Source organism: Sebastes fasciatus, chromosome 18 (assembly GCF_043250625.1).
Source record: "Sebastes fasciatus isolate fSebFas1 chromosome 18, fSebFas1.pri, whole genome shotgun sequence".
In the NCBI taxonomy this organism is placed as follows: Eukaryota; Metazoa; Chordata; class Actinopteri; order Perciformes; family Sebastidae; genus Sebastes; species Sebastes fasciatus.
In genome coordinates, this window is record NC_133812.1 from 15498050 (window position 1) to 15709807 (window position 211758).

General features: G+C 40.2%; 4 protein-coding genes across 14 annotated transcripts; 3 read left to right on the forward strand and 1 right to left on the reverse strand.

The window, feature by feature from the left end:
• Window positions 1-885: 885 nt before the first annotated feature.
• Window positions 886-6804, forward strand: batf (basic leucine zipper transcription factor, ATF-like). The gene is made up of 3 exons (XM_074615043.1): window positions 886-1102; window positions 2043-2147; window positions 5957-6804. Exons 1-3 carry the CDS (start codon window positions 1040-1042, stop codon window positions 6158-6160), a joined length of 372 nt encoding a protein of 123 aa, XP_074471144.1. The 5' UTR covers window positions 886-1039; the 3' UTR covers window positions 6161-6804.
• Window positions 6805-7935: 1131 nt separating this feature from the next.
• Window positions 7936-37036, forward strand: flvcr2b (FLVCR choline and putative heme transporter 2b). 4 transcript variants are annotated; one of them, XR_012591343.1, is made up of 11 exons: window positions 7936-8951; window positions 16995-17136; window positions 21312-21452; window positions 23402-23469; window positions 23843-23946; window positions 25406-25516; window positions 30069-30174; window positions 31494-31605; window positions 33571-33626; window positions 35737-35889; window positions 36338-37036. XR_012591343.1 is itself a non-coding variant. In XM_074615042.1 (10 exons), exons 1-10 carry the CDS (start codon window positions 8364-8366, stop codon window positions 36401-36403), a joined length of 1494 nt encoding a protein of 497 aa, XP_074471143.1. In that variant the 5' UTR covers window positions 7936-8363; the 3' UTR covers window positions 36404-37036. The 4 variants fall into 4 exon arrangements, 2 of the variants coding, with proteins under 2 accessions (XP_074471143.1, XP_074471142.1); XR_012591342.1 differs by lacking the exon at window positions 7936-8951 and adding an exon at window positions 15312-16082; XM_074615042.1 differs by lacking the exon at window positions 35737-35889.
• Window positions 37037-81795: 44759 nt separating this feature from the next.
• Window positions 81796-97332, reverse strand: LOC141755985 (transforming growth factor beta-3 proprotein-like). Its single transcript, XM_074615387.1, has 7 exons — window positions 96451-97332; window positions 89747-89910; window positions 86482-86611; window positions 86215-86322; window positions 85666-85831; window positions 85253-85406; window positions 81796-83696 (listed from the first exon to the last, which is right to left on the reverse strand). Exons 1-7 carry the CDS (start codon window positions 96794-96796, stop codon window positions 83538-83540), a joined length of 1227 nt encoding a protein of 408 aa, XP_074471488.1. The 5' UTR covers window positions 96797-97332; the 3' UTR covers window positions 81796-83537.
• On the forward strand, window positions 82040-192662 carry LOC141755984 (steroid hormone receptor ERR2-like). Of its 8 annotated transcripts, none has more exons than XM_074615382.1 (10): window positions 82040-82165; window positions 94094-94156; window positions 95050-95228; window positions 102957-103110; window positions 159344-159771; window positions 164895-165011; window positions 175463-175573; window positions 176249-176410; window positions 184184-184453; window positions 188170-192662. In XM_074615382.1, coding segments are annotated over exons 4-10 (1335 nt in total). In that variant the 5' UTR covers window positions 82040-82165; window positions 94094-94156; window positions 95050-95228; window positions 102957-103108; the 3' UTR covers window positions 188415-192662. The 8 variants fall into 8 exon arrangements, with proteins under 8 accessions (XP_074471483.1, XP_074471484.1, XP_074471487.1 ...); XM_074615383.1 differs by having other exon boundaries at window positions 102964-103110; XM_074615384.1 differs by lacking the exon at window positions 82040-82165 and adding an exon at window positions 87705-87854.
• Window positions 192663-211758: the final 19096 nt, after the last annotated feature.

A 211758-nucleotide genomic window follows, 5' to 3' on the forward strand; every position in this document is an offset into this window, starting at 1 on the left:
AAATTCATTTCTACATATTATTTTTTTTATAAACATGTATTCAGCTCAGTAAGTATTTTTATGCATTTATATATTTTATATATATGATTTATTTGTGGGATTTTCAATAGCAAAAACAATGATACAAAACATTAATTTTAAAATGAATTTCTACATCCAATTATTATAATTTTTTTTAAAACATGTATTCAGCTCAGTAAGTATATACTGTATATATACATATATGACTTATTTGGGGGATTTTCAAAAACAAAAACAATGATACAAAACATAACCCCCTGCATGTATGAGTGGTTAGATGTATGATGAATGAGGTAGACATTGGCAGAGGTAGTGATGATACTAAGACAAGAGGGTGGTATCAATGATACAATGCAAGAAAATTAAAAAAAATTAAAAATAAATAAATAGAGCAAAAACAACAACAATAACAACATAAATAAATAAATAAATAAATAAATAAATAAATAAATAAATAAATAAATAAAAATACATCCAACACACAAGACATTTTGGAGACAATTGAAACTTTTTCTGAATCTGATAATATCCACCCCACATTTATTGAAAGTGTAACTTAAACCCACCAATATGTTATTTTTCTGGAGTTTACAAGATTACCTTATGTGCTTTAACTTTCCACCAGACATGTGACTTCCAGTCTAATGCAACTTACCCAGATTCTTACCAGAAGCCACATCAGATACAGCTAATTAGGCAGACGGCTAGTCTCACAGTGTGTGTGTGTGTGTGTGTGTGTGTCAGAGAGAGAGAGAGAGAGAGAGAGAAAGAGAGAGAGAGAGAGCGGTAAAGGAAGAGAGCATGAGCAAGAGAGTGAAAGAGAAGGAGGAGTGACAGAAAGGGAAAGAAAAGAGGGAAGAAAGAGACTCATTAAGCCAAGTTCTTCTCAGCACTCGTTCTGCTACACAGACTCTCTCTTTCTTTCTTTCTCTCTATCACACACTCACCACACACACATACTACAGAACACAAAGCAGAAGTGGACGAAGACACACGGTTTCTGTCGCCGCGGTTGGCTATGGCTCAGGGCTCTGACAGCAATGACACAAGTTACAAGTCCCCATCACCTGGCAGCAGGCCGGTAAGTGTGCTCTTATGTACTTTATCATCAATGTGCTTGTTTACATTTTATTTACGCTGAAGATCTATAGACTGAATACACCATTCTGTGAATTGAACCCTACATATTTCTCCTAAACCTGTGATTGGATGATGCATACTTGGTGGGCAGCAAGGCAGCCTATCACTAGTTCTGCCTTTGTTGGCTCTTTTTCACAGTTTCTCAGAAGTGTTTCACATGCACACATGGGCTGCAGGCATGACTCGCTTCAAGTGTAGGCTTTTGCAAAAATGTATCACTCGTCCAAGTTGTGGGAATCCTTTGTTTTAGCAAGTCTCTCAAACTGTGAGTGATTGGAGAGCTGTCAGGAACAGGCAGTACGTACTGTACGTTCCTCTGCACGTGAGACTTGGTCCACATGTGCTAGTTTTCTTGCACATTGTTGCTCATTTGCTCGTGGAGATAAAACCTTCAAATGCTGTTTTTTTTTATACAAGCTGGAAGCCTCACATTGTGGATTAAACAATCTCCAGTAGCATCAGGTGTTTTGGGGTTTTTCACCAATGTGTTAACGGACAACTCAGAATGAATTTGTTATCTCTTTGATGTACAACTGACTCAGCATTTTGAAAAATGGATTAGTTATTACGATACCAAGAAAATAGAGTGTTCAGGACATGAAACAGGGTGTGCGTTATACCTAACCGATGACTCAGCCACTCCCCGACCCTGCCCTTCGCATTAAGTGTAAAGTTAAGCCCATCTTCTGTCAAACTGTCATTAAAAACTGTCACGACCGCTTCCATTTCACACATTGAACCCCACCAGCAAGAGCCAGTGACGTAAACTAAGACGGTTCATCACTTTATCAGGTTCAGGAACATCTCTGTGCCCACTTGATGTTTATATTATGCAGATGCACAAACGCCAGCATTAACTGTCGCTATTTGTATCTTATCAGAGCTCCTCAGATGATGCGAAGAAGGTGATGCGGCGAGAGAAGAACCGGATCGCTGCTCAGAAGAGCAGGATGAGGCAAACTCAGAAAGCTGACAGCCTGCACCTGGTGAGGAAAACTCCCTCCGAACACCATACTCATACTCAAAAGCAACAACATTTAACACTGACTTCTACTTTTTATGACATAGAAGATATTTCATATCAGTGTGAAATGACTGTTCCTTGATAAAACTGCAAAATTTTAGCAAAGATGGAAGGTCAAGCCCTAAAAGCCATCGTTTAGTTGCTTTATTGTACTGCAATGCTGGTTACAAATCACATTATACACACTGAAGGATGTATTAGGGTATCCTTCTAAATATCTATCGAGTCGTATTGTTTGTACAGCCTGAACGCCGCCAACCGATCAACTGATCAACAGCCTCTGGGAAAGGCTTCGTACTATATTTACCAAACGCTACCTGACCATGTGGCGATGTGTCATGGCTTCTGTTGGGCTGCTGCACACTTGGACGCTGCTCTGTGTGTTTGCAGAAGCTTCAGGAATAAATTAGCACGTGTGGGCAATCACTCCCTTTTTGCAGCAGAAATCCAGCACCAGAGATTGCAGCGCTGAATGTGATAACAGAAGGGTGTTCGGGCTGGCCGCTTTGTTTGTTGCCCCCATTGTTCTTTCATGCAGCTCATCTCGTGAGATGAGTTGGTAGTCAGTGTTGTTTCAGCTTGTACTTGTTTGACTTGGCTGTCTTTTATTCAACTAAAACTTCCAAAAGAGCGCAGGTATTTTCTTCAATCTGGGATTTCCAGCCCAGTTGCACAGCAGTTCGTGAAATAGTCAAGGAATGTAATCTATTGATTCGTGTATATAGACACACATTTTTTTCATGATGGTCAGCACGAAATCAATTTGTATGTAAGCCACCTAATTGTGAACCGGGAACTATAAAGAGAGGCGAATGCCACATAGGGAAGAGGTCAGGGTGGATGGGTAACTTCCGCACTTAGGTTACAACACTTCCAGAGTTATTTTAACCCAAATCACAATCTTTGTCTAAACCTAACTAAGTAGTTTGTTGCCTAAGCCTAACCAAGTCAATCTATTCCTAAACCTAAGTAGTTTTATTTTGAAAAGAGCGGAAATTCGTGTCTATATACATGAATCAAATAGATTCAATTTTGTGACTATTTCACGAACTGTCGTGAGACTGTGTTGGGATTTCAGTTACCTGTGTGTGCAGCAGGTCTATATGAACCCAGTGAGTTCTACACTCATGATGCAATGATCTTACGGATTCTTTACAACCTGCAGTAACTCTACACGCTGACCACACATCCACTATCTGTGTGACTTCCTCGTTCAAGTTCAAGCCGAGATGATTCGTGCTGTACTCATGTATGCCACGATGTTTTCAGAGCAGCTGTTTCTGTGTAACTTTATCAGAGAAGAGATTTTGACCTTCAGAAACCCCACGCCGTAAGCAGCAGTAGATCCAGAGATGTGAATCCTTCCTGTGAAGTACGTTGCATATTAGCAATCTCTTTAAAGCCTGCCAGTCACAGAGAGGGGATCACAGAGCATACTCTGTGGTTTCTCTGTCATCGTCTCACCAGATAAACAGGAAGGCGAATTTTCCCTCTCTATGACACCGTGGCTTATTTCCTGTTTCTTCAGTAGTATTTTTTTTCTTCTGTGTAAATTGCATGTCGTGGGCAGAAGGGGAGAAAAAGGCAGTCACTTCTTGTAAAGCGCCGATAGCAGTGGGCTGTATTTGGCTAAGTGACGCATGTGCAGGGGTTTACCCAAAGGTTGTGTGACAGTAAGGACCCACAGCTCAGTATTAGAGTCTTTCGGCCACGCTGTGATGACCTTTTCATTAACCAAGTGGAAGATTTTCTCGCCTGCTATTCCCACACCGAAAAAAATGTTTTTTGCTTTCAACCACTCGCGTATAGTTTGCTCTACTTATATGAACTCTGAAGTTGATGATCAGACAGATTGTTTTGGAAAAAGTGGGTCTACTTACGTCATACAAAATGTTAGAATGGCAACTTTTAAGATTGTGATGCTCAGTGAGCTGCAGGTAGTTTGTGTTTAAATTAATATTCATAGGTTGATGTTGAATTAAAAAGCATTTTTACAACTTTTTGAAATACTGTACCTTATGGTAAAGTACTAAGGCATGCTGTAGATTTTTTGTGTTTTTAATAACTCCCAAAAAATCTTTGGTCTTCATTCATTTCAGTATGGAAAGAAAAACAAGTTGAATGGACTTAAAAGTTACATGTTTCTCTACGACAGTGAAAATACTCTTATTACTTAAGTTATGGCATTGCTCTCTGGTAATGCAAAACAACAATCCATAGACCCTTTTCACAGCAGACATATTTGACATATCATTGCGGAGGACCATGATTAATTTGATCAATTACACCTGTGTTTACACCTGCTATGACATGTCAGAATGGCTGCTGTGAAAAGGGCCTATTTCACCTGCGTTACCAGCTGGTTTTAAGGTAACTGGACAAAAATAGTCATAGCATACCACTGTTTTAGCCTTTCAGCCAATTTAAAAGTATAATTTAGCCTACATACTTTTACTTTATTTATTCTTTTTATATAAATTTTTTTTACTAGCATGAGCAGTCTTCACATAGCATGTGTGCAATATGTAAAAAAATATACTTGCAGAGGCTTGTCTGAGATAGACAGTCAATCACAATGAACATCATGTCATCACATATACATGTGTGTATAACCAGTCCATTCAAGTGTCTACATGTTGATACTGACACCTACTGAACTGAATGGAAACTAATGTCTGCTATGTAATTGGAAACAAGACTGAGAGTCTACAGCCATGCTATCAGCTCTGTGAGGTTGTACAGTACAGTTTGAGTCATAGACTGAAGCCAGCCTGCTAACATGCTTACAATAGCAATGCTAAGATGTTAATGCATAGCAGGCATAGTGTTTATTAAGTTCACTAGTTAGCTCATTTGCTAATTTACACAAAGTGAAGCTGGGGCTAGTGGTCATGTCATTAGTTGGGCAGGTATTTAATCATAAACAAAAGTATAATTTTATTAGATTTATTATTAGATTAAAACTTCGACCAGATGATGGAACTAGAGGAAAAGTCAGAGGATCACCAAAGTTATGCAAAAGATGACATGCATGTACCATATGACCTGGCAAACCAGCCAGTAGTTGTGGAGAAATTTCACTTGATATCACAAATGTCAGCCTCATAAGGGTGCTAGATTAAAAATCAGGGTCTGTAGGATTCAACTTCTGGGGATTATGATTCTCTGTACAAAATTTTGTGGTAATCCATCCATCAATCTAATATTCATTACTATGTTTTCATTAGTATAAAATCAACTGAAACTAAGAATCGTTGTGTTTTCGTTAGCTTAGAATGAGCCCTTCGTATCTACACAGGGAGCGGGTCCTCTTCACGTAGTCCGCCACGTTGCTCCACCATATTTCTACACTGGCACTAGAGAGAGCCTTTCACGTAGTTCTCCGATACGCTTGTGAAACTGTGGCCACGGTTTTGCACTCGGTGGCTCACGATACCGCAGTCTTGGAAAGGGAGGAGTGAGCGGAGGGGTACTCAGTTGGTTGCAATTTGCAACCACACTACTAGATGCCGCCAAATCTGACACACTGTACCTTTAAGCTTGACAAATTGGTGGACAAACCGACAGACAGACAGACATTGCCATCCATACAGATAAATTAGATTGAATATATTATGCTTCGGAAAGTGGTCAGGGGTAAAATATATCACGATCTGTGGTTAAAAACACTAAAATATGCAAAAAATACCTGCATGGAAGCAGTTTATAACGCTGCAGAGCCACTTGTATCACTAATATACAAACTAACCTCCCATCCCTTTGTGTTTCCAGGAGAGCGAGAACCTGGAGAAGGAGAACGCCGCGCTGAGGAAGGAGGTGAAGCAGCTGACAGAGGAGGCCAAGTATCTGTCCTCTGTGCTGACCAGCCACGAGCCCCTGTGCACCGGCCTGGCTCCTCAGACCCCCGACCTCCTCTACCCTCCTCATCACGCCAGCTACCACCAGCACATCACCGTACCACACTACCAGCACTGACCTGACTACCGCGGACTTGCTGCGAACCGATGACCGACCTCAACGGAGAGAGAGAGACTGACTGGAGATGTGTCTATAAATGTTGTTAAAGAAAACACGAACATTAACATGACAGGCCGATACGTCGTCCACACAACCACAGTACGGACCCCAAAACTGTAACAAGCAGTGCTCAAAACTATTTATTTTGCTCGTGCTCATCTCTTTGCTTTCACCTGTGTGATCTATGTGTGAAACAGCTCGATGAGTAGAATTATCAACCAGTCTATGTTTACATTGGGAGATGGAAAAAAACAACAACCTGCATGTTCAGGTGACTCAGACTCAGACAGTATTTTTGTAAATCTTTAGTGTCATGGAGAGCACCTTTTGTCATCCTGTCATGTTTTGAGAATCTTGTGTTTATAAATGTGTTTTCAGTGTGTAAATATCAATAATGCTCAGGAGATTTTTGACAGATTTGATTGTGGACAAAGAGAATGTAAAGTCGAGATCCTAAAAAAAAAGGCTTACCAAAAAAAGAGACGTCTGTGAAGTGAAGAATGGGCATTTCAAAGGGTCTCGACTTGTGTACTGGTGATAATGCTGATGTGGAAGAAGATATTTATTAAATGTGATGCCATTTAGGTGATCATTTCTGACCTCCCCAGGCTTGTTATTGATGCTTTTATGCTCTAATGCTTTCTTTGTATTTAAGCTGCAGTGGGTAGAAATGGAACAAATTTGATTAAAATAAGTTATTTTTATAAAACAGTCACTATATCCTGACAGTAGTGCATGAGACAGGTAATCTGAAAAAAATCATTTGCCTCTGTGTCCTCCGGTGCTCCTGACGGCATCTGCAAGATTTCACAGACCGGAGCGAAACAACCAATCAGAGCCGAGCTGGAGCTTGCTGTCTCTGAGCAGCTGTCAATCACTCGCGAACTCCGATCAAACAGTCAAACTAGGCAGCGCTGATCAAATATGAATCAATATTCTATTACTGTAACGCCTATTTCTTGCGAAAAATGTTTTCAGAAACATCTTGTAGTGTACTGTTTAGCTGTAAAATGAGAAGAGTTTGTGACCCGGTAGCCATGTTGAGATCTGTTGAAGAAATACCAAGCACCGCCCACCAGCCAGAGCACAGCCAATAGGAACGCTCTCTCTCTCTCAAATTACCTGTGATTGGTCAAAGTCTCCTGTCACGGGATAGCTTTCTAAAAGCCTGAAAACAGAGCCATGAGGAGGTGCAGAAGTGTAGTTTTCTCTCAGAACACTTGAATTACAATATGCTGAATTATGGAATTTTTTCCCCAATGATGCCAAAAAACATACTGCCTACTGCAGCTTTAAGTCTGCACTGGTGCTTATAACAGGGGGCATTATATATTTCTGTAATGAGAGAGTCCCTACTGTAGATGGTGCTGCTCACCACTAGATGACAGTAGCTCATGTTATAAAGCACAACATTTAATCATTCATAGTTTGCCCTGAAGTGAATTAAGTTTTGTCCTTGAACACAACTGAGGCGTTCAAGTCATTCACTACTCCATTTTTGTTAAGCAAGTGGCCAAATAATAAATAACCTGTTATATATGTATATTTTTAATAAAGAGGTTATAATGGGCATGTTTTTACAAATTCCACAACACAGATTTTATCAGAGAAGCTATAGGCGACATTTAAAGACGTTACAAACTGTAACTAAAAAAGCATGAGATATATCTCAGTGTTCCAGGCTGCTTAGATACCAACAAAAAGTGCACTTTTTTAAACTCCGCCCTTGTGTGTGTCTGAGTCGCCCGACTTGTTTCAAGATCCCAAAGCGGCTTTTTAGGTCCGGGTGGAAGAGAAAGAGGTCACCGCAGGCGCTACTTTAGCCTCCTACTACACGTGGATCATATTCATTCATGAAATCAACTCTTATTTATTGAACTTGCGCAGACGTTTTACGCGTAAAGTCGTCTATACTGAAGTACAGTATAGCTTGAGGAAATGCCGCCTACACTGGAAGTTGTAGAGCCTGCTGCACTACTTGTTCATTGACTACTGTGGACATTTGAAAACAATGTTTTTGTTTCTCCTTTTTGTAGCTGAAAGCATGAAGTTGTAGGCCTATTTTGTCGCTAAGCGTTGGATGTTTTAGTGTTTACGCATGAAACTGAAGAACTTTCAGGTTAGTTTGCAAGTGTTTAATACTCCATGAGTATATTTAACTATGAGTGAGAAAGAAGCGTTGCCTTTAGGAGACACTGAGGCTCAATTCAAGGCAGATTTGGAGACCCATGTGAAGCTGGAGGATGCGGGTGACGCGGTGCAGAACGCCGGCGACAAGAGCCCGCTGGACGGCCACGACGCGCCGAAACCCACGCTCCTCTACAAGCGTCGCTGGATGATCGTGCTCCTCTTCAGCTCCTACTCTCTGTGCAACTCCTTCCAATGGATCCAGTACGGCATCATCAACAACATCTTCATGAAGTTCTACGACGTGGACGCCTTCACCATCGACTGGATGTCCATGATCTACATGCTGACCTACATCCCCTTCATCTTCCCGGTGACCTGGCTGCTGGACAAGAAGGGTTTGCGGGTGATCGCGCTGGTGGCCACGGCGCTCAACTGCGCGGGCACGTGGATCAAGGTGGCCAGCGTGAAGCCCAACCTGTTCGCCGTCACCTTCCTGGGACAGTTCTGCTGCTCGTGCGCGCAGGTGTTCATCCTCGGCATGCCGTCGAGGATCGCGTCGGTGTGGTTCGGCTCGGAGGAGGTGTCCACCGCCTGCTCCATCGGAGTCTTCGGGAATCAGGTAGGGGATGTGAAACACACACACACACACACACACACACACACACACACACACACACACACACACACACACACACACACTGTCCTCTATAGTCAGTAAATAGGTTAAGAGTTAGCTGTTCACCTACTTGATCACTGATTAAACTAATAGCTCCACTAACATTCCCACATCTCTTTTTGGCACGTTTTGCGTAATTACGCACATCCAGGGGCATCACAGTGCGTCCAAGTTCCACAACATCACTCGCTGATGAATGGGAGAGAATGAATGGAGGCAATGCACAGTGAACCAGCATACACAAGAAGAGGCACATTTAAACAGCCACCTAAATCATATAAATAACTTTTTATGAGGGTTTTGTAAATTGTAACAGTGAGAGATGAAGATAAAATAGTCTCTTTAATGTTTAAAGGGACTGTTTGTAAGAATCAGAAATGCTTGTTAACAGCGACACCTGTGGCTGTTAAGTCAACAGAATTCAGCGTCGGGTTCGCGCTTTGCTCGCTCGAAATAGACATGAACGAGCATCGCTCAGAACAGTGAGGCGACACACGTCAGCTTTAACCACAATATCACTCTATATTTCACCTGCTCACCGGTCTCCCCATGAATCAATGCTGATCCTAGTGTTGGCTTTTCGAAAAACGTTATCGCCTCCCGACTGCGCCCGCAGGAAGACACCGGCACCCGGTCGGAGGCGATGACGTTTCTCGCTGCGGAGCCCCGTCACTTCACAAGACACGGGAAACCTCTGTTGGTCTGGAGGAGCTGCAGCATTTATTTCTGCACAAACGTCCACTCACTAGATATTCTCAGAGCTACTAACTCTTCTGCAGTGTGGAGTGTGCGCGCATACACGTGAGAGTGGAGCGAGACAGCGAGAACGCGCGCGTTGTGTGAGTGAAGGCAAGCAAGCAGGCAGAGGAGGAGAAACTCCGGCCACACGCGAGCGCTAATATGCGAGCATGCATGGGATCCCGACCCGGTAGATTTATACGTGTAAAAAGTTACAAACAGTCCCTTTAAACAGCCCCACTATGGGGACTAACATCATCACACATGAATACAGTCGGGCTCATTGGATCCACCAGAGTCTCAGCTTTACAGTGATACCCAATTCATGTAATTCCAAGACTGTTTAGGGACCCCAGTATGCAGAAGTTTTCAAACACACCATTTTCGAATAGGCGTAATAACACATTTATACTGCATTCAAAAAACTGCATGTGATTATCATAAAGTGGGCATGTCTGTAAAGGGCAGACTCGTGGGTACCCAGAGAACCCATTTTCAGTCACATATCTTGAGGTCAGAGGTCAAGGGACCCCTTTGAATATAGCCATGACAGTTATTCCTCGCCAAGATGTAGCCCAACTTAGTAGTATAGTACTGTAGTATAACTTTTTATGAGGGTTTTGTAAATTTTAACAGTGAGAGATAAAGATAAAATGAGTCTCTCTAATGTTTAACAGATATCTACACACATGTTAAAACTAGGTTGTCAACACAAAGCCACTTGTTATTCATCAGCATGGAACACATGGATGAAAAGGCTCACATTTACAGTAAACAACCTCTTTAAGCCTGTCCTCAGGTGGTCAAGCCTTTATCTGCTTGTCCTCAGACATAGGAGCCGCAAAAAAGACAATAACATGTCTGAAAGAAACAAACTAATAAAGGATCCACATTTGTGTAAATCAGCAATATCATAGTGAGAGTTAAAGGGACAGTGTGTAACAATTAGGAGGACCTATTGGCAGAAATGGAATGTAATATTAATAAGTATGTTTTCATTAGTGTATAATTACCTGAAAATACGAGTCATTGTGTGTGCGTGGAGAGGGTCCTCTTCATGGAGCCGACCGCCATGTTTCTACAGCGGCCCAGAACGACATATTCTCATACAACGGTTTGTATGATATCTTTCGAAAAGTTATTCATCATTTTTCGTGCGTTTTCCTATAAAAGGGCCAGCGACAATTTCCACTCCAGTCTTTTCAAAATGAAAGGTTTGGATGCCCTCAGGTCCTCTGGCAAAGCTGCTTCACAGATGTTTTGTCCTGGTCCAGGTAACACTTAAACCAGATTTGGAAAATGACGGGAATTAGAATACAAACATGTTTGACATGTCTTCGAGCATTGTGTGGGCAGAATCTTGACGTGAGATGAGAGAAGAGGGTATTACAGTAGTTAGTCACACTGAAGTAGCCATATTAAATACATACAGAATGACTTTGTTTTAAATGTGGTGGACCAGTTATTACATGTTAAGCATAAACACGCAGTACGGTAGGACATTGCATGTTAATTGTCCTCTGGATCTCTGACTGTGTGACTTGTGATTGTCACTTCACATTAACAACACACACAAAGGCAGCAGGGCATTTTAAAATCCACTTGAGCAGCCAAATAAGCAGACAGGATCGCAAAGATCAGCGTCGTGCCGCCGTTAATGTCCCGCTGGCGAGCATCAGATTTGACACTTTGAACAAACAACACTTGAGTCAACTTACAGTACATCAACTCCCAAGTAAAATGTCACTGAAAAGTCATCGCTTAGTGCTGGATAATGAGCTGTGTGTAACCCGGAGCACAAACTGGATTTTTGGATGCAGTAAGAACAATTTGCTGGCTTTCTGATAGACGTCTAATGAGCATGTTGTCTCTTAACAAATCATCTGTTTTCAACCTGCAAATCTTTGTGTATTCAACGTCTTCAGACAGCTTTAACACCACAATCTAACCGGCCTTCACACTATTCCGGCTGACACCTCCACAGAGTTAATACACTTAAAGATACCAGAGTTTTCTTAACATCAAGCTGTATTAAAGAGTACGGTCTAGACCTGCTCCTTATGAAAAATGTCATGAGATAACTACTGTTGCGATTTGGGGCTATAAAAATAAAATTGACTTGATTTGTCACCTGTCATTTGTGCATGACAAACAATATTCACAGATTTAATAATAACTGACTGGACTAAATATCCTGCATTCGTACAATATAAGCCTCAATTTGGTTGTCATAGGTTATTACACTGCTGTTATAATAGCACATTTCATCATATCACACCCTTCAATGGTCAAAAAGAAGGAATATAAGGAGGGCTGACCCAAATGCTTCGAAGCTTCGACTGTTGCCATGGTAATCAACCTCCAAATCAGTAATCAAATGCTTTGTTTTTAATTTAAAAAAAAAATATATCTATATATATATATATAGATATATAATCATGTATCAATCCCAAAATAGCCCATGAAATAAGGAATAATCCTACAACATTATTCATTATTCATATTCAATATTCATTATTCCAGTGTGCCTAGAAGCACGAGGCAAAGCCTGGTGCAAAGCACACTGGTCTATTATTCGTCGGGCTTATAATTATTCAGACTTCTGCCTAAACTTTGCCGCGCTACTCCTCCGGCAGCGTTGCCAACACCTGTACAAAAAGTACATCAAAACGTGCGGAATGATCGGGAATCGTGTGCTATGACCTGGCTAAGAGATTCGCGCAGCGGTTTCCGAGCAAATCGCGCGAAAGCGCGATTTTTTTCTCCATTGGAATGCATTGGAACACTCCTCTTTGGGGCCATACAGAGTCGCCATACTTTAACGTAGAAACGTGATTAAAAGTTTAAACGGGTCACGAGACTTGGGACTTTATTTGGTCAAATGGAAATTTTTTGATAGCTGGCACGGTTTTCACGAAATCGCAGTTTACGTTTTGTGAAATTTTCAGACCGTTTCAGATTTTATAATGGGTGTGTATTGCGTGGGTCGTTAAGGGCTAGAGCGCGTGACATCATCGCTAGAGTGCGGGAAAGCTTTGAAATCTTTTGAAAATTTTCCGAACAAATTGCTCTGTAGCCCACAACGTCCACTCCTCATACACAATTAATACATCAAAACGTAGGTATTTTTGTGCCGGTCGCAAACATGTAGCTATGGAATCAGTCGGACTTACACATTTGGCGACACATGCCTGAACGTGAGAGCAACTGCAGGCTTCGCTCCCATAGGGCCCCATATTAAATTTCACAGAATGTTTTGGATCAGAGAAAAAAGTTCATACTTTTCGAAACTGCCGCCGAGGTCACATTTTTGAGACTACAGACCCAAATGTCGCACCATTTGTTCATCAGAGACTCCTAACTGGTCTCATGAACAATCTAAGCGATAGGAGTCACGGTTTCTGTCGTAGAAGCACTTTTATGACATGTACGTCTCTGGTTAACTCCTATTATAAACTGTCCCACTGCAGCAGTGGCCAATCACCACGGCAACTTCAGATTGCTGCTAGACAGCTGATTCACATTAGCCAATCAGAGCAGGCTGACTAACACTAACACACCCACCCACACACACACACACACACGCACACTATTTACTGTATCACGCCATTTAAGTGAGCCAGCATGCTCTAAACCAGGGCTTCAATGGATCAGGGCCATAATTAATGTGATCAATTACACCTGTGATTAAAAGCCCCCAACTCTCATTGTATGATAACAGGAACTAGGTATTCACCTACTTTTCAAAATAAAATCCCTCAACTCTTACTGTATGTTAACAGGAAACTAAACACTCCTCACGGCCCCCCAATCACCATGGCAACCACTGACAGACATGCACGCAGCGAATGGGCCTACAGTGATGACCTCACTATGGACCTCAGACAGTCTGAATCTGCCCCCCCTCCTCCACACACACACCACCCCTAGCCCCCACCCATCCCCCCAGCACCAGGCACACTGGTCAAAATTTCTTGCGAAATTTTCTAGTGAAGTCTTACTATTCCTCTTCTTACGGTTTTTGCCGCGCTACTCCTCCCTCAGCGTTGCCAACAATGCCTGGAAGGCACGTTCACATTCATCATTCCATATCACTTTCGAGGTTGATTTTTTTGTTAGTTCGGTGAGTGGTGCCGCCAATGTAGAGAAATGGGGAACAAACCTTCTGTACCACCCCACCAGTCCTAAAAAGGATCTCACTTGCTTCTTGGTCAGGGGTCTTGGAATCATCTGTATGGCCTTTATCTTGTCTATTTGTGGCCTTATCTGCCCACGGCCGACCAGGTACCCAAGGTATTTCACCTCCTCCTGAGCCCAGGAACACTTGTTTGCATTCAGGGTCAGCCCGGCTTCCTGTATCTTGCTTAGGACGATTTCAAGATGCTGCAAGTGTTCTTCCCAGGATTCACTGTAGATTACCACATCATCAAGATAGGCAGCTGAAAACCTGGAGCAATCATTAAGAACAATGTCCATTAATCTTTGAAAGGTCGCAGGTGCGCCATGAAGGCCAAAGAGTAACACAGTGTACTGGAACAAGCCCATCCCTGGAATCTGGAACGCTGTGTATTCTTTGCAAGATGGGTCAAGAGGCACTTGCCAGTAACCTTTACAAAGGTCTAATGCTGTGATGTAGTTGGCTTTCCCGATTCTCTCTAGCAGCTCATCAATACGGGGCATGGGATATGAATCAAAACAGGAAATACTGTTCAGTTTCCTCATGTCTGAACAGAACCGAGGTTGAGTACAATTTTTCTTGGGAACAAGCACTATGGGGTTTGACCACTCACTTCTGGATGATTCAATGACTCCCATGTCCAACATCATCTGCACCTCCTTCTTCAGTGGTCCCATCATTCCAGTGTGCATAGAAGCACAAGGTAAAGGTATTCACCTACTTTTCAAAATAAAATCCCTCAACTCTTACTGTATGTTAACAGGAAACTAAACACTCCTCACGGCCCCCCAATCACCATGGCAACCACTGACAGACACGCACGCAGCGAAAGGGCCTACAGTTATGACCTCACTATGGACCTCAGACAGTCTGAATCTGCCCCCCCCCCCACCCATCCCCAAGCACCAGGCACACTGGTCAAAATTTCTTGCGAAATTTTCTAGTTACTAGTTATATCTGTGGTAAAATCTACATTTTAAAAAGCTTGCATACAAAATGATAGGAAGAAAGGGATATTCTAGGTATTATCCGTAACAGTACAGGGATCTGTAACAGTAACAAAGACTTGGAAACATTAACTTGTTGTAGCAACCGCAAAAATCCTTCACATGAGTTAGCCTTCACACGAGACATAAAGTTCAACAGATATTCTTTTGTTTTCTGGGGTCACTGCCATTCAGACAGTTCACTAAAGAGGTAATACAAGGTTTTGAGTGTAATGGGAAGATTTCTAATATTAACATCACATGACAAGACTGAAGGTGATGAATATGTGGACATGTGGTATAGAGGCTCCAGGCCATCCCATGCAGTGAGTTGCGAATCAGGACACTAAAGAGCAATAGTAACTCCAGCTGTGCTCGCTCTCTGGCTTCTCTTGGGAACACCATCTCTCCTCTACAGGGCAGTTTGGACGCAGGACAGCGAGCTGCTAGGACACAAGCTCCGAAATCTTAAGACCTCTCACCTCTCACGCTTCAGGGGCCTACTTTAGGACAGTTAAAATGCTACAAAACAATACTTTGAAGGACAACCATGCAAATTCTGAACTCGGTGGTGAAGAATGGCCGAGGTCCAAGGCTGCAAAGAATCCTGCTCCGGGCCTCGCTTCGCTGCAGTGGAGGACTCCAGGACCTTTAGGCAGAGCCATCTCCACTGGGTCACGGTTAGACGTCCAGGCTTTACAGGGTGATCAGGCAGAGCTGGTCCCCAGGGCTGAAACCAAACTTTACCACCGTCGCTGGGCCATGCTGTTCCTCTTCAGCGCCGTCTCAGCCAGCAACGCCTCCATGTGGCTTCAGTACGGCATCATCAGCAACATATTCATGCGCTTTTACAACATTGACTCTCTGGCCATCGACTGGTTGTCCATGATCTACCTGCTCACTTACATCCCACTCATTCTGCCCGTCCTTTGGCTCCTGGAAAACAGGGGGATCCGGGACGTCGTCCTCGTTGGGTCAGCCTTTAACTGCATTGGCGCTTGGATAAAAATTGGTAGCGCCGGTCCCAATCTGTTCCCAGTCACCTTCTTTGGCCAGTTTGTGTGCTCAGTGGCCACCGTGTTCATCCTCGGTATTCCTTCTTACCTTGCCTCGGTGTGGTTCGGAGAGAAAGAGGTTTCCACCGCTTGTTCCATAGGAGTTCTGGGAAACCAGGTTGGTCTGAATCTAACACCACGGTCCACATAGTGAGGCAGCTGTCTGTAGAGTATGCAGCTGCACTGGATGCCAAAGTCACATAGGACTTCTAGTGTCTCGGTGCGAGAGTCCAGAGAAAATTGTGTTAACCGTTTGCTGAAACCTCCTCGTCATACTTTGTGTGTTTAAATGTAAAAAATGCTCTTTCCCAATTGTGAAGTTCTGTGTTGAATTAGTCGGTTGACATAGATGCTGTTCTATAGTGCTGCTATTTTCATTGTCGATTTATCTGACAATTACTTTCTTGATTAATAAATTAGTTATTTGGTCTATGAAATGTCAGAAAATGGTGAAAAATGTCTATCGGTGTTTCCCGAAGCCCAAGATGACGTCCTCAAATGTCTTGTTTTCTCAACAACTCAAAGATATTCAGTTTACTGTCATAGAGGAGTAAATAAACCAGAAAATATTCACATTTAAGAAGCTGGAATCAGAGAATTTAGACTTATTTTTTCTTTAAAAAATGACCTATAATTAATCAAGTATCAAAATAGTTGGCAATTAATTTAGTACTTGACAGCTAATCGATTTATCGTTGCAGCTATAATGTTAAAACATGTTCATATAGCAACCTGATTTGATAGTAATAAGAGAATAACTATTCCGAGATGGGGTTTTCTGCTTCATTGACCTGCACATGCGAGTTTCAGATGAGTGATTCTGTAACTTGTTTTGAGAGATGACACAGTTCCCATCTACTTTTAGAGATCAATTGGGTCATGAAGTCATTATATTTACATTTAAATCAATAAATAATTTAAGATTACTTTAAAATACTTGTCACAACAAACAATAATAACCTCTAGATACACGTAGTGGTACCATTCTTTAATTTGTGTTAATATACAGTATGTGCTCATTGTCTTCTAGCTGGGTATTGCCATCGGGTTCCTTGTGCCTCCCATCCTGGTGCCTAATGTGGACGACATGGACGAGCTGGCTCACCACATCAGCGTTATGTTCTACATCACAGCCGGAGTGGCTACCTTACTCTTCATCCTGGTTGTCTTCGGTAAGATTTGTCATGTAGCACATAAGGGGGTCAGTCCACATAACACTTAACTTACTACTAGTGTTATCTAGCCATGCAGACATCTTAAAACCGCTGCAGATAAAACTGAAACTCTCTGCATGGCTAGACACCCTGAAGCGTAACGTTTTTTTTTGCAGTTTCGGCAGTTTTTGAATTTACATAAAATGTAGATTAGCTGGATTTAAATGCTAATTTCAAACTGACGTTACTGTACCGTGCAACCGTCGATTTTTTTTGTGAATGGATCGAGAGTCGAGGTGGTCAATGAAGCAGTGAAGTGAATGAAATCAAACAAGGTGACATCACCCCAGTCCCTCAGAAACCTACTCAGACTTTTTCATGTCTATTGTCTGGAGCCTTTTACCACTCAGGCCAGTGGGGATTTTCTCATTCAGTGGATCCACCTGATGATGGTTTTAATTTACAGAACACTTCCACTCTAACAAGAAGCACCATTCAGTGCAGTGGACAAGAAAAGTGCTGACCTACATGTTCCCACCAACACAAAACCCTCCCTGAAGGAGAGTATCACAAAAACGATACTGTTGTGGTACAAGTCAGGTCAGGAGAAATGTCACGAGTGCATTAGCATACTGAACAGTATTATTTTGTAAAGTATGTTAGTTAATAGAAATAGAGGATCTATGATCACAAAAGGACAGTTTATGGTAGAAGGAAGTGACTTCCTTCCTTCCTTGACTGACGTGACAAACAGGATATGAGTTGTTAGGCAAAAGGCTTAGTCTGCTTTATATCTGCTGCTCATGCATTTTCTGTTTTATCTCCTGCCGCTCCCTTACATTTTATCTCAGAGTTTATCTTTTTAATTGCATGTTAGCAACTCACGTGTAGCAATCACGCTTGTTTATCTGTCTGTTTTATTATGGAGAAAACTAGAATCACTTGCAGTGCTTTTTAATGGGGAGGTAGATTACTAACAGAAGTGTTTAGTCAGAATACAATAACAAACAAGGGTGTAAGTATGTACTCCTCTATAGAGAAACACTCGGTTGGGCATTTGTAGGAGAGGAGGAACAAGTTTCATGAAAAAGCTGTTGTCCTGTCGGGCCAGGGGGAGGGCGAGGGCGCTCGTAAGCGTTCTGCATTCAGACACACAAAAGGATGCTTGTGAAGGCATTCCATAGTGGCACCATGTACAACATTCAGACTGACTGCCAGGGTTGTTAGTATAAAGTGAAAGAAAGATATAGAGTAGAAAGACAGAAGCTTTTGCTGTCTTAAAGGGATAGTTCTAGTATTTTGAAGTGGGGTTGTATGAGGTACCTATCCATAGTAAGTGTATTACCTACAGTAGATGACGGCACGCCCCCAGTTTGGAGAAGCAGACAGAAGTACCGACATGGAATTAAAGTAATGTAGTGCTGTGGACGGGGCCGGCAGCAAAATCTGTTTTAGCCACCTAAAAGAAAGGCTCACCTAAAAACATCAATATCAGTTTAAGTGTACGCTATATTTAGAATATTTTCACCGCTTTACCCTGCCGTCTCACAACCCTTTCTGACTGGGAATTGAAGCCGTTGTATCCATCTATGCTCTCTTCAAAGCCACCAGACTCCATTGAAAAAACCTGTAATTTTACCTTGCAGAACACGGGGGTTGCTGGTCTACCGCTACCTCGATCGGTTAGTTTGTTTGTGCTATTGTGTGATTTTGGTGAATACGAACTCACCAAAGTCACACAATAACACAAACAAACTAACCTATAGAAGCAGTGGTAGTCCAGCAACTCCTGTGTTCTGCGAGACAAAATTACTGTTTTTCTCAATGGAGTCTGGTGGCTTTGAAGAGAGCATAGATACTTCAGTTAGATACTACACCGACTATGGATAAGAACCTCATACAACCCCAATTCAAAACACCCGAACTATCCCTTTATTGATCAGCGATCACTGATTCTCTACAGGACGTACAGACTTTCCTCAACCTTCAGTCATGTGATGGTTTGAGCCAATGGATGTGCTGCACAGGGTTACTCCAGCGAGATAATTCACACCAGTTGGCCACAGTGGTTTCATGATATGACACATCTACTCACAGACATAGCACACCCTCACACATACATGCGAGATGCCATGTGTGAGGGTTGTCCTGCTGGCAGGGCCATCTGTAGCTCTGCAACAGGCCTGTGAGTCAGCAGGGCAGACAAAGTCCCAGGATTCAGGAGATTTGCATAAACTGTGTGCAAAAAGAGGTGAGAGAAGAAGTTTGGCGCTGCTGCCTTTCCTCTAAATGAATTGACAGCCAACGTTAACCTCAGAGAAAGTCTGCGTTAAGACATAATAGAGGAGTGGATCTGGTTGACTGGATAAAGGGGAATCACCGGCGATGGTAAAGGAAAATTAGCTTTCACAAACATTTTTAGAAAATTTAAGAAACGTAGCATTTCCTTTGAGTAACAATGATGTGTAGTAAAATGCAACTGAGGTCGTTATTGACTCAAAGAGCCAGTTAGTTTAATAGGATTAGTGAGAACTGGTTACTGGTTACAAAAACCCTCAGGTCTGATTCGCTGGCGGTTAGAAAAAGATTGGTTCAGCTCCAAGAACCACAAAGACAGACATCTGTGTTTCCCCATGAAGCCTGGGGACACGTGCTTTCACTCAGCAGACTGAAACAGGTCATGTCACAGTTGTCACCCCACAAGATGACCGTCCTCTGGGTCAGAGGCTGGCTGACTTGGCCTTCAGCCCGAGAAACACTCAGTTGGAGAATATAAGTGTGTTGAGCGCATAGTGAACATGTGTGGACTTGTCCAGCTGTGTTTGAATGTGTCCTGTTCCACGGCTCATTTGGACTCCATGCCCCTCTCATTTTTAGGGAGTTTGTAGCCCTCTTTCCTTGTTTAAAGAGGAGAAACATGATGTCCAGCAGTCACCTTAATGTACCCAATATTAACTTTAGAATTTGTCCTTTAGCGGCTTCAAAGTAAAAAGAAATTAAGTGAGTGAAATATTATTATACAGCACTGTACTGTATGTACATTTTCCTGTAATTCAGTAAAATTACAGCTCTGAAGGTTTGAACAGAGTTCATAGTACAACATGAGCTTGTAATGATGAAAATGCCAAAGAATAAATCACCAAAATACTGAAAAAATCTTAAAGAGGACCTATTATGCTTATTTTTTAAGTGCATACTTATATTTGGGGTTTCTACTAGAACATGTTTACATGCTTCAATGTTCAAAAAACACTTTATTTTTCTCATACCGGCTGTGCTGCAGCACCTCTTTTCACCCTCTGTTGGAAACGCTCTGTTTGAGCTCCTGCCTTCCCGCCTCCCGAACAGCCCAGTCTGTTATGATTGGTCAACGGAACCAAACTCTTCAGACTCCGCTCCAGCTCCGCTCTAACTACCTTTGTTTGAGGGCGTTGCCAGACTAGCCGCTAGGCAGGTATTATGCAAATGTGTTACTTGGGTTCAGGAGCAGTGTTTCTGTGGGGGAGAGTAACTCCCTTTGGCGTTGACTTTGAGCTTTGTAACTTTGCAGACATTTTACATGCACAACAATAATTATTTAACACACTAAAGGAAAGGGGAAAAGCACAAAAGCATAATTTAAATGTAAGATATTGTTGGAGAAATGATTCAATAAACAGTCTCTGGTCATTCAGTTAAGAAGCAATTACAATTTATTAAGCAAATGCATTTGGGTCCATACAACAGACAAGTCAGCGTTAAAAGACAAAGGACTCCCTCACTACATCATTCTTTATAATCTTGGTTTAGCCTTCCGCCCTGCTTCTGAGTGAAAGCATTGTCTATTCATAAAAAAGAGTTACTTGTGATTAGAATGTTTTGGCAGAGTGCAGGTGTGAAGATGATAAGAAATGTATCTAAACTAGGACAGCCTGTGCTTTCCCATAACATTCAGATACATCTGAGTACACAAATGCTACACAAAGGGACATGGTATTTTCTCTCACAATATGCAGCATGTTTGACAATAATACACCAGGACATATGATATATCATATATATGAATTACATCAGTCTGTGTTCATGAATGTGTTTGCTCATAACTGAATCTCCCAGTTCACCTGTAACCTGCATTTTAATTTATATGCGTGAGTGTTGCTGCTGCTGTTATTTGTGTTTTACTGTGTTTAACGTTTGGTTTCTCCATATGTCAGTCTTCCAGGAGCGTCCTAAACTCCCTCCGACTCAGGCCCAGGCCACAGCTCGTAGCATCCCGCCAGAGCACTACTCCTACACAGCCTCTATTCTCAGGCTGCTCCGCAACAGGCCCTTCATCCTCCTCATCATCACTTACGGTCAGTCATCATTCATTTTCAACAGTAATATTTTTGTGTTCATTTTATGGACTAACATGAAAAAGTAAGTTTTTTTTGTGGGGGGGGGGGGGGGGGGGTTGTACTGTAGGTTATTTTATGATCCGCGTGGTTTGAATTGTTGGAAAACATGGTAAAAAATATCTTGGTTGATTTTTGTCAGTATTATCTCTCATCGTAACCATTAAAGCTGCAATAACTGATCTCACGATTATCCCGTTGTGAACACGACATTGACATATAATCACCTTTTAAGTCAATATGGTAAACTTGTTAGCAATTAGGAAATAAAAGTCCCCTGAAATAAATAAGAGTAGTCCTTAAAAAACTATTTATTGAACTATATTCACTTATTTCTATATTTATATTTAAATTGATTTATATATTTACCGCCTCATTTATTTATTTCAGGATTATTTCATAGCCATATTTGTTTATTCCATAGGCATATTTATTTATGTATTTATTTATTTAATGTTGAATGAAATGGCATTCAATAGTAAACCACTAACTGATTTTCAAGACTCTCCTTTAAAGTGTAACAAGCTTTATCTTATCATTAAATGCCATAAAAGTCATTAGTTGTTCAAAAGCTCTTATAGAGACGAGAGCGAGTGTGTCCTGAAGAGGTTCAAAGTTCGTTTATAGTCTGACAATGTTTAACATGTGATCGATGTGACCTGAAGATCAAATGTTTTATGAAGTTAAAGGTCTCTGAGATTTGAAATTATTTGTTTCTTTGCCGTCTGTCAAATTAGTCGAGCTTGTCAAGTCGCAGCAACTACGTCCAACAGCTGAGAGCAGAAATACTTTTTCACGAGACACAATTCATGTGACTATTATTAGTGTGTGTGTGTGTCTCTGTCCTTCCGTCTGTCTCATATGATCATTAGGATAACTATGCAGAGTTCATGGTCTCAGATTTACCTGTGATTGTCACTCTCTGTCCTGCAGGCTGCAGCTCCACCTGTCCCTGTCTGTTTAACTGAGCTGTAGCTGCTGATCCTCGATGTCCACTTATATTCAGGCTCATTTACACAGTAATATCTGCTAATAGTATTGAAATATACATATATTCATTGTTGTTTTTTACATCCTCACTAGATTTATTCTCTCTTGTGAGTGTTTTTTTGTGAGTGTACAGTATACAGTATGTTCTTTCTGTGCAGTTTGTCTGAGTTACTGACATGAGCTTGATCAAGGAAAAAACACTCAGTGCCGTCCTGTCCTTTTATAGAAATCCTTGGCTCTCTGTTTCGGAAACCAGTCTTATTCGGGTCATTTGACACAAACTAAAACCCTTCCACTGCTCACATTATACAGTATTTAATAATTCTCTTAAGGAAGTTAGCTCAATCATTCCTTAAAGGGGAACACCACCCAAATTAATAATTCCAATATGTTATTTCCATGGCCTAGGAAAGTTCAATTAATATTTGTGAACATGAGCTACTCTCTCTCTCAAAGCCAGAAACCAGAGAAGTAAGTCTCAAACTTGTGATGTCATCGGGTATAAAGTCTGGAGCTGCTCCGTAGACAATGAATGGGAGAATGTTTATTTTCTTTTTTTATACCCAAATGAGCTTTATTTATTGTAGTGTTGTCAGTTGTGAAACAGAAAATGTTCCCATATACTCAGAACGTTCCCCTGGCTGCTCTCAGTGTCATCTATTCATTGTCTATGGAGCAGCTCCGCACTTTATACCCTATGACCTCACAAATTTGAGTTTTAGCATTCTAGTTTTTGGATTTGGGAGAGAGTTGTTCATGTTTACTAATATTTTTTGGACTGTCTTAGACCATAGGAATAACATGTATGAATTTTGAAAATGGCCGTAGTTCCCCTTTAACTATAAAGTTCCCTGAAAGATGTTTTTGTCCTGTGGTTTGTGGTGTGCAGACTTTGTTTGACAATATTTCCCAACTCCCAGGTTTGAACGTGGGTTGTTTCTATGCTGTTGGCACGCTGCTGAACCGCATGATCATCGAACATTACCCTGTAAGTCCTGTCTAACGTGTCTGTATGTGGATAAACATGCTTCCTCTAATAATATGTATGTACATTTCAGGACTTGAAAAGCTGGTTCAGCTGTTATATTTTTGCATTGCATAGACTTTTCTCTTTTGAAGTATCGGTACAGGCTGCTGCTAAGATATGTGTATATGGAATAATGTTGCCTGTTGAAGCTTTTCATTTAATTTTACTCTCCATCAGTAGGAGGTGTGGAGAAAGGATTGACACTAGATTAATGTAGACTCTCGCCTCAACTCCCTTGAAATGATGTCTGCTTTCTCTCAAAGTGCCTCGCCTTTCTTTGGTATGTAAGGCCCGCAGGTCACTAATCTACGTCCTATCTTCCTTGACGCTTTAGGGAGAAGAGGTGAATGCTGGGAGGATTGGCCTCACCATCGTCATTGCGGGGATGGTCGGCTCCCTGATCTGTGGCATTTGGTTGGACAAAACGAAAACCTACAAGTAAGGCGAATGTCCAAAGTACAAGAAGAGCACTTTGTACTCCTGAAGAAGTGTTTTGTTTCAAGTAGGGCCGTCAAAGTTAACACGATAATAACGCGTTAACACAAATTTGTTTTAATGCCACTAATTTCTTTAACGCATTAACGCAACTTGTTGCCAAGACTGGCATCATGTGAAACTAGAAAAACCTAAGGAATCCATTGGTACCAACCATGTCATACTAGCTTGTCAACAAGTAAGCCAAATAACACTCCAAACGTTGGCTAGATTTTGGCGAATAAAAACTGTCATGGCCATTTTCAAAGGGGTCTCTTGACCTCTGACATCAAGATATGTGAATGAAAATGGGTTCTATGGGTACCCACGAGTCTCCCCTTTACAGACATGCCCACTTTATGATAATCACATGCAGTTTGGGGCAAGTCATAGTCAAGTCAGCACACTGACACACTGACAGCTGTTGTGGGCTTCAGTTTGCCATGTTATGATTTGAGCATATTTTTTTATGCTAAATGCAGTACCTGTGAGGGTTTCTGGACAATATTTGTCATTGTTTTGTGATAAATATATACATACATTTGCATAAAGCAAGCATATTTGTCCCACCATGTTGATACAAGTATTTAATACTTGACAAATCTCCCTTTAAGGTACATTTTGAACAGATAAAAAATGTGTGATTAATTTGCGATTAATCATGATTAACTATGGACAATCATGCGATTAATTGCGATAAAGTATTATAATTGATTGACAGCCCTAGTTTCAAGTGTTGGGAATCAAAAAGATGCACAGAAAGAGAGTTAAAGTTGTAGTTCACTGTGTTTTATCTGACATCAGGCAGCTACACCGGCTTTTTTTCCTGTTCTGTTTGTTGTCATTTTGCTTCTCATCTCGCTGCAGATCTTGTTAGTGTTTATGTGTTGGCTGTAGGGGGCTCTATGTCTGTTGATCCAGGTGCAGCATGCTGATCTGACAGTGATCTTACTGCCCTCAGGGGCCTTTTGGCTCAACCCCCCCTCTGTGTTATTTACATGAGTCTTGTTTTGCAAATGGGGGAATGTGTCCCGCCAGGCTTTGTTGTCTAATCCAGATATTTTAATTACTCTCACACATATTTTAATCATTTTTCATTTTTGTGACAATCTCGTGTATTCTCTCCGCACATATCTCATATTTTAATCTGTGGCTATAATTATGTAGTGAGTTTTAAAGATGCCCCGTAGGTCTATAAAACAGCTCATAAAGGCGTTGCTCCATAGCGCCACTAGTGGTCAAAAACTCCACTATGTACCTTCACATTTTGAATGCAATGTGATATCAGACTTTTTAGATCACTTGAGAAGCTACAGTGGTCTGGTACAGCGCCTACTGTAACTTGAAGAGTTAAAATGCAGCAGTACGATAATGATGATTATTATAGTGTTCAATGTTGTACATCTTTCATGTGTTTTTCCAGGCAGACGACCCTCGCTGTCTACTTCATGTCTCTGGTGGGGATGATCGTCTATGCTGCTACGCTCAATCTTGGACACCTCTGGGTGGTCTTTATCACCGCGGGAAGTCTTGGGTATGCTTTCTTTCATTCTTACTTTATTTTTTGGGATATATATTTTTAATGTTTTTGCTATACACTTAATTTGTTCAGTCAAGGGACAGAAAACTGAAATGATCTATAGAAATATTTACATCCAAATCACTAAAAATATTGTGTTTCAAGATGGATTATATCCCAAGTAAGCAAGCTGGAGACTCAGTAACATCACATTTTAAGCTCCAACTATTTGCACATTCCTTAGGCTGTATCTCCCCCCATGCATTTTTTAAAACTGATATGAATCAGAAATGGAAACCTGCAGAAACTTTGTACATTCTCGTTGCATAATTTCTCCAATTATTGAATTTTTTTCTGTTGCCATTTGCAACAATAATTCACAGCCGTGTTTATTCAGAGGTCAACTCTGGCTTGATAAGCATTCGCACATACCCCTGATCCTACACATAGCAGGATCTAAGGTGAAGGTGAAGGTGAAGCCTCTGTACACACTGACGCAGTAAAATCAGGATATATAGAGCAGAGGTGACACAGCCTCCTGCTCATGGGGAAAGAAAACCATATTGATACATACACGCCACAGTTGTGTGGAATCCTCTTAAACAGTTTAATTGACTTTATTGCATCTGGATAATTCACTCTGTATCATCATTGCTTTCCAATGAGTCCTAGGTACATGTTGTTTATTCAAAACAAACAAAAATGGGACAAATAAAACATATCAAACGGTAGTAAGAGTCGAGTTGTATTCAAGATGCCTCTCAAGTATCATAATAATGGGGGTACGATTCATTAAAGGGCCAATGTGAAGGATTTGGCGGCGTCTAGTGGTGAGGTGGCAGATTGCAACAAACTGAAACTTCTCCCAACTTCTGATTATGTAAAGTGAAGCCAATGCTGAAGTGCCTTAAACTTGCACTCTTTAGCCAGCAGGGGGCGACTCCTCTGGTTGCAAAAGGAAATCAGATTGTATAGAAGTCTCTGGCTGCATCCCAAAGCTCTTATTTGTCATTTCCTCGCTCCTCGCTCCTCGCTCCTCGCTTGAACCGGAAGATGTTACGGTGCGCCATCTAGAAGACCGTCCCAAAGCTCTTATTTCTGCACGGAGGAGCGAGGATCAAGGAGGGATCTCTGAGGAGCGATGAGCGAGGATACACGAGAGTATCCTTCACGGAATTCTTTTACCGACCGACACCCCCCCTTATTGAATATCAGTTACTGATTGGACGCTGCTGCCGACTGGACTGATCTGATAACTTTACCTCTCAACATCGCTGGATTTTTATACCGGAGTGAAGACAGATCACAGATTAAACCTTTTATATTTTAGTTGTCTTCTGATTCACCATCTAGTTGAAATCGGTGTTAATTGTAGGTGTGAACAGCAGCAGAAGGACCTGCAGTAGCTCTCCTTCACACACCGCGAGTGAAGCAGCCTGTCACTGAGAGGGCTTTATAAAACCTGACGAACGGACTTAAAATAACTTTCTTCTTTTATTAGAATGTTTTTTTCCTTTCATGATCTGTTATTTCCCCGTTAACTTTTATTAATGATACTATTAAAGTGAGAGAGGGAAGGAGAGTGTCTGTCAGCAACAAAAACGTTTTACATCATTTATCCTCATTTCCATTCAGTCAAGTGAGGCTGATAATTCCTGAACATTGGGTTTGATATGAGTTATATCATTTACATTTTCCCTGAAACATTCAGCCCAATACATAATGTCCAGTGTTCAAAAGACACCATAGTCATATTCTGGGTTATACAGACGCTAATAATGAATAAATCGTATGAAGACATTGTGCCAGTAGAGATGGTTCCTGAGCCTCTAAACAGGACTCAGTCCACAGTAGAAATACAGACTGCAGCTGTTATTCATGTGCAGGTGTTTGTTAAACAGGTAACAGGCTACAGAGAGAAAACACTTCTGCTCTGCCACTGAAAAAAACTGAGTGTCTTTATTAGTATTAGATCAGTTCAGACATAAAACTCCATTAAAAGTCTCTACAGCTGTTAAAGCTGACTGACAGCTGATCCAGCTGCGATCAGCTGCTGCTGTCATCAGTAACGGACGTCGCTTCACGTGACGCTTCAGAGGAAACAATGTCTCATTTCTCTTAAAACGTATTTCCTTGTTTCCTCTGTCCTTGTATGGTTTCCTGGTGGGAGGGACTAAGACGCAAGGAAAAGACGCAAGTGAGGGAAACGTGGATGCAATTAAGAGCTTTGAGATGCACCCTATGAGAAAATGAGCCTACTTCTCACTTGATTTATTACCTCAGTAAACATTGTAAACACGAGTTTATGGTCTCAATTGCTAGTTTCAAGTCTTCTTCAATACAGCATGAGGTTCATTTAGTAATTTATGGTGCCATTTAGATTCAAATAGACCATAAAGCAGGGTAAGCTTTAGGACGTGGCTACCTTGCGATTGACAGGTCGCTACGACGGCGTTGTCCGCTCTGGGAGTTGTCTGTGTTTTCGTCCATAGATCACAAACCAATGGGTGACATCACGGTGATTACGTCCACTTCTTATATACAGTCTATGTAGGAGAACTAAGGGGGCTGACACAAAAACATGAATGGCCCTATCTAGACCCAGTGTTTAGTTTGTCCGTTCTGGGCTACTGTCAAATCATGGCGGACTCCGTGAAGAGGACCCGCTCCCTATGTAGATATAAACGTCTCATTCTAAGCTTACAAAAACACAACGATTCTTATTATCAGGGGATTATACACTAGAGAAAACATACTTATTAATATTATATTCCATTTCCGCCTATAGATCCCCCTAAATGTTACACACTGGTCCTTTTAAAATGAAGGTTGTAGAACCACTAATTATATCTTTATAGGTGAACATGATCTACAAGGTCTTCTTTTGTAGTTTATACCAGATCTTGCAGCCAGCAGTGCTTTTACGTCCAGTCTTAACCTTTATACATCCGTTGTGAAATCATTACACTTCCCCAGTGGCACAGATTGTCCTTCCAGATTGTGATAGCCCTTTCTGTGAGGACAGGCAGACCTGCATGATACACGTACCATACATGCACACGTGCACGCCAGTCAGTCATGTGACTGAGGCTGAGTTGTCAAATAACTCACAGAAAGCTTCATTTGTTAATGGAGACTAAATGAGCTCCAGTTAGCTTCACATTCCTGCTGGAATTCCTGCTATTCAATTGATAAAGTTAACATTTCTTTTTTTTTCCAGTGTGTACAACCATTGTCCTGAGTATTTATTTATTTTTTTCCCCCCGTAATAGTATCTACAAATCTCTATTTTTAATTAGAATTTCTATCGTTATCCTATCCCTTAGCAAACGCTTGATAGACATTCACCTTCACATATTATTGCTCTGTGTTCTTGATATCAAAGCATATTAGGCAGAGGAAGCACACGTAAATGTCAAAGAATAATGTCTGTACTGACGCAGGCTGATGTGTTTTGCGACTATTTCCATTTAAGAACATTGTCATTTAGTTTCACTTGTCGTCACTTCAATGGAAGGACATCATAGTGCTATTGAGTGACAAAATGATTTTGTGCCAGTGGATGACTTTCGAAACCTGTTGTTCCTGTACAGCGTCATCATTGGCATTAAGCCATAGACAAGGGAGTTAGTCTTAAATTCCTTGACGTTGACGTTTAGTAGGTACAAAGTTTTCATCCACTTGCAAGTCATTATGAAGAGGGAGAGGCAAACACATCACTAGACAGAGTCTGTGCAGGAGGCGTGTTTTTGCATTAACCCCCTAAATGCACAGAGTTCCCACGCTTGAACAGTTTTCCAGTTATTGAAAACGCATGGAAAATGAGAGAACAAGTAAAATGTCCGGAAAAATCTTGCATTGTCCTGGAAAATTATTTCAACGTTGTTATATTTACCTTTAGCTGAGAATGAACATATCTTTATTTCATATGATTCAGGATCATTTTACTTATTATATTATATTCAAATGGTAGTTAATGGAGGAGAGTATTTTCAATATGCTAATCTCGGTTATATTATGGAAACGCTGTGAACTCGCCCCCAAGTTATGTCACACGGTAGCACATACAAGTTGGATGACTTTACATCACGTTGTTTTCTTCCCAACCTGTTTTAAACAAATGAATAATGTTGAATTGGTTCGCCTGTCTGGTTCAGTTGCTAAAGTTGCTTGCTTTGCCTACATCTGCAAGTGTGTTTGCATTATTCTATGATCAATTTGCCATACTTTCTAAGCATGTAAGAGATGATTTCATAGATGAGTTATAGCCATAGACTGCATGTCTTTTAAATCAGACTTTTACAGAGCGTAACATATCAGTGTATGGTGCGATCCCTGTCTCTCATAACAGCTACATCGTCACTGAAAATGTCCTGGGATATGATCCCTAGAAATGAGAGGGAACCCTGATGCAAAATCCAGGCTGTATTATTGAAATTTAGATCAAATTAGTACCAGAAATGTTGTGGTTTAGCAGAGAAAAAGAGGTGCAATTAAATCAACTTATGATTTTATATGATTAACAACGATGTTTACTGTGTGTCTCTGTGTGTGTGTGTGTGTCCAGGTTCTTCATGACGGGCTACCTGCCGCTGGGCTTTGAGTTTGCGGTCGAGCTGACGTACCCAGAGTCAGAAGGAACCTCATCCGGACTCCTCAACTGTTCAGCACAGGTAAACCTGCAGGGTCACTAAAGACACGATACTGCAGAAAAGCCCAAAGAGATAGCGTTGAGAACAACACATGTTTGTGTTTTTACTGGATGCAGCCAATAGAAAAAAGTGAATCATTGGTATCATGGTGCCTTCAAATGAAACTCGCGAGCTTGTGTTTACGACATGAGAAGTCGTGTACACGTATGCTTGGCATTCAAATGATTGAGTCGTGACAACACCGCTGCTAAGCGACGGTAATATTAACATCACTGTTGGCGTCCAGAAGCCACAGAGGCTAACAATTTAGCAAGCGGGTAACATAATGCAGGAAATGCAAAGGTATAATGACAAGAGGAAAGAGATGAGGCCGTTTGGAATATCAACATTTTCCTCAGACATATTATAAAATTACGAAGAACAACTCTATACTACTACAATTACAACATATTAACTTATTATGCACCGAAAAATTTACTTCCAAGGCCTCCGCCATTTCTCACAACGTCAACAAACACGTCACAAGTCATGAACTCTGAGCTTTCAGAAACTTTCCACTTACGAGGTTGTGAATATCATATGAGGGGGGGCGTTCATATGGACGTCTTCTCGTGAACACGGTAAACACGACCCCATTTGAAGGCACCATTAATGCAGGTTTCCAAGGAGACCTGGATATATATACTGTATTAAAACAATTTATTACACAGCTTTGTTGAATACTTGATTCTGATCGGTCAATCACGGTGTTCTACGGTCTGTTATTTCTTTATAGCAAACTGTTGCTATGTATAACAGATCATTTCTATAGGTGATGTTCTGATCTGGGACTCTGGTGGACCGCTTTTGTGTCAAATTGTTGATTTCTTAAGTAACTAGCCGTGTAATAAGCATGATAATGTACAGCGAGCCGGTCATTGTTGTGAAAGAAACCCTGACAGGGATTACATATCAAACAATAACACAATTAATAACAGTAACAGTCAAATGTGCTAAAGTCTGCAGAGTAGTTTGTTCCTTGCAGACCTGTGGATCTGTTTCACCAAATTTGCAACAGACAACAACAAACATCATTCTTGCAAACCATGTACTAGCATGTGACAATAATTTGTGGAACTTGCCACCTTACCACCATTCACAAATCACTTGTGTGTTTTCTTCAGAAGATATTGAGACCACCTCTAAAAGGCCTTTGCTGCTGAGTGCTAAAGTGGAGTGATGAGGTTCTTTAAGGACATTTGCTTTGCATCTTTGTTTGTTGTGGTTCTGAGAATGCTTGTGTGCGTGCAAGCAACAGCTTTATTCCTAACGATTTCACAATGTTTCCAATGCATCCACAGGTGTTTGGCATTATATTCACCATCTGCCAGGGCAAGATCATGGACGGCTTCGGCACTCTGGCAGGAAACATCTTCCTCTGTGTTTTTCTTCTAATCGGCACAATAATGACAGGTAAGACCTTTCATGTGTGGAGTCATAGCAAGCTACTGACTCTGCGTCGCATACAGCGATGCCTAAGAATTGTCTTTGTTGAATTCCAAGAATGTAGACGATGTTTACTGTGTAACTCGAAGGACTGTTTCATGGTTGAATGTTATGATACAGAGAGAATGTGAGATAATGACAAATGTGTTTTTATTTGTGCATAGGCTTAACAAAGAAATATGTCACTTACGTACAGGAAGGACTTCAGGGTTTACAGTTCTTAGAATTCTTTTTTTTTTTTTCCATAAATTAGTTAAAAAAAACTGTTTAACTTAAGTTTGGGGAAAAGAGAGGGTTTAACCACAGGTATTTTGTTTTCCCCTCCATCCTCCTCACTCAAAAGTGAATGTTTTTCATTAAAGCTGAAATTGGTAACTTTGAGCAAATATGATAAAAAAGTTACTTTTATAAAACGGTCACTATATCCTGACAGAAGTGCATGAGACGGGTAAACTGAAAAATCATGTTCCTCTGTGTCCTCCTGTGCTCCTAATGGCATCGGCAAGATTTCACAGCGCCGAGAGGAAAACAACCAATCAGAGCCTATTTTTTAAATTCTGCGTTGCAGACAGTGTTTGAAGGGAACACAGGACAAGACAGACACAAAACAGACACCAATGTGCAGAAACACACACCCTTACAACATGATCAGCTGTTTTTTAAATGCATTATTCAATTAAATATTTTATATATATTAATGGTGTTACTATGGCACACCAAAGACAATAGTTGGTGTTAATTTACTGTTAAAATTAAAATGATTTCAGCTGAAATTACTTATTATATCGGCCCATTTTACCTGGACATTGCATACCTGCTGATACTCTAACTCTCATAATTCCAAAACAATTATACTTTTTCACATTTTTTTTAAAAATAAATATTTGAGAGACCCATGCCAATTTATAAAGATATCATTAGGTCTCATGCATAGATTATTTGATGGTCTTATAAATAATTTACCAATAAGTGGCCCATTTTACCTGACTCCACCCTATTTCAACTTTATTATATTTGCTCAAAGTGACCGACTGCAGCTTCAAGTAAAGATCCAAGCAGAAGTTTCTTGAAAAACAAGTCAGAGAGTGAAGCCGTAAACATTTTGTTTTCTGTTGCCTGAGTAATGGAAAACTTTGCTTCTCTTAGAAGGTAATTAACATACTGTCAGTGACGCTGCACATGAGTTCTGACATACAAACAGTAGCCGTCTGTTTACAGGTACTTCATGCCTCAGTTGCCACCTCAGTCGATACAGTTTGCACGGCCCATTGAGGGGTTTATGAGCAATGTATAACTTTTGAAAAATTCATGAGCCACTGAAGCGCTGAACAATGTGCCCACTAGAAAAACACTGCAAGACTATTTTTAATGAGACTTGTCTGCTCACAAAGGTCAGCAGACTGACTCACTGTGTTTTGTAACTTAATCAGCATTTCGACACGTGAGTGGACTTCTTGTTGTGGTCATCAAGGAAACACCAGATCTGTGAGAAAACCACAACTGAACTCCAACTCTGCGATATACTATAGAGTCCTATACGAAGCTGCCATCAAAATGCACGTAGAGTATTGACTCTCTGTTATATATTCAGTCACAAAGGTTATAATTTGTTGGGAAACATTCTCCTTAAGAGGAAATTGAGGTTAATGATTAAGTTGCGTGTTTCATAATTTTGCAATCCAAAGTTTGCAGGTCAGTTATGATGCATGCCTTGAGATAGACATATTTTCTTCATATCTGCATTTGTTGCCACACAGTCTTGGGAAACTCTGATCAAAGTGTATTATACTTGAATAGAGCCACTGTAATGTGTCTGTGCACAAGAGCCACCTACTGGACAGTCACCTTCATTACATCATGGCGTTCAACCACTCTTTCTGTGACATTATCTCATGCAAACTTCACCTGTTCTGTGTCTTTATTTCTCTGTAGGCTTCATTAAGTCTGATCTGCGTAGACAAAAAGCAAACCAGTTGGCCAAAGCAGCAGTAAGTGGGATTTGTTTGTTTGGGATGAACTGTAGGGGAACAATGGTGGTGGTGGTGGTGGTGGTATAATTTGGAATAAGCCTTTTTCCTGGAATACATTTTGACATCTCGCAGCAGGAAAAGCACAGTAAATAATAGAATTAATGATGGCTGAATTCACACCTCTTATACATCATGGTCTGTGGTCTATTGGACATCAATTCTGGAGGTCTTTGACATGAAAAAGTTTGAGATTGCTCTCAAAATGTGTGTGCGAGATTTTTTTTAACTTCCATTTATGTCCATCGCTCACTTTATGCTCCGGGCAAACAAAATAATAATAAATAAATAAGTAAATATTTATAATAGTATGGATATTTATAATATTTTGTATTGTTCAACACAGGCCATTTTGGTAGTGATATTTAAATTATGACAATAAAATAGAAATCATTTTGTTTTACTTTTGTACGGCACTTTGTAGGCGGACGTTTAACCGGCGTCATTATGGTAGTCGACTCGGCGGAAGCGTAGCTTTGGTGCTGGGCGCTTTGGGTATACTCTGTCTCTGTCATAGCTTACTGAGACAGTTGAGAGGACGGAGCCTTTGTTAATTTCATTAGAAACAACTGTGCTTTTCCTACCGTGACGAGTCAAAATGTGCTGTGTGGCCCATGTGTTATTTGTTTGCTTGTCATAAGTTTGCCTGGAGTGTATGCAGTCAAAGTCACATGTGTGACATGTGTTGCTCCAGAAATAACTTGTCCTGTGTGCTCCCTATTGTGTCTATATTTGTTGTCTTGAGTCGTCCTGCACGTCAGAACCAGTTTAACATAAAAGTATTGCTGAATGTGGTGCGATACTGCTTCACCGTCTCTGCTGCATGTTGGGCTGTTTTCACCGTTCTCACGTGTCTACATGTTGTATATCAGAGCATGCATCTGCTTGCATGTTAAGAAATGTTTTAACTAACAAATATCTAAGGAGCTTATTGAATTTGTCTGGATAGTACCAAGAGTTAATGCTTTAGTGATATGATTTCCCACCTGTTCCTAACTCATACTGTCTTAGTTCTATCATAATCTTTCTATTTCACCACTGGGTAACTTACCAACCTTTGATAGCATTGCTTTGAGTATGTTACTTGCAATGCTGCCCTAAGGAGGTAGCACGATCACAAACAAAAAAAATCATCATTGTTGATGCCTGCGTGAGTCTCCAAGGTCCGTGGTGAAGTTAGTCATGAGTGCTGACAGGAAATCAGTAGTCAAATTCCACTTTCTAGTTGAGAGTTAGATGAGACGATCGATACCACTCTCACCTATGTCTGTTGAATACTAAAGGCCCAGACACACCAAACCGACATCAGAGAACTAGCGGCGACGCGGCCTGTTGTGTCGCCTCACGTCACTTGTGTCTTGGCCAAATAGGTTGCACTCGAACACACCGCAAAAACTACAGCCAACGGCCGACTACCACGTACGTTCTGCAGCTGCATGGGAGGAAATAGCTCTCCACACCAGCAGCAGGCGGCGGTAGTCTGTATTCGTCATTCAAAAAGGGGAAACCAGAAGACCGAGGACGGCGGATATACAAGCCGTTGTTATGATACGTGTGGCTTGAAGATGGACAAGACGAAAAATGAGAAGAGCCTTTTGTGTTTTTTCCTATTAACTTTATTCGTTTGCTTGCTTTCCTCACTTCCGTTTCTTGTCGTGCACTGATTGGTTTAAGCTGAACAGACAATCAGAGTGATTTCTCTCACCGACAGGCGGCGCCGCCGATTCAACATGCTGAATCGGCCGAAAAACCTCTGACACGGGCACACTAGAGACAACGATGCGGGGCACACTGCAAAAACTACATCGACAGTACAAATACAAATACCCAGATATACTCAAACCATTAAGTGTTATCCATTTACTCGTCTAACTCTCAGAAATAAAGCATATTTCCCAAAATGTCAAACTATTCCTTTAAACATAACATCCAGGCTGGATTTTGTTTGAATTTGAGCAAGAATTCAGTGGGGGGGATTAGATGAGATTCTGTCGCGGCAACTTCATCCCGTACCGGAGACTCACGCCTCTCTAAACGCTGAATGAGAAGTGATCAGTAGCTGTTGTTTTAGGCGGAGGGGCAGACGTCGGGACAAGACTACGGAGCCACGGCGCTAATCTCCCCGCCACAGACTCCTCCTGCACAATCCTGATCAGTAAACCTTTCTGCTTCCACAAAAAACAAAAACTGCTCAAATCTTAGCTCAACACGCAGATGCATAAAGGTAGGAGCACAGAACAATCAGCACACACTGTCTATAGTCACCCACCTGCTGCACATCCTTCCACCTGGCACTGTTACACCTGCCTTTTTCTGTCTCTGTTTCTTATCACGCTGGATAAAATTCACACAATGATGTCAATATGAAACTTTTTTTTCCCACTAAGTCTGTTTCAGTTTGTGATTTCAGATCTTTATTAGTACACAGAGACTTTTAGATGTTGATACAAAACCTTTCCGCTTATTTGAAACTACAGCTTTATTTATGAAACTATTTGTTCATGTGTTTTGTAATGCATCCATATACAGGCCTTTATCCATCTGAACAGGTGTTGGGTTTATATGTGTGTCACTGTTTTTGATGAATTCTCAGACTCTAGGATGAAGCCAGCCCGATCTTCCGTGTTGATTCCATGAACGTGTTGAATTAACAAGCCTGTTCTGATTGATAGGGACCTTCTGACTGCCACAATGGGAGCCGGGCCGCACCATCAATCATCAAAGAAGCCCAGTTATAGACGCTAAAACAAACACTAACATGAAGCCTTGAAAATGACCTCGACCTCCATCATGTTACAGTGTAACAGACTGAGACAGAACAACACAACCAGGAAGTCTTTACACCCACTTCCCTGCTAAGAAGAGTTAGATGTACAGTGTTGTATTAACTATTTATAAATAAAATTCAAAGGCTGATTCAAATCTGATATTTAATGCACAATTTTGAGGATAAAATTCACTGGTCATAAATATTGTATTTATATTTAAGTGTGAATTGAATGCTCACTAAATCTGCAAGACAAATCTGAGTTTGTTTGTGCCTCGACAATTTTACCTGTCAGTATTAAGTGTACAGTTGATTATGTACAGTATACTGTATATAGATAGGCCTACATTTTCCATAATGAAGTGACTAACTGCATAAACAGTTAACCGTGTAAATAATACAATATCCACATTTTTATCAGTGATTTTGGAAGAAGATCTTTGTGATTAAAATAATTTATACGGCAGCATATTGAAAGGTTTCTAATCCATGGCAGTCCACAGTAAGGGATGAAATATTCATGACACACTGTTGTGTCATATTATCTGTAACACTATGCATGTTTACTTCTGTAACATGAAATAAAACTGTTTTATAAAGTTTATTTTCTTCATTTGGTGTCATGCTTTACATCACTGTGGATATCTCTCTACTCAACTTTTAACAGGGCAATGTTGTACTCTTTTGTCATTACATCTGACGGCAGCAGTTACCAGTCACTTTTCAAATTCATATTTTACATTACAAAAAACCCCTGAGGTATAATATAAAAACCCCTCTCAAAAAGTGTGAGTACTCTAAGTCCCTTGTAACAGGATGTAGATGTGTGTGAGTGGTTTTGTGGTTCCACCAAAGAATGATTTCCTCTCTGTCTCTCAGATGGTTTCATTTAAATAACTGTCTCAGACTCAGTGAGCCTTTATTTCACAAAAAGTAAAGATAAAAAAATATATAAATGTGTGTATTACAATTTAGTTTTTTCTTCTTTCATCTTCCATCATATCATGACCCCAGTATCAGGGGTGGAAGTAACAAATTAGATGTAGCCTACTCTCAAACAAGTAGGTTTTCTGTACTTTTTTGAGTAACCTATCTTTAAAAATCAGTAGGCTAATTAAACCTGCAGTAGGCAGAACGTTTTTGGCATCTTTGGGCAAAAATTCCATAATAACCTTTCAGCATATTGTTATTCAAGTGTTCTGAGAGAAAACTACACTTCTGCACCTCCTCATTGCTCTGTTTTCAGGCTTTAAAAAAAGCCCATGACGAGAGACTTTGGCCAATCACAGGTAATTTCAGAGAGAGAGAGCGTTCCTATTGGCTGTTCATTCAACGGAGACAGCTGTCAATCACTTGTGAACTCCGATAAACGGTCAAACTAGGCAGCGCTGATCAAATATGAATCAATATTCTGTTACTGTAATGCCTATTTCTTGCCTCAAATGTTTTCAGAAACATCTTGTAGTGTACTGTTTAGCTGTAAAATGAGAACGTTTGCTCCGGCTGGTGGGCGGTGCTTGGTATTTCTTTAACTGATCTCACCATGGCTGCCGGGTCACAAACTTTCTGATTTTACAGCTAAACAGTACACTACATGATGTTTCTGAAAACATTTGAGGCGAGAAATAGGCATTACAGTAACAAAATATTGATTCATATTTGATCAGCGCTGCCTAGTTTGACCGTTTGATCGGAGTCGGTGAGTGATTGACAGCTGCTCTGAGGCGGCAAGCTCCCGATCGGCTCTGATTAGTTGTTTTCCTCCGGTCTCTGAAATCTTGCAAACGCCATTAGGAGCACTGGAGGACATGAGGCACATGCTTTTTTTCAGATTACCTGTCTTATGCACTGCTGTCAGGATATAGTGGCTGTTTTATAAAAAATATATTTTTTTAATCATATTTGCTCCATTTCTACCCACTGCTGTTTTAAGTATTTTTATCTCAAGTTTTCTTACTTTACCTTACAGTTTACAGTAGCCTACAACTAAAAAAATAACTTTATTATGAAAATATATGTTACAAATTCAGACATCCTAGACTTCATGTATCATCAAATCACTGGTTGCACCACCCAGCAAGGACGTTAAGTGACCCAAATCAAACACACCTACTGGACCAACAGGTGCATTCTGGGTCTGGCCAGCTAACATGCTAATGGTGATCCTGCAGGTGACTAAAGAAGTTGAACCTGGAGCAGCTTGAGGAGGACTTCCTGGTGCAGACAGGTGAGTAAACTAACAACACTATGTTTGTGAATAATTAACTGTCTTCAGAGGGTAACGTCAAAGCAGTGTGTGTGTGTGTGTGTGCGTGTGTATGTGTGTGTGTGCACAAAGAACAAACTGCGCAGCTCTGTTTTTGCTCAAATGTGTGTTTGTGGCTGCAGCTGCTGAGGAGTTAGTATTGTTCATACATGTCCATGTTGTCTGCATTTATTGGTGGTCATTTTATGTATAATGGTCTGAGTGTTTGTTCTTGTTTCTGGTTAACTCTAGTAAGAGGAAGGTGGTTGTATATTTATGTTTGATAATCAGTTGTATGGTCTGTAGAAAATGAATGTATCGTTTGTTTGGACATAATGGCTCTGTGGTGTTATGTTGGCATGGTAAGGCACTTTATTTTGTACCCTAAATGTGTACATCATACTTTACATCATCATCATCATCATCATGTGTACACACTTCAAAGTACATTTTACCTGACCTACTTTTTTCTAAGTACATTTTTATACAAGTACTTTTACTTGAGTAAAATATTCAAGTTCTCGGCCCATCCCTGCTGTATAAAGACTAGTTAAAGCTACAACACTGGGCTATAAGGCTTTTCGAATGCAGGGCTTTTACTACTAATGGAGTTTTACATATTGGCACTTTAACTCAAGTAAGGGCAGGGCCGGCTTTAGTCTTTTTGGTGCCTGAGGCGAAATTTAGATTTGGACCCCCCCATTAGTCCCTGATATTGTTGGCTTAAAAGTGTTCAGTCAGTTTCACTACAATTTACACGTTTATTAACAAATAACTGCAGCCAGGCAGATGAAAAAGTGTGAGAAAGAGAGTTGCAGGCTATTTATTTGTTCATTTGTTACCTCAATGCAGAAAATGAGGAAGGGTGCCTAACAGCATTTAGTTTTTTAATTATTATTTTTTTTAGAGGGAGACCAGTGCCCCCGCCTATATGGCCTATGCCTTAAGCTGGCCCTGAGTAAATGATCTGAATACTTCTTCCACCACTGATACACACTATACAGACATTATTGCATGTCTGGTCATCCAAGAAGAGGGATCCCTCCTCTGTTGCTCTTGCTGAGATTTGTCCCTTATTTTTCCCGTTGCTGTGTTTTTTGGTGGCAGTTTTTCCTGATCCAAATCAATAACATCACCTTGACAGCTCAACTGTGTGCCAAAGGTCAAAAAGAAAACAGAATTTGCATCACATCAGTAAGCTTGCAACATAGGACTCATTTTTGGTAATGTATAAGTAAATACAGGCTTGTATGTACCTCTCTTGGCCACAAGGTGGCAGCATTGTTACATACAAACAGCACTGACTCCTCTAATGAACAAGAAGGCCCAGAAGGATTCAAGTGAAGGGCACCAGAGAAAAAACCTAATCAAAGTTCATTGTTGATATAATTTATGTTCTCAGTGCCATATTATTTTTTGCTATTGTCATTCAATCAGCTTTGAAAATGAACACAGCAGAGATCTGCAGATCTAAAATGCTGGTTTGAATAAATGACCACATTAAACTTCTCACTGACATAAATAGAGATAAAGTTGCCTCTGAGCAGCTCTGTTATGAGATCATCCTGACTGGAGGCCAGTACTCCCATTTGACTGATTCTCTGATGATCTCATTGTTCTCTAGTTAGCTAATGACTGATCCTTGGCACACGTTGGTTGTTAAAGTTTCTGTCATGGCTTTTTCCTGGTACTACAGGTTCATTTGCACATAGATCTGTGGAAATACTAACCATTAATGCAAAATCCAGCTGCGAAGGATGGCATAAAATCTCTGAGCTCTTATCTAACTCACTTCATTGATTCCAACAAATTCGTTTTACAACAATCTGCCAGTTATCCGCCATGAATCAAACTTTTATTATTTTAACACCTAAGTTCTGAAGTATAGGATGAGAATAATGCAAAGAAACAGAAGGAGATATTTCTGTTTGGTTGTATCGAAGGCACAGAGCTGACATCATACCCACGCTGCAAAACTGCCCCTTTTAGTCATTTGTTGTGTCAACACTATTTATACAGTATGCCACGCTGCAGAGTTTCCTTGTTTTTATGACTTTTTATTAATATGGAATATATGAACCATAGACAGGAAGGTCACAGAAGGACGAGCAGGGTGTGACCTCAGGCTCGCTGGGGAAACTCCTGACAGCTTGCCCACCCACATGTAGAGATGGATGTTTGAATAAGGCCCCTTGTATGGCATTTCAGAGCTGCCTGTTGGAAGAACTTACTGTACATGCAAATGGTTAGGTCACTTGGTTTCTTACTTCCTTTTGCTTGTTTGTTGTCTTTGGTTGCTTGCTTTTTCTGCAATGAAATTAAACAAGTGTGTCTCTTGGTGCAGATAAAGTCAGCTGTAGAAGGAGGTTGGAAGGAGCATTAAACCGTTTTCCCTTCCTAGCATTTGTTAAATCCAATTTGTTGATGTTAGGTCACATTGAGAGGCAGGTCTTCATTTACTCGATGCTTATTGACACAGACAAAAACACACATCACCCTCTCTTGCTCTTATGTGTTACATAGGTAGGAATGGGCGACACAGATACAATTTTATTTCACAGTATATGCAATTTCATATTACTGACATTGATATGTATATTCTCTAGAAATTCAACTGAGAAACTATTATAAATAAAATAAGCAGTTGTAAATTAAAGATTTGATATAAATATCTGATGCAAAAAGATCCAATATATCTTGCCAAGAGTTAGTGAGACGATTGATACCACGCTGATGTTTCTGTGTTAAATGGCGCGTCCATCCGTGTTCTGTTCAGTTTTTTTTCAAATGGAAACGCCCACTCAGCAAAAGCAGTGACGTAAATGACCAAAGTAAGCTAATCAATAAGGTTATGAATAATGTGAACGCTAGCACTAGCTGAGTGAAATTGGAAATAACTGAAAGGGTTATTTTTAGATTTTTTTGTAGTGCGGTTGTATGCATACTCCCGCGTTCTGCGAGTTAAAATTAATGCTTTTGTGAATAAAGTCTGGTGGCTTTGAAGAGAGCGACATAACATAACTTTACCTTGCAGAACAAGGGAGTTGCAGGTCTACCGGTTAGTTAGTTTGTGTTATTGTGTGACTTTCGGATCCAAACTAGCGTGGCGTCCACACAGCAGTACATTGCTTAACTTCTGTGCCGGTACTCCTGTCTGCTTCTCCAAACTAGGAGCACGCCGACCGCCATCTAAGTTACTGTATGTGACGTTAATATACCACAAGGATGTATATATACTGTACATGTATCAGCGTCATCATGCAGAAACTGGGAAAATAGCATTTTGACAATAAAACATTAATGCTTTGACTAAAATTAAGAAGGAACACCACTGGGAAGCTACGGAATGATATAAAAGGATGGAGCTAAACCCAGGAGACGATAAGCTTAGCTTAGCATAAAGACTGTGCGTTAAGTACAGTTGCAGTTAAAAAATATGCCTACCAACACCTCACTAATAACAAGTTTGTTTAATCTGTGTAAAAACTATTTGTGGTTTTGAATTTGAGGCTGCCAGGCAACCAGTAGAGACGCTGCACAGAGTTGCTGGGTAGACGGATAAACTATGTTCATCAAGAAACAGTTACACTCAATTGTAACTACAGTTGTGTTAATTATTGACCGTTAGAGGTGTTGTTTTTTTAATCTTTTGACAGAACAGTTAACGGTCTCTACGGAGAGTGGTAGTAATCATCTCATCTAACTCTTGGCAAGAAATCGAGGAGGAGTATTTTCCAAAATGTCAAATTATTGTTTTAAAAGATAGCTAACTGTATAAATGGTATGGCATTACACAATATCATCTAGCGGCTTCACATCGCCCTCTTGGCTACATACGGCCTTGAAGGAATGGTAATGTGACGGATTACCAGCGTTACCACAGGGTGGGTGATGGTGTACCTCACTGTCATGGCGCTCAGCCTGTAAACACAAACACTGAATACTCTTCAGTGACGTACTTTACCATCATGCTCTTGCATGATGGTAAAGTACGTCATTGCCCTGAGGGTGGCTGATCCTATCTGCCTGCTGGCGCTTCACAGATATTATCAACTATCCACACCATGATCCATCCTGCACCCACAAACCCAAAACCTAAAATACACACACAGCTAAAATTACTATATTTAGTTTTGTTTAGAGAGGTGGGAGGAAAATAACATGTGCAATCAGTTGTATGCTGTTTATGTTAAATGAGGTTAAGGGACTAGATTGAAGGCCTTCTCACTGCTAGCTGGAAACGAGAATTAAAGGACCAGTGTGTAACATTTAGGGGGATTTATTGGCAGAAATGGAATATAATATTAATAAGTATGTTTTCTTTAGTGTATAATCACTTGATAATAAGAATCATTGTGTTTTCGTTAACTTGGAATGAGCCATTTATATCTACATAGGGAGCGGGTCCTCTCCACGGAGTTAGCCATGTTGCTCCGCCATGTTTCTACAGTAGCCCAGAACGGACAGACCAAGCTTTTCCTGCTTGGGCTGGAGTCGATAACGTTACTCGCTCCCATCGCCGCCACTCTCTCTCTCTTGCTTAACCACTCACTTCCCACGTACACACACACTCTACGCTGGCTCTGCTTCAAATGGCTCTAGAGAGGGCCATTTGTGTTTTCGCATCGGCCACCGTAGCTCTCCAACTTGCTTGGCACACGGGAAAGGCTTCAGTTGGTTGCAACTAGATCCTACACACTGGACCTTTAAACCATCAATTTGCCAAAAACACGGCTAGTTAGTAGGGGTGTGGGAAAAAATCGATACAGCATAGTTTTGCAATATTGTATTGATACACGGACGTCATTATAAAAACTATTAACCTCTTAACAACCAGGCTCAGCCTTAAAGCTAGAATGAAGATACTGGTATCCAGGGCTGTAGTACTCAAGTCCACTTTTTTGAAGTCTTGCACTTGTCTCGGACTCGTGCCTTGTTGGACTCCAACTTGTCTTGGACTCGGGCTCGGCTATTGAGTGCTGGTCAAGTTGTTCCTGGCTGCTGATTTGGGATCGGTTGGGATAGTTTATTTATGTCCATCCTAACTCATTAATCACTATATTAGCATTGGAAACACACTCCGCCTATTATGGTCTTGAAGAGGACTCGATATGCTCAGGACTGGGTCTTGACTTGGTCTCGACTGCCTTAGTACTCGGTCTTGACTCGGACTCGACTGGAACTGGTCTTGGACTTGACTTGGGCTCGATTAAGTTGGACTTGACTACAGCTGGTATCTGGTAAGGAGAACCTAAGGAATCCATTGGTACCAACCATGTCATGTTACAGTAGCTAAATAACGCTCTAAAGTTCCGCTACATTTTGGTGAGGAAAAACTGGCATGGACATTTTCAAAGGGGTCCCCTGACCTCTGACCTGAAGATATGTGAATGAGAACTCTGAGATGAACAGAGTGAAAACTAGTGTAGGAGTGCAGATAGCCATCAGACTCATGAAGCGTGAACTGGAGGGAGAAACGTGGAGGAGGGAGGCTGAAGCGAACACAGCATGACGCAGTGCCTCCTGTTTGTGTTGCCTGTTCAAACAGCAGCATAGATTGATGGTGCTGGCCACGTACTGTACAGCACACAGTAGTAAAGAGGGATCTGTGTGCATCCGATCACGGGAAAAAAGAGGAATATAAAGCTTTCATTTTATAGAGATGAGAAAAACAGCAACAGGAGGTCTAGCTGACAAGGAGGGATGTCGAAAAAATTGCAAAGAAAATACTTGAAAGGGAGGCAGATGAAAGTATTCCTAGGGGTGAAAGTGAAACACAAGTAAGTGACTGTGTCATACACAGATGGCCACTCAGTGTATTTTGGAGAGGCAGCTGAGCGAGCACCTCATCCATGCACATTCTGGAGAAATATAACTCACTCACAGATGGACTGCAGAGAAGGGAGGTGCTGCTACGAACTGTAAACTGATTCTTGATATTCGGCAGTGGCTCGGCGCCAGAGGAGCTGTGCTTGGTACCGGCGTTTTCTTCTTCCTCACGCCACGGAGAAGATAAAGACTCTTAGTGCACTCTTTTTTTTAAGGCGTGTGTGTGTGTGTCTGTGTGTGGCCTCCTCCAGTCATTAGATAATGAATGTTTGAAATACCAAACACAGAAAATGTATGTTTGGTTTTCTATTCTGAACACACGAAAACACACACACACACAGATTTTGTCTGTTGGGTGTTCTTGGTATTTGTTCCCTTACAAAAAAGAAGTATACTTCAAGTTTATTTTCCGAAGTAAACTTAAGTATAGTTCAATTATATTCCCAAGTATACTTTATGTAATAAGTATACTAATATCAATGTACTAGTAGTATACTTGTAAGTGTACTACTTCAATACATTGTGGGACTAAATTGGCCCACTTTTTAGTTTATAAAAGTATACTTTTAAGTAAGTATATTTGTAAGTTTTCTTTAAGTTAACTTATAGTACTTAGCCAAATATACTCATACTTTTCTGTACTTTTCAGTATAAACCAAGTATACTTGGACTCTTCTGTATACTTGCCGGTTACACTTATACTTTTCTGTATTTGTCTGTATAAACCAAGTATACTTGGACTTTTCTGTATACTTGCCGGGTACACTTAGACTTTTCTGTACTTGTCGGTATAAACCAAGTATACTTTTGTTAAGTATATCTCTGATAAGTACATAAAAAAGTAAATTGAAAGCATACTCTCTTAAGTTTGAAAGAAGTATACTAATAGCACACTTGAATAAACTTCTTTTTTGTAAGGGTTAGTAGTGAACACGAAGACGCCACATCTCACACTCCCAAAAAAGTAGATTTTATGCAGACTGCCCTCGTCAACACTGCTTTGACATTCATTAAATGTCTTTTTCAAACAATGTCATTAAACATCCCTCTTTAATCATGTAAAATTTTAAATAACTTGTTGTCATGGTGAGTTTCGTGTGGTTTACCATGATTACAGCACAAAAACTTTGGGTGCCACACTAGCAATTCGCCTTCAATTCTGTCACACAAACAGGGCGTCGCGGTGTATGTTGTGGCTGTGTTGATTAGCTACTGCAGTTGGGGACTAATTTCTTCCAGTGTTCCCCCAGAGGCTTATGTGTTGTTTTCATTTTATTGTTCATGGGGAAAAATGGCTCAGACGGCAAAAATGGAAAAATCACTTAATTTTTCCGCCACTGCCGAGCTACTGTTTTGGCTTTTAGAGCTCACTGCTCCGCCTACGCAGCTGTTCGGAGACTGGATCTCCATTAAATGGTTTATGTTTATGGGCATGTGGAGGTAAGGGTGCCACCAAATCCTGTCGGTGACACATTGTAAGGACTAACAGTACTGTAGGAACATTTCTTTTTCTGTACAGACACTCAATGGAGAGCAAAGTATTCGTGCAATAGTTTGCAGAAACTTACCTCGATTTACCTTTTAATGTTTCTTCTGAGAGCAGCAGAGGCCTGGGTCGCAGCTTTCGGGGGAGGTTTCTCGGGCCGCCTCAGGTTTCAAAACTGGCAGGCTGATCAGAGAGCAGGAGGTTTGTGAGCCTTGGCACTAACACACAGCACCAGGCTTTGAGGGCCCAGATTAACCTGCACAGTAGTTAAATAAACACACATCCATGCGTGGCCGCATGAATGGACGTTTCATCACCGCTTGCTACGTTTCCGTGATCGTACCGGTCTCACACCCTACTGCACTCCATGATGCAATTAAAAATAACAGTCAAAACACTAAAACATATGTGGAATATTGACTGGCAAGGATGTATAGGGTAGGCCTATAGTGGGCACTACGGTGAAAACTCCCTAAATGACCTCCTTCACTTGGGGCTTTTTCCATGATCAAGATTTGGTTTAGATGTTTGTCAGTTGTTAGCTGCTTCCTGCGTTCGCCGATCAAGCCTCGCATTGTGCGCTCCGGTCCCAGTAAAATTACCTCAAGACCAAATTGGCTTGACCCTAGTGTGAGTCTGTGGCAGAGTGGGGGCTGACTTTCAGACAACTGCAGGACGGGAGCTTAGTGGGGTGTGAGGTAAACCCCCATGGCGGCGGGGTCGTGTTAAAACAGCAGAGGCTGGAGGGGGGGCAGGGCCCGTGTTTGTACACAGGGAACCCCAGGCTGCTCAGTAAAAAGAGCTTTATTATTTAGGCCTCTGCCAAGCAGAGATCAGGGTGGAAAATACACAGGATCCCCGGCGCCAAGTCCCTTGCTCTCGGAAAATCCGCCCCAGAAGCGTCCAAGCGAAGGGCCTGGATTTAATCACCCACTGCGGCATTTGTCCTCAGTCTGAAGAAAGAAAGCTACAATCAATCTACATCAATGTGACTCTCAATCCCTCCACCAGCAATCGTATTAAAAAGACACTTTTTCTATTATGTGAGTAACTCTCAATTTCAATTCTGGACACGATTTCAGAAAAGACTTTTAATAGAAACCGTCAAACTATTACTTGTTCTGGCAAAAAAGTTGTACCTCTTTAACTTCACACCATTGATAATATACACCACATCCATGCACTGGGTCATAATGGCATCATATTTACTGTACTGCATATAAAAAATTTAGTTTTGCAAAAGACAAAATAAGTCATGCACTGTAAAGTTTATACGTTATCTCAACAAAATTCTGCCTAATGACCTTAATTTTGACTTTTTTTGATTTCAAATGGGAAATACAGCAGCAGAGCTTTCACCTTGTTTTAAACCAGTGAACCAGAAGGACGTATAACGTTAAAAATGTCACTGTTCCCATTTGCTTTTGGACAAATCCAATTGGAGAGCGTTCACTCAGAGCCAAAGTACTCATCAGTGCACAGAGACCATTTCATTTTATAAAAGTTCAATACAGCTAGAGTACAGTATAATAGTCAATAGATGGATGAATGGCATCAAGCCATATCTGTTGTGTTTATTGGAGTTATGGTTTTGTTTGGCGATGGAATCTGACAGGCGCTTTGACAATCTATACCACTCGTCTTATCCATTAACACCTCAGAAGTCAAACAATAAACATGAAAAAGTGCGGAAAATAATATCGGACATGAGTAAAGTGTAGAGTTGATACAGGTTTGGTAATTTTTACAACCAATGACCTCTACGTGGGACGACAACTACTCCATCAGACTCGGACTTCCATGCTTTATAACATCGGCACTTAAAGTTATTAACTTTTTTTGGCAGAAAAACATGCGAGGCCTGACAGAGGAAATCCTCAGACTCTGCACTCTCGAGCTGTTTCCGTTGTTATTTGCATCCTCTCACACCCTGCCCCACAGTCAAAGTCCTATCTGTTTCAAATCATCCCCCATCAGTCTTCTGCCCAGAAAAGACCAGGTTGCCTGACTGCAAGCCAGAGACAATAACCTCAGTCCTAATGAAGACCAGCGAGTGCCTGATTTTGTCCTTCGCTAAATGTGTCACGCACCAATCATAACTTGATTCCTTTCACTTGGCCTGCACGAGAGTTGAAATGGACATGAACCACACCTGGGACCTGGAACACCTGCATGCACCTAGATACTTTGCTAGGATGTTCACCACTAAAATCCCCAGTTAAATGCATGGAATGCATGTATTGTTATGTATTGTGTTGTACTTAGTTGATGTACTTATCTTAAGCCCAACCGTTTTTCCTAAACCTAACTAAGTGATTTTCTTGCCTAAACCTAAGTGAGTGGTTTTGTTGACTAAACCTAACAGAAAACGTTACTGTAGTTTTGTTGCGTGGCGTAAAATGACACGCGAAAAGGCTAAAATGCGTCCTCATGACATGAGGAATGTCCTTTGTAATGTCGTGCTGTTTGTACGCCTTCCCGTTGAGATTGGGTTGAATTCATAACACAGTTCATTCTCTGCTGCCAGAGACAGTATTTGATACCTGGATTTTCATTATGTGCACCTTTCATACAAGAAAAACACCACAAAGTGCTTTACAATAACAGAAAAACAGACAGAATGAACATAAAATCAGGGAAAATAAGATGGAAAATAAAACACACTTGATAAAATAAGATGAAATAGAATACACAGAATGCATACCATATGACGGAAAATAAAACCCAGTGAATAATGATAATAAAATCAGTACCCATATTTGCAGTATGCACATATACAGCACATCAATAAACACCGCAGCAGCAACAAAATGTCTCCATACTCTTCTACTCCGTTCTGTTCTTTTCTTCTCTACATCAGTGGTTGAGATTTTAATTTCTATTGTAATAAACCAGAAAATAGTCTCTAACACTGCACATCTAGTTATCGTTTCCAGAGATGATGCTGATTTGTTGAGCCAGAGGCTGTCACCTCTCTGGTCCTTACTTTACCCCTAACTCTTTGCCCTCTCCTCCACATTAGCCACAGAAAACATGTCTACAAGCCATAATAATCAGATCCTGTTTTTCTTTTTATACTCAGTATAACTACATCATGCTTCGCTGTTCCAAAGCACTGCTGGACACCAACGCCCACCAACATGTGTTCAAAGAGAATCTCTTCTTAGACGAATACCCCAGAGATCAATCACCTGCCATAAAAAAGTGAAAATGTAGCCACATCACCTCCACGTCCACTTTGATCCACCGAAACAGGTTCTGAGATCACAAGAAAAACTGGATTCTTCAACTGACAATCATCTGGATGGAGATGTTAGAAAGTGAAGGCAGAGTTGTATCCAAAACACACCCTGTTTGTGATTCACCAAACAAACACAGCTGCTGTTGGCCGATAGCATCCAGGCACCAATCCAGCCTTAACACTGTCGTAAAATACAGTAAGTTCCCCACTGAACTGAAAACACATACTAATAAATGTTCTTCTGTTAACCTTTCCTGTGTCATTTTAAGGCCCAATAATTCAATTGATAACCATATTAATTACATAAAATTGAGTTATGAATCACAATTAAGGATATTACAGTATGTGTTTTTCAATGGCATCATACTTGAAATCAGCCTGTTTTTTCCTGTTAACATGTACAGTATTTGCCTCAGGAGTTGGTGGATGCCAAAACAGAGCTAAAAGAAAAGCAAATGTTAATTTGTGCGAATAAGTCACACGTAGATTTCAAACCCATCTATCTCTGAGGCTACCCACACCGGATCTGAAACTTTAATATTTTTATTTCGCAGTGCTGTGTTTTTTTTTTTCCGCAGCTGTTTCAATTTCTGTGAATTTTGGCTGTCGATAACAATAAGCAACCATTAAAATAATGACTTTTGCTCGTGATCAATACATTTTCTCGTACGTCAATGTCATAATTCTGTTCATACCGTCACACAACAATATGGATATTGATCTCAGAAAATAGTGTCCTTCTAGGTTTTTTGAATGAAGCTTTGAATGTCCGTCGACATATTTTATGATGCCATCACCCTAAAAAAAATGGGGAAACTGTGATTTTGTGATTTTGTGGTTGTATAAATGTAATTTATGGTGGATTTGGATTGCTGCTAGACTGCTAATACAGGTACAACCGGCAAGCTGGAGAGCAAACAGTTTGTTTGACCGCAGTGAAATTTAGCTTTTGGAAGGCTAAACGCCAACAAATATGGATTGAAGCAGAACATTTTTTTTTTTTTTTTTTGTTTTCGTCCCCGGTGTGAAAAGCCCTTTACATGAAACACAACTCCAAATCAATGCTTATGTTGCTCCGTGTCTGCTGGATGTGTAAATAGGCAACAGATTGCCAATACATGCGCTATAACAACTTTACTGTATATGGTCATAATATGTCAGTGTTGTGTTTACAGCTTGTAACGCTGCCCCCAAGTGGCCAAAAAAAAATAATTAATGCAGGTTAATCAAAAGAAATATTGGCATGTCACAATAGGAAAAGCAGGTGTAAATAATAAAATTAATGGCTGAATCCCATGTAGCTGCTTCAGTTTCAGGGTCCTGGTGTTGTTCACGCTAGCTCACTGTCACACTGTCATGGCTCACTGGGACACTTTAATAGAACAGAGCCATCGATAATGTTATTAGTAACTCCTGTACTTTTCCTACTATGACTAATCAAAATGTGAAAAAGACATATGGTGGTGAAAAGGATTTTTTTTTAAATGACATCATCATTGAACTTGGCCTAGTTTATTAACTGGAGATTTACACATCACTAAAATAAAATTGTCTAATTTAACAATCACTGTACGGCATATACTATAATGTAAAAGAATCAACTGCTTACGTATTTAGTTTTTTAGGTAGCAATTGCGTAAATTAAGAAGAATAAAGTAGATTTACTGAAATACATTTTAAGGCACCTGCTCTTATGGTCCATGGTGCACAATATTTGTCCTCTTTGATTTACTCATAGCATCAGAAACTTGCTATTGAGTCATTGTCTGGCCGCCTCAGACTAAACCTGCTCCAGGATCCTCTGGCCGGCTCTCATTCGTTTATCTCACCACTTGACAAAGCAGGTGCATGAATTACCACACTGATCTCTGATTTGCTGCATCAGCTGTCCGTCTGCTTGCCTTTTTGCCCTTCTGGCTGAATATCATGTGAATTCTTCATGTTTGGATTCTAGTGAGGTAAAAAACCGCCATTCCTCTGGAAATGATCCCCTGGCAAGAAAAGGTCAACTGTGAATGTGATCATCACTGAGAGTGAAAAGGGAGCCAGGTTAGTGAATTATGATCGGTCATAGTCTACGACTTCCACGAGGCCCAATGAATGTGGAGCAACAGCAAGAGCTGGTTTTGGCTTGGTTAAGTCAACTACCGAACCCACCGCCTCAGCAGCCTTGAATTTACTGAGAATTTATCAAAAAAGACATATTCCTAACACGCCCAGTTATGCTAGCTAGCAGGCACATGGGATCTATGTTTCACTTAACATCATTATACTTTGGTCAAGTGAATATTTTCTTCTTGTGGGTAAGAATACATGTGAGTCTTTGTTAAGCCTACCACTAAATACCGAATAAGAGCTCACAGGGTCAAACAGGCTCCTGGCAGCTGAAAGCCTGTTAAATTCCCCTTTTATCCCAGTTCACCCTCTGCCTCAGTGTAAGGGAAGTTACTTAAGTTATTATCATAATCCCACACAGCAATTAGCCCTTGCTTTTGTCTTTGTATGCCTTTCAAAACACCAGTCATCACACAAATATGCAAAGTGATGCAACAGATATCCTTCTTAGAGAAATACAGGCTGACGATGCATCGCATATTGGTTGTTGGAGGTTTCCCCCCTCCCACTCACTGCTGGAAGCAAAACTAAAGTTAATCACAAGCTAAAATGAAGCTTTAATGACCCACGAGGGGAACTTTGGTTGCTCTATCAGCAAATAGCAAAAGGATATGATGGAGAAAAAAGCTTATGTGAATGGCCTGCACTTAATTTCTAGCAGGACAAAGGAAGCAATAGCAAAGTGGTTGAATGTACAATATGAAATATTAAAGGAACAGTGTAACATTTTGGGGGATCTATTGGCAGAAATGGAATATAATATTTTCATTAGTGTATAATCACCTGAAACTAAGAATCGTTGTGGTTTCATTGGCTTAGAATGAGCCCTTCATATCTACATAGGGAGCGGGTCCTCTTCACGGAATCTGCCTTGTTGCTCTGCCATGTTTCTACAGTAGCCCAGAATGGACAAACCAAACACTGGCTCTAGAGAGAGCCTTTCATATTTTGATGTTACCTGAAGGCCACTGTAGTTCTCCGACACGCTTGTGAAACTGCCCTAACTGAGCCGCAGAGTGCAAAACCGTGGTACCGCCAGCCGCCGTCTGACTTCCTTTGCTCCTAAAGTAGTGTTATTATGGTAAGGATGGCCTCTGAGTGAGGCAAACAGCATTACTTCCGGTCTTTCACCCAGCAGCTCACGTTACCATAGTCTTGTAAAGGGAAGTGTGAGTGGAGGGGTACTTAGTTGGTTGCAATCTGCAACCACACCGCTAGATGTGGTTGCATATACCAATATACCAAAGCATAAATACAAAAGCAAGACTCGGTCAAAACCGGGTATATGGCTGGACCGTGTACGGTCAATTTGTGGTTAAATTCAGTCTAAACAATCCACCAAAATCTACTTCTGAAAATATTTTATGAGAGAAATAGGCTATGCCACTGCTGAATCTCGTTTCATTTTAGAACTAGATTGTCTAGTTTAAAGGGACTGTTTGTAAGAATCAGAAATGCTTGTTAACAGCGACACCTGTGGCCGTTAAGTCAACTAAGGTCAGCGTCAGGCTCGTGCTTGTGCTCGCTCTACATAGACATGAACGAGCATCGCTCAAAACAGTGAGGCGACACACGTCAGCTAAAACCACAATATCACTCTATATTTCAGCTGCTTGGCAGTAATGTTATCTGACCAGACGAAGGTCTCTCCATGAATCAGTGCTGATCCTAGTGTTGGCTTTTCCTGCTTCAGCCTCCCGACCGTGGTCGGAGGGAACAGGGAAGACACCGGCACCCGGTCGGAGACGATAACGTAACTCGCTGCGGAGCCCCGTCACTTCACAAGACACGGAAAACCTCTGTTGGTCTGGAGGAGCTGCAGCATTTATTTTTGCACAAACGCGTTTGCAAGATGGGCTTCACTAGATAATTTATAACTTTGGTGCTTCCGTGTAGTTTGTGTTGGAGTCTTGTCTGAACAGCGTAGCCACACGCGAACACGCATGGGACACCGACCCGGATTGATTTATACGTTCAAGAAGTTACAAACAGTCCCTTTAACAGCTTGTGCCCACTTTACTAAATCTTTAAAAAAACAGGTACGCAATTTGCTTATTTGAGCACACTATGATACACTATTATTATTATCATTGGAGCCTTTATCAAGCTTCTGGTTGGAGTTCAAGTAATTTATTTGCCATTCCGACTATAAAAATGACAGTTGAAAAGAAATATTATTTTCTCAGGAGCAGGGTAAACAAAACAGTAATAGTAACTACAGTAAAGTTATCATAATACTGTCATAACACAGTTTAAAGCACCCTCAGACAGGTTTTCTGAGCCTGTAATGTGAACAAATTCAAATTCATAAAGTTCTCTCAGTCTTTTGGCCCAAGTGTTAAATCCTTCCTGTGACTCTATTTCCTACAGTTTTGGCCACCGTTGCTCTCTTGAGATGACGTAAAATGCTTTTGCTGGTTTAAAACTAATATTGTCGTATGGGATTTGCAAGGAAATTAGGGTTTTGCTTGAAGCCTACGGGGCCCTTCAGCAAGCTGTTCCCAGTGAAAAGTGATCTGACGGAGGCTCCAATCGTCTTTATAATGAACTCTAGTTCTTTTTCCATGGAGAAGAGATTCCTAGTTTATAAAGATACACAAAAAGAACATTTCACTTCAATGAAATGGCACCATAATCAGAACCTGATTGATTTTAACACGCAATTTCTTTTCCTGAATATATTGAGAAACTAGATGTGAATCACACAGTTGCAGATTGTGGTGTTGTTATGCTGATACATGGTGTCAGCGTTCAGAGTCACTAGTGGTTATATTGCTCATTTGCCTCTAAAACCACGCATTATGGAGTGGCTGCTACTTCCACAGAGTCCTGGTGTCTGTTTTCGCAACAGCACAAGAAAAACACAGTGCTGCCATGATCTCTCACTCTGGTCTCCACATCAATCTCAGTGTGCACTGCTGATGCCTTTTTCTCCCCATATGACTCTTATTAGTTCGATATGAAAACCCCGGCTTCATCTTTATTTTCATGGTCGAGAGCCATTCTCACTCTGTGTGATTTTCAGCATCCCATCTGCACTCTTTGTTGCCTCAAATCAGTCCCTGACCAGCAGATTTTTTTGTATTTGTTTTGGATGTACAGTAGAGAGGTTTTGCACAACCCTGAAGTTCAAATAACGCCTGTTTGATAGTTACAGTCTGACTCCTGGATTAGATTTTTGTCAACAGTAAATGGAGATTTTGGAGGTCATTGACATTCAAACCATTGCCCTTTTCTTCTGGGTCAGTATTACAATTACATTATAGTGTACTATCAATGAAGATATTACATCATCTGTTTCTCCACCGCCATTAAACTGCACTTCTTTTGAAGTCTTTGTTGTACTAGGAGCTGCTCAAGGAGCCATTGGGAGGGAGGTTACTGTATAAGGTGTCCTTGCCCTGTCAACACTTAAAGAAATCAAAGCCTCCTCGTCCCTTCCTGTGTGAAAACGCCCTCATGTTTTCAATTCCCCAGCCAGTGGTGGACTTTTGACTCTTTTTGACAATATTTTTCACACTAAAAAAAGTCTCATGCGTTACGTTGAAGCCTGCGGAGCTGCTGACATGTGCACCAGCTTAAGCTTTCACAGCTAACGTCATCCCACCGTTGCTGGTAATTTTTTTAGCAGCAGGGGTGAAAGACCACTGCGGTGAGCATCTCTGTTGTACGTTATCTGACGGTAATTAAAGGCTCATGTTTTGGCGTTCAAAATATAAAAATATGGAGGACAACAAAAATGTTTTTTTTTGGATATACATAGTTATTGTCAAGTAACTAAACAATGTGGTTGCTTGTTAAAGGAGTGATGGTAGGCTACTCTGATGGTTTTCAGTTTGTTCAAATCCAGGATTTCCTTTGTGATGAAGTGTTTTGGTGTCTACTTTAGTTTAATCGAGATCCTTTACTTTTGTTTGGGATTTCTTTTAACAATTGATAATATACGTACAGAAAAAAGAGAGTTGAGTTGACAGGCAATAATGCCACGCTGTTTTTTTAAACAGAAAAGCCCACAGCAGACAACAGAGTTGCAATAGTTTGTGTGTAAATTCCTCCCTAAGTCCTCAGTAACTACTAGCTCATCTCAAACCAGTGATTTACTAAATTGCACCGTGCAAATCAGTTGCTAAGAAACGTCTGTTGTTCCACCCAATCAAAAAGCAATTAACGGGAAGTCACTGTAGCTAAAAACAAAACCTCAGTGACCAAGCAGAACATCAACCTTACTGTAACTGCCAATCTTTTGTAAATGTAGGTATGACTTCTTTCTTTTATTTATATATGTGTAAGCAGTTGGTGAAAGCATAAATATAAATCCATCCATTATCTGTAAAGCGCTTATCCTATCCAGGGTTGCGGGTTGGCGGGCTGGAGCCGATCCCAGCTGAGGTATATTGTGTTTTTTATGAAATCATTGAACAGCATTTCAAAGTTTTGGGTCAAATATCGACCATGTGCCATGATCACCTCTTTTACCTCTCACTCTAAACCGGTCATGTGTTTGCTGACGTTAGCTTTGTCAGTTTGAGCAGTTCATCTTAACAATAACTGTTTTTTTGTTGTGCAACCCATTATTATTTATTTTAGTGATGCATAAATCTCCACTTAATAAAATAAGTTCGAACTTATGAACAGCTGGAACAACTGGCTCCTGATCCATAAAGTTGCAAACAGCATTGCAGTGTGGTCTATTTACGCTTTACTGTCAGAGAAGGAATCACTATCTTCTTCTGATGGATTGCTTTCTGTATGATTTATGAAGGTGCAAACTAGTCTAGTGCATTCTTTAAAAAAAAAAAAATCTGGATATTTAATGTTGATGTTTAGTAAAGTAAAAAAGTGTTCTACCTTCAAGTTCCACTAAATTTACTCAGGAAATGTTTCTGCATGACATCCTGTCGTCTGTATTTGTCCAGTAATCTGCAGGAATACAAACACCACCACTAAACCCAGAAATAGAAACACTTTACTAATTCCTCAGGGCATAATCAAACATACTGTTTTAGTGTAGCGTGCTTAATTCAGTGTTCTTTTATGCACACGCATGCACACGCACCATGAGCCAGTGAAATGTCTTAATCTTGTGGTTTTGCCTCATGCAGACTCAACTTGTTAGCTGCAAGTTGCTCCCTCCTTAGCATGAATGGTGAGATCTACCCACATCTACTACGCAATTTAATATGTAATCTGTAGAGCTTCACAAGGACCACATGGCCGCCGCGTGACTGCTGTGCGATATGTGTTAAGGCTGAAGCTGACCATTTGAAGTTGCCTGTATATCTGTACCAGATGGGGCCGAGCCAACCGATGCAGACTTCATGGCTGTCGACTTCGCTTGTATGTGATTTGCAAGTGAGACATTTCAGAATGAGAATGATGGATGTGTTTTCCCCGCTGATGCTTTATGTGACACAACTGTTAAAAAAAAAGAAGAAGACTGAATACAGCCCTACCAACCCTGTGTCCTACAGAATGACGTTTCCATACTACTGAACTGCATTCTCAATTACATTTTTAAGGGAAACGTAGTTTCTCTCAGATTACGGTCGCAGCTTTAAAGGAACGGGCTGCCTATGCGGACTATGATTGGAAACGTATTTATAATACCTCCAAATTCAGGACAAAATAAGTTTCCATTGAAACGTAATTGACAATGCAGTTTTGTTGTATGGGGTAATCATTTTTAGGAGTCCAGGTTGGCCCGACAGTGTCACGCTCTGGTGCATATAATACTTCACTAAACTTGACTTTTACAAGATAGTGTAGAGAATGTAGTCTTTCCTTCTGTTTGTAGGCTGATGTTGTCACCTCTCACCTTGATTAATGTCTGATAAAATCAAGGAGAGCAGAGAGGGAGGTATGCAAAATGCAAATGAGGAGAAAGGTGATGCTGAAAGGTGACTCCGTGTGTGTGGTCTCCTCGTATCAGATGCCCTGTAGGGAGACATGCACGCACCGTGTTGATATTCAAAAGCCTTGGATGTTTGTTTAAAGTGAGTAATTGATACTTGCCACTGGAAGAATTTCCCCCAATTTGGCACCGAGTGTGAGAACAAGGAGAGTCCAGTTTGCCATGTCTGCCTGCTGTCGACGTGTGTTATGCTACGGGAAATACGCTGGCCCTGGTCCTCCTGCTTCTTTGGAGTTCACTGCAATGGCAGCACCAGACCACACATACTGCCACTTTTATGGTTTTCGGCTGAGGATTCCTACTGTCGCTGCCAAATTGCCTATTATTGAAACTTTCAATAAACAAGCAAAGAAATGTAATGCTTTTGTTTGGTTTGGAACGGCAGTTGAAACACTTTCAGACCCGTTTTTAGGACACCAAAGAATGAACTATTTAAGGAGGGTGCAGACATCTCAAATTGAAAATATGAGCTCTTACTGGAAGGCCCTGGAAGATTAGTAGCATTCCCATGAAACGCTCCCTAACTGAATTACTTTCTGAATTCATCTTTTGAATTACTCGCTGCTGCTGCTGCTGCTCTCCAGGGACAAACTGTATTCAGGCTACTGAGAATTTGTTGATTACTGCTCCATTTAAAGAACCGCTAAAGTGGCCACGGCTTCTTTGATCTCAGCCTCTTTGACACCTTAAAACACGACATGAAAAAGTGCACTAAAGAGGCTTAGCCACGGCAGGATTCCACCTCCGCTGTTATCTTTGCCAGCATGGCGCTGCCTCAGAAAAGGGAGGATCTTTGCACTTTGTTTTGATTGCCGCTACTTACACCACCGGCATCTCCTCTCATGCGCAAAATGGTGCTTGAATATCGTTTTGATCATTTCATTCTTCTCCTTTCAGCTGCCCTCATTCTTGTGTCAGTACAAAGTGTGGGCGCTAATCCTTTAATGAATGTCTTCTTCTGGGGCTTCACATGGCAGCACATTCCAACCTCGGGACAGTGAACAGCTGGATGACTGCAGCACACGGTGTTTTATTTCATCCCGCATTGTCAGATGATGTTCATGTTTGCAGAGCACAATTTATCATCGTACATATCGGGGATGACAGCCCAACTGGGATGAATGGAGACGCAAACCGGGGCCTCACAAACGAGCAAAATCAAATCAGTTACTGGACGGACATCAGTTTAGCAACTCACTCGTTGCTGATCATAAAACCTACACTGGAAACTTCCTTTTATTGCGGTTCTGGATGACTTACAAGATGTTTGACAGTTTCATTTGAGAGTGGACGGGCCTTCATGTGAAGATTCGGTTCGATTAATGCAGGCAGAGATGGAAAAAAATCATAATTTACTCATGTTGAATAATTGCTTCCCCAGTTATATGGACACAAGTCAGGATAAAAGTAACGACCTAGAACAGTTCTGCAGTAAATATAAATCATTTGTGTAACATGTTTTTTTATTTGGGACCCCACTAGCTGACACTTCAGCGGCCACAAATCATTTTGGGGTCAACATGTCCGTTATTTTTTTACATTTCAACATTATTTTTCTATTCTTGTAAATAATTTGATGCATCGTTATCAGCTTAAACTAGGGTTGTCACAGTGAAGGAATTTCCCCTGCGGTGATAATGATTGGCTCAACAGTGCGATACTCAATATTATCGCCATTTTATTTTCTTATTTGCAAATTTCTTCATTTATCCTGATTTTAGTGCTATATAAATAAATTTTATTGTTGCGCTATTATTAGGAATATTGTTGCTTTTTAAATGACAAAGATGACAGTTTAAAAACGAATCGAATACTTAATATACAGAAGGCACAGAGCTTCTATTTTTTTTTCAGCCAAGACGCTTTGGTTTCGTCTGGTTGCTATGATACGGAAATATTTGCTCTGGATGATGTTAAGGCTGAAGCACGTAGGGCGAGAGGACGGACCCGCCAGTCCATGTGTATTAATATCTCCTCCGTTGTTGTTGTTGTTTAGCACATATAACGGATGTGACAGTTGGTCTTTGTGGTATTTGTCCTGCCCCTCCTCCATTGTGATTGGACAGCTGGGTAAAAAGTGACAGTGACGAGTGCAGCGTTTTACCCAATGGGCAACGCCAGGTCTGAAAAGTGAAGCCAATGCTGAAGTGCCTTAAACTTGCATTCTCTCTAATATCCAGCAGGGGGCGACTCCTCTGGTTGCAAAAAGAAGTCTGATTGTATAGAAGTCTTTGAGAAAATGACCCTACTTCTCACTTGATTTATTACCTCAGTAAACATTGTAGACATGAGTTTATGGTCTCAATCGCTAGTTTCTAGTCTTCAATACAGCATGATGTTCATTTAGTAAATGTCTTATATACAGTCTATGATTTTACCCAAAGTTGAACATTTTTCAACTCTTGGCGACCAGAAAAACACACTGAACGTGCAGCACTCAGCTCAGAATAGATGCTCAGCGTTTGTATCGTAGTGTAAATACGTGGTGTTCCCATCGCAAAGAATTCAAAAAAGAAAAAACGGGAACTTAGCGGTTGTAGCGGGTGCTTGCCATCCCCTGCGGTTGGCTTGTCAATAGGTCGTTATTGCAATATTGCGGTTATTGTGACAGCCCTAGCTCAAACTTGGGGAATGTTTACTATCAATAAAGCCTCGGTATCAATATCAGAATGTAAAGTCAATAAAAAATGCTTTACTTCAAATGTCACATCTCACCATCTGAAAAATACAAGAATATTGAATATTCTGTTTAAGAAAAGATAAATAAATTAATAAATAAATTTACAATTCAGTCCAGTGCACTACTTATATTTCTTTCTGCAAGTATTTCCATGTGTAGATGGAGGTATTTCCTCTCAAAACATGAAGCAGTGACTCACTGAGAGCAACTATTCCGAGTCCTGATGCGATCTTCTCTCCACATCCAACCATCCAAAGATTTTTATGTTCTTTCCCGAAACACAGGTGCAAAAACAAACAATGCCTGCCATAACCATCAGGGAGGATGTATTTTCCACATTCTTCTAATTCTTCTTGACACCGCAACCCTGAAATTAGTGGTCCTCCTCAAGGTCATTTAATCTGTGAAAACCTTTTATTACCAAGCTCCCTTTTCCAACTGTCTTCTGTCTTTATCACCCATCCATACAAGACGTGTCCATGACCTACAAATGCTGCTGCTGCTTGACTCTGCAGAGTCGGACACAAGGATAAAACTGCAATTAATTACATCATCCTCACGGGCTAAAGAGGCCAGATAATTGTCCCCTCACTGCAAAATTTCAGCGCAATAATAGCTCCCAAGATAGTATTATGGATGCCAAATAACACAAACACAGACTCTCACAGTCCAGAGGGGCACGTATTTTGTGTTTGTTCAGCTTCAGTTGTAGATAAGACGGTGGGAAATTTATTGTGCATGTATGAGGTTAGAAACAGAGCAGATTGCTTATGGCAGTCATCCCCAGTGTTTTACAACACCTCATCAGGAAGACAAGAGCCTCAGTACATCAACACACTGAAGACTGGAGGCTTCAGAAAATCACTGACATGTCTGCAACAGATAATCTAACATCTTGTCAAACATATAGAAAACATCTGTAATGAAACATGGTAAGGTCACGCATTCTCAGATCATTTAATAATATTTTAGCTGGAGATGTCATAATTATAATAAAGGGTTTAGTATGCTTTAAACAAATTAGGTTGAACGAGGTGTCATCTGACGTCTAAAGAAGTGTGTATACCTGATCCGAATAGCCACACTCAAAGCCTGCTGCTGCTATAGCCGCCTCCTGGCTGCATCTCTCTCCAAGAACTCGATTGTTGGATTGCCTGTTTTGGAAAATTGCTGATGTGGGGCTGTGCAATTAATCAAATTTCACTTACGATTCTGGCTTCCAACAATTATGGAAACGACATAATCATCATAAAACAATTATTGTGCCGCATTCCCTTTCGCAATGGTGCCCTTTCCTTTCTTTTCCTGTGAATCCAATTCTAGGTCATCTTGGAAAGGCCCGGGGTGAAGGTGGTGCTTTGTCCTCAGTGCAGCAATGTTTCATTTACCATGCTTTAATAAAAGAATCTGCACCTGAAATCCCTCACCCATTTGCTACCTAATGTCCTATATTTATTTCCCATCATTTTATTTGAGTGCCAAAATTCTAAATGTATGCACAATGCAAAGAAATGTGTAATTGTGTCCATAGTATGCACACTACTTTTTGCTAAAATTAAGATAAAGTTAAAACTTGATCAATCCCAAAAGGAAAATTAAGCATTTTATAGCGGCCCAAGATGATGATGCTGAGCTCAAAATATGTCCCAAATCTCCATGCACTCACTAAAGAGTAAACTATATATAATATATAGAGTGTAGGGAGTTAAGAATGATTCAGGGGTTGATTTCAGATGATTAATCAACAGATATTACGTCATCAAAATGCTACAAAGCATCTGTGATAATTCAGGATTATCTGGATATTATGGGGCCAATTCAACCCCACTGGCTTTACCAACCTTACCGTTACCTTACATCGTGGTGTAAACAAGAGAGGAGCGAACAGAAGAGATTAACTTTATCTCTTTATCCAACATTAACCTCTTGACATCAGAAAGAAGCCGTGTTGGCTTCCTCCTCAGCATTCCTTTTCTCCGTTACCTCCCAGATGACTGCTTGCACCTGTGAGACGCCCACCAATCCACCAGTTAATATGTCCTGGGAGTAATTGTCATGCTACCAGGGTGTTATAATACCTGCTGACAGATGTGGTAAATACCGCAGCGATATTCACTGTAACGCCGGCTTTGTTTAAGTGCATTTCGTGCTTACTGATTCTTGGAAGAGCCATTATCAACTTGGCTTCTCAACCAGGTTGGGAGCGGGATTTATTTGCTGTTTTAAATGCTGTCACATATGACATGATATAAATACAATCATTTGCCATTTCCACAGTAATACCTGCACAAATTATGACTTTACAATATGTTCAACCTGCACTATTGGCTCTATAAAATGTAAATATTGGCCAGGGGAGCAGTGAGTAGGCTTTAATTTGAGCCATTCATTCTCAGATGCACAATGAATCGGAACCGGCTAGACGTTAAAACTCCTACAGCTTCTGTAAAAGTCGGGCGGTTTGAACGTGCTCTATCAAAGTATTGTATGGCTTCAGACATCCCACAGCATGCATTTGCAGTAAAACGATAATGGAGAGAACAGAAGTACATGCTCCGTCTCTTCCGTTATCAATCTGTCATCCACCTCTCATTGTCCTCCAGCCCAACCGTGTCTTTACCAGTTAGCCCATGCAGTCATTTTTTCCCCCAGTGAATTATCGCTTTACATTTACTGTGTGGTATCTTAGAGGCTCTTGAGAGCGAGGAAGGCATTGCGATCTCATGGAAACTCGCTGCCGAGGCCAACGGGGAAGAGAGGGTTGGAGAGAGAGAGACAATTTTACGGCTGGTCAGGGAAGATTGCTCGTAGAAAGACATTTTAAGAAGCATGTCTCCTTATCTTATACCCCCAATCTACATTGTATATCCTCTTTGGATTAGCTCATGAGCTATAAAAGATATTTTGTTAAGTGTAAAAGCCAGCAAGACTTGTAGCTGCAGCAGGATTGCGAGGCCAAAGTATTATAATCTATTTTTCGGTCTGATGCTGATCGTATCAGCAGCGGTGGTAAAGACAAACACCGTTCTGTTGCTGTGAAATGAAAAAGTACTTTGGGCTGACATCCACGATAAGATATGATTCAACACACGGGCACACTGCTCTTATTGATGTCATGTTACTGAAAATATATCTTCTCTGCTCCTTCAGCCAAGCCCAGATCATCACTTTGGCCAGTGTTTTCTTTGCTTTTGAGGCTCGCAGCCAACATAATGTAGTCGGATGCCAGTGGGTTGCTAGGCAGGCATCGTAATGACCTCCTATAATGGTATTCATTCTGGAGAAAAGACAGACGAAGCATCAAAGTAAAAAAGCCCCTCTCTCTCTTGTATCTTCTCCGTGTGGAATAAAGTTGAACCCGTGTGTTTTTCGGTGTGTTTGTGGTTATGGCCACAACCCTGTAGCTTCCTGGCCTGAAATAGTATCTTTACAGAGCTAGCCACAATAATGACCTCTCCCAGTGAGCCTTTACGGAGATCTCTATACTCCCGCAGGGACGCCAACATTTAACTGGCAAATTAACAATGGGAAGATCAACTTTCCTTGTAATTAATTTCTGTGGCATTTTTATGGGCACTTACTTTGGGCTATTGGGTCACAGTAAGTAAACCTTAAAGGTAAGTGTAATAGTCTCAGAGGGGTCTTCAGTACGGGGAAAAAACTGATACAACCTTTGGAAATGGAAAGTTTTTAAAACATTGCACAGCTTCTTGGTTTTGTTTGTTTTTTCATGAGCTCTCCCTCAAAAGAGCTTTTCTATATCTGGACTCTGAATTCATATTTACATTTGCATTTTAGGTTTATCTGGTCATTCTATCTACCACAACTTGCCATGAGCAGAATATGTTTAAAATTGCAGATTGTAAAGTATAACAGGTAGTAAATGGCATGCAGTGCAATCAAGTGAAACCAATGTGGAAGTGCCTTAAACTTGCATTCTTTCTAACAGCCAGCAGGGGGCGACTCCTCTTGTTGCAAAACAAAGTCTGATTTTGTAGAAGTCTATGAGAAAATGAGCCTACTTCTCAGTTGATTTATTACCTCAGTAAACATTGTGAACATGAGTTTATGGTCTCAATCGTTAGTTTCAAGTCTTTTTTAATACAGCATGATGTTCATTTAGTGAATTATGGTCCCATTCAGAGTCAAATAGACCATAAAGCAGGGTATGCTTTAGGGCGTGGCTACCTTGTGATTGAAAGGTCGCTACCACGGCGTTGTCTGGTCTGAGTGTTGTCTGTGTTTTCTTCTTACAATTTAACCCTTTCACAGTGTGTTTTCAATTCTTAAAAGTTAATTGTAACATTTTGGTTGCTTAACAACGTCTTATTCATCATTCGGTTGTGCTTAGCTCCACCCTCTCGTGTTTTTTTTCTGGTTGCAAAGAAACCAAGATGGCGACGGCCAAAATGCCAAACTCAAGGCTTCAAAACGGCAGTCCACAAACCAATGGGTGACGTCACCGTATCTACATCCACTTCTTGTATACAGTCTATGAATGCAATGCTCAATGTCACAGCGCCCCTAATAGATATAAAACACATTACATGGTTCTACAAATAGATATTAGATACATTAATGCAAGAGAAAGGAATACAAATCAGAGCAAAAAGACAGGAAAACAGAAAATGTGTGATGGCAATACGAGCATGACAATGTCAATTACTAGATACAATAATCCAGCAAGTCCAGTTTGTCCAATTAAATGAAAGTACATAAATAAGTCCAACCTCAGTTTTTCCTGCCCAGCACCTGACTGTGTATGTCAAAACTTTGACTTTCAAACTGTTTTTATTTCAGGGCCTTTATTGAATTTCTAACCTTCACTTTCAGTCTGACAGAGAAGGACAAGGTATGACTCAAACTGTGTTCAGGTTGGGACCTACAAAATTCTTACACCCATGACAAATCTGCTGTTTGGGCAATACTCCTGCTATCCATAAAAAAAGGGACATCTACTGTAGAGCAATGAGTGCTTTTGCAGATCTGTAGATACTTCACACTTGTTATGACCAAACTCCTATAGTAAAAAAACTATTTAGTTAGGTAGGTCAGTTTTACTTTTCTGATATTATACACATATTAACTGTCTTTAGAGCCAGGCTAGCTGTTCCCCCTGCTTTCAGTCTTTATGCTAAGCTAAGCTAACTAACTCTCGGCTCTAGCCAATCTCTAGTTATTGCACAGGAGCAAAAAAGCATTTCCCAAAATGTTGAACTATTCCTTTAAGAGTGATATTATATGGTTTGCTGCATTATGTTAAAGTCTGTCTGTATTATGCATGTGCATATAAAGTGTTACACAACCACTTGGACTTTCATATTCTCTGACTTTGATTCATGAGGGTAATCCCAGTTTTTTCACAATAATATTTTTTTCTTTAAAAGCACCATATACTCTTTTCAGTAATGGCTATGAGTTTAAGATTAACATCTAATCTGATTTCAGCCAAAGAAGCCCAACACAGGTCTGTTATAAATCTGTTCTCCAACCACATCTGTAGATATACTTGATCATAATAGAGAGGCTCCAATGGATCTACCATATGAAGCTAACCAACAACATACCTGAACAACCTCCAAATTTCCCTGGTGTCTATTTTTAACTCTAGGTCTTGCTGGATGTGCTTTCGCGAAAAGTAATTTTTGGAACATATGGTACAATTTAAAATTGGGATCATAAGACCAGTTTCGAAATGGGGAGTGCAAAACAGGAAATCATGTCTGTAGTTTGCATAAAATACTTGTAGTTTCTGTTTACTCTCCGAGCAAAACTCTTTTTTGTCCATCAAAGGTTCAGATGTGAACAAAAACAATGCATTAAGAATTAATATACTGAGTGAGGGGCTCAAATTGTGATGAAAATAAGAAGAAAATGGGTAATTTCTCACAGGGTTATTCTTAGTTCCCTCAAAGCAATACATAAATCATGTGTCCTGTCACATAATCCTGTACAGTTGACTTTTATATACAGTAATAGATCTTCTCTGAAGATGAAAGCTGGACATGAAATTTAATTCCTTTTCCTTTTCTTTGTTGTAAATTCCTGTCATTAAGTGGTGATTAAATTGGCAATTGCATGGTTGAGTTCATGAAACCTCCTTTTAAGTGAAAGCATCCAAAATGCTGACAGTCCAAGAAAGCTAATTGAGAAGCTGAAATGAGAAGGAGTGCCGAAATGGAAGTTTTTTTTTTGCTCTCCTAAAAAAATGGGGGAGGAAGAAAAACTCTTTTCCACCTTTTATTCTCGTAAATCAGAGCCAGATGAGGGTCTATGCACCCCTGAGGTGAGACAACTCTGCCCACGGTGAGCAGCTTCATGCTAGTGAGAGCCCAGTGACACTGCTAGATCCTACTTAAATAAAGGTTAAATAAAAAATAAATAAAAGACAGCCTCCAGGGGCCTTTATTCTGGGCAGAGATAAACCTGCACATTCACTGTCTCTCCGGCTCTCCAACAACTTCGCCAGATTATGTTCTTTACCTAATTTCTTCCCAGCAGCTCTGGCGCTGTGCTCCGTAATTGTCAGTGTTTCAGTCTGAAATCGCAATCTTTATGTGGGATCCACTCCCAGTCGCATTTGAATAGCTGTGATTGATCAATGCTGAGGGGCTGCGATTATGTAAGACCGTGTTTTTTTTTTTCTTTGATACTTTAGCTCGTATTAGCTCGAGATGACACATTTTTGACTCCAACATATCAGTAAAACCACAACATGTTTGCATTTGATTGCCTCCGAGCACAGCCCTCTCTGTGTGAGGCCTAACATTTGGAAGAGAAAGCCGTGCCTTGGGGTTAATTTATCAAATCCATCTGATAAATGTTGTTTGATAGCAACAGTAAGCAAACTATCGGTGAACCAGCAGACGCCTGTATGCCACTGCCACCCAGCATGTATTGGACACTTACCACTGCTGGGAAATTCATCACAGATATTGTTTACTTTCTGAGTCACGCTTTACAATGTGTGGGGTGGGTGCAGCCTGGATTCGGTTTGCCTCGACATCTATAGATTAAAGAGCTCAAATGAACTGGTTTTCTTTAAGAAGGGGTCTGGGTTTATCGTTCATGCAATAACAGAGTGATTTAAGATTGCTGGTCAGCTTGCAGAATTTTTAAAATGAGGTACCAGTTTCTTTGACTGTACTTTGTAATTTTCTTGGTGTTTGATGGTTGACCTGCTGGCTCAATTGTTCATTTAAAAAAGGCTGGTGAATCAGCGCAGTGTGTGTGTTAGGAGGTATGGGAGAAGCCTGAACCCCACATTAAAACATTATGTCATTAAAAGTAAAAAATGATAACAGATGTTCTTGCAACCCCCCCGAGAGAGCGGGCACTGAACACTGTAGATCTTACAGGCTGGCGAAACAGTTCAAACACAGACCTCGATTTTGGTATAAAGTCACAACACTTATTCTAAGGAATAGCAGACTTCTTAAAGCATTTCTTGGCAAAGGACAAATGATTTTAAGATAAGCTAAAGGGGCAGGGGGATTCTTCTCTGGAAATTCCCTGATACATTTCACCATAAACTCATTTTTTTAAGTGTCTCTGGACAGTTTTATTTCCTGAAAAGAGGGAGGTTTGCTCTTAGATCTCCATCTTTTGTTTAGTAGCCTTGGTTTCTTATCAGATTGTAATGGATGGAGTGAAATCTAAGCCAGAAGTAGAGATCACGGCCGTGGTGGGACTTTTAAAATAGTCCGACCCTGGGGTTTCCGTCTACATTTACAGCGCCGATGAAAGAAGCGATCTGACGTAATCAAGGGAGACGAGGTGTAATTGTCAAGGCTGAAAAGAAGCATAAGTAATGTTGCTGAAACGCTGCTGGAGAATGAAAAGTAGAGGTGTCTTTGAAATGCATTCATGGAAACGTTTCCTGGTGGCAGTCATAACTACCCAAACACCTAAAAGAGGAAGCTTTGGGCAAAGCTAATTGCAAGTGTACAGTAAACCATATATAATGGTGAATTAACAAAATCAGAGGCCATGGGAAACTGTGCTGGGTAATGGCAGGTTATATGGAGATTACAGAGGTTTAAGTCTCATCCTGAACCACCATAAACTTCTATCATTAAAGTGTGAAATGTACCAAGTCTGCACGCATGCAGTATTAAATGATATCTGATGCTTCTTTATATTACAATGCTAACAACAAACTGGTTAGTCTTTGCAACTTCAAGTCATTGTAGACAAACTCACTGTGCTGTTTGACTTACTGTGACAAAGTGTTGCTTATCTTTCCCAGTTGGCATATATTTTCTCTCCGACGCCTCACGTACAAACTAAAATTAGCAGTGCTGACACCATAAATATACTGTAGAAGAACAGGGAGAGAGAGAGCAGGGAGACTGCTGGCGTGCGAACTCAATGTACTCTGGAAACTTGTGAACCAGTTTAGCGAATCATTCTGGAAATAAGAGTAAACCAACTAAAAGCTAATGTCACGACAGCCCGTTAATAGTGTGCTCGCGTGGTTTGGCAAGATATACTGCTGTGGATATTAGTTTTGAAGTTTTGAATATCGTTTTATGATTCTTAATTTGTTCTAAATAAGGCATTTTTCTTTGTCTGTAAGTCACACATAAGATACACAACTGTGGGAGGATTCTTAATTTAGATAAATAAAACATGCAAAGGAAAAAACAACTAGAATTTAATAAGGTTGAGGAAGAATCATCAAACCAAATATCATCAAACCAAATATGTCTTTACTGTCTCACAGTACTGACCCAATTATTAGTGTGCCCTGCCGTCTACATGCCTGAAAGGTGCACAATACAATACAGTTTTAATAGTGGATTTATTAGCGTGGCCACAGGGATGAGGCAGCTTGAAATCTAATAAGACATGAAAACATAAAACTATTGCATTGCAAATATGTATTTGGAGGTACCATACTGATTTGTATACGTATGTAATACCTAGCCTTAACCATTCGAGGTCAATATCTAGCCTTAACCATTCAAGGTCAATACTTAGCCTTAACCATTTGAGGTCAATACCTAACCTTAACCATTTGAGGTCAATACCTAACCTTAACCATTTGAGGTCAATACCTAGCCTTAACTATTCAAGGTCAATACCTAACCTTAACCATTTGAGGTCAATACCTAGCCTTAACTATTCAAGGTCAATACCTAACCTTAACCATTCAAGGTCAATACCTAGCCTTAACCATTCAAGGTCAATACTTAGCCTTAACCATTTGAGGTCAATACCTAACCTTAACCATTTGAGGTCAATACCTAGCCTTAACTATTTGAGGTCAATACCTAACCTTAACCATTTGAGGTCAATACCTAACCTTAACCATTTGAGGTCAATACCTAACCTTAACCATTTGAGGTCAATACCTAACCTTAACCATTTGAGGTCAATACGTAACCTTAACCATTTGAGGTCAATACCTAACCTTAACCATTTGAGGTCAATACCTAACCTTAACCATTTGAGGTCAATACCTAACCTTAACCATTTGAGGTCAATACCTAACCTTAACCATTTGAGGTCAATACCTAACCTTAACCATTTGAGGTCAATACCTAACCTTAACCATTTGAGGTCAATACGTAACCTTAACCATTTGAGGTCAATACCTAACCTTAACCATTTGAGGTCAATACCTAGCCTTAACTATTCGAGGTCAATACCTAGCCTTAACCATTCAAGGTCAATACCTAGCCTTAACCATTTGAGGTCAATACCTAGCCTTAACCGTTCAAGGTCAATGCCTAGCCTTAACCAATTGAGTTCAATACCTAGCCTTAACCATTCAAGGTCAATACCTAGCCTTAACCATTCAAGGTCAATACCTAGCCTTAACCATTTGAGGTCAATACCTAACCTTAACCATTCAAGGTCAATACCTAGCCTTAACCATCTCACAAGAGTTTCACAATTTGCATGTTACCTTCTAGTCACAACCAATAACACCAAACAACTCCCAAATAGCTATCCAGCTAGCTAACAATGCTAGCAAGCTAATTACAACTGGAAAGATGCAAACATGTCCTGCTGCTGGACAAATAGCAGTTTGGCCCCTCTTGTGTTGTTACTAGATCAATTTCAGAATGATGTTACTGTGAGAAGAAGTACTCAATCATCAATATGCTTAGCATGTTTGCAGTGTTCATCTGGGCTCTTGAGGTTAATGGGTCCCTATTTAGATATGCCAAAGAGTAAGTGAAAACATAATGCCGTAAAAATAAAATTACTGACTTGAGAAATTAATTAAAATAGCTGAATTACTCAATAAAGCATCTCATGTGGAAATGTTATTTGTTATTCCATCTTTGGAAATTTTAATAGCAAAACGATTGTTTGTAACGCAGGGTGGGTTTCTGTTTCATATTACGCTGATTATGTTTGCGGTGCTGAAAAGATAAAACTGAATTTAGATGTTAATCCGAGTAATAAAAGAAACATGTTAGTCACTGGGCTGGAGAAGTGGACCGTTGGACGGCCTGCAGCTTGACTACGAGGATGTTTGTTATTTGCCTTTTTGCAAACATAACAGAACACAGCTGATCAGCTCCCTTTACAGCCACAGTGAAACCACTATTGCATTTGGAAGGGACTACAAAGGGAAATTGCATTGGGGTCTGCAGATGGAGGGGTGAATAGCGGGGACAGCGGAAGAAGACGTCTTATTTTGTATGTTTATAGATCCGATTTGGCCATCTGGACAAATTATAGTATCGGAACATCAGAGAACAGGGGAACTGAACCAGCAACAGTTTGTTTAGAGGCATTTAATTATAGGAAACACCTTCATAAGACAAAAGAACACACTCCTTATGAGGCCATTTCCGTCAGGACACCAGTTACTGTATTTAAGAGTGCAGCCTGCCAAGTCCAGATCTTATGTGGTGTGTTGGAGCATGTAGTGGGAATGTGAGAAGGGACTGCCCATTCGTTTTTGTTTACAGTGACGACAGGATGTGGCTTGAAAACTATGCAATGTTTGTTTAAATATCATAGGGAGTTACAGATTATAAATCCTGCAGTCCATGGATCACTCACACACTGGTGATTTTATCTGATTTTGCTACTGCATGACGTACAAAAACCTCCAGTGGCTCCCACTGTTCTGGTGTCAAGGTGTAAATTAGTGAGTCAAACCCGGGTTGTAGGTGGAAGTAGACAAGCCGCCGTTACTGCGGTGGCGCCTCTCTTGTAAACCCGCTTACAACACTGTAATATTATGTATGTAAAGGATTTCCCTTTTTACAATATGTGCCTTTGCCAGGAAATCTATCCAGCGGAAAATATAGACACCAAATGCCATTAAAGGACCAGTGTGCAACATTTCGGGGGATCTATTAGCAGAAATGGAATATAATAATCATAACTATGTTTTCATTAGTGTATAATCACCTGACACCAAGAATTGTTATTTTTTTGTTAGCTTAGAATGAGTCGATCATATCTACATAGGGATCGGGTCCTCTTTACGGAGTCCGCTGTGTTGCTCCACCATGTTTCTACAGTAACCCAGAACAGACAAACCAAACACTGGCTCTAGAGAGAGCCTTTCACGTTTTTTTACGTTACCTGAAGGCCACCGTAGTTCTCTGACACGCTTGTGAAACTGCGGTAACGTGAGCCGCAGAGTGCAAAACCGTGGTACTTCCAACCGCCGTCTGACTTCCGTTGCTCCGAAAGTAGTGTTATTATGGTGAGGATGTCCTCTGAGCGAGGCGAACGGCGTGACCACAGTTTTGCACTTGGCGGCTCACGTTAACGCAGTTTTGGAAAGGGATATATTACACGCATGTATGAAGGTGCAGTACCAGCAAGGGAAACAGAACCACTCACTAAGTTTGGGAAAAAACGTCATAGTTGGCCCTAAAATAAGTAAAATACGTACGTAAACAACATAGCATGAGTACGGAAAAGACATCACAAACTTTCACTCTAAAACATGTGCCAAACGTCACTAACATAGCTTACAAAACAAATCACTGGTCTGGAACACCAGTCTCCTGGTTGAAAGTCCTGTGTGTGTTGGACCCATCCACCTCGCCATTCTTCTTTCTCTCTTTTTATTCTACGTCACTAGCTGTGAGCGTAGCATATTCACATGGATGCATTTACATTGCAGTCAGTACAGACTACATGGTGTATGAATTATACGCCTAAAGCAAGAATGGCGTATCGTTTGCCTTGCACATTATCGTATAATTCAAACGCCTTTTCGTGCGACCAGGCTGGATGGTGAGCTGCCACTGCTCTGATCTATGTCTAGCTTGCTGCTATGTTTCCTGGACGAAATTTAAGCTTTTACAGTTTCAAGTGTTTGTGAGGATTTTTTTCTGATTTAAAACCTAATCATAGATATTCATGCTTACCGTAAAATCACAAGTTAGAAAGTAATTCCTGCTACTGTAGTTTTAATAAGCTACTCCACATCAGCAGACTGTGGAGGTAGAAGGTGGAGGACAGAAGCATTACATTAATGTTTTTCTCAAAGCCTGTGTCATGATTAATTTCAGACTAGCATTTATGATGAGACATGTATGTTACCAATACAAGTAGCTTTTGACATGTAGAATAGCGTTATTGTAGCAAAGTAGTCCGCCTTAGTTTGGGATGTGGGCCCTATGAAACTGAACCTTTTATTTATGAAGGACCAAACCCTAATATAGCCTATACACATATAAGTGCAAACCTCCGTGGAGGATTTTAGGCCTGCTGTACATTACAACACACACACACACACACACACACACACACACACACACACACACACACACATACAAACACATTGTGTGAGACAGCCTGTCGCCTATGGAGCGCTGCCAGCCAAAGGAGTCATGAGGTCTTGTGCAGATTAATGGGGAGGCACAAACCAAACATGTTTCTCATTGACTTTGTGGACGAACAGCATGTCTTTGCTTCTGCTGGTTACTCGGCAACACCGAGGCTGAAATATCTTGTTACTAATAGAAGAGTAATTACAGCGCTATTAGAGATGTACAAATTCGACTTTTTCCACTTTTGTTGAGTAATGTTGGCATTATGTTGTGTATGTTAACGGACAAAAGTCCAGCAGAGCAGTTTCCTGTATCCACAGGCTGAACATTTGAACAGTTAAGTTATTGTTAAAGCTGAAATACTTTTCTTCACTTGGGGAAACATTTAAGTTTGTTGCTTTTGTCAAACTGTACCAGACCAAAGCTACTTTCTGATTGCATTTTGATGGCTCATCATCACTGGTAGCCTGATGCCTGAACAACCTTTCGACCCATGTGCAATAGCTTGTCAAGCAATGCAAGGGCATTAACCACTAAAAGATTAGGAATGCAACCTAAACAAATTGACTTTCCAGATCTGTGTGCTATTAGTGAATGAGTAGAAGACATTAGCAAGTGGCCCAATGTTTAGTGGCCAGATATATACACGTATTTGGTGGAGAAACCTAGCGTGTAACGTTACACCAGAGAGAAATAACAAGCATACAAGCTACTAGATGCTTACAACTACTTAAAACATCTGTACAGAATGTAAAATATCATGACAGAGTCAGAAGGTGCCTTCAAGTGAAACTCTTGAGCTTGTGTTTACAACATAGGAAGTCGTGTACACGATATGCTTGGCGTTCAAGTGGTTGTTCAAGTTGTGACAACACTGCTGCTAAGCAACAGCAATATTAACGTTACTGTCGTTGAGTTTTACTGTTATTGAGTTTTGAAATGGGCGATACAACTAAAGCCCATATAGTTGAATGCACATGGTCCAAATTTAAATGTAGACCATGACAGTTGGACTGGAAAAGGCATTTTACACCAACTTCAACAGCAGCTGGAGAATATTATACATATTACATTAGCTTTTATTACAAAAGCGTAGAACATAAAGTGGTAAAAACCTCTGCTGTTTAAACACCTGTTTAAAGTTTTTTTTTAGGAAATACCTGGTTTTCATTTGTTCAGTTATATTCCAAACTCTACAGTATATGAAACACCTGCAGACTTTCTTTCATATGGACCGACATTAAGTGCAATCCATTTTAATGACCTACACACAGAACAGCACTACAATGTACCTGTGTTTGGCTTGTTGGTATAGAGTGCTGCAGGGTTGATGTATTTTTGTAGGCCAATCAGGAACATAGCACCGCCCTGGTTCCCTCGACAAAAAGCCAATGGGATTTTTTCATTGGGTTTTGGATTATTGCAGAAAAAAAGCTCTCTGGCAAACAAACGTTTATAATACTTATACATCTTGTTCTGTAAAATAATCTCCACAAATGAACACCACTTTTATCATTTTTGAAGTGTGAATGCAATCACCAGAAGTAAAAACTACACCACCTACACCACGGTCACATAAGCGCGAGTATAAACTGGCTGTAAAGGCGGATTAGTGGTCGGCGTGATTACGTTAAGTAGTCTCATTTAGCCACTTGTTGGCAACTGCCTTTTTTAAGACAGGTAAAGGCTTCAAAATTCACAAGTGGGGCATTTCTTGATGTCATAGAACAAAATCTCTTCAGCTTGTGTTAACCACAGACCTTATTTCAGGCATCTAAGTAAAAACACATTAAAAAAAAACCATTGACTTCCAGACAAAGGAACTGGAAGTGCTAAAATGCTACCTCATTTACGGGTTTTAGGACTCATTCCTGCACCACTCTATTCCCAGTATTGTTTTAAGGCAAGGTTGTATGATGAAAGTGAGGTCAAGAAAGCCTTTATTTTACATCTGCTGGGGCCCTCCTGCAGCTCCTTGACTTGGTGACATTGTGTTCCTTAGCCTTTATCCAAGTGGAATAAATCTCTTCTTCTTTGTGGAGAGACAGCTGCGTGGCCGTTTTCACCAGTTTGATCCCCAGTAACTGTGAGAACATACAGTATGCCCAGACAGTCAGAAAGATAATAAACTTAGCAAAACCACTTAGGTCCTCATTCTGGAGCTTGTGCAGGAGAAAGCGCCCTGCTGACACGGTCTCCATTACCTGTTTGAGTGGAGGCAGCTGTATAAGAGGCTGTTAAGGATATGACTTCCCTCATCAATTTGGTTTGCACTTCTGGGATGAGGATGGGGGAGAGAGCCGGTGTAACCGTTGCCTTGAGGGTAATCTGACGTCCACGTGATTTAAGATTCTCTTTTTCTCACAGCCCTTATATGAGCATGTGTGAGTACAGAATCACACCGGCCCAGCTGAACACACATACAGGATGCTTTAAATGCCACACAGCCGTCCTGCTTTATCCTCCGTCCTCATGTTTCTCTGAGGGGTTTATATAGTAGGAGGTAAAGCATCAGGGCCTGTGACTTGATGTAAATGGAGAAGGTGTTTACAGCTACAGAGAGACAAAATGAATGAGCTAGAGGAAACCTAAACCCCACCGCTGGCAGTGTTACACAGATTCCTTCAACAAAGGAGTCCTTTTTTTATCATTTTATTGTCACGATGTTGAGCAGTTTGTGTGTGTGTGTGTGTGTGTGTGTGTGTGTGTGTGTGTGTGTGACTGTGTCTTCCTGTGTGTCACATGATGAGTTATTATTTAAAGATTTAAAACCGTTAAAGGACGATATTGTATTTTTGATTTATTGTGATAAAAGATCCAACAGTCCAACACAACCCTGACAAATTACATTTATATATGCTAAACTTACAAAATGCAGGACTGTGACACCGGAGACCGGAGTCTGCATCCCACATGTGGTTAGGTTCAGGCCACAAAAACACTTTGCATAAGGTTAAGAAAGCATGGTGTTTTCATTTAAATATTGAAAAACTAAGCACATCCTGTCCCGTGCTTCCAGTCAGTCTTGACTTTTTTTATTTTTTTATTTAATCAAGATCACAATCTTTCTCTCGCCTGTGCTGAGTGCCTTAACATAGCTATAAAGACTTTGTTTAAGTTAATATTGTAGGAAAAACAAATTGAATATGTTGTCAATCAATGTTTTTACAGATATGATCATTGAAACATATTCAAAATAGTATTTGCTGTTGCGAATTAGTATTATATAACTGTTATTTCTGGGGGGAATGGGTTGGGCAACAAGTGACTATTACATGACAATGTTGAATGCTAATAAAACAGTAGCACAAGTGGAGAAAATTCATAAAATCTGTGAACTAATTCAGTAATGTCGTGTTCCTAATCTAACTCAAATTGAAGGAGTCTCTGTGTCTGTCTGTCCGTTCATCCGATTGACAGCATGCTGGGTACAGCCCGCTCTCCGTCGCTCGCTACAGAACATTTAAGAACAGATAAGTAAAGACAGACCAGAGATTTACGGGATTTATTTATTAGTAATTTTCTCGACAACCGCTCATCCAACCGACTTCACTCTTGGCGGGTGTATTGCTCAGGAAGGAAGCGCAGTGTTGAGTGTGAAGTTGTTTGGATGAGCGTTTCTTGAGAAATCTGCAAGCAGCAACACCGCAGACTGAGCAATCGGTTCATTCTGAACAGGCATATTTTGAGCATACAGTAGCAAAATATCTGTCTAAAGTTTGCCAACATTAGTCACCATAATATGCTGGTCATACCAGAACAAATAAGGCTGTAGCAATAAAACCCACAAGAAGAGGAAATTCAGTTTGAGTGACAGATTAATGCGTTTAAAGGCATATCAGACAGACAAAAAGGTAAACAGTAGAAACACAATGTTCACGTTATGAAGTTAATCAACCAGAAATGTGCGCTTGCATGTATTTGATCAACACTGTGTCCCACAAAATTACGTTCTCATACAACTAAACTGCATTTTCAATGGGAAACGTATTTTCTCCTGGATTACGGACACAGTTTTAAAAACATGGTTAATGTTGTAAATTGAAACAAAACAAAACAAAAAGTGCAAATACACTACATAGTTAGGTTTATGCAACAAAACCACTTGGTTAGGTTTAGTAAAAAAAACATCATGGTTTGGCTTAAAATTAGTTTTTGTTAACTTATTAAACTACGGACGTAAATTAAAATAAGTGAATGTTTAGTTTCACATGAACAGCAGTCTGCTGAGGGAAAGTCCTGTGTTTGTTTGACCCATCCACCACAACTCCCGCCCGCCCGTAGTCGACTTTCTCGCTTGTTATAATCGTTATTATACCGCATAACTTTCAATAACGTTATTCCACCTAAATATCAGTAACGGTCACTCGATATACTACGTCATCATTACAAACGTAATTGTGATACGTCAACGAATGTTATCCGCGACAAAATATCTTTCCCTCCAAACGTAATAGAGAATGCAGTTTTGTTGTATGGGAGCGTAATTTTTAGGAGTGCCTTATCAAATGACGTCACGTTGCTTTGCAGCAAAAGCTGAGCCAGGTTCAACTTTTTGAATTTGACGTCCCTACGTTTTTTATGGCTAAGCCGTCCTGCTTTGGCATCCCCACTATGTCACCAGACTGGCTCAATTTAAATTGAGCAAGGCTGCTTATACATTTTGATTTGACTTTTTATTTGCAATATTGAAGAATGTGTTTTTATTCTTTCAAAAGCTACATAGTCACTGTACGGGGCCACAGTTTTGCCTTTCTGCCATTTCTGGTCTCTCCACCTCTAAACCAGCAGTCCTCTACTGTACGTAATTCAAACTTGGCTCGTTTCTTCCCAGAGTAATAAATTTAACATAATGTCGTGTCGTGATTTAAAGGGTGTGCAAATGATAATCTCACACTGTCTCTGTCTCTCTCCCTTTCTCACACAGTCTCTATTTTCCCTCCCCTCTCTCCACATGCACACACCATCCCTCTGTCACGGAAACGCACACACTCGGCTGTAATATAATGCTGTAGTTTGATCCAGACCTCCCATTCATTTGTTTAGCTATAAAGGTCTATGAAGTTGATATGTGTTTACATATTTGTTCACCCCTTCACTCTTTTCCAGTAACTATGGCCGCTGGCTTGACTTGTATATATGTGTGTGTGCATGTGTATGTGTATGTGCGCTCTCCTCATTGCTGAATTACACAACTCTTTCCACCCTGGGGCCTGAGAACTGGTCTGATGTGACCTGATGATTTTATTGCTGCAACAGTCCTTTTGAGGACTCTCTCCCTCTCTCTCTCTCTCTCTCTCTCTCTCTCTCTCACCCACACACACACACACACACACACACACACACACACACACTTACTTTCCCTCCGTGTGTCTGTCTCTCACCTCCCCCTCTCAGATTTTTTTTTTCTCCCTCCACATCTGTTAATCTGCTCAGGGAATAGCAGCAGACACAGTTTTCCAAACCTCTGTGCATTTACGTGTCATGCAATTCATCATTGGTAAGTCTTGGAAGAGCACAAGTTCTGAGAAAGTCAGACTCCAACCCGGAGACGGACCCTGAACTCCAATCAGATTGTGGCTTGCTCATCCATCCAGTAGCCGGGAGGCTGGAAATAGGTTTATTGCAGGTTTGGTTTGGTTGAGGTGGTCAGCTTGTTCCCCAAAAGAAGCAAACAATGTCCTTATCTGCATCTTAAAACCATCCTTGAGTGTTCCGCTGCTATAAAAGAAAGCCCAGACTCAGCAGAAAGATGCAATTAAAGAAGAGGAGCGAGAGGAGACGAGGTAGCGGCTTTTTGGATCCATTAAGGTGGTGCAATTTATGATTCGACATCCTCACTATGTGCCACCTTGATGCCAACCCAATACTGTATATTAAGACAACCCCTCCATCTCACATTTGATGAGCATATCCCATCACTGCAGCATAATTCTCACTGTATGCCTCTCCCTGTGAGCGTTTCACTGCCCGTGTGGTGTTTTTCTGAACAATGTGGCTAGCCGCTTACTGAGCCAAAATGACTCCTTGCACGAATAGAAAGACCCAAGCCAAGCTCCTGCTGCCTCTGTTAGGAAAAGGCCTTGCCATCGCTAACCCCTCAGCCTGCTTCCATTACACCGCCATGGGAAAAGATACTCTGGAAGAATCAGCTATATTATTTTACTCTTACTGGGAGTCCACCCAGTGAGCAACCACCCAGTTTTGGTTGCATTTACTGCCTTGAAGAAGAAGTAAACAGTGAAATGAAGTTGCAGAGTTATGTGATACTAAACTCGCTGGGTTTTATTACTGAAGGTTTCTAGCAGCAGGGACAAATGGTGGACTTAAATGTAAGTAAGTGGCATGACTTCTGCTGGCTTTTGCTGAAGGTTAAAAGTCAATCATGCATGGGGCACGGCTGCTCTTTACCGGTAATGTGTGTCTGTTAGTACAGGGCTGTCTGCAAAGCCATTAAAGCCCCGACTCCTGTTTATAGACCGCGTCATGCCCTCTGGTCTTTGTGTTCCCATCATGGTTCATCTCTGATTGACTGTGACAGGGAACAATAACGGGCACACAGAGAAAGGGAATTCTCTCTGGCTACTTGTCGGTCCGTATTAGCTCAAACCAGCTCCCCACCAAAATCTGTACGACTGATTGCCAGTCCAGTAGAGAAGATGACATAAAAATGAATGCTTATGCTAGAAGCCAGGGTCTGAAATTCACTTTTTTCAAGTTTTTTTTAAATTGCCACTCAGAAATTGTATCTGCTACTTTTGAAATCTATGCAGGACTAACATTTTAGATCTGATGTTATATATTTTACCCAAAAAAACAGTGTTTGAATTGCACCGTAGCTTCCGGCGGAGCCCTGGAGGGTACTACAGTAGGCACAGTAGGCTACTGTACTGTGCTTTGTTATTGTCATCTATAGTGGTTATTTGCATAAAAGCACAATTCAAATGGTTAGGAAATAAATGATTGTATTTTCATTTAAATATTTGCTTTGATTAAAAAAGAAATCTTGGCATTATAGTTTTAATGACGTATTATAAGCTGCTTAGAGCTGGTGTTATGAAGTTAAACAAGTCATAATTCCCTCTCTTATATCCATTTTGTATCTCCTCCAAACCACTGGATTTATTGAGGTTTTTACAAGATTACATTTGAACACATCATGATAATGTTAAAATTTGCCTACAACCAATAGTCATTTTTACTTCATAATATAACTCAATGGAACCTCCATTAACGTTAGTAGCACCGTTATTTATCCAAACAGGACTGTGCTGCCCAGCGGCTTGTAACGGCTAATGTTACTACCTCTCCTTCTGCTGATTTCAACGCAGATTTGTTGTTCACAATATAACATTATCAGGGGAAAAAATAGGGTGCGCCCCTCAGGTTTATTAGCACCACGCTGTTGAGCGCTTTTGTTTTCTCTCTACAATGACTCCGGGCCAAACAAACGGAAACACGATACAGCTTGCATATGCTGTTATGTCATTGTGCATGCGTAACTGTTGGGAAGCACCAATAAAAGGAACTGATAGTCACGGAGGAATGAGATTCCAAGGAATCAGACAACTAGGAACTGAACAGATTCCCATTCCTAGTGTGTTCTCTGTCTGACAAAGTGGTGGATGGCCTGACGATTTTACCAGCCACTGCCAACAATTTACCAGTAATTTCAGACCCTGCTACCAGCCACCTTTACTAAAGGCTTTATCAGTGGTTAATAAAAGATTTAGTAATGTTATAGAGTGGTGCAGGAATGGGTCCTAAAAGTCGGAAATGAGTTAGCATTTTAGCACTTCCGGTTCCGTCGTCTGGATTCAATGTTTTTTTTTTTAATGGGTTTTTAGTTAGGTGATTGAAATAAGGTCTGTGGTTAACACAAGCTGAAGAGATTTTAACGTTTAAATACATCAATAAACACCCCTCTAGCGAATTTTGAAGCTTTTACGTATCTTAAAAAAGGCGGTTGCAAACAAGTGGCAAAATAAGACTACAAAACGTCAACACGCCGACTCATCCTCCATTTCATCCTTGTGTATATTCGCGCTCATGCGACCATGGTTTAGTTTGTTTATAGCCGATATAGGCGATTCACACTTCAAAAATCATAAAAGTGCTGTTGATTTGTTGATCTTACGGAACAAAAACGTGTAAAATATCATAAACGTTTGTTTTCCACAGAGTTTATATTCTACAATAATCCAAAACCCAATGGAAAAATCTCATTGGGTTTTTGTCGAGGGAACCAGGGCGATGCTAACTTCCTGGTTGGCCTACAAAAATACATCATCCCTGCACCACTCTATTCAGACCCATAATAAGCAATTAATAAGAACAACATTTGGGTTAGGGTTAGGCAGAACCAGGTCGTTTTTCCCTTTCATTAATAAAGGTTAATGCATCTAACATAAGCCATCAATTCTGCGCCTACAAATATGAATAAATCACAGAAGTTCATGAGTTTCTCACTTTCAAAATAGGTCAACAAGTTTGCAGTTTTAATGCTGGTAATTTATGAATAAATGTGCAGTGGGTTTAACTTTCTATTAAACCAGCAATTCAGTTTCAAATAATACATTTTACCTTAGTCCAGATGCTCTGCAGCTCTTTTCCAAAGGTCACAGTGTTCATTGGAGTGGTCTTCCTGATGAATTAAAGGTGTCGTGAAAGTAGTACCAAATGTAAAATACGTTTCTCAGGTGTATATGTGATTTACGGTACACTAACCATTTTATGAACAATAAGAACATAAAGTGATGTCTGCACATTAATATAAGAGTAATTGCTTTTTGCCTGGGAAAGCTCTTAAGCAACAATTCCAGAGAAAGGGAAGTTGAATTTATTACTCAGGTAGAAAAAAAAGCCGTGCAGGAAACAGGTGGGACTGGTGAGATTCAAGTAAGAAAAATTATGTTCATATGGAACCAAAACATTATGAGAAAATTTAAATGGTATTTCAACATGGCAGACAGGACCAGTGGGTAAATTCATCATTTCCTAATTTGGAGTTAAATGTTTTTTACAGATCTATTACATCTGATTATTTCATAAATGCAAGGCTGAAGTGATTCTTGAGATTTAAAAAGGGCTCATACAGGTTTTTGCATGTTGTGTTTTTAATAACAATCACGATCAACAACTCAATCAAACAATATTACTGCCAAAAAAAACGTCCCCTAAATGTCATCTAAAGGCAAGACGACTCCGACTGGGCGAATGTCAAACAGTACAGGGATTCAGGATCGTTCTCCTGACTCAGAGAAAAATGAGGTCTAACTGTACATCCAGCCACTGTCATGTAATGACTTTTTCCCCTCCCTCTTCAATTTTTTTTGTTCCATTAGGGCTTCACACTGTAAAAAGAGCACCAAAACAAACAGAGACGGAGCAGAGGGAATGAAAGACTGCAGTGTTTTGGGGGAGTCCTGACTACACATGCGATTCCTTGTCAGCTGGCTGGAGTGACGGGTGAGTTGATAGGAGAGCAAAAAAAGTAAACAGCTGCATTTTAAATGACATTTCCTTATTATTACTGGAGAAAAGTGCTCTGATTTAACTTTCTGGGGATTTAATACAATAGTCAAACATACACTGGATCACATACAACAGGTCAAACTAATTTGTACATGGACAAAAAGTTGCATAATCTTTCTAAAAATCACAAAGAAATGTAACAGTACCCTTAATATAAAAGTCTTTCCACCAATGGAGATACACGTCGATTTTTTTTTTGTCCCAGTTAGTGAAACAATCACTATATGACAAGTTGCGTAACAGACCAGATCTGCCATTAATGTAAAAGAAATCCCATAAAAACCTGTTGCGTAACGCGTGTTCTTTTCCAGTATATTCTTTGATGTCCCATAAATAAGTTGAACCTGTTAGAGATGAGAACTTCCAGTGAATGGCAGTGTGCTCATGGCTTGTTTCCATCACAGTTCTTCGATTCCATACAGGTCCCCTCCTCCTCCTCCTCCTCCTCCTCTTCTCCTTCTTCTTCTTCTTCTTCTTCTTCCATCCATTCTATTAAATGCACCGCAAAAAAAAAGGCCATTACTACTGGCTGGCCAAAAAAAGAAAAGCTTGGCTCAACTTCTTTGTTCATTCACTTTCCATTGCAAATCCAGCAGGCATTCTCTCAGCTCTCCTTTTCCCTGACCACAGCTATGGCTTTGGATACAGCAGCAAGTCTGTCCTTTCTCCTTTTGTGTTTGAAGATAATGTCCACTGTTTGAAGGGAAGGGAAGGGAAGGTAAAATCCAGCCTGAAAGGACTCTTCGGCCATTCAGTAGAGCACAGTCTATATTTGTGACTATTAACAATATCATCCCAAGGCTAGGGACAGGACAGCTGCTCTACTGACAATGTAGAGACGGTAACTTTGTGGAATATTCGCTTGAACTTTGCAGAAAATATACCACAAAATAAATCTCTTTCATCTATTGTCCCTGAAGCAGATAGATTTGTACAGGGCTCTCTGCAATCTACATTAGGAGTGTGTTTGTCCGCCTTCACAAATCTAGAAGGAAATATTTTACTTTGATTGCAAGATTATGTCTGGTTTGGACTTTATAAGATGGAAAATACTACTTAACATCCAGAGTTGGGGAGAAAAAAACACAAAACAAGAGAAAAAAAAAAAAAATAATGACCTCAAGTTTTTAAGAAAAACTGCATCCTTAAAAAAAATGTGTGACCTCCAGAGTGGTGTTCAGATCTAAGCCATGAGGTCAGTTTAAGTATTTGTCACAGCTAAGAGTCCAAAAGTCAACGAGCATGGGTTTTTTCGTCATTACCTAGTAAAATCCTGCCGCGCTACCTCGCCGCCTTTCACATCTTCTCAGCTACACTTGCAAGACTTGACGATCATGTTGGAGAGCTGCTCCACTTTGGGGGTCCGTCCGGAGTAGTAGAGTATAGTGAGGGGCTCGAGGTCCTGAGGGACGCAGCAGGGGGAGGCCGATGCTGCCGGATTCAGAGTGTTGTACAGGCTCAGGAGCTAGTGGGAAGCAAACAGGAGAGATTGTAAATATAATCAGTATCGAATGAGTATTGGAGTCTTGATAATGTGCTGGCTAGCAGAGGTGGGATCAAGTCATGGCCAGCGTGACCAGCTACATTTTCGGCGAGTCGCCGTTGAAGTGTTGCTCAAGCGCTGGTTGTATGTCTTTAAATAGCACTTGGAACTGGCAAACAGCATTGTTTTTAGATGGAAGGGAACAGGGTGTAACAAAAACATATGATTGGTTGTTGCTTCACCGCATCATTGGAGCGCTGAATAGAGTTGAGACCAGCTCAACTTTGATTTGTAGTGCGTCACACCCGCCACGCAGCGACAAATGTCGGCCGTCATTTTGTAGCTTCATGTTAGGTGTCGCTCATAATGTGAATACAGCATAATGAGTGATGGAGTCTTGACAATATGCTGGCTAGCAGAGGTGGAACCAAGTCATTGTTTTGCAAGTCACAAGCAAGTCTTAAGTCTTTGCATTCAAGTCTCAAGTCAAGACAGGCAACTCCTGAGTCAAGTCTGAGTAACAGAGTAATTGGCGCTCAGTAACGTCACATTAATACTTCACGGTTTTCTCCTGCAACTTCATTGGATGTATTGCTGTATTTATTGATGGATTGCTGTCGGATTGGTTCAAACAAAGTGAATCTGGGGAATTAAGTGTAAGATAATCAAATGCCAATTATGCTCACCAAATGTAAACAGTCCAAATTTTAGGGGATTCAGCAATAAACAACAAAAGATAGAAATTCAGTTTTTCTTTTAGTTCAGTTTTTCCCCCACGAGTGAATCCTATTCCCAAACAAATCAATAAAGGATCTCTCAAAAAATAAATGAATCCAACATCTTCGGTACCAGGCAGTTGAACGTCTTCGTGCACACACTTTTTAATTACAATAACATACTTTTAGATCTTTGGGCTTGGGGAAAGTTTAAGTATTTTCAAGTCAAAAGGCTCAAGTCCAAGTGACATTAGCGTTAAAGTCCAAATGGAGTTGCAAGTCTTTTTTTATTTTGTCAAGTTGAGTGTAAATTCATCAAATTTGTGACTCGAGTCTGACTCGAGTCCAAGTCGTGTGACTCGAGTCCACACCTCTGCTGGCTAGTTTAAATCAGAGTAATAGCTCGACTCTGTGAGTATCTGTAAATACTGAGACACACACACTGAGGATTCAACATGGAGACTTACTAATGACCAAATAAACAATCTGGCTTAAGGTCTATAAAATGCTGTCTGTTTGTTTTAAAGTGTTTACTTGACACACAGATGTTCAAACTCACCACATAGCGCATGTGTGTGTGTTCAGGAACCAAAACAAATAAAAGTTCAACACTATCAACAGTTTTATCGGGACTACTTCAGAAAGTAGGTTTGGTCTTGTGAAGCCCTCTAGGTGGAGGCAGAGCTCTCAGAGGTGGATATCTTGTAAAACTAGAACTATCTGCATGGCTATTCACCACTCGGAGTAAATGAGATGTTTTTGTGTTGTTTTTCTTGCTCTCACAAACTGTCTTGTTTTGTATCCCTGATTGGTGCTCCTTACCGAGCTGTGTGTTGTATCCGAGCTCCTCAGGTATGGGCAGGGTCCGGAGCAGTAGTTGGCATCGTAACCACTTGGCTCATGAATCCACTTCCAGTCCAAGTCACGGCGGAAATCGATGTGGAGCCGGCGAACACAGCAGCTCTCCTCCGTGTTTCTGTGATGAGGATGCACAATTGTCTAACTGGTCCCCAAATAATTGTTTGTAATGGTGCTCCTAATATTTAATATCTTCTTGGCAACATGTGAGGGATACCAGATATAGTATATTGCAGATTATATTTGGGCTATTACGATACGTGTATACGCTGATGCATGCGATATACCAAGTATGACATTAATAAACTCAAAAAAATATTATCTTTTCACAATTTTGCAACTAGGAAATTTGAATTTATGATTTATGCAACCCTTACGAGAAACAGTAGTTTGTGTCCAGCGCTCTCTTGCGTCGGCGTGTGGACTGAGTGTCCAGGCGGTGTGGGGGGATCATCATGAGGATAAGGTGAGGCAGGTACTGGTCCTTTTTCTTCTTCAGGTGATCCAGATCCCAGCGGCTGTGCTCCTCATCTCCATCCACGCCTTAATTATAGACACAATGCACTTAAACCAACTATTTAGTGGCTTTTTCTTGCCTACGTAATTTCCCTCAATGCGAGCATACAATTTGCAAAATGATTGACTATGAAGCTGTCATCCCTGTCAATCTTTTATACGATGCAGAAATGAAAAGAGATAGTTTGTTTCTAAAAGCACAAAGAAAATATGTCTATATATTCTAAGTCATCTAAGGTAAAAGTTGAATCAGGCAACAATATAAAGACAATCAACAACACTACTTCTAATTAAAACATATCGTACCAACCTCCCCAAAGTGAAAAATATAGAAATAATCTGATCTAGATCAAAGGAGCAACTAACACCTGGCATAAATACCTATATGACAAAATGTTGTTGAAGCCCACCTTTAAACTTCACCTCCAGCACCTCGTTCTCATTGTCAATGATGTCCCCATTCGGTTTGAAGGTGTGGCACGGACAGTGCACACTGATTTCCAATCCCAGATTAGTTCCTGGTGACAAACAATGGAAGAGAGGATTAGTAAAAAAAGAAGCCAACAGTATGCCTCTTTAAACCTCAATGCTTGTAAGAGAAATGCAAGTTTAAAACAAGGGATGGTCACTAAGATTAGTGATAGCTTTTAGAAGCAACAAAAGGACCTCAGTCTCACCTCTGTTCATCAGCCATTCCCGCACTGTTTCAGTCACATCGAAGGAGACCCACTCTGGAGTACCTTTGGTCAGCACGTTCTTGGCTGCAAGGTAGCGTTGTTTCCTAATGTGTTCGTTTGGCCTCATAATCTGCAAAGCAATAGTAAGAATGGTCACTCTGAAAAGTTTTCTCTCGATATTGAAACAGCTTCAACAAAATACCATGTAGAATAGAGCGGACACGGAACAGGATGTTGGTACTAGAAGGAACTCTCATTCGATCGTTATTCTAATCATCCAATAAGAGTTTGGATTACTTGTGATGAATCATGCCATGAACTAAGATAATGTTAATATTACTGGAGCATTCAAGCAGATGATAGAATCGCAGCATAGGCCTATGTGTGGCATTAAATTCAATTAGGTGATTAAACAAGACTACCACTGCGCTCCAATACCACCATTATATTTAGTATGCCAGAAAAATATTTAGCGTATCCCAATACATAATATGTCAAATGCAGTATGCCAAAAAAACAAACAGGATGTCCTACTACATCTGGTCGCATTTTGCAGTATGCAAGCCAGCACGCTTTTCTGGCTATTCTGACCTACAATCCTCTGCACAGTGGATATAGGAGCAAGAGGGTCAAAGTTCAAGGCACAATGTTATGACGAAGTAGTATATCCCCATTGTATGCATACTGCATGAACCAGTACGTCCTTTTTAACGGCAGCTGATGTATTAAAAGTAAAAAGAGAAATATGCGATTTGGAACGAGTCTACAGCCACGCTAGACATTTTGTGAGGCTGTACTTTTAGGCGTAGCTTTGAAGTAAATGCTAACAGTAGCATGCTAACATGCTCATAATGATAATGCTAACATGCTGATGTTAAGCAGGTATAATGTTCACCATGTTCACCACCTGAGTTTAGCATGTTAGCACTGACATTGTCATTACTTGAGTTAAAAATGTGACCCAACACAGCTAAAAATTGTTTCTTTTATAAATTATATATATATATATATACAATTTTTATATATATATATATAAATTGTTTAAAGGACCATGACACAACCTAACAGGTGATTTCACTTATTTTGGCTGATTAGACCTCTTGATTGACATCTACCTCACTCCCTTACACCTGTTAGGGCAGATCCTTCTGATTGGTTCATGGAGTCAGGTGACATCACAGACATACTCCACCCACCCTCAACCTGAGCAGAGGACTAATTAGCCAAATAATGCAAAACACCTGGGAGGTGTGACCGAAAGCTGACAGACAGCCTGACATACATGTTAGCATGTTAGGAAACTACTGCCTATGTCAAGCACACACGGAGCAACATTGGCATCCAATAGTCCTGTTTGTGCCCACCTGATAAATGTAAGTCCGATATTCACTCTTCTTTTAGCAGTTATACTTTTCTCACCATCTACCTAGCTAGCTAACTAATTGCTAGTCTTGTCTGTAGACTACTGTATGTTGTTTGTTGGCCAGGTAGGGCATGTTTGCTTTGATAAACTAACAACTAACGCTAGTTGCCTGCTGTTGGTGGAAACAAGGTTGTTGAGAGTGGTAATATTCAATTATATAGTAAATTTGTGTGCAGTAAGACCAAAACAATAAGCTCAAAGCTAAAAAAAAACATTTTCACATTTCCCCTAGTATTTGTATTCTTCCACAATATAAAAGTATTGATATATTGACATAACGATGTGTCCAGTTCATAGCTTTTAGTTAAAAAGAAACTTCGTGGTTGTTCTGTGTTTCATGTTGTTCATCCCTGGTCTCTGGGGTAAAACAGTACACATGTATGCTTCCCATGTAACAGTTAGGGATGGGCGATACCAGACTTTTTAAATTTGATATGATACCGATACTTTTGTTGCAATTTTACTGATACCGACACTGATCATTTCTTCAATTTCAAAATAATGGTAATTTTTAGGAAAAAAAATTATATTACACTCAAAGTCGAATCACATGACACATACTAGCGATTAATAACAAATTTATTACAAAAGCAAATATGAGTACAATTTAAAAAAAAAAATGTAAAATAACATTGTCCAGTATTTTACAGAAATACTTTAATTAAATAACAAGCCTCCTTTCAGGGTGTGTTGTTTTTAAATTTTTATAGAGGTTATTTGTGTCACTGTGTGTGGCACTTTATTGTCACAAATAGTGCATCTCGCTGTATTTTTATCTACAGGTCACAAGTAGCATGTTTTTCAGTCATATGAGTCGGGCCAGCTAAGTATCTCAGTGCTGTTTTGGCACAAATATTATACAAAAGTGGTGAAAACTTTTGTAAGAGATGCCGCCACCTACGTTTGTATTCATATAATTGTATAAGGCTATCAATATTTTTCAAAGGAATTGATACCAAATGAGTAGCTTGTGAGTATCGAAGTATCGATACCACAGTATCAATCCGCTCATCCCTAGTAACAGTAAGAATGTCATTCATTTCTCAGGAAATCTTACTTGAGTGTGACCCTTGTCGACTCTGTCCTGTATTCCTCTCTGTGTTTGAAACCGGCAGTAAAAAATGTTACAGACTTGCCAGCTACCAACCAACTTCCTGTGAAATGTGGTTTAATCTTCTGTTTTGCCCAAATGTTGGTGTTGAGTTGGAGTTAATGTTGGCAGTTGCCTATAGTTTTATTCTGTGTTTGGTAATATTGTCCTTATGGGTTTGTCATGACATCAGTCCTGACCAGAGTATCTGTGGTGGTATGTTTTTAATTTGACTTCAATAAGTATCTTTATATTGGATCCTTAATGCCAAGGACATTACAGCCGGAGAACAGGGACCTGATGACGTTGAGTGCGACTTACTGTAGAAGTGTATTGCATCATTTCATGAATCAGCAGACCAGAGCTGCGTTTTAACAGCTTAATAAACTTTGCGTACTGTTTTGAGGACTAAATGTTAAAAGACCTCTACATAACCAAAATGAGGATTGTATTAGATATGGGCTGCCAGCGCTGCACTAACAGTACCCCTGTCCTGGTTCTACTAACATTGTGCAGGAGTATTGAGCTTTTGGGCTTTTGGTCGGTTACCCATGCATGCCTTGGCTCTCTTTGTCAACTGAAATCATGTGGTAGAGAAAAACTAACTAGCTTATGTAAGATATGTGCTTGACAGACTAGAATTGAACAATCTAGTAACAGAGATTATATTCCAGAAAAGAGAGAATTTGAAGCTCCTTGTGGCCTCGACTGTGATCGTGGTAGAAGGACAAGGAAACGGTACCTTTACGCACCTGGTAGAGCTCAATCCGCTGTTCGTTCCTCTTGGAACTGGAGTTTGGCACTCTCAGAGCTCGAAACTCTGCTCTGAAGAGGTTGGTTGAGTTCCTTTCCATGGCAGAGACGTTGAAGCGGAAAACCTTAGAGGTGATGCCTTTTGGGCAGTAGAGCAGATCGTCTGGAACAGAGAGAGTAAAATAAAAGTTTTGTGAGAGAACAGGCCTGGAAATTCTTATCAAGGTCTGATGCAATACAAGCAGTTTATGTCTGAACACAGACCTCAAGTGCTACATGACCTCTGGACAACATCATCACAGATACTTGCATTATGATCTCCTTCATATGAGTGCAACAGTTCTCAGATAGGCCTTTATCGCAGCAGACACTTTGACTTGTCATAGTAGGAAAAGCACTAACGATGGCTATGTTCTATTCAAGTGTCTAATTCTCAGGGCGTCAAATACAGACGCTTTGTCACGGCCGTCGGCGTGTGATATCGCTGCACAAGGCACCCTTGAGTGCCGGTATGAGATGCATTGGGCTTTCCATTAACTACAATGTAAACCCATCCACTGCAACAGTTAAGGCACAGGGAAAGTGCTGTGGTGACAGAGTTAAAGAGAGACACCAGGCGGGCGGGAGAGGAAGTGGATGGGTCCAACAACACAAGGCTTTCATCCAGGAGACCGCTGTTCGTGTCGTGTGCGTTGTTAAGTTTCACTTTCAAGTTACAATCAGCTGTTCATTCGTGTCAAGTCACATTTTCACTGTGCAAACGCAGTTTTAAGCCCAACCATGTTGTTTTTTCCTAAACCCTAACTAAGGTGTATTTTTGCTTGCCGCATCTGTGAGGGTCGCAAGTGTCCGCACAGCCAAAGTGACGTCACGCCATCAGACATGACGCTTCGTGGGGGTTCCGTGCAGCAGGTTTTTGCCCGTCCACTCACATTCAAATGTTTTACTACAACTACACGGACGTGGATGGGCGGAAAAAACTTTGAGGTGCTTTGAGAATGTCTGTTTGCTACGAGGAGAAACCCACACGGAGTATAAAAGATCCAAATGTTTCCTCGTCACGATTCCACGTCAGCTCATGTCCATGCGGCTGTCCTTGCGGAAAGCATAACCGACGCTTAAGTGGCATTGTTTCCTAAACCTAAGCTTTTTGTTTAATTCACAACGTAAAGCACATGTTTACTGCGAATGAAATGTGATGCTACGGGGTCTGACAAAGCCTCAGTATGTAACAGAGTTGGGATGAGAATGTGTTGGTGTGACAGTGAGCCAGCATGCACAGTACCAGGACCATAAAACAAACAAAATGATATCTCTAAACACTCATGTCTGCAGTTGACATTAGAAGCTGTGAATGTACATTTAAAAACTTAATAGGGCTGCAACTAAAACATTATTTCCATTATCGATTAATCTGCCAATTATTTTCTGTATTAATAGACTAATCGTTTTGTCTATTAAATGTCAGAAAGTAGTGACTATCCAAATTTCCTGAAGACCAAGATGATTTCATCAATTGCTTTTGTCTGACCAACTCTCCAAAACCAAAACATATTCATTTTAGTAACGAAGAAGACAAAGAAGCAGTAAATCCTTACAATTGAGAAGCTGAAACTTGCGATTTTTAGGCATTTTTGCTTCAAAACTGACTTACAGTACACAATTTATTGGTTATCAAGAGTTTTTCTCTTGATTGACTAATTGATTAATTGACCACTCATTTCAGCTCTATTTAAAAACGCTCACTGTTTTAGCCCGTCTGTTGGTGCGACGGTTCAACAAGCCCATTGTTCTGTTTGTATTGCAGGTTTTGGGTCACAGTTTCGGGTTTGGTTTATTTTGCACATTAGGGAGAAGAAAAACAACCATTTTCAATATATTTGAATTCCAAAATACATAAATTGATTGATTGATTGATGTCTCTGTCTCTGGCACCACATCAAATAAATTGCAGGCCTATTTAATAGTGGTGCAACGGTTCAACAATCCTATGGTTCGGTTTGTGCGTCACTGAACACTTCATTTTTTTTGGTTCAGTTTTGCATCCCTAGTCTCCATCCACAACACAATTTAGAAAAATACATTTCTGGCTGAGTGAGGGAGGACTGGGTTGGGGAGGTGTTTCTTTGGATCAAACTTTTATCCGCCTGATGCCAGAGTAATTTCAGTTGTGCTCCAAAGACACTTTGTTAACTGAGTTGGCAGCAAATGTAATAATTTCAACCTCTAGATGGCAATGCAATGGGTACTTTTTTTCCATTTCTGACATATCATATTGCTTCACAAATAAAGTGATACTTTAATAAGAAAATAATGGCATGGATTTACAGTAAATGTTTTTCTTTAATATGCTAGAAGACTTGTAAACCCATTCACACCTAAAATATGGTCTTGGGTTTACTGACTCTTTATTGGCTGGCACTAAGTTTATCAGCCCACAGTGAATGATTGGTGTGGTTGCCTGCCTTATCTAAATTCCTCAGTGTTTCTCCAACACATTTTGTCTATATTTGGTGGAAATGAAAATGTTGTAATTGAAATGACAATATTATTGAGCTCAGTATGACTTCACCTCGCTGGTATCTGCGTATCAAAACCCTGCTATCCTCAGTCCCACTGACAACTTTTTGGACCCGAACCCGTTTCTGACCATGATGACTTCTCCACAGCTCAACCTCAGTCATTGACATATGCCAGATTCTGTATGCGTACCATGCTATAAAAGGAAATCTTTCCGATGATTGCAGTCCAGCCTCTCAATGTAGTCATTTGCCAGTCGTCCAGCAGCTTTCTGCTTCATTTGCACCTGTCACGGATTTGTGTTGGTTCACAGAGCTGCCTCAGATCCACCAAAGGTCAACAGTTTACCTTCAAAAAGTGAGTGTGTGTTCGCACACATAAACCGAGGGAAAGAGAGTGATGTCACTGGATAAGAGTCAAAACTTTATTCCACAAAGGCAGACTTCTGGTCCTGTTATACCACAAGGGGCAACACACGAAGGTGGCTGTGTCTTCAATACACTGGCTTCACTCACAGTCTACTGTTTTCTACCTGATCTTAAAGGAATACTTCAACACTTTGGGAACTGCACTTATATGCTTTTTTGCCGAGAGTTAGACGATAACATTGATATCACTCATGTCTGTATGATAAATATGAAGCTACAACCATCAGCCAGTTAGCTTAGCTTAGTGCAAAGACTGGGAGCAGGGGGAAACCGCTAGCCTGGCTCTGTCCTAAGGTAACGAAATCAGCCTACCAGCACTTGAAAAAAATGCCTTGAGTTTTTGTCGAAACATTTTATTGCATTTGACAAAGAAGATTCAGGCTAAATGTACATGCATCTTTAATGAAAGGAAGTCTAAAGTTCAATCACCATCAATCTCAAGTAGAGACTGTTAACCGAAACATCAATTTGGATGCTGAAAAATCATACTGCTAATTAGAAAGTAATGACAGCATCAGTCCTTTCAGCAAGTGCCCCAAAACAATATGTTTACGCTGAAGTGATAAAGCCCTCTAGCAGCCATAGTAATTATGAAAGGAGGAAGTCATTTGACGGTGTTATAGACCAGTGTTTTCCAAACTTTTTTTTTCTGGACCTAGTTTTTAAAAATGACAAACCTTCATGACGCTATTCTCAATAGTCCTTATATATAAATCGTGAGAAGAGCAGATTCGTGTTTTAAGTGACGTTCCTGACCATTTTTACTGCCATTTCCGCATCACCTTATATTATCTTGAATAGGTAAACCAGTCATTTCAACAAGATATATATTTTCATTTCATGCCTGTGATATTGAAAACAGATACATGTTTAATACTTTACAAGTGAGTAACTTTTAGAACCTTAATTACTTCTTATATAAGTGCAAACCTGATAAAGATGCAGAATATTTAGAAAGTCATATAATTTCTGTATTGTATCCATAATTTATTGTGTTATTCTGCTGGTCATTTAACTGAAGAAAATCACCTCTGCTGCCAGAGTAGAATGAGAGTTCAGTTCAGCACAATGAATCTATAGAAGAGTTCATCTTGCCTGCTCCAACATATGAAAATCACATTACCGTCTCAGAGAGCAGGCTCAGTGTATGCATGTGGATATACAGGCTATTGACAAAATGCATATTTCCAAGTATGAGATCATCTTGGACACAAGAAAAAAAACACTCGGCTTTGCCAATACCACAGTTTTAGGAATATTATTAGCTTGTCGACATTTTTAGTATCTGGAAGTAGAGATGTTGACTAATGCACACTCATACAGATACTTATGTCAGTTCAGCACTTATGCCGTTATATTAACTTTCTGCCTTTTTCCATTTTTGTTTTTCAAACTCAGGCATAAAGACCATAATATGACAGTAGAAGAAACTATGATCTTCACCCAACCGTTAGAAAAAAGGTATGTAAATATGTCCTGCATCATAAAGCCCATCTGTGGCTCTGAATCCAGCACCACCACACCAACGTGAGGCACCTACTGCCTGCTGTTTTTGTCAAAACCATTTCTGCGAGATTCAAAACAGAACATTGCTGAGGGAAAATAGGTCTTTTGAGAAACACCTGTTGATTTCAAAGGGACTGTGATGCAATGCTCTTGGCTTTGCTCTAGACCATGAGGCCCTCTTTGGCTCCTACACACGCACAGCATTTATCCTATTCTACTTTCTCAGTAATCCAAACTCAGCCGGACCACATGCTGCATGAATCTCCCTCAAGTGCTGACACATGTCCCTCTCAGCACAAGTTTTCCACTCGTAGCTTTTATTTCTATAGAGGAAACGGTTGTGCCAAATCGAGAGGTTTAGCGCAAATCACTTGGAGTAAAAACACCGTGAGCCTAACAGGCCTTTGCTGATAATCTCAACAAAAGTTTTACAAACAAAATAAAGCTCATTATTAGCCAAGCAGTGAAATGTTACCTAGAGGCAATAAAATGACGGCACAGTGGAATCATTCAGGTTTAAGGAGGATGGATGCCGGCTCAGTTTCACACTCAATTTAGCAAAGTTAAACCTGAGCAGCGCAGTTAGTGATCTCATGCTCATGGGCCACCCGTGTGGGTAATTCCCCGGCCAAGACAGGAAGTGGGGTCACATTAAGCGCCATCTCAATGGGGAGGTGGGTGGTAATTATGTGTCAGTGCATGCAAGGGCTTCATGGGAACCCCGCTGTACAGACAGACTCCTAGGGTGAGAGAGAGGGATGCCTCTATCCAGACTAACGGGGAGGTCCTTCCATCATCTAACTTTTCCTGTCCACCTCTGTTAACTTTTCCTACTCCTTCTCCTAAAGGCATCCCCATCCGCCTGGGCAGATGTCCCTCTCATTTGGGCCTAACTGGAAAGGAAGTGGGAACATCTGGGGGAGAAGGACAGAATCCATGGAAGAAAAAAAAAACAAGAGGAGGAAGAGTGGAGTCAGGAGTAGGAGGAGAGTGACTTTCCTGGAACACTGGTGCTGGGTTAAAACAGGTTGGTGAAGCACTGCAGTTAACAAAGCACATCATCCAAGCGCAGAGCAAGTTTACAAAACCTAAAAGAGCTCTTGGTTGAGAATGTTGGTTCACAAATATTCATATTTATATTAAAGTCCCCCCTCAAAAATGTGTTTTGCTTATTGTTTCTTCACTTGGATGTTTGAGCTTCACATGCAGAATGATGCTTTAACACTAGAAGACTGTTTTCACATTCATCAAGTCTGAGTTTAACACCTACAAGATGATTATGTTATAGTTATTATGGTATGCAACTCACATAAATGTGATGTGGAAACTTGGAAACTTACTCTGAGAATGGACTTTAACATTGAAGTAGGAAACATCTTGTCTCCAGCAGTTAAACTTTTAAAATGAAGACTATTTGTATATTTGTTTTTATGTATTAAAGGGGGATCTTTAATATGCAGCAGACCAAAAACTCAGTGATTAAGAGTTGCTTATTGTTTCTTCACTTGGATGTTTGAGCTTCACATGCAGAATGATGCTTGTTACACTATAAGACTGTTTTCACATCCATCAAGTCTTAGAGTTTAAACACCTACAAGATGATTATGTTATAGATATTATAGTATGCAACTCACATAAATGTGATGTGCAAACTTGAAGCCTCCAGCACACTTAACACTGAGAATGGACTTTACATTGAAGTAGATGACATCTTGTCTCCAGCAGTTTAACTTTTAAAATGAAGACTATGCATATTTGTAGATCCTGAAGTGTTTTTATGTATCCATGTATATGTATAGTTATGATTAAAAAAATCTAAATTTTACTGAAGAGTATTAAAGACAAATGTTCAACAGTATAAAAAGACAAATGTTCAATTATACAGGTTTTTTTTTGGTCAAAGATGCATCAATTGATCAAATCTGTTCTTCAAGCCCTTTTTTAACATAATCTATCAAAGTGCTTTAGGTTACATAAAGATGCAGAAACCAACAGGAACACTGTGAAAGACCATATATGCAGCAGACCAAAAACTCAGTGATTTAAAAAAAGTTGCTGGGACTACAAGCTATAAATACTGCAGATATTTATGAATGGCATATGAAGTTTTGAAGTTTGGCTGGCTCTGGCTTTAGGCGTCCACTCTTCATAAGTAGTGCGTAATTACGCACCAAATGAAGAGTGTTGATTGCTGGCATTAACAACAAGAAAAGTGATAGATAGCTACCTGAAGTAACTGTAATACTTACTGCTTTCTGGCGGTCCGTAGACCATGTTGAATTTGTATATCTCTTTGGCATAGTACTCTGTCTCCGTGTTGTCCTGACCGCAACTCTGCTGCCGATCCTTCCTGAGCTCCTCCAGTAGCTCCTTGGTGCTGTTATACAACGCTTGGATCTGATAGGGGATTTTACTCGGTCCCAGAGAGTGAGGAGGACTCGTCAGTCTCAGCTTGCTCAAAATCTGACCACGGATCGCCTCGACCCTCTTCCTCTTCACGTGGTCGATATCCACGGTGGCACAAGTTGACAGAGACGAGCTCAAAGTCGCGCAGTTGAGGAGGAGGACGAACAGTAAAGCCTTGCCCAAATGCATCTTTCTCTCTGCATCTGGTTCGCTCCGTAGTTTAGTGTAGAAAATGTTGCAGTTTCGAGAATGTTGCAGATTCGAGAATGTTGCAGATTCGAGAACTTGCCAAGGTCAGTGACAATTAGCAGTTAAGTCAAAACTGATAAAACCACAGCTGGTGTTTTTCTTTTTAACTTCCTTACTGATGGAAAAACTTCACTTAATTCGTTTTCTTGTTGCAGAAATCCAAAGTGTGTGCTCGCCCATTAGACATTACTCAATACAAAAGTCCCGAAAACTATCCTGCATATATATATATAATGACATTTATCCAGCACAAATATAATATCTGTAGAAACTTTTTGCATTCTTGTGCTCAATCCAGTAGATTTAAGTAGTCGTCGTCCCACAGCTTTGGCATATTCCTCCTCCTTTTCTGTCTCATTCAGATCTTTAGTGTCTCTTTATTGTCTGTGCTGAGGCAGACCGCAGGCTGTCAGGTTAACGAGGTATATATGCGACTTTGAGAGGTCGGTGTGGCCTCACGTGTTTTATACCACTAGTTTCTGACGTTTTGATGGAGGAGGGACCGGGAGAGTCCAGATCATAACAGCGCTCCCTGCGACTCACCATGCACACATCACAACTGTGACATCACAAACATGTGAAATAGTCTGGTTTTATTTTAGAAGTTTTATGAAATTTGTAAAGTTTGGGCTTTAATCTGCAGAGTTGAAGGCTTTTTTTTTTTTTTTTTTTTCTTAAGCCATCTGAAGGGGAGTGAATATCTGGTCTTGTGGTCCTTCTTTTGTGATTTTTTTTTAATGTTTTTAATATTAATATGGATCAATAGTGATCTTACAGAAATCTCAGCTCAGTTGATGTTTCTTCTGGTTGTCTAGCATACAGTAGGTAGCCTGGGTCGTGCACCCTCTAGTGGCAAACTGTGGTACTAGCAGTTTCTGTGACAGTATCTGAGTTGAAGAAATTCTCCCTTTCCCCCATTAAATTCTTCTTTCTTATAATATTCCATATTTATACACTTTAAAATATGTTAATATGATGTTTATTCTCTTCTGAAACATAAAAGTCCCATGTTTGCTTTGTATTGCCCTCCCACAGGCTGATTCAAGGACAGTTGTTTAAAGGCAAATGTAAACCCAACAAATCTAAATCCAGGATTGCTCTGTTTAATTTTTATTATTTTATTATTGCCTTTATTTGATAGTACAGGCGATAGACAGGAAAGTATTGGAGAGAGATAGTGGGCGACAAGAAGCAGAGGGCCGCGGATCGGATTCGAACCCGTGCCGCTGCGGTAAAGACTCGGCCTTGGTGCATAGGCGCCTGTTTAATTTTAATCTCACTATTGTGTCTTAAACCTGCCTTGGACAAAAGATAATTTAGAACGAGTAGGCCTACTTGCCTGTTTCTATGGTTGCAACCATAAAAATCACAATAACTGACTTTACACAGAAAGAATCCATAAAGATAATTTCTGATAATCCACAGTTGGGTCCTTGGAGTTGGAGCTCTCTTACAAAGACCCGCACAATACAGAACATGCTTTCAACATGATGAAAAATCTTTCAAACACACTCTGGCAACATGATTGAATTGCTGTACAAAAAGTTTCGTCCCTGTCAGTGCAGATTTTCCCATGCCCTCTGCAAACCACCATCTACACTCAATTTATTTTATGATCTGATGTCTGACGGTTTATTTGCAGGCCCTTAAGTTATTCCATCTTTTTGATTTTTCCCCCCCTCCTGTTTCATCTCTATTCATAGCGCATATCCACATTCTCAGGCCTATTTTAGGTCAAAGCTCACTCAACCACTGGAGGCCCCGTACCCAAACATGGGGTCTGGTATTTCACTATGTTTCTTTTGCCCTCCAGTTTGCATAGCAAGAATGATTTCATAGAATGTCCAAACTTGGTAAACATTTGGATTTGAATCATAATTATATACAGATTTATTTTTGCTTGTTTGCTATAGTTGGACATTAATATGAGGTTTATATTTACACCTTTTGTCAGAACAAGGTCATTTCTTCCTCAACTCACCATGATACTTTAACGAAAATGAATACAGTAATTTGATACACTCACTTGCTGTCTGTTATTTTCCCCTTTTATAGTCAGATGTTGTCTTGGAAAAGTGGGATGTGATTTATTTTAACGTCACTATCTGTGAATAGTGCATGATGTAGAGTAGAGAGTCATTTTGACTTCTTTTGTTCCTCTATTGATCTTTTTAGGAACATCAACTTTCTTTTCACTGCTTCATTGACAGTTGCGTGAAAATGGGCTTGAATCTACAAATTGTTGCCCCACATAATGTAAATATAAAGCTCCATTGTGCTGTTTAAGCAGGCAAACTGTAAAAGCTCCTCAGTATCTGTTGTTTTTAACGTTTGTTGTTCGGACGTTGGTTTCCCGTAACGTGGCTCTGAGCTCTGGCTGAAATGTCTTCATTCATAACTTTGGCTCAGTGATGTTTGAGCGATCCAAACCCAAATGGTTGCTTGGGCTTTTTTTCATGATCCAAGAATGAGCAGGGAATGAGATGTCTTCATAAGCATCGTGAAACTATTTTAGGACAAGCAGCACTGTGATCTCTGGTATCCCTCAGCCACTTTCCCACAGTCCTCCATGCCTACTTTGATGCATTGCGTTATAGCTTATCTCAAAAGTTAAGTAAAGGAAAACTGTGACACAACAGTCATTTATCTTTTATTTCCTCTTACCGAGTATGTAACACATTTGTCTTTTGTTGTCTGATCTTTGCTCTTGAGGATGATCTTCTTTTAGTCATTTCCCAGTTTGTGTGACACACGTCAGTGACTATACCTTTAACTTATCGTGGCTTATTTAAGTTTAATTATACATTGTACTGTAAAGTGAACAATTCTGATGTCATTTAATGAGGTTCCTTGTTTTGTATTTATGTTGCTGCTGATTTTGTCTCATCCTTTGGCAATTACTGTAATGTTGGCAGTTCTCCATTAAGCCAGCAGGTGATGCTACATAACAACCAATGTCCGCTGTCTGTGTCTGTATATTCACACAAGAGCAGAGAAACTCAACATCTTATACATTTTTAGAGGATCATGCTATTTAAAAATGTATAGTAAGTGGCCACTTTATAAGAGACACCTGTAAAATCCAATGCAATCCAGTATCAGCCATAAATTCTACCTTTACAAAGAAAAGGTGAGGTTGTAGCTTGCAATAGTGTTGAACTGGACTGATAGGTGTACCTAATAAATATATATAATAACAATAATAATTATATATTTAATGCTTCAGGAAAGTGCCCAATATTCAAGAGTCCAGAAATTATATTAAAATGTTTGTAAGTGAACAAAATTTGTCAATACGTTATTCAAAAGGAGTTTTTTTGGTGTGAAATGTTGCTTATAGTTGTAGTATTATATCTGCAAAATGATTGAATGTGGAATGAATGAATTAGAAAATCTATATCTGAATAAATCATCGGCAGTACTACGTTCTGGTTGTATCAGAAGTGTAAAAAAATAATAAGGCATAATTTAAATTATCATCTACCAGCAGTACTTCTAGGTTGAGCATCTATTTCCATTGGTCTTATCAAGTTTGTGTGGAGAGAATCTGTAATGGGGTTGTGGGTCTTCATCCGGAGGCCTCGCATTGACAAGAACATCAAATGGACTGGACGGGTGCATAGAAATTATGTCATCCCGCACACACACACTTATTGTACTATTCCAAACCGTCTGGGGATTCCTAGACATGATCCTAGCCATCACCATCAAAGTTCATTTTTACTCCAAGCGTCCTCCAGTGATTACCTCACTGCTGGGTCAGGTTTTAGTGAGTCATTCTCCGGCAATCTCTCCGTCTCGCACAACACACAGGAAAGGAATGCAGCTACAGACCGGAGGATGAAAACAAAAACACATGCTGGTAGCAATACGGAGGAATATGTCCTCTTTTTTCCTGTAATGTAGGTTACATTCCTGCTGACTACTTGTCAGAGTAGTAACTGCAACTGCTTAACCTCGCTCAGCGATCTGGCGACTGTTGTGTTTACAAAACACAAAACCGTTTTTTTTTTTTTGTCTTTTAAGATTTTAATCTGTAGAGTAGACGGAGTTCACCATCTGACCACACATACACACACACAGTCAGACTGCTCGAGACTGGCTAGATGGAGTCAGACAAACCCCAAATACTGAGCAGCATCACGCCAGATTTCCCTACTACACACACACTGACAAGCCAGCCCAGTAAAGTCTGCCTCGTCTGGGGGTAACAAGCCTATGAGTCATACTTGGGGAGTCAGTTGGATAGGAATGCCAACAGGAGACCCCTTAAACCCACACCAGCGGAGACAATGATGTGTGTATGTCATAGCCATACAACTCAAATGACTCATTTGATTCGTCCACCATCTGTGTTAGTCATCGGTTTTCTTAAATACATGTACATAGGAAAAGGAATACCACGCCGGCTAGACGATGACTTAAGGTGAGATCACGTGGAGTCAGCGAAAGCTTGTCTGTCGCTCTGTTGTTGTTGTGGCTGAGGTTTATGTCTTCATCTTGTTGCAGTTATCGAGTACGACGCTTATATCGATTACATGGTACTTATCTGCAGAGGTAAAGACTTTTAAATGCTTATCTCTGTGTTGTGATTAAGTATGAGGCAACTTTTTTTTGAATGCTGGTCTACACACAGGTGTGCTCAGGTTGTGTTTCTGGCTACAATCGGTTTAGCCTGGCTCAGACTTGGTTCTCCATTTACTGCTCTGGCTCCTTGTTGCAGCTTTTGGTGCTAGCGTACAGGGCAGTGAAGAAGACTGCTCATTCCTAAGTTATGATCAAACCCTACACTCCGGCATGACCATTGTGCTCCTCTTCATCTGGACTATTGGCTATCCCTTCAGTTCGTAGGCTAATCTCGGTGGTTTCTGGTCTCAGTCTCTTCTCTCCTGCTGCATGATGAAAACCAACCTTTTCAGACTACACCTAGACATGCTAGCACTTAGTGACCTCTTTTTTTTAAAGGTGCTGTTGATAACATTGATAACATTCAGACTCTAGATGTCACATTCTCCCTCCCCCCTTTTCTATTGCATTCACTTCACAACAATTGGTTGCCAGTTTGTTACACAACCTGCTTATTTGATACCAATGTCGTTATACTATTGGCTCACAAGCCTGGTTAGAAGTGGGAACCAAACGTCAGATATCTTCCACAGAGATAAACAAAACTTCAAATTTCGACATGTCAACATTCTTTAAATGATTAATTCACAATCATAATATTTCTTTTAGGAAAAGCCATACTTTTATTGAGCATCTTTCTAAAAGCTCTGGATGTATTTTTTTTTTAATTATTCGTCTACATAAAAATGTAATCAATATGACCTTTAACAACACTAAAGCAAGACTATGTAACTTATGAACGAAGAAATACATATTTTTCCTCTGACAAATGAAAAGTTTAATTCTTAAGCAATAACTTAGCAATAGCTTTACTTGGCCTTGTATGATCAGTGGCTAATGTTAGCAAACTTTAGATTGATGTATTGCTCTATAACAGACTTTTACTGAGCTAGTTTGTTGACTTTATGACTCTCCACTTTTGCCAATGTTGCACTGTGTTTCAGTGGTTTTCAAAGTGTGGGGGGTAATAATTTAATTTCATTATTATCCTGTCCATAAGTAACACAATGACAGAATGTATGACTATTTTGGTCATGGGTTTCATACACTCTATGGAATAAAACATCTAAAAGCAAAAATGCTATCAGATAGGGGACCCTGGTACAAAATCTTATCGAATGGGGGTCCGTGGTCTAATTTATGTCAGTTTAGGGGTCCTTGACATCAAAACGTTTGGGAACTACTTCAGCATATACCAATATCCTTACTTCCATCCATGCTTGTCACTTGTGGCAACAGTGTATACTGTTCAACATAAAGTACACAGTCTGACTTAAATCATTGTACGGCAGCACAGAAACACTTAAATGTTTTTGATGACATCTAGCTCTTATTTCTATGGAGGTTTAATGCACTTATTGTAAGTCACTCTTGACAAAAGCATTTGCTAAATTAATTCTAATTGCATTTATTTTACATATTAGACATACCATTTTTGACAAATCAATTTCACATTAGTTTTTTTGTCCACTAGGGGGCAGACCACCTTCAAACCAGCTGAGAGAGAGGGAGGCACATCCCTGACCTGACATGGCTAACGTGTTGGCAAACAGGTGCTCGCTTCCAGGAGACATGGAGGGATATCATCGACGTACCAATGGAGTCGTGTTTCTGGTTACCTGATGAATGTAAGTACAATAGTCACCTTTGGTTTCCAGCAGCCTCTAAGGGAGATATCTATGTCCGAATTTGCTAGTTGTTTGACTGTCTTCACCAGCGAGTTGCTAACTTTGTGTGTCTGCTGTTTGATGCTGCATTAATCACAGATTGTTTGCTGAAAACAGGAATATATACAAAAAATATACATGCGTTGGCTATAAAACAAAAATAAGAGGCTAAAAAACTCACCACAAAATAATTCTCACTACTTCATGAGACCCCTACACATCATTAGTCATTTATAAAATAATCTAGAGTAATAAAAGTTTTAAAGAAAAGTGCTGAAAAAACACTTTTTGTCCTAAATCCTTACATTTAGTTTCTTTTCCTCCTAAAAAAAAATTTTTAAAAAATCACCTTGTCATTTGTTCTTCTTGGCTTTTTTGGCTGCCATAGTCGCAGCCCTGGTCTTTGGCAGGCCTCTGTGACGGCTTGCTCCCACAAGACGGCATATTGTGGCAGTCTGATGTCACAGAGGTGAAGACTGTTCACTTTACATCTGGGTCTACAGGGGTGGTGATCTGCTGAGTTAAGGCCTTTTGGAAAGCAGAGGACAAGGTGTCATTGGGCCTCTGCATGAATATGAAATAGCGACGCTCATGATGTTGATTCACACTCCGGACAAATACTGTCAAAGCTAAGGCTAAACACACTTAGCATTTTTTTGATTAGCACTCAGCGCGAGTAAGGCGGCAGAAAGTTGCTGTGCTCAGTGGTTGTTTGTTGTGATTACTAATGTCAGGGTTTGTGCTAATGATTGATGGCAAGAGGCTGTCAGCGATTCCAGTTATGATTCAGCTCAGGTTAACCGTGTTGCCAAAACCAAGAGGGATTCTTTTTCAGTGACTTTTTTTCACCTTCAGTGTTGTTTTTCTGCTGTTTGGGCAAAAGTATGCAGCTTTTACTACCATATTTACTGTTGTTAAGCTGTATTTAGCAAGGACAGAGAGTAAGGAAGGAAAACAAGTCAGTTTCATCCTCGCTCTTTGTGTGGAATTTCAGAGAAAACCACATCAGGCCTTTTTCCATTTCCCTCCAACTTTAACCCTCCACACCCCCACCTCTCTATTCCCGTAAGTGCTGCAAGTTGGATAATGAGGAAATTGGCTTTTGGAATCGCGACAGCATTGGCACGCGTGGTAAAGAAAGCGTCAAAATAACAGAAAACAAAAAGGAGCTTTACTGGAAACTGTCCCAATTTAAAAAAAACAAAACAAGTATTGGACAGTAGATATGGAAGGCCAGAGGTTAATGTCAGTTCTCTGGTTTGGACGAGTACAATGACAGTGTGCAGCTACTCCCTCTCTAAGATACAGACATAATGTAGGTTTGTGCTCACACATAAATTAGTAGCATGCACACAAACATAATGTGCATGTATGCACTCACACATATACACACTCACAGCACCGGCCAGGTTAGCGCTGGCCTCCTCATGCAGAGTCTAGACAGGAAGCTGGTCCATGCCAGATTAGGGATTTTCTCCCACACACACACACACACACACACACACACACACACACACACACACTGCTGACAGTCATCTTCTTTCAATATGTCTGTGTGTGTATTGTGTGCTTGGATGTGTGTCAGAGGTAAAAAAAGAGAGAAAGGGAGGTAAAAACAGAGACGTGGTGACAGAGCACTGTGTGTATGTAGATTTGTGTGTTTATGTGCTTCTGTCTGTCTTTGTTTGAACAAGTCTCACACAAAATAAAAAACAACTCAGCCACAAAGAAACAGATTCGGTGTCAAAAGCAAAGCTTTTTTTGACTCTATTACTCATTTTCGACTCTCGACTTTCCACCCGTCGAAATGATGAGTCTGAGGCACAGTGTGAAAAGTTCAACTTGTCCTTCCCAGGTATACAGGGGCGCGCTGCGTCCTGTAGTGCTTAGCTAAATTAAACCGAGCCCCTACTGTTCTCATCTGCTCACCTGTAGCCCCTGCCAGGCCCGGCCATGACCTTTGAACCCACACAGATGGGTCTGCATAATAAGACACGGGCACACACGGCTAAGTGCCATCTCGGACATGTTTGATGGGTAGCTATATAGGACCAGGAAAGTCTGAATACTGTACGTATTGCGATGCTAATGTGTTGACCTTTGTGAGCAGATGAGGGCGTGTGTGAATGTGTGTGTGTTTCTATATTTCTCTGTGTGGGTTTGACTGAAATTTTAAGTATAAATACAGATACTAATAGAAGTGTGTGCTTACTGTACACAATCTTTGTCTCTGTGTTCGTCGTTGGCCTGAGGCCAATGACCCCTGTGCCCTGTGTATGGCAGGCTGGGCTGTACTCTTCACTCCATCTGTATGAATATGCATGGCCTCCTGGCTTCTTAGACATGGCAGTATAGACATGGATTATAAAGAGCTTTCTCTGTTACCTACAGCTGAAACAGTTAGCTGTGAGACAAATCCACCTGGCCTCCAAACTGTTTAACATTTTTATTTTGTGATAAGAAAAAAACAATAACTTTTCTGTAAGAAATAGCAAAGACGCTCTATAACATTACAAGCTCTGCCAATGGTTTGAAATGGTATACACTTCCTGTCTCCTAAGTGGGTGTGGTTATGACGTGTTCGCCTTCCCGCTTTCATCCCCCCCATCTCGTTTGGAAGTATTGTGAATGTCATGTGGATGGATGAAAGCACATTTGGTTATATTTGTATAATGTATTTATATTTTCTAGGGCTTCCAAATTATTAAAATATTTAATTTTGATTAATTACATGATTTTCCATAGTTCATCGCGATTAATCACACACTTTTTATCTGTTCAAAATGTACTTTAAAGAGAGATTTGTCAAGTATTTAATACTCTTATCAAAATGGGAGTGGACAAATGTGTTTGCTTTATGCAAATGTATGTATATATTTATTATTGTAAATCAATTAACAACACAATACAATAACAAATATTGTCCAGAAACCCTCACAGGTACTGCATTTAGCATAAAAAATATGCTCAAATCATGACATGGCAAACTGCAGCCCAACAGGCAACAACAGCTGTCAGTGTGTCAGTGTGCTGACTTGACTATGACTTGCCCCAAACTGTATGTGATTATCATAAAGTGGGCATGTCTGTAAAGGGGAGACTCGTGGGTACCCATAGAACCCATTTTCATTCACATATCTTGAGGTCAGAGGTCAAAGGACCTCTTTTGAAAATGGCCATCCCAGTTTTTCTTCACCAAAATTAAGTTTGTAGCGTTATTTAGCCTCCTTGGCAACAAGTTAGTATGACATGGTTGGTAACACTGGATTCCTTAGGTTTTTGTAGTTTCATATGATGCCAGTATCTTCACTTTAGTGTTAAAACAGAGCCCGCTACAACCTAAAAACTGCAAGTTGAGTTAATGCGGTAAAGAAATTGCGTTAACGCATTGTTATCAGGTTAACTTTGACAGCTCTAATATTTTCTTTTACTAACATTAGACATTTACACAGCTAAGAGCCATATTTGGCATTATGAAAGTTAGTTACTGTAGCTCTGGCGTTTGCGAACGTTAGTTGCCAGATCTTGCGAGAGTGTGTTCATGAGACAGGGAAATGTCGCAAACAAATTGAATTTTCTCTCGATTTGTCCGTCTGAAAATGTAATTTTAGCGTCAGAATATTGGGAAGATATGTGGTTTGTGAAAAATGGGTCCAATAATTACTTTGGTGACTATAGGGCAAAAGAATCAGTCATAATCTGTGTTCATGTTGATTTCTCCCATTGGAGTTAATAGACTCAGGACAGGGTCTGTGACCTAATGTGTATCACTTTTGGGGTCCTTGACACAAAAACGGTTGAGAACCACTGTCCTAAAGGGGATGACACAGATACAGATACAGATACTTTCTGAGCTGTCTCTGGGAGTAGTTCAGTTTGGGGTGAATTTGACTGTTTTTCCTAGATATATTTGTATGACCTTGTGCTCAGTTTGAATATATGTTGAACTATTGTTTTTAAGCGGAGTTGCTGTTTGATCCCATAGACTTCTATGAATTCAAATGAGCAATTTTACAAAGACGTGGAAACAGTCTCTATAAGTTAGTCTAGCGCTGAATAAGTCAGAAATAAAACAGTAAAAATAAATCTGTACATTTTCCTCAAAATTGAACCCAGTCAGTGTCAATTCAGTAGATCCCTGCTGTGAAAAATGAATAATATATATTATATAATCCACCTTCATTCCACCTCAGGACATGACATATTTGATGTTGACACAAAGCAATCCTAATACTTTTTCATTATATAAGGTTCAAAGTGCTATTTTTAGAAGTTAGTCATCTCCACCCCAGTCCTTCTGTTCGACACCGACTGAATATATGAGCATATTTACACCTTGTCTCGGAGAATATATGACATATGTGCACTGGCCACTGCTGCATTAACAGTATATTTCATCCCCTTCTTGGTTCCGTCTGTGAAATGGTCCTCTTCATTTCCCACATGAGTGGTTTTCTTATCATCCGGGCCCCCTCTCGCCTGCCCCGGGGGCTGAGTTAAAGTCGATAAAACACCCAAATATTCTGTTAAACATGGGCGGCCTCTGCCATGTGGCCGCTCCCTGCAATGCCTCCTGGGTAATTATGGTAATAACTCAGCTGTCAGAGGCGAGGCCAGAGGCCCCGGGATGACGAGGTCAGACCGGAGAGCCTGAGACGAGAGGAGCGGTGGTGGTGGCGGCGGCGGAAGCTGAGCGGCGGGGTCAAGGTGAAGCGGGCGGGGCTCTCGTGTTGCTATCCCATAAACCCTCGCTGTCACATCAGAGGCCGCTGGATGTATGTGGACATTCCCTCTAATCTGTCCTCCTCGACAATCAAGATGCTGATGAGGGATGATGACAAGTGTTTGAGTAGCTCGGTTATTTGTGCAGCCTTGACTGACAGACGCTTGGTCGGGTGGTCGCTAGGAAGGTCAAAATGTACCTCTGTTTGGGCTGCTGGAATTACAGATTGCTAATTGTTGTGATATATATTGATGTGGTTTTGAAAAAGCAGATTGATCAGTCCACCATATTATTGTGTATTTCTTTATTTCTTTATTGAGACGGTCAGAAAATCGAGAGGCACCGGACAAAATGTTCTGGCGGAATCTGATCCATTTATGGGTACATGTGGTCCCAGAGACGGAGGTGTACACCATCACTTTCAGAAATTAAAATCGACTTCTTTGTATTCTCTGTATTGTCTGACCGCCTGCACTCTAATGACAGTCTCTCATATGATGAATAACTGAGAAAGAAACAGAACGACTCAACTTCTGGACATTTTTGCAGAAGATTTATTTGTCCTCATAAATTCAGCTGTTCATGTTAGACTCTGATTTTTACACGTGTTGTTTGTACATTGAGAGTCATCTATACTTTATATACCTTACAGTGTGTATACACTGAACTGAACTGGTTAATACAGAAGTAATGTAGTGTACTACTTCTACAGTAAGTTGGTATTTCTGATATAATTTGTCAGTCAATGTAAACATCAAATAACAGCAAAATAATAATACAATATTTTTAAGAACATTTGAAGTCTTAAATATCTGAATTATTTTGAAAGGCAGAAGGAAGTAGGGCTGTCAATTGATTAAAATAGTTAATCACGATTAAGCGCAAAATAATCACATATTTTTTATCTGTTCAAAATGTACTTTAAAGGGAGATTTGTCAAGTATTTAATACTCTTATCAACATAGGAGTGGGCAAATATGCTTGCTTTATGCAAATGGATGTATATATTTATCATTGGAAGTCATTTAACAGCACAAAACAATGACAAATATTGTTCAGAAACCCTCACAGGTACTGCATTTAGTTTACAAAATATGCTCAAATCATAACATGGCAAACTCAACCCCAACAGTCAACAACAGCTGTCAGTGTGTCAGTGTGCTGACTTGACTATGACTTGCCCCAAACTACATGTGATTATCATAAAGTGGGCATGTCTGTAAAGGGGAGACCCGTGGGTACCCATAGAACTCATTTTCATTCACATATCTCGAGGTCAGAGGTCAAGGCACCCCTTTTAAAATGACAGCTTTTCCTCGACAAAATGTAGCGTAAGTTTGGAGTGTTATTTTCGCGACGAGCTAGTATGACATGGTTGATACCAACGGATTCCTTGAGTTTTCCTAGTATCTTCACTCTAGCTATTAGAAATAGATCCTTACAAAGTAAAAGCACGCAGTGACTCACTCACTGTGTTTCTGTGCATGTGTACACTTGCATGTGTGGCCCAGGCCTTTCTTGCATGACCTATATTTAGACTCAAAGCTACGCTAGACGAACAATGACAGAAACACAATATTCCCCCACATTTGGTCCAAATTCTGGTCAGGGGGAGAGACCACAGGAAAATGTTACCATTCAATCACCATTTTGGCTTCTTCAGCATTTCTTCATTTCCTTGAACCTTAAATTTTCCCCTTCTTGTGCTACTCCTTCATCAAACCGAGCCAAGGCTTTGTCTAGGTCACTCCGGTCTCTTTGCATAGAAATATCCTCTCCAAAGTATAAATTTGATAGGAAGTGGAGTGAAGTGACAAGTGTAATAATTTCCAGTGACACACATCTCCATTCAGACCGAAGTTTAATGTAAAAGTGATCAGCGCCAGGGCTATTATCACAGGCATCCAGATGTCAGGGAAAATGAGAGAGCTGCATTCAGGGAAAGTGTGAGTAAAAATCTCACACCACATTGCAATGAATAACCCCATAACACACCAGGAAGCTCTACACTTAAGTTATTTTGAAGCCTAACCAGTATTAGTATTGATCGATGTGGTCTCAGCCTTAATTTTGCTCCATAGATTATAATTTATTTTTTATGTTTTGAGCAAGTGCCAAGCCTTAAATATCTCCCATCAGTTTATTCCTGCCCTGCTGTATTGAACCCGTATTCCTGCTTACATAGTTACATATTGTAGTTTATTCACTGCCATCCACCCCGCGGTTCATTGAGACCCCTGACCTGCAAACAACTATAAATATTTATTTGCGTCGGCTTGTCTAAAAATAACTGTATTACAATAGAGTGTCCTGGAAGAGGTCCAGGAGCGTTGTGCAGCGAGCAGTATAGTCAGCATTCAGAGTCCGGCCTGCGTGTCCAGAGAGAGATGGGCCGGTGTCAAGAGGCAGACATATTGATAGCTTTGTGGTCAACAGGAAAAAAGTCACTTAGCGAGGGATCCTTTGGGTCCAAGGATGTATTTCTGGAACACGCAGACGGAAACAAGGAGCAGTTTGGAGCGATGCACAGTGGTTCTCCAGTGACATCTATAAACACTATCCCCGTCCTTTTTACAACGTCACAGTGCTGAATTTTAAATGCCAGCAGCGATTCCAAGGTTAGAAATATTACAAACCGTTCAAATGTGGACAAAATAGACTCCCTATATTAATAATACTGGCAGTTCAACAACAACAACCCATCTATAGATTTAAAGGCAGTAGTCGTCATCGTGAGAAAGGTTTAGTCATCAAATAAAGATGAATTAAAGAATAGAAGCAGGATGAAAGCTGATGGGAATGTGGGGAATTGATTGACACAAACACATACTTTTTGGCTACTTAGCATTATCGCCACTCACACAATAATAAATATTAAACTGGATAAATACAAACAGGTCTCATTCATAAAGCTTCACAGTGAAGAAACTCTGATCCAAAGTCCAGGTTTGGCCTTTCAGATCAAAATAAAATGGTAGAAGGGGTGTAATCAGTGATTGGTCCTACTTTGCATTAATATATTAACAGATTTTGTGGGATCCAAAATTCGAGTGTAAACTCTTGGTTGAAGTGACGTTACACGAAGAAACCGGAAGAAACTCAACACCGGGGCAGTGTAATTGCAGAGCGATGCAGACACACCAGCACACAAGTATAAATGCTCACAACGGCGTAGGCCGAGTCGTCTCTGCGTAGAACTATACGTTTTAGTTTTATTTATTTGTGCAATTGTTTGGATCTAAAATACATACAATAAGAGAAAACAGTCATTTCAGTGCAGGAGAGGAAAGAAGCCTGTAAGGCTTATTCATAGTCCTCCCCTATTTAAACAAATAAAAAAAATACATTATTACTCAAATATATATGTAAATCAGCCTTAAGTTGACATGGGTTTCAGCTCACATCGACTCCTCTTATAGATTAAAGCAATCCACTCTTCCTCGTTACAAAAGTAAACTTGTTAAAACCAACAAATATTTCATTAGAAAATCCTGCCTTTTTACTTTATATTCCATAAGTCTACAACACGTTCCACAACTGGGTCATAAAACTATGCGACCCACTCTTTACCGTACCTACAAACAAATAAAAGTGCTTGTTAAATGTTGTAAAGTTGCTTCAAAGGGGCATGCATTATTTCTATAACACACACAATAGAGAGAATAAACTTATTTCAAATATGATATTTGAAGAATAGAAACAAATATGGTGAAAATATCACCATATGAATAATATTCAACTGTAAAATATGAATTTGGCTCCTTCAGATTCAACACATTCTCACTCCCAACTCATCGCTGCTTGGTCAGTGTCCTTCAGCATCGCAGACCGACACACGGGGAACCCCTCTTGCGTTACCTTTGGACGTGTCAGGGACGGCGTGTCAATGTACTCTCATTACATGCATAGCGTCCTTTCAAAATAAACTTCCGTTTTCACAGGAAGTTAGGTATAGGCAACACAACCACTTAGTTACGATTAGGAAACGGTTGTGGTTGGCGCTAACTTAACTGACTCACATTACTCACTGACAATACCGACGACTGACAGAATAAGTCGACGTTACTTTTAGTTTCATACGGGACACAAACACCGGTCTTCTGGTTAAAAGTCTTGTTTTGTTTGACCCATCCACCACCCCCTACGGCCCGCCTTTAGCGGACTCTCACATTATGAATACTACGTCACTTGCTCCGGCCGTCGAATAAAGCCGTGGGTGGGATTACATTGGAGTTAGCTGAAAGCCCGGTTCGTCACATACTGACGCTAGAGGGTGCTTCCGTGCTGTGGTTTCCAATGCTGAGGGGCGCTTTTCCCAATCGGCGGTATTTGACAAGTTGAGAGTGAGACCGGGTTGGGTCAGCATGGACGTGTCCCGGCACTGACTAGTATATGATGTGTAATGCTGGATACATTGGCATGTGAAAAGTTGTATGATCCCAGAGCAACAGCTCTGTGACTGAAGCACAGCCGGCTCCGATTCAAAACTCAGCTCTGTGGCGGATGATTCTACTTTCTTTGTATTGTCTTCATTGTTAGTGCCAACGCCGTATGCCAGTCAATATCAAACTGTCTGCCAGTCTGGCTCAGTATGAGACACAAGTCTCACTACGCAACTTGTGCCTCTCCTCCCCAATCCCTCCTTCACCCCCAGAATGCAATAAATGTCCGGCCATCATTTATTTTAATTCACTCCCCTCTTGCACAGATGAAATGGATTCGTAACCTTGTAGGACAAGGACGTGCATGCCGTCTGCCGTCAGTTGCTGAGTTATTCTCAATTCTTCTAGCATAGAGAGAGAGAGAGGCCGAACGAGAGAGAGGGAGAGAGAGAGAAAGAGGCCCAATGATGAAGAGAAATAGTCTGGCATGCAAATTGCCAGCTGCCATGTCCAATGAGGAGGCCCGGCAGAGATTGTCACCGTAGAAACTCAGGACAGGGTTAACGAGGCTGAGGGAGAGACGGAGCTTAAAAAGACAGCAGCAGTGACGGAGCGAGGGAGGGAACATAGTCTGAAAAAACTCAGTGTGATTTATTTGCCAAATCAAGGCCCGATGAGTGGATTATGGCTAGCCTAATGAGAGAGTGTTTAGGGGAGAGCTAATTGGACGTGACCAACGAGGAGAATGCTAAGAGCAGGCCGTGGGGATTGGGTGGCGTATGTCATTCAGCAGACAGTAGTTTAACTCAGAGTGTTGAAGTAAAAGAGTGAAGAGAGAAGTGAAGAGTACAGGTGTGTAGGGCTGCAACTAATGACTTTCATTAATCTGTGGATTTTGTTTCTCAATTAATCGATTAATTTAGTTTACGAAATGTCAAATAGTTTAAAAGAGGCCATGGCAATGTCTGTAACTTGACGATGATTAAATTACTGTCATATATAACAAAGGAAAACGGCACATCTGAGAAGCTGGAAGCTGGGAATGTTTGGCATTTTTACTTTAAAAATCACTGAATTATTCGATTATCAAATTAGTTGCCGAATAATTTTGTGTTGATCGACTAACCGATTAATCGACTGATCGTTGCAGCTCTACAGGTGTGTTGACGCAATTTCCCGACCCTTGTTTATGCAGCAGGTCAGACCCGGCGCTGTGTTTAGCCCCCCTGCGCAGTGTCCTTTGTCTGCTGTATATTGTGTGAATTCTTTTGAATAAACAGCTGATCAGCATCATTTGCTTGTGTGCTCTCATAGAGGATTGTCTGCATTCAGGTTAGAGCCTGACTCATAAGCCTCAGCAATAATCATATTTCTGTTTATTCTGAATAATTTTATCTGGGATAAAAAGGAAGTCAGTAAAATCTGTAAAGAACCGTCGTCTCTTTCAGGTAATAAAAAGCATCCTCTGCTTCCTCTAGTTGGGTCATGATGACTAGACATCCAGCAACATTGTGCCGCCCACTAGAGGGTAGTATTTAACTACAGGCAGCATTTCATATTTACTCAGACTCTGCTCTGCATGCTATATCCATTGCTTGCATGTCTATCTTTATGGTTGTGTTAAGTTTAATTTTTTGTCTCCACAAGCCACTTAAAGCATTCACACCTGGACAGAAGAACTTTAACTTTTTGCTTTTCAATCATCTCTAATGTTTTGAGCGTAGTGCCTCTGAGTTTTTAGCATCTAAGATCAAAATGATGTCCAGTACACAACGGTGGAGCAGAAAGTATTTATTGTATTCTCAAACTACAACCTGCTGCATGGATGTGCATATTTTCTTGACATGATTGTGAGGATTGAGTCACATAAAGTCATGTTTTTTGTTAACTCTCCTACATTTACTTACTAAATTGAAAATGTTGTGGTTCTGAATGTCAGTAGATTGCTGCCATTTCAAATTATCTGCATGGATTTTGAAAGATTTATTTAATTAGGAGGAGCAATTTATTTTAAATATTTTAAGGAGCATGATACAACAATTAGTGTCACCACCTGCTGCGGTTAAGATTTAAGATTTCTTCATGATGTGGTTACGTTTTTGGAAAGGTGCAATTACATACAGTATATGCTCCCTGTTTTTTTCTATTATTATTAACAAAATAATACATACTTTGATTAATTTAATAGACTTTATATCTGTTGTTCATCTAAATTGCACAGAGCCTTTTTGAATTTATTTCAACATTTTATTTCCATGTATGTAGTTTATTAAATCAACCACTAATTTCTCCGCATTTAAAAGCGCCCGTTTCTTTTCTGCCGTTGAATGCAGATCCTCTTAGTGATGACATTTCCTTTGTGTGTCCACTGAAGTCCTTGGAAATGTTTGTGTTGCATCCATTTGATCGCCGCCGCCGCAGCATCTCTCTCATTTCATGAGTGCAGCGGCATGCACATTTGAAATGGGTTAGGACACAAATGGGATTAATGCTTGCAAGACATCTCCTAAAGCGTTTCCACCTGTAATGCTGTTTGCAGATGCACTAAATGAGATGTCTCAGCGGGAGCGAACGTCTCAGTATGCAGAGCTAACGGAGGGAGGCCTGCACCAGGCTGCACTGTGACCCTCCTCATGCAGCTCCTACATTCGGGTTCCAATTTCGACGGGACGTAGCATATAGGGAAAGAGACAACATGGGAAATGTGATTACACGGTTGCCTAATGTAAGGGAATCTCATTTGTTTTGTCGGCCGTTTGATTGTTCCTTTCTGCGCTGGCAAATTTCAGGAAAATACAATGCAGATGTGGATGAGGGCGAGCAGTCACTGTTACCACCCAATCTGAGGAAGAGTGTTTTTGACTTTGAAAACCTCAAACTTGTGTTGCTGTTAGACACGGGGGTAGAAAAATAATTTTAAATGAAGCTTCTGTACCGAATCTTTCACATTTGTCTGAAACTGTGGCAAGTCAAGGACTCTTTTTCTTTTTTTGCACAGTGCAAAAATACACCATCATGCTCTAAACATAAATGTAAAAATACAACCTGAGAACTGGTCCCAGAGTGCAGACTGCATGTGGTCACAATGCAGGATTATGACGTAAGATGTCTATTAAAGGAAAAGACTTTCCTAACCAAGACGAATGAGTGATATCGAGCTCTGGCATGACAAACGAGGGCTGAAGTGTCGCAAGTGTTTTATGACGGCCCCTAGGGTCCTTATCTCCCATAACCCCTGACCCCTCGACCTTTTTAAACCACAAGGGTGATTACAAGTGGCCGGCCAATGGAATAACTACTACAGTATACTACTGTTTCACGCAACCTCTCCCTGTGGTGGAGCCAGTAACCCCTTCATGCAGAATTATAGTATTTTTTCATTGAAACACCGACCGGAAAGATGGCAGAAGTCAAACGAGGGCTGCAACTAACAATTATTCTTATTGTAGATTCATCTTTTGATTATTTTCTCGATTAATCGATTGGTTGTTTGGTCTATAAAATGTCAGAAAACACTGAAATCAGTGTTTCCCAAAGCCCAAGATGATGTCCTCACAGTAATATACAAATAAACGTCCATAAATACGCTTAAAAATCATAGAAAAAAAGACCCTTCTAAAGAACTACATCAAGTTTTGAGAGACGGGGGACAACGGGGAGTCAGACTTTAAAAAAAACCTGTTTTAGATCCACCAAACCAACACTCAGTTTAGAGTTTAGCTGACAAATGATAGCTTCATAGTGTCTGTGTTTTTATTTAAAAAAATAATTGATTAGTTGTTTGGTCTATAAAATGTCAGAAAATGGAGAAACATTTCGATCAGTGTTTCCCAAATCTCGAGCTGACGTCCTGAAATGTCTTGTTTTGTCCACAATTCAAAGATATTCAGTTTACTGTCATAGAGGAGTAAAGAAACCAGAAAATATTCACATTTAGGGAGCTGGAATCAGAGAATTTAGACTTTTTTTACCTTAAAAAATTACTCTAATTGATTATCAAAATAGTTGGCAACTATTGGATTAATCGAGTAATTGTTGCAGCCCTAAGACAAACTAGTGCATCATATTAAAATGCATAAAATAAACCCATGAAGAGTTTACAGATAATAAAAAGACAAACTTGGTCATTATCCCCAGACCTCCTCCTCAAATATTCCAACATAACAAGACATGATTTCTAATATCAGTGGACCTGAGGTGTTTTTGCATCACGTGCGTCGCGTACAGTCTGCTGCCGTCTTAACCGGTCAGCAGAGTGATGAGCCGAGGTCTCACTCACTGCTCATCCGCCACACCTGTCATGTAACCGACTATGATATCTGTTCCCCATGAGACGCATAACTGTGTGACACTGGCATTTTTCACCGCAGGCTCTGACAGCAACAGCAGCACTGACCGTTAAAACCCCAGGGCAGGTAGTAGTTTATCGAACGCCACTGAGGTGAAAGAGCAGTTGAGTAAAGTAGAGCAGAGTTGAGTAGATTTTTCCAGCCTTGGTGTAATTTTAGGATGAAATCTAAGATATATTCAGGTGGTAAAAGTGCAACCGTGTGTGACCTTATTGCCGCAAGAGTAAAGGAGATGAATAAGTTGAGTTGACTTTTGCCCTGCTGCAGCGTTTGATTAGTTGTTTGTTTACTGACGGGATGAATTTTGGGCGAGGACGGGTAATTGATGTACACATGTGCTCCCTCGGATGCGAGTGCGACCGGCTACCGGAGATGTACATCATTTTCCGTAACATTGCAGTCTGAGATTAGTGCGGGGTCCCAGGGGTCTCGCTCGTCACTCCATTTCCTAAATTGACAGCTGGAGAAACTCTATTCCACCGGACGTGATAAACGACACGGGGCGTCGGAGGAGTGCGTCGCAGAAGAGAGAAAGGAGTGATAAATGGGGGAGGTTGGGAGGAATCAGGGCAGATGAAAGTTGTTGGGCACTGAGAAATGACTGACAGCTCATTATGAAAATCCGAGAAGGGAGTCTAACTTGTTCAGCTGAAACGTTTTCTGTCTTTTCTTTTTTACCAATCTCAAATACACTGAATACACAAAGGTCCACTAATGTTGAGCCCTTTAATTGTCTGTGATTGTGTTCTTTTCAGTGTTGAGAGTGAGAACATTTCTAATGCAAGAATAACAACTGGAAAAAAGCTGCTCTAAAAATAGGTTAAAAAAAATTAATAAAAGGTGTTAAGTAATAAGTAAAAAAAAAATCTGCGAATGGAACAAGTGAAAGTTCTCTTGGTAAGATTTCTTGAAATAAGATGTAATATTAGGCCTTTCAAGATAAAAATAAATCTTGATATTAACTGGGAAAACTCATTTTGAGCTATGTTTCACTAGTATTAGGAAGAACTGTGTGTCATAATAAGCCTGTAATGCTGTCAAGTATTTTTTTTCTCTCCATTTAACAAGATATTCAAGATGCATTGTCTTAAAACAAGTCACTGAAATATTACTAGTTAGGTGATTGGGGCTTATATTAAGTGTTATGAGATATTTTGACTAGTAATTAGACAAATATACTTTATAAGATTTAGCATTTTTGCAGAAGATTCAAGATTAATAAAAACAAAAAATGAAATGCATATCAATTTAAAAAGGCTGCAAATACTGATACTAGATGCAGTGGGTCCGCTCCGTTGAAGCTGTTTTTCCCCATTTCTGTAAACTGTATATGTGTCTAGTTTTCTGTCTCATCTGCTATTTATTAAACATGTTCCATATAACATAATGGACAATGTGGCTGTTGAAAAGAACTTTTGGCTGAACAAATAATACAAATAATGAAGTAATGTATTTAAATTTGTCGATGGATATCAAACATTCCTGTTATAAACAGCTCACTTAATTTAATTCAGATTTTATTAGAGTAGATTGAATTTGAAAAATTAGCGATGGAGGAAAAAATCGATAAAGCATAGTATCACAATGTTTTGCGTGGCAATATTGTATCGATACACAACTATTAACATCTTAACAATTCGACCGGCCGCTCTTCTGTCTTTCAGAGGTTGTGGCATCTTAAAGCTACAGTGAAGATACTAGTATCATATAAAACTTGAAAACCAGAGGAATCAATTGGTATCAACCATGTCATGTTAGCGTGTCAGGAAGAATGCTAAATAACGCTCCAAAGTTACGCTACATTTTGGCAAGGAAAAACTGGCATGGCCACTTGACCTCTGACCTCAAGATAGGTGAATGAAAACTCTGAGATGAACAGACTGAAAACTGTATCTTAATAAATAAAACAGATGTTGACAAACTGCATAATTTACAGTTGGGAAAAATCGCAATATATCTCTTCGCAATACTCAGCATATCGCAAAATGTTTAAAATCATAATAAGATCGTATCGCGACTTAAGTATCACGATAATATGGTATCGTGGGGCCTAACAATTATTGTACGTGGCACAGTTTTATAATTTTATTTGTAATAGCTGTAGTTTAATTTGGGGTTTCAATGCCTCACCTTGTGAAGCTGGACGTTGCCACCTTTCTCAGATCTACTGTATTTTTGACCACACATTGCACTGGACATAAGTTACTATTTTGGCATGAACACCCCCATTTTTTGTTCTTTTTTGATGTTATTCTCTACAGTATAACCTTTGTCATTTACATTTATAGCGTATACAAAGCTATAAGTCACCCATCAGGACATTAGAAAGCTCAAGGAAACCCTTGAGATTGCCAGTTGGCATTGCTTTATTGGGTATTTTCCCTCAGTAGTCTTACTAGCTTCTTGCAACCTCACTCAATTTAGTTGTTTTAGCCCCCTATGGCCGTGTTGCTGATTTTGAATAAGTGCTCAGGGCACGAGGGGTCAGCTGCAATTTCAGCCGTAGCTAAACTGGTCTATTCTAATGTGAGATCTGAGGTGACTTTGACTTTTGATTAATGACAGTTCTCCAAAGGACATATCACCAGGAAAACTTTCCACGGCATGAAAATCACTTCCAGTAAAAGAAGAAAACATCTATATCTTTATGCATACAGAATTCGGCACTGACTGACTGCATTCAATGTGAAATAATACCCAGGTGCCGGTACAGGAGGCAAACACTGAAAGTGTTTGTTATTAAAATATTTGTACTTCATGGGCCCCAAAGGCCCACTATGCCTTTTCTCACTTATGCATATTTCCATTATAGTGACATCAAGCAAACAGAGAAATGCTGCCGCCGCCGCTCTCCTGTTCTCTCTCCTTCTCTCTCGAGTGCTTCTCTCACAGGCTGTGAAAACAGCAGCCCCAGGGAGTATTCGTATCCCATGAGCCCTTGGGGCAGAAGGCCCGAGGACACGCTATGGGGATGTATTGAGGGGTGTTGTGGGGGGAGAGGAGAGCAGCACATCTCAATATGAATACTATAGATAAATGTAAAGCAGATAGCAGTTGAATAGAATTGGCCCATTTGGGATTTTAGCAAAGAGATTTAGAGATAATGAGAAAGAGCAGGTAGCGTACCGGGAGCACAAACGGAGGAGCTACTGTTAGAGTTTGACTAACGCAGACAAATCTGAAAATGCTGTTGACATGTCAAATGGCTTTTTTCCTTCACTAGTATTTTCAGATTGCTTATTCCAACACTTGAGGTCCACTCTGAAAACAGGACCAAAACAATAGAAAATGGTCTTTTAATTTTAGTCATGATTGGCAAACAACACTACTACTGTTTTTTTATCAGGCAAGCGGGTCAGAAACTTGACCAAAGTCCATTTTTACTTGCCCCTATACAAACTGTTTTATCTATTAGTAGTTATCAAATAACAACAAAGGCTAAACTTAATTGTCATGTTTTATCTTTATCTAAGTAAATTAATCCCACATCCTCTAACACCACCCCACTAAACTGCTGTTTCCAGGATATTTGAAATTCTCGCTTGCACTTCAGCTCATAAACTTTAGCTGTGTCTCAGTTCGGATACTTCCGTTAGTACACGTCCACACTACTTACTTGTGTAGTGCGTGAATTTGGACAGGGTCACCTGGTGATAGTCAGCCACGGACGTCACGCCGTATCGGCAGTATTTCAATTCAGACGGATAAATTAACCCAATAATGGCTTCTATCTGACCACAGTATAGTGGTACTTAGTGAAAAAAAACACATGTATAACTTAAATTTTAATAGTTTGGTGTTCACCATTTCTATCACAACCGCTGCAGCTTCCTCGCCCGCCATTTTCACAAGTTTGACATAGGTTGGTGGGCCCTTCCCTTCCACTACATAGTAAAGATAGCGACCGTTTAATAATAATCAATAATTTTTCTTAAAAAGAGGAAGCGGGCAATCCTTATTCTCGAGCCCTGTATTTCATTTTTGGTATGCGTCATATTCACCATGTGGTGAGCAGTTTTCAAACACATTAGAAATGCCAAAACATCCTAAAACAAAGCTTTATTGGTCACTGAAAATCAAAACATCAATAGAAAAAGTTGAAGTAGTAGTGTAAACGGTAGTATGTGTGTTAGCCATATTTTCACATCAATCAATTGCTTTTAGGATGATTTATAAAATCAAAGTTATGATCTCATGAAGCTCAAATGGTGTTTGCTGTAAAAAGGTTTTGAAGGAAAATGAAGAGAAGGCAGCTGGGACATGAAACTTGGCTTGATAAGTAATATTACAATTCAATGTTTGTGAAATATATTAGGGGTGTAGGAATATATTGATACACTTGAATATCGCAATATTATGTTTTGTGATACTGTATTGATTCTGAAAACACTATTGATTTTTAATTAATAGTTTACATGCAAAGACTTCTGGCAGACAATGGCTCAGTTTGTGTTGGGTTTAAACCCCAGACCATGGGATAGCGGTGTTGTAATCTATCTTTAGCAATTTGACTCTTCCTCTCCAACATAACAACGTAAACTGAGACAGGAAGTAGCGTAAGGGCGCAGAGCTAACTAACACGGTGTGTTCTTTATACTATGGCAGTTTTCCTAATTTAGATTTTAAAAAATCACAATATATCGCCTTGCTTACAGTATCGCAATACAGTATATCACAGTATATTGAATCGTAACCTCTGTATCATGATACGTATCGTATCGCCAGATTTTTGCCAATACACAGCCCTAAAATATATCTTAACTGTCAGGTTTTTACCAGAGTGAGTTCTTTTGCTATAGTTCAAAAGACAAACACTTCTTCTTCTTATCGTGTCCACACACATGTTAAATAAGACAAACACTTAATCTCAGAGAAGTTTCATGGAAAATATGATGCAGCCTTACGAGAAGTAAGACTGTTGGATTGTGGGACAAAGGTCTCTGTGTCTGTACTCTCCTGTATGATCTTATTATCTGTCAGCCAATTTAACAGAGAGGCCTTTGGGGAGTGACAATGAGGATGTAGGGGAGGAGGAGGGGACACACACACACACACACACACACACGTACACAAACACACACACACACCTCTGCTCTAATTCACACTGACCTCTGCGGCCTCTCCACAATGCCTGTTTTCGTATTTGATAGGAAAATCGATAGCCTTGCTGGCAGAGAACAACCTCCATGAAGAATTAAAACACGGAAAGTGTTGGTAGCGGTCAATCATTTTTCTGTCCACTAACACTACACTTACTGATGCAGCGATGAATAAATGCTGTTTGCCTTTCAGAAACTTGTTGTCATCGTGAAGCGTGACGAGAGATGAAACTCAAATGTACAGATAATGATGCAGGAAGTATTTGGTTTATTCCAGAGATTCACAGCAAAGTCTGTAGCATTATACATTTTTCAGAAAGCCATTTTTCAGCAGAATAAGAAACATTTTGGTTGTGGATTATGTTGTATTTTTTGTATGTTGAGCAGTTAATTAAAAAAAACTAAAGTTTTTAATAATAGCTTTATATTAAAACCTTTTGCTTTCTATTTGAATCTATGAATTATTGTTGAACCTTGAAAAATATGCTGAGATTAGAGAAACAAATACTTGATTATCTCTGTTTTCAAAGTCATGTTGTTGCTATTAAACTTTCATATTCTTACAGCATACAATTACTATAATATTTCTCTTGTTATGCAGATGATACTCAACTGTACTCTCTGACATTAATACTGGACGTTACAGATGTTTTAATTGTCACTTCTTTCTAACTGACTCCTCAACTCAGAAATATCTCTTCCTAAATGGGAAACCCTACCCTTCTAATCTTGACATCATGTTTGATTCTGAGTTGGTCTACCTTGCATTTTTAACATGTTTTAGAAATGTGCTCTATGAATTATAGCCCGACCGATACTAGATTTTGTAGGCCAATACTGATATATTATTTTTGGATTTTTTTTAATTCACAAATATTGAATTGAATCAGCTGAAACACTTCACACTAATGTGTAAAAATCAACTTGTAAGGGCTTTCTGGTGGACAAACTATGTAATGGAGACAGTTTTTGTTTGCCATTTCTCTGCTGCAATCTCTTGTTACTTATCAGCCATCATATTCACTGAAACACACATTTGCAATAAGCTAATATCAGCAGATGAATCAGCCTGGCAGATTTATCTATATGTATATAAGAAGTGGACGTGTTCACCGTGACGTCACCCATTGGTTTGTGGACTACGATTGTGAAGCCTCGAGTTCAGCATTTTGGACGAAGACATCTTGTTTTTTTTGCAACCAGATGTACACGAGAGGTTAGAGCTGAGTACAACTGAACGCTGAGGTTAAAGTTGTAAGACGAAAACGCAGACAACTCCCAGACAGTAAGGTAGCCACGCCCCAAAGCATACCCTGCTTTTTTAGTCTCTTATTTGACTCTAAATGGGACCATAATTTACTAAATGAACAACTGTATTTAAGGAGACTTGAAACTAGCGATTGAGACCATAAACTCATGTTTACAATGTTTACTGAGGTAATAAATCAAGTGAGAAGTAGAGTCATTTTCTCATAGACTTCTATACAATCAGACTTCTTTTTGCAACCAGAGGAGTCGCCCCCTGCTGGATATTAGAAATAATGTACTTCCACATTGGCTTCACTTTTCAGACGCAGTGGTTGCCCACATTGTTAATTTCCCCAACTCAGTCATAACAAATTACAAAACTTAGGCTTCTATTACAGTCAATAATTTAATAATAATCAATCATTTAAAAAAAAAAAAAAGAAAAGAGGAAAGAATCATTTGCCATGTTTGGACTTTATACAACGTCAGCTAGCAGTAACTGCGGTAACATTTATTTCTCCAAATGTGGCCGTTGATCCAAGGTCAAGCAGCGTAGACCGGCCCCTCTCATGCCAGTCTTGAGGCCATTCTGAACAGATGTTGGCTCAGCCAGCTGGACATGGCGACCTTGAGTAAATCTCAAAGGGGTCTTCTTTGGCAGCATGGGCACCCAACTCTCCCCCCTGGCAAAGGAGACCCAGTGCAGCAGCGTATAAGCAAGCGATATGTGTGTGTGTGCGTGTGTGTGTGTGTGTGTGTGTGGGAGAGCGTCTACAAACCAGCATTGTGTGTCATTCAAGCTTCAGTGAAAAGGTACCAGTGAATCAATCACATGCCCTGTGTAACACCGCACTAAATGAAATTCAATGGACTGATTGAGTGAGTGATGGATGATTCACATACATACAGCCAGAATTAAGTGATGGAGAAACACTCAGAAGGAGGGTGGAGGAGGTGAGGGTTGGTTAGACCTCTGAGAACTGCATGTGGTGTGTGTGAGTGTGTGTGCATGTGTTGCTCTGCGAGTGTGGAAAAAAAACTGTAGACGTAGAGAGTATAGACTCTGAAGGCTGAGCGCCCTGAGGAGCGGCTGTGTTCGTACCCCACATCTGCCATCCCAGGATGCAGCAGAATGTGTGGGTGTGGGTGTGTATTTGCTTGTGTGTGTGTTCAAGAGTGTGTGTGGTTACCATCTGGGCAGAACATCAGGGGCACGCCTGGACTGCACGGTGAGCCAGTCCACTTTTAATCTGCCCAGCGCCCTCTCCCCACCAAGGAAGGTCAACGCCTCGGCAAGGACAGCACTGTCACCCCCGTAACACCAACAGTGGGGGTCGGCACTGGCTATCCATAATAGATGGCAGCTGGCTTTAGTGTACGTCTTCACTTTGCCTGGGGCAGCGGTGTTAGCCCATCTTTCATTCCCACTACTCCGCAGAGCTAATGTGCTGTGTTAATGCTTCTGTGAATCAGGAGGAGTGCTCAGTCGTGTGTCTCCCCTGTAGCTACCGAGCGCTCGTGTCATTGCCAAAATAGGACAGAAGGTGCTCCGACAAAGGAAACATTCATCTGGAGGTATCACAGCACGACAACAAAAATCAACCTTCATACATTAAGAGTTCACAACACTAGTTAGTAAGAGAAATGGGATGTGATGAACTTTTATGGGACAGCATGTCTTTGGTAAACACACGGCCCTGCAGGTCCGCAGGTTTACAGAACTTCGAATCAGCTCGTAGGGCACAATTAATTAAATATTAATCGCAATCACAATTTTTGCTTCCCACAATTAAATAAACATGATCGACTGCAATATTGACGTTTAAAATACGTGCTCCACTCATCAAAAAACTTTGCTGCATATCAAATCAAGCGCTTTCTAAACATACAGCCAGCCACCAGGGGGCGATCGAGATGTTTTGGCTTCACTTTTGGGGAGCTGTCATGCCAGCTCTCAATTACGTTTGGAAGGAAACGTATTTTGTCGCGGATTGGTCTTTGACGTGTCATAAATACCTTTATAAGTTTGCGGACGGCCGCAGCAAGTGACGTAGTACGACAAGCGACGTGCAGAGCAGGTGATGTAGTATATTGAGCGACTGTGAATGACTAGCGAGACTCGCTGCTCGATGACCAATCCTAACCTTAACTTTTCAAGTTCAATGCCCGCGAGAGTTTCCCCCCAATGTGCTGGTTCCCTTCTAGACATGACCATAATAATGGGTATATAAAGAAAGCCCACTACTATCGGGTGGGTCCAACAAACACCAAACTTTCCCCCAGGAGACCAGTGTTCATGTCCCGTGTGAAACGTAGTCATGTTTTACATTTTTGTTTTGTTTTTAATTCATTTTAAGCCAAACCGTGATGTTTTTTACTAAACCTAACCCAGTAATTTTGTTGCGTTTAAATATATTTTTGGTTCCATCTACAACGTAAATCACGTGTTTAAAACAGCGAAAGTAATCCGTAAGAAAATAAGTTTCCCTCAAAACGTATTTTGCTTATACAGTTCAGTTGTTAGTCTCATTTTAAATCTTAATTTGATGCAAAGATTTGTTTATTAGCAGGAACATAGCACAATGTGAAAATAACGCTCTGTTGATTTAATATTGGGTAAAAAGTTTTGGTAACAATGGATTTTTATTTTGCTCCTAGGAGATGCACTGTGAATATGCAAAGATGTGTACATTAGTAGGAATGTAGCACAACTTGGAAGTGAAAGCAGGGCTCTGTTTGTTCAAATATTAAAGTGCAATGAAATATTAGTGCAAAAATAAGTGCAATAAAAATATTTTGTCCCTAAAATCAATGAATAATCTCAATATTGATCAAAATAATTGTGATTATCATTTCAGCCATAATCATGCATCCCTGTCATCACTTCTTTGTGTTATTTTGATGCTGCAATCATCTGGAAGTTGTTGCTTATTTCTTCTCTTATACATCAAAACCCCAAGTATCTTTTTTAGTGTAGAAAGTACACTTTTGGACATTTCACACAGGATGCATCAACCCCAATTTCACAGGCTTTTATGTTAAGTGGCTGTTCAGTCCGACTCGCCCATCAAGCATGATTTCCAAGAGCGTTTTTTTTTTTTTTTCAACTTGCCAGAGAGACCAAAACCATTTTAAATGCAAATGACCTAAATAAGATTAGCGAGGTAGGCAGTCCGCTCCCTGTTAATTATCACACGCAGTAGTCAATTAACAACGCTAACGATGGGACACTTAGTGAGCGTTAACCCAATTTACCACAGCTAAGAGCCGGGTGGACACAGTTGCAAGGGGTAACTTAAGGTGGGATCTGGAGGAGGAGGGTAGTCGCATCTTTATTGAGCTCCATCCTCGTTACGGAAGCACAGAGTTTAGAGACATCGACTGGAGCTCAGGAGGAGAGTTTAGAACTTAAATATGAAAGTGACAAGAAATAGAAACTGTTCAGTGATGGCCTATTCTCCCACAACGACGTGGAGTTGGGCACCATGTGGGCCGAATGAGGAGCGGGACTCATTCGGGGGTAATTAGAGTTACCCGGGATGTGTTAGCCGAGATGCTGTTCTGCAGTTAACAGCATTAGCCATGGCAGGGCTGAAGGCGTGCTCTGATTTAACAGTTGTCACTAGACCTTGGCTCTGAGAGGCATGGGTGACTGACAGGTCGAGACGAAGCCTTCGTTCGTGCGTCTGCGTGTACGTGTTCACCTTTGTGTACGTGCACAGGAGTGTGTGTTGGTTGCACCGATGTGAGAAAAGTATGGGAAGTGTTGTTTGGAGTTTTGTCACCGCTGCTTCTCTCAGTCTGTAACTGTAACCTTGCAAACAAGAAACCACGTTGCATGCGTGAATTGGTGTCATGCACTTGCTGTAGTGATACAGTACATATTTTTTTTATACAAATAAAACCACTGCTGCAAAACACTTTTTTTTATTGCAGAGCAGAAAAGTCACTGAGCAGCTTTCTGTCAGGTGACATAAAGTGAAATGACCCTTTATTATGGAGCATACAGGGTTCGCTTTTAAGCACTGATGACCCTGTGAAACGTGTACGCTCATGACAACAAAAATTGATCAAATTCAAAGGCAACTTATTTTTGCTTTACTTCTTTGAATCCACATCTAGTATTACAAATATAATCTGATATTGGTACACAGTGAGTCGTAAAGGACCAGTGGGCCTCATGCAGCAACATTCTCTTAAATTTCTTTTATATTTTCTCTTAATTTTCTGTTAAGAGAAAAAATAAGTCAACTCCAGATATACCAAAGGCACGTAATATCATCCAAGGGTTTTTATAGTCTTAATTGGGATCAGTGGACCAATATTATTAAAATATTATATTCTTAGTTGGCTAGATGCCACTAAATCCTACACACTGTTTTTTTAATACAGTTATGTTAAAGTTCAGACTCAAAATGAGATTAGTGCCAGTTAATTAGGTTAAAAATGTGCCTTTTGTTTGAATTTGACAGAAGATAAAACGACTCCATAAGAGAAGTCTGGTTTTAAGTCAATTTCAGATTAATGTCTTTTATCTTAAATCTTGTACAATATAGCCACATCAAGAAAAACAACTCTACGGTGGAGAATGTTATAACATAAACTGTGATGAACATACTACAGTATTTGAAATCTAATGATAATGAAAATAGCATCCATGTTACTGCAGGGAAATGATCTACTGCCGTGTTCTTGGTTGCCCGGCCACTTTGTTATTGATTTTGATTCTTTTTTGCCATCTTCCCCCTTCAGTTACTGCGTCCTCTCCACTGAGTGTCTGTAGAGAGGACATGTTGGCCTGCAAACAGCACACTTTGGCTTAAATATAAAAAATGACTTGCCATTACTTTCTTCCTCTTTGTCAGATATTCAACCTCTCTGGTGCCCAATTCTGCACTAAAGTGATGAATTGTGTTGGATTCTGGATGACCAATTAATTTCCTATATTTCATTTGGGCATCCAATAAACAGTGCTTTTACTTATACTGCCGCTATGGAGTCTCTCACTTTAAAAGAGTTTGTTCCACTTCCTGTAAGTCATGATTTGTACCAGTAGGTCTTATCATCCCCTGCAGACCAGCACCAGAGTCCGTTGGTATGAACGTTAAAATACTCACTCAGTGTCCAGGCGGTGACATTCAGGCATCTCTATCACACAGTCTCTCTCCAAAATGAAACATCTGCCCCGCTAACATAAATCATCATCACACTCTGGCCCTGCCCACCCATTTTCATCTGTGTAACCAGAGCTCCGAGCGTCAGCAGGAAGTGTATTGGTGAGAGCGGCCTATTGATCATTGATCTGGCGCCATCGATCCAAACCGTGCCTCTTTCCCCTCCCACACCAACTCTCTGTCGCTGTTCGGACTCACGGGGACACTCCTGGTCATCTTTTGACTTCAGTCTCCCTATGGAATACATACGCATACGCTCAGATAATGAGAATAAATGGTAGTTCTGACTGGTATTTCTCGCCTTCGTGTTTGATTTATCACCTTTAATCAATATTTTTGACTTCAGGAGCAGGAATCACCTTGTGAGGCTACAGAAAGTGCCCTTTTTGTCACTCAGAGTGTGATTTTAAATAGAGCTGCAAAAATTAATTGATCGGTTGTCAACTATAAAATTAATCGTCAACTATTTTGATAATCAATTAATTGGTTTTAGTAATTTTTTAAAGAAAAAAAAGTCAAAATTCTCTGATTCCGGCTTCTTTTTTTTTCAGGTTTCTTTACTCCTCTGACAGTAAACTGAATATCTTTGAGTTGTGGACACATCAAGACATGTGAGGACGTCATCTTGGGCTTTGGGAAACACTGATTGACATTTTTCACCATTTTCTGACATTTTATATACCAAACAACTAATCGATTAATCGAGAAAATAATAAACAGATTATTCGACAATGAAAATAATCATTAGTCACAGCCCTAATTTAAAGTCAGTAAAAACAAACAGTATTCAAACAGTGGTATGAAAACCTATTTTCATTATCACAAGCAACAATCTTGACTTTTTATCACTTTTTCCAATCTGTCAGTCTCTTTGTAAAGCTTTTCACAAGACACATCTGATTTTATTTTTAATTAATCTAATAATATGGTGATATTAATAATAATCTACACAAGACACAAACATGTTACTTTATAAATAGTGTATAAATACCTGATAATACCTTGTGATATTGGCAGAAAATGACTCAAGATTTATAATACAGAGTTCAATCCTGATCTCTTTATCAGTGGCACAAATGGCCGACAGTAAAAGCCACAACTGTATGATGAGCAGATCAATATACACGTAATTTACAAACTACAGGGCAGGTAATCAATGAGTATGAAAGTGTATGAAATATACATTACAGGAATCCTGCTATAGCGCTGACCACAGACTGTGATAAATAGTCCAGCCATTTATTTTTGTCAGTATTGATTATTCAGTCCGGAGAGTTCACCAGAATCGTCCGTCTTCTCTTCTCCTTTTCACTCGATCTTCTCCTGAAAGCTGATTTACGATCCGTCGGGTCAGACGAGCAGCTGTTGGTTAAAACACCTCGGAGATGAATAAAAGTGATTTGAAGTAGAGAGCCTTTAATGTGATTTTAAAAAGTGGCTCGCATTGATTGAAATGTGGCTTTATCTGGGTTATGTTTTTAAGTTTAGCACTCAAAGAGATTACTTTTGTGTGATATTTGTGTAGATTAGTGTAACATTGTACTCCAGGATGGTATATATCTGTCATCCTTTCCATTTTTAGTTTGACTGTGTTAATACTTAAAGGAACAGTGTGTAACATTTAGGAGGATCTATTGGCAGAAATGGAATATAATATTAATAACCATGTTTTCCTTACTGTATATTCACCTGAAAATAAGAATCGTTGTGTTTTCGTTGCCTTAGAATGAGCCGTTTATATCTACATAGGGAGCGCATCCCCTCTCCACGAAGTCCGCCATGTTGCACCGGCACGTTTCTACAGTAGCCCAAAACTGACAAGTTCAGTGGCCGGAGTTGATAATGTTACTCGCTCCCGTCGCCGCCGCCGCTCTCTCTTGCTTCACCACTCAATTCCCACGTACACACACAAACTCTAAGCACTGGCTCTGCACCAAATGACCTACCTCTTACAACAACTGGCTCCAGAGAGGGACATTAGCATTTTCACATCTCCAACACGCTTGGTACACGTGGAGGTGGATCCTCACCTCACCGCTAGATACAGCCAGATCCTACACACTGGACCTTTTAAAGTAAAAAGACCCTCTTAAACACATCAAACATCACATGGTAATGAATAAAATAACCAGCCTGTTCGCACAAAAAGACGTATGAATGACATGATAATGCGCAAGGCATTTAGCGTGCAATAAAAACGCCTTTCTTGCTTTTGGCATGTCGTTTGTACGCCATGTAGTCTGTACTGACTGCAGTGTAAACGCATCCACGTAAATATTCTACAGTCAGAGTTATAATAAGAATACAAATCGGGAAAGGCTGCTTATGGTGGGCGGGAGAGCCTAGGTCTAAGTGACATTAGTGACATTTGTTACATGTTTTTTACTGACGTTTGTGATATGTTTTCCATACTTACCTTACGTTGTTTCCATACGTAGTTTACATTCTTATTTTAAGCCCAACCATGACATTTTTACCAAACCTAACTAAGTGGTTTTGTTGCCTAAACCTAACTGCGGACGTAACCGTAGTTTGGGTGGCGTACAAATGACACGCGAAAGCCTAAAATGCATCCTCATGACAGACGGAATGTCCTTGCAATGTTGTGCTATTTATACTCCTTCCCGTGAGATCGGGTTGAAGTATCAGTCTCCCAAGTCAGTCCTCTTTAAGACTTTTCCTTGTTTCTACTTTCAGTCTTTTTTAGTTTAGTCCTCTCACACTTTAGGATCTCCGGACTCCACACAGCCCGAACGTGGCTATTGCTTGTCATTAGAATAACAAATGCACCGGGGCTCCTGATTTAGTGTGGCGCTCTGGCCCCTGATGTATATTAATACCACAACACTGCACCTCTTACCTAGGGTTCATCATTCATCCGGGTAAAAGAGGTGGAATTGAAAAGCAGTCCTTGTTTTTGCTGGAACCTGGATCACAGTCATTTATTGTGTCATGAGACAGGGCGGCCCCTCCGCACGTCCTTCACCTCCATGTGCAGTGCCAGCTCCTATTAGATACTAAAGTGTGTTTGTGTGTTATTTTGAGGCTGTTTACACGGGATGAAAAACTTGTAACTATTTGTGAAAAGGGTAGAATAAGAGTCAAATGTAGTTTATCATCTTGAATATTCCTTGTTGTTGTTGTTGTTCTAATTTTGTACGCTAGTGGTTCTTTTTTTGTTAAATTGTGTCCCACGTTCTGATTTTTTGAGCTCAATACTGAAGTAAAAGGGTGAAGGATTTGCATTTCATTTCATTTCATGCATATTTTTAATCATGTCTCTTTCTGGCTCTGCCCAGCGCTCCCATTTAAGTCTGGTGGGGTTCTCATTGAGTGAGTGGTGCAGCTCTGGGCTCGGTTAAGTGATGACTGCTGGTGACAGATTGTCCTCCACCACATTGCTAGCACTTCTCCCAGACAGACCGTCCGTCCCTCTTTCATCTCTTCCTGAGTGGACGTGAGGGCTCACCCAGCAATACAAGACAAATAACACTTCTGCCAGGCCATCAGTCTTTCCAGCAACGAGGCAGCTTACCTCTCAGTTGAGTGTAGTCCATGTAGCACCAGACTCAGCTTCATTCCCTGACCGTCCCCACTGGGCTGCCGTGAGTCTATCTGGCTACGATCTGATGTATTAGAATCATCTCTATGCATTGATTCAAAGCCAAGCACACTGTCTGTTTCTAGTTATCTCTACCTGCAGTGCTCACATGCACGCAAGTATCTAGATTTTTTTTTTGCAGTAATATGTTTTCTTAGCTTTTTGCATTGATGTAGTGTCTATTTCGTCCACGGAAACTATGATTCAAAATATTCGTTGACGAGCTACTTTTCAGTGATGATCGGGCCCTCACAACTTCACACACGTCGCGGGTACTGGCAGGATTCCAACTGACGCGGCCCCGCTTTTCTGTGACCATCGGGCACTGCACGCACGAGTTAGACGGTATTTCCTGCGTGGAAATGACGTATTGCAAATTTTCCCCCCTTCCTGTGTCCACTATGTGGCACTAGAAACCACGCGCTAAACATGCATTATGTTGCTGTATATCAAGTGTAGACCACACGATGTAGATTTCACGTAAATCAGATGATATCTGTCACATAACGCTGACTTTCTGTTGCCAATAGGTGGCGTTATGACTATGAGACAATATCGGCATGTAGATGTCTTCAGGCCTGGACTGTTATCCAGCATGTGAAATTTGGAAAATGTACGCTCAAGTTACAGCAACATCCTGTTTTGTGGCGAACAGCGCTTTTTGAACTACAGTGTCTGTAAAAGGCTAAAAATGGCCTAAAATGGCACATGAAATTCAAAATGGCTGACTTATTTTTGCGTTTACGGTATAACTCCAAGAGGCTTTTTTGTACGTCTCCACATGTTACATCTGCCTACCAAATTTCATACATGTAGGTGAAACATATCCCAAGGGCTACTTCTTTCTAATTTTGCAGGGGGGCACTATTGAGCCATTCTTCCACAACCAAGCCAGAGACCCCTATAATGTCAAATGTTTCACCAGTTCTGATACATTCAATTTTGAGTTTTTGAGCATCTTCAGCCCCTCAAAAAGGCTGTAGCTCAGTGGGTAGAGTGGTCATCCTTCAACTGCAAGTTTGACAGTTCGATCCCCAGCTGTCTACATGACATAGTGTCCTTGAGCGAGACACTGAACCCCAAGTTGCTCTCCGGGCGCTTCACAGCAGCTCACTGCTCCTACAACGCTTAGGATGGGTTAAATGCATAGGTCAAATTCCATGCATGTACCTGTATGTATAATGAATGTAATTAGGTTTAAGTTTATTTCTTTAAATAATAAACACTACAATAGTGCTCGGGCCCTAATAAACGAAAACTATGACAAAATGTATACAATTTTTCGTCAACTAATAAAAACTAAACCATAATATGAAAGATGGATGAATTTACTAATTACTTTTTTAATGCAACATCTTACAACAAACTGCTGCATCTGCAGAATCGCACACCGTAGCTGCTGATCAGTTAACCCATTTCCTCCGCCGCCCAAAATATCTCTTGTTCAGAAGTTGATTTAGCTGCTTGACCTGTTGCACTTCCGTTAATAAGAAGCGTCTTGCATTCAATAACGTTGTGTCTCTGAGGATTAGGAGAAACCTGGTTAAGAGAGTTTTGATGGAGTAAATTGATTTCTTGGCCATACACTTAACATAGCTTCCAAAAGGGTTTTTACAAAGTCTGTGACAAAGACACAGAGCAGGGAAAGTATCGCTGTGACAGCAGGGTGGAGGGATGAAAAGAAAGACCACTACTTATATCTGAAAATAAAAGAAGTCTGACTAACATTCAGCAGTAGAAACTTATTTAGCTTCAGTTTTAGAGTATTTGTAAAAGTCAGAATTCATACAAATTTGTCATCGATATCTAATAAGCCAAATTGGCTTTGTTTTAAAAATATTGTGAGGAGAAATCTGATATCTGATCACTGACCAACTGCATGTAAATGTGGCCTGCAGTGCATGAAAACGCCGGAACCTGATTTATCCCTTTTTCTGGTGTGAATCTAATCATAGCTAGTCATTTTGAATATAAAATGGCTAATGACTGAGCTCAACATTTTAAACAATTAAAAACTATCCTTGAACAAGGGGAAAGGGAACATCTTTTTTACAAAAACGATCATTTTAGGCGTTTTTTTTCCGCAGTAAATGGGTTGTCAGTGTAACGGTGTGTGACTACTCTACCTGCTCCATTACTCAGGAGGATGTTGGTGTGAATATGGTTGTATGAAAGAGGAGCTTCGGTTGAGTCTAGACTCGTGATTCGTTAACTTCACAGGCGCTCTCAGGGAATCCTGAGGCCACACTCCCCCTGCCACCGCCCTGGGCAATTATGCTCTTTTGAAATGCAAATAGATGGCATGTACATGTGTTAGTGTGTGTGTGGCTTGGTGGGTATACATGCGGGTTTGCGTGCGTGTCCCCGTAACTTATCTTAAAAGCACCTAAATCCACTGGCACCCCGGTGCAGCGGCAGTCAAATACAATAACATCTGAAAGCCCTGCTACCTTGTGCTCGCTCGGTCCATAGAAGGGACCCTCCAAAACGCAGAGCCGACAAAGAACATACCTTCAATTAGCCAAACGATTAACATTTTAGAGGAAGTCTGTGTTTGGGTCCCTTGGGCTCCCTGCACTCCCCCACCAGTCTCCTTTTCATATTCAAATCCACGACATAAAAGTTAGCTATATCTAATCCTAAAAATGGGTCTTTTACTATTTTGTAAGGAGATAATGCCTGAAGTTTTTGCAGGCGGTATAATTGCCAGGTTATGGAAGAAGGTGTGCCATTATGTTTAACAATCATCATGGGCAATAGGTGCTCCTATGAGTCGGAGCAGACAAAGCTCTCAGAAGCAGCACAAAGCCGTATGATATTGTCTTTTCTAATTTAGTAGGCGATTAGTCAATCACACTAACCTACATTCATTTAAAGAAGCGCCTCTCTGGGGGTAGCCTCAACGCTTGAGTGGATTTCTGGTCATTATCATGTTGTGCTGTGGTTTTGGTCTTCTCCATAAGAGACGCCACTATTGATTTGTTTCATTTTTGTGTCTGGCTGCTGTCACTTAGCCATGGCATCTTGGTGCTGGGTAGGTCGGGGTTGCCCATCTGCCCGCCTCCATAACGGAGTGTGACAGGGTACTGAATGGTACTGTAGCTGTAAACTTTGTGTGAACTTACACCACACTCTTGTGCCATTAGGACGAGATGAAATTCCTCTCAGACTCTTAACCCCGGGTCAGGTGAAGTGAATTTCTCCCAAATATGCCACTCACAGGATGCACAGAGGTGTCTGCATAACCTTTTTTTGTGAATTTAGAATCAGCTTTTTCAGACTCAAAATTCATGACAGTACGCTGTCAATTCTTATTAATGCTAGACCTCACATTCAGTGGATTCATAATCCAGCTGCATTTGCATTCATCCACTTGAAGCTGTCTTATATAACCCACGACATGTAAAGGGAGTTATAGGTAAATCAGTATTTATTTACAATATGAAATACAAAAGGAGATTAACTCATAGAAACAACTACCTCACACCGGTAAATTGAGACATTGACTCAGTTGAAGGAAACACCCTCTGAAATGCTGAAATTATGTATTGATTTTCCTCCTGTCTTTCGCCCCGATGCCTCTGGGTAATTGCCTCTTTGCTGCTGCTGAACTGAACCGTCAGGGTGTCTCGGTGTCTCTGGCCTGTTATGTAGACTCTTACATCAGGAAGACAACACCACTGACTTCTGTTGCATCACGTGCCTCTACCATCATCAGCCGGGGCACTGCAGGGCCACACTGTACGTTGACTTTTTAAGGAGGTAGCATTGGACACTGTAGAGGTTTCTATACTGTATCACTGGAATAAACATGATAATGTTAATAATGTTATGTATAAAAACATAAATTCTCTGTACTCTGTCTTCTCATTTGCTTCAAACGGGCTGAGCTAAATTGCCTAACATGGCAAAATAATCTCAACTCAAGGTCCTTTTACTAACATTATTTAGGTGGTGGAGGAAGTAGTCAGATCCTGTGAGAATACTATTACAAGTACCTGCATTTAAAATACACTGTAGATACACTCAACAAAAACATACAAACATCAAGTCACTATGGCGTTAACGGTGGGAAATAGTTTAATAATGCTGTAGTTACTACAAGCGGATATTTTTGCAAGAAACAAATGAAATATCTTGTTAGTGAACATTTTACTGATGTGTTCAGTATCAACAATTTTGCAACTTGCCAGATATGTTAACTAACAACCTTTCCTCATTATGTTAAAGCTACCAGTGGGCAACCTCTGGATCTGAAAAGTGAAGCCAATGCTGAAGTGCCTTAAACTTGCATTCTTTCTAATAGCCAGCAGGGGGCGACTCCTCTGGTTGCAAAAAGAAGTCTGATTGTATAGAAGTCTATGAGAAAATGAGCCTACTTCTAACTTGATTTATTACCTCAGTAAACATTGTAAACCTGAGTTTATGGTCTCAATCGCTAGTTTCAAGTCTTCTTCAATACAGCATGATGTTCATTTAGTAAATTATGGTCCCATTTAGAGTCAAATAGACCATAACGCAGGTTATGCTTTAGGGCGTGGCTACCTTGTGATTGACAGGTTGCTACCACGGCGTTGTCCGGTCTGGGTGTTGTCCGCGTTTTCGTCTTACAACTTTAACCCTTTCAAAGTGTGTTTTCAGTTCATGAAAGTTAATTATAAAATTTTTGTTCGTCTATAAATGTCTTATTCAGCGTTCGGTTGTACTTAGCTCCACCCTCTTGTGTCACTTCTGGTTGCAAAAAAAACAAGATGGTGACGTCCAAAATGCCGAACTCAAGGCTTCAAAACAGCGGTCCACAAACCAATGTGTTACGTCACGGTGACTACGTCCACTTCTTATATACAGTCTATGGCTACTACGAGAAACTTTCATTTTGTGTAGATTTTGGCGGTCCCTGTGGACGAAAGCAGTAGTGTTTCCAAGCACCAGAGTCCCTTTGGAAAACCTCTCATTTTATTGCAGCAGGGTCTGACAGTCTGCCTCGCGCAGTCCAGGTTCTGGTTCTCCCGTGCCTCCCTTACCTCGAGCGGGCCCAGCAATATGGCCTGGGCCTCCAGCAGCGTGGTGTCAATGTTGGCTCCCAACAGTGACCAGCTGAGCAGCGAGTAGAAACTCTGTTTCTGGAGGGAGGAGGAGCCGCTGCTGCCGGGCGCGGAGTTCTCCACCTCCCGCCGGAGCTCCGACTGCAGGTCGAAGGCGGCAGCAAAGCCAGATCTGGGTCCGCGGCGGGCTGGTCTCTTCGTGCCGTGAAACATTTCTTCTGATTTCACCAGGAATTGAACCCAATGACGGGCATTAAGAATAACTATATAGAAACAGACAATATTCTCCCTGATGGTCTCGTTTGTTTATGTAGATCGTATAGAGGCATCACCCAATAAATTGAGACTGTTTCATAACCAGTTAAAAGTTCCTTGTAATCCGGTCGGCATTACCTTTCCTGCAAAACATATTTGCTGTTGCAAATTAGTTGTTGTTGTTGTTGAATATGTCATAAGTACCATAAGTGTTGTGTTACTCTCTGTAAAACTGTTAAACTCTGGAGGTAAAGCCTTGTAATTGTTTACCATGTCAAAGGCAAACTGCCCCACTGCTCCTGTTTGACAGGTGTCAACTTGGGTGCCTCAGAGGGCTTTAATAAGCAGGACCTTTGGCTGATAGTTGATACGAGTGGGTCTCAAATATTTCTACCTTTGTGTGACAGACTCTGATGAAAGCTTTTGACAGCTGGAACATTATGTTTTGAGCTTGGCAGGATAAATGATTATTTTCATACTAGAGGTCTCATCCCAGCACTGCACTTTAATTCTGTCAGGATGCTTGACTGCCTTCTGAAAATGGAAGACAATGAACGCTCGGTATGAAATGTCTTTTTTAGGACAATGAGCCTTGTGGGCTTTAGAGAGAGATGAAGACAAACTGTTGATGACAGTCCCCAATTCCCAAGATTTAGAATAAATGTTTTCCTCTTTCGTGGTCCAGAAAAGACCTCCATCCATCACGTTTTAGGAGCACTCTTTGTTTCCAGGTCTAGCTGTAGTTCATCTGGATGAAAGGCACCTAGATTAGGGTTTTTCTTTTTAAGGTTAAACTGTCAGTTAATGTGATTCGGAGCTGGCTCTTTAACGCTTTTCTAAAGTGACACGTGTCTTGGCAGAATCAGCGAGCGTGGCAAACATCAGACACAAAAACGGGTGAAAAATGGATTGAAATTCCTTTGATGTGGCATTGTCTCACTCACTTGAAAAATCGAATAAAGAAAGAGCTGTGGTAAATTGCTCTGTGAATGTGGCTGCTGAAACCAATACTGTTTTCTTTGCTTTGCTAATTATTAATTACCCATCTCCATGCATATGTGTTTATTCCTAATTGTATTTGATGGATGAGTGGCAGCTTTGACACCTCATTAGACCAGATTAATTGAACGACACAATATTTATGTCTCGGCAATGACCAGTTATCCTACCATCTATCATTGAGATGATCTCGCTGATTGAAAACCACTGGTCCGTGTAATCCTAATTATTTGGAATTAGAAAAGAATTTATAGCTTCTTGTGGCGTTTTTCTGTGATGACGGCAAATTGGAAACATTAAATGCATAACGAGGGAGAAAATGAGAGGAAGACACAATCATGGAATTAATGGGGGTGAATGTCGGAGAAGGGGGAAGGGCGCATAAAACAAACGAGGTGCACGCCTTGTAGACCCACAGTTTTTTCACTGCACGGCTCAGCCGTAGACACACACTGTCATGTTTCCTCCAGATTCTGGCATAACATTTGTCTCTTTCTCGTAATTCTGAAAGGGGAATGCCCACAGGATGCCTATTTAGAAGATTTTAACTCCCCATCCACTCACCTCCAAACATGCTCCTGCAGAACATCTCGATCCACATTCTTGTCTTTTATTAAAAAGTTGGCTGAGTACTGGAGAAAAAACATTTCCACTGAACTTCATATAACCCTCCTCTAACTTCTGCAAAAGCTTTGCCCCTCATGGGAGGAGCACAAACTAAAATCCAGCATTTGAGCTCACAGAGAAGCAACAAGGCCCGGAAGAGTGGAGCTTTTACTATCATACAGTATAGGAAAGCCTCAAGGAACACACTTCTTTCCCAGGTAGTGAGAACTTCCTCAAGCTTATTTTTTTCCCAACTTTTCAAGTTTCTAACACCATTAGCCGGCTCCCCTGTGGTCTTGAAAGCGGCAGCGCTGATTGAATTAAGCTGTTTCCTTCTTTGAGACATTTTGACAAGCTTTCTTATACAGAAGTCAGTCACTGCTGTAACTACACATACCAATATGCTCACGCACACACACAATGCTTGTATATGTATGCACACACACATCGAGGCGCGCACACATGTAAAAAATACAATCTATCTATAGAAATCTGCTGACCAGAATCGCTCAATGGGATATAGACCAAAGACTTTCTTAGAGGCTGCTCTATAATGCCATTTACACCATAGTATTTTAATCAATTTAACTGGCCTTTTTAGATTCACTTGGCTCAAAACACTCTTTCTAGTTTAAAAATAGGACAAATGGTCTTTTGGAATCAACCGGGGAGAAGTTTAATCTCATTGAATGGAGCCAAAGCCAGATGTTTAGCTCCACACAGTATAGAATACAAGATTATACCGGCCTGATATAGCCCTTCCACCACCCGTTTTATTTTTATCCTCTATTAAGGCAGCGATATCCTTAAAGGCTGCCAAAATTATCCTGTAAAAATGCTGACTGGGAAATATGAAAGGTTCCAGGCGGTTCTAGTAAGCAATCTGCGCGCATGGTGGAGCAATGTGACTGCTGTGCTTGCTATACCAACAGGGGTGACCCCAGTTGGATGGAGAGGTGAGACTAAATGAAAGTCATCCCTGGATCTTAGCGGAGCCAAGTCTTGAATACCAAGCCTTGAATACCAAGCCTCTCTTCAAAATGAGATTTACTGCCAACAGAGGCTGCTTTACATAAATGTTTGTTTTTAGTATTATATTCATCAGCACTGTGTAAACAGGCTGCAACTCCTGCAGTTTAAAATCCACTGGACATTTTTTTTTTCCTCCCTCACTTTTCAATATAAGCATGATCTGCTTTGTGTGTGTTTGTAGTCAGTAGCTGTTTAAATTATGCATTGAAATAATTCTTCAGCAGCAGAAATCATGCTCAGATGATTATTGTTTCACAGGATACACCACTGACTCTCTAAGTATTTTGACAATCCTCTCGTCCGTGGAGATAATTTATACAGAAACAGCCTCTTTTGTCATGGGATTGGGACGAGCAAAGAGGATAATTTCCTTATCAAACACGCTATAAGTCATTTGAAACAGAAAGTTTTGTACCTAAGTTAACCGTTCCTCAGAGTGGAGCTGGTAATTGAAGAGTTACTAGTGCCCTGTGGGTGTTCTGAGACGTTGAAGTCGGTACGAGCCCAACCGGCAGCTCCGTGACACGAATTCAATGAACATACAATTTTTTTCCTTCTCTCACACGTTTATGGTAAAAGACTTACTTAAATGCACGAGTTGTCACCACTGTTATTCTACAGATCAGTGTACCTACACATACAAATGTACGTGCATGTTTCTAAATGCGTTGTCTTTTTAAACACAAGCAAGCTGTTGCTTCTATTCGATTAGTTGTCAACTATTACATTAATTGCCCACTATTTTGATTATCTATTAATCGGTTTGAAAAAAAAAAGTCAAACTTCTCTGATTTCAGCTTCTTAATTGTGAATATTTTCTGGTTTCTTTACTCCTCTATGACAGTAAACTGAATATCTTTGAGTTGTGGATAAAACAAGACATTTGAGGACATCATGTTGGGCTTTGGGAAACACTGATCGTCATTTTCCAGCATTTTCTGACATTTTATAGACCAAACAACTAATCAATTAATCAAGAAAATAATCAACAGATGAATCAACAATGAAAATAATCAGTGGTTGCAGCCCTAGTTGCTTCTGCGTCAAAAATGTGCTGCAGTGTTCTTTAAAGCATAAAGCAGGCAATCTTATGAAATTAGCAAGTCTACTAGATTTTAAAAATTATCCACCCGCGCAACCCAGCCCAGTGTTGACAACTCTTATCCAATGAAAGTAGCTAGAGTAGCAGCACTAGCTCCAAAAGTCGCAAAATCTAGAGAGAATGTCGCCAATTCTGCAACACAGACAGATTCAGAGACAGAGATTCAGGCCTCCCTCCAAAGAGTGATTTTGTTCGTAAATAACAAACATGGCTATTGTTAGCACAGCTGTCAAGCTAGCAGCTCATGGAAGAGTCCAGTAACGCACAGTGAGTGCACGGGCAGATTGTGCACAGGCAGGCAGGCCGTCCAATCATTTTATTTGGGCTGAATGAAATGATTGGATGTGCTTATTACAGTCCAGTGACAGTAGGGGTGGTAATCACCGGAGGCCCCACGATACGATATTATCATGATACTTAAGTCAGAATACAATCTTATTGCGTTTTTAAACATAGTTCGATATGCTTAATGTTGCGATAAGATATATTGTGATTTATTGCGATTTATTGCGATTTGTTTTTTCAACTGCAAATATGTAGTTTGTCAACATCTGTTTTATCTAATAAGATACAGTTTTTCTCAGAGTTTTCATTCACATATCTTGAGGTCAGATGTCAAGGGACCCCTTTGAAAATGTCTGTGTACGTTTTTCCTCGCCATAATGTATCGTTAGTTTGGAGCGTTATTTAGCGTTCTTCTCGAAAAGCTTACATGACATACCAATCCACATGATACCAATCCTAACATATCAATTGCTTAGGTTTTCTTGTTTCATATGTTACCAGTATCTTCTAGCTATCTCTGAAGACAGAATAGCGGCCGGGATTCTTAAGAGGTTAATAGTTTATATAATAAAAGATCAATACCTGACGTCACCGAGAATTTCAACTAGTATAACAAAAATATATTTTTGAAGATTACCAACCCTAGCTTTAATATTAAGAGATATAAATGAACTATTCTCTTAGATAAAGAGTCTTGTTGTTTGTCCAGTAGACACTCAAAGCAACCGTGTAAAGTTACCCACTTCTCTTGGCGCTAGCTGTTTTCATCTGCAGGCTCTAAACCCAGCAGGCTTGCTTCGCACGCAGAAGCGTCATAAAGCTGTAAACAGCTGACGCCACGAGGGCCGTTTTTGCCAGCTGCCTTATTGGAATGAACTTGAGAGGAATGTATTGATCCCGTTTCTGGATGGCAATGACACAACCTGGCTTTGCTGTAGAGGTGACTCCATCCAGACCCTCTTGTGTTATGCAGGTGACGTATACGCGAGACGCCGAGGCTTCGACTGGTGTCAAGGAGCTGTTTAAAATTAGAGCGCGGCGGTGCAATTGATTTTGTTTATATTTAATGTGATTAAACACGGTGGAGACCATTCGCTGTTGCTGGAATCACAATGGCGGCTTCCACTGGAGCATATAGATGCAACGCAGGTTAGAAAAATGTCCCCAAGATAATATATGCCATTTGGCGATTGCATTTAACCAAAGTGTCTTATCGTGATTGAAGACATTTTAATAATGAATGTTGCAGTGAGATCAACCGGTGCCACGATACACGACGGCAACAATGCGAGTCAACCGTAATTTAAGAGTTTATAAAAACTGATTTTTCTTTAATATCATAATAAAAGTAAAATATTGCAGTTTCTGCACTGAATCCAAAGAAAGTCCTCATCTTAATATAATTATAATACATCTACCCACAATATAAACAACTACAGACAATACAAATTATTCTCACATAGGGGCTGAAAAATAAGCATAATTTCACAAAACACTTTAGGACATACTCTGCCTGTTGCTTACTATCAATGATATCAAATCATACCACCACTATAATAAATGATCAAGTGTGAATTTCCCTGCATGGATATTTCATGTCCACTCTCAATACCAGAGATCCCAGCATACATTTCTGTCCCTCATCGTGTGAGTCCAGCTCTCTCAATCAGGATATCCGAGTCCTGCTACGAGTCCCTGATTAACACCGCCGCTCGCGTAGTTTTGTTTTAACTGTCCTCAGTTAAATGAGAAATTAAGAGGCAAGAGATAGAGGCTAATAGCATTTATTAACCCAGCGTGAACGGGCAGCGGGGTGACCGCGCTCCTCCACCAGCACCGTCTAGTCGTGGTGGCTCAGTCAGCGTGGCCCGGAGAGGGGAGTGGAACATAATAAAAACCAACAAATGCACCCAGCTGATTAATGCAGCCCTGTGGCTATAGTAATTATCCCTCTCCACACTCCTCCAGCAGACGAGCCAAACAAGTGTGTGGCAGCGAGAGGGAAATGTGCGAGTGATTCAGGGTCTGTTTAGTGAGCGTCGTGTTAGTAGTTGGATAAAGATTTTTGTTGATTTGGTGGACTCTGGAGGTGGAGCTGAGGCTTTTACACTTTCATTTTAGAAGTTTAATCTCTGCAGTTTTTTGGCCTGAATTGCAATATCTGTGTACAATATGTTTGACTTTATGGTGAGGTTTCAAATAAGTGGATCAAAATATAGTTTGTATCTTCAAAATAGGGCTTGGCGATATGGACAAAATCGTTTATCAGGTCATTTCATATCTCGATTACGATATATATCTCGATATAGCACATTTTCTGGTAATTAAATAAATAAATAGTCTTTGTCAAATAACCACATGGTAGAGCCCATGTTTGTATACTCCTGTATGAATTAAATGCTTGAAAAAAAATTTGTATTTTCTCATTTAATTAAGGACTTTAGTGTAAATGAACATAACAGTTTCAAGTGAAATCATAGAGAAAAAAATAAATATTTCCAGCTATACACTGTTTACATGTACGCACACAACCACAGAGTAATCAGATTAAGACAATAGTTTGATTTCACTCCACTGGGGTATTCCCATTAGCAGATTTCTTCTCTTTCTGAGAAATTTGAGTTAGTATGTGCTTGTTATTATCAATTTATATTATGTAATTGTGTATTATGATATCTTGATGTATGATTTCATCACGATATTCCATTAAAAGATGATAAAGTATCATATTAAATTATCGCACAGCCCTACTTCAAAATATATTTATTTTTTTTTCAAAAGAGAGAACACTTATTTCCAACATGGTCCCATGATGTCAAATAAAAATAAAATATATAACATGAACAATTGCTTTTTAAAACCAAACTACATAAGTGGAGAGTAAACCAAAGGAGAAAAAAACACCTAAATATAACAAAACAGATTAATAGGTAATAATCTCAGGTCACCTTGACCTTTGACAGTCCCTCTTATTTTGTCAGATTTATATATAACATTGCTATAGCTGCTTTATAATGAAATAACCTCTACAAAGGTGCAACACAGAAACATTATCAGACTCTTAATAACTTCTCTTCTTATCTTTTTTTGGAAGGTTTAACTTGTTTCTACTATATGTCATTACTTCCGAGGGAGATATGTTGTGAGTTGTGCACGTCATATTAGCTCCTTCATTATAAGTATATTATTAGTTAAATAACAGAAATAAACATAAATATTCTAAGCTAATAATTATATTTCTGTCATATTTCAGTTTGTGGGTTTTCATAAGATAAGAAATATGATAAATATAAATCTTTCTCTCGCACTAATTCTTAGACTGAAAATTTCCAATTTGAACAGAAACAGTTTGTTCAGTCATGATTTTTTTCTGAGATGAAACTGATTTTGTCAACTTGTTACCGAAATTTAAATAAAAAATAACATTTTATATTTTATAGCTGATAAATTTTAGAAAGAAACCATCACTGATTAAATATATAAATATAATATAAATATATAAATTACTTTTTGGCTTGTATATTTCCCATTTCATAGTTGTTGTTTTTTGTTGACTATCAGTAATTTGCTTAAATTCGTGTGATGAGCTCATTAAAACCAGAGAAGTAGCAGCGATGAGCTTTGAGTATACAGCTCCTCAATTATAATAAGTCTTTTTAAGGAAGATACTGTCTGTTGTCTGGTAATCAATGCAATTATTTTATCAGTTTCTTGTTGTTAAAAGTTGACATGCATCATTTGTAACAAGTTATGTCCAGTGGGAATACACGGCGGGCTTCCTGCTGAGCCATCGGGCCGCTCTCGGTCCAGTGTCTGTTTGGAGAGGTCAAAAGGTCGGACATAAAAGACCAGTTTGCTCATGAATCAGGATTTTAATTACATGCTGCCAGTGTGACAGCGAGATTGTGTCCCTCAACTCACCACAATATGTAATTACTATTTATTGACAGATAACGATTGGTTCTTTTCACTTTTCAGAAACAAGCTGCTGATTGCTCACAGACGGTTAAATCTCAGCGTTTCTGATCTGCTTTTAGAAGCGTTTCGTTCAGGTTTTTATGTGTTTTTATTCATGAGTGCACACATTTTCAAACTGTACAAGCCTAAATTTCTCTCCAAAAATAAACCCAATTCCCTTTTCTATCCATCTGTTCTCTGTTAAATTAAGGCCATATTCCAGCATTCAGATGGGGAATACATGACTGAGAGTGAAAAACAGCAAATGAGAGCAAAAACTACAATGAAAACATAAACTGCTGCCTGGAAATGCACAGTGTGTTTAGATCCCAGACTCGCTGTGATCTGCTTAAAGAGACACACTCTCGGTCGTAGAGCTGAAAATCTGTTTTGCTTAAATACAGACCTAATGATTGGATTACTGTTTCTTCGTTTGGCGATAGCGTGATAGTGGGATTACAGACTGTGCGTTCAATAGATTTCCTGTCAGATGCCATGAAGCCCGGTGTGTCCCCTCGCTGTGTAAGCTGGCTGGCTGAGAGGGAGGGAGGCAGATGAGCCTTGGACTTAACAATATGGCCCACCTCAGAAAACTGGCAACACAAGAGTGGAGCTGCAAAATTAAATGCAGTGATTTTTTTTTTAATTAATAGATGAAATAAAACAACTCTGATAGATGAGAATGTCATTTTGATAATGTTTCACCAGTCAAAAATTGATTTAATTAACCAAATCTGCAGCTTTACCTTTAGAGATACTTTCACATGCACTCTAAATTTGCATTAAAAAAAAAAAAAAAAACATTTTTATTTTTTTTATTTAATTAACTTTCCCCCCCAAACCTAATGTGAAATCATACATGTCATGTAAACATTAGCGTCTTCTCTCTGCCTCATTAAAAACATAAACATATCTCCTCTATTGATTATGTCTGGATGTCTTAATCAGATCAGCGGGAATATCCTGGTTTTCCTCCGCAGGAAAGTACATCAAATGCCCAAATATTGATCAAAACTTTAATTGAGAACGCACAGCTCCTTTTATTAAAGCAATCAGCCTTCGCTCCCGTGACTTTGATACGGACTGACATGAAAAGAAAACGTTCAAAATTATATAATTCCTTTTTATTTAAAAGACGGTTGGGAAACAGAGTCTGTCCCGAGGCTTGTGGCGACACAGCAACGCTGTGATCAATAAGAGCGTGTGATGGGTTTTGTATCGATCAGGAAAATGTGGGTTGATGAAGTGGGTTGAATTGGGGGGGCGGGGTGGTGGAGGTGGGGGGGCTTTGGGTTTCCTCTGATGGCTGCCACATTACACAGACGTGGTAAAGATCCACTCAAACTTGTCTGTCATCGTTACTATCGTTCGTGCCGAGGTCATTATCACTCTCGGTTTCTTACATCCTGTCTCGTTCGTTACTGGTGTGACCCCCGTCTCTTCACAGTGGGACTGGTGAAATGCTGTGGGAAGCAGCTGCCGTTACTTCAAAGGGAGGGCAGGCTGTGGAAAAGCCAGATCCACGGTGGAGGATAAAAGAGTAAAGGGAACAGTTTAGCTCCGTAAGCTGGCACTGAGCCCTTTAAAGCACAGTAAACAGACCTGTTTAAATCGCCTTCAGTGAGCGTGCTGCTACTTCTGCTGCTTGTCAATTACTGCTGTCCACTTCACTTTACTTCTGTAGTTGTAAACACCAACTCCTCATCTACCCCCTCTATATCTACTGTGTATCTATATATATCTATATCTATCTTGGGGGGGGTCTGCCTGTGTCTCTGTGTTTTGCAGCGCTCCCTTGTGAATGACTGGACACCGACCGGTAGTCCATTAGCCCGTCCCATCTCAGTAATCTCTCCTCCTCATTGGCTGCACTCAGGACAGCCTTCCTGAAACCGACCAATGGCGTCTGCTCCGTATGCCCCAAGCCGCTCCCCCCTGCTCTTAAAGAGCCCCCATGACTTCAATGGAGACTCAATCCCCTCGCTGACTTACTCAGCCCGAGTGCGCTCTCACCACTGCTGCTCTCCATCCATCTGTGTCTGTCTTTTATTCTCTCTTTCTCTCTCCATCACTCCCCCTGATCTCGTTTCTTTCTCCTCTACACTTACTTCCTCTCTTCATCTCTACCTCAGGATTTTTCCTCCTCTCTCCTCTCTCCTCTCTCTCTGTATCGCCATCACTCTTCCTCTCTTCACACGTACTCCTGAGCCTAAGTGTGCAGCAGCACCTGTGCCGACTGGAGTTTGTCGGGCCGAGCCAGAAGGTTTTTTTTTTTATTTTGTGTGTTCGTGTGTGTGTGTTGAACAGGGGAGGGCGGGGAGACAACACCCAGGAACACCTGACCAACATTTCATCAAGATATGTGGAGACTTAGGAACTGATCTCCTCCTCCAGCTTTTCCCCCAGCTGTTTGTTTATCAGTTTTTTTATTGCAACACCTGGAATGCTTAACGTGGACTGATGGATGTTTCCGAACTGTGCATCCCTGACCCTCTCTGCTACCACAACCAGTAGGTGCATCTCTTTCCACCTCTTTTTCCTCATCGTCTGTTTCTTCTTCATCTCTACTGTTGTTTCCATTTTAGATGACAGGTTTATTGCCTTTTTTTGCCTCTATTTTTATCAAAAAGGAGAGAAAAAAATGAAAAATCTCATGCGTAAAGTAAACTGTTTCAAAAGCCAGGGAGTTCCTCACGTTATCTCAGCTCCACCTCCCCGTGTACGGGACAGCAGCTCGGTAGAGTAGCCCGCGGGGAGTCCAGGTCGGACGGTTGCCCTACAGCTGTGTAGCTCTGCATCAGGATCCAGGGTTTAACCTCAGCCGCAGGGAAGAGCCAGAGGCAGATTAATGCCGACCGTATCCAGACGACTATCCTCTGGCAGCAGCCGGTGTCCGGCGGTGTCCCAGGGAAGGAAAACTGTGACTGTACTGTCGCCCAGTCTGTGTGAGAGTGTGTGTTCATGAGAGACAGATGACAGTGTGTTCGAGGGGGCAGACAACTGCCTGTTTAGTTAAAGCTTTGATCACTTTTCTGTTGTTTGTGATTTTGTACTTAATTTTGCTGTTTATGATTAAATCAGGGAGGGATTTGATCATCTCCAAAGTGTCAGTATACATAAAGAAAATGCAGTTAATTATATTTAAATAAGATTAAAGTATACAGTGCATTTAGTTCATAAGTGCGGGGATCAAGCAGCTTGTTTTACAGAAGTCAAAGAAACTCTCACCAGCCTTTTGTTTTTCATTACTTCACTCGTTGCATGCCTGGAAAGACGCTCTTCTTTTGACCAAATATGATTAGACAGGGAGACCCTTTACTGGGATCCTCTTAATGTAATCTGTAGATGGGATTGGAATGGTTTAACCTGCTTAGCACTTTTTGCAGGACTGTGATTAGGAGTATTTCAAACTCTGAACATAAGAAAAGAAAGATCTTCTGCAACTTTAGGCAAAATCTCATAAAGGTGAAATAACATCAGCCTGTATTTGGTTAGCAAGAGAAAAGATAAAACATTTTTTGCATTCAAAAGTAACTGCTTTTATTAGGAGGGATTAGTAACTATTATTTAAAAGTGGTTGCAGCTTTTATACACTTTGCAGTAATATCATGCTACATTAAAAATGTACATATTGTTGCTTTTTACATTTATTTTTATGTTGTATTTTACATTTATACTGACACAAAATGGCAAGTAATATAGTATAAAGTGTACAACATTGACAATTCAAACTGTTAATTTAAATGTGCAGTACACACAATGTAAGGTACAACACACAAAGTATATACATTTAATTTAATTACTACAATCAAATTAATCATTGTAATTTCTGAGTGGACAGATAGAAGTGTAATGTTTGACCACAAGTGTATAGAGAACGTGTCCGTTGTTTTGATATCTCACATAAAAGTAACAGATCTGGGTTTCATTTCTTTTTAATGTGTTTCAATAGATCAGTTTCATGTATTGTCTTTTCAGCCTTTGACATTCAATATTGTAATTCCTGTGCAGATTGCGGTGTAAAACCCACAACCCCTGAGCTCCTCTTTTTCGCACAATCATCAATTTGCAGAATCTGTAAAACAGCATTTCGTACACATTCATACAATTAACACCGTGGGCTTTAAGTTATTATATTTCTTTTTATATTTTAAGATGAATTTAAATGCTAAAAAAGACAAAGGTAACGATATGATGCTATTAACCTATACTGACCCCTGGCCAGGTCTTAGTAGTGTGTGTAAGTGTGTGCATGTGTGTGCGTGCGTGTGTATGTGTGTGTTCTGCTGTGTTTGTAGGGATGCATGTGTGCATTTGCATGTAAACCCTGCATTTATGGACGTACACAAACATATGCAAGTGTATTTTACGCGTGTGAGGAGCTGGTTACGTATGTGCATGTATATACATGTTATATGTTAATGTATGCATCTGAATGTGTACATGTTTTGGTATTTTAAGATTGCCTCCTCTGATAACTGCAGGACCATTTATAGTACCTTTTTATGACATCACCCAATACACCACAAAGTCATGTACAAATTTACAAACTCACCACTCTACATATTTCTACTGGTTATAACTGAGTTCTTCCTGGGATTAATTAATGCGGCATTAAAGGAGTTAGTTTAACTAGTAACTATTATGTTGATTATTTAAGGAGAGTTTATTCAAGGCAAACCATGACAAAGTTTTTAAATAAAACAGTCTGCCATCACTATAAACTGTAGGAAACTTGCAGTTTATAATAGAAAAAAACTCATTAGCAAAAGAACATTGTAACAGAAGCTACACACTTAAAAAGTGTTTTTACTTTTAAGTATTGTTAACAATACTGACACACTGTTTACCACCTGCAAGTAATTGTAGTTGCTCATGTATTTGCATACAGTAAATCTGTGCTAAAGCTGTGCTTAGTAAGGTCTGGCTTCAGGGAACACTATTAATAATCCCCTGAGGTCTGACGGCCAACCTACTGGCCAGAGGTGAGAGGTCCCACGACTGGTAGTCCAACTCTCACGCCACGTCTCTGCTGAGGAGGCAGATATGTTCTAGTACCTACAAATTAATATTAGCTTATCAGGCATTTCACATTATAGAAATATTTAATGAATATATATTTACACGCATATATCTAGATATTTTTTAATATCGTTTTCCAGGATAACTTGAAATGACTCAGTTCAGAGATGTGTTTCCTCTGCCCAAAAAATAATAAATTAAATTTTTTTATTGTACATACATGTTAATGTAAATATGCTAAGATGTTTCAGTGGTCGTAATTTATGATTTAATCTTTTTTTAAATATCCACATGAGGATCGATTTGGTGTTTCTTGATTGAAATTATAAACTAATTTGTGTGTATAACCAAAATCCAAATAAGCTGCATCTATACAGTACGTGTGGATTAAAAAACAAACTCTGGACCAGAGTCCATTTAACTGTGTAATCTACTATTAAAATCTGCCTCCTTAGTTACTTTCCACATTTTCAGTCAGATGACATGATTTGAAAATTCTTGGGAGAGAAAAAAGTCCTTCTGCTTATAAATAGTTTTTTCATGGTAGACACTCTTTTCTTACATGATAGAGTTTTATGTCTTCATTATGAAACAAAGGCATCTTATTTTCATTTTCTTTAAATGTTTAACAAGTAAATGTTGATTTTTAAAATGGTCAACCTTATTGTGTCTCTGTGATTAGCTGTGGTTTCATTAGCCACATGGCAGTTTTGACAACTGCATCATTTATACTTCAAGTTTAACTGCTCTTTATGTTCAGTTAATAAATCAGATCCATTTCTCTGTCGTTCCACCTGCTGTTCCCATAGGTGCCCTTCACAAGCAAACCAACAGGAACGAATAAGCACAAGCGGTCAAATGTACACACACACACACACACGATCACATACACACATATTTGCGCGCACATACGGATGAGACCAAAGAATCACACACTGACCTGGGATCTAATTTTAGCGGTGCCATATCATGGAAACACCTGACTGTGTCTGTTAAGAGACACACATCTTATCATGCATTGCATCTGCATATATTACACCAGTTATGCACTTTGTCATAGTGTGTTTATAATGTAATGTTTCCATTAGTCAGTGTCAATAATATCTCAAAAAAATTATAGATAAATCAGAATCGCTTTATTCGCAAAATGTACAAAGGAATTTGACTTTATACAGCGCAGTAAAAATTTGAAAAGTTAAAAGTTGAAAAGTTAAAGATGAAAACAATAATTATATACTCTTAAGAATTATTTAATGCTACATTATGCTACTTATACTGTAAATCCACTATGTCACAATTCTTAACATGACCGCATTATTCTACTTCATAAAGAAGAGATTACAAAGTTGATATCTAATATTTAACGAACGTTTTATTTGATCTTTTATCTTTTATTTTTTTTGATAAATGAGTAGCACATTAAACATTACGTCAAGAAAAAATATTTTTAAATATGTAGTATCGCAGAAGTTCATCTTAATTAAATTATAGCAGAATATTTAAACCCTGAGCATACGCTTATTTCCTGGAGTTTATTACTGACATACGTACTATGTTGAATTTTGTTGGGCCAAAGTTGAGATTTTTAACCGGAAACTGTCATGATATAAAACTTTCCCCCCCAAAAAAAGATCTGATACAGAAAGAACAAAGAAAACAGAGATTTATGAAATGATATCTTATATGTTACTGATCAATTTGAGTCTTACTCTGCTTCTATGTGTTCTTCAAAAGCATTTAAGTGAACATCAGAAATAGTTAGTTTAATTTGAAGTCATGGTTACATTACTGGGATTGTTGTTTTGTTACTTGTGAGGGCCGGCGTCTTACATTCTGCTTAATCACTCTAGTGAGTGGACAAATGTTGCTGCTTCCAGCACACCTTTCTGCACTGCACTGAAACCGCTATCATCACTGTACTTTAAGTAACACGGTCACTGTTTGCTTTTGTACCAAAATTATTAAAACCCATCTTCAAGTTTCGGGCTGCAACTAACAATTATTTTCATTGTTGATTAATCTGTTGATTAATCGATTAGTTGTTTGGTCTATAAAATGTCAGAAAACGGTGAAAAATGTCGACCAGTGTTTCCCAAAGCCCAAGATGACGTCCTCAAATGTCTTGTTTTTTCCACAACTCAAAGATATTCAGTTTACTTTCATAGAAGAGTAAAGAAACCAGAAAATATTCACATTTAAGAAACTTTTTTTTCTTCAAAAATTACTCAAAGTGATTAATCGATTATCAAAATAGTCGGCGATGAATTCAATAGTTGACAACAAATTGATTTATCGTTGCAGCTCTATTCAAGTTTGATTGGCTGATGGGACCAGTAAAATGGACTGGGAAGTAAACAGAGTCCACTGGCGGACTGAGGGAGCAGGTGCATTGTGTTCAAATTGTTTGAAAAAATATGCTGCTTCCCTCCAACTTCTCTTTTACCGCCAGCTTTGAGTTTTCATGAACAACATCAGTAAAAATGACCAGAGACAAAAACAATTCAAAAGTGTTCAGAGTGACGTGTTTATTAATGGCGATGGCTGCTGCATACGAGGGAACAGCAGCTCTGTGTGACGGCACGAGAGGAGAAATAACTTCATTACATGTCGTGACCCCCTCTTGATGTATAGGGATGTAGATATATCCTTTAGGCAGCCTGTCAAGGACTCTGCATTCATCAGGATGTAGATGGACGCTTTTTTTTTTTTGCAGCCGCTATTCAATCAAAACAACGAACGTGGCTTTCAGGCTGAACGCAGGCAGCAGAGAGGACTTCTTAGAATGAGTTTGTTTTATTGATCAAATGAAATTAACACACACACAGAGAGAGAGAGAAGAAGAAGAAGCAGTGCGTCTAATCATGGAGTGTGGGTCAGCCAGCATGTTTAATTTAATGGGCCTCATCGTAGCTTCACGAGGTCTCACATTGTGAACTTAATTCCTCTTCACCACGTTAATTTGCATTGTGTCAATTGACCGGAGCGCTTACTGTATCAGCTTGAGTCTCACTTGAAATTCAGCCCATGCCCTAATACCATTAGGCAAATGCAAAGTTGTGTCATTTACACATTTGGAAAAAAAAAAAAAGAGAGAGAGAGTGCGAGAGAGAAAAGCCAATTTGCGCCGGACAAGACTCGCTTGTGATTATCAGTGGATGTTATTACTGTGGAGAAGCAGACGTTTGAAGGTTATGTTTCTGGGCAGTAATTGAAATGCAAAATAACATTAGGATCGATGGCCATCTCTGTTTATTTATGAAATCAATATCGTAACTGTCCCTCATGAGTCCCCCTCTGATTCCCAATGACGGCTTAAGTCTCTGCTCGTTTATTCTTTCTCCCCCATAACCTCCTTCTTCTGTCTCTTTTTAAAAGGCAGTTAGGGGTGTGTTTGACTTTGCGGGGAGAGCAATTTCCTGGAGGTGGTGGACGTGTATGTAGATGGGGGTTGATACTCCAGGTAAGGAGACATCATCCATGTGGGAAATCTATGCAATCTCTCCTCGTGGCAGTGACATTGAAGAGGCCATATGCTGGAAGTTCTGTGTACGAGCGCGCGTGTGTGTGGGTGTGTGTGAGTGTGTGTGCGTGTGTGTGTGTGTGTGTGTGTTAGTTAGAGACTCCGAGAAGCAGAAACAAAGTATGCATGCAGTACAAACGTACTACTGGAACTTACAGAGTTGGTCAGAAGTGGTAACTTTAAAGTAAGAAAGTAAAAATGTTTTCAAAACAAAATTCATAAAGAGCGTAGAGATTCTTTCTACACTTTCGGGACACAAATTTGTAATAAATAAGTCTACTTACTAATTCTCAGAGGTTTCAACCATACCCCATGGCCTTCTTCAGCTATGGAACTTGATCAGGTAGCCGACCACAATAACACAAAATCACATTTTTCTAATTTTTTTAGGGTGATGGCATCATAAAATATGACAACAGACATTCAAAGCTTCATTAAAATACCTCAAAAGAAGGATGTTATTTTGCAAGATCAATATCCATGTTGTTGTGTGACGGTATGAACAGAATTATGACATTGAAGTCCGAGAAAATCTATTGATCGCGTGAACAAAAGTCATTATTTTATTGGTTGGTTTGTTTTTATCCGCATCCGAAATTCGCAGAAATGAAAACAGCTGCAGGAAACACGAAAGTTTAAGTTTCGGTTTCAGTGTGGATAGACTCATAGACATAGATAGGTTTGAATTTTTTAAATCACCGTGTGATTTATTCGCAGTAATTATTTGCGTTTTGTCTGAAAAGACCTTAAGAGCATTTAGAATGATTGCCGCAGAAAATTGACAAAGTCCTTCACAATAAAAGCACAAAACACAAACTTTAGCTTTAAATTTATTAGATCTTAAACTATTAGAAAATTACAGCTTTTTTGATAATCAATTAAGGAATTTAAGGATTTTTTAAACCAATTGAATATTTGGTGTTTGTCTTATTTTTCTATAATAACAAATAGAATATCTTTGAGTTTTGGACTGTTGTTTAGACAGAAAAAGACATATGAAGACGTCACTTTGGTCTCTGAGAACTTGTGATGGAGATTTTTTCACTATTTCCTGTAAAAATTATTTTCAGATTAATCAATCATTGCAGTCCTAAACTTAATTTTCCCTCTTGCAGCCAAGTGAAACATTGAATGCACACATACTTGAACATAAGATACATAAAGCCTAATAAAATACATAAAACAAATGCTGAAGGCACAACCTACCACAGAGAGGCAAGATATCATTTATATAGATATAATTTAGATAGAATACAATCTAAATTAGACCAGGAGTAACATTTATAAAAAGAGAAATTACCTCAATCCAAAATAGCCGGTAAATAAGTGAGTTTTTGTTTAAATGTCGATTGATTGAGGTAAACTATTCCACAGTTTAGAGGCAAATGCATCGTCTCATCCAGCAGACACTAAGAGAACTTAAGGAGGTATATGGACGCAACAATTCAGACTTGATAGATAGTAACTACAATTTTATAAGTAATATTTAAGTTGTTGGCTGAGATTTAGATGTGTTAACTGGAGCTGTAAGGTGGGAGCAGACAGCTAAAGACGTCGAAGACATGCACAGCTTGCAGATTTTAATAAACATGGTCGTTTCTATTGTAACAAATAACCTTAAAATGTGCTTTTAAAAATACATTTTGACGAATGTCTCCTCTCCGTAAACCGACTACATTATTCGCAGCGGCGCATAAATGCATTTAAATCTCAGAACGCACACATTTTTTGATGACCTTCATTTGTGCCAACGCTGTGTCACGCGCATGTTGTTGTTACTACTTAACACTCGGGCGACACACGCTACCCCATTTTCCCGCTCGCGTGACCATTCATTTCCCAGACACCGCCGGCCGCGGACTAACGGTGTAATCTATGTGTCAGGCAGGAAGGGGCACTCAGTTTAGAGCTGATAGAGTTTGCCCCAAACAAGGACAGCCTATCATAGAAAGATTAATGAACTAATTTCATGCATGGCTCCTTGCCTCTGTCCTTCTGCGCTTCCATGTTCCACTGTGTGTTCAGCACCGTGATTTACGCCGTGTTCCTCGCTACAAGCCTAACCCCGAGCTTAACAATAATATTTCCCCTCTGTGAGAAAATACATAGTAAAATATGGAGAGTTTTTAACCCTTCGCTCGTCGAGCCAAGGATAGCATGAGGTCATTGTGGAGAATTGCTTTGAATATGCATTTTCTTTTCTTTTTTGACTGCTGGTAAAAATTTATTGTGCAGAAATTCGGAAGGCTGGAAAACATATTTCATGGTTTAGAGAAGAGGTGGGTGAATTCAGGATTTATGTAGGGAAGCAGGGGATCTGCAGCACTGCCAGCATGAGGAGGCATGCCAAAATACACACACATACACACACATCAACATCTGAGATTTTAAGCTGCTCTGGTGGGACGTTTTCACACCCATCACACTTTGGCTCCAAAATAAAAATAATAATAAAAAAACAACAACAGTGGTCACTGACCTGAGCGTATACAGCCTCTCTGACAGCGTCTCGGTCATATTAAACATTACGGACAGCTCTAGTTTTAGCATGGAGTCATGTCTAGACGCTCTTTCTTTCAGTGCGCTGGACACACTGCAACCTGTGTCTGCTGCTCCGCGGCGTCCATTGTGGGACCGTCTGGGCCTCAAAGAACAGGCGAGCAGGGAATGGCAGGTGACCTTCACGTCTGTCTGATGAGTCCTGCTCGTCTGCTCGGTTTGTACCATTTTTTCTGCGCGGCGGAGCAAACACTACCCCATTAGATATGAGGTGCAATGCGTGTTTGAGTGTGTGTGTGTGTGTGTGTGTTGCCAAGGGAGCGGGCCAGGGTTGCGGAGAGTCGGGGCTGCGCTTAGAAAAACTCTCTTTATAATAAGAGGAAGAAACCAAATTATGAAACTATGAAGCTATTTCTGTCTGCACGAATTGGCGGCTCGTGCCATTATTTCATTTCGACAGATTTGAAAGGACCCATTAGAAATTTCCATTAAACCTAACAAAAAAACATCTCCCCAGCGTTACTGTGTGCTAAGTGGGGAGTGAACTACTTTTTACATATGCCACAATGTACTATTCCATAGGGAATCCCCCTATCTGGCTGCGATGATGTATTAACTGTTACCACGCCGCTCTCTCCAATTCCCTCAGATGGGAGAAAATATACCTTCCAATTGACTATAGGTGCATGCTGATTGCTAACAAGATTTAACGCCAGCCCTGTGAATCTTTTATAAACCGCAGTAGCCTCAGAATGAAGACTAACATAATGTTGTATCGCTCCATCTCGCACTATGTTAACAGTCCCGACTGATTAAAAATGCATAAGGAATGTCTGGGACCCGTAAGAGGAGGGTTTATTTTTTCATGCCTCATCTGGAACAGGAAGGAAGCAGAGGATCAATAGATCTGATCCTGGCCCAGGGGTGGAGGCTATCTCCTCCTCCTCCCCCTCCTCCTCCTCCTCCTCCTCCTCCTCCCTGCAACCGCTACCCGTTAGCAGTTAAAAGAGAGGTTTCATGTTGTCGGGGCCTGATGACTTCATGGCTTTATATAAACTCTTGAGGCAACAGAGGGGGGAAATACATTCCTAACCACCAACACCACATCTGAAAAGCGGGGCAGCAGCACCTGGCAGCGAAAGAAGAAGGCAACAAGTTCAGAGGTGTCTGGTCAGCATTAACTTCCTGTTAGTTTCAGACATTCTTAACATGGCTTTCCACTGTTCTCACCCACTATTTACAACTCACAAGCATGCGGGGCTCAAGTTGTGTAAGATCAGCACCGACTCTGACGGACAGAGCCAGCGGTTCCAACACAGATCCAGACCTCATTTCATGCTTTGTTTCAGAGGATGTTATTGAAGCTACTGCAAGTACAATAACAACCTAGAGAGGCCTTGAAGAGGAACTATTGTCCAACTGTAGCAGAAGTAGTCCTGCCGTGCACATACAAGTTCCCTTGTCTTGCCCAAAACTGCATGTGATTATCATAAAGTGGGCATGTCTGTAAAGGGGAGACTCGTGGGTACCCATTGAACCCATTTTCATTTACATATATTCGGGTCAGAGGTCAAGGGACCTCTTTGAAAATGGACATGACAGTTTTTCTTCGCCACATGTTTTTATTTAGCCTCCTATGTGGCAACCTAGTATGACATGATGGGTACCAATGGATTCTAGTTTCAAATGATAGCAGTATGATCACTCTAACTTTAAAACTGAGCCCACTACAACCTCTGAAAGTTTGATTGCGTTAAAGAAATTAGTGGCGTCAAAACGTATTTGCGGTTATTATCGTGTTAACTTTGACAGCCCTACTTCTTACATTCAACTTTACTTTACTTTCTTTAATGTACCTAAAGTAACACTTCCAACAGGTACAGACGATAGAAGGGTATTTTTGACAAGGGTCGGCATTAATATTCTGCCAATATCAAATGGATCGGAGGTAAATACATAACTTATTCCTCAACAAAAATCTTCATAAAGTTTATAAAGACATCACCGTTTTGTTTTTCTGATTGTTTTGCATGTTTTATGCAGCAATACAAGAATCCCTCCAGTAATTCTTTGTTTTTGATCACATTTTATCATATTTGGTCATTATTTGGCAACATTTGCTTTTTGTCTCTAAGTCTGTCGGTGTACATAAGCAACATATTCCAATAATTCTGCCTTTTCCCACATCTTTATAATGAAATTTGGAATCGGGGAACTTAATCCCAGGTCAGTGCCTCTTCCTCAGCCTCTCCAACCTCTCACTTAAGTCCACCGTAACCCGGCACCGTCCTTTGGCAAACTAACCGGGACTATTGATTGGGTCATGTATTACCCATGATCCTCCATATGCTGAGTGTAACACCTCTCTCTCTGTCCATTAACAGCCTTCTGAAGTTTCATTCATTCATTTACTTCTGGCAGCCGACCAATTGTGGGCATTGTTTGCAAGATGTATGGGGCATCTGTTGATGTGGTCGTTAGTTACCATTTCGCCTGAGAGAAATAAGCTGCTGCAGTATATCACTTGGCATTCCAACACATAAATGGTTGTGTCTGTAACGTAATCTATCAAACTCAGACGGACCGGCGCGCTCCATCACAGCTGATGAATCTCTCGCCGAATGATCAGGAGATGATGGAAGAAAGCAACGCTCAGTGCATCTTGTCAGACTTGTTAGCGGTGATAATTTCACTGATACTGCAGTTTTCTGATCTATATTTACTATCATGTAAGAGTCTTTGTGTCTCAGTTCTCTGGAAAGTAAAGTGAGATAAACAGGCTCTGTTTCCATATCGCTGATGTTGTTTGAAACCCCTGTTCCTCCAGTTTCTTTTTTATTTAATTGAAAGATTATATGTTCTCTGACTATTGCAGAATTAAATAGATATTTTTAAAGATATTCTGTTATCAGCCAAGAATAATAATTCTTCTCAATTCCTGAATTGGCTCAGTTGCTCCCCAGTTTGCACTATATTTTCTGGGGGCGTATGAAAATATCGAAAATATATCGATATTATGATTTGCGATACTGTATCGATTCTCAAAAGTTGTAAAAGGTAAAAATAATTGTACTCAGATTTAATGCATATTACGTGTTCTTTATACTGACAGTTTTCTTAAAATTTGATTTAAAAATTGCAATATATCGCCTTGCTATATCGCGATATATTGAATCGTAACCCCTGTATCATGATATGTATCGTATCACCAGATTCTCGCCAATACACAGCGCTAATATTTTCTGTAAATTCAATTAAAACTGACCCCAGCTCTCTCCTTGTGTCTGTTTCTCCAGGTTGCTAACCAGAATGCCCTCTGAGGACCGACATCTCTCCTCCAGCTGTGGTTCCTACGTCAAAACCGAGCCCTCCAGTCCGTCCTCCTCGCTAGTAGACACCGGCAGTCACCACAGTCCCAGCGGCAACTCTGACGCCAGCGGCGGCTACATTAACGGCAACAGCAGACACTCGCACGCCCTGGACTCCCCGCCAATGTTCAACCCGGGCATGCTGGGAGGCGGCGCGGCGTGCCTACGTCGCTACGAGGAGTGCTCCGGCGTCGTGGTGGACGACTCGCCGATCAAGTGCGAGTACATGCTCAATGCCATTCCCAAGAGGCTGTGCCTGGTGTGCGGTGACATTGCCTCGGGGTACCACTACGGCGTGGCTTCCTGCGAGGCCTGCAAAGCCTTTTTCAAAAGGACGATACAAGGTATTTCCCAAGGTATACTGTAACGCCTGTGTGCTATTTTTTCTTGATGATTCAAAATACTGTTTATGTGCTTTACCATGACAATTGTAATTGCCAGGAAAACATATTGACCTGATGAGGAATCCATTGTTATGTGTTCCTCAGTGCTGCTATCCAACCGTCTGCTCTTGTGGGACTAATACGAGGTAGTGATTACGAGCGTCTACAGCAGGCATTAGGCCCAGACTGTAAATCTGCTCTGGGGTTGTGATTTTTTTATGCGTTTGCATGTGAATCGTACGCCTGGCATCGACTCTGCCATGTGTGGGAGCTGCTCCAGAATAATCACTTGGACAGAGATAATGTGCTGCAAACTGAGACTCAGAGTTTTGAATTTTATCTGCAGGATTTGTCTGTAGACATGGAGCTAGACTGCAGGTTAGTGAGGCCTTGGCATTGATGAGGAGGTAAATTTGAATTACTGAAGCAATACAAAAACATCTTCTTCATTCCCCTTTTTTATTGGTAGTTGGCAAAAATCATAATAGTGCATTACTGCCAATAAATGTGGCTGATTTAAAGGAGAGACATGTAATATATTTACAGTAATAAATCATAAAATGACCATGATATGTCATCAGAGATTAAGGAAACAGGCTGAATTGAAATACTGGCTTCTCCGACAACATTGCTACAGCCAGTATGTTTTCCTTTGAAATTTCCATTCCGGCCCGAAACGTCTGTTTTTGTTTTGGCCGGTGTGATCCCATCCATTGCCCATTTTGACACAGCGTTGCCACATATGAAACAAACTGGCACACAAACACAGCGTTCTGCAGTCATGGAAGCAAGCTAACGAACTGGACCAACAGAGATAACGTTAACATTAGATTATACCCGAACTGAAAAGCCTCAGCACATCTCTCTGTGGTCCGTGTGCAGCTGGGTTATAAAGGCCAGAGGCGAACGTGGTCGTGTCTAAAAGGTAACCCTCAAATTGCAAAAATTTGCGCTAACTGCTATCAGTCACACCGGAGGAGCGGACGAGCCACGGCTCCAATGTTTTGAATTTGGACTGCTGTTACTCATTTTAAACGCTGGCTGTTCGTGCTACGTATTGTTCCTTTAATAAACATAGCTGGTTACTTTACTAGTAATCACTTTTAGTGTTTCACTGTAGCCGAACACACTTTACAGATATTTTTATCCGACACAAATATATAAAATAGTGACTTCACGACAGTGATAATGTTTCCTGTGTTGTCTAACAGTATTACCCTTACACTACCTTCTTCTGCACAGATATCATGAACTCAATGGTTTGTATTTTTGCAGAAAACGATTTAAATGTCAGTGAAAACAACAACATGATGTGTGACCGGCTGTATTGACATACAACATAAGCAATCACTAAAAAAAGTGGAGACAACGAAAATGTGTCTTCTTAATCGCGTTGCTGCTAGATGGATGTTTAAGAAAGGTTGACAGATGGACGGCATACAACAACAACAACATTGTCTTAAAGTCACTTACCGTCCTCTGGCTGATTTAACCTACCAGATTAGTGGCTGAAGTCAGTGTGTTGAAGGTATTCATTCAACATGTAAGGGATAAGTGGCGATGCAAGACCCTCCGCATCGCCCTGTCGGGGTTTATTTCGCAACAATGACCCACTAGCTGTGCATTATCCCGCTTATTACACGGCTGCTTACTTAAGAAATCAATAATTTGACACAAAAACAGTCCTCCAGAGTCCGAGTTCAGAACTGCATCCATAGCAACGTTCTGTTATACATATCAGTGGTCTGCTATAAAGAAATAACAGACCATAGAACGCCGTGACTGACCAATCGGGGATTCAACAAAGCTGTATAATAAGTTGCGTATAAGAATATTGCTGATAAAACAAACCAGTTAGACTGTAGATGGCAGATTTCAACCAACTGAGTACCCCTCCGCTCACTCCTCCCTTTCCAAGACTGCGGTAACGTGAGCCGCCAAGTATATAACCTTGGTAACGCCGTTCGCCTTGCTCAGAGGCCATCCTTACCATAATAACACTACTTTAGGAGCAACGGAAGTCAGACGGCCGCTAGCGGTACCACGATTTTCCACTCTGCGGCTCACGTTACCGCAGTTTCACAGGCGTGTCGGAGAACTACGGTGGCCTTCATGTGACGTAAAAAACGCAAAAGGCTCTCTCTAGAGCCAGTGTTCGGAGGACCCGCTCCCTATGTAGATATAAACGCTCATTCTAAGCTAACAAAAACACAACAACTCTTAGTTTCAGGTGATTACACACAAATGAAAACATAGTGATGAATATTATATTACGTTTCTGCCAATAGATACCCTGAAATTTGATGTGCTGTTCCTTTAAACGCTGCATGTGTCTCAGTCTGACCAGCAACACAGTGAAGGACTGTAAATAGTGTTCATGCGTGACTTTGTGTTGTCGTGCAAAGATCCCCCCTCTTCTTCTTCTTCCTCTTCCTCTCGCTCTCCTTCGTGGAGGACAGGCCCATAATGAACCTAATCTGTCCGTCATTCGTCCTGAGCCGCGGGAGTTTCAGTCAATAACAATCAGTGTTGGGTGACTGTAATTAAGAAGCAGGCATTTCATTGGGAGAAAGTGGAGAGAGGAGGGAGGGAGGTGTGGATCTGTTCTTTGCCCCCGGGCCCCTCCAGCCCCACACCCAAGGGGGAGGAGACGGGGGCCAATTAGAAGCTCAGGCACGTGTTATCGGGGCAATAACAGAGGACGGGGAGAGAGGAGAGGAGACGCTGAGGAGTCCTCCAAATAAAAGGCAGAGGGACAAGGGACAGGGGACGTGGTCACTCAGTGAAAGGAGAAGCCGCTTTAATGGAATGGTAATCAGGAAGGGGGGTCCCGGCCTCGGTAAAGGAGGAGGACAAGGAGAGGTCCAGCTTGAGTGGAGATGAGTGCGTGGATAATAGCATGGCATAATAATATATCAAAATTTAGAGGGAAAATAAGAGAGGTTAAGGAAGGATATTAGAGTGGCTGAAATGTCCTTTGAGAAATAAAGGTGGACACAAGACCTGATTAACTAAGAGGGTATGCCGACAGTGAGCTTTTAGAGGTAGGCAATTTAAGACTATTGTGGACCCCTAATGCAACCCCCCCCCCGACCCCCTCACATACACACATAATCATGAACACACACACACACAGGTTATTTTTGATCCATTCAGGTATGAAATGTTTCCTTTAATAATGGAAGCTACTTTTCCCATTCCCTTTGTGGAAGATTTTGAGGGGCACTAGTGGATACATTTCACACTCAGGACTGGAACAAATGGTGGACATTAGATAAAGTGCACTATATATATTAAATAGGAAGTGATTTATGTACAATACTAGATATTTAAAACGAAAAAATGAAGCATAAAATCTTTAGAAACATTTATGTTTGCTCTCTGTGAAGTTAATTGACATTGGCATTTCAAGATAGATTGATTGACGTCCTTCAGCACAAAGATTATAAAATGTACTATACTGTATAGTGATTGTCGTAGCGCTGTTGTTCCAGTACTTTACATTCATTTCTTGTAATATGCAAGAAATATTCTACCATTTTTTACCAACACGAAATTATGCCTCAGTCATCAGTCAAACTGTGACTATAAAATACCAACTTTACTAAAAGAAAATGCCTTTTCAAAGAATTAATACATCTTTTTAAAAATATATTGAATCGTAACCTCTGTATCATGATACGTATTGTCTCGCCAGATTCTTGCCAAAACACAACCTTAATCAACAATACCCTAAAATGAAAATCAAGCATTCTTTTACTATGAATACTTATCTGTGTACTTTCACTGTCACTTATGTGTGTGAACACAGTACTTATTCAAAACCTGTTTAGAATAAGTTGTAGTATTGAATTGGGACAAAATCTTTGAATTGTTTGTTGTATTTAAACTGCACAAACAGTATAATATAATAATTAGTATATAGAGTACATGCTGTATACAATTAGTTTACAGCATGTGTCTCTACACATGAGCGCTGCGCTCAGCTGTACTCAGTTTAAAAGACTTCACCCACCCTGAAAGCAGCAGCAGCCTCTGCCAGCGTGCTGGCATGGTGCCCCGGGCCCCTCACTGTGCATGTGACCCTGCTGGCACCATCGATGCCAGGGATCCTGACAAATGTTGGCACCTTCTCCTTGACCAACAGGGGATTGTGAGTGTGTGTGTGTGTGTTGTGGGGGGGATGGGGGTGAGAGGGGGAGGCCGCTCTGGCAGAACTGCAAACTGATAACACCTGGTTTGCTGTTTTTAGGTACCATTAATACATCGCTGGACTTAGGGGGCATTGTTTAAACACTCAATCAAAGGATTTGGATACTTGGGAAAGAGGATTTGTCATTGGACTCTTGGAGTCGACTTTTGAAGTGGCCACGTAATGATCCCGTAAAAAAAACTGTTAACCGGAACCTGGTGAGAAAAACAGGCAGCGGTTACATGGCAGCAGATTCAATATGTCTGCATTTCTGGCTTTTTTTGGACTCGAGTGATTAAATTGCATAGGAAATATTTCCATAGTGAGCCAACAAACGTCGAGACGGACTTGAATAATACATCGAGCTTTGCTACATGATACGGGAGCCTTAGATCGGCGGGTCTAACAGCAGCTCTTGGTCTTTACCGGAGGGCATTATGCAGAGCGCTCGGCGGCCGTGCGTCCATCTCTTAGCCCTTGTGTTGTTGAGGGAGGGCAGCTTTCCCATCATCCTTTCGGTGAAGAAGGATGGGCTGGAAGGGGTCGTGGCGAGCGCTGCAGAGAGGACGCTCTGCATTAATGAAGCTAATTTATCTGAGAATCAAAATGGGGGTGGGACTCTGGGGCGGGGAGGTGCTTTTTACATGTCCCATCAAAATACCACTAAACCCTCCTCTCCTTCAGGAGTGTCACACGGGGTCACCTTGGGACAGGTGTGTGTATGTGTATGTGTGTGTGTACGCACACACATGTCTTTTACTGTCTTCCTGTGCCTGTTGTTTACCATTTCTGATTTGATCTCCTTTTTCTATCCAGTAAATCTAAAACAAATTCATCCTAATGTTCTGACGTGCACCTTTTGTGCTCACAGAATTATTGACTTTGTTTTTCTGATCCTCTACAGGGAATATCGAGTACAGCTGTCCGGCCACCAATGAATGTGAGATCACCAAAAGGAGACGCAAGTCGTGCCAGGCCTGCCGCTTCATGAAATGTCTTAAAGTTGGCATGTTAAAAGAAGGTGAGTACTGGTTTTATTACCTGGTCATTTTTGTTTGTTTTTCTCATTACTTAATTCCACTCTATTACACCACTTTGTTGAATACTCAATTCGGATTGGTCAATCATGGCGTTCTACGGTCTGTTATTTCTTTGTAGCAGACCGTCGCTATGAATAACAGACCGTTGCTATGGATGCAGTTCTGATGTCGGACTGTTTTTGTGTCAAATTATTGATTTCTTAAGTAAGTAGCCGTGTAATAAGCAGGATAATGTACAGCTAGAGGGTCGATGCAGCACCCCGACGCATTATTTTACAACAATGACCGGCTCGCTGTACACTATGCCTTACTTAGATACCATTTAAGAGATATAGGGCTGAAACAGACAGTTGAATAACTGATTCATCGATCAACAGAAATGCGGTCTGCAACCTAAACGTTTAGGCCAAATATAAAAAATTGACAAAAATGATCTGGTTCCAGCTTAGTATTGAAGTATTGTTGCTTTTCTCTGTTATATCATCATTTAAACAAACATTTGGAAGAATTCACCGTGGGCACCGTGATGCTTTAAAGATGAATTAATCATTAATTGAAATAATTTTTATCTGCAACCCTGGTGAGATTTTAAAAGGGGCTTATTGGTCTCAACAATTCAAGAAAATAATGATAAAAGTAGCATTAAAAAGCAAAGAAATACTTTGCTGTCAAGAGGTAGTCTTACTTCCATTATTCTGATTTCGGTGTTTTATTATAATTTTAATTTAAACAATTAAGCTCTCCTGTATGGAACCAAAAAGCCTTAGTTTTTTAAAACAAGTGTGTTTTTTATCTCATGAAGAGTTGATAAAGTAAAGGTTTTAACCTAAAAGCTAACAAACAAAGGCATGTTGTTTAGGGTTATGTAGATTGGAATGAAGAAATCTCCGTCATGGGTTTTAGGAGTAAATGTCAAAATGTTGAACATAGTAGTCTCGTGCTAGTGAAGCTAATACGCTCTTACTGGGGTCTAGAAGAAGGGTCATTGATCAGATAGTAAAGATGGCCTCCGGGAAACACCAGTGACATCACCCACAAGCCTTACTCAACCCTCCTCACACGCAGTCTCTGCGTTTAATTCAGACGGGTGGAAAAAGCTGCTGAGTTGGATGTTCCACCAAGACTGAGTTAGAAGTGTAACAGTACTCCTGAAAAGCACAGGCTGTTCCCCGGAGACTTCCCTCTCCCCTGGGCTCTGGGTGTCTCTCTCTCTCTCTCTCTCTCCCTCCCTCACCCTCTCTCTGTCTGTCTGTCTCCCTTCCCCTCTCTTGCCTGGCGTATTGATCCGCTAAATGCTTTCCGAACATCCCACCTCACTTCCTGCATGTGTTGTTTCTCCTCCAGAGAGAGACCTTTGGGAGTACAGAGGGAAAATCTAGCCGATAGATTTTTCTTTTTCTTTTTTTTTTTTTCAAAGGAAAGAGGTTTTTTTTGTGTTTGTATTTTTTTGCATTTGTGTGTTTAGCTAGAATATCTATTCCAGACTGATGCATATGGTTACGCTTTTGTAGAGAGTATTATAATACCTAGTGCTGAATTGGGACTTCACGGTACATCATTTTTGGACAGATTTTTATGCAATTAGACCGAAAAAATACCTTATGTTATGAAAATATTACCCCTTTTTAAGGATTTTTTTGTCTGTCACACCAAAATATATTAAAAATAAGCCCCCGCACACTGTCAACAACGGTTAAGGTAACTAAACAAAAGAAGGTCATTGTACTGAAATGTGGCTTTTTGATAAATTTGTATTTTATTTTTTATATTTATTTTGTTACGCCACAGACAGAATAGTACTGTAATACTGTGGGTTGTATTCAAAGATTTATAAAAACACTGAAACAGTCCATTATTTTAAAATCAAAGACAGAGTACCTCTCCATTCACCGTGTTGGGTTGGTGCTCTGTATCATTGCTGTTACAAGGAAACTTTAATATTTCAAGGGTTTTCCTGCATAAAGGAATTTTTCGTGCCCCTGCTAAAGGAAAATATTTTTTAATCAGTTTTGTTAATTGAGGGTTCATTAACTTAAGCATAATATACATTTTTGTTAATGAAATGGTCAGAAATAACAGGAAAAATGCATAGATTTCTGTCAAATAAGGTAACACAGACTCATTGCCTTTACTGTATGTGGACCGATCATGCTTTGATTTGATGAACTTTTTATCATTGTGGCAGTATAACTCTCAAACACTAGTGAAGGCGGCGGTGCAAGAAAAGGAGTATTATGTGTAATTTATTTGTTGAATTCCATGTCATGTATTTTATTGGCGCACATTTCATTCCTCAAGTTTTAGTCACTTTAGATCAGGGGTTTTCAAACTGTGAAGCGCGGATTGAGATACGTGAGCCAAAGATACTGTGTGAGGTGAAAGGGACGGGTGGATGCAGGCGTTATAGTTTGATTGTCAGCAGTTGGAGCTGCAGCAGTGGCTGTGACACACAACTCATGTTATGGTTAAGGTACTTTAAAACCCTTAGCGCTTGTACTCTTCTGATAGTAAATTGAATATCTTTGGGTTCTTTGGTTGGTTAGACAAAACAAGACATTTGACGATGTCTAGGGCTGCAACTAACGATTATTATTGTTGATTAATCTGTGATTGATTAATTAATTAGTTGTTTGATCTATAAAATGTCAAAATTGTGAAAAATCAGTGTTTCCCAAAGCCCAAGATGACATCCTGAAATGTTTTGTTTTGTCCACAACTCAAAGATATTTAGTTTACTGTCATAGAGGAGTAAAGAAACCAGAACATATTCACATTTAAGAAGCTGGAATCAGAGAATCTTTACTTTTTTTTTTTTTCCCCCTTAAAAAAATTACTTAAACAGATTAATCGATTATCAAAATAGTTGGTGATAAATTTTATAGTTGACAACTAATCGTTTAATTGTTGCAGCTCTATAACGTTTTATCCCAGTTTGAAGATGGATTAAACAGGTTAAGCTCTGGAGTTTAGCCCACTTCCATCCGCACTGATTGTATTATAATATTCTAATATTAAAAGGAGCGTTCATAGACTCAACTTAGAGACACAACAGTCGTACGTTTCCTAAAATAAACCATGGTCGTACAGTTTTGTTGTGTTCTGCCAGCAGCAAACACAACTCCTAATAGAAGCCAGCAGCAGTTAACTGCAATCTGTGCTGGTAACACAAGATTGTATGTCAGGCTCTTGGTTCTCTGCCACGAATACAACTTCACCATGTACTGACGTGGCTGTGTTTGTTCATCTCAGAATGAAGGGTCATCCATTGTATTGCCATTACAACCCTATTTATACATGCGCCCACGCTTGATGTCTTCATCCCGGCCCAAATATCTCACACCGAGGCTTTGACTCTCCGCCAGAAAAAACAAAGTTGCTTCAGAAATAAAGCTGAAACTATTAGCGGGTGCTTAGAGGAAAAACGATGGGGTATTGTCTGTGGCGGGCCGAGCTAAGCCGTTGATGTGGACGGTCAGCTTGTGTGTGTGTGAGGGGGGAATCTGCAGCCTCCACCGCCTGCTGATCCTGAGACGCGGCATCACAGCCACCGCGACATGTGGCACAGTAGGTGATTCTCTGAAAGTGATGGCATTCAATTAAAAGGAAAAAGGACATTTAATCGTGGCATAGTGCCGTGGCGTGGCCTCTCACAGACGTGGGGGGGCTTTGATCACGGAATCAGTCGGGGACAGCGGCTTGCCCTACTTCATGTAATGAGATCACCATGTAACAAGTGGCCAAAGGGCTGGTCATGGAAAAGGAATAATCACATAGTGTAATATGAATGCAAGTGTCATGTAAGAAGCTTACCACCAACATCTATTTTAAAATCTTATATTCTACAGCTATTACCTTACAAATATTAACATTTTTAGAGTTATTTCTTCATGAATTCTTATTACCATTGCAATCCCAAAGTTACGTTTTCACTTGTTACAGTGCGGCAGTATCATCTGAAATGCTTCCACACAGCACAAGATGTTGAGTGATCAGTCGTTCTAAAAGTGTCTAATATTTCCACCAGGACCCTCCTAAGCTCCGCTGTAAGCATGCCATCCTGAATTATAAAGTGCCAGCTGCCACAGTTATAGACCAGCACTATTGGTGTAACACCTGCCGCTAATCAGCCCGCTTCACTTCTCAAGCCCCGTTTGGTGCATTCAGGTGTTTTTGGGATGTCGTGAGGGCATACTTGCCAACCCTCCTCATTTTCTGGAGAGACTTTTTCATTGCCATCTCCCATGTTTCCTCCCGGGGTCACATTTCTCCCATATTTCTCCCAATTTATGTCAAATTTTCACAACTTTTTTTCCTTTTCGTTATCTCCTCCTGTTTCTGGTACTGTACAGCGTGTATTATGCTGCATCCCATTACATCGGTATTTTGCACATACAACCAACGTAGCAACATGTCCACAGATAGAAGTTGGACAGCACTGTGTGTACGACTGATTTAATGAGACACAAATAAGAACAGGGGTGCTAGTAAACAGTAAATAACTACAGCTTTTTTACTGTTGATGTGCGGAGCAGCCATCTCGGATTTTGAGGTCGGGGTTGGTGAGGTTCGTCCGACTTCAGGGGGTGTTCCAGTTGAAATTTCTGAAAGGGAACAGTATATTTGAACAGTTCAAATATAATAAAAAAAAAATAAACCTGCTTTAGATCCACTAACACTCAGTTTAGAGTTTAATTGACAAATGAACAGAGATGTGACCTAATGAATATTAGTTTATGCCAGAGATTCACGCAAGTTCACGTCAAAGGGGCACATTTTTCAATTTTCTTTCCTGAGAATTTAAGGTAAAATAAAAAAGTAGGCCTATTTAAGATTAAAATGCTGTTTCAGTGTAATTATTATTTTGCTATTTTCTTTTAAACTCACCAGCATGGAGGAAACAAAGTCTCTGAAACTCACATTTTTCTCTCAGACCCCCCTGCTTTGATTTCAAAATCCTTCCTATTTCTGAGGTCTCAAAGTTGGCAAGTATGAGTGTCGACTGTTCTGAAGTAGCAGCTCAACACACAGCAAAATGAGTCCGTAAATTAAAGTCATAACCGTTATATATGTACAGTATTAGGTCTGCTTGATAGTCATGTGTGTTTTCTGCGTGGGTGCACATTATGTGAGTTTGGATGTGAGTGACCAGTTTTTGTCACAATAAATTAATTTTACATCTTAGAGGAAAATCAAAGAGATTCTTGGAAAAGATATAGTAGATGACAGGCTTCTTTCCAGATCGGTCTTTTACTGCTTTATCCTCAGCAGAGCGCCTCGGTGAGCCGGGTGGAAGGTAGCGTCTGTTTGAAGAAGCCTGCTTCGCTCAGTGACCCCTTAAATGTCCAGCTGAGGCTGATAAAAGGTCACAGGTCCAATGGAAAAATTCTCACGTAATTACAACTCGCGGAAGGTATGGTGTCAGTCGCTACTGCCAGGAGTCAGTGCCTGCAGCTAATAGCAGCGCTAATAACCCCATAGCATTACTGCACGCTGTTAAATGATGCAGGACTTTTCTGGACTGGATTAGCATTTTTTTGACTTTGTGGTTTTAGTCACTCCTGGTATTTTCACCTGAAGATGGAAAGTTAGCATGTTTTAAGTGTACAACCCCTGTAGGACTACGGCATTTTTAACAATTTCAACAACAGACACTTAAGCCTTTGCTCTTCTGAAGTCAACGCTTGCCGGTTTTAGCGTTAGCTCAGTGTTCCTGCGGTGTATTCTTTGCTTGTGGGGATTTTCTGACACCGCTGTAATGTGGTGGATAAATACAAGCTGCCAGACTATTTTGGCAACCTACACCGCTGTCTCGCCCTCGCCCCGACCACAGATAGGGATCAGCAGTCTTTCCTGAGCGAACGTGGCTACCGGGGTAACGTTACAGCCTTATTTTCCTCCAGCCACATACACAAAAGATTAGTAAAGCCATATCCAATATCACAGACTGTCAGGTCCCTTTCCAATCAATAGGCTTAGATCAGAAACCAATCCATACACTAAGATTACATCATCATAATAAAGATATAGCAAAAGTCTATACTGTATGGGTTGCCTTTAAAGTCTTAGCCGATACATTTGAACCAGATTTTGCCTGTGTTGCTCGAACTGTAAAGACACAGTGACCTCTGACCCCTTGCCACTTGATTTGTTCTTGTACCACATACTTGTCTATCTAACAGCACATGTGTGGGGCCTTGTTTGCTTTTTCGGGTGTCAGAGTAGCTGGCAGACTACAGCTGAGAGTCAGCGCCCACCCAGAGGCTCCGCAGCGGCCTGTCCTCACTGTCTGGCAGGTGACAGATCAGACACGGAGGCTAACACGTGTTCCTCTGAAGAAGGGGATTTAGCCTCCGATTTACACACACTCAACCCACGGCACACACATTCAAGTATGCCAAATGTACTGTATATCACCCCCCCCCTGACAAGTGACAAGGGATCGGATCCTTGAGGTCCGTGTTTCCTGCTGGCACCCGTCTCCCTCTATGTCTTTTTCTCTTTCACCCACAAACTGAACGCCAACACACCAGGGATCCTGAATCGACCCGGCCATCTCCAGCCGCGCAGATGTTTTCGATTACAGGGCGCATTTGTGGTCAGTGCGGCTCTGTAATACACAGTAATACCCCTTGCGGACACGCCGGCTCAGATTTATGAAAACATGATAAAGAGAGCGATGCCAGTGTGCGTGGTTCTGGGTGAACAACTCCTGCTTTGTCTTGTCAGCCCATTGGGGGTTATTAGAGCAGGTGGGACGCCATCCTGATACCCCTCCCCCCCTCCTTCCCTTGTCCCGTACCCGTTTTCCTCAACCCTCCCTCTCTCTCTCTCTCTCTCTCTACGATCAAACAAAAGCTGTCCGATGTCTGTAGCTCTTCGCAGACTCGGCCCTCAGAAGTAGCTGTGGAAGGGCGAGCTCCCTGCGCCTTGTAAAGGGCGAGCGGCGGTGTAGGAGGGGCCGCACGCTGCATCCCTCTGATTTTTCCCAGCTAAAATAGGGAGCTCCTAATCTCCCTTTGGCAGCGTTAGCCAGCCAGCCAATTCTGACACATTCTCTAGAAAGAAGCGCCTCTGACAGGTGAGCGGCTGAAAATAGTTGCGTGAGATACACACAAGCACATGTTCATACAGTAACACACAAGCTTGATACATTTATAAGCCACATGCACGTGATGAAATATGTTCTCTATAGAGCTTCTTCTGCGTAGCATGGATGAACATAGATATACTTTGTGATACTATTTGTTTGGGACTTTTTAATTATTTTTTATTCTGAACATTTTTGTTGCTCACCCGTCTTTCCACTTAATTTCTGATGCTTAAGTTTGATTTATTCTGCATTTTTCTAGTTTAATTTGTGTGCCATTGAGGACACAGAAATCATGTTGTCTGTACTTTGTGTGGGAATTTGAGGGTTTAAACAACAAGTTGCATGCTATAATTTAGACAAAAACTTACACATTGTGGGTATTTTTAGACTCAATATAACAACCAGAAGATAATCAAATAAAGGATTAATTGTTTCCCCACCAGCATGGAGATGGTGCACTTTTTTTTTTTTTGATTTACAGAAAATATAATGCATTTTTTTAGTGACTTTATTTTAATTTTTTGTGTTAGTGGGAATTAATTATATTTAAAATCCTGCCTACAAACCTGGCTGTATGATTTTTATTTTTATTTTTTCATGTGGACATAAAAGGTGGATTACTACTACTGCTTTGTTGAAAAGTATAGGGATCCAAATAAATAATAAACACAATAAAGGAATGAAATAAATCCACATGACACATACACACAGCGGCCGCCACATAAAGGAAAACACAGCCGCTTCAGTCGGGAATGTGCTTTAAGGTTGCGCGAGTCAATAAAGATATTGAATGTGAAAGGGAAGCCGGGGTCAGGTGGCCGTAAAGATTGCTCCTATGCAAACATGCCTCATCGTCTTTCCACACACACATGTACACACACACAAACACGCAGAGCAAGGATGGACTGTCTGCCAGTATCTTTGTGTCTCAGGCCGTCTCTTTATGTTATAAGCATACTGTACTGTATGATCTTACCGAGCTCATAACATTCTGCACTTCCACCGCCTCCCATTCCCCCACAGCCTCACCCCTTGCATCCATACTTTGGCTGCCACACTTTGAGGCCAGCGATCATAAAAATAAAGAATCTGGATGCTTTTAAGATGATCTGCTGCCCCCATGTTACAAGACACAAGCTCTCCTCTGGACCCGATTGTCTTGGAGCATGGAGGCTGCTGTGGTTTTGGGCCCGAGGTGTGGAATGTGGTGCTGACGATGACACAAAACCCTCCCCTCCCCTCTACAAGGGGCCTCATCCAGCTGTCTTGTTGTGGTCAGATTCTCAGTACTGTGCCGTATCACATGGGGAGGAGATAATCCTGCACTGGTCGGATCAGGCGCTTTGCTGGGACGGGCAGGGGCTGTCAGGGAGGGAGACGTACACCCGGTGCTGAACGGGAGAGAGAAAAAAGAGACAGACGGAAGGGGAAAGTGAGAGAAAGAAAAACAGAGATCTTGCAGAAAACTGATACAGCCAAAAACAGCAGCTTGTTCTGTCTTATTCCCCTCCCAACATTATCCAACCCCTATTTTTTTTCCTCCTCTCTTGTCATTCTCTCTGCCCTCCTGCCTCGGGTCTCTGCCGTTTGCAGCGCCGCTAAGCTGTAAACTGAAACTGGTTAGCGCTGAGCTCTTAATTCTTGTCAGCGTCTATTAATTATGGGCCAGTTGGATGTTCCAGTTCAAACAGCCCCCGCGGATCTTGGAATTCAAACTCCGGCTGTTTGGTCACTTGTCGCTTGTCGCTTGTCGCAGCCACATGACCCTTCAGCCTGCAGCAGGGGAAACTGTGTGTGTGTGTGTGTGTGAGGATGTCAGGGACAAAAGCAGCAACAATTTGCTGTCACTTTGTCTAACAAGTCTATAGCACGTGAATTCAGGGTATACACCTGCTTACTAATAAGCTTATTGTTGTGAAAGCCTTTACTAACTGCATATCCCTTTATTAGGCCTATGTGTGTCATTAAATAGAGAAGCTATTTGAATTGATTTAATATCTGGAGTACATACGCACAGTTTCCTGCAGCACTATTTATAATTTTAAATTTACCTTAACCCAGAGTAATGGTAGAAGCAACGACTGAACCTCCATCTGTCGCAAACTCCGGCTCCTAGCTGCCTAACTGACTAATTAAAACCGCATCCACATGTGTTCAAAGAACAAGAAGTCTATTTGCAAGCCTTATTGATTACTTTAAGGCGTACAAATGGAAAGCTGTGTTAGGAGAGGGGCTCTCGATTTAGCTTCAATCTGCCAGGCATAAAATGATCTCACTGTGTTTGCTGGGAAGAATGAGCTCCCTCTGGGCACGCTGGGTAATTAGGTTAGTGGATAGTCGGTGTCAGGAAATTGAAAGACCATCCTAATCGGATTCTTTTGTTTCCAGGGGAATCAAAGGAATTTATACGAGTCACTGGGAGAATCTCACACGACTCAATTCCACTTGACCATGTAAAATCTGTTTGCTCTCCCTCGACGCTCAAACAACTTTTAATACGAGGGTGTAAATCCAGCACATAAGGTGCATCTGATGTGTCCTCTGAGATGGCTTTCAGGATAATCCCTGATATGTCTGTTTGTATACTAACTAGATACTTATACACTCTTCCATCTGCAACACGGCGGTATCGAACTTTCAGTTAAAAGGTCAAAAAATAAAGGAAACTCAGTCGTCCCAATTATGGTATATGCATGTATAATTACTAATACAAGGGGTGTAAATCACAAGTTTCATCATGATACAATATATCGATTCTTTGGTAAAGGGTACAATATTTACAGATCTCACAAAGTCTGGATTTTGATTCAATTCAGGGGCCTGCGATCGAAATGAGACAATATCATATTTCATATTATATATTTAACACAATTCGTTAAATTTATACCAACTCACAAAAAACAACTAAATTATAATTTGTCAATTTTCTTACAGGGCTATTCCAGACATTTAAATGAAAAACAATCTATTATTTTTAATAAAAAGAATAAATATAAAGTGAACATTTCAAAATAAAGACGCATCTTAAAGATGATATGTATCGATATTTTCACTTTGCATCGATGATATTGGATCGTTGATCATTGAATCGATATATCAGTCCATCCTTAACATGCTTGGTATTCCAGTTAGGAATATACTATAACCAGAAAAAACATTTCTGGGCAAAACTGTATATTATAATGAAGAAAACACTGAAATCCTTGAGATTTATGACTCAGTAAAATATATGCAAATCGCCCATTATCATTAGTAGTTGTAGCTATAGTAGTAGATATAAAATTGGCTTCAAAGTTTCTTTGGTTTAGCTGCCATTTATACATGTGTGATATTGTTTTGCAGGTGTGCGTCTGGACCGGGTGAGAGGGGGGAGACAGAAGTACAAACGGAGGTTGGACCAGGAGAACAGCGCCTACCTCGGCCTCGGCATCCCCCCTCCAGCCAAAAAGCCATGTGAGTCACACTGTTTGGTTTTTCTTTCTCACTCAGCTGAATGTTGCAGACTTGGGTGGCACCTTAGCATGACAGAAAGGCTTCATTTAGTTTTTATTTCAAAGCAGCAAATACACAATTTGGGGCATTTATAGAAATGTTGGGACTTGGAGTACTGCAGTTGAAAATGTATTAATTTTACAATGCACAGTGACATTTGTTTTAGAGATGGATTTTCACTGTCATGGGTTCATTACCAGGCCAACCTGACACCTTTATTTGACTCTCAAGGGGCAATTCAAGGCAAGCGAGCGTGCAGACAGAAATACACAGACAATTCATTTATACACATAAAAATAATTCTAAATTTATAAGTATGTCAAATGTGTTAGAAAGACATACACAGGCTTAATAGCAGCAATATCTGACACAGGTTAAAGTTTAAAAGGTCAAAAGTGCAAGTGCATTTATCAGTCTATATGCAAGGGGAACTGAACTGAACTGAACATGATAGACTACTGTATGTTTTGAATTACACTTTGCAAATGTATTGTTTATTCATTTATTTGTTGTAATTTCTGCGCCCCAAGATAATCCAGCCTACATTTATATTTAAAAAAAAAAAAATCTAAAATCGTCTCACAACACATCTCTCTCCTCTCTCTCCATGTCTGCATCCATCCTCCCGTCTCTCAGTGACAAAGATCGTTTCCCATCTGTTGGTGGTGGAGCCAGAGAAGATCTATGCCATGCCTGACCCCACCATGCCCGACGGAGACATCAAGGCCCTGACCACGCTGTGCGACTTGGCCGACCGCGAACTGGTGGTCATCATCGGCTGGGCCAAACATATCCCAGGTAGAGAGGCATGACTGCTAATGAACCGCTGTGTTGTCTGGGATGTGGTTTTCAGATCCTATTCATTTCTTAATTTAACAATTTCAATCACTTAATAGATTTCTTCCTGTGATTTGCCAAAAATCAATAGATGAAAACAAACATTTTTTTTCACTTTTTGACATAAGAAACATTAGGATTAGGATTATCTGACCAGTTTGGTTTGTAAAATCCAAAAAAAATCTATTTCTAATGTAATAATTTGTGAGTTTTTATAACTAGAATCATGAAAGGCAGATTCATAGGTTATATGCTGTTGGTAAAGCAAGAAAGTAAACCCACATTGGTACTTTAATTTGCTGGAACGATACAGTATGAGATTACTGAAGTAGTTCACTGACTGTTGCACACACGTAAACACCCCCCCCCACACACACAGAGACACAGACACACACAGGATAATTAACATCTGCTACTCATCTGCACCTAAGGGAGAAGCTAGTCCCATATTCCAAAATCTAATCAATAAAGAGCAGCTGAAACCTTTGATTTGACTGGGTAGGGTGGGAGAGTCTGGGGGGGGATCCGCCCCTATGTCAATGTATTCCATTTCAATCCCAGACTTAAAGAAAGCAATCCTCTTACTTACTTAAGGAGACTACACAGTAAAATTGATTTATTTAGGGAAATACTGATGGATTTCCCCGCTCCTTGTTGACGAATTCTTAAATAAGACTTGTTATGCAAATGCTCTTCTTTTCTTTTTTATCTGTATCAGTTGAAACAGACACTTTGGGCCGCAGTAAAGGGAGCGATGCATCTCATTGATCCAATCAGCTATAGTATATACAACATGTGGCCAATTCGACATTTTTTAATACAATGTAGCGCTGCAGCAAACAAGTTTCATTATCAATTAACTGCCAATTATTTTCTCAATTAATCAATTAAATGCCCATCACAATTTCACAGAGCACTAGATGAGATCTTCAAATGCCTTGTTTTGTCCCAACAATAGTACAAATACCAAAAGATATATTTACAGTGATATAAAACAAAGAAAATTCCTCACAATTAGGAATCTGAAACCAAAGAGTGCTCGATGTTTTTGCTTGAAAAACTACTAAAACAATTCATCAATTGTCAAAATAACGTAAACTATAATGCAATGTCATGGAGTAAATTAATCTCTCTTAACGATTAGACAACTAAACATAGCAAATTTAAAAAAAAAATCCTACCTGTGGATTTATTCAGTGGTAGAAAGTAACTAATTACATTTACTCAAATACTGTACTTAAGTAGAATTTTGAGGTACTCGTATTTTACTTGAGTATTTCAATGTTCTGATTCTTTATACTTCTACTCCACTATACCTCAGAGCGAAATGTTGTACTTTTTACTGCACTACATTTATTTGATAACTTTAGTTACTTTACAGATTAATAATACAAAATATAATCAACAGATAAATGATGTTGTCATACTGGATTAAAATAAAACTTTATTGATCCCCGGGGTAAATTCTCAAACTACCCAGCAGTATATGAAGTAGTTCAACTGAGCTCCACCTTTACCAGCTGCAACATTAAAGGGATGAATACATTAATACATCAATAATTATAATCCAATAATATTATATATATCATTCTGCTTTTGGTACTTTAAGTATCTTTTGATGCGAATACTTTTATACTTTTACTGAAGTAATATTCTGATTGCAGGACTTTTACTTGTACCAGAGTATTTCTACACTGCTACTGTTACTTTTACTGAAGTACAAGATCTGAGGCTATGTCCACACTAATACGTTTTCATTTTAAAACAGCATTTTAAAACGAAAATGATCTCCGTCCAGACCAGCCTTTTTCAGAATTTATCTCCGTCCAAACTACCACGCCTGAAAACGCATATCACATGACCATTCACTTACACCTGGCATGCACTTGCCGGTGTAAACAGGAAGCAGCACTGGACACAGGAGTTGATGTAAAGCGCTCGAATAACAGCTTGTCTCCTGCACATGTAGGAAGTAGTAGCATTATAAAATGCAGAATTTAACTGCACTACAGCTGTTGGCGTAGACAACAAGGAGAGGAACGCTTGCAACTCATTATGTTGAAATTAACCACTTGTGGTCGAGGCTGATGTCGTTGGTTTTCTTCCGGAAAAGGTTCACGTGATGGAGCGTGACGAATCAGTGAAAGATGACGTATAAGACCCAATCAAGAAGCGAATCTGGGCATCATCGTTTTCAAAGGTCTCCGTTTCTGTCCGTCCAGACTAAAACGGGGTCAGCAGCGTTTTCATACATCGATAACGCCGGAGTAGTGTGGACGCTAGGCATAAACGTAGCAAAAATTATCCATTTTAAAACGAAAATGTAATAGTGTGGATGTAGCCTGAGTACTGCTGGATTTATTCACTCATTTCCCAGCTGGTACAACACTAACCAGCTGCTTAGCTCTCTGGTCTGTCCATGGTTAGCCCTAATCACTGATTTGTCATCACATTTACATTTAATGAATGAATTTGGAGTAGTTGAAGGTGTGTTGATACCAAACACTGGGAACCTCAGAGAATTGACTTTACAAAGACACGGGGGAGCTGTGTGGTCTGATTAGGAGATCTGGCTTTTGAGGGACGCTGTGGTCCGAGGCATTGATGCTGTCTCACCACTGGGAAGATGCTTTAACAGGGACAAAGGATGTTTTTTTCCCCTGGACCCCTTTTATCAAACATCTTGAGGACGCAAATATATTTTTTTCAATTAGCTTCTTTAAAATCGAATTCAGGTATATTTTTGATCCACAATCAAATTCTTCAATTTGATCATAGCTACAGGGGCGCAGAAATTAATTCAAGAAATTTACCGTCACATTTTTCACCGCCATTCTCTATGTATAATTATTGATCTTGCATGCAATGTAGATCTAAATCCAGACCTGACAGAGTTATTAAAGGGGCATGTGACACTCTGGGGACATTTTACCCGGGGCCACCGGGTCAAGAGTGTCACCGAGTAACGATTAAGACAAAAGGGGTCCCTCCAGTTTAACAGTCCACTCCCACCATTACACTCATAGCCCACTGCGCAAATGGCCTTAACGATGAGGTAATAAGAGTCATTACTGCAGATCGCTCCATTAATGTAAAAGTCCTTCAGCATCCAGATGTGGAGGAAACATGCAGCGTCGAATAGCTTTTCTGTTACATGTCGTCATTTTGAAGGCTTAAATATTTGGCTCACGGCAACTTATGATGTGCACAAGTTTACTTTAAATATGAAAGCAAATATATGTACCAAATATAAATTAGAAGCTTTCAAAATAAAACAATTAAAACTACACATAAAATAACACATTTGGCCTTGTTGGGAGACGTGGTTTCCCCGTGCGTTTTAAAGTTAAACATGTTTGAGAGGAAGGCTGTAACTCATCGCGAGGCAGCCATTGATTGGCCGCTACACACACTGTCATGAAAATGGAAACTGAATCGCTGCACGGTTGTCAGGAGGTCAGAGGTGGCCACTCATTTGTGCAGCTGTTAACACACACACACCATCCCAGAGACATGTAAGCGCACACAACATGTGTAGATTTATATTCCAGGCCCTCTGGTATTTAGTGTTCATTCAGTTCAGTACCTCTTTCCTCTCTTTTTTCTGCCTCTCACACACACCGACTCTCTCTACCATCATATCTTTCACACACTCTCTTTGGCTTCCTTGTTCTCTCGCTCCCCTGACTCCCCCCCCTCCTACTCCTCCTGCTCATATAGGGCCCTCTAGTCTCATTATTACCTCTGTCTTTTTATTAGGCCCATTAGGGCTCTTAGGAGGCCTGTAATGATACTAAATGAATAGAGAGTGAACTGCTGTCTGTTTTAGACCTAGCTCTCAATGACAGCTTCAAGCTTCACTGCCAACCACTCAGTCTCTTCATTGTACTGAATAGGGATTCAATTACTTATCTGATCTGTACCTGTACTGTACTGTTGCATAGCCAGAGCACTCTTCTTCTTTACTGCAAACAATCACTAACATCCCACGGTATGCTGAGGACTTATAGAAAGAGACACAGGGTTATACTGTTTAATCATAATGGTACATGTAACGTCATGGGGTGTTACATGCAGATTTACAGTCCTAGTAAGTAGAATTGAATCCCAAATTCGATTCACCATCACTTAATCCAGCTTTACAGAGACAAAAATGGACTTTGACACTGGATACCAGGGTTTGCATCACAAGTTCCAACAAAAACCATTAAGGTTGGGAGAAGATCGTAATTTTGGTCAAACGTTAAAGTTACTGTACCCAAGAGCTATGAGTGCCTAAACATAATAATAATAAAGGTTTTTATTATGCATTAGTTGCCATACGAGTTTTTGCAATTTGGCAAATATGTAAATTAACAAAAAGTACTCATTAGATTGATAGAAAATGTAATCAAAGTGCCTTTACATTTCTTTCAAAAAGTATTCGCTGTTGCAAATTAGTAAATTAATGTCATTTCTAGAAGAAAGAGTTGGTTTTACTCTATAACAAAACACCATGCCATTAAAATGCATAATTTCTGTTTAAAACAGCATGTATAAAGTAGCATATACAATAACTACAAAACGGAGTTAAAAACCAAACCACAGGAGCCTACATGACCTCTGGCTTGTTAATCTATGGGCTCTGCACCAAGCCTCCAGGAAGTGTGCCGAGCTTTGAAGCAAATTTTCATAGTGGCCAAACGGTGATACTACAACTTCTGTGTCCGTCACGTGATCGCCGAATGATCCGGGTACTTTATCACTCGGCAGTCGAGCCATTTTGGCTTCATGTGCCACTGAGCAACTCTGTTCTCCTTCATAACCAAATAAGGCAGTCACTACAGCTAACCTAAGCTAGTTTGAGGTAACTAGCCTAACTTAGCAGAGTGTCAGTTACTGCCATCTCAGTGAATTCACACAATTTGGTGTGATTAAGTCGCCTTTAAATCACATATTTAAATGTATCAGATTGATTTTTTTTAATTTAGGTATTTAGGTTTCATATATAGTCTATGAGAATGATTTCATGAGGTGAAATAATCAGTTTTAAAGGTATAAAATGAAGGCATTACAACCTTTCTATGTGTTACGCAGTTTGCCTGCCAGCCTGTAAACTTTAAACTCTTTTGCCTTAACTTCTCCTTTACTGCTCTTTGCCTTTGAAGGGCAGAATAGTAGATACTAATTCATTTTCTCACAGCACAGTTAAAAACCTGTGGTACCTCTTGTCTCTGTTCATGCTTTCTGTCATCACAAGGGGGAGAAAACTGCAGAGACGGAGACAGAGACATTCCCCCAGTTTGCTCAATATTGTGTCATGTTTGGTCAAACGGCAGTAAATCAGTAGGGTGAAATATTGATATTTCATCAGGGGGAATCACCCTCCGCAGCGACACTTAACTCAGCCACCTCCGGGCGACACACCTGAAGCTCCGGGGCGACCCCCAGGGAGACAGGAAGTCACTCCATCGCTTCAGTAAATTGAGTGGAAAGAAAAAAAAAAACACACTTGGCCGGGGAAAAGAAAAGAATGATGAAGAGAAGGAGGAGACAGCTGGAGAGGGTGACGCTTCTTTCACCAAATGTTGAGTACATAACAAAAGAAATAGTGGTATAAAACCGATTTATTAATGCTTTTAATAAGGTAATAAGCATTATTTTTTGTCTGAATCATTGCTCCTTTACATCAATTTTTCTAACTCAGTTAGTCACTGATCCTCCCTCATTATTCTAAATACACCATATGGGATTAAAGCCATTAATTTTCTTGTCTTTTGGGGATGGAGAGTACATTCATGAGTTCCTGATGCAGCCTACAGTATCTACATCCAGTGATTTCGTAGTCGCTCCATCCCCCCACTAAACGTGTACCGGATATCCTCCATCAACTGACTGTTTGTCAGATCTGAGGCTCGGATCGATCCCCCTTTCGCATTTGGTGGACTGATTACAATCTACTAATCAATGACACCCCCAGCACTCTTTTCTCTCTCCCTCATTCTCTCTCTCTCTCCCCGTCGTTTCTCTATTTGCTTGATAAGAACCGTCGGGAGGACCTTCTTTTAAGTCAACCTGCCCCGTTCCCATCCATACAACCTCAGATTTAAGTAAGCAGAGTGGTGGGTTCAAGGCCCCCGGGTCAATACCCCCCAATCACCTTCCTATTCACTACAGAGCAGTGAAAGGTATTGTGGCGCTTGAGGTCCTTTCAGATGTCCGTCTGTTTGATGTGGTGTGTGTGTGTGTGTGTGTGAACGTTAGAGAAGAGAGTTGACGGCTCGACCTCGAGATCTGGGATGGATTGTTATCTCGAGTGCAGAAGGTTGAGCACGAGAGACAAAAGGATCAAGAAGGTGTCCCATCAGGTTGAATATGTTTTTGTTTTGTCTCACCTTTGCTGGATTGAAACTCTTTTAAATACTTTTAAAGAGAGTTCCAGTACGTATGTTTATGACTGACATAACTTCATGTTATAACCAGCTCACACACAGGGTGCAGATCAGTAACTCCTCTTAAATGCACTGTGCTTTATTCCCCAAACGTTTTCCGCCACCTTGCCTTCATCAGGGTGGTATCTGAGGTTTCTTTGTATGTAATTAGTTGTGTGACCAGGGTTATTATAGTAAACGAAAACTGAAACGAAAACGAAAGTAAGCAGTGAAAAATATTTTAGTAAATAAAAACAATTTCCTTTAAGAAAGTCCATTAAACTCTACAAAAAAGGCTTCAAATATAGCTCCTAATTTAATCCTTTCAGGCTTAAAGTACCTTATTGATTAACTTTATAGAAAGAAACATCTCTGATGAAGGCCTGATAGCCAAAACATTTTTGAGTAATGAGTAAGGGATAATGTACAGCGAAATAAACCCAGACAGGGTGATGCGGCAGCCCGACGTCCTGCATCGCCCTGAAGGGATTTATTTCACAACAATGACCTGCTCGCTGTACATTATCACACTTATTACACGGCTACTTACTTAAGAGATCAATAATTTGACATAAAAATGGTCCTCCAGAGTCTAAGATCAGAACTGTGTCCATAGCAACAGTCTGTTATACATAGCGACGGTCTATATAAAGAAATAACATACCGTAGAACGCTGTGATTGACCAAACAGAATTGAGTATATTCAACAAAGCATAACAACAAAGTGTGATAAAACCTGCTATATTGGAGTTGAATTTTGCAACTTATTTGATGGATAACTTCATATTATGACAGATGATGACACAAAAGCAGAAATAATAATCAAGTGACTAACGTCCCTTTAGTCCATTTTAAAATCCAGAATTAATGTTTTTTGTTATGAAGAAGAATTAATTTAGTATTCTGTCTTTTCTCCCATGACCAGAATGAGAGATGGTTAGGTTTAAGAGTGGATTTGTCCTCACTAAGCGGCGTCTCATGTGCTTATGTGGAGGCTTGCAGAGGGCTGACTGTCGACGGTTGATGGTTGAAGCAGCCCGGCTCATGTTTCAAAGGCCTCCATACTTGACTGATTTATGTTCTTCCCTTAAGCCACCACATACAGTCATCGGCCTCTGTTTCAAGTTGGACTTCTCCGGGGATTATACAGGGCTGTATACACAGCCCATAAAACATATTGAGGACTTGAGTCGGCCGATTACAGTGCTGTGAGGTTAATGGGTTTATCTCGTGATTCGTCATGTTGCTATACGGTGTGAGTGCAGCAATACCTGGAAAGAAAAACACAAAAAAAAAATAACACATTTGCTTTTCAACTCTGCAGGTTTTTCCACTCTCTCGCTGGCCGACCAGATGAGTCTACTGCAGAGCGCCTGGATGGAGATCCTGGTGCTGAGCATCGTGTTTCGCTCACTGCCTTGCGAGGACGAGATCGTGTACGCAGAGGACTACGTGGTGGACGAGGAGCAGGCGAGGATCTCAGGCCTGCTGGACCTGCACGTCGCCATCCTGCCGCTGGTCCGACGCTATAAGAAGCTGCGCATGGAGAAGGAGGAGTTTGTCACGCTCAAAGCCATCGCCCTCGCCAACTCAGGTATAGTTGACCTCTGATCTTTGAACTGATGCAGTGCAGCCAAACACTGTTCAAACCCACAGAACTTTATTTTACATTGTAGTGGAGACAAAAAAAAATTTCCAGCTATGCCAAACATTTTCGGTAGAATTTTAGGGAAATGTGGGAAGACATCAAGAATACTTTTATTTGATGGAGTCTTGGATTTTAATTTCACTCAGTGTAAACATAATATGGCATTAATGTAAAGCTGGAACAAGATAAATGTTGAATACGATTTTTTTTTCAACCTTAAAGTGGAAATTAAAGGAAATATAGAGTTGAAAATATTCAAGAGCTTACACTATAAAACACAGTGTGTACATTAGATTGCTTTTGGTTTAGGTACTTGACTGTTATTTATTTTTTTATTTATTTACCTGGAGTCCCCATCCGGTAGTAATTACTCTTCCTGGGGTCCGTACAAAAACACTACATCACAATGTAAAAACAAATATATAATTATTAAAATCCAAAGAAAAACAAACTAACTTCAACCAAAACAAAACAAAACAATAAATCAACAAGAATAAAACTGCTAATGACGATAATAACAACAAATTACAAGTCAAAAATGTAACAAAAAATAAAAGTAAAACAAGCAAACTATAAAACTAAAATGAACAACAATTGAACTACTAATGACAATAACAAAAAAAAAAGTACCCACACCTTAAAAACATTCGATACAGCTCAAATTTTTTTAAATTATATATTTAAAGAAATCATCAAGAACTTGTATTTTTATTGTAAGTTGCAGTCAAATAGCCTTTAATTTGGTGTCATGAGCTCGACAGGAAGGTACATCTCTATGTGAAATCTTAAATAAATCTCGATAGTTGGCATTTAATTAAAGCAAACAAAGAAATAAAACAAAAAAATGTCAGGTGATTGTGTATATCTATTGAGCCGATCACTTCCACGCTGAAGGATAGCTGATAAGAGGGGACAAAAAGGTCAGGAGCGTGGTTGTTTAATTCAACACTCCCTATGTGTGTGTGTGTGTGTGTGAGAGTGTGTGTGCATCTATATTTTAACTTGTGTGTGAGTGTGTCTGTCACATTGCGCTCTCATTCTCTCCATCTCCATAACAGTGGCTGCCAGCGCGCCGCAGCCGAGGGAGATATATTTAGCATTTCATTAGGAAAACAGGGGCTGTCAATAAAATGTGTTAAGTGGAGTGGAATGAGCGTTGGGGAGCGACGGGCCTCGTTTGTTCCAATGTGAAGATGCTGCGCCCGTATCGACAGTTTGCTTTTCATGAGGCCGGGGCTGTCCCCCACTAATCAATGCCTGTTAGGAGTCTTTTCTCCTGCCTGACTGAAAAATGAAAAATGCTGAGCCCAGAGCTTTAGTCTTCTGATGACAAACTCTCCATGGGAGAGTGGAGAGAGGGGAGGATGAATGGGGAGGGGAGAGCTGGAGGGAAGGAGAAGGAGAAAGGGGGGTGGGGGGGGGGGCGTTGATGGAAAGACAGGGATGTAAAGGTAAGGGAGAAGTGTGAGAGAGGAAGGCCGGGGTTGAGAGGGAGGCTCAGCGAGGGCGAAAGGGCAGCTTCGGCTCGTTTGAACACAGTCTCGGAGAGCTTCGGCTCCAGGGGTCCTGTGGGTGTGACAGCTGTGGAAATTCATGGCCATTGATTTTGTAATTAGCGGAGTATCGACGGGATTGACGCCAGGCTGCTGACGGATTACATGGAAATTGTTTCTTCAAAGTTAGTTTTGCATTCCGCCCCTAACCTCCTTCAACACACACACACACACACATGAAAACGCTCTCCCCATGTGCATTTACACACACTGACACACATTTGAAAACATATTCTTCCCTCTCCCCTCCTCTCTCTGCTGCTGCTTCACACACACACACACACACGCACACACATATGCTCGCACAGCCAAACGAGGATCAGATCAGTATTAACATGAAGGTTTCAAATGAAGAGAGCTGGAACACATGTGCGGTCCACATAGCCTAGTTAATTTCCCAAGATAGAAACGCAATTTACACAGAAGGCGACTGGTAAAAGAGACTTAATCAGTCAGTTAGGAACATAATTAGCCTTGTACTTTCCTTTTTTTCTGCCTCATTTACATGTTTATACACGGTCTTACTTCACTCCACAACTTTCATGACACATAGCAGAGCTGATCTAATTCACTCACACTTCAATCAGCAGCCGCGTTCGGTTTAACTCCAGTAGTACAGTACATTTAGGACGAGATGAGTCGCTCTTATTCTGTTAGATATCATACCGAATTCCCATTTCGTTGTGCACAATCGTATCTATCAGTTAATGAAATGTGGATATGATGCGTACACAGATTAGACCCGACACTGTAAGTCTGTGCAGTGAAATTGGCTGAAAGCAAACCACTGCTTGTCCATTAAATCGCTCTCCGTCAGCTTGTCCTTTTTCGAGGAAAAGCCTGTGTTTTTTTTTCCCCTGATTTGTAGACTTATACACAGAGAGCAGTTTTTAATAAGTCTCAACTGGTTTTATTTTAGAGCCTATACATAAGGGGGCCAACTGCTCTTTCTTATGGAAATGAAGGCCATCTGCCGCCATCATTCAGCTGAACGATATCCTAGTAATGCAGCCATCTGAATTCATTAGCAGGGGGGGGATGTATGTGGTCCATGATACCAAAAGAAATGAATCTTTTTCCTGTCCCACCGTATATTTATACGGACCTACAGTACCTCTCCCTCTCGGTCCCTAGAGTCCTGGCCACGCGTAGGCATTTATTTAAGGAGCGTCATTAACTACTACCAAGAGAAAACCTCTCTCCAAAATTGCATGTTTGCAAAGACAGGCTGCGGAATTTAAAGCCAGCCGATGCTGCTGCGAAACGCCGGGGTTGTTGTTTAAGCTGGAGATCAATAGAAAATGTTTGCTTTTCATTTAATACATTTAATATGTAGCTTTAAAATATGAAAAATAAAAATGTGGGCAGTCAAAGGTAACGCGATAATAACACGTCAACGCAAATTTCTTTTAACTCCACTAATTTCTTTAACGCATTAATGCAATCGATCTTTCAGACGGCTCAGTGGGCGCAGTTTTAAATCTAGTATGGAGATACTGGCATCATGTGAAACTAGAAAACCTAGGGAATCCATTGGTACCAACCATGTTGAGGTTAAATAACACTCCAAACTTGCGCTACATTTTGGCAAGGAAAAACTGGTATGGCCATTTTAAAAAGGGTCCCTTGACCTCTGACCTCAAGATATGTGAATGTAAACGGGTTCTATGGGTACCCACGAGTCTCCCCTTTACAGACATGCCCACTTTATGATAATCACATACAGTTTGGGGCAAGTCATAGTCAAGTCAGCACACTGACACACTGACAGCTGTTGTTGCCTGTTGGGCTGCAGTTTGCCGTGTTATGATTTGAGCATATTTTTTATGCTTAATGCAGTACCTGTGAGGGTTTCTGGACAATATTTGTCATTGTTTTGTGTTGTTAATGATTTCCAGTAATAAATAAATACATACATTTGCAGAAAGCAGCATATTTGCCCACACCCATGTTGATAAGAGTATTAAATACTTGACAAATCTCTCTTTAAAGTACATTTTGAACAGATAAAAAATGTGTGAAACGCAATTAATCATGGACCATCATGTTAATCGATTGACAGTCCTAATAAAAACTTTTCTTCCTTCCCCGCCATCCTTCTCGCTCCAGACTCCATGCACATAGAGAACATCGAGGCCGTCCAACGGCTCCAGGATTCTCTCCACGAGGCCCTGCAGGACTTTGAGGGCTCCATGCATCCAGAGGACCCTCGACGGGCGGGCAAGCTGCTAATGACCCTGCCTCTGCTCCGTCAGACCGCCACCAAGGCCGTCCAGCACTTCTACGGCATCAAAATGCAGGGCAAAGTCCCCATGCACAAACTATTCCTGGAGATGTTGGAGGCCAAGGCTTGACACCTGGGCCAGATGTTTGACAGACAGCTGCATCACCCGATGGGAGGCGAGGGACAGCCCGTAAAAAGATAAAGGTGGTGTGCCAATGTGACGGTGAAAGCTTGGACTACTGAGTCAATTTTAACACTTTTAAATGGTAATAAACGTAAAAAGAAAAAAGGGACTTGAAATGGTTTTAAAAAGGGTGAATATCAACCTGACTGACATGGGATCATGTGATGTATATAAAGATGTTGTGTACAGAAATCAGGCAACCGAGGTCTTGTTATAACCAGAGGCCCATTGCTCTATATCACCTGAAGCTTCTGTGAATTTGTTTCTTATCTTATTTTCATCTCAAAAATGGAAAGTGTGTTAATATAAATGTCCTGAAGAACTGTACGGCTACGTAGCCACATTATGTGTTTCTTTATTTCATATTTTCTAATCTCAGTTGTTAAAGCAATAGTCTCTAACTGGTCTACATATAATATGTGTACTGTATATTGTGTGAACTTGCACTGGGCGGCGGGCGGGGGGGGGGAGAATTGTTAGACATATTCTTATATTCGTCATCAAAGAAAGCGGTGCCCGCCATGGGTCTGTAAGATTTCCTCGTAATATATTTACCTCGTAGTAGCTTCATCGACTCAGCGGTTGTAGTCAACTTGGTGCTGACAGAAGGACAATGGTTGGCTGGTGATCATAGTTCACAAAGAGTTTGCACTAAGCATCTATGAATAACGTGGCAATAATGGGGATTGTACTTGTAGCCTCTGAGTCTCAGTCAGTGGTTTTTTGCTTATAGACACTAAACTCCCTCCTCACTCCTCTCTGTGTTCAGTGTCCTACACAAATATCGGCAACTAAGCAAACTGTGAAAAATACACATGATAAGCTATATTCTGTAAACTGTATGGCTCGTTAAAAAAAAAAATGTTTATTTTATTTAAATACACGTACAATAACAGCAACATCTATGCAATTTAATGCAATCTAAAAACGCTCTGTAATGCAACCTCGTATAGCCCTGCAATAAATACTACCTTTGTGAAGTTTATAATGTTCAGTTTTTGTCACATAGGTGCTGATTCCTCTCCGGAGTCCATAGTTTGTGATGGTGCGGTGTTAGATTGCATTATATTGTATAGGTTTAGCTTTTTTCTCATATCCACTGCCCCCTTTGTTTAGGTTGTATGCTCAAACAACAAGTGTCACTATATTGATAGCATTAGTTCCACAGCTGTTTGGTTTTGGTCAAAGTCGTGTGTGATACCAAAGTCTGCATGCCAGCCCAACACGTTCTAATTCCCATCTCTTTGTCACGCCCCTTTATGCCACAAAAAGACTTAGTTAGGTTTAGGAAATAATTACATGGTTGGGCTTAAAACTACTACGTTCGTAAAGTGAAAATGAAATGTAAAGTTATGAACACGGGACACGAACGATCAGCCGATTGTAACGTGAAAGTGAAAGTTAACGCACGGGACGGGTGTCTTTTCGCTCTTTAGAGTACGTCACCACACTCCCAGCGCACTTCCTCTGAGCGGTTACATTGGATCGGTTTACATTGTAGTTAATGGAAAGCCTGGTGCGTCTCATAGGTGTTAAAAGGTGCCTTGTGCAGCGATATCGCACGCCAACGGCCGTGACAAAGCATCATCTGAACTTTAAACAATTATTCTGATCCTGTGTTTTGTTCTCAGTGTGGACTACAGGATAAATATTATGGCTCTGAGAGAGAAAATATGACTAACAGAATATTTGACATTGTGATTTCCAAATAACAACGGCCTCATGTCTTCATGAATGGCAATATTGGCCATAATTTCTGCCCTTTTATGACAATTGCCAAATTTGACAACAAGTTTTCAAACTATATCAGAAGCCAAAACCATACATTAAATAGTCAATAGAGATGTTTTTGCATGCAAGTACACACAACTGCCACAGCTGATGCTCGACGGACGGACTTGTCTCCCTTTTGTTATTGTGATCTATCGGAGTTTCAGGGTGGCAAGTTCAAATAAAAATAAAAATAATAATAATGCAACAATATAATGACACTTGTGTTTCTGAGAATAACTTGAATTATCATCTGAATTGAAACCCAACAACAATAATGACGGACTATATCAGACCTCAGACTACGGCTCTGAACTGATGTTCTGTATCTTCGACAGTTATTTAGCTCATCTTTGATCTATTCAGTCGGGTACTGTATGTTCGTTTCTTTAAACACTGACACAAACTAAGTTAATAAATCTGTATACTCCAGAAGTGATAGTAGATGTTTATAAGGTAATATCTATATCAATTGTAAACCAGTTGCCAAATTATTCAAAGAAAGCAATCGGATAATAGTATGATACAGTTATAAACATGTTATCATAAGATCAAAATAATACAGTAATCAGCTGCTGTTAGGGTTTTAGTGAGACAGATGTTGTCCCTTATGAACACTTTTAAGCAATAGTGTCTTTAAAGTGTTATAAAGTGCCATTAGCTTCTTCCCGAACAAGAAGAAAACATAAAGCCAAGCGACAGACGTAGGCCACTTTCTACAGTTGAAAAAGATCCCCGCAGGAACTATTAATTCACTGTAATGTAATACATAGATAATTATAACCCAATACAGTAGAGAATACAATTCCCATGATGCACTTCCCCAAATGTGTAACCAGCTAATCCATCCCCGACTGAAACGAGGGGCCGCTGTACAGTAGCAAACCAAAGCGTAGCGTCTTCAAGTACTTAATAATAAAACTGCATTTTGAGCCAGCCGGTGAACATGGATGTTATTTACAGTGTATTATTAATGGTTGTACCTTCATTCTGCTCATCATCCAGCTGTGCGTCCATTCATTTTGAGCCTACGGTGGTTGTGATAACGGCTAAACAAGATGAACATCTTTTTTTGTTCAGTCAATATATATGCATTGATCAAACATCAGTCTCTGTGTCGATACGAGACGCCGTGTGAAGTCTCGCCCTGTAGCCTAACTAAGAGATGAATAAAAAAAAAGATGTTTTTCATATACGCATGGTTAAAGGAGGAGTGTTTGGTGAACACGTTCTGGCCCAAAACTCTCTCCTCTTCATCACGAACCTCCTCTGTGCACTTTTGAAGACGGATAATTGTTTCCCAACTTTCCCCCTTCTTCTCAAATTAATATAAGAAAAATAAAAGAAAAATGCTTTAATTTATTTTCAGTAAGTTCTAAAACGGTTCTACTTACATCCAATTAATTCTAATTGTCTCCTAAGCTGAAATTCTCAATAGAAATGGAGCAATTAAATTTCTGCTTTGGCTCTGCCTTGGGGACGAGTTTTATTTCGGTTGACGGCGGGGAGGGTTTGTCTAAACCTCTACAAAGGCGATTTCATGGGTGTCTGTAATAGTTTCGTAAAACAGAGCGATCACTGGGCTATGCAAGGCAAAATGTGGCCACCTATGTTCCTTTGTGTCGTGGAGCATCAGACTGACATTTAGCTGTGCTTTGTTTACATACTGTACAGTGTGGTATGCTGCAAATGTATATTTCACCATGCTATACTGTAGCTGCTGTGCATTGATATGATGGTTTGTTTCATTTAATGAATTCCTCATGATGTATCAGCAACTTCAACACCCATTTCGAGCCCACCTGAATAGCTGTGTAATATAAATCACTGTATTGAGTCTGTTATGTTCGGTCTAAGGTGGGATTTTTTCCTTTTCCTGTGTCTTTGTGTCTCTCAATGCTGAAACTCATCGATTTTGGTTATCAGCACAGCAGGACGTATAGCGAGTGAAGCAGACTATCCTATACCTCAATTCATGTTTTGAAAATTACACCGGGTTTGGAAGCGGGCCATGGCTTCCTCTTGGGAATCAGTGGCACAGAAATAAAGTGACATCACTGACTGGGTATTAAAAAAAATGTAGATGAACCTGCTGCAATTGGGGATCACATTCCTCGGAGGAGAAAGCTGCTTATTCGCTGTTCCATTTGCGGACTTATCTTATCTCCCTGCACTCAGAGATGACGAGATTTACATAAAACATGGAGGAACCTCCCTGGCCGTTCTGGTCCGCGGTGTATAAAGGACCCCTGCTTGGTGTATATGTACCGTAGACATGTGATTACCCAAGAGGTTTACTCCCCTCAAAAGCAATATGTTAGCAATTGTGATATATGAATCAAGTTAAAAGGGAGCTTTGGTTCGTTTTAATTATAAATGTACCCTACGCTTGGAAAAGGACAGGGTAACTATGCACACACACAGTCCTGGGGAGACAAAACAAATGTGTTGGGATGAAGAAGCAAAAAGCCAACCACAGCTGGGTTTCACTGGACAGTATCGTGTGGCATTTTCTTGTGTTTTTGTTTGTTGTGTTCATGCCTAATGTACCCATGTGTAAATATATGCTTTTTCTTTTTGGAGTGAGTCAGATCTAACAGTGCACTGAATGTACAGTGACAATAAAATCACATGGTTTATGTAATCACTGCTAATTATTTCTTTAAATATATATATATACAGTATATATTCTTTTAAAGACAACGAGCGTGGGAAGAAATCAATCTACTATCTATCTAGTTTGTACCATATTTACTGATAGGTTAACTTTTCATATTGCATTTTTTATGGATACCAAAAAAAAAGAAAACACACACACACACACTCCTATCTTGTTTATTCTACATAAACGTGAAACGTGAAAATGTTTCGACCACATTTTCATTTCATTGTCACCCAGCACCTCCAGATGTTTGGATGCATGCACCTCTTGATGAATGCCTCCATGGGTACCTTCAACAATACTGTATCCTTGAGCTTATGAAGCATTTTGAGCATCAGTTTGATAAACTCTTAAACATTTGAAGATACGAAAAAAAGACTATTGGTTTTAGCTTTTCACTAGAGCTGTCAGTCGATTAAAGTATTTAATCGCAATTGCAAATCGCAACATGATTGTCCATAGTTAATCGTGATTAATTGCAAATTAATCACACATTTTCTATCAGTTCAAAATGTACCTTAAAAGGAGATTTGTCAAGTATTTAATACTCTTATCAACATGGGAGTGGACAAATATGCTTGCTATATGCAAATGTATGTATATATGTATTATTAGAACGCAATTAACAACACAAAACAATGACAAATATTGTCCAGAAACCCTCACAGGTACTGCATTTAGCTTAAAAAATATGCTCAAATCATAACATGGCAAACTGCAGCCCAACAGACAACAACAGCTGTCAGTGTGTCAGTGTGCTGACTTGACTATGACTTGCCCCAAACTGTATGTGATTATCATAAAGTGGGCATGTCTGTAAAGGGGAGACTCGTGGGTACCCATAGAACCCATTTTCATAAACAGGTCTTCAGGTCAGAGGTCAAGGGTCAGTTTTTCCTCTCCAAAATTTAGCGTAAGTTTGGAGCGTTATTTAGCCTCCTTCGCAACAATCTAGTATGACATGGTTGGTAACAATAGATTCATTAGGTTTTTTAGTTTTGTATGATACCAGTATGTTTACTCTAGCTTTAAAACTGAGCCCGCTACAACCTAAAAATTTCAAAAAAATCATGCATTGAAGAAATTAGTGACGTTAAAACAAATTTGCGTTAACACGTTATTATCTTTGACAGCCCTACTTTTAACAAATAGGTAAAATTGTAGGATACAATGTTTTCATCCTACAATTATGAGACTGGCACTATACAATATAACACAATATATACTGAATTTTTATCTAACATATAAAAAATATGCAGAGCTTTAACATTACCTACAGTAGATTAAAGAAAATTAAATTAAATTACATTTTCAGTTAGACACACACACCTCCAAAAAAAAGTCCTCATTTTTGTTTTAAAATTATTACATTTCTATATACTGTAAAGGTTTCATAAACACACAAAGGTATTGTCTTTTCCCGTTGACAATACGCCATTCTGTCCAAAGCAGAACAGGCTGTTAGTTCCTTTGTCCACCTGTATGTCATATAAAGAAACTTTTAAATGATTTGCTGTGCTGTTGCTTTAGTTACTCCAGATACTCCAGTTTTTTGGGTGAACATTTTTTATTCAATGGATATCAACAAAATAATAGTGAATGCTAATATGTTTTCTTTAGATGCAGCTTTATCCAGTGTTACAGTACAGTCTTGTCCATGATCAAGTCAAACGGTGACCAGTCATGTATGTGAGCATCTGTCTGTTGTACGTTTAGCGAGACGGTGCCTTGGGGTGTAACGGCATCCTCCTGCCCCGACCGTCAGTCGGTTAGCTGTCTACACGGCGTCCGTTTGACCTTGCGTTGGCTACAACACTGGCTGAATGCACATCTGACACACTCCCTTCCTTTGTGGTGCAATCCGGTGGAAGTCATTTCATTTACTGGGCTTTCAACTTCAGCCAACGTGGGGGTTGGGGGGCTAGGGGGGGGAGTAAGTCTGTGTTTAATCAGCCTGCCACAAACCATCCCCTTAAACAAAATCAACTATGATGTCCAGCGAAAAAAAGATCTCTCAACAGAAGATTGAATTAAACAAATAAATGGGCTTGTCACTTTTTCATTTTTTATTTATTCTCTTGGCACGGCCACGCCCGCCACTCCATATTATTGCTGGAAATAACAACTGTGTATTAACAACTGTGTGGATTGTTCTGCACAATACATCAGCAATACCAGTAGGACAGTGTAGTGAATGTGACACTTGTCATCCACTGAGAAATAACTGATGAGAGAAAGTCAAAGAAGAAAAACACATTAGGCCTGTCATGATATCAAATTTTCACTTCACAATTATTATGCCCAAAGAATTCACGATAACGATATTATCGTGATATCTATAGAAAAATAATCTTTAACTTTGTTTTTTGTGCGTTTTGTCTCTTTTTTGGCGAATGAATTACACTCAAAATACGAGTGTAGGGAGGTGGAGAAAGAGTCTTTAACCATAACTGTATATATAAAATGATTTAAGAGGCGCTGGATTATTTACACAATATTATCTCATGTGTATTATTAACATGATATCAATATATCATTATAAATATCACGGTTATCGTCATCTGTGACCTCAGAGAGCCAGCAACACATGAGGTCGCCATTTCTGACGGCTGTCGTCAGAATATGTGTCCCCACTGTACTAAATGAGGTAAATATGTGACAGAAAACACAAAACTAAATTGTTAAAAAAAACATAAATGTATTTTAATATCTTTAATTTAATTATACATTCACAAAAATAAAGAAAAGTAAAAGGTACGTACAGCAGGGTCACATTTTCTGACGACAGCCGTCAGAAATGGTGACCTCATGTGCTGCTGGTTCTCTGCGGCAACCCTAAAACACATAATTTCTCGTCTAATGAACTTCATCATAGCAACTCTTCTCTCGTAGGATTGCGAGTGTTTTTTTCTCTGTTTTCAGTCTTGTCGGAGGGAATTAGGGCATGGCCCACTGTCCTCAGAGCGACTCTCCACCTTGTAAACCATGTTTTATTCTCCTTAAATCGTCACCAGTCGTCTGGCCTGCCTGTGCTTCAGAAGGGGCATTGACACTGTCACACTGCGGTCTGTTAATCAGGCAACCTTGTTGGCTTCCTCTTTCAGAAAATCTATGATCACACTGTTAGTGCAACCTTGTACCGTACACTCACACACTCCTTCCTTTTGCCTCGTGTGGGGATTATTCAGCAGGCTGAGGTGAGAGTCCGCTGAGAATAGGCTGTAAAGTGTCAGTCACGGTTACCCAGAGTGCTGTTGTCTTAGACAATGTAACTAGGTGAAAGTGAGTGAAGGAGATAGGAAACCATCAATATGCTCCCTGTGTAAATTGAAGAAGGTCATGATTTATGGCTCCCGGCTACCGTGTACATACATGCTGAATCTACTCTTTTTTTTTCTCCCTCTGTCGCCCGGCTCAAGGACAGGTAAGGGTGCCTTTCTCCTCAGCTCATCCCCACCGCCACCATGCAGTCTGATGGACAGCCCTGAGAGCGGCCGCTGTTTTTCAAAATGAGCTGAGCGCCATCTATAGGCAGCCGCGCTGACTGAGTGACGGCACCTCTGGTGTTCAGGGGGAGACACAAGATATGCATCAAAATGGTGCACTTTACTACCTGTGATACTCCTCATCCACCTGCCTCTTTGGGTTTTTCATCACCTCATCAGTCACGTCCGTCCCTCAGTCTCCTTTTACTTGGGGACTCAGACGGAGAGAGGACAGCTGTGGGTTTTCTAAAGGCCTCGCAACAGCTGCAAACCCCGCATGGCATTGCATCTGTTCAAGTCTTGCAGCATTATGGCCTGTATATCTCAACTAAAGCAAGTTACGTTACAGTTCATAGTGGGGTTCTCTCTGGTCTTACCCTATTAACCAGTGAGCAGATGGAAATTATATGGTGGGCCTGAAAGCGGACTTGCAAGCATGTTGCCGTCTCAAGCACGCAGCTTAAAATGGGGACAATTTAAATAGGGTCACATGAGAGGAATCAGGGTTGTAAATTCATTCGAGGTGGCACAATGAATACCTTCTGAATCTTAAAGTTTATTATTTATTGGGATGATTTATTATGTCTGGCCGCCTCTGACGCTGTTACTTTGCCTTTGGAGGGAGCCAGACGTAACAAATGGAGCTCTCATTAGCATTTGACCTCCACATTATGCTTTGTTTACCTGCCTCTCCTCACCTCTATATCTCCTCAGACAAAATCAGGGCTTTCACAGGAGGCTGCGAGTGTGACACAGTTTTGTTGCTGGGCGGTAAAGGTAAGTACCACATTTGCATTGCAAGATTTCTCAAACAACTTGAGCATGCAGAAACAAGGTGGCGGGGGGCGGGGGGGGATGCTCGGCTCCTCTGGGACATAGCCACTCCCAGACGCTGTCGTCTAGGCTCTGGAGTCCTGACAGCTGCTGAAATCCCCAGAGATGATCGAAAGAAGTAGGAACAAAAGTTACGGTAAAGAGTCACGGGCACATCCTGTTGTGTTTGGAGAGGAAGTTTCTCACCACTAATTGCTTATAGCACGAAATGTCATGAATGGCTTTTACAGTAGAACATGGATTTTAGGTTCGTGACTGTTCATGATAGCAAACAGGTTTGCTTTTTATTCTCGTATGACAGTGATGATCACACATTGTTGGTTGCAGAGCCATTAAAAAAAAACACATTCAGCAATAGAGTGGTGCAGGGATGACGTATTTTTGTAGGCCAACCAGGAAGTTAGCATCGCACGGGTTCCCTCGACAAAAAGCCAATGGGATTTTTCCATTGGCTTTTGGATTATTGCAGAAAATAAACTCTGTGGCAAACAAATGTTTATGATACTTACACGTTTTGTTCAGCAGGATAATCTCCACAAATTAACACCACTTTTACAATTTTTGAAGTGTGAATACAATCACCAGAAGTACAAAGCTAACATTAGGCTATAAAAGAACTACACTACGGTTTCATGACTTCATATCGCCACTAAGCTAAAGGCGGACCAGTGTTCGGCGTGATGACGTTTAGTATTCTCATTTAGCCATTTGTTAGTAACCGACTTTTTTAAGACACGTAAAAGCTTGAAAATTCACGAGTGGGATATTTACTGACGTATTTTATATTGTAGAACAAAACATTAAAATCTCTTAAGCTTGTGTTAACCACAGACTTTATTTCAAATTCAGGCATCTAACTAAAAATCCATAAAAAAAAAAACATTGACTTCTAGACGTTGGAACCGGAAGTGCTAAAATGCTAACTCATTTCCGGGTTTTAGCACTCATTTCTGTAGCACTCTATAGTCAAACTCAGGACTAATGTTTTCCATATGAAATATTTATTTTACACTGCACATGTGTGCATATCTTTGATATTCAACTTGTCATGAGTTCATAGATACCAAATACTTGATTGTGCTTCTTGTAGTTTCTGAGATACAGACATTTTCTTATCATACTATATCTAGTCTTTGTGCACATGGGACTACTGTTTTTCCTAAAATACAAGGGCATCCATTGCAAAATACTTTGATCGATTTTGAAAATGTCTTCACTTTTGTGTGTAGGCAAAAATATTTCCACCAAAGGAATTTAAAAATTTCAGTTGCGGGCACAAATAGGTTAAAAAAAACATTCAGCAAATCCAGGTTTACATAAGTGGTTAAAGGCATTTTAGGCTATGTAAATATTTGTCACGTCCGATGTTCATTCATACAGTACAACAAATCCTGAAAAAGAGAAAACACAAATGGAAAAAAAAAGAATTAAATGTAGCTGAAAAACTTCTGTATAAAAGATAAAGAAAAACATCATTACAATTGTAATTATATGCTCTGTGCAATATTAACATTTCCACGTTTCGTGGGCAAGCGGGTCACGCGTACAGTACGTGTAAAGAGAATCACGAGCAACAAGTAACGGCAAATTGGCAAACATCCACAAAAATACACACACACACCCACACACACACACGTTATATTACCAGACCGCGGGGTGTGGCAGGTAGCTGTGTGTGTGCTGTAGTTAATTGCGCAACGAGAAACTGTTCTCTAATTTATTTCTCGCCTGTCCACACAAGAGTGATCATGAAAACCCATTCATTTCACAGAACACAATTTTCATATTTAATGAGCATGACTCCAATACAATTACAGTAATTAGTCAAATCTCACTCACGGCCAATGGAGCTCACCGCCATTATTAGTGGATCTTATTAATGATGTTGCACATGCGGTGCTCATAGGGTAATTGAGGGCATGTGTGGGTATGGGAACAGGGGTGCTGGGGATTGGAAAGCAGTGGTGGTTTCAGTCTGTTTTCTGTCTATACCGGGGCCTTGTGTTAAATGGAGGTCTGCTTGATATTAACTTTGAGGTGTTTAAACATGGTGCCAGGCAGTGCTATTGATTTAAATAGGATAACTTGAATTCTACATGAATTAACTAACACGTCAGTTTGTTGCTCCATCAGTTGACCCGAGAGCTTACTGCTTTAAATAATTGCATATCAGTTCGCAGCATCACCGCTATGCACCGGACCCAGGAGGATCACAACGGGAAAGACAAAAGGGAGACGCTGGGAAAAGGAAGCCCATTTACTGTGAGTGATGATACTGCAGTGTCTGACATTTTGGAGGTTTTTGTAGAGCTACTCTTTCCAGACGGACCCTTATTAAATCTATAGAGATGCGTTGTATCTGCAACTAGAGTATGCAGCAGCAAGTGACACACCTCCCCCTGATATGGAAGAAGGAAGGCACTGTGTGCACATTTTTTCTGTTGTGTTGGTATGCGTGCAGCTGTGATGAGAAGATTTTCTAATCTGTGATATTACATTTAGAAATTTGATTTGCATTCTTTCAGAAAGGTAGTAGAACCGACACAAAAGGCAACAGACAGCGCTTTGTATATGCACCATGGTGAAAGTAGGGGCTGTCAAAGTTCACGCGATAATAACGCGTTAATGCACCACTCATTTTTTTAACGCAATCGGTCTTTTGGAGGTTGTAGCGGACTCAGATACTGTCATCATATGAAAACTAGAAAACCTAAAGAATCCATTGGTACCAACCATGTCATACTAGCTTGTCAGGAAGGAGATTAAATATTGCTCCATTCTTTAAAAAAATATATAAAAAATTGGCATGGCTATTTTCAAAGGGGTCCTTTGACCTTTGACCTTAAGATATGTGAATAAAAATGGGCTGCAGTTTGCAATGCTATGATGTGAGCATATTTTTTATGCTAAATGCAGTACCTGTGAGGGTTTCTGGACAATATTTGTCATTGTTTTGTGTGTTAATTGATTTCCAATAATACATATATACATACATTTGCATAAAGCAAGCATATTTGCCCACTCTCATGTTGATAAGAGTATTAAATACTTGACAAATCTCCCTTTAAGGTTCATTTTGAACAGATAAAACATCAAGTGACAGCCCTATAGGTGAAAGCTATGTCTCATGTTGTTTCATGTGCTTTGAGCCAGTTAGTGTTAGTGTTAGGGTTGATGTTTATAAGGAAGCAATAATTCTAATCAAAGAAAAGTGACTTAATGGCCTCTTACCCAATTAAGGGCAGTGTCACCGCTGAGTTAATGAGTGTGACGCCATAACAGAAAAACCTCTATTAACACAACATAATTAGCGGAACATGGTGGAATTAGACGGCAGCAATGACAGCGCTTTGGTCTTTTTATAATTAAACACGGGGAAAAGACAACAATTAAGCCAGATCTTAAAACCCCCCAGTCTCATTCAAGCCAGAGAGGACATGCATTGTTTTGGGGGAAAGCTCTTGAGACGGAGCTGCTGTTGCGTGAAGTTTGGATTACAGTTCAAAGACATAAGAGCTGAAAGTGACGGAGGTCATGACAACAATGTGGCAGATTCATGGAGGCCAGAGGACTCTCACACACACACACACAGCTACAGTGCAGTAGGTGTTGTTATAGACAACTGAATGTCATCTATTGTGAATTTCACAACAGTATTTATGCCTTTGGCACTCAGGAGAAAACATGTGATCTTATGATTTTACACATTTTCAGCACAGATTAGTGCTCCATATGGCGGAGTATTGCTGCCACCGTGACAAAAAGCAAACACAAAAAATGTATCTATTCTTGTTTAACACAAAATGTTCTTATATATATATAAAAAAAAAAAAAAGATATGTTGTTAATGAGGAGAATAATTTCTTGTTGGTCATCTTGGTTTATGAACAAAACTCCCATCAGCCTCAGCTGGGAACAGGGTTGGTTGTCACATTCATTAGATCTTGCTCCCTAAAGAGGGCGCTTTTAAAAAATGTTGGAACTGAAATTTTCAGATTTGGGCTCAGAGGTCACCTACAGGGTCATTTCAGGAGTGAAAGAGGACTCTTTGTGTTTTTCATGTCAAAATGGTAAATATCCATCTCTTCTGTGTTTCTCTTCTAGGCTACAATATGTGGTTGTTTGCTTTGTCACTAGTAAAATATCCCAGTTGTGTTTAATGGTGGCTGTAGCTCAGTGGGTAGCGCGGCTCATCCTTTCTCCACGAAGTTGGTAGTTCGAGTCCCGGCTCCTTACTGTCTGCATGTCGAGGTGTCCTTGAGCACTCAAGCTCACGAGTTGCTCCCTAGGTGCCTTACAGCAGCTCACTGCTCCTAAATGCTTAGGATGGAAGATAAATTCCATGCACCTGTATGCATATGATGAACATAATAAAGTTTAAGTACTAATCAGCAAATGTTTGCATGCTAACACATTTACCAAGTGGCCAGACACGAGTACAAATGAATTTTATAGGGATAGTTTGGGTGTTTTGAAGTGGAGTTGTATGAGGTACATATCCATAGTCAGTGTATTACCTACAGTAGATGACGGTCGGCACACCAGGCAGTTTGGAGAGGCAGTTAGCAGACGGGGAACTGAAGCCGTTATCTATGCTCTTGCCAAAGCAACCATTTAGACAGCGGTAGACCAGCAACTCCTGTGTACTGCGAGGTAAAATAACAGTTTTTTTCAATGGAGTCTGGTGGCTTTGGTAAAAATATTCTAAATATAGTGTACACTTCAACTGATATTGATTTTTTTAGGGCCTTTCTTTGTGGTGGCTAAAATACGTTTTGCTGCCGCCCCGTCCTCAGCAGTATTTCGCTTTGCTCCCATGTTGGTACTCCCGGTTCTCCAAACTGGGGACGTGCAGACCGTCATCTACTGTAGGTAATACACTGACTATGGATTAGTACCTCATACAACCCCACTTTAAAACACCCAAACTATCCCTTTAAGACCGAATTGACGCTGCAATGTGAAATTGGACGTCAACTACCCCGAATTATGTCTTTTTTTTTAGGACTTCCCAATATATTATCCTTTAATGTTGCGAACACATTCGCCATATCAGCTTTATAAGGTGATAGTATGTCTGTGTTATGACAGCTGTGTGTGCTGCCCCCAAGAGGCTAAAAAATCAATTATTACAGGTTTAAATAATATTGTAAGAAGAAGTCGACATTGACCTTACATTCCAAGTGAGTGATCAATTCACCTGAAAGTGTTTCATTTCTTCTCCTAACACAGCCTTGCTCAGGACTCAGTATCAGCGCTAACAGTGACGGGTTGTTGGGATGCATCTCAGTCTGAACCAACCGATTATTCTCGCCGCAGCATACTGGAGGGCAGGCCTTATTAGTGATGTGCTAATGTGACATTAATTGCTTTTACTTTTTCACTCCATTAAGAGGCTGCTATCTGTTTCAGGAGCCTGGCCAGATGGTTTATCGGCTCTGCTCTGGCAGCGGTGCTGCTAATGGACTGGAGCGCGGAGCTGTAAAATAACGACAGCAACAGGCGACCACGGGAAATGCCCATAATTGAACGGCGAGTGTGGAGGTACAGAGCACCTGTCATGTTGTGAAAAGCAGGACAACTGATTTGGAAAACTGTTTGATATTGTATTTCACTCAAATATTTACCTGGCAAAAATCGAGAAAAAGGAATTTGGAGGGGAAAGAAATGAAACCTTTGACCTCAAATACATCCAGTCTGTTTGTTTAGTGTATTTTTAAGCTTTTGTTGAAGAGCAGAGACGAGTGTTCATTCAAAATATTGGCAGCCATTGACTATATGCTGAAGATAAGGCAGCCGCATTGAGCAGTAAAGCCAAGAGCAGGGTCAAATGCTAAATAAGAAGAAGCTGGCACTAGAGACACCCAGGGGAAACCTCCTCCTCTGTGTCCTCCTTCTCCGTCCTTACTCTCCCATCCACCACCCCTCCACCTCGATGCCAAACCTCCATGACCTAGGCCAAGATCAATAGCACAGTTTAAAGAGGATGGACTGTGTAAACAGAGACGATAGATCCTGCCGAAGAGGATGCCTTGACCACTGATGGCCTCTGACTGGTGCGGTAGCATTTGATCAAGTCTAACATTGATGGCTGTCAATACATCTGGCAACAGAGAGGTTTTGGACCCAGTCAGCGGGACATCAGGGTGGTGAAATGTATCGGGGTTGGGTCCAAAGATGAGTGGTCAGTCTAGGATGATCTGGGGCCATTAGGGATCTGGAGCTGCAGGCAGGTATTGGAAAATGGGCCTCCGATAATAGCATCCCATGGGTGTCCAGTGTACAGGTTCACCTTGTCCAGTTCAGAGTGGCTGAAGCACACATGAACCCTGTTCATATGCTTCTTATTATTAAGAAGAGCTATCATTAATCACAACTTTTGCAACAATTTATTCAATTAGTTGATCAATAATGGAAAATTTAGGGAACAGTGATAGGCATTTTTCCCTATTTCTTTTTACATTTTATTGCACAATTGCAGAAAAAGAAGGGAATAAAGAAATATTTAATCAAATAATTTGACTCATCATTAGTATAATTGGTGAGAACTGGTCCTTCATGTCAAACTAAGGTCAGCGTAGCAGCAAATTGTCCATTCCAGCTTAGATTATGGGGAAGATTATGGGTGGGTGTATAAATTAGTATGAGGTAATCAGTAAGAACTTGTTCTCCATCACTTTTTGATTACAAATGTTTTTAATGTACGAACATTATAAGAAATCAGTCTGTTGTGCTCTCAGTTCTTCGTAAAGACTAAATTAGCTGTTTTCCATTTTCCACAATAATATTATGTATCAGGTTGGAATTCCCCAAATAAAACCTGGATGGCATGCATTTTCAAAAGTGATTTATTATAAATAAAACATTTTACTGCATCTTTGAAAACCTGCATTAACATACCCCAGGCATCAGCTTTTTGGGGGCAATATTCTTCTTTGCAGCAGTTTTAATGAACCATGTGTATGATTGTTTATATAGTTTACAGATTATTAATTAGATGTCATAACAGATAGCGTCTAACCTTCAGGTGTGTTTGTTAACTGGCACTCAGCAGAGGTCCAAAACTGGGCTTTCAGATGGAAACATTTTGGAGGTTCACAACAGGCCTTTTGGTTAAGAACTGTCACCCTTTCTGATATGTTGACATCAGGAGAGGGTGCAGCAGAGCATTTTATGTGCTGAACAGCAGCCAAATGACAGCAAATTCATCAGACTGATATTAAAAAAAAGTTATAATAAAGATCATTTTAATTAAAAAAAAAAGTTACATTACATTACTCCTGTACTGTAAACAAAATCCTTAATTCTTCTAATATTTGCTTCTTTAGTCTAGTTTCTAACAAGTCCCAATTATGAAGGCTGCAATACAAAGTGTGTATAAAGCGTTTTAAAATAATTTTAAAAACATTTTATTACACACATTCTTCTTCCATGTCAAATCCTGGCACCTACATTACCCACAATGCAACTTAAACTCTGACAGTTTGGTTGGATATTTGGGCGTGCTAGTAGTAGCTGCAGCTGATTCAATTGTTATCAGGCCATTAAATAGGTGTTATCGGTCACTATAAGCACCATAGATGTGTGCATTACGGGCCTACTACGCTTTTTGAAAAAAAAAAATTACAAACTGAAACGTTACGTTTTGAACACAAACAAAACGGCTTCTTTAGGTTTAGGCAACAAAAACACTTGGTTAAGTTCAGGGGAAAATAACTACGTTTCAAAAGTGAAACTTGACGCTTGCGAACACAACGACAACTAAACGATGTTGGCCTCATGGGTTAAAGCCCTGTATTTTGTGTCCCATCCATCGCCCCCGACCTCCACCTTATATGGAGTTTCACGCTGTCTATACTACAGCGCCTGACTTCTGCTTCTGCTCCTGTCATAACTACTATGGTCACTAGAGGTTGCTGTTGTGTTCTTTTATACCTTCTTTCGGTGATCTACCGTGTGAATAGATGATGAAACCTACTATTAGGTGTAGCATTGGCCCTACTGAACCACATCTATGGTACTTATAGCGACCGATAACGCCTATTTAATGGCCTCATAACAGTCTAATCAGCTGAGCAGCTAATGTGGCCTCGAGGCAGAGATGAGGAGCGGCCAACAGAGGTCTGGTAAGCTCACTTCTTTCTAACACAACACCTCCAGATATTTTTCATTTTCACACTTGTAATCTTCAGACCCAACAGACGCTCAGGTGACGTCACTTGCGGTAATTCGACAAATTGTAAACAGACTTTGATGTGTAAAATTGGGGGAGTTCCCCTTTTGTTTCAATGGCAAGAATCCCCTACATATGAAGGAATGGGCTGAATATAATGTAAGCACACTTGTAAAAAAAAAAATGCTGACCCAATACATTGATTGAATGGGTGAAGTCATGGTGTAATCCATTCCTGCAGCATAACTATTAGCAAGATTTATATGTTTTTTGAATGTGGAAACCAACCTATTTTACACTTTTGTATCAGATAGCATCTCCCCATCCAAGTGAATATCTCTTCAGTGAAAACAAAAACATTACTCACCTCCATTTACACATGCATATCAAACCTTATAGTTTGTAAATGCAGAATGTGTTAGTCATAATTCTGCTTATCGCACACGTGTGACAGCTCACATTTTAGTATATAAACCGGCCCATTACCGCCTCTGTAAGTTATATGCAACAACACAATCTGCTGAACCTGGAGCCAGCCAGCTGCTCGTATTAATCAAACAGCCCACTTCCCTTTATGACACAAAGCAAATAGTCATAAATGCTCTTATCTGCCTTTCTAATAGTGTGGACGTTACAATCAGATTCATGGTGGCATAAACTATTACATTTCATCTTTATCATATCGAACAATCACTTCTCTCTCACGAGCATCGTTTATAACCGCCGGACAGCTTGTTGCGTAATGAAATTCAAAGCAGTCTATCGGCTCGAGGGATCTCAGGCTCTGTTTACTTATATTTACATATATTTTGTTTTCCCACAACAGGCAAACAGGCATGATGAATGTATGGCTGCGGTCCCACTGGGACATGTGGCTCCCTGCAGAACTGATCTGTGGTCAGGCAACTTCCAGCTTTACTGTAAAGTCTGGAGAGCCTCAGTCTGTTTTTATTACAGAGGAGCCTCTTCATCATGTCAACATGTTGTGCAGTAATGTAAGGATGATTGCACCAGTGTCTTTACAAAATATAGTAATATGTTGCAAATACATTGGTTTAAATGGCGATATGCTGAAAGAAAAATATATGAATTTTATTTCAATGTTAAAAGCAAAACCTTCCAAATCGTATTTCACAATTATTTCAGTCAACATAGTCAGTATATCAATCAGGTATCTTTGCATCCTGTGAAAAACGCTCTTCACAATCAAATGTGAGAGAATTTTTCAGACCTCTGCTTTGTGTACTCCCCCCTTTAATTTGGAGCACTTTGATTAATCAATTAATATTCCTTTCTCAAGGTCTTTCTATAAACCTCATCATTAATAAAAGCAGACATTCAATTAGCAGCCAAATCTTGATTGCCAATTTTGTCATAACAGTCTCCCTTTCTATGCTTTTTTTTCCTGGTTCGTTATAGTTGGGAGTATCGTGGTGTGGGTATAGGAAGAATTAACTAATTTCATTAATCTAATTGTCATCGCTTTCAACCATCCCACTAATAAGTACAAATTAATATGATTAATCAATTTGACGACATAAACTCATTCAATTACAGTTTTTCAAAGGCAAGTGGGTGTGTGGGGGTGATAGGGAGGTGCGGCGAGTGAAGGGAGGCGGGCGGCCGAGCAGCCTGCTCTGTGAGGAACCCAGCCCACAAAATTGAAGTCAAGTCAGGCAATTAGTCATCGTGAATGATAAATAAATGGTGATGAATGGTGGCGGGCAGATAACTGCAGTCTTATTTGACTAGAATAGAGAAGCTTTAAATGTAAACAGTATTGTTATAGGCTGCATTTGAAAGTCTTATTTGTCTTTCCTCTTTGATATGGGTGGAGATTACTGCTATAAATGTATTTATATGTATTATACTGTATTGTTTTACTTGGAGTCAAGGTAGGGAAGTCATTGAAGGTAATGGTCAGCTCCATGTGTCTCCATGTTTATCCATTAAAACAAAATATGTATTGGACAATGACCCTGATGAAGACCCATGTCAGTCACAACATGTTGGTCAGTTTAAATAATTATTGCCATGTAAAATAAGGGCATTTGAGACCATATTCCACCCAATGAGCCCTTCACAAGACTGAATAAGCACAGTACACCTGGATGTGACTTCTACTACATTGTCTTCAAAAGATATCACTTTGAATTAGAAGTGGGGAATATGGATAATATTTTCTAACACATAATGTAATTTTATATTGTGATATCGTATGTGTCTTTATAAAGTATTTTTTGTGGAAAATCTATCCAAAAACAGTTTATAGGCAAAATAACAAGACTGTTTCTATCTAATCCAGTAAATTAAATACCTGACAAATGAAGATACTTCATCACATTGATGCAAAAATCATATAAATAATATTCATATAAAAAAATTATATAAAGTATTTGTACTCATTGCAACATTTCCCAGAGAAACGAATAGATACCACAGTAAACGGTATGGAAAAATCTCAGTTGCACAAATTCATATTTTCTCACACAATACAGGATATGGTCATAAAGCCCAACCCTACTTTTAATGTAATAGTCCTTTTTTCACAGCAGATATTTTGACAACATTAATGATGGCTCCGCTCCATTCAAGTGTGCTCCATGATAGTGTAACAGTGAGCCAGCATGAATAATACCCAGCCCGTTCTCATTCCCAGGGCGTCAAATACCGATGCTTTGTCATAGCCGTTGGCGCACAAGGTACCCTTTTGTGGCAGTATGAGACGCACCGGTCTTTCCATAAACTACAATGCTCAGGGGAAAGTGTTGCGGTGATAGAGTTTAAAGAGCGAAAGAGCCACACAGGGCGGGCGGGCAGGTTTGGGAGGAGGATGGGTCCAACAACATACTGTAAGGCTTTCATCCAGAAGACCGCTGTTCGTGTCCCGTACGTCACGTTTCACTTTCACGTTACAATCAGCTGTTTATTCGTGTCCCGTGTTCACAACGTCAAGTCACATTTTCACTGTTAAAACATCGTAATATTAAGACCAACTATGTTGTTTTTTTCCTAAACCTAACAGAGTGGTTTTGTTGCGTAATCCTAAGCGAGTGTTTTTGTTTCATTCACAACATTAAGCATGTGTTTAACGCAACCGTAAAGTGACGCCGAGGCATCTGACAAAGCGTCAGTATTTGACGAGTTGGGATGAGAACATAATGCAATACCAAGACCCTGAAACTGAAGCAGCTAAATGGAATTCAGCCATCGTTACTTTTCCTTTTTACACCTGTGCTTTACTTTTATCGTGACATGTCAAGGTGTCTTCTGTGAAGAAAACTAAATTACATAAACACATTTAAATACCAAATCTAAGAACTATATGTCTGACATAACTTAACTAGTGTTTTCAAGGTCATTCATTTAGATGATTTTGTGTTCCTCACTGTTGTCCTAATTCACATTAGGCTAAGATTCCGATAGTATGAGCTGCTGTATATTAACGAGTCTATATTTACTCGGAGCAGCTGCTTGGATTTGATTTGTATATTTCAGATCCACTGTGCTGAGGTGAAGATTTGCTGGCGCAGCGGTTTGAGGTGATGCCCTTTAATGCGCTCTATCTTATCAGCCCAGCATCACCCCTATTCAAACCAGCGTCTGATTGAGCAGCGTGATGTTGTTTGGGTCTTACATTGCGAGTAGTTTAGAGAGGCACCGTCTCTAATTTGTGAAGTGAGGTATTATAGAGGAGACAATTAGACCGACGTTCGATTGGCGTGCACAGGCTTGGATGCTGACAGTCAAGAGGAGGCTTTCAAATGTCATACCAATTAATCTATCCAGCCATCAAACAATATTCTGGAAACAAAGTCAGGGGGGCGATCAATCCGCATCACTTTTCTCCTCACCGGGTTATGGGAAAATTGATTTGTCAAACAAAGCATTTTGGAAGCAGTGCATGGACTTGTTCGGGATCCATTAGCTGCCATTGAGCATTTTGTTTAACATAGGATTTTCATCACAGAGAAAATGCAGTGTCCTCAATACTGTGAGCTACAACTTTACGATTTCTGATTTCTTTGTTCTTGCTTAGAAAGCTTCAGAAAGTGCTGATGAGGATTGAAAAGTGCTTACTTCTAATGCATTCAACGAACACTTAAAATGGTATTGTTATTAATACACTACACAAATGAACAGTATAACAATCAGTCCCCTCCCATCCAAAAAGCACCCGGCATTAGCTCCCTGTATCAGTATTATATTGTACACTGTGGGGCTCTCCTGCCATCCTATACAGCGTGGCTGCCCTAAGCTGTATCATGAATCCCCTGTGCAGTGTATTGTTCTAAGACAGAACTGTATCACATTGTGCCCGTCATGCTGTTTTAGAGGGGAGAGAGCTTCCTCTATGGGATTTCTCCCAGCCCCATCCCCTGATAATGTATCTCTCCCTAAAGGCTAGGCCTCCGTGACCTTGTCTTATTCATCGAGGGCGTCTTAAGCGAAAGAACTGAATCCTGAATGGGCCATTTCCCCTCTTTTAACACCCCTTTAATGTCATCAGTGAAATATGAAGTCATTAGCCGATATTAAAACACTGCTGACAAACTAATTAACGGGAGACATTAAACAGGACGGGCTTGATTAATCCGCTTTAACGATTCTTTTTAAGTGGTTCTGGTCAAAATTAATACAGATTTACTGGTGATCTTAAGAAAAAAATACTCTTATGTGTATCAGACCTCAAGGGCAACCTAAAGTCACTGGTCTTTTACCTCCCACTGCTCCCCCCCCCCACCCCAACCTCTCTGTTGCTAAACACAGTCTGAACTCACACAGTTGGTCTCTGACAACAAACTACTGTCGATCGTATAGACATGCATGCTGTAGGCCTATCCTAAAAGATTCATCAGGCTATTCTGATTCATTGTTCTATATGGAATATACTGTAATCAGAGTAGTTGCATGTATTATTGTTGTTGTTTATTTAAATGATGTTACGTAAATGTTATGTTACTTCAATCAGCAGCCAGACAAATTTCCATTCCATTAAATATTTTTAGAGCTGAAAATTTTTTGTAATAATATTAATAATGACAAGAAGAAGAAGAAGAAGAAGACGAAGAAGAAGAAGAAGAAGAAGAAAAATAATTATAATGATAATAATTATAATAACAATAAGAATTTTGTTGCTGTTGTTTCATATGAGGCATAGACTTTTTTCCTTTATTTTTACAGTCAAAAGTTCCTCGTTGGGTATAAATGTCTTTGTAAATGCCTCCCTCTTGTGGTAAACGCACAGACTCAGGGTCAGCTGCTCAGCATCATTTGCTGTGGACTGCCGTGAAAACCCGAGAGAGCATCCAGAGTACTCAGAAATCACCTCTGAACACGTTTTGACAAATGAATAAATAAATACAAATTATATTTCATTTCAAGCCCTTTGTTTCATGTGTTGCATTTTTCAAATAAAAAAAAATCTGTCATTGTATGCATGCATTTCCCACCCTACCCTCCTGCATTTGGTTAGTTAAGTGCAAATACATTCATTGGTACAGTAAACATCTGACCCAAGACCTTTCTCTTTTAATGCTTTATTGGACAATGGATTTACAAAAGACTGCATAAACAGGTATGGATGCATGGATATCAAGGCGAAATTATACTATGACTACTACTGCTAGGCTGATAATAATAATAATAATAATAATAATAATAATAATAATAATAATAATAATAATAATAATGTTGTTGTTATTATAATAAGAATAAGAATAATAATAATAATACATGTGCTGTGCTAACAAGTTTCCTCCCAAAACTTTATAAATAAAAATAACCAAAATATTAAATCAAAATGTCAAATCCTTGTTTTAGTGTTATACAATACCAGCACCCCTGGGGAAACATTGGTATAACTGTATTTTTTGTTTTTTGGCAGTTTCTATTTCAATATATGCATTGTTGTTTGTGTTGTATGTTTTTTAATGGACTTCGAGTATGTCAATAAAGATTACCTATATATGTTTTACAGTTCATCAAACACCCTTATTGTGTTGAGTTAATCAAATATGTATAAAAAAAAAACTATGGAACATAGGAACACCTATGGAACACCAAAATACATGTTATCAAGAGCTCGTTATCCTTAGAACATTTTAAAATAAATGATCTTCACATTTAATTAATGATGTCTAATTATCTTTTGATATGTTTAGATATATTTTCTTTTCTTCTGTACTGTTTTTTTGTATGTATCTCATTGTTTTTATTGGATTGTTTTCCACTGTTTGGTTAGGTTTTTCTGCACATTTTGTTTACTTCTTGTTGCTGTTTAACGTTTGTTGTATTTTTAAAATGATGTTAGTTTAGATCCTTCTTCCTTTTTTATTATTGTTTTTTTTTTCTCCTGGGGTTGGG

Excerpts from the sequence above, each read along its gene's own strand:
- batf (XM_074615043.1), top strand. The coding sequence starts at position 1,040 with ATGGCTCAGGGCTCTGACAGCAATGACACAAGTTACAAGTCCCCATCA. Across the intron at positions 1,103-2,042 it reads CATCACCTGGCAGCAGGCCG|AGCTCCTCAGATGATGCGAA; the intron begins GTAAGTGTGCTC and ends GTATCTTATCAG. Across the intron at positions 2,148-5,956 it reads AAGCTGACAGCCTGCACCTG|GAGAGCGAGAACCTGGAGAA; the intron begins GTGAGGAAAACT and ends TTGTGTTTCCAG.
- flvcr2b (XM_074615041.1), top strand. The coding sequence starts at position 15,429 with ATGCTACAAAACAATACTTTGAAGGACAACCATGCAAATTCTGAACTC. Across the intron at positions 23,947-25,405 it reads GACAAAACGAAAACCTACAA|GCAGACGACCCTCGCTGTCT; the intron begins GTAAGGCGAATG and ends GTGTTTTTCCAG. Across the intron at positions 30,175-31,493 it reads TCCTCAACTGTTCAGCACAG|GTGTTTGGCATTATATTCAC; the intron begins GTAAACCTGCAG and ends ATGCATCCACAG.
- LOC141755985 (XM_074615387.1), bottom strand. The coding sequence starts at position 96,796 with ATGCATTTGGGCAAGGCTTTACTGTTCGTCCTCCTCCTCAACTGCGCG. Across the intron at positions 89,911-96,450 it reads CTACGGACCGCCAGAAAGCA|ACGATCTGCTCTACTGCCCA; the intron begins GTAAGTATTACA and ends TCTCTGTTCCAG. Across the intron at positions 85,832-86,214 it reads GCTGGAGGTGAAGTTTAAAG|GCGTGGATGGAGATGAGGAG; the intron begins GTGGGCTTCAAC and ends TCTATAATTAAG.
- LOC141755984 (XM_074615380.1), top strand. The coding sequence starts at position 147,471 with ATGTTTCCGAACTGTGCATCCCTGACCCTCTCTGCTACCACAACCAGT. Across the intron at positions 159,772-164,894 it reads GATACAAGGTATTTCCCAAG|GGAATATCGAGTACAGCTGT; the intron begins GTATACTGTAAC and ends GATCCTCTACAG. Across the intron at positions 165,012-175,462 it reads AGTTGGCATGTTAAAAGAAG|GTGTGCGTCTGGACCGGGTG; the intron begins GTGAGTACTGGT and ends ATTGTTTTGCAG.